Raw genomic sequence first — 247939 nt, 5'->3', positions numbered from 1 at the left:
AATGTTGAAATTGTTTGTAGACAGTAGGTGATACAAATATGGAAAAGAAGACATTAAAAACTTTCTTTTTTCCTGTTCCTTTCTGTGACGAAATGTACTCAATGGGATAATTGCTTTTGCATCTTAGCATAAAGTTCAATGGTGTTGGAATTCTTTTCAAAAGTACAAGGTTTTTGAATTCAAATTTAAGTGAAATTTAATAAGAAAAAAAAAAGTTTACTCCTGAAAATCTAATGCTTTTGTATAGCAGCAGAGGGATTCCTTTTGATTTTATGTTTCACATATATTTAAACGTTATTCATGGTGATGGATAGTTTTAGAAATTAAAACTTGTAACTCATTTTATAAATCCAATTTTCATGTTTTTAATTTGTTTACCCGAGTTATTTTTTTATTCCTTTATATGAGAATTAGACTTAATTAAATTCAAACTCAATTTATTTATAATTTCTTTGTTAAAAATTATACTCGATGATTTGGGCTCGAATATATTTCAGACTGGCAGATTAAAATCGTGATTAAAAAAAAAAATAAAAAGAAGAAGATTTTAAAACCAATTTACAGTCGCATATCAAAGGAAACTGAATAATCAATAATTTAATACATCTCAGTAAAAGTAATCAACTAAAAGTTACAGAAATTGCAGAAACTTTTTTTTAAAAAAAAAAATTAGATAAGATTCTCAATAATCATAAATCACAAGATCGGCAAGGAAAAATTTATTTGACATGAACATTTTGATAATCATTAAGATTAGATGTCAACTTTTTCTCTGCGCCAGAATACTTATTCAGAATAGTTTGAAAGTCAAATGCCAGTTGGGCCCATAGTGGGCCTCACCTCACAGTCCTCAATTCGAATGCAACCCAAGCAATGCCCAAAATTAAAAAAATCAGCCCATTTCTGCCTCTAACTCAAAGGGGCATTGATAATCGGTAGATGATAGCATTTAGAGAAATCTTTTTTTTTTTTTTCCCCTCTCCTCATAATTTATCCTTCTTAAATTTATATATATAATTTTTTTCTTAGTTAAATATATTATTTTATTATTAAAAACAAATTTTTAAAGATTACGTAAATGAATTTTGCATCCAAAATGATTGCAGAATATGAATATTTTAACAATTCTAAATGTTAATTACCCTTAAGCATGCATGATTATAATACATTAATTAATGAAGTCATTTTCAAGGAATCATGGAATATGAACAGGAAAAAAAACCTCCCCTCCTGATTTGTTCTTAAGAAGGAATTGATCCTACATTCCAAATGTTTAGTACTTTATTCTCCTGTATCTGTTTGTAATCAAAGTTAGGCATAAACTTAATGGTAGATAACAAAATCATTCTCAAAATTAGCTTTAAATTTTATTCCCTATATACCCAATTGATCTATAAGAAAAGTTAGCATTTGATTTTTGCATAAGTACCATTAGAAGAAAAGTTAAAAAACAACAAATATGCACTCCAACTTTTAGTGAACCAAATTGGGTTTTCTTATAATATTTTAAAACAGGCAATGGTGGAGAATAAGTACATATACAAAGGGCCATAAGTAATTAAGATACTCTAATTAATCTGTGATTAAGATGGATAATTTTTTCAGAAAACCCACTTTGAGAAAGAATTTTTCCCCTTTGATTTGTATATAATTATCGTTAAGTATGGACATTGGCCTCTTATGGCCTAGCTAGCTAGTGGCATCCAGTTGCCTAAATTCACTTATATATAAAACCCAACAGATTAGCATCTCCATATATAGGAGACCCACAAATTGAAATTAATTTATTAATCTAATTTTAATTGATTCAGTATTCTATAATTAATTAAACGTACGCAATAAACTGAATCTTTCTAATTAATTAATATTTTTCCTTGTATGAAATTTTACTTGATATAGTTCTATATGAAAATGTGCTAGCAATTAATTAAGAATATATCTTTTACTTATTCTTTCGGTTTCAACCATATGGATTCTTGTGATATATATATATATTGCATGCATTGCATTATCTTGCGTTTTGTTTAAGGAGGAAAGTTAGGTTAAAAGATGTTTATTGTACATTTACGTAATCTTTATTAATTTTTTTTAAAGCTTTAATTATTTATCAATTAGCTTTAAATTAATTATATTGAAATTATCTTCGATAAGAGGAGATTTCGAATTTAAAATTCAATTTTCACATAAAAAATTATAAGAATATAAACTTTAACTGTATGCTTTATATATACACACGTTTAAAAATTTAAAATATATTATTAATAAAAATTATCAATGCATGATGCTATACAATGAATTTATTACATCATACATTATCTTTGATGTTAATTATTTGTTACAAATATAAATTTGTTTTATAATTGGTAAAATGTCCGTATTCAAATAAATAATTTTACTCAGACAAAATAAATAAATAAATAAATTTAAAATTCAAACTCTATACTTTTATTGGTCAGAGATGGTAGCTCCAACACCATATGCAAAACTGGATATGGTAAATTATAGTTTATCTCCCATGATCTCTTCGTCATTACCGTAAAAACTTTAATCTAATTTAATTAATTTTAACAAAGATAAATGAACTTTGATACAGAAAGCATGAATAAGGTTTATGAGAGCACAAACCCTAGGCAACTATATATAACTACCATTCAAGGGGAAACAAAAGGCTTTGATCATAAGAAGTTAAGCCTCTCTTCGATAATAATTTAAAAGTAATGTTTAATGTTTTGATTTAGTGGGTGAGAAAGTAGAGAATGAAAAGCTTTTTTTTTAACGTTTCATTAATCATTATCCGAATAATTTTTCAACTGAATAAAGTAAAGCATATATTGTAAACTTAGAACAATGGATTGCAGATTGCTTGTAATTCATAGAGAATAAATATTTTTGTCTTTCTATGTGACATGGCAATCCGCCATGTAGTTAGGTTTATGTAATTGGTCGGTTTGGTTTTGAATTGAATTGAATCGAAAAAATTAAAATTGAATTTTAAAAATATTAAAAATTAAATTGAATCGATTATTAAGATATAATCGAATCAAACTAAATCGATAAAAATCAGTTCGATTTAGTTTGATTATATCAAAATCGAAATTTATAAATTTAATACGTTTATACTCGGAACTACTGATTGGGTTGAATAAGGGAAGGGAGGAAAGAGATTGGGTTTGAACTACGGGTTGATTTAGATAAGGGTTAGTATAATAATATATAGCAAAATCGGTTAATTCTACTAATCTGTTATTTAACATATTTAAACCGAACTAAATCGAAAACTGAATAATTGAAAAATATTAACTGAATCAAAATAAATATTTCAACTAAATCTGAAATCATTCGATTCGGTTTTTCGATTTAAATTGAGATATGCTCTCCCCTACATGTAGCTATAGTTGAGGGAGCTTGTGGAGCCTAGAATGAATCAGTCTCACCTGTAATTTTCAAGGAATATTAAAGCTTATATATTGTGTATGCGTGAGAAACATTGATTTAATTGGATATGCATGTGGCCTACAAAAAAGATTCAACCAAAAAAAGAAGAATTATATATATACTAGAAAGCTGATGTGGCATGCCGACCAATCCCAAAGAAGTTTGATGGGGTTTTGGAGAATCATCGATATCACAGGGGGCAAATGGACTGTGAGGTGGAAAAGGTTCCTGTTTTGCCACCTCATACTATACATGTGTAACCAGCTATTCACATCAACCTCCAAGCAATTCCAATATATATATATATTCCTTCCGTGAGTCTCCTTGTTTTCTACATGTCTAGAAGCTTTTTTTGTGTGTATATACATTCATTGATCATGAACGCGCATGATTCACATGATCAAAAATTTACGAAAGGGATTCGAGAACGATTGGTCAAATTTGTGTTCTCATAAGAAGTTGATTTCAAACAACTTTTGGAAGAAACTAGCATCATCTAAAGGATCATATTCTTCAATGTTCAGCAAGCGTGCAAGTCGTTCTCAATATAGAAATAAATTTCATTTTCTCGTAAAAGCAGGAAGGAAAATATTAGAAAATTAAGAAACAGCTCGGAAACAAAAACAGTGAGCTTTCTGGTCCAGTAATAAATAAAGGATGGAGAGGAATAAATACGTAGAGAAGAAGACAAAGTGGAAGCTACCCAATAGCAGAACTCATTTTCATGGTTGGGTTTGATTACTAGTAGTATTGAGGACCATATGAGAATGTAAGAGCAAGGTTGAGACCAGTGGTGCTGAATAAAGAAAGAATATTGTCCTAAATCCTAACACTAAATGCATCAACTTTGATTCGGTCGGGTGAAATTGGAAATTGGGTGTCAGAATCTTACATTATTTGCTTTTGAGGAATTTCAAGTTGTTTGCTCCTCCATGGGCATTGTGCACTAGCACCCCTCTACCAAACAAGTTCAAGTCTTGAATATTAATATACAATCACTAAATGAATTAATAATAATAATAATTAAGAATCTTCTACTGTTAGATCGATTTTCCTCCCTTCTTCAAATACTATTGACAAAAATTAAACAGGAAACCCAAAATGAAGCAAGAGAGGTAAATAGTCAAAAGTTAGGCAAAGTCCCTTGTTAGGTTAGGCACCCTACTGCAAAAGGAAACTCTCTCATTTCCAACAAACCAGAATTTGAGAATTCCTTCTCATTTATATATTTTCTTTTTCTTTTTTGGTCCAACCCGGCCAAGGTTATTAGTCTCTCTTTCCCCACTGCAAACCTTCACCAATTAATTAATATGCCTTCTTGCCAAATGCCAGCAATCTTTCTTTCCCACCTATACAAATTTTATTCCTAGCTTGACCATTCAAACCCCATATTTTTCTCCCTAAAATCATTTTAATTTCTACATATTTATTTATTTATCTGTATTCATTTCTTGTGAAACCTACGCCAGCAGCTACCGTTGTAATAAGTAACAGCCATCAATGTCCCTTCTCTTCTGGCTACATCCATGGTACAGATTTTGCATACACATGTAAGAGCCATTTTCTTTTAGCCTTGTCTAGAATGATTCTCAATCTTATTATTTTTTCCCCTTTTTATTCAAAACAAAACAAAGATTCCCATAGTGGAGGGTTAATTAAAGACTTGGAAAAAGATCACCAAAGGATTCTCCTCAATCCGATTATGCCCACATTGGACATGATGGTACATGTGTCCCTAACAAAAACTTGGCCTCTTCCAACTTCTTTATTTTACTCATTTGATTAATTAAATAATTTTTTTTCCATTAAATACCCTTCCCTCAATTGGGTCCCACCTAAACTTCGCCCACAGGCCACACCCAAACAATCCCCATATATCCACGACTCTCTCCCCTCCCAGTATAAATACCAGACCAACTCCAACTCCGACCTCCAAGTTTATAAAACCTTAATAATTCAGAGAAATAAACTAACCATATCTTTATCTTCTATCTTACCCTGAAGTTTCGCTGAAAATGTCTGGCGTTTGGGTTTTCAAGAACGGTGTGGTTCGGCTCGTCGAAAACCCAGGAGCTGAGTCTCTAGACGGAAGCAGGCAGGGATCCGGTGCTCGCCGGAAAGTGCTGGTTCACACTCCTACTAATGAAGTTATCACTTCTTACGACGTTCTTGAAAACAAGCTATATTCACTTGGGTGGGAGAGGTACTACAATGACCCTGATCTCCTCCAATTCCACAAAAGATCCACAGTTCACCTCATCTCTCTTCCTAAGGAATTCAGCAAGTTCAAGTCCATGCACATGTTCGATATTGTCGTAAAAAACCGTAACATGTTTGAAGTCAGGGACATGTAATGCTGCTCATCTCGTTATTATGGTGTGTTTGTGCGTCTTACCTTCTCTTTACTTGTTTTTTCTTTGGTTTTTTATGGTGTGTGCATGTTTGTATTATAATTGAAATTGAAACCTTCTAATTTACTTGTTTTTTGATTTTAGGAGCAAGTACCAAGGGTGCTTAGGTTAGTCATAGCTAATAATGTAGTTAAGAGTTTGCTTCGGCGACTACGTAGTTGCTGACTGGGTGTCGCCGTCATGTAAATCGTCACAGTTTCTCATGGGAATGAAAATTAGACTTCTTTTGTGTGCCTCAAACTCTTATATTCGAATTGAGCAAAAGAAACCCATTTGTGGAGATGACATGACAAGGCTGTAGCTGGAATTTTTAGGGCTTAATATCATGTTTAATGTCACTTCTATAATATAGTTGATGGAGATGAGAGTGATAGATGCTATGTGTTTTTTATTTTTTTGGGAGAGCAAAAGGTTGGTCACGTGAAGCCAGCCATATGCTTTGCTTACCAACAGCAAAGTGATGCGATGATTTCTTTATGAGCAAGTGGACAAGACTATCCAATTTGCATGGAGGCCTCTGTGGCCCTCACTCACCTTCTTTCACTCTACCCCCATTAAAACTACCATTCCAAATACGTACCCACATTGCTGGCAATCTGTACCTAGCTAGCTATCTATTTTATGTTGTTCATCACCTTTTGATTTCTGAATACATCCAGTTAATTATATATTTAATAAAAAATAAAGATTAAATTAGATACTGATACTGTGAGAAATTAAGCAGAGGAGGAGAATGAGACAAATGTAAGGTTTGGCTTGAAGTGGCAAGTGTTTTTACCCGAAAAGGAAAATTTTTCCGAGAAATGGAAGAAGACAGTTTAAAGGATAGGTGCGATATTGGCTGCCCATTCCCCCAAAAGGAAGGAGAGTGGAGATTTTATCATATCTATATTTATAGGAGATGGACCACCAGTACTTATTACAAAGCTCTCATCCCATTGGATCGAAATATGCTACCATCATATTCCTATACTCAGAGACATTTCTGATCAGATAGATGGAAAATAGTTGCAGCTCTGGTGTTTGGTTTCAGATATTGCTCCATGGACTGATCATAATTACCTTTTTCTCCTAATTGCACAAATATTCTAATTAACCCTAATATTTGATCAATTATAATGATTTTTTTCTTTGCATTATTATAAGATTATATCCTTTTTTTTTATTTGACATTTTAATGAATACGGTACTGAAACTGGGCATGCTTTAAATTCCATGAAACATTTAATTAAATAAGACCCATATGATATGATTTTGTCTTGGATCCATGGAAATTAGACAAAATCATGAACCCTTGGCTTGAGATTAGCCATAAGCCAAGAATTTTTTTTTTAAATGGTTAATTGTAATTCCTCACCTACCACCCACTTTCCCTGTTTTTTTTCTTTTGTATCATATTCATATTTAAATTTAATATATTATAGGTTTCCAAAAAAATAATAAATACATCATAATATTAAACATTCAATATTATTAAAATGAAACTTATTTATTATTTTTTTATTGAAAAAAAAAAAGAGAGAGAATGAACGTATTATATATCACACTATCACTGTGCTGATCACCATTAATTTCAACGATAATTTTTCTTTTAATTAAAATTTTTATACATTATTGTTAATTATTACTTCTATTTAAAAAAGAAACTAATATTGAACATATTGAACTTTTTTACTCACATTATCATCTTAACAATAATTTTGTTTACAGTTTATTTAGGAGAAACTGTAAATTAAGGAATGATAGAAACTGAATTTTCCTAATAAGGTATGGGATATATTTTGGACTTATCTGCAACTGATAAATTTTGTAAAAAAAAAATAAAAGAAAATTCAATTGAAATTTCAATTCAAAGTCTCATAGTTATAACATTAAAAAGAATTCCTGCTAATTGTTTTTGACATGATGATTTTTAATAGCCTCCAGAACTGATATCAGAAGACAAAAACGTAGCAGAGGAACCCACACTCTCTCAGCCAAACTCTTTTCTTGACATTGTGGAGGTAAATACTTCCAAATATATACATATTGAATGCGAAAGCAAATCATATTGACATGATGAGACCCATGAATGAAAATAATAAACCCTTTTTGGGTGAGCCATGCACAACTCCAAACAACATGTGCTTATTACAAACTTCTCTCATGTCTGAACCCTAATTTATGATTCGTAAAGACCTCTGCCACCATTAATATTTCATGTGGATAAGGCTCTTATCGACAAGCCTCTAAACGTGGAGAAGTTGAAACCTACCATGCAAGTAAGGTCTAACAGTTGTTGCTTATTGTTATATATAGACCAGTTATTAGGCAAGTGAGAGCCCATTCCTCGATTGAATGGGCTGCAATGCACTTTTCCAGTGAATAGTCAGTTTCGTTTGCTTGTGTTTTTCTTCTTCTTCTTTCTAATAATTAATAGAAGAAGAAGTTGATCAGGAATTAAGTTTGAAATATGGGTGATTGAGCGAGTGAAGAAAGAAGAAGAGAAGTTGCTAGCTCCTATATTTATCCCATCCAGAGAATGATTCCAAAGAAAAGAAGAAAAGATCCTATCCACCCATGGATGGGGCAGGATCCTATTTTGTCTTCTCATGAGTTTGATTTTGATGGCCAGAACCTTTGTCTTGTCAATTCATGCCATGCACAAGCTCTTCTCTTTCTTTTTTGAGGTCAAAATAATTTGTCTTTTTTTTTTATTCCCCTATTAATTAATAATTAGAGTTTTCAGACCTAAATACCATTAACCTTTCGATTAGTCTAACAAAGTGCCATATTTTTAAAACTAAATACCAAGCAAACTCCTGCTGCGTCAGTATGAAAACTAGGTTTTAATATAATTGTCAGCTAATATTCACCACATATCATTCCAGAACATCTTTCTCCTAACCCACTTATGACGTTGTGCAAGATTTAATTAGACAGTCATCAAGCCCTAGTCTGAACAATTATTATGACATAACCCATATGCCTATGCACTTTCAGAAGTTGAATGCTTCATCGATCTGCATGCATGGAAGGAATAATCAGGTACGATATCATCTTCATCCACAGTGGAAAAGTTGGTTATTTTATGAAAATAATAATAATAAAAAAAATCATAGGCTAATTATAGCTAGTACGTCTTGTGAACAAATTTGGTGAGGTTGGCATATGCCATGACTTTGTGGAGGTTCTAAGTAATTAACAAGTAATTATTAGGTATGCCGGCTGGCCGGCCTAAGTAGTTATAGTCGTTGAACTTAAACTCTCTAGTTTATTTATAAATTAATAGCATTTTCAATTTGTTTAGGCTTTAGCTTATCCACACTAAGTGCTGCAATGGAAGGTGACTTGGAAAGTGATGTATTGGAACTTGAAGCAGCATGCAGCTTCAAGAAATAATCCACCCTCTATGCTACATTTTCATTTTATTATGTTTTTGCCTAGTAAAATATTAATTAGTGTTGTTATATAATAGTACACTAAGGCAGCAAATTTTAATTAGTTTTCTCTATTCTTCTCATCACATGGTAAGCGTGGCTCCTAATCCCCTTTTTCATTTGATCTGGTAGTAAATCCCAGCCCTTGCTTATTGTCTTCTGTTAGGGTTTTTAACTTTACGATTGTCTAGAAAATTCACACATGCTTTGCAACAATTAAGACCATTTAATTAACTTGGTTTTCTTTTCTGTTAAAAAGAATAAGATTTTATCTCTCTTATAAAATAAATAATATAGACAATATTTCTTAATTTGACGGAAACCAAGCCTTTCCTTCTTTCTGGCCTTGATTAGTAGATTAAGCAACCCAATATGGGCTGCACTGTGGCCTGTGGACCTAGTCTTGTAGCCTGAATCCATATCATGTAAGTGAATGTACAAGCTACAATCTATGGCATGGAAGGAAATCAATCCTGGTTCCCAAATCCAAAGCTTCTGGAATCCAATTCACCCCTATAATTTTTAAAACTATTATTGCCATTATCTACCTAGTGGCACATACGTATCCTACAATGTCTGCCTCCAAGATTCAAGCATCATTGCAAATTTATTTGATTCTATCATACACAGCTTCACTGAAACCAAACAAATTGCCACTGTATTTTAATTTCTCTGATTGTAATTCCAGGGAAACAGGAAAGAAAAGAAAAGGGATGGAAGGTGGTAGTGGAATTTTACTTCTATGTGAAATTAAGGAAAAAGAAACAAAAGATTAAAAAAATTTCCTGTAATATACGACAGACAGTACAGGCACACAAGACAGCTCTCCCTCACCTAATGACAGTACTCAAATTCCCCAACGCTGACTTGTAAACTAGGCAAGAAACAATTTTGACAAGGCTAAAACCCCCGGCAGAACACAAATTGTTGCAAAGCTTTCTTGTATACGAGTGCACCTGAGTTGTATATATGCTGAAGAATGAAGATTACTAGTTGGTGCAATCAAATCCACGGCAAATGGATAGCCAGATTATGAGAACCAGAAGTAACAAGATGCCAAGAACAACCAACTTAATCTTCATGTTCTGATACCACATTTTCCTTCGGATTTGTGTCCCCTGTTTCTTGTATGCTTGGGCCTGCATTTCACAACAACGAAACCAGTCAAGCACTGGGAACTAGAAAATAAGTCACTAGAAAATTTGGTCTGCAAAAACCTACCTGATCGCGTAAATTCTCAGTTTTGTCGGCGAGGGTTGTTATCGTCACACCTCTATCAATAGCCTGAAAAATGAAAATGGTTCAATTATATGCTATTCTTGTTTAGCTTGATCTGTCAGGTACAGGACTCTAGTGACTCAAAAAGTGAAATAAACAAGGGATTTATACTAACAACCACTTGCATAATCGAAGATAAAGCATCTCACAATTTATTAAATGCATATACTGGTAGATAGATAGTATACTAGGGCCACTCACCTAACAAAATTCTTTAATTAACTATCAAAATTAGTACATGTTCAACCATGCTTCCCTACCTCTTTTAGGAATTAGGAGTAATCAGAAATATGCATTGAAATGCAATCAAACTTACCAACCAAATGATATGGAAGACCAATGCATATTTTTTTAAGTGAATGTCCTAAAAGAACAGAAAAACTTGAACCTTGATTTGATACATTTTATAAAAGTTATGCCCTGCCAGATTTGCTTTTATCTCAAAAGGTTTGGCCTTCAGTTTCCATTTTCCAAACCCTTATTGCACAATTTTTAATGTTTGTAAGGAGTACTCTGAAATATGACTAAAAAGCAATCTATTACATAAAATGATCATTTGTCTTTTGCAGTATGATTAACGTACCTTGTCAATATTCCCTAACATTATACTTTTAACTTCTGAAACTTGAGCCTTCACTTTTATTAGTTTCTCTATTTCTTCAGCATGGTCAATAATATATTTCATGTGCTCTTTCATAATTGGCCTGAAAAAGGAAATCATACTACTTCACATTCTAATCATAAGATTATAGTAAAAATAATCCTTAATTATTCATTAGCCATATCCATTTATTTTTCCTCCGCGTTTATTTTGGTGGTTCAATACTTGAAAGATATCCATAGATGTACGTACCCAAACTCCTTGTTGAGACTCTTGGCAACAGCTGTGTCTGCTTTACCGCCCCCATATCTTTTCTTGAAGTCTGCTTTCATGCGCTCCAAAAAAGCAATAGAGATCTGTTTGCTAACAGATTCTTTTGCAACTACACAGTATGCTGCAAATATCAGAAAGCATAGAGTCAAGGGATAGAAGTATTAGAAGTTTCCTCGCTCTATTTTGACACAATCTCATTTACGCCAAAGACTAGATAAATAAAAGCTTTACTCGTAACTGTAAAGTATTTTAGCCGTGGATGCAGCTAAAACTATTGTGACTTTACTTCATTACTAAGTTAACATTTGGAGTTGAGGTTTTGTTTTTTTTTTTTTTGGGGGGGGGAGAAAAACACCATTTTAGATGTTGAAAAATTAGTTTGAAAAAAGTGGTTTAGCTGTTTTGGAGTTCTTAGAACTAAAACATGTCAAATTTACAGTTCAATCAATTCTATTTGTCCTCTAACTAACATATTTAAAAATATATTTTTCTCAATAACAGCTTCAATATCAATACCAAAGAGACCAGGAACCAATTGGCATGAATGGCAAAATGACAAGCACACAAATACATCACTGATAACATCCTCGGAACAGAAGTCTACTAAACACATGCAGTTTCCAACGCACAGCTAAAGAATAGAACTATAATCCCCTCAAGGACGACAATAATTTTGAAAGAGGGTTCAATGGATAAGTATGAAATGAAAACAAAGTTCATTTGAATTCACGTTTCATGTTAAAAATCATAAATAGTAATTTAAATGTCAAATTCAGGCCTTGATTTCAAATTCCTATCTATCCAAATGGATCCTAAGATTATTTCAAGTGGAAAATTTGCCAACAAAATCTCTCAATCTAAAATATGAAGGATAAAAGTTTTGGCAGTGCCAATGGCGCCCTTCCAACATTTAGAATGATGGTTAAACCAGGAACTAGTAACTCAAATCCAAAGCATGAGATATGTAAGAAACTTGGATGAAGAGTATGAATAGATTCCACTCTGATTCCTCTATACAGCCTAATCACAGCTACATATTCAACAAGAATAAAAAACAACAGAACCACCCAATGTGAAGCCACAAACTGTATTTTCACCTTCAAATTTTCCCATAAAACAATTTGAATCATGCTAACTCATCACATGCATCTACTGGCAGCGCAACTTCTCCCAATTAAGGTCCCCATTTCATTGCGACACATAAATTTTCTAGAAACAATTTCTACATGAAATCCTTCACTAGTCTTAGTCGACATAAAAATTATGGGAATCTGAATTAATTGTATTCATGCCTTCAATTGATAAATACGTCTCCATACATAAATATAAACAACTTAACCCATTAAGCTTTGGAGTTTATACAATTGAAGCTTAATTGCATGAAAGTGAAGTGAGATGAACCGTGTTTTGGAAATACAAGGCTTCTAGCTTACTCTGACCAATGGAAAACAAACAACAAGTTTTGTCGGAAACTAAAAACTGAATCAGCAAATAAGCACAAACAAATATAAAAAATAACAAAAAGAAAATCCAACTGATAGGAAGTTACATCGAACCAAGTAAATCTTAAACAAAACCCAGGTTTTTTCAACTAGATCCATTTAGATTGAGCTCTGCAAACTAATTTTCCTATTTCCCTATAGAAGCCGGAATAGAAAAAGAAACTTGCAGAGAAAATTTTAATTACCGTAACCATCCTCAACGAGGAAATTGAAGGTGTGGTGGTCGCAATTGTAGGTGAACTTGTCGTTAGAGGAAGGCAATCTTTGAAGACACTGAGCTGCGATCGCCGGAAAGTTCCCAGTGAACTCGGTGTACTCGGCCAAAATCATGGTGCCTCTAGAGACAAAGCTGTAGATGAACGATTCCTGACTCATTGTAAAGTTGCGCTGAGTCAGCTAGGGCCGAGCTGGGAGACAAAGATTTACTAAACAGGATTAGACAAGACAGAGGAAGAGAGGGAGAGAACGATTGGTCTGTTTCGAAGTTTCAACTTCTACGTTAGCAGTTTTTAAGCCCTGTTTGGGACTTGATTTTCTTTGATGCTAAGAAAGAATACAATTCTTTGAATTGTATTATCCTGCTAATCACGGTAAACGACGACGCATTCTCTTCGGAATGTTTCATCCAAACGCGTGCTTCTGGAAGAAATAGACTCCGTAAAAGGATGAGGCTTCTAAATTTTTTAAGAAACTGGGAGGTAAGTTTAAAATGTGTATCACAAATCTCTTTAGTCGTCTGGTTTAATGGTCATTTGACGGAGTAAAACAAAACTGAAGCAACGGAGGTCTACTTTGACGGCGTTTAATTAATTTATCAAACATTAACAAACAATTAAATATGTTGCGATGTACTAATCGGACCGCTAATGATAGTACGCTGCAACCTGAATTATGGTCAAGGACTCAAGGGTAAGTTGGTTGTGTGTTACCTAAAATATTGCCATCTAAAATGATTTATTATATTTAATATTTAAATTTATAAAAATATAATTAAATTTTATTTTAAATTATTTGAATTAAACTCAAATTCAATTATTATTTAAAAAATATTAAACTCCATTTAATTTTATAAGATTAATATTTAATAATTTACTTTAAAAAATAATTTATATTTTAAAATTTTAAATTCCTATATAATATTTGTAGAAAGTATAAATATTATTATATAATTTATTTATATAATTATATTTAAATAATAATACTTTGACATATAAAATTTAAATTCGATCTAAATTTAATATAAATATTATTTTTAAAAAATTAAATATATTATAAATATGATTATATCTCATTTAAGATATATTTAAATATATCAAATGTGTAAATATTCGACTCATAAAAATATAAGTAGCGGCAAATAATGATACAACGTTATTAACAAAGTAAGATATTCAAATCCCTAATTTTGTTTATCAGATACTACTTCAATTACTATTTTACTTTAATTTGAAAAAAATATTTGGTGACATCCGTGTAAACGAACCGAGCGGAGCCAAATTTTGAAGAGTTCAAACTTGGTTCGTTAAAATTTTTTTGAGCTCGAGCCGAATTCGAGCTTTACTTGTATCGAATTCGAGCCGAGTATTAAGAAGTTCAAACTTGGCTCGTTTAGCAAACGAGTTTAAACGAGTCGAGCTTTTATCGAGCTTAGACGAGTCGAGTTTTTATCGAACTGAGTCTCGAATAGTTCACGGGTAATTTAATTTATTTACTTGTATAATGAGTTTTAATTTAAAACTAATAAGTTTAAAACTAAAATAATTTTAGTTAAATAAGTATATCTACAAATTAATATGTAAACTTATAAATATGAGTTTTTAAATCTTAATGATCCAAATATATGCAAGTTTAAGAGTGTAACTAAATTATATAGAGCTGAATTTTAAAAAATTTAGATTTGGCTCAATTAAAATATTTACAGGGTTTGAGTTTATTTCTCTTATGATAGTAATTTCAGTTTGCTTAACGAGACTGTTCACGAGCCTATTCGCGAGCTTGCTCATGAATTCAAAAACGAGCCGAACTCACGAGTCTTAACAAGCCGAATATTATGGAGTTCAAGTTTGGCTCGTTTACCAAATGAGTCTAAAAATTAAGTTCAAATTTGACTCGTTTAGAAATCGAATCGAGTTCGATCGAGTTTTTATCGAATCGAATCTCGAATAGCTTACGAACAGTTTGATTCATTTACACCCCTAAATCCGTGGCTTTAAAGAGTTTGTAACTTTGCCAATAAACAATAAATTTGACTTCTTCAATAATTATCATTAGGAAACCTTTTTTCTCTTTTTCTATGACATCATTTAACATTTAAAACCCCTAAAGGGTTACACGAAAGAAGGGATGGTGGGCTCCAGTATAAAAATCGTTACAATTTATATTTTTTAAGTATTTATTGATAGAAATTCTTTCATTTCATCATTTTTATTTATTTTATTTTTTTATATATATTAAAAATATAATTTTTTATTAATTTTTATTTATATTATTTTAAATATATTAAATTTTCTTAAATATTAAAAAATATTTTAAATAATTTATTAAAATAATTAAAAATAAATAAATAAATAAAAATATAAAACGTTTACTACTTTTACATCTGTATAATAGCTTTAAAAATTTTGGACAATAAATATAATCCTTTCATATTTATTTCAATTTTAATCATTTATTTTAATTAATTTTAATCAAAAAATTTGTAATTTACGTATCATGCCACTAGAATTATTTTTCAAAAAAATATTACTTTCAAAAACCTATTAAACAAAAAAATTCATTAATTTATATTTTATATTTTTAATTTTTAATTTTTAATAATAAAACTAAACTTTTTTTAATTTATCACTCTTATAACTAATAAAACTAAATTAAATCTAAGAAGTACAAATTATAATATAATACTTAAAATTTTATATTAATAATACATTGATTTTATATTTATCGCATGTAATATTAAATAAACATTTATCATAAACAAATTTTTATATATAAAAAATTATATATTAAAATATTTCATTCAAATTTTATATTCACCATTATATACATATTTTTAATTTATGAAAAATTATATTTTTATTAATAATATTAAATAAAATAAAATATTATATATTTTAGTATGTAATGGGAGTTTTTATAAATTTTATAAAAATTTAAATATGTACCACGCTTCTTATAAATTATTTAAAATATTTAATTTTTTTATTTTATTCATTTATATAATAAGTAAATTTATAACGTATATTAATTTATTGACTAATTTGATAAAAAAATTTATATTTCATATCAATAATTTTAAATAAAATTAAATATTTTATATTTTATACCATAAATTTTTGATATTTTAAATTTTTATTAAACTATAATATATGTATAAAATGAAAATGAAAAATAAAATTAATAAAAAAATATTATTAAAATAAAAATATTTATTTTAAGAATTATTTTATTAGTAAATAAAATTTTAGAAATTATGTTATAATTTTTTATAACTTTTCAAAGTTAATTTAATTCTCTTATTTATAATGAAGATAAAATGAAAAAAAGTTTAATTTTATTATATAAAATTTTAAATATTAAATATAAATATGAATTAATATGAATGTTTTGATTTTTTATTATAGCGTAAACTTTTTTTTTTAAAATTAATTAAAATTAATATAAATATAAAATAATTAATTTTATTATTCAAAATTTTAAAATTAAGATATAAATATGAAAATAGTAAATGTTTAAATTTTTTGATTGAATAGACATTCTCTAAAATATTTAAATAAGTTAAAATACATTTTAAGTTGTATTAAATTATTTTATGTTACGTTGAATTGAATATATTTTAATTATCAAAAGTTAATTTAAGTAATTAATTTAAAAAAAACATAATGTGAAATCACATTAACAAAAACGTGAGTTTTAATAAGATCGATCGGATTCGGATCCAATCCATCGCAAATTCATTTATATCATGATAAGGGCCCACACGTGCTCCTCTATAATCAAGCGCTATCAATGTCTGCCCATTATTATTATTATTATTATTATTTTTTGAAAAGGAAAAAAAATAATAAATAAAGCTGGGGAAGGCTGAAGGTGATGCGGATTTTTTTTTTTTTTTAAATCATTGGCTTTTACTTGATTTTGGATTCCAAACCTTTCTGCAATGTAAATAATTTCAGTAAAACTCAATCAATAAAAATTATTTTTAAAAAATTGCAATTAAATTACATGAAAATTCCATAAAAATAAATATAAGAGAACTTGAAAGAATTCAACATATAATAAAATCTTATTTAACTTCGATTTATTTATAAAAGATAATTTATATATAAAAAATATTTTTAATTTTTTAATTATTTAAATTTAATTTAAGAAGTAAACATATTAATAAATTTATATATGAAAGTTTTTATCTTATGGAAATGACATTCTCCTTAAAATAATTTATTTTTTTAGTGTTTCAAATAACTGAAAAGTAAGAAGATGAAATTACATAAACAAATCCAAATAATCAGGCCTGGAATTACAATAACTTGACCCAAAATCATGTGCTTTCTTAACAGAAACCCTAAACGTATGAGCATGGAGAAAAAAAAAAAAAAAAAAGAAAAGGCCAAGTCATTGTTGCTGCTCTGTTGTCACCGCCAGTAGAATGCGAACAAAGGCCAACTTCAACAACCAGTGTTCATTTGAAACTGAGAAATTGGAAACTAGTTCCCAACACTAATCTTTTATTTGGATGTCTAGTTGTTGAAGTGGAAATAGAGAGAAATTAAAGAGAAAAAATATTTTTTTTATTTAATTATATTATTTTAACTGAGAAAAATACAATTTGTCATATATAAAAAATAATAATTATACATTCATAAGTTAATAAATAGATGCTTTAAAACAATGAGGTCATTTAAGTATTTTAACGGATAATACTTACATCATCTTAAATTTACCCAAAGTTTGATACTTAATTGCATAAGAGAATTGGAGAGAAAACAAGGAAAGGAAATCAAGGAAAAAAGAAAAGAAAAGAAATTTAATTTACTTTATGGTGTTTATATAAATAACACAGTTAAAGGAGATTTTTTTAAAAAAAAAAAAAAAGAAAAGGTAGCATTCAAGTGTTTTATATCTACTTTCCTCCATTTTTCATTAATTTGGAGGAAAATATTTTAAAATATTTATAGTCGATTGAAAAATGCAATTTGCCCTCTTTTTATTTTTCCTCCATAGTTTATATCCAAACAAGAGAAATTTTTTTTTTCTTTTTTTTTCTCTATTTTCTTCCCTCAAGTATTAAAGTTTAATAAGTAAAAATTTGTTGCTTTCAAAAAAAAGAGTAAAAATTTGTGTATAATTATCATGAATTTTATAAGTTCGAGTAATTAATAAATTATTATTTTAATTATAGTGATTTATAAGCCATAAGATTAGTATATATTTAGCCAAAATTATTCCGTTGATAAAGATTTTTTTTTTTTTTTGAAACTCCGTTGATAAAGAATTATACTTTGCATTTTTTAAATTTGCCTTCAACTATAAACCTTTTTACAAATAGACCTTGTTCTCTTGAACTGTCAAGTCTCAACAGAGTTTGCTTACCACATCAACACCTATAAACTATTTTCTCCGAAGGTTTTATCCCTGGCGCCACAACTCAGGAACCTTAATCTTGATCCAAGTCATCACTACATCTATCTACAACTACAAGCTCCAAAGATTGCTGCTGCCCCTCGTAGTCCATCTTTGGCGACCTAGATTTTGTTAGTCTCTGGAAATTTCTTCATGGGAATATCAGGAAAGAAATGAAAGAAACAATGCTGCTCCTAGTAACAGCAATCAATTATGTCAAATACTTCAAATAATGATTTGAAACAGTTGTAAAAAAAATATAAAATTTGAGAAGTTTTAATATATATATATATATTTCATTTTCTTTAATTTATTAAACATGGTAATAATTTTTTTAATATAAGTAGCACCACGTTTGGTGGAAGGTAAAAGCTACCATAACCCCGTTACCCCTCTCTTTTTTCACCTTCGCTTCCCTCGCGTTAATTGCATATCTCGCGCAACCAAACACAGCGTAAGAGAACAACAATCGGAGTATTCTAGATTTTCGGAGCAGATAAAATCGCACATTTGCATCGCCCGCCCAAACACATTCTCAAACCCAAATTTCAAATTAGAGTACTTGCTCAGCTCCACCTCTGCAGATATTGCATTCAAAGCTTAGACAAACGATTGGCAATAATCTTTAACAGAAGTTTAGACCCCCTCTTTATTAATTCCATCGAAACCCGATTTATTCGATCCGAAAATGGCCAACTCCGATTCCTCTGCTTCTCTTCCTGCCCCTGCTCCCCTCGCTCCTGCTCTTGTACTCTCTTTCTCTCTCCTCGATTTTTCTACTCATAGATCTAACTCTTCATTTTATCCTTCTTGGAATTCAATCATTGCTTTATTTATATTTATTTTGCAGAAGAAGGAGAATATTACTCCGATTGGTTCGAAGATCGCGGTATATCACCTTTTTTCACTCTCACTTTTTCTTTTTGTTTTGTTTGGTTGCTGAGAAAATTTTCTTTTCTGTGATATGAAATTTTGTATTTACCCCCCCCCCCCCCCCGCCCCCGACTCACCAAAGTAGCTACAGTGTCTGACATATTGCTACTGTTATTATTAGGAATTAAATGAATCAAGAACAGAGCTTCTCAGTAGAATTCAATGCTTAAAACAGGTAAATGGATTCAGTTTCCTTATATATATATTGAGTGTAGCATCATCACTTGTGTACGTATTGTGTTTTATAGACTTTTCTCCATTTTTCCGTGGCTATATTTTGATCGCTGACAGTACTTTTTTATTTGCTTTTAGGATTTGCAAAATTGGAGATCAAAGCTAGACACCCAAGTAAAAATCTATCGTGATGTAAGTATTGCTGGTGTATCTGTCATTGATTACCATTGTCGTTTAGTTTTGAATATTCTGATTTCTGATGGTTTTTTTTTAGGTAGAAATTAGAGAAATAATGTCAGTAATGGCCGGATAGGATTAGTTGCGCTTGTACGAACTATTAAGTTTGAATTTATCACATTAATGTGAATTGCAAACTTGTGGATGTAGCTTAAACCTTGCAAGGTTTTATGATGATTGATTGGGCAATGTTGATAAGTTGGCAGGACCAATGATGCCTAGTGGCTGGCAGTTAAGCAATAGTATTATTGTCAGGCTCTGTAATCAGGGTAACTATGGCTTTGGTTAAATCTTTTAACCCTTTGTTTGGAATTGAAATTTCTTTAAAAATAATTTTGTAAGTTAAAAAAAAAATTAAATTCTTTCATTCCCAACAATAAATTTAATAAAAAACTAAATGAATCATGCATGATTTTATTTGATTTTATTTGAATTTTTTTTTTCAAAATGAATCATGGCTAATGTAGGATAGAAGACAAGAATCTTAGTGCTAAGATCTAAAAATTTTCATCAGTTGATATAGGCATTCTAATCTAGGTTGAGTTTGGTAAGTGATTATTTAACTCAATGTGATTTTAGATTTTTCTATTAAGCTGTTTGCCCTTTCATTATTAGTTGACGCAATAGCTTGCTTTAATGTTAATTGGAATCTTTTAACTAGGCGAGATTAGTTTCCTAGGTGTTAGCAGTCTTTTACCTGAGTTAGGCTCTCTTGTCTCCCGCCAACAACAAAAAAAAAACTTTGTACTCGAAAGTATCTGAAGTAAATTTCTTCGGCTGAACATGGCTGTATCTCAGGTTGGATTTTATTTAAAGAATTTAAATATTAAAAACTTGCCTGGGTGTTTGAGATTCCTGGAATTCTTAGCTTAGACAATTTGGTAAAAATTTCTATGTCAATGTGCACCAAATTTCTTGATGTGCAACAGGCAAAATAGGGTGGGATAAACTCCAATATGCACCAATTTTCTTGGTAATGACCGAATCATAATAATTTCGTGGGTTCAAAGCATACAGTTTCACCCTTTGTTTTCTTGTGTTCCCCTTTCTTTCAGTGTAGCGTTACAAACTTGACGGCTCGATGAATCAATAGTTTTTAGTATATTTAGTTATTATGTAGCTTTTTAATATTAGAAACTGATTCCAGCAAAAATGAACGTCATGCATTTCTTTAATTATGGACTAGTAATACCTGACTATGTATGTTTCATCTCATTAGGTAGAACTTGTGATTGAGGCTTACTATTTTTGGATTGAGTGCCGCTGAACCTTTTTTTTTTATTTGTTCATTCAGGAATTGTCAGAACTGAAAAAATCATTGAATGTTGAGGTGGAGCAACTTCGATCAGTAAGTGTTGCTCTTATAATACCATGCTGATTTTCTTTAGGGGTCTATTGGTAAATATATCCCTGTTTGAATGAACATTAGGAATTTCGAGAGCTTAGGAGCACGCTTCAGCAGCAGCAAGAAGATGTTACTGCTAGCTTGAGGAATTTGGGGGTAAGTTTTGTGTTATGTCTTTGCCATCTCCGTGCTAATTTTTTCTTTCCTCCTGATGTTGTCTTGGATGCTTCTGGAAATCAATACAAGCACTTAGGGTGTTGATACATTATGAACATTTGCAGCTTGAGGATAGCCCAGGAAATGCCAAAGAGGTCCAAGATCCTAAGGCTGAACAAGAGGATGAGGAAGCTCATGCTTCAACTGAGGAGGATACTGATAAGAAGGCTGAAAACTAGGTGGTAGTCTTCAAGCGTGTATTTCTTGTACTTTATGCTCTACAGGAGAAAAGCCTTCATCTCCGAATTAATTTTTCTTGGGCATGTATGGCAGTGGAGTCAAAATCTGCAACGGCGTAGATATCTAGCACAAGGCAGGAACTTTATCTGAAATTTGCATTGATTTACATTTGCATATTTATTTCATTTTAAAATGCCTGCCAATGAAGAATTCAATCTTTATTATCTTGTGAGTGCCTGGTTAAGCCGTTGCTTTCATAGTTGGCGTTTTCGTCCATTGAACTTCTTAGATAGTTTAGAAGCCTCTGACAGTCTAAACTCTGGACCTCCATGTTCCGATGAAGGTCAGTCATAATTTTCTTCCAGGGTAACCTTAATTTATAAAACAAGATAAACCTTCTATGCAGAATGACATGTGAGTAAAATTTATTGACCATAAAAGAGATAACTTCATTTAACATTAACTATTGTATAATCCATTAAGTCTGGGTGTATTATTAGTTAAAAATGTAATCTGCCCCATCCCATAATGATAAGTTTACTTTTTGTGTTTATTCATTCTAAATTTTGAATTAATATGCATCGTAAAAGTAAAATTCATTAATTCTAAGAATAATTTATTAATGAAGCTATATTAAAAAATACAATATAAAATTTATTAATTTAACTATATGAACTATAATATTTTCTTAATTTATATTTAAAAAACATTGTCTTCATGGATATATGGAGCATTATTTTAAATGCATAAATCATTAATATTAAATTCAACATCATTAAAGTAGTTAGTTAAGAGTATAATAACAGCTGATGTAACAATCAATAAAGTCATTAATTCTCAGCTTCCACACATTAATGGAGATGTAAAAAAAATGAAGTGGATTGTCCATCTCACGTTAATATTCACAAATTTCCAAGAAAATTGTTTACGTGTTAGAGCACTCAAATCTAAATTAACTTTGTGTCCTTTCCCATTCAGATGAATTTATGTTAAAGAGGAAAACTTCTGAGACTCTTGACGGGATTTCTGAACATTGCCAAAGCTTTGTAAAGAGGGGCAGATCACCTGCCACTACAGATCTTTAAGGACTTTTAATGGCCTTCTTCCTCTTTCTTCTCCTCTCTAACAGGGCTATGTAAATTATTGGTTCCGAGTTAATCGGATTGATGGGTATAGTCTCTGTGTAATTTTCCTGCTTATAATTAGTATTGTGAAAATAAACATTATTATTAAAATATAAAGTTTAAAATTAATTATACACAAGTGTTTTACCCCCCAAAACAATTGACCTTGGAAGAAAGGCTGGCACAATTTGTTCCTTGCCGTCTTTAAAATTTTAAGCTTCCTAAAAGTTAAAGCTTAAAAGCTAGCTAGCTAGACTCTCTCACCTGGCCTCTTTCAAGGTCTCACCAGTCTCCCACACCGATCCCTTCTGATGGCTACAACAACATTTGGGGAAGAAACCTCCATAGCTCTAAAATGCCAGGTTTATCACCTTTTCTTCCATATAAAAACTGGGATTTTCATCTCATCATTGCTCTTTTTGCTCCTTTAACTCTCATTTTCTTTGTTTTTCAGACATGGGTCCTGAAAGTATCTATCCATTGCCAAGGTTGCAAAAGAAAGGTCAAGAAAGTTCTACGAGGCATCGATGGTATTCAACAAAATAGAATCAATCCTCTTCTTCTTTTTATTATTGTTTGTTGTAGTTGTCAACTTAAAATAGCTATAGAAAGACACCAAGGGTCAGTTGAAACATTTTGGTTAATTACTTGTTTAAATTTTGTTGGAGAAAAATAAGAATAACACATCCCTCAATGATGGTAAACCTTTTGCTTTTATTTTATTTTTTAATCTTCTTTTTAGGAGTTTATACAGCAGCAGTTGATTCACAGCAACAAAGAGTCACAGTTACAGGTAACATTGAAGTGGAGACTTTGATCAAGAAACTCATCAAAATAGGTAAGCATGCAGAGATTTGGTCTGAAAAGCCCGCTTTAAAGGAAAAAGAATCAGCCAAAGCAAAGGCCATGCACAATCAAAAGGACTCCAAGAAAGGCCACGATATTAACGGAAGGAAAAACTCTGTTAAATTCAGTGAGGAGGGAACGTGTGAAAAGACAAAAGAACTCGGTAAGTCACCGGAAGATTCCATCGAAGCTCCGGAATTACCCACAGTGAAGAACACTGACAGTGGAAATGAGGGTGGTGGTGGGGTTACCAAAAGCGGAGGTAAAAAGAAGAAAAACAAAGGGCAAAGAGGTGATAATGGCAGCAATCATTCGGGTTCTGGCTCACCATCTTCCGGTGCAGCTGCAGGTACTGGAAATCAAACTCAAGGGATGGGAATAGAACAAGTTGTGGACACGAATAATCTCCACCCTACACGTCATTGCTCGGTTCCATTACCACATCCAGTATACGGATCAAGTTACAACATGGCATACCCTAGAGAAAGTCCTGGTCCTTTCTATTATGTCCCAGTGTACACACAGGCACAGCCAAGTAGATATAATCAAGTGAGCCCAGTGGAGTGTTTGTACTATTTCAGTGATGAAAACGTTAATGGATGTTCAATCATGTGATGAATCTGTTGAGAGGAGTGCTTGTTTTTATTGTGTTATGTTACATGAGAGAATAGCAAGAGGCCAATCGTTTACATGCTAATCGAAGCTCTCCATCTTCTCTTTAGAAAGATAAAGATGGCACATTTTTTGAGAACTCCTCTTTTTCTTTGCTTGCCTTTTTTACTCTAAACTTGAAAATGTCCACTGGCATATTTTTCAACACATTTCAATATAAAATATTTAAGGTCCTAACCTACGCGAAAATTTATTCAATGTTTACTTCTAAATTCATTGCATCAATTTTATATATAATTATTAATTATTTTTTCCACATATCTATCAAATTTAATATAATAATAATTAAGACTATTCGTACTTATATTAAACGAATCTAATATTTAATCTAATAATGATTAAACTCATTTTGATGTCAAATTTACATTAACTGCACCTTAAAAAATTCTCTATGTATTTTTGTTATATCTAATGAAGTTTTAGTTTTAGGCATTTTTTTTTTTTTGAATCTAGATCTTTTATTTGTTAAAATAAACTACTTAACCTTATTTTTTTAAGCCCAATTAAAAATTTTCAATATTTTATAAAATTAAACTCTTCCCATTATTATATTCGATTTATAAAAAAGATAAACGTGACTCCACTTAATTTCTTCTGTTGAAATTATTAAAAAAAAAAGTCAACTTACATAAAAAAAAAATAGCTTACCCATTGACCTCAACTAAAAAATAATAATAATAATAATAATAATAATAAAAGCTTACCCTTTGTTTCTTATCGGACAGGAGAGATGAAAAGATTGTACGGAAAATAAGAATAAATTTGGAGTCAATAAAATAATGAAAATTTTTTATGATTGGCATTGGTGAAGCCTATGAAAGATCACAGGATACTTGTCGTTGGTGACAAAGCATATTTAATTTAAAAAAAGAAGGCCATTCCCATCCATGAGTTGGATAACAAAGTGCAAATGAACAATTCCAAGACTGAAACACAAAGCCATCCATTGGGAACTTGATACTCTATACAATTTAAGGCTATAAATTCAGAAACCCATTGCATTGCTGCTCATTGTTTGAGTTTCCCATAACCATTGCCAACATCTAAGTTCAAAAGATTCTCAATTAGGTATTCTTTTATTAATAGAGGGCATCATTTGCTTGTGGGCCTAAAAGCTTGTAGAAACCAGTGAAATAAAGATACAAAAACAGAAAAGCTTTAGCATGTATTAATAGTAGCTCCACTTTTAGAAGCTTGGAAGGCTGAGAAACCAACAAGATTAGTGGGATCGTATTGGCATAAAAAGAAAGGAGACAATGAAGGTGCTGGACCATCCATTAGAAAGAAAGCCATTCTAAATCTTAAAAGCCAACTGTAATTTAATAATAATGACATTTTGGAAAATTTCATCTAGTAAAAAAAGAAAAAAAAAAAAAAAAGACTTCCAACTTAGTAGTTTAATTATTTAGCTTGAAAAATTCCAATTTTTTTATTGATGGGGAAAATAAAATAAGAATTCAACATTGTTGCACTGAAGATAGGTTGTATCAAAATTGCCCATGCTAATCTTTTTCATACAGATCATATGCCCAACATCAGATATATACAAGTTGAAATCTGTTTTTTCAAAAAACTACCTTATTGAGACAAAACAGTTGCATAAAAACTTACACGTACATTGATGCTTTCGAAGTGCGATGATTTGCTCCCAAAACAATCACAATCACAGTTACATCATCATGATATTTCCTCCTCCTACCAGCCGGTATGTTCATCAATTCTTCCATACTGAAACCTGAACCGAGAATTTTAAAGCCATTGAGGTCTGGATGAATAATAGGCCTCATACATACATACTATACAGGTCAACTGACACTTGGAAAATTAAGCACATAGAATTAATGCGCCAGTTACCATTTTCCTAGCTACTTGATGAAAATTTTCAGCAAGTCTGAGTTTCATCCTTTTTCTTTCTTGCGTTGGGAGATTAAGTGTTTAATCACAATGTAGAAAAAAGAAAAGAAGGGTTCAAAAAGAGAGAGGACGAGCGTTGTTGATATGAATGAAACAGACATAAAAGCATGATATAGACCTTGCCAGAAAAGTTACCTGCACAATCTGCTGCTCTTGCCACAAGCTGCTCTAACAGAAATTTTGCAGGATCACCATTGGGGTTGCTCAAGATATAAGAATGCACAAGCTTTACTGCCTCATCATTGCTGAAGAAATCAAATAATCCATCACTTCCAACTATGAGGAAGTGATCAGACTTTGATATTTTATGAACATTCATTGATGGTTGGGTAGAAATATATGGAGGGCTTATGAGGTTACGAACTTGAAGAATACCCATCAGCGCATCATTTAGCTTTTTCTGCAGAAAAGAAGTACATCACAAGAGAAGCCAGAACATATCTTACCAATAAGATCAGTTTAAGGCAGAGCAATCCTTATTATATGAAGCTTGATTAGAGAGCTAATTATAACAAATAGTACTAACCTTTTTCAAGTAGCCAACTCCAAAAGCACGGGTGACCTTCAATTTTCCTTTCACTTTTCCAAATACAATTGTTGCAGGGTCATCAGGATGGTCCTTCAATAGCATGGTTCTTTCAAGTTCATTGTCAACAGTGTGGCAATCACTGAGCTGGACAGCTTTTAGGTGCTCATACCCACTCCCCACATAGTCTCCATCATATGTTGCCAAAACAACCCTACTATCACCTAAATTCAGTGTATACAAATCTGTTCCATGGATAAGAACAACCAAGACACAAGATCCTACAGAAACTAGATCAGGACGTTCCTCCATTTCCTGCTCCACCATGTTTAAGAAATCATTCTCAGCCTGACTAAGAGCCCGCTGAAGGCTGTCAAGTACTTCATGCCTAAATAAATCAGATGAAATTTCCAATTTGGAATGTACACCATTCTTGGTGGCTATGTTTATATTTGAATACTTAGTATTAAGACAACCTGATGGACTTTTTTCTCCAAGACTAAGATTACCAACCTCAGCAGGATATTTTAGGGACCCATCCAGATACATACCATTGGATGCTCTGTTCACATTCTGCCTTGATTCCCAGTCTAAAGAGTTGGTGTGCATGATGATGTTTTCATACAATGTCCCAGCCAAAAAATCAGCTGCATCTCTTCCATTAAAACCGTCATAGATTGCACAGAGTAGCCACCCACTTTCTTCAGAACAGACAGCTTGGACCCTGTCTTCACCAGCAGCTCCACCTGCCACTTGAACTTCAATGGCATTAAGGAAGCCTTCACTTCTAGAAGGTGCACTCATGGATTTTAAAGGACAAGAATCATATTCTGGTGGACTTGGGCTGGATGGGCTGCAACTTAAGTTTGACATGCTGCTTTGAAGAGAAGATGGTAATATGTCCAACCTTGAAAGGGTTGGTGAAGAGGGAACTTTTCGGAATGAGTTTGGGGAGTCCAAACTGGGAAGTATTTCTGCTCCTATCACACCATTACAGATATTGGTATTAGCCAAAGTGGCATTAGCACTTAGGGCAGCACCAGTCAAGCAAGAAAAGCTGCTGTCCCTATGGAGTTTTGTGCTCTGCAGGTTTTCATACCCATTGGAAACCATACAAGAGCTGCCGCTATGACTGTTGCAATGATAGCCAAAACTCACTTTGATTTCTCCCTCAGGATTAACTGAACTTGCCCCTCGCATTGTTTATTACTAAAAGAAAAGAAGCATATGCAGGATTAATATCCATAATAGTAATGCTGAAAAAATTTATAAGTAAATTCAATTGGTGACATCAAATCTTTGCAATTTGCAGTAAAACCACATTCATAAGGACCTATGGGTTAACAGATATATCAACCAACAACAGAGCTCACAAATGGACTCCTTGATATCCTGACTGAAATCTCCATATACCAAGCTGTCTAAAATCCAGTAATTAGAGTAGTGAAATTTGACTCTAGGAAGATTCTAATACGATCCATAATCTTTTAAGAAACTGCATTTCATATAATAACCACAACCCGTACCTTGTATTAGGCTGCCAGTTCTGTTAAAATACCTACCTTTGTAGGTAACAACTCAAAGATCTGTACGAGACCAAGCTTTATTTCATTTTGAAACTATTCACTTGTTGAATTTCAATTTTTTAATCCTTCAATCTCTCTTGGTGGGCGAAAACATTCGAGAATTAAAACATAAAAGGAAAGGTTTAAGCGATAGATTTCAGAAAGTAAACTGTTGCATGAACGATAACCGAAAAGATCAATAACATCAAAAGCATTCTTAGAAACTCTTCGCTATGCCAAAGTTTAGAAGTCCTAGAACCGACTGTCAATAAGTGCAGAGACAGAGACAGACCTCTCCAATTATCTGAAATGATTGGATTAAATAAGTTCTTTATCTTGGTACTTTTACATGAGGAGAAAACTATTGAAGGCTAAATACGAATACAAATACAATTAAGGCAATCAACTCAAACATAGGCATAGCAGAGAATCAACAAAGCAAGCTTAAAGCCTACAACTCTTATCCAAAATTCAGTACTCCAATAATAAATGGCGAAAGAAACAACCAGATATACACCAACATACAGAACAAAACAGTCCAACAGAAATACCAATTTCATATTACAGAAGAACAAATAAAGCAGTTAAATTATACAAAGGCACGCAGAGAATAAGGAAAAAAAAAAAACAAGACCCACCTCAGCCTTTTGATCCTCCAAGGTACCCAGATGAAGAAAAGCGCGAAACAGAATGCGACAGTATATATCTCCAGTAGAGAGTATAAGTGGTGACGAGTAAGGGAAGAGAAGAAGAAAAAGAGCAGAAGGATGTGAGTTGATAACAAAGCCTATAAAAGGAGAAACAAAAGCAGAAGAATAAGCAAAGAAGAGAAGAAGACACGCAGATAGAGGAATTGAAGGAAAGGAAAAAGACTAGTGGAGAATCTGTATCGAAGAAGAACGTCAAAAGCGTTGGCTTTAGAGCATGGAGAGAATGGATGGTGGAGAAGGGTCTTTGCTATAACAAGGGGAATTTTTCTTTGGCTCAAATTTGAGTCCTCATCTACAGGATTCAACCACCGGAAATGATTTGTATTGGAAATTTTGAACACTCTTCTCTCTCCCTTCTTGTCTCTCCGTCTCTTCAGAGACGGCCTCTATAACCGTACCTCTCTTCAACTTCTATCCCCGGTATTACCGCGTTTCCTCTTCTAAATTACCATACTGCCATTCCTCATTACATTTTTCAGGTATATTCCACTCTTGTTTTTTGGGTTGGTTGGACCGGCTGGTTTGATTGGCTTGGTTTTATAGTTTCGAATATTGTATGGCTAGCGGCATGATTTCATTAGGAGTATCCAAACTTTAATGCCAAATGGGCTTTAGACTTGGAAATTTGGGCACCCAGATCAAAACCCATGTAGGGTTGATCAGTTAGCGAATGAGACGTAGATTTTTGTTTTTTTTGGCAATAGCGTAGCTTTGGCTTACCATTGTTGCTAGGGTTGTTTTTGGGTTGGATTGAAAGATTTGATTTACTATATGAATGGTTTGATTTCGTATATAGAGTTGACTTTGATATGGATTTGATTTTGAATATATGAGTTTTTTTTCCTAGACTAAAAATCCAATTTCAAATAAAAAAATAATAATAATAAAGAATGAGACGGCTGAGAAGAGCACAGCCCCATCTTACAAAGTTACAAACAATGTACACAAGTGGACCATAAATGGTACCGTACAAGTACAGTCGCTGCCTTGCTGAGTTCAGCCATCTATTATACACCAAAATCCAAACTACATGCTCTAATTTTTCAAAACCAAATCAGAGCCACGATTTATTTCTAATAATCACTGTGTTTTTTTGTGTGTATGGCCCAGGATCCACGCTTGCCCACCGTTCAATCCAATCCGCCGGCCCACCAACCATGCATTTCAGGCCCACCACCTCCATTTGTAACAATAATTTCACTCTCACCTTAATTTTAGAGATAAAATAGTTAGCTCAGAGTTGGGGCGCTGGTGAATGAAGTTGTAGCTAACTCCAGGATCAACTATACACTATATTGAAGTATCAACAGCAGCTGTCCTAATTCCAAATCTATCCTCGTACAAGGTTATAAAGCCAGTGGTGTTGGATCAGCTCCTAATTTTGGTCAAACTCAGTTGCATAACCAAATGAAATTGTAAAAATATTCAGCATATCTGCCTGAAACGAAAGGTTTGCTCAGCTGTATACTCCAATGATGTCAATGAACTATCGCTTATGTGTTTCTAATTAATATTTCATGGACTTTAAAATTTTTGCTTGCAAATTAAAAAATAATAATAAATATACTAAATTCTAATAAAAATAGAGATAGAGAAATAATAAATATTTTATAATTATAGGTTTAATAATAATATCCAATTGATATTAATTGTTCTGAATGGAACTGGTTATTAATTTAAGTGTTTTTTCTTTTTTTCTAAAAACAATTAAAGTATATGACTAAAGTTAATTGGGCCTTTCTATATAGCATTGTGAGTTATGACGCCTAATAATCTCCGTCCGAGTTGTTGATGCCGCTGAGGACTGGACCAAGGTCCAAGGTTTCTATTAAGGCCATGTCTAAGATTTGGAATTGGATCATAAAAGAAAAACTCATGATATTGTTATAATATATTTAAACAACAATATAAATAAAATATTTAATTATTTTGTATTTACACATAATCTTGCAAATCAATTAAAGAATTAAATGTTACAATTTAAAAAATATATATATTATATTAAAAAAAAAAGAATAATATATATATAAATTGAGCTCACTAGGACATAAACATATCATCATCAAGCATCAAAATGCGCTAAAAATTGCCTTCCATTGAAAATGACTATGACCTTATCCAATACAACATACTTATTTTTCTCTTTTTCCATGATTTTGAGTTTGATGCTATACAATTAACAAATATTGAAATTTTTTCCATCATCTTGCAAAAAAAGCCAAAGCCACCCTTCATTTTCAGATTTGGCTGCCCACTAATTCTACCCCCAACTTCATCAACCCCATCATTCCATTTATTGAAATAACAAACTCCTAATTAATTTTAAATTATTAAAAATATTTGTGGTGTTGTTGTTAAAATTTTAAATATATTAATTAAAAATAATTAAATTTCAAATTTATAATTGTAATTACAAAGTTTTAAACGATTAAATTATTTTTGAATAATATTGTAAAAAAAAAAAAAAAAAAAGGGTTTTCTTCGCTCTCTCAATTTAGATGGGCTTAACGTCAAAAGAGTTATTAGTGGATGTCCACATTTGTATTGACAACCTTAGATTCTAAGTAAAGCTGAAGTCATCTTAAATTCTCAGTGGCATTCTCGTAATTATTTCCTTACATCAATGGCATTTTCAATTCGGCCGTCACTTATAATCTCCTAGCTCGTCTCATTTTTATCCCCTTACATTCTTACAATTCCAAACCACAGAGAGAGAGCCTGAAAGATGGGAAGCTCTAACAACTACTGTATTCTCCTGATTTGTGCAATACTGGCCGTCCACGTGGTTGTATCAACATCATCAACGGCAGCCGTCAATTTCATTCCGATGGAATCGGGTTGCCGCGGATCAATCGCCGAGTGCTTGATGGGCGAAGACGAAGATTTCGGGATGGAGTTCGCGATGGACACTGAGATCAACCGGCGCATCTTAGCGACAAACAAATACATAAGCTACGGAGCTCTGAGGAGGAACACCGTGCCATGTTCGAGACGCGGCGCTTCGTATTACAATTGCCGACCTGGAGCTCAGGCCAACCCCTACTCTCGCGGTTGCAACCGTATTACTCGCTGCAGAAGTTGATTTATTTTTCCTAATATTTTGCCTATTCGATTTCAGAAATTTTTTTTTTTTTTTTATATATATAAACATTTTACCATACTTACTGTATCTGGGTGTTTATAATTATAATTACTATAAGTGATTGTTATGTGTTAATTGTGCGTGTACACATGTTTTTAAGGTGGGTGTGTGGAATAAACATAGAAGTTGAAAAAAAGTAATTATCTTTTATTGTTGTTACTTTATATCGTTGAATTCTATGATAATTTCTAGTCCTCCTACAACTTCGCCGTTATGGAATATTTGATTATAGTCCTTTTTTGTCTGGATGGTATTCGAAATTTATTGTTCGGATTGTTTTAGATTTTTGTCGGAAGATGAAGTGATCTTTTTTAAAATGCATCCTATGCGAACTTCCAACTCGAAACCAAGAAAAAATTTACTCTAACCAACCTGTCTATTTTTCAGATATCATTCTAATCTTTTTACAACTTTGCTGTTTTGGTATATAAAATTGATAGTATTCTAAAATGATTAAAAATTTATATAATTTTCTTTTTGGTTATACATAATTTATGAATTTGTATAAATGCTTGGTTTAAATTTTATTAATTTGATTTAATATAAAATCAAGCTAAAGAAATGCAATTTTTCAGTTTTTGAGGTCCACCAAAATCAGCAAACAACTAACATGCAGCACAGAGAAAATCAATAAACAAGTAACGTGATTTTGAATCTGGATGAACAAGTAACGTGATTATGTGAATGCAAATAGGAACAAAATATCTGGTGCTAAATTTAGCTCCAAACCATACACTTTGTTAGCTGTAGCTAGATTGCATGTGTGGCCCAGCCAATTTTGGATTAATTTTTTGTGGTGTTAATTTTTATTTAATAATTTGAATTCTTTTTTTTTCCTAGCTTTTTGGTTTCAAGAATCCCATCGCCGCTCTCAATGACAGCAACCACCGTTACCCCACACGGACAGACAAATTTTAGTGGATGCGATCTGATGGTTTAGCTGGGGTAGCTCCATAAAAAGCATCTTTCTTCGCCTTTATTTAGGACATAAATAACACACCTCACAAGCCCCAGTCACATTAGACATTTAAAATTCGTACCTGGACCACCATAAAAATCCCTCTTTTCTGTATGTGTGTGTATATATATATATTTTAAATTTCAACCATGTTCTGGGGCGGTAGCTGGATGCATAATAATTCACAATATAAGACAAATATTCTTTCTTCAAATCATCCATAACAAAAGACTAACAACTCAAAAGCCATGAATTTCATTCATTATGTTCATTGACATTTGAAAAAGAAAAAAAGAAGGGAGAACAAAGATACAGAAATCAAACCGGACACTCAGTTATTGAACATGAATACAAAGCTTTACCAGATGATATACTGCCTTTAAATCAAAATTAGAAAACAACTCGACCGAAATGTCTCTGTAGAGGAAATATTTTGTTTTGTTTAATCACTACAGTATATTGTTACTAAACTGAAGAATCAGTGCCAGACTTGGGTTCTTCTTTCACCTTGGAAGGAGCTGAAGGAGATGGGGAGCCCTCTACCCCCATCTCAGATCTGAGACCATTGATGCTTTGCTCCAGCTCATCTATCCTGCCGCCCATTTCGTCAAGTGCATTGTGGTCAAAGAAATCAACATTCAATTCCATTTCACGTTATTGTCTACATTAAAACAAGGCTAGAACCTAGAGCAATGAAAGGAACACAATTTAGATTTGATCAACAGAATTAAATTTATAAATTTTTCAGTGACCATTTCATGTCCCCATTTGAAAACCCCTAAGCTCAACAATGACCATTGCAGTTTTGCAAATGATACCATTGAAGTAAGTTTAAAAGATATTCCTCCAAATGCCACAAAGATAAAATGAATTGATTTCATGTTTCTAGATAGATTTCAAAATACATTCCCTCGTGACTCCCCTTCCCTCTATCCACCTGATAAGCAATTTAAGGATTCTAATAGCAAAGGAAATCTCATTTTCTTTGGCAAGATAATCTGCAATCAACACATGAAGAAGAGCAGGATATTCTTTGTAATGATGGAATCCGACATTGTCTGGAACCTGGTTTGCTGCAAAATGCAACAACTAAACTAGGTAAATCTGCTCATAGTTTCAATAACTTCAGTACTATTAAATTTAGGCCGGGCCTAACTCATCCCAAAAGCTAGCTTAGGAAGGAGTGCCTGTGGCCCATATAAGGGGCACATTACCTTTCCCACAACCGACGTGGTATTTAATACACCCACTCACGCCCAAATTTTACTGCTGCGTGACATATTTATGGGAGGTCCAACATCAGATGGGAGACTCTGATACCATGTTAAATTTGGGCCAGAACTAACTCACCCAAAAACTAGCTCAAAGGGGAAGAGTGTCTATGGCTCATAAGGGGCACATTAACACTTTCCACAACCAACGTGGGATTCAACACACCCCTCACGCTCAGAATTTTTACTGGTGCGTGACATATTTATGGAAAGCCCAACATCGGATGGGAAGCTCCGATACCATGTTAAATTTGAGCTAGGCCTAACTTACCCCAAAAGCTAGTTCAAGGGAGGAGTGTCTATAGCCCATATAAGGGGTACATTACCCATTTCCATAACCGATGTGTGATTCAATAAGTACAAATCCTCAGACATATCTAACCACAAACTCACCATTTGCTGAAGTAGATTTTGTACCTGCAGAAGCAATATGAAAATTCAGCAAAGGGTAAACATTGAATCATCTGAACCATACTAGAGAACTGTTGCAGCAAACAGTTAAAGCAAAAGCTTTATTGGAAATATGGTGAAGTGAAGACATTTATGATATGGCTGTACCTATATTGTATCTCTGTGGAAAATAAATGCAATCCAAACGATGAAAAAGGAAGGAAACAAAAAATGCATACACTAACAGCTGCATTCCCAAGGAATATGAGGCACAGCTGCCAAATTAAAGCAATAGATGACATATTATAATCATAACACTATGCACCATTTAAGAATAACTTAATGCTTATGGCCAAATATGCTCCTGATAGGTACCAGAATGAGAATTTCATAGCTCATCTACCTAAATCATCATTATGACTGAATGGAGGTTGTGTTTTTGGCTAAATCATGTCATTTTATTTGAGAATAGCTAGATGGGTTAATACAATGTCCTTGAAGCTGAGTTCAGGATCTTACAAAAGCTGTCATATCAGCAGTACTCTGCTTTGGATCTTTAGCATCATGCCCATCCTGCAAAACAATAATAATAACCAATAGGATTTTTCAACATAAAATTGTTACAAAGAGTATCGTACAGAATAAGCAGCTAAGAAATATAAAATGGATGCAGAAGAAAGGAAGCAATTAACAGTTAATGACAGTAAGGCATCAAGCAAATTAAATTTTATTGCACTCTAAATGCAACCATATGCTGTCATCCATCCACAAATTTAATAATTAGCAAAACAAATCACCCCACAGCCCAAACATTTTACCTGCAGGCTAGATATCAGTTTCACAGTGGCCATTGCACTTCACTAGAAAAATTAATCTAGTGCTAGCCACTCAACAGTTAATATTACATAGAACAATCTTACGTAAGTCCTCTTGTATTTACCAGATAACCATGTCTTGCTTCTGAATATTGTTAAGGTCCCATTAAAAGGATTTATAATAACGAATAATCCCAAAAGTAACAATATAACTGCTCTCATAAATAGAAGGGAACAGAAACTCAAATGCATACAAACAAAAGATTGATAAGGTTTTCAAAATTCCAACACACTGCATGCATCATCAATACCGAACCTTTCTATCCTGCAACTGATTCATCGTCACCCCAATTTAATGCAGTTAAAAACATAAGATACAAGGCTTTTGTGCTTGGCATCTAGAAGCAGATCTCGCACCACTCAAATTTACTCCATTGTTTCCCAAACTACGTAAAGATCCTTTGGTAATTTGCATATTCAATCCCATCAACAAAATAATAATAATAATAATAATAATAATCAACTAGAGTTCCATCGTCAAGATAGAAATTTCATCGATTATTAGAGAAAATCAAAATATCAACAAAATTTGAACTATAGGGTTCAAGAGATCGAAGATATTAGATCGAAAATTCGTTCAATAATTCAAAAACCCTAGTCCAATCTCATGATAAATATTCTCAAAATTGCGTGGAATAAGATAAACAATCCAAAAAACAGCATGCTGGATTTCTTTTCTTTTAATTTTGTGTAAAATATTTACCATTTCTGGAGTTCTTGTCTGGTAATTGGGTTTGGGATTTGGGTAGTTGGATATTACAGCTGGAACTGGAAGCAGAGGGAGACGAGCAAAGTGTCTAGTGAATTTCTGGATAGAAATGTGGGGAGAAGAAAAAGAATCACCCAATTACGGATTTGTCCCTCCTTCGTTCTCCAATCTATAGAGCAGGTCAGGGGTATGTTTGGTGTATAAATTACGGCTGGTCTGGACAATTTTCTGGTCCCAAAAATTAAGGAGGTTGATAAATCAATTTTTATGTTTTGTAACCAATTCGTTTGATTGTGCGGAAAATATTTTAAAAAAAGTCCAAAAGTAAAAAAGATAATTAGTATTTTTTTTCTTATTTATTAAAAGAGATATAAATTGAGGGAAAAAAATAATAAATTTAGAAGAGAAAAGTGCAATTTATATATAAAAATTATAAATACCTTTATATATTTTCTTTTAAAAAATACGCAGGATAAATTATGGTTTACTATAATTTCCCTCCCTTTCTTTTTTTTAATATTTATTAAAAATAATAATAATTAGTTTACTTAAGTTCTATTTCCTGAATCTAAATACTTTCTTTTTTTCTTATATAGTTTACTATGGAAATGTTATTTTTAAAGATACCCAAAACGAAGTTTAAAAGAAAATGTCGAATAAAAAAAGTTAAATTAAGAATATTCTTTCCGTCGTCAGAAAAAAAAAAAAAAAAAAGATTATTTGTTTCATTCAAGCAAGAAGGGAAACAACTGGAACCAACTCCATTATTGTATTTACGATACAGCTATAACCGGTAGATGAGAAAACAAAGATACCTCCTTCAATTTTTAAAATTTATTAATTCATCTTTATTTATAAATAATTTAATAAAATTTATATATTTTAAAAAATTATTTACTCTTTACATTAAAAATTTTTCTCAATATATTTTAATCTTAATTAAAATATCTAAAAATTACAACACTAGATAATATATAGTTAAAATTTTAAAAATTATATAATCTAAATATTAAAGGTGATTAATATTTTTTTAATAGAGGAATTAAAGAGTTTGGCTTAGTAAAATAATAAAAATATTTTAATTAAATAATTTTAAAATAAAAAAAAGGCTACATAAATTATCCCTCAAACTCTAATTAAACATAATTACTGGTTCGATATAATTTGATGGTTCAAATTGAAATTAAATAGATCTATTTTAATTTTTTAACATTTCAGTTTAATTTTAAATTAGTTACAATTATGTTTTTTTTTTATTTTCAATTCTCATTAAATTGAAATTTTGATTCAGATTTTAAAAAATAGTACTAAATATTATTGAATTTGTAATTAAATTGTAAAAATGGTATGCATTTGAGGACAAAGTGATCCTGAGTAGCTAGGCCTAGCCTTAGCCAAAACCTTTTGGTTTCGTTCTGTAACCCTAATGCACCTAGAAGGCGCTTACGAAAATTATTTTATAAATACTAAATCTTTATAAATCATTTGAGACTTAAGTAATTATGTATTTTATTAAAATATTTAAAAGTGACTAATACATAGTTAATATATTTTTTAATAAAGTAATATATAAATAAATTTATTATTAAAAATTTTTAAAAAATATTAAAAAATAAGTAATGAAATTTTAAAATTAAATGAAAATATAATTTATTTAGTCAAATTAATTTACAAATTTAATATTTATAAACATTAAAATAAAAATTCTGTTACTTGTCTCTGATTTTATGCAGTTTATAAACTCATAAAATATTATAAATATATAAATTTACATATTTTTAAAATTTATAAATTAATTTGATTAATTTATAAATAAAGACAAACATTTAGATGGTTCAACGCCCTTCATGGGTCTAGACTCTAGTGGCCTTGGGCCATGTCCATTTGAGCACCGATTGGTCCGTTGCTTGCCCTAAAGGTTCGGGAGGTATCCATTGCCTTGGTAGTTGTGACCCTGTCTTCTCTTGGTCAATTTTTAGGACTGTATTCGCATGCCATTGCCTTATTGGTAAAGTGGAGACCATCATCAAACAATTTGTCACCCCCTGTTTGGTTTGGGTTGGGCATCTGACCCTAGTTACTTTCTCCGCTCACGCGTCTTTGATTTTTCCTTGACCCTGGTTACTATTGGATTAAAGACTAAACTTAATGATCCAATGGGAGACAGCTTGAAGTTATCCTAGGACAGAAAAAGTCCTAGTCGAGATTAACCATGCACACCTGTAAAATCTGCTTCCTTTTATGGTCTGAACACGGAGAAAGTAACCTCATAACCAGACATGATCCTCCGCCCCTCCGAGTTCCATGTGTTAAAAAGTCAGAAGGTCAAAACCAGGCGCAGGAATAAAGCTAAGCTCAGGTTTTAATTATTTACATAAACATACATTTATTTTTAATTTATAAAAAATAAAATATTATTCTAAAGAATAACTAAAGAAAAAAACACTTTTACGTTTTTGTTAAAATTTATATTAGGAAATTTCAATGAATTAGATTTATTAATTAATAATTCATCAAATCGGCGGGATTGGCTGCATATGCCAAGTATGGGATTGATTCCGTAAACGTGCATACAGACGCAACATTATTATTCTACAGCAAATTAATTTAATAATGATGATATATGAATTTCCATTTCTGCCCTTTGGGACTTTCCTCTTCTCTTCTTCTCCCTGCTAGATCTTCGTTTTCCTTTCCTTTCTTTCCATTCCAGCTCTCACTTCCCCACTCCATCCACCGACTCTCCCCTTCTTAATCACCCCTTACTTTTCTCTCATTTCCCACTATATCCTCTAACAGTTCTACTTTTAATATTATACTGTTCTCAGTTCCCTGCCTCACAAGCCAAACGAGGTCTTCCATTAATCGCTGAAAGAAAGCGGGTTAAGGAAGCTCTTAACTGAGTCAAAATGCTGGAGCGGTGTCTCGGGACTCATCGAGTCCTTAGGATTCAGAGAGCGATTCGCCACGGAAAAGTCACCCTCTTTTGCCTCTTCATGACTATGATCGTCTTACGTGGTTCTATCGGCGCCGGCAAGTATGGTACTCCAGAGCAGGACTTCAATGATCTCCGCGACCGCTTCTACGCCTCCCGCAAGCACGCGGAGCCCCATCGAGTTCTCGTCGAGGCCCAACCCGCTACCGAGTCAGCTCAAAATGTCAACAATAATAACAACGATCCCAACAATTATGCCACATTTGATATTAATAAGATACTGGTTGATGAGGGGCAGGATGAGAAGCCGGATCCGAACAAACCTTACAGTCTTGGTCCCAAAATTTCGGATTGGGACGAGCAGAGAGCTGAGTGGTTGAGAAAAAACCCTAATTTCCCTAATTTTATTGGGCCTAACAAGCCTAGAGTGCTCTTAGTGACGGGATCTTCGCCTAAACCTTGTGAGAATCCGGTTGGGGATCATTACTTGTTGAAGTCGGTTAAGAACAAGATCGATTACTGCAGGCTTCATGGGATTGAGATTTTCTATAACATGGCTCTCCTTGATGCGGAAATGGCTGGCTTCTGGGCAAAGCTTCCGTTGATAAGGAAGCTATTGCTGTCCCATCCGGAGATCGAGTTCTTGTGGTGGATGGATAGTGATGCCATGTTTACGGATATGGCATTTGAGGTCCCTTGGGAGAGGTACAAGGATTCCAATTTTGTGATGCACGGGTGGAATGAAATGGTCTATGATCAGAAAAATTGGATTGGATTGAATACTGGGAGTTTCCTGTTGAGGAATTCCCAGTGGGCTTTGGATATTTTGGATGCCTGGGCGCCAATGGGACCCAAAGGCAAGATTAGGGAGGAAGCTGGGAAGATACTCACTAGGGAGCTCAAGGACAGGCCCGTTTTCGAAGCTGATGATCAGTCTGCAATGGTTTATCTATTGGGTACACAGAGGGATAAGTGGGGTGACAAGGTTTATCTAGAGAGTGCTTATTATTTGCACGGTTATTGGGGGATTTTGGTTGATCGATACGAGGAAATGATCGAGAATTATCATCCGGGTCTTGGTGATCACCGGTGGCCACTTGTGACTCACTTTGTGGGTTGCAAGCCATGTGGCAAGTTTGGTGATTATCCAGTGGAAAGGTGTTTGAAGCAGATGGATCGAGCTTTCAATTTTGGGGACAATCAAATTTTGCAGATGTATGGGTTTACTCATAAATCACTTGCTAGCAGAAGAGTTAAAAGAGTAAGGAATGAGAGTAGCAATCCACTTGAAGTGAAAGATGAGCTTGGGTTGCTTCATCCTGCATTCAAAGCTGTTAAGTTATCAACATCATCTTGAGACCTAAGGTACAAACATCATCATGAGAGCTTTGAAAAGAATGGAATGCGCCACTGGCTGTTGTTTGTTTAAAATTACAGTACATGTCAAATTGCACGCAATTTCTATTTATTGCTTGTGGTGACCATGGATATTGTATTCTCTTTTTTTCTTTTTCCTAATTTTGTGTATTATTAGTGTTTAAATTTACATTGATTCTTGAAAGAAAGAAAGAAAGAAAGGAAACTCTTGCATAGGTACTATTTTTATCTATATTTTACCAACTAAAGCGTTTGTGCTTGAGTATTCAACTTATTCTCTCTGAATAATTATTGCCGAGGAGATTTCAAGTTTGTTCTCGTTTTCCTGCACAGAAGACCTAGACCTTGAGTCTGCTAACCACACTTTGACAATTAAGTTAAAGTTGGGATTGGAATGTGATTATCTAGGTCATACAAGGAGAGAGAATAGTAATGAATTTATTTAGGTGGTCCAATAACATCTTTCCTACCAAGATGAGTTTTATTGGCTATCACTGTACCAGTTATACAAGGATAGTGTTGCTATAACTGTTTAGGCAGAGGAGTATTTTAGATCTATTGATCTCACGAGCTGGGGAATTCCTTTTCTCCTAATATGGATCCAATTTTGAGTACTTGGGGTCCTTTTTAGATCTATTGGACTAATCTAATCTTTGTGGCCCGGGCATTGTCAAATGCAAACTATCTGAATGAAATAAACTTTAATGTGAATTGGATTTATTTTCTTCAGGTGTAAAAGCACACAAAGAACTTCTCAAATTGGAGAAACCTAATTGAAACACGAATTACTATCACTTGAAAGTATTATAAAGCGTTAGTTCTGCAAATGCTGGAAATTTGTACTTTTGCAGATAGTCCTCATTCTTTCCAGGCTTCTAGTTCCTTTGTGTTATCAATTGCTTAATTACCATATACACTCTGCAACTTTGTCTGGAGTTGAACTCGGAATATGACATGCTATCTCTCCATTTAGCCCCAAGAGGCTTGGGAGTTTGTGGTGGTGGCGGCAGATGGGGAAGAGGAGGCAAATCTAGGTGATAATGCTGAAATTCAGCGGGGCGCTTAAATGAGGATACCTAGACAAATGTCTTATTCGCTGGGTTGATCATCGAGTTGTGATCTATCCGTTGGATTTCTATGCTTGGTTTTGAGGAAGGAGTCCTGTAAAATGAAGAAAACAGTCGTGATCCACCGGGAACTCCTCGGTGGAGACCCTCCAACGTTTAAGTCATACCTGAAAACTTAGTGGAGTTAAAAGGAAATAAAACGGTGAGGAGAAGAATAGTAGTTTCAGATTCTCTCTGACGGAGAGAGAAATAGGTCATTTTTCAGAGAATAAGAGATCATTTTTAGGATTAGTTTAATGTATATATACTTTTGAATAGAGCGATGTCCCTAGTGCCGTGTCCCTTTTTGATGGAGCTGAGATGTTTTTGTGCAGGAGTGTTAATAGATGAGGAGCTGACTGGTTCATATCTCTACATGCGCGCTTATGATCAGGCGACGATTAGCTCATAGGAGGTTGGTATTTTTACCCTGATATCATTAAATCGTGTCGGACTCATTCAACCTACATAAAAACGAGCTTCTTCCGGTTCCAGGTCGGCCACATCGACGTTCAAATCCTTGTTGTAGTACGGTCTTTTGAGAATGTCAGTTTGTCCGTCTTTTTCGGTCTTTGAGGAGGTTGGTCTGTTCGTTCTAGATTTTGATAAATTCAAGAGCATTGCTGGTCTGATTCTTTGCACTTGGTAGATCGAATTTCTTGTTGTCCGGTCTGATCAGATAAAAAAGTTTTCGATTCACGTATACACGTATTACGATATTGATATCCTATTTTTTATAGATTATCCCTGGGTATAATGCTTCACACGGATAACATATGGTAGGAAGTCTTATGAATTGCATTTTTTTTTTTACTTTAAATACTCGCATCTGCGTGAAGGATTAAGTATTTATGATGAAAAATTATATATATATATATATATATATATATATATAAAGAAATAGCTTAACGCTTATTTGGTTTTTTATTCAAGGGTTACGTTGTGAACGAAACCACGAGTTAGGTAGAAGAATGGGTCCTTGATTCGTGTATAGCTAAATGCAGGCATTGTTCTTTCTCCTTTCTCCAAACAAAGATTCCCAAATTACCCATCAATTGGTTGATAATGCAGAAACTTATTTCAAGAAGAACGAAAGAAAAATTATTTTAAGCAGTTGGTAAATGACACCAATACGACTATGTTGGCCAAAGTTTGTTTGGTGAAATGTGATGTAGAAGGGCTTATCTGGTACCTAAGTACCTACATTGTCTTGGGGGTCAAAGGCGATAGCTAAGGTGCGAGATTCGTTCCCTACCAATGAAAGCTACACTTGGACTTGGCGTCATTCACTCAGTATTCCGGTGAGGCGACTGCCGACTGGTCAGTATAAGATAAAACTCCGGCTCTGCCCATGATTTATTATCAGAAAGATGATGTATATGCTTCGTGAGGTTGAAAGACAATTCATGGGCTCTTAAGCCGACTAAGGCTTATACACATAGATTAAATACATTTAATTGTAGACTTGTCTATTGAACAACCAATTTAAGTGGTTTGGTTCCATTAATAAATTTGGCTATTTGCCAAATATTTCGAATATGATAAAATCTATACCATCTTAAAAATAAAAATCACATGATAATCAAAGTCTATGCTTGTCCAAGTCTTTCATATTTTAATGACCCGAAAAAAAAGAAGAAGCTCTTTTTAATGTTTTAAACACCAATTTTAATATTTGTGAGCAGAGGTGGAGCTAGGTGTACCTTGATTCATGTAAACATTGTTTAAGATGTATTAGTAGGTAAATTAAATTGATTTTGTAAATTGGTAAGTTTACATTTATATATATTTTTTTAATTAAAACTGCAGGACTGCCCTTTTTTTCCCATGAAAAATTCCACACATGCAGAATAATGGAGAAAAGCTGCAGCAGCGGCTAATTGGGCAGCTTTAGATTTTAATTCTAGAGTAGATAAGGATTATCATCACCCCAGTTTGCCCAAACTTCATAGCTGCTGGCTGCTGCAACATATTAATTGATCTTTTACTAGCATGTTGTGTGGATCTATTACTTTAAGATTAATAATAGTAATAATTAACAGTTTGTTTATAAACTTAACCAATGTCAGTATGTTTGAAAAGATAATAAAAGCAGTAAAAGAACTTTGACCTGTTATAAGTGAACAAAAAGCCAATAATTATATATAAGAATGATGTTATCTGAGTTTTGGCAGTTGCTTTGGGGAATTTGGCTGCCTTTTGCTCCAAATTTCAGTGGTATCCTGAACCTTGATCCAGATATTCCACACCATTCAGTCCTCAAATTTGAAAACTTTGCTTTGTCAAAAAAAAAAACTGACTTGCTACTCCATAGCGCTTCTTATTGTCATCTTTGGGCAATCATTAGATGAAGTTTAGCATAAAAATTAGGTCATTAATGCAAATTCCTGAAAACACAAAAATAAGCTCAATAAGACTGATAACCAGAATTATAAATAAACTAAAAACGTCATACATCTATATGCAGGCTTCTTCTCATTATTCAACAACTCATTTAGCCTGCAAAAATAACTTAAATTTCTAGCAGACTGAACACAGTTGTTATAATCATCAAGGCTGGTGAAATGATACCATAAAGCTAGTCTAGCATATTTGATTTTCTTGCAGCACCGCCAGGGTAGAGACTCTTCAAGATGGATATTGCCATTGGAATAATACTGATGAGAGCAAGTTGCAGTTCTGAGCTACTGGTCTTGATGGTGATCTGTCCACTTTGCCTGTTGTTCATTCCAATATGGATAGCTATTTTCGAATTATGACCAACGCTGAACTGAGATTGTAAGTTGGCCATTACACCCAATTCACCTCTCCAATTCACCAGAGACAAGCCTAATGTGGATTGATCCTGCTCTACAGGAAAATCCTTGCTCTTGAGGCGAACTTCAAAGTTGCCTCCATATGCTGTATCACCTCCAGATCTAACAGCACCAGCATTTCCCACCAAAGACAAGCGATTTCCAATAGCGATCTGGTCCTCAATTTTGAGTCCTGTGGCCACATTTTTGTTCAACATAGTAATGGATATCCCAGCAGATGTCTTGTTTATCTTATAATTCCTGAATTTGGTTTCACTTCTGAGGATATATCCAAGCTGCCTTCCAATGGTCTGGATGTCAAATCCTGCCATTATTGATCCATTTTCTCCATGCTTTGCACAAATTGAGGAATCTAAATGGAGATTGAACACTTTCTTATCCTTCGTGATTTGAACAGCAATTGCACCTGGGAATTGATCAGCAATAGCAAGATTTCTTTCAAGACTAACACCATCGTATCCACAGTCATGGTCCCAACCCTGTGAGTCCAGAACTGGCCTCACAAGAAGTTGTGATGCAGGCTCCAACATTCGGTACCTATAAGAAGGATTGTCACAATCAAAGGAAGGCGGAAGGACAAAGTCCGGAATGGGAAAGGGCACAGTTGGTGGGCCTCCATCTTCCTGGTCCACATCTTCTCCTGTGCTGTCATGTTTGCTCTTGCTATCTTTGCTTTTCTTCTTGAGCTCCTTCAACTTTTTCACCTCCTCTCTCCACTGCTTCTTCTGAAGGAGTTTCACCCGATATGCATATTCGCTAAAATATGCTTTCCTCTGCTCTTTGCTAAGCTCATTTACCTGAGATTTTTTCAAAGGCTTGAATGGTGGAAGCTGCTCATACTCATCTTCTTCATCAGAATCTGATAAATCTAACAATTCCATATCTGAGTCAACATCATCACCACCCTGCTCAGCAGCGAGTTTTGGATGAGGGCGAGACTGCAATAGAGAAGACACCAAGTGGGGCAGAGGTAGGGGACGTAGCCGTATGCCAAACAGCTTCTTGGAATCAAAAAGATCTGGAGTCTTGGTTAGAGAACTCACTTCTGACAAAATCTTCAATGAGTAGCACAAGAGTAATAAATGGGTTCTCCAACTTTGTCCATTTGGGAGGATGCTTTCTCCTTTTTCATTCTTTGGACATGATGGATGATTCTCAACAAGAGATACTGGATGCATCATACTTGGATACATTAGACGCAGATCACCAACTGCTTGGCTAATAGCCTGCTGAACAATATGGGATCGTTGAGCAACAAAAACCTCAAAACTTAGAGGTGATCCAGATAGCCCATCAGGAGGAGGAGCTGCTGCATGGGTCAGAGTGACAATGGCATTTTGCCATATTGATGCAGTGAGAGAATTAGTAAGTGAGGCTAACAATGGCAAATCATTGAGGTCTCTTGCATGGGTGTCTAGACGATCAACATAGAGGACAACATCTGGTGGGAACTTCTTTATTAACCTTTTTATAGATGCAAATATTTTCCTGTTGATAGCTTCTTCCTTCACAGGGGATCTGAGACCTGGTGTGTCAAGGATTCTGATCCTAACTCCATCTATTGTTCCAACAATCTCCTTAACTCTAGTTGTGGCAGGTTCAAATGCATTGATCATGACTTTCTTCTCTCCAAATAAAGAATTAATGGTAGCACTTTTCCCCACTCCAGTTTTCCCAATAACAAAAATGTTTAAACCGAAGTCTAAATCATCTTTGCCCTCTGCTTCAAGCTGCATGGCCATTCTCTTAGAAGATTCGAGGGTAAATTCATGGCTAGCATGTAATCCTGCAGCTAGGACCGACCTTTGTAACACTTGTGCAACAATTGAATCTTCAGGAGAATGTCCAAGTCGCTGGACAAGCCTCAAGAACTTCACCCTAATGTGCTGTATCTTTTCAATAATCATCTTTTCTTCCTCACCTGCACTATCATTCACAACATCCTTGACCATACTCAATTGTGAAGCTTGTTTAATGTCAAATGAGGAACCTGAACCAGCACACTGCTGAGCAGAAAATACTTCAGAACTCGCAGAGGTAGCCATGACACTGCCTCCATCCAACTCAACTCCAGTTGCTGCTTTCAAAAGAGCAGCCAATGCAGCAGAGTCGAATAATTTCTCTTCTTCATGCTCTTTATCTGTCTCCAATTCTTCCTCTGAGTCGAGAATAATCTGTCCATCTATTCTGTATTGACGATCATCAGCTGCAGGAAAAGGAGAAAAGGCTGCACTTTTCTCCAATTCACTCATGTTATGCTCAATACTTCCAGAGCCTCCAAATATCAATTCTTCAACATCTTCATCAGAAAGCAAACCTCCATGCCCTCCTATCTTTTCTGAATCATGGTTTGCTTCTTCTCCAATACCAAAAGAATTTGTATTTCCCTGAGACGCTGCTTCTAATCTATCAACTCCAGACATTTCAGGCAAAGCAATATCTTCCAACAAATCCACAGTTCCGTTCGACTCAAATGCACCGTCTGCAGATTCAACTCTGATGTCATCTTCAAGTGCAAGAGATTCAAACGTCATACCAGTTTCTGGCCCAGATTTACCCTTTAGTTTCTCACTGCCATTGCCTTCCTCAAGGGCATCACTTCCATTAAAGACACAACTATGATAACCGTTCACAAAATCTGTAGTTTTTTCTGCCTCCACCCCCAAGACTTCCAATTCCATTTCTTGAAGCTCTGCCACAATCTTCTGAAGCGACTCATCAACAGGGTTAATTACAGTTACAAAAGTTTCATTAGAACTGTTAACTATTTCACTCGTCTGTTCCTTTTGCAGGACAACACCATCAACCTTCAGTTCTGTTATATCTGGCGCAATGTTCTCAACCTGATTCAACTGACTTTCATAGGCACCACCACAACCATTTTCAGAAATCTGTTCCTTTACATGGCTGCCAATGCATTGGTCAGATACGTTATCCATAAAATCATTCTCCATACTCTTTCCGTTGTGCCCCTCTGTAAAGTTCGGTTTAATCTGCTCCTCCTCCAAATTCTCAAGTTGCAGCCTTTCTTCGACAAGTTGCTTACCATCATCACCCAGTTGAGAATATTTCCCCAATACGTCTTCTTTACTATCCACCAAAAACTCACTATCTGGTACAACTTGTCCATCATCCTCAACGGATTCAACCGAAGCAGGGTCATCAACTACATGCTTAGCATCTTCCTTCATTTGCGAATTCCCTTTATTTTCCATCAAAGGCTCAACTTGAGCGTCCATTGTAAACACATGGGAATCATGCTTGATCAATTTAACTGAAACAGAGCCCAATACATTATCTTCACTACTCAAAACACCATGTTCTGCTCCGACAAAATTACCCAAACTATCTGCCCCTTGTAACAACTCAATCTTGTTTATAACAGATGAATCTCTTTGCACCCATGGCTCATCTTCTTTATCTTCTTCAAAATCCGAAACTTTGACTCTAGGTGCACTAATCATAGCTGAAAACCTGCTATCTTCCGTAGCACCGCTCACAATTCCGTCATCACTTGTTAACTCCTCAAAATCGTTATCATCCATTGTTAATTGGGCAACAGGCATATTTCGCTGCAAATAAGGACTATTGGTTTCAACAAAAGGGCTATACTGACCAGTAACCGCACTCTCCTCGTCTGTAACCGAATTTCCCAAAGTTACTTTATCTGGGTTCGGCACAAAAGGCCTAGATAGTTTATTTTTATCCAAACGGCCACTTTCCTCATCAGGGCTTTCTTCGTCTGGGTCGCCTGCAAAAAGCTTCTCGGAAAAACTTTCATACTCCTCACCACTAACGTACTCGTCAGACTCAGACCCATTATCAATACTGATACTAGTATCACTGTAACCGTGGTCAGTATGACTGATAGATTCAAAATCAGAAGAATCATCGTCAGGAGTAATAGGAGCTCGGATAGGAAAAGAACCTGCAGGCGATAATAACAATGAGTTGGAAAAAGAAGGGGAGCCTTGTGTCTTGGAAAGAGAAACACGGGGAAATGAGGCCATGTCTAGGAGCTCTTGTTTTTCTCTGGAACAGCGGAACACATACAATAGTTGCCAAAGCAGAAAAAGGCAACTGCTTTTTGTTAGGTTTGTAAATTTTAATATCGGCTAATGGCTGGCGACGTCGTTGTATCTTGTGAAGCGCACCGTTTGGGTCAGTAGAAGTCGTTGAGAAGGAGGGAGCTAATCTCGAGGCACGTCGAGGGTGGGATTAGCAGGTGGTGCCTATTTGTTTGTTTAACAGGTAGAGATGAGGACACGTAAATGGACCTGAGGACGGGACGCAGATACAGGTTTTGTCTCTTGTGATTTATCCTATCCACAGGACTGCATTTTCCAGGCAATTCAGCTCTTAGCCTCTCGTGTGTGGTCTCAAATAGTTCAATTTGCACCATGAGTTCGCTGCTACTCGCCACTGCTAGCAACCGCAAATGTGTCGTCAAAACGATTGGCTGAGGGACCAAAATAGTTACATTTTTCTTTAATTTTCAACATCAAAAATTTATTAATTATTATTATTATCGTTTCTGTTTTTCTAAAAAGAATCCACTAACACAAAATAAATGAAAATTATATCATTACTCATGTTGGAGTCACATCGACTTGGATTTAAAGGTGATCCTTTAAGTTTTATTTTTGCTTTTGTGATAATTCATAATAGATTCTTAACAATCAAAAGAGACAGCTCCTAAAAATCTAATTTAAAAGAAAATGGAGTAAAAATTTAGATTGAAACCATGTAAAATTAAATGAAGTACTATTATTTGAGGTATTTTAAAAATATTTGCTATCAAATAAATAATTTTATAAATGAATGGATTAAATTAAATTAACAGATAAAAAGATTTTTATAAATTATATATTATTAGATATAAATATGTTAAATATTTATAATTTAATCAGTGAAATATTATTTTTTATATTTTGTTATAAATTAATAAAATATTAAAAAATTATATATACGTAAAATCATAATTTTTTGTACGAACTTTTTTCACATAAAAAAGAATTTTGTATTATAATAAAAACAGAAGTGAGGTAAATTATTCAAAATCAAAATTAATTTATTTTATAAAAGAAGATATTAATAAATTTTTATGAAATTCAGCTAAATTATTTTGATTGTGGAATATCATTGAAAAATAAGGATATGTACTATTAAAATATTTTTTGTGATTATTTCTAGTATAAAATGAATTAATACTCTGTTTTGATATTTTATTGAATAAAAATGATAATATTATTTCTCTCTTAATAAAAAAAATTTTATTTTTAGAAAATATAATGATTGTTCAATAATAAGAAACGTTTCAATTTTTTCAAATGAACTACAAATTGCAGTCATTTTTTCAAATGAACTATTTGAAAACTTATTGATTTAATTAGCATAGCTCATAAAAATAGAAGTGACTTAGGAGAAGAGATCTTTTAAAATACACATAATTTAATTTAATTCTCAAATCACTTTCTAGTGAAAATATTTATTATTTGATTTATCTGTTATAAGTAATAAATTAAGACATACACTTTAGTACAAAGGCGGCTGATCTACCCGATTGAAACCTTGAAATTGGGATTGGAGGGGTGCGCCAGGCCAGTGCTGTAGTGCAACGCACAGACAACGCAAGAGAACCCCAATAGCAAGCTACTGTAGCGGACCCTCCCCCATAAAAAATAACTTTAATATCTAGTGGACCATTGACCCACGTATCAGATATTAAACTGATAAGAACAGATACTACACTTGATCTTAGCCAAAAGGCCGAGAAAGGTATGATTTTAACAGTCTCGTGTTTCCATATTCATAGACGAAGTCTCCACGCTCCTTTGTCTTACATTTGTCGATGTGGGATTCGAAAGGGTTGCTTCACAGCTTCCAATTCAGTTTTCCAAAGCATTTAACTATGGTCACAGGAGGCAAATACAATGCGAAGTTCTTTTTCTGTAAACCTTTTTTTTTTGTTTGTAAAAATCAACCATTTCTTCGAAATTCAAAATAATTCAGAGGAAAAAAAATAATGATGGCTAATGGATAAGTCGTCTCTTTTCTTTTCCTGTGCTGTTCTGTCCTTCAAACTGGACGCAGCCCAAGACTACAAGCATCGGTGGGGGAAAGGCACTGTGTCTTCTACATTGCTAACGACTATATTTGCAAAACCAAATAGTGAAGAATTGTATAATTAGTCAGGAACCATTGCAGGGACCAACTACAGTCCCACGAGGAAATGAATATGTAAAGGATTAGCGAGTAAAAGCTTGCCAACGTTACCACGTGATGTTTCCAAGATCTTTTAGCACGTTAAGAAAGTGCTGTTTCTGTCGCAACAGCCCCATAGTTGCTGCCTACCTAACGTTTAGCCCTAGACAGGGCATCTCCACTTGCCTTGTACAATTTTCTGCAACGTTCCAAGCGTTGGCAAATCCAGCAAATCATAATAGTGTAAGCCAAACCCTTGCTTCTGTATCTCTTGCCTAGAAGGCCGATGAGTGTCCCACCAAAAATTATCTATTAAATATCAATAAATATAAATTATGTATAATAATAATATAATCGAATATATAGGAAATTGACACTAAAACTTGACACTAAAACTTACTCAACAATGATTAGAACAAGTAAACAATGAAAATAAAATAAGTAGGAATTTTGATGATAAATTAAAATAAAGATTAAAGAAATTAAAGGAAACAAAAATTAAGAGAGAAATAAATTAATGAAACAAGTTTTAATTAAAGTGTAGGATTTTTTCAGTTTGGAAATTGATTATCGATACAAAAATATTTTTATTTATTTTAATAAATTAGTTATAGTTTTGGAAAATATTAGCATAACCAATATCTCTTTAGATTTTAAATTAATTAGAAAATATTCACTAATTAATTTCTAGCCAACAAACTGTCCAGAGAACATTTTCAGAATCTTAATTTATCAATTGCTTTAAGTTTTAAAGAGATTTAATTCTAACTGACCAGCCGGGTAGTGAATTTGAGTTAAATTATGCAACTTCTTAATTATTATATTAATTGTTACTTATGTTTGAAATAACCTAAATAATTACGGACTTCAAGTATTTAAACTAACAATATATTATTTTGAAATCAAGAACAATGGGATCCAATGATAAAGCGATAATAATATAAAGAACGAAATTTGCATAAATATTGAAAAATAAAATATGAATAATGGAGTTTAAATCTCTCAATTTATATAGAAACTAAAATTTCTTCCTAACTTCAACTAGAATAAAGCATTTAGCCACTCATGACTTGCAAAGAAAATACAAAAGAGAAAAGAAGAGAAGAAGAGGCAGATTCGATGCTGGAGAAGAGATGATGATCTGCGGCTGCTCTCAATGCTTTGTTTAAATAGGCATTAAAACCCTAGTAGAAATCCTTTTGGAATGATAATTCTTCTTTTATTTGATTTTGGATTCCTTTCTTTAATGTGTTTCTTTATGAATAGAATTCTTTGATTTAAGGAAGACTTTGTGTTGCATGTTTAAGGAGATTCTAGCATGGATCTCACAGTTTTAATGCGAAGACCAGGTCTCTAAATTTTCAAATCTAGAACTTTCCCATCTGCCATTGATTTTATGCAATCTATCTATTTGCCCAGTTGATTTGGGTAAATCACTGTCCGAGAACTGTTATACAAGTCTAGTCAGTTCCGAATTTCTGTGCAATCCTCTTGCCTCTATGAAGTACACTGGAAGGTTTGCCCAAATCACTCAGTTAAGTCAGTTTCCATACTTTTAAACCATTTTCATCAAATATTATACTTTTTCTGCAAAATATGACTAAAATTACAAAATTAGTTAGAAAATATTTGATTCAGTATTAATAACAGCAGGAAAAATGTGCCTAAATTATGTTTGATCAAAAGTTTTGTTAAATTAAAAGACTACCAAACAATATTATCCATAACAAATTAATAGGATTTTTTTTGTTTGGTGCAATATTTAAGAATCTAAATTTTTGTAGATCCCTGTTCTGTGAGTTATTTTTATTCTATTCGGTTCTCAATTTAAGAAAATATATTTATTTTGCTTTCAATCTCTTTATCTCCATTTTACATCTTCTCCAAATATAAAAAATAGTAATTAAATTAGTGCGGAAAAGCCTAGCCATTGTTCGTAATTTTCCATATATATATAGCCCAACTCACCCATGCCTCCCTTTCTATGTTTTTTTAAGTCAAAGTAAAATTAATGAGGCAAACTGTCAAGTACAAAATTCATTTCAACATACTCATTATGAAAAAAAAATAACATCATATATAGCTTTATGTGCCAAAGAATGAGCAACTTGATTGCCCCCCCCTCTCTTAACATGATTGAAGGAAATCGATCTAAAAGATTTTGAAAGTTCATGAATATCCTTGATCAACTCTTTAATAGCAATGGGAATAATGTGACAAGCGATAGCTTGAATCACTATCAAAGCGTCTCCTTCAACAATAATATCTAGACAATTATGAGAAGAGCTTCTCTATAGGCTAAGTATTCCAAAACCAAGGGGTCTAAGATATTGTTAAAAGTTTTGCAGTGCTAAAACCAATGTTAACGGCTAAAGAACCTCTATCGCTTCCCTCGTCAACTATCGCATCAAAGTTTATTTTAAGAATAAGAGGTGGAGGGGGAGTCCACACTGAGGGGGAGAGATCAGCTTATGTAGAAGGATACCTAATCGGGAAGAGATCTTTTTTAGTAGAAATGAAATCTTCTAAATGGTGTAGGGCTGTCATGATAATCTCATTGGGATCTTGATTGGTGTTCCTGAAAATCAAAGCATTTCTACTCTTCCAAATATGCCATAAAAGAAAAGAAGTTAATTGGACAAGGTATGTACTGTAACATCCTAAAAAATAATAATAATAATAATAATAATAATAAGGATAGTAAAATAAAAATAAAGAAATAGTAAATTTAAAGAATAAGAAAAAAAAAAAAGAAAGAGAAAAGAAGAAAGAAGAAAAGGCTAGAAGAGAGAGAGAAACTCATTTCTTTTCCTCCATTTTCTCCTCCTTCCTCTGCCGAGAACCACAAAAAAATTTCCATTCTTCATCTTTTCTCTTCTATACCAAAATTGCTTCAAAATTTCACCTCCAATTAATTCCCCATCTTCTCCCAACACCTTTCCTAAGGTTTGTGCTCAACCCCATTTGAATCAATGCAAGAATTTGTTAATTAGGTTTTATTTGAAATTTTACTATCCTAGTAGAAGTAGACCAAGTGAATAATAGATTAATTATATTTGTATAATAAAAGTTTGAGAAATAATAGATTTAATAGATAGAAAATTCTAAAATTTATATGTAATTTAACTAAAATTTAATTTATGGATATAATGAAATGACTCTATGTTCTTTGATAGAAAAATAATGTGGGTGGATATAGTGACAAAAAAAAAAAAAAAAAAAGAGAAATGAAAGTGATAAGAAAAGTGAGATATAGTGTAAATATGATGTTTAAAATAGAAGATAAAAAAAAATAGAAATTTAAAGAAAAAGAAAAATGAAATAAGGTATATTGTGATAGAAAAAAAAATAGGAAAAAAAGAAATTATATTAGAAAAAAAAAATAATAAAAAGAATAATAGTTAATTAATTAAGGATTAAATTATGAATTTGTAATTTATGTAGTTGAAGTAAATGAATAGATTTACATGATATGACAATGTTTAAAGGCAGAGTTGTAATATGATAAATTATTATAGTTTAAAAAAATTAAAAGTTACACTATATTGAAATTTTTGGCTCATATTTAAATGTATAAATTATTTAAAGTCTGGCCCTATTAAGTTTGGTGGGAATTGTGAGTTAGTTTAAGGGTGAGGCATGCCATATACAGATCTTGCAGTACTGCACTACAGTTACACGGATTTTTGGGATACAATGAGGTATCCTACAGTCATAGACTCGGCTTTTGAGCCATACAGTTATTTGGCACTTTGTGCCCTACAGTTACAGTTTCCTTATCTGACTTAACAGTCCCATTTAAATTTATAGGGGCCAACAGAAAAATAATAAATAAATAAAAGTATTAAGAGAAAATAAAACCATTTACATGATGAAGAAAAAGAAAAGATTGTGAAATGAAAATATGTATATATGTAAAATAATAATATGATTTAGCTTATGTCAAATGATTTGTTATATAGTTATTTGTTGTTTGTTTGTTTGAATTACTGTTATTACATGAATTTTGATTTAAATTTTTATTTATATAAAAAAAAGTTGAGCACCACTAAGCAATTTGCTTAGCGCGTAGGAATTTATTTTTCCTCGCGCAGGTTGTAGATTCAAAGAGCAGTAGATCAAGATCTGCATCAACCCAGCCAGAGTTACATCATCATCTATATTGGGGTATATTTTGTAAATTTTTATATGAACTTGATTTTGGAAATATGGCATGTACATAAGGTTTTAGAGATAAAGTTGAATATGGTTTGAAACAGATATAGTTAAATATTTTAATTTTAGTGTAAATGTGGATGATTAGTATAAGTTTCTGTGTTGAGATTAATGAAATGTTATGAAGCGTTTGATCGAAATTGAAACTGTTTTGATGTTGAAAGAAGTTTGGGGGTTAAGGTTGATATTGATAGAAGTGTGATATTACTTTTTACAGGTGAAATTAAGTCCATATTTTAGGGGAAACTCTGCCGGATTTTCAGGAAAAAAAAAAAAAAAAGTCATGATGTTCATGATACAAAGTAAAGGAAAGATAAGAGAATTGTTACAAATGTAATGTCTCCAACTCGATTAATTAAATAATCGGGTAGGGGGTGTTACATGTACCTTTATGCTTGGTTACTTAAATGAAGGTAGAGTGTCTGCCAATCGTCCTTAATTTCTAATTCTCCATAAAAGTTGAGCGAAAATGCAAGGAAGAGGTAAACCATATAGCAGCTACTCTCGGATACACGAAGAAGAGATGCTTCATAGTTTTGCACTCACCACACCATTTATAGGAGGGATCCATGTAATGCAGCTTGTCACAAAGGAGATCATTATAAGGCAGGTGCTCCTTAAGCATCATCCAAAGGAAAATAGATAATTTAGGAGTCAAGAATATCTTCCATATATTATTCTAGAAAGGTAGTAGAGACGATTAATTACTCGTGCTTGGATCCCTCTGAAGTGATTATCCATGCAAAATTTTTCGTGCCACTATATAACCAAATTTAACAAAGTAAATCCCTCTCCAGTCAAAATAGCACACCAAACTATCTTTCAGAATGAACAAAGGTATGGGAATGGAAATAATATTCTTCACTTCTTCTTCATAAAAATTTGCCTCTAGGATATAATTTGCCTCTAGGATGTGTCTTTTCCATGAACGAGAAGAGTGATCAATTAGTTATGACACTCAAACAATATTGTAGTTGTAATACCCGGCTAGACTCCGGTATCGGGATTCCCACCGTCCGGTGGAAACTCGGATGTCGGAAACCTCTAGAAGGGTAAAACCATGTTTTCATAAAATGTTTTAATGTATTTTATGGTTTTAAGCAAGAAGGGAAATTGAATTTTGAATGAAAAAAACCAAGGAGGCATTTTCAGGTTCGGCCGCCGAACCTTAAGTTCGGCCGCCGAACATTGGATAGTTTAGGGGGGCAAGTTAGGCTTCCAAAAGTTTTAAAGGTTCGGCCGCCGAACCTCATGTTCGGCCGCCAAACTTACATGAGTTTTGGAGGCACTTTAGGCTGCCGAAAGGTGGTCTGGCAGCCCCTATAAAAGGGCTCCATGGCCGAAACGGGCAAGTTTTCTCCCCATTTTCGGCCACGGTGAGTCCCTGCTCTCCCATGGTTCGTTTTTGATGTTTTTCCTCAGATCTTTAGAGTTTTAACGAGTGTTATCTTGATTTGAAGATATTTGAGCAAAAGAGCAAGTTTTGAAGCTTGGAGACTAAAGAGTTGAGATCTCCCCCATCTCCAAGTTAGGATCGTTTCTCCTCTAGATCTTCAAGAGGTAAGAGTCGATCTTGAGCTCATTTTATGTTTTAAACAAGTTTTAAGAGGATTCATGGGGTAGAAATGCATGTTTAGGTTAGTTGAACATTGTTAGGTTTTTATGTGAGTTTTGGACAATGTAGGTTGCTGAGTTGCTTGTTTTGTGTTGTTGTTGGGGTTTAGGTTAGTTTGAGACCCCTATGTGTTGATGTATGTGTGTATGCATGATTTGAGAGGGTTGGATGCATGTTTGGAAGTTTGGGAGGCATTTGTGCATGTTGGAGCTGAGTTTCTGCCCCTTTGGGAGAACTCAGGTTCGGCAGCCGAAGGGACTTTCGGCCGCCGAACCTGCTTGTGGAGGCCAACTTTCGGCTGCCAAACCCTGCCCCCGAAAGTGGACTTTCGGCTCTGGAAGGGAGTTTCGGCCGCCGAAGGTGCCGCCGAACATGCATGAGTTTCGGCTCTGGAAACCACTTTCGGCCGCCGAAGGTGCCGCCGAAGGTGCCGCCGAAAGTGGCTGAGTTTCGGCTCTGGAGGGACTTTCGGCCGCCGAACCTGCCGCCGAAAGTGCCCTGTTCAGCCTTCCTTTGCATGATTTATGTGATTGTTTTAAGGTGTTTTAGGGGGTTTTTGGGGAGTATTTTAGAGTCATGATCATGGATGTTTGGTCCCTCATTTGAGTCCACCTGTGTAGGTTCGGACCCGAGGAACCGAGGACCTCAGCAGTGAGATAGCTGCTTCAGAGTCATTAGAGTTTCAACCAGAGGTGAGTGGAATAACTCATTACGTTTTAAAGCAAATAAATAAATTTTGAGCATGATACATGCATCACGTATGCCATGAGATATACTAGGTTGTTTGCATTAGAATTCACGAATATGTTGCATTGCATTATTTGATGTTGATGTGGATGGATGTTGGATGATCCTTTAGTCCTCGTATGATATGATATGATGATGATACGGTATGGAAGACCAGTGAGGCCCATTCTACGCCCCTGGCACTATGTTAAGAGAAAGACCAGTGAGGCTCATTCTACGCCCCTGGCACTATGGAATGTTATGCTATGTTATGTTATATTAAGAGAAAGACCAGTGAGGCTCATTCTACGCCCCTGGCACGATTGGACTATGTAGAGGACTATTGGTGACAAATCCATCATTGATGTGATTTGTTTGTGATGTGTTGCATTTCATGAAAGCATGAAATTTAAATTGAATGTTTATTTATTCTGCTCACTGGGCTTTATAGCTCACCCCTCTCCCTTAACCCCCCAGATTTGCAGGTACAGGGTAGACCAGGAGGTCAGCAGGAACAGAGTCATGTTGTATGTAATAGCTAGATGTGGACATGAATATGATGTAATGTAAAAGTATGGTATAGAAATGTAATGTATTGATGCTTATGGAGGTTTAGAGTTGTGCTTGACCATAGTATATTGTTAATCCCTTTCTAGTACATGATCTTAAATGTTTAATGATGATTATTGTAAACCAAGCTTAATGTATGTTATGTTACCCCATTGGAGTATTTGATGAGGACTCCAGTGAAAGGTTTTATGTTATGATTTGTGCATGCACAGGTTAAGCTTGGTGAATGAATGAACGAATGAATGAATGAATAAATGAGAAAGTTTTAAATTTTTATGTAATTGTTGATCATGTATGGGATTAAACAGGTATACAGGATGTATGTTAGGCTTGCTACAGGTCCCGGCGGCCTTAAGCCGATCTGGATCTTAGCGCCGATAGCGGTCTGATTTTCGGGTCGTTACAGTGGTCATGATCCTCTTTAATACTCCGCTTAGAAAGGAAGGAAAAAGGGATCCATTTATCCTGCTTGCCTAGGATAGAATTGCCTTTGCTGACATTCCACCAAAGACCTTTAGAAAGAATTTGTCTGCCTTATAAGATACTCTGCCAACCCCAAAAAGGCAAACCCCTATTTGGGCTTCCATAAAGGAAATGGAGTGATGATATTTCACCTTGAGAATCCTAGCTATTAAAGAATTTGGACCTAGGATAATCCTCCATCCCTGTTTAGCCAGGAGAGCCATGTTAAAACTTTGAAGATCTTTGAAGCCTATCCCTCTCTTGCTTTTAGTTTGTGCTTACAAAGAAATCCAGTGTAGCTTACGAACATCTCCCTCTTGACTCCACCAAAAGTTCGAGATTAAAGAGTTCGACTCATGACAAAAGGAAGCCAATAATTTGAAACAGGACATAACATAAACTGGTATGGCTAGAAGAACTTATCTGATTAGCATCTCTTTGCCTCCTTTTAAAAGAAGATGTTCCTTCCAACCAGTTGTCTTATTAGCAATGCGGTCTCTGAAAGTAGAGAAGATTTGTCTCTTCGATCAAGATATGTCTAAAGGAAAGGCCAAGAAACTTGTGTAAATTTAGTGATGTGAAGAATAGAGGCAATGCTTCTTTTGATCTCTGAAGGAGTATTTGGGCTAAAGAAAATACTTGACTTCTCCATATTGATAGTTTGACCACTTACTTTGGTAGTCCTTCAACACAAAAGAGAAATAGACAAGGGAATAAAGGATACCCTTGCCTAATCCCTCTTGAAGGATGGAAGTAGCCAGTTTTATGCCTATTAATTTGTATAGAGTACGACACTGTAGTGATACAAGTCATAATCCATTTATTCCAAGTGTCATGGAAGCCAAAGTAATAAAGCATATTGTCACGCTACAAGACTTCTCAGCTTGCCAATGTGCGATACTTGTGAGGTTGCTTTCCTCAAAATCAACACAATTAAGTCTAAACAACCAAACAGCAATACAAGGAACGAATTGGGACAATCACACACTTGCAATAGAGAAGAGAAGTGCATAAAGAAGTATATTTCACTAGAGAATGGCTGTAGAGATTACAAGAGCTTTCTCAATACAATTACTCTCTTAATATTCTGCCTATATGTACAAATCGTGGAACTCCCTATTTATAGGCTAACATCCAGTATTTAAGGCTTCTTAGAGAAGTTCCCTGCCAGCTGTATTTTGGAGAAGCTAGATAGTCTCCTTGTCAAGCTTCCTACAATTTTGAAATCTTCCACAGCCTGGCCGTCTTGCTAAATCCGTAGGTCTACAACAGAGAATGGCCCAGCAGCCCTTGGGCGGACTTCCTCAAATCTAGCCCATAGATGGCCAGCGCCCGCGCCTGGCAGCCCAATCCGTATGCCCAGTGCCTTATGCGCCTAATCTTATAAATAAGATTGAAATCAAAAATATAATTTTTCATCCCAAACTCGATCATAATTATTCAAATTCATTTTATTAAATTTAATGAGATCGGATATTCAAATTTATTACCATAATTCAATTAAAAATTAATATAAACTATCAAAATTCATCCTAAATTCAATTATTATTATCCAAATAAAACTCCAACCAGTTTTGTCTTATATATTTAAGTTAATAATTTATATAAAAAATATTTTTTATTAATAATTTTTATTTAAAAATTTAATATCTTTAGAAAATATTTAAATTTTAAATTTTAAATAAAAATATATAAAATTTTTTTAAAATATTATTATAAAAAAAATTATATATATATATATATATATATATAATTAATTATTTATATAAATGGATTCGGATAGAATAACACTTAAAAGATATTATTTTTTAAATTAGGACTCATTCTAAATCCGATTATATTTATTCAAATCTTTTTTATTAGAGTCAATTAAATTCAATATTCAAAAGATATAACTCAATTAAAAATTAATAAAAATTATCTAAATTTAATTATTATTATTCAAATAAAACTCCAACCTATATATTTTAATTAATAATGTATATAAAAAATATTTTCATTAATAATTTTTATTTAAAAAATTTAATATTTTTAAAAAATATATAAAAAAATTTAAAAATATTATTATAAAATATATATATTTATATTAAACTAATTATTTATACACTCTATAAATAAAATTTAAATTCGTCATAAATATTATTTTTTAAATACGAACTCATTCTAAATTAGATTATAAATATTCAAAATCCTTTCTATGACAATAGAAATTGGATTTAGAACAGATTTGAGTCGAAAAATAATATTGTGGTTAGAATTGTGTTTAAAAAATAAAGTTAAAGTTTTATTTATCGAGTATTTATTATTAGAATTCGTTTATATAAATAATTAATTTAATATAAAAATATATATTTTATAATAATATTTATAAATTTTTTATATATTTTATTTGAAAATTAAAATTAAAATTAAAATATATTTTAAAAATATTAAATTTTTAAATAATAAAAAATATTTTTATATAAATTATTAATTAAAATATATAATACTAAACAAATTTAAATTTTATTTGAATAATAATAATTGATAATAATTAAGTTTAAAACAGGTTTAAAATTAAAGTGATTTATATTAATTTTTAATTAGATTTAAAATGATTCGTTATTATTAATATAAATTAAAATTCAGATTTAATTTTCTTAGATGCTTTATCTATTTACCTCCCTATCCCGAGCATCAACTCATTTAATAATTTTCAATAGAATTTAATTGCCTTCATTTTTCAAAATGCTCTACAAAATTGAGTAATATTTGTATATTTAGACCAAATAAAGATTGCATTTAAAATTAAAATCGGCTAGACATGGTAACACAGTAAGAGAGAGATCAGTTATTCACTGTTCAATAATTTTGTGCCGCGGAAGCAAATTTCAAGAAAAAAAATAGAAAACCCTCGGAGCTCTCTCACGTCAACATCTCGTACTCGAGCTATAGCTCTCTACTCCGTAATGCTCCTATTAGATCTTACAAACAAAACCTCTCCTTGTTAGTTTTTCTATTTTTTTCTTTCACTTTTCCGCCTCTTGTTCCTATTTTGCTTTTCTAATTTTGGGCTTCTTTGTATCTCTATATCAAAATCACCCCACTTTCTTTTCACATTCAAATTCTTCCCCTCTTTACCACGCAAAACCCTAATTTTTCTTCCAATTTGCTCTACCGGGGTTTTGTCCCTCACCGAAAATTTTCCTATTTTATCAAAATTAGCTTATAGTATCATGTTAAGGATGCTATCCTTTATACTGTTTCTAAATTTTTATGGTTGTTAAGCTTGAGATTCGAACAATGGGTGGCTTAACCAGCAACAACAAGCGAGACCCGTGTTCAAATTCTCCTGATTTTCACATTTCAAAAAAGCCAAGATTGTTGTCCATGCATCAAACTCCTAACCAAACCCTAGGATCCTCCAATAGTACTGTATCTAGAATCTCCCGGTACCCAGAAACAACCTCAAAGATTCGCCGGGAAGTTCATGCACCTTGCAGAATACTTAAATTTGGCTTATCCAGGTACAAGGATAGTGATTACGGTGTAAAGAAGAAATCTAGTGCTGATGATATGGGTAATTTCTTAAGTAAACAGCTGGACTCTGCCAGGAGAAGCGCAATTGGTTCTTTTAGGTATCTGCTCAAAGATAAGCAAGTGATTGATGCTGATAACGTACTTGAGAAGCCTGAGAAGCAGGCGGTATCTGAGGATTCCAGTATCGAAGAAATTGGGGCTATTGAAGGAGATGGAAGAGAAGGGAGGTCTATGGTTTTGGACCAGAGGTCACGAGATGACCTTGTGTGTAATAAGGATGATAATGATGTTAAAATTGTGGAGGAGAGATCCGTGGTTACTTTGGACGGGAATGTAGAGGTGCAAAATGCGGGAAAAATGTTGGATTCATTGGTTTTGAATGGCGAAGTTGATGTATCCAGTGTCGAAGTGTATAAGAAGTTGTTGGAGAGTGCGGAGAGGAGGAATGGGCGTTTAAGAGCGTTGGATTCTGAAATTGAATTGAACCAAAAGAAGCTGATCTTTTACCAGTCAACGCGACCTATTAAGAAGCCCGACGAGAAAGCTGTGGAGGTAGGGTTATTTTTTCTCCTATGTTTTGATGAACCAAATTGGGTTTTTCTTTTTATATATAAATTTAAAACACTGAACCTCCTTTCTACATTCTGGAAGTATTATTGTTCTAACAGTTCCAGAAGCAGTATCAAATGCTAACTAAGTTGTTAAGAGCATTTTGATCCTTCTTGTACAAGAAGAAAAACTTTTTCAGTATTCGTTTAAATGGGCGATAATTGAATTACAGGAGATACCTCGTGAACCCTTTATTGCTCTTACGAAGGAGGAGGAGTCTTTGGTCAAACGTGCTTTTTCACCCAACAACAGGTATGGTATGATCAATGTGAGTTTTGATAATTTAGTGGGTGGGTGTTGTAATGCTATTGGTTTTATTTTTCTGCAGGAGGAAGGTCTTGGTTACCCACAGGAATTCAAATATTGATATTACTGGAGAAGTTCTGCAGTGTCTTAGACCAGGAGCATGGTTGAATGATGAGGTATATTTTTGGATTATAGCTATTGCTACTTTTGTGTGGTATAGACCATAGCGTTTTATTTATTTATTCAAACTGTTGTGTTGAAAAAATAATTGTTTTTGGTGGGCTGATGATTATATACGCTCTTTGTTTTGCAAGGTCATAAATGTGTACCTTGAGTTGCTAAAAGAAAGAGAAAAGAGGGAGCCACAGAAGTTCTTGACATGCCATTTCTTCAACACTTTTTTCTACAAAAAGGTGTTTTGCTTGCTTTCCTTCATTAACCATTCTTGTACTTGTTCATAGTGTTGACGGTTGTTTCCTGTAATGCTAAAAATATCCCTTGGCAACGGTTCTGTACTTGTTCTCATCATACGTATCACAAGGATTTGAAATGTCTCAAATTTCTTTTTCTTTTGTTTTTCCCCTTTATACTGTCATTTTTTGTTGTTGTCACTTGCATAAACATTTATGGCACAGCATTCTTAGTTAACATAGTTTAAAATTACTAAAATAAGTTGGGCTAACCATTTTATGCCTAGTGGTAAAGGTGTCCAGAAGTTATTTAGGGCCAATTGGAGTGGGGAATAACTAAGTTCCTTATTATTTATGGCACGCCATTCTTAGTTCCTAGTTCTGTATTGGCAAATATGTATTGCATCTTTCTAAATATGTAGAAAGATATATAGGCACATGCTATTAGAACGCTGGAACATTGTTTTCTGTATTTTCCCCTATCTTTATTTTTTATTTTCCTACATAACCTTTTCCTTTTTTGTTGGTTATGTTTTCCTTCTTCAAAATTTTGGCATTCATGTATTTCTTTATTTGATATATAACTTGAATTTAATTTAATGTTTTAGTTAACAAGCGCAGAGAAGAACGTCTATGACTATAGAGCTGTCAGAAGGTGGACTACAGAGAGGAAGTTGGGATACTTCCTGATAGAATGTGATAAAGTAAAGTGAATCACATGCTTTTTTATCTGTCTTATCAAATATTTTTCCTTTAGTGGATTTCTTACTTGAATAAATTTTGCTGTTGTGCTTAGATATTTGTTCCTGTTCATAGAGAGATCCATTGGTGTTTGGCAATTATTAATAAAAAGGATCAAAAGTTCCAGTATCTTGATTCACTTAAAGGAAGGGACTCAAGGGTGCTGGAAAACCTGGTATGCTTTCTGGTGTTGCCTTCAAATATTAGTTGTTGAGAGACTTGCAACACTATTTCAAATAGCACTCTGTAGACTGCAGTTCTGTTCTAGTACATTTGTGTATGAGCAGTATTCAGGGAGATAACTTCTATTCAATTGTTGATATGGGTTTACTAGCCTTATCCAATTATATGCAGAATAGTTTTGGGGTTAGAGTGGGGTTTTCATGTTACGATAATTAGTTATCTGCAAGATGTCTTATTCTCTTAGTTATGAAAAGATCAAAAGCAAAATAAAGTTCTATGAAAAGATTTACTAATCTGCTGCCTCAAAATCTGGCTAATGTTGATCATTGTTATGTGCCAGGCTAAATACTATGTTGAAGAAGTGAAGGACAAGAGTAAAAAAGACATTGATGTAAGCTATTGGGAACGTGAATTTCTTGAAGACCTCCCTGAACAGCAGAATGGGTGTGTATCCTCTTATATTCCTGCCAACTTTAATTCATAACACATCTGAGAGGATTCCATTGGTTGATGCAAATTTTTTGCAACAAAAAGCATGCAAGAAATATGAGCAGTGATAATTAGAATTGCAGGATTTTTATTACTTTAAGTTTTAGTAAGTTATCTACCTGAAAAGCCATACAAGATCCATGTATGTAGCTAGACTGTGTTACTCTCTTTCTTATCCTTTCAATGTTGCCTTATCTAATGTTCTTCTGAGTCATATTTGAGTTTTAATTTGATAATGGTATATTATTAGAACATCCCTAGGGTTAACATAACTAATAGTTACTTTGTCAGTTGTCACTATGAAAATTCCATTATACTTTTCTTCCATCTTACGTAGTTGTTTATATCTGTTCTGTTTCCCTTGAGGAATTTGCATTTAATACTTGTGAATCCCAATCTGTCTGATTTTCTATGCTCACTTTAATTCAATTCCGCTTTGATTTCTGATTCAACTTTGTATTTCTGTTACCAGGTATGATTGTGGCGTGTTCATGATCAAATATGCTGATTTTTATAGCAGAGGTATAGGACTTTGTTTTAGCCAGGTAAGAAATGTACAAGGGGAAACTGTGCCTAGCGGCTATTGCAATCAAATCTATGTCTTCTGATTATGTCGATTTTGATCTCAATCTCTCTACTTGTTTCCCGTTTCAAGGATCACATGCCGTACTTTCGGATGAGGACAGCCAAGGAGATCCTAAAATTGAGGGCCGACTGAAGTGAGCATGCCACTAAGATAATGGAGATTATTTGCATTGTTTTTCCAGCGATTCTGCAAATAGCAGATCTGCTATATTTTGAAAGATGATTGCACAATACCTGTGCTTACCTTGTGAATAGAAGGATCCATCTGCATGATAGCAAAGCAGTTTTGAGTTGTAGTTGAACTAATTGATCAAGGATTGTTCTGGCGATTGATGACTGATGCAGAATTCAGAACAAGCTGGGCTCTGTAATTTTTTCCTTTTCTTAATTTTTGGGTACTTGAAAGGTATTTGGGTTTATTTTTGTCATCTTTGCAGGGCGGTCTCGGGAATGTAATGATTTGATTTCAAGCTTTTTGAGGAAATGATGCATATATTTTGGCTCTGTCATTTGTTGCGCATCTTATTTACATCACAATATATCCTACATGTTATGTGAATCTCTTTAATTTGACAAATTTTAAATACTTGTTCCGTTTATTATGGAGGAATTTTTCGATGCTTATAGGCGAAGCATTATCTGACAACCGCAACATCGCATCATATGACCAGGTGCACCAGAGTTGACTAGAAAAAAATAATATCACAATATGATTTATGTAAAATATATATTTCACAATTTTATTGTTGTTTTTCCCTCCCTCCCTTCCCTAAAAGAGAATTGTACCCCAAATCATATTTAACAACTTTCCGAGGCCGCAACCCCACAAATCTGCTGATAGAACATCAGATGCATCTGAATAATACATTCAACAAATCCATCACCACTAATGAATGTGAATATGCCGACCACCACTCTAAAAGCAAGAAAGCCTGGATGTGAACAGCGACATTTTCCCTTGATACTATTGATATGTAGTGCATCGGATCCTTGTTAAACCTAAAAACGATTCCCTGCCTTGCGACTGCGAAATTGGGAAATAAATAAATAAATCTAGTGAGCAAACTATATACAGATTAGACTAACTGGAAGAAAATCCCCATTACAGGAGCCATATCAAATCAGCAGAACCATTCAAGCATGACAAAATCATATTGCAACTAAAATACACAAGAGAAGAATTACAAGAGATCCCATCACTGAAGAAGACAGTGCTGCATTAGCGAGGAACTCTCTTCCGACTGAGAATTTCTTGTTCTTTTAATCGATGCTGAAACCTAGCCAGACGAGCTTGAAGGCTAACCAGACCTGCTGCCTTGCGTGAGAGCACAAAGCTTAACTGGGTCACATAGTTATCTACGAGACTGCCTGGTTGGTCAACTTCTGCCAGCAGTTTCATTTCCTGGCCCCAAAAACAATAAATGATCAGTCGATGCTAAATTATTCAAACCAGAAACACGGTATTAAAAGAAGCATCTTCACTTGCCTCACGAACAATCTCCATTGTATCCTCAATTTCTTTTCTATGAGCCTTGATTAGGGCCTCTTCTTCCTAGAAACCAATAAAGAAAAAGATTAGTGGAAGCCATAACACGCATCTAAATACAGATTAAAACAAACACAAGAAAGCAAACCTCAAGTATGGCATCAATATTCCCATCTGAATGAGGATCAGGTTCAAAATGTCGCAACCCAGTATTATTAGCAGGGTAGTTTCCTGGGTTCTGCTGTCTGCTGTTTGTAGGGGGGAGATCAGAACCAATGTTATCTTTTTTCAACCAGTTACCCAACTTCTCCGTCTTTTCCTCCCTAGATCCTTTTTTACGAGGTGGTGACACCTTTTGCATCTTCGCTTCTGTATCCACATAGTTTTGGGAGGATGATGAATGGACTTTTTGACTTGTAGAACCACCATAAGTATTAGTAATTTCATCTGAATGAGTATCAGGTTCAAAATGTCGCAACCCAGAATTATTAGCAGGGTAGTTTCCTGGGTTCTGCAGTCTGCTGTTTGTAAGGGGGAGATCAGAACCAATGTTATCTTTTTTCAACCAGTTACCCAACTTCTCTGTCTTTTCCTCCCTAGATCCTTTTCTACGAGGTGGTGACACCTTTTGCATCTTCTCTTCTGCATCCATATAGTTTTGGAAGGATGATGAATGGACTTTTTGACTTGTAGAACCACCATAAGTATTAGTAATTTCATCTGAATGAGGATCAGGTTCAAAATGTCGCAAACCAGTATTATTAGCAGGGTAGTTTCCTGAGTTCTGCTGTCTGCTGTTTGTAAGGGGGAGATCAGAACCAATGTTATCTTTTTTCAACCAGTTACCCAACTTCTCCGTCTTTTCCTCCCTAGATCCTTTTCTACGAGGTGGTGACACCTTTTGCATCTTCTCTTCTGTAACCACATAAGTATTAGTAATTTCAACCCTTTCCTTATCCATTGAGCCAGAAGGCATACTTTCTTCTTGCCCATTCAAGGGATAACTTGAAGTAAAGCTTGGGGGCTGTTTGTCATAATCAGTAGTAGGGTTGTAAGAGAAAGTTCCTTTTTCTACCAACCTTCTACCCGTATCCACTGGTTTCACCTCTTGCTGCTCATAAACATCATCAACATCTTGAAAAACAGGCAAAGATGATGATGACGATACATCCTTGTTAGTTGGAGGTAATGAATTTGTATTCTGATCCTTTCTTGGATTTCCACCTTTTGATAGACTTTTAACCCTGTCAATTTAAAAAATGATTTGAGTTCTATAATAAGAGGGCATACATATAGCTGATACTCAGAACAGGAACATACATACCGATCTGCATATCTCAAAGTATTGAGTGTATGTTCACATGATCCTGCATTCGGAGAAATGCAAGAGATCATAACTGTTCTGGAGTTTCCAACAAAGGAGTCACGGAGTACTTCTGTCAGTTTGCTCCCGCGAAATGGTATATGAATCTGGTCATTGTCTAGAGCACGAATACATTCCTTAAGAGCCAAAAGGCTCTTATTAATTTCAGCACCTTCAATCCTGCAATGACCGAATAGTAGCATTACCTTCACAAGTAAATAGATGTCCAGAAGGCTTTGACATTGGAAAGCTAATTCATAATAATTCATAGGTGCCCAAATGACAGTGCTACAGCCTTGCTAGTTTCAAATGCACAAAAAATGTACATGTAAAGAGAAACAGAACTGGCTCTGCCAAACCCCGAATACAGACAACACAAAATCTTGCACATTAAAAAGTCACACAGATAGTAATTTTAACCAAACCTTTTTCACAATATTCCAACATTAAGACAGTTCTATCCTTCTTTGCATTATGCATCTACAATTTTCCACAACGTTGTAGATGTTGACACTTCCAGAATTTCATTGTCATGGTTTCCATATTATACAATTTCAACTATAAACTTTGCAGACGAGACAGGCATACTACATATGGCATAATGAATAAAATGGATAAGATCCATACCAAGGAATCTTATCCTATTTACACAATGAACATGTAAAAGTAGATCACACTTGCTAAAGGAAAACTAATATAGACAGAATATCAAAATTCAAACGCCTACAAGTTTGTAGTTAGTGCAAAATCAAAATAGAAAATTTTAGTACAATGCAGGTACCTTGTTTGTCGGTCATTATCAGTGGTGTCAGCACCTCGTTCACTACCAGCAAGATCAATAAAAGAAATTTTCCCAATCACTTTTCCACTTTTAGAATCATTCCCATCATTATTCCTCCTGGAGTCTTTAACCTCACCGTGCTTCTTAACAGCAAGCTGTAAGATAGCATGTGACCTTGAAGATTCCTCATTGGCACCAGTAGATCCTGTACTTCTTGCTGCATTTCCCTTCTCAATATATTCCTTAACAATCTGTACATCAGAAACTTCAAATTCTTGCAGTCCAACAATACAAACTTGCTGTCGCCCATCTTCTCTCATGCAAAGTTTCCTATATGAGAACAACAATTCATTCAGCAAACTCAGTCACTAACCATTCAGGATATAGCTGCAATATCCACTACTACATAATATCAATAAGCAATTTCTAAAAGGATAATGCATGTTGTACGAGGAACATAGGATGGGCATGGAAAAACTAACTAAATTATTTTCTCGATTAACAAATCAATTCATTCAAAGACAAATAACACTAAAGAGAAATACTTACTTTCTATCACTGAGAAGATCGAAGAGTTTTCCACCATATATTTCAAAAAAGCTAAGCCACAGTTTGAATCTCTGATTTCGATAAACTGGCTGGTGCAACAATCTAACAAGGTCCTCAGCAGCTCTTAGAGGCAATGGTTGCATGGTGAATGTCTTGCCGCTACCTGAAATCAAACGCTTAAAGGAGTTCTAGTTACCCACAAAACAGTTTATATCGCACTTAGATTCAGAAACAGACAGCACCAACAGAAACACACACACACACAGACGTAACAATACAATATAGCAGGAAAATCTGCACACATGCATGCAAGCACACCACACAACCACTTCCTTTCTCTCTCACTCGGTCATAACAGAAAAAGCAGTTAAGAAAACCACTAGAAGCTCCTTCAGTGTAAATTTGATTCTTCCCTATTCTTTGAATAATAATGATGCTTCCAACTATTGCTGGGTTTTGATGCGTTTCACCAACTTCCAATGTCTGCGTATGCACACTAACTCTAGCATAAATTTTCTTCTGTACTAATCAATGATATGTAAGCTTAATATACAATATAGGAAAGATGAATAAGATATTTACCTGTCTGACCATATGCAAAACATGTAGCTTTTGTTCGCTGGAAAATGATGGGAATAATTGGCTCCACAGTCACACGATAAACCTGTTTGAACAAGTCAAACAATCATTTTTTTTCCTTCTTGGACAAAACTAATGAATAGCCAAAGAACCAAACCTGAGCTAGTTAGATTATTCAATTGAATTGATGGGCCCATGAGAGAGGAAGTGGGGAAGGGTGATCAATGGAGATAAGGGGAGGGCATACTGAAAAGGAAATGTATTTTCTATTTCATTTAAGAAATATATTTTTTTACTCTAATTTTAACTGGTTGGATACAATTGAAACTAAGGTTTCAGATTGGAATGAAATTGCCAAATTAAAAGTTTTAAACATAATCGGTGAAACACGAAAAGGTACAACTTTTTTACTCATAGGCCTTAAACTTTTCATATTTTCTCACATTTAATGTGCACACTAATGCAGCAATAATACTGACTTCTATCTGTAAGACTACACAGTAAACATTACCTCATCATTGGTGACATGCTGATCCAGAACAGCATCAAAACAAAATTCATGCTTCTCAACATATGCAGTCAAGTCAACCTTTTCATATCAGCACAAAATGTTAGGCCTTTCAAAAGGAAGAAAGGAAGATAACAGACTACAAGGAAATCAATCAACATTTCCTATCTTCATCAGAAAAATCCAAAATAATGATGTATGTGATGAAGAGAAGAAACCTTTAGCTTGGGTTCATGAACAGTTAAAGCATTATCAGAAACAGTTACAATATCATCTTCCTTCCGAGCAATCTCCTTCTTGTTAAGTGGTCTTTTGCGCACCTGCAACCAAAATCACCATATTATTGTGAGTCACAAGATAAGCATCAAATAGAGAAAAGAAGAAAGCTAGGAGCAATGTCATCTGCATACAGGCATAAAGGAAACTACATCAGAATGTGAAAAATTTTATGAGGTTGTAATAACCAAAAACTATCCACCTCAAAGCAGCTCTCATCCACTTTTAAGATTTATTAAATTAACCGTCATTCAAACTTGAACTACAATTCTGTCCAAATCTCCTCTTTTTTTATTCATCTATCAACACATAGCATTTAATAATTCTGCAAACAACATATATTACTTAATTTAAAGCAGCTCTCATCCACTTCTAAGATTTGTTAAATTAACTTTCATTCAAACAATTTAAACTAAAATCCTGTCCAAATCTCCTCATTTTTTATTCATCTATCAAGTATCAACACCTAGCATTTAATAATTCTTCAAACAACATATATCACTTAATTTCTCCACATGGGGTGTCTTCTGAAAACTTCAGGTTTTTTTGTGTATTCCCACAAAGGATACCATAGAAAACAAGACACTGATTGAGCTTTTCTTAATGAATAAAACTAGACAAAGAAATAACCGACAAGTTTGAATTAAATGAATGAGACAATTCGATAATTGTCCCAAGTGCCTCTGGCTGTAGCAGTAAAAGTAACTATGCCAAGCAAATTATATCTGAAACCTATTGTTCTTCCTCTACCAAAAAATGAAAAAAGTGTACATGTAAACAGACATTCACACATTAACAATCACTTATGCACCAACAGGCACATGCAAGATAGAGGAGAGGAAGGAAAGAAGAAGTGCCAAGTATATAACCAACTTACCACAACTTTAATTTTAGCGACATTATTTTCCCTAGTGCTGTTCTCTTTTTCATTAATAGAAGATGGAATACATGAATCTGGATCATTTTGCTCCCTTTGCTGTTTACCACTGGTTGCATTATCATCAAATCCTTTTGAACCACCAGGCATGAATGGTGATGGCTCGAAAGGTTCTGAGATGACATGCTGCCAAGACATCAAAACAACAATCACTAAAATGTGGAAAAGGAATCATTAAAGGACTTACAATTTTAAGAAATAAAATAAAAAGAAATATATATATATCAGCACTAAAAGAAAACAAAAAATACTGACATTATCTTACTACACTCCTTATTACATAACATTCAGTGGACCTCATTGTGAACCCACTTTAGTAGCTTTATGGACTTGAAATCATTACAAACAACAAAAGAGGCAAAAGCATGTAAGCTCAATTGGGGCCATTCTGAACTCCTGAATTTTATTCTGTAGTTAGTAACTATTGACACACTATTATGAATTAAAATGGAGAAGATGAAAAAACAGATAATAAGAAGTGCCTAAAACAAATGAAGAGAAGAAAAAACTAGTTTTATAGGTTGCACCATCTTAAGGTCACAGAATCAACAACTGATGAGTTATCCTACACTAGTGGGCAATACTTTAAGGATAGGTGGTTTTATTTTTGCTTTGCTCTGGTAAAAAACCCTCCTCTGGTAACAAGGCCATCAAAGTCAGAAGTCTCTAATCATATCACTTTTACTAATCAAAAGAAAAAGGTGGAAGCATACAATAGACAAAATACTCCATAAAGAGCCATACCTCAGATAGAAGTTCTGTATCATCCATAGCATGAAGATCTAAAAGGCCGGCTCCAAAATCACCCCTAAAGTCTGGAGAATAAAAACCATCTGATACAGGCATACCAGCTGAAGTTTGGGCAGCTGGTGTGTAAGGCTCAGAGCCTGATTCTCCATTAAAATTGAGGTTTCTCATTAGCTTGAAAAGCCTCTGCTTTTCTTCAGCAGATTGCGCTCCATAACCCTTTAAGAAAGACAAAAGTATATGATACCCACATTACTAGAAGTACAAACTCATGCACATTGTAAAATCCATATTAGACATTAGGAAAAATTGACAGTATTTATGGATTGTCCACAAAATTTGCAGATGGAAAACCAGGCATAAAATTATCAGAGACAAACCTTGTTCTATGGTTACATAAATGAGACCAAACTTATTATCCAGACTAACAATCCATTTTACATAAACTTAACTTGAAATGCTGATTGAAAACTTACATACATGTTAACCAAAACAAAGGAGCATTAGTTTTTCACTAAAGCACTCAAAGATTAATCATGTATGAAGCAGTCAGCCCAAAGATAAACATGCTCGTATTTGAAACAATTATGTCCACTACGAAAACTCAGCAATGAACCCAGTAAACTTCTCCAAACTCCTTCCAGAGCAAAATCATCAATTCAAATATGGAAATACCCATAATCAAAACCACCATCCGGACCATACAAGATATCTATCACACGCAACAAAACAAACATCCTAACTCCCAGTACCAGAACCACTCTATAACCCAAAACAAAAGAGAAGATAATGCAAACAAAAATCATTAGAAAGCACCCAAAACATTACCTGCATCAGGAGATTAGGGAGGAGGCGCTGATCGATGCCTGTTGAAGCCAAGGGAGAGGCCAGATGCTGCAAGCCCGCAGACTGGAGCCACCGTGCCATGACCGCATCGCCGGCATCACTTGCGGGGCCTGCATTGTGTAGAGGCCCACCGCCGGCATTATCATATAGAGCGGTCGCCGCAGCAGCATTGCTCTGCTGCATCTGGCCACCCATGTGGCGCTGCGAGCGCTTTTGAGGAGCCAATTTTCAAGATCTATTTACCACGGCTTCGGACAGAAAACCAGAAAGAAATTTAAATAATAAAACATTAAAAATCCATAAAACAAAATAAACATAAATGCAAACAAATGGAGCAATTCAAAAGCAGCACCCACAAGTAGGAGAAAATTCGAATCCAAAGCAGAGCATGGAAAACGAATCCTGTAAAAGTCGACTCCAATCCACGAAATTCTGCAATCCAAAAAATCCGATCTCAATGAAAACATTAAAATTCAATCCCAACAATCAGCAATCACATTTTCCGCAATAAAACAAGACGAAAGAGAGAGAGAGAGAGAGAGTTACCGGAGATGTTATGGAAGAGAATAAGAGGTGGGGGTAAGAACGGAGCGAAAGTAAAATTGATGAGCAGATCTGAAACTGTAGAAATAACGCAAAAACCCTAAAATGTTTTGTTTGTGAATGCGAAGGAAGGAGGGAGAGGAAGGCTGCGTTTGAATTTTTCTGTCCGCGACAAATGAGAAATGTTAATAGCAGAGAGAAAGAGAGAGAAAGAGATCGCAACGTACTTGGCGAAGGAGACCGTTCGTTCATAAAATGTGTCGCGTCATGCTGAATTCATTTCTTCTTTTCTTTTAATGATTTGGATTTTTATTATCGTTAATTTTACATCCTTTTTTATTTTTTAATTAATATCTTTTTATCTTATATATTTATTAATGTGGTTAAATCTTAATAATAAACATTTAATTTAAAAATTATTGAATTTATCTTAATACAACTATATGTAACTACATTAATTTTCAAAATATTTATTTATTATGATATTAATAATTTTTGGGTGTCCTAAAGAATAATGAGGCATGAAAGATATTCTTGTTGAAGAAGTTACTTGCAGAGTTCAATTTCTTTTAATTTATATATATAGAAGATGCATGATATTATTTTAAAAATATAAATTAATGTCCGAATAAAAACGTATTATTAGTTAAACTTTGTACATCACTTTTATGTATGAACTATGGAATTCACGATAATTGTTTTTTTTTAATTCAACTTTCATTTTATTTCTAAAGTCAAATTAATATTAAATCATATTTACATTAAACTGTACATAATTATTCTTTATTTTATTTAACTTAAATTTGATTAATAAAACTTATTAAATGAACTAATTTTTGAGATTTTAGATAAAAAGGCAGCAAACGGAAATAGAGAAAAAAAAAGAAGGAAGTAATTATGATGTGTTTAGGTGGAGACAAAGGTCTATTTTCTACGCCAAGTCCAAATTTACCTAACAACAAATTCGGTTCAATTAAAATTAAAGGGAATTTGAATCCTTGCCTAACATAAACCAAATTGAGAGATCTGATATATATATACACATGACATTGGTTTAATATAATTCAATGGTTTAGATGTTTTCTTTTCTTACCTTTTCTAAATTCATATTTTCAAACGAAATGAACTATTGATTTTGATATTACTTGATAAGTTCTATTTTATTTGATTAAAGGGAAAAAATTCGTGGAGAATGAAAAATATTGCCAATATTATCCCTCCAAAATAGCGAAAAGTGGGAAAGTGCAACAGCAAAATGATATTCTTTTATTTTAATGTCTTATTATGAATATTTTATATAATAAGAGCAAATTGTTAGTTTCATTTTTATTTCTATTTATTCCTTTTCTAAACAAGACTTTCAATCATTTTTATTTTCTATTTATCCAAATATAAGGGAGAGAATAAAGCGACGATCTTTCTTTTATTTTCCTTTCCCTCTTTTTTTTTTAATTAAAAAATTTACAGCTATTTAATTTAATTAATGTTTACTGAAATGGAAAGATTTATTTTTTAATTTAAAATAATAAAAATACATTTTTTTTAACAATTGATTTATTTAAAACGAGATGATATAATCAATGATTCATATGTGGTGAATGAGTTGGAAGATGATGATTTCAGGGTGTGGGCTAACTTCTATGCCGGCTCTGAAAAAAATGTGATTACCAGAACTGTATTGATTCAGCTGCATACCAATTATCAACAATTGCTTCAAACTCTTGAAATTTGTTGCTATATGCTGCATTTTGAGAATTCAAGTTTATTTATTTGATTATATCTAATTTATATTCTTACTTTCATATGATATCAGTTTCCTCTACGCTCCTGCACCATGGATCCATTGCATGGCCACTGTGGGACTGTTTTAATTTAGAATCCCAAATAATGAAATTTTAAATTTTGTTATAATTTTTAAAAGTTACATTAAATTAAAGGATCAGAGCAGTGGCTATCCTAGATTAGCTTGAAACATGGTGTTAAAGGGTGTGTTGTAGTGGTCATAGTGGCCGGTGGATCTCAAAAGTGGGGTAACTGAAAAAACTCTGCTTTATAGTGTGGCCTGATTTATCATACCTTGCAGCTCACTTTTTAAAAATGAACAAATAAATAAATGAATAAAGTCTTGCTTTAACTTAAAGTAAGTGGGGTTTTAGACTTTAAGATGTTGCAATTTAATAACAAATGCAAAATTTGAATTAAAAGTCTAATGATTTCATTGACCCAAATAAGCTCTGGCATCCTTGCTAGTGGTGCATCCACCTCAGTTTAGACTTCCTAACAACAGCTAGAGCTGAACGCAAAATTTATAAGTAAATTGTACAATAACTTTTAAGGTAAACTATAATTTAGTCATACTTAGGTATTTTTAGTTTTAAAAACCAACTATATGGTTTTGTAATTGAAAGAATCATAAATTAATCTCTAACATAAAAATACAGTTAAGTCACTACTATTGTTTTATTCATTTAAAGATCAATTTACTATATTTAAATTATAGAACTAAATTATTAAGATGTATGAAATTATAACAATTTTGTGAATGAAATAAAATAATATTAATTGTTTTTACCACAGCAATGATTAATTTATTGATTTTCTTAAATTACAATAACTAAATTTCTTACTTTTAAAAATAAATGCATTAATATATAAATCTAATTATCTATAGAGATCAAATTGTAGTTCACTTTTTTATTTTACACTTATGATAGTTTTGTTTAAAATCCGCCATAACCATAATTTTTTCAAAGTTTAAATATGAGCTGGTAATTGAGTATGTCTCAAAATAAATAAGTTTTTTAAGGATTTAAATTATAATAAATAGAGCTGTTTAGTTTTGGTTTGGTATAATTTTTATTAAAAATTAGAATTAAAACCAAACTTCCAATTTTTTTATTTTTAAAAATTATATTCAAAATTAAATTTCGATACTAAGTTCTAAGTAATTTTCGTACCGTTTTGATTCGATTTCAATTTTTATTTTAATTTTTTTAACTTTAATTTTAATTTAAATTTTAATATTTATAAATAAAATAATATAAATAAATAACAAAAAATAATAATACTAATATCTAAACAATAATAATACTAATATTAATATATATTCTATATAATTTTTAATAAAAATATTATATTATTTTTTATATAATTATTAATTATATATTTTTAATAAAAAACATATGTGTAATTAATATATAAAAATATATTATATTATTAATATGTGATTAACTCATATAATATAATTAAAAATTATAAAATGATTAATATATTTATAGTTTGAAATAATAAATATATATATATAATCTATTTAAATGGAATAAATTATAATTAACTAATCAAATCATTTAAATTATATTGTTAAAATTTTTTAATAATTAATTAAATTATATGATTATTTTATAATATTTTTAATAATTATTTAATAGTTAATAGCAAGAATTATATTTAAATTATATGAATGATTTAATTTATAAAAATAATTAAATAGTATTATATAAAAATAATTAAAAAGAGTGTGTAAATACAACTAACTAACGAATTAAACTTGTATTAAATTTAAAATAACTTTCAAATAACTATTTTGTTTATATATTTATTTATTTATAATTATTTATTATATATTATTTAATAATTTATAAAATTTAAATTTAAATTCATTAAATAAAATTCTATAATTTTAATAATATAAATTATAAAATCATATTAAAAATATATAAAATATAAAATATATAACTGAAATTATATAATATAACTATAATATCAATAAAATTATTTACAATATATATATATATATATATAATATTAATTTTTTGATATAATTCGGTGGTTCTAGTTTCGCTCTGATATAATTTTAAATGAAAAATTAAAATCATAATTAAATAACTAAATAAATTTAATTTAATATAGTTATTTTTTATAATATTGATTATAATATCAATTTTTTTATTTTGATACGATTTTCAATTCGGTTCGAGACTCCAAAAACCGTCCAAAGTATATTTTTTACAAATTTTCAATTCAAAAAATTTATGATAAATGAAGTTAGCATGGATCTATCAATTGATTATGATGATTCAATATAATAAAGCATGGTGAGAATCATGACCATAAAAAATGCGTATTTCCTCTCCACATATATCTTCTCTCCTTTCATCTCCGCTTTTATATCTAGCATCCTTGCTTCTCTCCTCTTCTTTCATTCTTTATGTTTTACCTGCGTTTTTCTTACCAGTTCTGGGGATGGTTTTGTGTTCTCCTTCACTAATCCTCCATTTATCCTTCGAGTGAGGCTTTTGAAACTACTTCTTAAAGGGACTGAATGAAGCAGATTTCTCGACTTCAAACCAACTTCTACAGATAATATTAAAACTTTAACCCAGCATATCCTTAACAAAGTGTTTATTCAATCCACCGTCCATTAGACTTTATCCATGATCGTGGTTTTTACGCTGATCGCAAGTCCGAACCTAGGTTTCTCTTCTGAAAAAGTGTAAGCCTCCTACGATAATGCAATTTGACGCATTATCAAATGCGATTTCCAATCTCCCAAGTAATTCAAGCTCTTAGTATTAAATACAAGTCAATGTGTTCTAACGAAGATAATTCCATTCACATAGCTACTAGATGCAAGAACAATATACCCAAAAAAAAGTCATCTCAAAACTTGCAAAACTCATCCTAAGACACCCTCCTTGCATCAAAAGCTTAAATAAAATTACAAGCTTAGTTCCTTCAGATGACACCGGCCAAGTCCAAAACAGTTGAGATAGTTTTCCAACCAAACTTACAAAGACCTGTGTAATTTTCTTGTGAAAACAATCGAGCAAACTATCAATAACTTAAATTGCTTGGAAATGGCTATGATCCGCCAATCAAGTTCCACAAGATTGATTCCAGTGATAAAAAGACACCAAAACAGCATTAATACAAACTAATTTTGCGATAAATTTTGGAATACACTCAATAAAAATATTAAATTATTTGTCAACAAAAGACATAAATATTCCGCATGATAAAATAGCAAGTCACAGCCAATCAACCCCAATTAAATCCAAAATGAAAGCCTCACGCACCAAATGAAAGGGCACAATGATAAAAACTAGAAATACAGCAAGTAACTCCCACTTCGAAGCTGGGTATCCATACTTAGCACTTGACCTCCTTCAAGGCATAGGCAAAATACAAAAATGTTGGGTCAGTGGCACCTTCCTTATAGTAAGCAAACACAAGAGAGCCATCATCATGCATGCTCTCACCCACAAAACTGCAACACAAGCAAAGATCTTAAATATCATTCATATGTAAACTATAAATATATACACCTACAAATCCAGAAAAGACCATAATCCATGAATGTGAAAAGAACTTACAATTGTAGGTCACTAAGCTTAGAGAGCAGAAACTTTGTTGCTGCCTCAATGTTTTTCTTGAAAGTCTCTTGCTTCTCCCCATCCAACTTAGCTGTCAACAACTTAATAAACCTCTTCATGTATGTGACAAACTGTTTCTTGTCAAAAGAAGGTTGCTCCTACAAATCATGAATTGTGTTCATGTTAAATTTCAAATTTTAAATTAAATTTTAAGTTAGTCACTCAAGGACTCACCTGAAGCCTAAATGTATCAACAATGTCAACCACTTTAACTGCTTGATCATCAACACCCTCATCTTCATCTGCACCCTCAGCAGAAGGATTTGCACCAATATCCACATCAACAGCTCCTTGAACAACCCACTATAAACCAAAACACACAACATGTGACAAATAACAATTACAAAATCATCCAACATTCACCACACAATTATAAACATTGATCCATCTTTACCTTTCCTTCAACTTCCCACAACATGCCATTCTGAATTTCTTTGTATGGGAATGAATCCGAGAGAAGCTCATCACCTGAGCTCCATTGATAAAATTGAAGTGGGTAAACATATTAAAAAAGAGTCATTTCCTTTCAAAGTAAATTACATAAACTACCCATAGGAGAATTTCAGTAATATCACGTCAGATATTGGTTTTGAAATAGAACGTCCATTTTAGTTGCATCTAAGTTTCGTGCAGACAATGACTCAAACCAGTGCAAGAACCGTACTGTAACATAAAAAGGAATAACTAGAGTGCTAAGGCATGCAAAGGAAGATTACACAAAGACCACACAAGCGCAAACCTAAATGATTGCATGACGTATAGATGAAATCAGATAAAACAAGAATAGGCAAATTCCTACGGCATGAACTAAAGCTTCAGCAAACAGTAATTCGTATCAGCTAGCAACAAATCTAAAAAGATAGTAAATCCCATCGATTGGTAACAGATTCTTACAAATAGAACTTTGCTACTACTTTTTCCTATCTCTAAGATGAGATAACCCACAGTCTTGCCATCCCCAAACACCAAAATATAAATGGTTGAAAGAAAAAAGCAAATTCATTGAGAAACAAAGGAAAATCCGACACAAATTTTCATGAAGAAGAACCCAATAAAAATCACTATTTAAGAGACAAATCCTAAAAGACAAAGCGAATTAAACAAATAATAGAAAAAATTACCGGTGAGTAAATCTTGATAGACCAACATGATTGCTGAGTTTCTCTCGGATTGAACCACACAGAAAAGAGAAGCAGCAGCAGCGATAAGTGAGCGAGCTAGCGAGCGGAAGAGGGCTTGATAAATTGTGGACAACGCGTATATATAAGCGAGGGTTTTGCAGATATCCCGGTAATTTCACAAGACTGCTTAATTACGAAAAAGTACTTGCATTTTCCATAATACCCCATAAGACCTCTCCTGGTGGGATGGGCATTCCAGCTAGTCATTGAGTTGTAGGAGAATTTTTTTTAAAAAAATAAAAAGTTGTAGGAGAATTTGGTCTTCTTCTTATTGACATAATACATTCTCAGACGCATATAATTCACCTTGTAAATGATTTTTTGAAAATAAATGGGTGAATTTTTAAAGTACTAAATTTTATTTGAAAGAATTTTTTTTTTAAACATAAAAATTATTAAAGATGTCAAAAATTTTTCATAAGCTTTAGAAAGTTTTGATATTTAAATTTCTATCGCCTTTATATTACCTTGTTTAAAAGAAAAAAACTCCCTTAATTATATCAAAATACACAGCAAGAGAAATATATATATATATATATATATATATATATATATATATATATATATATATATATTGGAGTCCCACTGGCCATTGTAGAGCAATCTATTTTTTTTTTATATTATTCAATTCAACTTCAATATAACAATGTTTAATTGAACAATAATGTTTAAAGAAATGAATTTGATAAAAATGATAATAATAGACTCAAATAATAATAATAATAATAATAATAATAATAATGAACAAAAAATATTTGGGTCAATAGATATTTAATTACTTGACAATTAAACTAATACAATGATAAACACTAAAAAAAATTAATCAGTGGAATAATCATTTAATTGATATTGTTTAAAGATTTTATTTATTTATTTCTGCAAAAAAAAGATTTTATTTATTTATTAGGTGATTCTCAAACAGGTAATAAATTAAATGACGAAGCTCATGAGTAATAGATTTTCCCTTTTTGAGTTCAAAATTATTTATGTCTAGGCGAATTTATGAACTTCTAAAAATATATTTTTTTATTTGAGATTTTCAAAGATATTTATTTTATTAACATCATACAAAGCTTGTGTGTCTTAACTTATGAAGTAAGTCCAATATGCTGATAGAAAATGAAATAAGGAAAAAAAAAAACAAAAAGAAGAAAACAAAACTGAAATCGATAAAGATCGACAAATGCTGATAGTTTGCGCGTGGTAATTCACTTCGTTACGTTGTACTCAAGGAGTTTGCCCGGAAGAGCATGAACCCGCAAGAAACGCTGTCGTCTCAGGGACCAGCCAGACCTTTGATGGCCTAATAGCTTGGGCCATGGGCCTGCGCTGACATGGGCTCAAAGAAAAAGGTTTTAGACAAGAGCATGGAAACGAATTTCTGATCAGATCCACACCCCCTTCTCTCGTTTCATAAAAGAGTCCCATTGAAATTGTAGCTCCATAATTAAATGATAATAAGGCAAAAGGAAATATTTAATTATCTATTAAATTGTCAACTTTATTTTTTAGAGTAATTCTCAGTTGGCAAAGTCATCAGACTTCTGGTAATTGCGTTGCGATGCCGAGCCATAATTTTTTTTTTTTTTTTTTGAAATAGAGATTCGGGATTGTACACATCAAATGGGATTTTCAATCTAGCAGTAACAACTCCAGACATTTCTCTTCTATATTGACTGTCAAAACATTATTATTTAATAATTAAAATAATAAATTATAAAAAATATTTTTTATAATATTTAATTAAATTATTAATTCATTATTAAATAATTAATATATTCGAATAAAATTTTAATTTTTTATTTAATCGTTAAATATAATTAATAATTAATTATAAATAATAATAATAATTTATTATAATTAATATATTTTAAATGTTTAATAAATTATGTCTAATTGTAAATGTTGATATGAAAAATGACTAATAAAAATATATTAATGAAATGAATAAAAAAATAATTTATTCTATAACATATAATAATTAAAAATAAATTTTAAATATAATTAATTTTCATGTATATACATAATTGACATCAAGTTTTAAAAAAAATAAATATTATAATTAGTTTAATTATTATTTATTGTCAAAAAAAACTTAAATAATTTATTGATATAAAAATCTAATTTAAAAAATTATAATTAATAAATTTTAAAAAAATAATAATTTAAATAAAAATAAAATACAAAAAAAGAACTCCGATCATAGAACCGATAGCCTTTATATTAAAAATATTGCAATAAGTTATTGTTGCTAAGGATTACCCAACGCTAACTTAATTATTTAATCTAACGCTAGCATAATTATTTAGATATCCATCAACCAGCATTCAACCGCTAAACCAATCCCCTTAGTCTTTTTCATCCTCATGCAAATTATACCAAAAAAATAACTAAAAACGAGTGCAAATCTTGCGCACCATCCCAAGACACCCACGGTATAATCATCTTCATTCAGCTGTTAAGCTATGCAAAAACTTAATTTATGTCGTATCAAAAGCAAGTCATATATGAGACAACATTACACGTGCAGTTCCTTCTGATGACACCCCGAAAGTCCAAAACTGTTGGGCTGGCTTCTCCCACAATTTTCCCCAAGACCCGTACGATAGTATGGCAAAAAGAATGGAGCAAACTACCAAAGATCAATATCGCTTGGCTTCAATTATGTCTATCAAAATCAAGTTCCACAAGATAGAATATGTTGCCAGCGGAGGAGAGAAACACATCTAAATTCACATGACTTCAACTGATGGGATGACATTAGAAAAACATCAATACGAACTAAACAATTGCCATAAAATTTGAATACTCAATAGACGATTAAATTATTTGTGAACCACCACATTAATCCCAACAATATAGAAAAGCATGTTATGGTAACACGTTTACAAATCTTACAGTCAATCAACAGCAATTAAACCAAAATAGTAGTCACAATTCACCAAATAAAGCAGTGCAAAGATAAACTATAACTTCCACCTCGAAGCTCGCATCCATACTTAGCATTTGACCTCCTTCAGAGCATAAGCAAAGTACAAAAATGTTGGGTCAGTGGCACCTTCCTTGTAGTAAGCAAACACAAGAGATCCATCATCATGCATACTCTCTCCCACAAAACTGCATCACAAGCAAAGATAGTAAATATTATTGATATGCCAACTATAAATGTATACACACATAAATCAAGAACAAATCCAAAAAAATGCCATGCTGAACACATAAAAAGTAGTGGTCAAAGTCAATAGATGAGTGCATCAACTGAAAGGAACTTACAATTGGAGATCGCTGAGCTTCGAGAGCAGGAACTTGGTTGCTCCCTCAATGTTTTTCTTGAACTTCTCTTGCTTCTCCTCATCCAGCTTTGCTGTCGTCAACTTGATAAACCTTTTCATGTATGTGACAAACTGCTTCTTGTCAAAAGAGGGTTGCTCCTAACAAAGCATGAACTGTGTTAATGTCAAAATTTTATTTTAGCCACTAAAAAAACACTTAACATGACTCACCTGAAGTCTAAATGTATCAACAATATCAACTACTTTAACAGCTTGATCATCAACACCCTCATCTTCGTCTGCACCCTCAGCAGAAGGATTTGCACCAATGTCTACATCTACGGCTCCTTGTACAACCCACTATATACCAAAAAAAACAATGCCACAAGATAAATAACAATTTACAAAATCACCCAACATCCACCAAACAATTATGACCTGCAAACCGAAAATTTACCAATATTTACCTTTCCCTCAACCTCCCACAGCATGCCATTGTGAATTTCCTTGTATGAGAAGGAATCTGAGAGAAGTTCATCACCTGAAATCCATTAACGAAATTTATTCTGTTAAGCATTTCCCTTTCAAAGCAAAGGACACAACCTTTTGGTCTTCTTGGGTAACCAATTAATCGACCACAGGGGAGAAATTCTACACTGACATAGGCTTAGTACTCTCGTGTCAGTTATTGGTTTACTTAGTTTAAATTGAAGTTCCGTTAGTAAAGGCACAAACTCAATCCAGGGTAAGCACACCTAAATTGGACTTGAAATTGAATAACTAGACTTCTAGGGTATGCAAAGGAAGACTACAAACAGCATCGCGGAATGGACAAATTCCACCAGCATCAACTAAAAGCTCAGTAGATGGTAAATCCCATCATCTTGTAACAAATCCTCAAGATGGCAAATCCCATTAATCGACTACATAATCTTAAAAATATAAGCGAAAACTTAGCTAGTCTTTACTTCACATCCAACTATCTCAGATAAATGGTTGAAAAGAGAAAAACCATTGAGAAACCAGGAAAACAGTTTATCAGAAACACTCAATAAAACAAAAAAACAATAAATATAGCCAAACCCAGAAAGCTTCAGATCCACATATACACGACTATTACAAGGGAACTCTAATCCAAAATTCCAAAAAAAAATAAATAAATCACATCTGAGAAGCAAATCACAAAAGAAAAAAAAGTTTAACACGAAATTAAAAACATAAATAGTAGTAGTAGTAGAAAATTACCGGTAAGCAAATCCTGATATAGCAACATGATTGCGGAGTTACTCCCGGATCGAACCACACAGAGGAGAGAAGAAGCAGGAGCAAGAAGCACGCAAGAGAGCGAGAGAGCGAGAGAGAGCGCTGAAATGTGGACAAAGCAAATTATAAGCGAGGGTTCTGCAGAGACCAGGTTACTTCACGAGACTGCTTAATTACGAAAAAGTACTTGTGTTTTCTATAATACCCAATAAGTCCTCTTCTACTCCTAGTGGGATTCTGCTAGAGAAATTGTTCTCCTCATGGACAAAGAACATATTCTCACGGCCTTTTTCTTTTTTATCAAATATATTCTTGATCATAATATTTTGAGGAGAGATGCTCATATTGACCAAAAGAGATTCTTGATTGCTTTTTGACTTTTGTAATTTTTATACATTTTATTTTTTTATATATTAAAAAATATAATTTTTTTATTAATTTTTAATTATATTTATTTTAAATATATTAAATTTTATTAAATATTAATTTTTTTAAAAAATAAAGTTATAATAATTAATTTATATATTATTAGTTTAAAAAATAAATAATAATTTTAAAATAATTAAAAAATAAACAAAAATTATGAGATAAAAAAATAAAAATTTATAAAATAACTAAATAAACTACAGCGCATTGTTACTGGAGAAATTATTGGATAAGCGTCTCACAGAAGCATTCCGCTTTGGCTTTGGAGCAAGTGACGTGAGCTATGTTTACCATGAGTTTAGGAGAAGTGTACCGCCCTCGATCAAAGACGAAATTTCATAAGAGAAAGCGTAGAACCATATTGTAATAGTATATTAATCATCATATTATATAGTATATTAGAAAAAAATTAAAAAAATATTCACATAACTACTAAAATTTTTTTTATATGAATGTTGAGAAAATAAAATTTATTATAATTAATTTTTTTTAATGAGAATTAAAAAATAAAAAAATAAAATTTAATATTTTTTATATTTATTTAAATACATTTATTATTGAAATAAATATGTGAATACTCGTAATAATTAGTTATAATGTAATTAATTTAGTACTTCATCTTAATAGAGTAAATGATACACTGTGATCTAAAAAAAAAATAATGTTTACAATGGTTTGAGTAAACTCCTCTTAAAATAATGTTTACAATAGTTTGAATCGGCGCCTCTTAAAATAATATTTCCAATGGTTTGAGTCGGCTCCTTTTGAGAGGGGTGCCCCTCTCCCTTTATTCTTTTTATTTTTTCACCATGACGTCTAACGGTTTCTTTGCTATGGAGACGTCTGTCTCTATCATTCAGCTCCGTACGTATAGTGGTGTGAGTTCTCCTTACTCATGTCAGACGGTCATTTAATTTCCCTCAGAGCACGTGCAAGAAGGGCTGCAAAAAAATCGGGTCTGCTGTCCATCCTTGGGTCCCATCACGGGGCTGGCTTCAACACAGCAGGTTCTAGGCTCGAAGGTGGCCCAGGTCGACTGATGTCTTTAGATCCGGTCCATTGCTGTGGGCAGGCTTTCTTGAGGTGCTCTGGGCTTTAGGTCGGTTTACGCTATCATGGGCTCTAACCCGATCTGGAAGGGAAAAGGACTCAACGATTATCAGTAAAATAATATTTAGATGTACAAATAATTTAGTCAAATATTAAAGTCACGATAAGATATGGAATTTAATATCAATTAAAATAATTTGTATTAAAAGTAAAATTTAAAAATATTTGAGATTGAAATATCACGAGCAATTGAAATATTACAACAAATATAATATTTTTAATAAGAATGTAATATTTATACTAAGGCTAATGCAGCATTTATATCTAAAGAACCAAGTATTCACTGAATATATATTTAATAAGTTTAAATTTAATATAATAATATTAAATTAATTATTATTTTATTATAGTGAAAATATTATTCTAATCTTTTAAATTTGAAATTTATCGTATTCAAACTTTAATTTATATCGGATCATGAATAATATTGGGAGAGTTTAGGTGTTGATTTAGAGCTAAATTTTCCCCTCATTTATTGTATGCTTGAAGTATGGCCCAGAAACATTTTGGGTTAGAAAACCTATGGATGGTAACAAAGCTGAAGCTTTGATATGTGTTTGAATTGCTGAGGAAGCAAATGCCTCAGGAAATAAAGAGCGAGCATTGAAATTTATTAGAATTGCCCAACGTCTGATGAATCACAATTTGTTTATTGATGAGCTTTTAGCTGTTTGTGAGAAGCTTGATTCTTACGGGTCAATTCCATCTTTTCTCGATGAAAAATGTGGTGTTGATGATGATAACAACAGTCCTACTCCTGATAAAATTGATGAGGGTTTAAATGAATCAAGGAGTTTATACTGAAGAAAATGTGGAATTGATTAGGCAGATTAAGAGGAACAAGGATTATTATGCAATGCTTCTGGTGGAAAAGACTTGTGTAGCTGAGGAGATTAGAAGGCTTACAAGAAATTGTCATTGAAAGTTCACCCAGATAAGAACAAGGAGCTAGGATCTGAGGAAGCGTTCAAAAAAGTGTTCAAGGGCTTGAGCGATGATACTTCAAAGGAGACAGTATGATCAGATTGGTTTGGTTGATGAATTTGTGTATAGCCACCAGCAGTACAATGTTCGTCGGAGAAGGGTACGAGAAGAGCTACGCATGAGTTTTGCAGTGATGATTTTGATCCTGATGAGATATTCAGGTCATTTTTTGGTCAGATTGACATGTTTAGGGCTTATCATGTTTATAGGAGTAGGGGAAGGGGTGGTAGACAACGGAAGAGTTTAATAGAGGGCCTAATCTGCTGCTCCTCCTCCTACAGGTATTGAGATTATTGTTGATTTTCTTGCTTGCTTATCTTCCCTTTCAGATCCTGACTATTTGTTTCAAAGGAACGACTGAGAAACATGGGTAGGAATTCTTTGTCAAAATCAGCAGCTTTTGATGACAATTTTGCTATTGGAAGTCCTGCAAGAGCCAATATTGAGGACAAAGTAATTAAGGATTACACAAACTTGTTTTGCCGTCATTGTGACATAGAACTACAATTTTTCATATTATGAACCATTCTTGTTTGTTTTAGATTCTTGTTAATGTTCTCTGTGCATTTTGTGCTTGATTAATGATAAGCGGTTGTCGAAGCCGTAAAAAATAACCTATTATCAATCAACAAATAAATTTGCAGATAGTGGCAATAGGATCGAACCACAGGGAATTGACACCAAGTATCTTCCTAATAATGACCAAGGCAAGTAATAATAAATAAGTAAAAGAGGGGGGTTTGTTTTAATGAGTTAAAAGCTAAAAGCAAAAGAGAGGAATAATTTAAATAAGTGAGAATATCAATGGGAAAGAGATTCTAGCTGAAGTGTGAGCCTAATTCAGTTTGTTCAGAATTGATCATTGATTATTAAAGACTCCTATTTGATTTCAATAAATCAGTTTTGGTTGTGGAAGACGCTTCTCACAATCCAAATTCCTCCTTAGTTCCAGTTCTATTAGGAAACGTTCGCTAATCAAACACTGATCAACAAGTTGCCAAGGAACGTCCTTGGGGCATTTAGCATCGAACAACCGTTGATCGCATTAAGACTTAGAGAAACCCAATTCTATCCTTGCCAACCGCGTGGTCAAGGCTAGGTTATGCAACTGATTATATTTATGTTCAAACAATTTAAGCAATTACGGATCTAAATCATTCAAACAATTTATCACTTTAAGCAATTTAAAAGCAATGGGCCCTTATTGATTCTAAAAGCAAAGTAATAATTAAGGAAAAGATCAGATTGCATAAATATTGAAACAAGCAAGAGTTCAACAATGGAGTATTAAACCTCCCAATTCATCACAAATCTGAATATTCTCAACTTCAACTAGAAAATAATAAATTTAGCCACTCATGGTGACTAAAATACACAAAAATAAAGAAGAAAAGAAAGAAGGAAAGTTTCTGCTGTGTTGCTGGAGAATTTCCGAGGATGGCAGATGCTGAAAGAGATCTTGAGGTGCCTTTGATGCTGCCCTTTTATAGCTGGAGAGTCCCAAGTCCAATTTGATTAGGGTTTTGTAATCTCAATTTGATTTGGTCTTCTTTGTAGTCTTTGATTCCTCTTTGAATTTTGTGTTTGATTGAGAATGGAACTCTCTAAGTGAAGGGCGTGGCTCTTGGGACTGATCTTGTGGTGTTTGAAGTGGACTTGGACTTCTTTTCTTTGAATTTCTAATTTCTGCTCTTTTCCCGCCTCTGCTGTATTTTCTGCTATTAAAGTGATTTGGGCAAATCCTGCGAGTGATTTGGGCAAATCACTTGCTCATTTTGCCCCAATCGCTTCCTGGGGTTCAGTCCAGTTTCTGTTTTTGTCTCTGCGAGTGATTTGGCCAGTTTCTGCGAGTGATTTGGGCAAATCACTTTGACCCAATCACTTTTCCAGCTTTTTCTTCACTTTTTCTCTAACTTTCCAATTTCTTCCTTTTCTGTAAAAACATATCAAAAACACAAATTAAACTAGAAAAATGTGTAAATAAACAGTAGAAAATATAATAAAAATGTGGCTAAATTATGCTTGATCAATTAATTAGGAGATCTTCTTCGAGTGTTGTTTTTTAGTCCCGATTTTTATGCCATACCAAGTTTTGTGAAGTTGCTTCCCTGTCTAATTAAAGTGCTTGCTTAATCATTCTGAAAACTTCTCACTGATGTTTTCACTTTGTACCTTTGCTGAATCTTGCTCTTTAAATTAGAATAGTATTGATAATATATGGAGAAATAGAACTTAACTTTCTAATGGAGATGCTCGCTTTCATCCATAATAAGTTATTGATGATAGCTTGTGGCCTCTCATTGCTGGCAATAGTATACACATACTCTTAAAGCCCAAGCTTATATATGGGAATGCGGATGAGTGGACTGCAGGTGAGAAGGTGTCCAAGCAAGGTGACCAACTCCTAAATTATCCTTTGCATGTTCGGCTCAATCATTTGATGAAGAATCTAGGTCGATTTTACTGGCTGCATGATAGTCTTGCGTGTTAGTAAACTGCAGAATATAGGATTTTAACCATTTGTGTCCATCACATGTCTTTTGCTCTAGGTTTGGCACTACAGGTCTATTCACATAGCTGATACTTGTAAGTGTGATTTTGATCAAGTAGAGAACGTGCTGGATATGGGAAAGTTCGTACATGGAAGTTTAGTGTCCACAGACCAGATGGTTTAAGTCCCATAAACGTGATGTGCATCTGCCGCATTTAGCAAGGAGCATTCTTGGTCATGCACCATATGCCATGCTTTCCAGGATTGCAGCAACAAGGGTTTTTCAACAGGTCATTCCACGAGCTTTTTTGATACCAATAATTCAATAAATAGGCACAGTATGATTTTGTGTACGGGGTTTGTTTAATGTCTGCCTTGGAGTGAGGATTATATATATAATTAAAAGGAAACAACGAAAGTGATTTGTGAAGCCTATCTTGGTTTTCTTTTTGTCAGAGAGCCTATCTTGGTTTGAAAGAACTATTTCCTAACTTAGAGATTCACAGTGAATTAAGACCAATCTCGGAACCTCGGACTAACTGTCCTGGAATCTGCTCACTATAATAAGTTGCGATGGGTCTGTTAATAAGTTGAGGATTGTTGCCTTAATATGAAATTCTGCTGGTTCATGCGGTTGCTTTTCTGCATCGATGTTGAACCTATCTATTCGGATTTGGATCATGAACTGCGACCCCAAAAAAGATGCCACTGGCCATTTTTCATTCTTGGGTGGGGTCATCATACAGCGATTGGATTGTCTTAGTTTGGGTTATCTTCACAAAGCCTTATTTCGAATGAAGTCCCATCTTCCATAAGGGTTTGTTTTCACTTTAGGATTAACGCATGCTTTCGTTTCTTTCAACATTAAACCGTAAGAAAAAAAAATATCAAGTAAAATTTATTTTTGACCCTCTTGGTTTAAAATCGGTTCTTAGCTACTACAATGGCATCAGCGAAAAATGCAAAATTTACTATAGTATGAATTTCTTAAATTCACCTCTACTTCGAATTTTGATCCAATCACACTTTATTTAGAAGCCATGTAGAGTAAAATAAATATAATTTCTTAAGGTAAGTTATTTGAAGGTTTTTTCAACTTACTGAATTGGTGATATATTGAAATTGAAAATTTGTGGAATTTTTTACTTTTAAAACTCTTACTTTTAAACATAAATTCAAGATTTTTAATCTTTCAAAAATTTCAATTGTCTTAGAAAATTCTCTCCTAAATAAAGGGTTAATCTCAATGAAAATATATTAATAATAATAAAAAAGAAAAATCTGTACTCGCTCAAAATTTTTAAAACCCTCACATGTGTTGTTCTTGCAAGATTTCAGAGTACGGCAGTTCTGCAAGAGCAACTAGTTGCCTGAGAGGCTGGGACGCTTCCATGTTTTAGAACCGTTATCATGTTCCTGTCAGCTCTGATGACCTCTCTAATTACACCTGGCCCAATGCCCCAATCTACTATTTTATGCTCTCCCACTCTTAACTCTATACACATGCATACGCATACGCCCCCACGTGCTCACGTGCAACCTTAGAACACGAAATATCTATAAAATTATTTCAGCAAATGACAAAACGAACGCGCTCCTACTACTTCGCCAACGTGGGATAGCCCATACACCGGCTTCTACCAGATCTGAAGTTAGCACACATATTAAAAGACTATAATATCCTCAAATTTTGGCAGCAAGAGAAAATGAGCAAGCATCACCATCAAGGGCAATTTTGCTACTTCATAAAATATAGAGATAAATTGAGCTTCCCAGTTCTCGGCAGTTTCTTCCTACTTCCCAGTTCCCACTACGATTACCAAAATACCCTCAATTTAAATGCTAAATACATAAAAACACCAACCCATTTTCATACAAGAAAATCTACGTACTCACTACTCACTATACCGTATACAATACAGGAAATAATAAAAAAAAGGATAAAAAGGATTAGGCCCAGATCCATGCAAGCGAGCAGTTAATCGCCGGAATCATCATCGCCGCCGAAGATGGACATGCGATTATAAAGCAAGAACAAGATCAGAACCAGAAAGAAAGCTACGCCGACAGGTGAGCCGCTGACTCGGTGAATGGTGTCAGGTTCGCCAGTAGAGAAGATGGTGGAGACAAAAGAGCCACGATCGGAGGAGAGGAACTGGATGGTCAAGAGAAGGATAATGGGGAGGAGGAGGAGGCCCACAGGACTTAGGAGCTCAGTGATGGCGTCAGTAATGGCCTCACCTTGGTCGCCAAGCAGGAATGGAGCCAGCACCACAGTGCATACTACAACTGCTAATATGATTCCATGAGGCGCACCGCCATGCCCTTGAGCTCTGTCTTCTATCATTTTGGTGTGAGTTTCTTGGACTTGGAGGGGTTATGGTTTTCTAAGAACGAATGGGAAATGGGGCCATGAACGGGTCTTAAAATAGCTGCTGGGACGCGTTTGTCCGTAAAAATTAACAAAAAAAAGTCTATTTACTCTAAACTCCTTGGAGAATTCAAAAATGATAAATTTGAGCACAGTTTTACTAGCATTTTGTCAAAATTGAGTGTAAAACTATTATCTAAATTTGCAATATTTGAAAAATTACTAGCATTTTATTTATTTTACTTAATATACAATTTTTAAATTTAAAATTGACAATTTAATCTTATATACTAATTTTATCGAACTTATAAGATAATATTATCTGAAATTTATTTGTAGGGTTTTGTTAACTTTAAATTTTACTTATAGATAAGTAATTTACTACATGGAAAAAAAAGGGGAGGATTAGAACAGACAACCGAATAGAAAACTTTTGCCCAAAAAGGAATTTCCTCGGTAGGCACTCTCTCGCATCAGAGGAATCTTGCGAGGAAGCTAATAAGAAATAGTCTCTCTCTCGGGCTTTTTATCTTTTTAAATTAAGAAAAAAAAAATTTCAAACTCTTGATTCAAAAAATTTTTTTTCTTAAATTAGGATGAAAGGTGATTTTACCGCGTTTTAAAAACGCGTAAAATTTATTGCATATTTAAAATGCAGTAAAAAAATAATTAAAAAAAATTTATATTATTGTACTTTTTAAAGTACGGTAGATTTAATTTAAATTATAAATTTAATTTTTATTTAATTAATTATTATATTTTATTAATTTAATTTATTTAATTATATATTAAATTTATATAAATATAATTATAAAAATTATATTAATATTAATATTAATTAAATTAATATAAATATAATTATAAAAATTATATTAATATTATTATAAATATTAATTATTTTAATTTATTTACGATGTAAATATAGTTTGAAAAATTTTTTTTAAGGCAAAAAGCCCCTCTATAAGAGATATTATGCAATATTCTCGAAATACAGAGTCATTTTTTGTATTGATGTATGGAATATAAGTGTCAATTTATATACTAGGGACCCCAAATTTATATTTATTTGTATTTAATTTTTTTTTTATTTTTAATATAAATTATTTACTTTTATTCTAATAATATGATTTTTATTATTATTATTAACAAATAATTTTAACTAACTACTTAATATTATGAAACTTTTATTATAAAAGTTATCAACCTTCGACTGAAAATAAACCTTTTATTATAAAAACAAACAGAAAGCATCTTAAAGATATTTTATATATTTAATTAAATTTTTTATTAAAAAATTTTAATTTCAATTCTTCATTAAACGATTCATATATACAAATTTTTAACTTTAACAAAATATCCATTTTCTAAAAATGATAAGTTTGTTTATATGAGTTTTAATTAATAAAAGATTAAATTGAATTTATTTAATTATTAAATAAATACCAAAATTTAATTGAATTTATTTTTATATGTGGATGTTTAAAGGCTGATAATAAACCTTTTGGCAATTGTGTCCTCGGCGTAGGTTTTTTTTTTTTATTTTTTATCGATAAATGTATAGAAAAGGAGAAGGAAAAATCGAATTATAATTAGAGTAGGCCTACGCGTAAGTCTTTCACTTATTCGCATCTGAAAGAAAGAAAATAATCACATATAGAAAATGATTTATTTTCTATGCTTTTGGATAGCGCGTGCTGTGAAGTTTCCTATGCATGATAGCACACGATGATAACCTTCTGGGGAACCCCTCCAAAACCTCCAATGGCTCGCTTTGGCTGCATACTGACAGCCATCGAGATTATTATGGAATTACAATCTCAAATTTCTTTATTGAAGTATAATTAATATATCAAAATTTGTTGAGTATAAGGGTAACGGATATTTTATTTGATACTCTGAGATTAGGCTCTACTTATATTTTGGCAAATTTAGTTTGATTTGTTTTTCTCTTATTTTTTATTTTTTAATAACATTTAATTGTAATTTTATGTTTTGTACCAGCTTATTACAGTCATATCAACCGTATATATGGACGTACTATGTTTTTTTCCATTATCAAACGGCCATTTATTTTCATCTAGCGCCATGTGGACACGATTCTGGGTGTTACGGATTTTATTGTTTTACGGGGTCAAAGGGATAAATATGGTCAGGCCTCCCATGCGTAGGCTCAAGCCCGATCTGACTCATCAAAGCGAGTTTTGGGCTTATATGTGAGGCAAACTTAACTGTTGGGTCTTAATATAGTTCAGACTTAACCTTTTCGGTTCAGGTCCAGTCTGAACCGGGATGTTCAGGGCCCGATTATCATCAAGTGTCCTTTTAATTGCTCATTAATTATGAATGATTAATGAGTGGATAAATCTCGAAACTCCAATTATTACCGCACAGCTCTAGGAGAGTTATTATCAAAACATCTCCTCTTCGCCTTTACCTATTTCAAGCTTACGCTTTTGATTTTACTTGCTGGTCTACCTCTTGCGCTGCTTCTGCTATCTTGCCCTTTCTCTTTCCTGTAATTCCTACCTTTCTAATCTGAGGTACGTCCTACTCTTCTAATGGCTTCTGCTAGAATTCCCGATATAATGGGTGTGCTGTCCTCTATCACCCCTTTCTCTCTTTTTCATTACTTTTCCAACGACTATTCTGACACCACCATCTATAGAATTAGGACACCCTATCTAATGAGAGAATTGTTTCCCTTACCCACCACCAGCGGGTCTGATAGACGCCCAACAAGAGTGCAATTTGGTCTTTTTTGTCAAACAACGCGATTTCATGTTGACCTTCTCTTTTACCCCTTTCTTCATTGAGGTCTTTCGTCATTTCAGGGTGACTCCTCAGATGTTGTCCCCTAACTCCATCTTGTTCATGTGTTGTTTCGAGTCTGTTTGCTTGTATTGGGGTTTTGCCCCTTCTATTAAGTTGTTCTGCACATTTTTCCAACTTATTAGGTCTACCCATGAGTTCTATTATATTGGTCCTCAGTCTGGGTTATCTATATTTGCTGGGTATAAGGACTCAATAAAAGGTTGGGTCGAGACTTTCATCGTTGTCGAGCTAAAAGAGAGATCGGGGATTAATTTGGATGTCAACCTCTCCTGAGGGGAGGTCTCTCAGGACTATAATGAATTTTCTAGGTTAAGCCTAGTGGATCAAGTTTTCCTTCTCCAACTGACCTCTGTAATGAAGAAGTATGACATCGAAAAGTGCATGTTTATATCAAACTTGTGGGACTGCTGGGAAGCTAGTGTTCTTTTCTGGTTTACTTTCCTTTTATGTTTTTCTTTTGTTGTTTCGGGCTCTAACTGAATTGGTATTTTCTTTTCAGCTTCTTATGTATCAATGGGCACCATCAAGCTCTCCAAGAATTTCACTCTGTCCTGGGAGAGTATGAAGGCTACTCTGGCCGCTTTTAAGGCCAACAAAATCGTAGTTGATGTGACCCGGGAGGTCTTCCCGACTGCGGACTCTACTTCTGCAACTCGTCACTCTACCTCTGCCCCTGCGCCTTCTCTGGCTTTGGTGCCTATAGTATGGGGCTCTTGCTCTGTCGCCTCGAGGACGTCGATCCTTGCTAAAGCGACGGCTCCTGCCAAGACTCCTCCTACTCCCAAGAAAACCCCTATGGAGCCTATCATGCTTAACGAGTCAGCTATGAGTAACTCGAAAGAGGGCACCAGGACTGCTCTTATGGATGTCCCACCTATCCAGGCCATAGGAGCTGTCGTGATCATGGACGGGGCTACTAAGCGGGCTCGGACTGCAAAACCTGCGATCAGAGGCAGGGCTGCTAAGCGTGCCCGTACCTTGGAAACTGTGGGTGTAGCCCCTTCCCTTCCAATTGATAAAGGGAAAAGGCAGTAGAGCACCTATCATCTGCCTCGGACAATGAGCTTTTGAACGCCGCTGATAGAGCATATTTTAGTCCACTTTCTCATTATCTTATTGATGTTTATTTACATCTTTTCTGCCTAATTTTGTAGTTTTAATCGTGTTTTGCAGATATTAGGAGTAAAGAGACATTCTAGAGAAAATGCTCTTAAAACTGCCAAAAAATGCCAAATATGGAAAGTGCCAAAAAAGGAAAGTTTTCAAATATAGAAAGTGCTAAATAAGGAAAGTTTTCTGATAAGGAAAGTGCCAGAAAAGGAAAGCGCAATCAACAGATTCTTTGAAATACAAATTGCAGATTCTTCTTTCCTTATTCAGAAAGTGAAGCCAATTATGGAAAGTGTCAAATAATGAAAGTTTTCAGAAAAGGAAAGTCCTCAAACAAGGGAAGTGCAGAAGCAAAAGCAAATAAGGAAAGCTCAGTCAGAAGATTATTTGAAATTCAAATCGCAAATCTTTCTTTCCTCATTCAAAGATATGCACACACTGCAGCAGTCAAATCTTCCTATTTAGGCAGCAAGATTTCAAGGAGATGCACTTGCCTCTTCTTCATTCAGCATTCAAAATTCAAACGAAGGCCCTACCTAAAAAGGAAAGACTAGACAGATTTCTTTCCACTTCTGCACATTAATGACTGCACGCTCTCCTTCCTCTTCTGCAGTCCATGCGGACGCCACTTGCCTTCTGAAGGCCAAGGCGCGCATCCTTCCTCTTCTGAAACACCAAACGCGATTCTTTCTTTTTCAGATGCAACTTGGGCAGCAAGCACCTCTTGGGCAGCAAGGAGACCTAGGGTAACACTTTCAACTATAAAAAGACACATAAGGAGCCTCCACACAGCTTTTACATACCACCTCGGACACACCTGCGGGATTCACATATCTTCTTCTACCTTTCTTCTTTTCTTTAATTTTTTTTATTTTTGTTTCAGCCATGAGAGGCTGAAACCTTTTACTCTAGTTGAAGATTAAGTGATGCTTTAGTTGTTTTATGGATTGGGAGACTTGATCAAACATTGTTTAACTTTTGGTTGTTCAATATTCATACAATTTCATGATTTCAATATTGCTTTGTTCTTTAGATTTACGTTGATTCTTGATTGCAAAGTAATAATATGTTAGTTTGGATGATTTAAGTCCGTAATTGCTTGAGTTATTCAAACATAAGAACACTTGGTGTAAAAGCTAAGGAAATTGTGTGATCTAGCAACATCTCATGCGTTTGAGTAGCTAGGATTAGATATCTCTCTTTCTTCATGCAATTAACAATTGTTTGATGCCTGAGACCCAAGGACGTTCCTTGGCAATTTGTTAATTAGTAATTAATTAGAGGACGTTCTCTAATTGGTTTAATCATAAGGAGAGACATGGTGGTGAGAAGCGTCTTCCATCTCCATAACTAATCTATTGAATCAATCAAAAGAAACTAAGTGTCAATGATCAATCCCAACAACTGAAGTGGATCCAATTCTTCAACTAGAGCTTTCTTATTATTTATTTCTCTTTTATTTTATTATTCGCTTATTTTAATTGCTTTCAGTAATTTGTTAATCAAATCAATCTCAAACCCCCCATTTTACTTTTACTGCAATTTATTTTTATTCCGCTTTCAGTTTATCTCGTTTTCAGTTTTATCTCGTTTCAGTTTATTTTATTTTCCATTTATTTCTCTTTCAGTTTTATCTCGTTATATTTCGTTTCAGTTTATTTTGCTTTCCGTTTATTTTTCTTTCAGTTTTATCTCGTTTCAGATTATCTCATTTTCAGTTTGCTTCTTTTTCAGTTTATTTTTGTTTCAGTTTATTTTATTGGTCTTGATAAGGAAAATAGGTAAGTTCTCAATTCCCTGTGGATTTGATCCTTTCACCACTATCTGCAGTTGTAAATTGTTGATAACCAGAAAGGTTATTTTTGACCGGCTTCAACAACCGCGAGTCAGCCGTCGAGGTGATTGCTAAGTCTACTCCAGCTTCTGTGGTTGAGATGCTGCGTGAGAAGATGTTTGGGGGGGTCTCGGATGCTTCTGATCCCTGCCTTCTTGCTCTCGTCAGCCATCTGGCCTACTCCACCAGACAATAGTCGGCCTTCAGTTTTCAATCTTGGAAGGATCTTGGAGACAATATGAGAGAGGTGCATCTCATGGTGAGTTGTTTGTCCTCCTCGAGAGTATTTCTATTCTTTTGGCTATCTTTGACTTTACTTTTGCTTTTCCTTGGCAGGCTTTGGCTGTGTTAATGGAGATTAATGGCCGAGACCAGTCTCTGTAGAACTCAATGGATTAGTGCATCGCTGAGGCGCACCGGGATGAGAATACTGTTGCCATTGGTGAGGCCCGCAGACATATCATCGAGTTTCAAAATCAAATCAAGGACCTTGTCGAGCAGCTGGAGGAGATGAGGGAGAAAGTCACCATGGCTTCCTAATGGGCTTCTACAATGAAGTCTGAGTGAGACGAGGCCTTAGCACGATTGTCCACTTTGGAGGAGGCCTGTCACCAATTTGACAAGGCTAGGGCCCAGCGAGATGAGACTTTAGCTCGTTCTACTGTCCTCCAGCAGGAGCTTAATAAATATGTCGAGGACTTGAAGGGCATGACGTTAGCGGTACAGGAGTCTCGTCTTCAGCAGCAAAAGCTTCGCCAAGAGGTCTCTGTCCTGGAGGAGAGGCGTACTTCGCTACTGGAGGATGCCCTTGCAGAGGACATGGTCCAGCAGGCCTGTGAGGAGCGGTTGCAGAAGTACAGGGACTCTGCAGAGTTGAAGAACAAAATCCAGTAGGCCTGTGAAGTGCGACTGGAGGAGTATAAGGCCTCTGTGGAGTTAAAAGAAAGAATATACAAAGAGGTCTTCCACATGTTCACTTCAAACTTCAACTAGGGCCTTAAAGCTGCTAAGGATGCCCTCTCCACTCCGTTGGCTGATCTACGAGCCCCTGAATTGGATATGACGATGAGAAAGTCTATTATGAAGAGGATGACAACCCTTTGCCCAAGAACCCTCCTCTTTTGCCCTCTGGACTGTAGAGGGAAAACACTGTAAATAATGATCCTATAAATGACTTAGTCAGCTTTGCTCTCCCTTCCCCTGCTGCCTCTATAACCCATTCCAATGCCTAATAAAATTTTAAATTTTTCTGTTGTTCTCTATTTGTCTGCTTTCATTTCCTTATCTATTTAAATTTTATTTGTATTCTCATACGTACACTACTTTTATGTATGTGGCCCGCGAGCTGTGCTAGGCTGGTTACTCGTTCACTTATTTTGTTTGTGAAGTGTCTGACTTATTATATTTTGTTCTTTATTTATCGAATGTCTTAGTTCATATTGCCCCCAAGTTATACTTTTTTACTTACTCGTGTTTTGACATTCGCAGATTCATTTCTAAAGTTAGTAATAGGCCTTAGTTTTATTTTGGTTTTGCCTTGGCTTTACTTCTCTTTGAGCCTTAAGGGTGCTAAGCTCTTTTGCAAGGTCAGAACTAGGCCTTTCCCTTGTTCTTCTATGAACTGAGCTCTTTTGTGAGGTTAGAACTAGACCTTTGCCTCGTTTCCCTGTGAACCGAGCTCTTTTGTGAGGTCAAAAGTAAGCCTTTGCCTTGTTTTCTTGTGAGCCGAGCTCTTTTGTGAGGTTGAAACTAGGCCTTTTACCTTATTTTCTTGTGAACTAAGCTCTTTTTGTGAGGTTAGAACCAGGCTTTACCTTGTTTTCTTGTGAACTGAGCTCTTTTTGAGGTCAGAACCAGGCCTTAATCTTTTTTCTTGAGTCTTGTGTATGCTTAGGTCATTTTTTGGAGTTGGCATCATATCTCTTGGTTTGTTTTCTTTTGGGTTAAAACCTTACTGGTGTGGGGCTCCATTATTGGCCTTTATCCTTTCAACCGATTTTGTGGTGCAGGCGATCTTATTATGAGACCAGTCATCTACCTCATTGAGGGCTTCGCCTTTCCAACCGGATTTGTGGTACCAACGGTCCCTTTTCGAGATCGGTCACCCACCTCAATGGGGTCTTCTTTTCTCAACCGGTTTTGTGATGTCGGCAGTCTTATTTTTGAGACTTATCAACTACCTTATTGAGGGTTTCGCTTTCCTAACCAGTTCTGTGGTGGCGGCAATCCAGTTTTAAGACTGGTCACCTACGTCATTGGGGTCTTCCTCTTCTCAATCGATTTTATAGTGCCAACGATTTTATTTTCGAGACTGGTCACCTACTTTATTGAGGACTTCGCCTTACCAACTGGCTTTGTGATGCCGGCGGTTCATTTTCAAGACCAATCATCCACCTTATTGAGGTCTTCAATCTCCTCAACCAGTTTTGTGGTGTCGGCGATCTTATTTTTTAGACTGGTCACCTACCTCATTGAGGGCTTCGTCTTTCCAACCGGTTTTGTGGTGTCGACGGTCCATTTCTGATACCGGTCACCCACCTCATTGGAGTTTTCAACTCCTCAACCAGTTTTGTGGTGTCGACGGTATTATTTTTGAGACTGGTCACCTAACTCATTAAGGGTCTTTATCATCTGCTCAGAAGTGCTTTGGGAGTAAAAAAGACAATTTATTTATACCTTAGACATAACAGTTACATTGTACATCTTTATAAAAAATACCTCTTTAGGTGTTGAATATTACAGGCATGAGGTTCTGGATTTCTCTACAGATCTTTGATTCTGTATACTTTGGGTCTAATGACTTTGGCAATTCTGAATGGTCCTATCCAGGTTGCCGCTGATTTCCTACAGTTGCTCTCTTCCCTGTGGCTTCTAATCTTCTTATAGCTAGGTTCCCAATCTTCAAGTTTCTTTTATGGACTTTCTAGTCGTAATACCAGGCTGCCTTCTGCTAATAAGCAGTTGTTCATATTTGTGTCTCATTTCTGATCTCTTCTAGGGCATTCAGGTTGCTTCTCAATTTTTCACAATTGGTATCTTCATCATTGAATTAAATGCAGAGAGTAGGGATTTGCAGCTCTATAGGAACTACAGCCTCTGTCTCAAATGCTTGCGAGAAAAGTGTCTCCTCTGTTGGTGTCTGAGGTGTAGTCCGGAATGCCTACAAGATGCTATGCAGCTAGGCTGTCCAGTTTTTTTTAGCACCATCTAACTATTTCTTTAGCACTTGGAGAATAGCTCAGTTTGTCATCTTGGATTGGTTGTTTGTTTGCGGATGAGCTATTGAGGAAAATTTGTACCATATGCCCATGTTTCTTGTGAAATCTCGAAAAGAATTGCAATCAAACTGCTTTCCGTTGTCTGATATGAGCATCTTGGGTATCTCAAACCGGCATATGATGTTGCTCCATACAAAATCTATTACTTTCTGAGCTGTGATGGAAGGTACAACCTCTACCTCAGGCCATTTAGAGAAGTACTCTATAGCCACAATTACAAACCTCTTTTGCCCCACAGTCTTAGGGAATAGCTCCAAAATGTCTATCCCCCACTGCGAGAATGGCCACAGGCTTGATATACTTGACTGTGGCATAGTTCAGCTATTGATAGCATTGGCAAACCTTTGGCAAATATCACATCTCTTTACAAATTCTCTGGCTTCTTTCATTGCTGTAGGCCAGTAGAACCCTTGCCGAAAAATCTTATTTGCCAATGTGGTTGCTCTCTCGTGAACTCCACAAACCCCCTAGTGTATTTCTTAGATTACCTTGGCTGCCTCTTCTGGGTCTACACATCTTAACCATAGGCTGGACTTTCCTCTTCGATATAGAGTTTCTCTTACTGCTTGATAATTGGCAGCTTTAGTTGCAATTTTCTGAGCTTCTGCTTTGTCTTCGGGCAATTTTCCAGTTTCGAGATACTCTGGGTATGGGGTTATCCAGCTTCATTTTTCATCAATTTGTATGATGGAGGCTGACTTTTCGAAGGTGGGGGTGTCAATTTGCTGCACATACACTTCATCTGGGAGCTGTTCTAACTCTTCCACAGACAATTTGTTGAGTAAGTCTACCTCTTTATTCTCTTATCGAGGTATTCTCTGGTATTTGACAATGAATCTTTGCTCACCGAGCTGGGCTTCTAGAGTTTGTACTTTGGCTAAGTATCTCTGCATGATAGGATCCTTTGCCTGGTACACTCTTGTTACTTGGTTCACTACTAGTTGAGAAACACTACTTATTCTGAGGTTGGTTACCCCCACTCCTGAAGCTATCTACATTCCATTCAGAAAAGCTTCGTATTCTACCATACTATTAGGCGTCAGGAACCCAAAGCGCAAGACATAGCATACTTTAAACTCATTAGGCCCTTCAGCAGAATTCCTACCTCATTATCTGTGGAGCTCGATGCCCCATCTACAAACAAATTCCACATGAATTCATGCTGGCGCTGACTCCCCTCCCCTTCTTTCACTGAACTCAGCAGTGCATTATTTTGCTCCTTCTTATCCAAGCTAAAGGAGCATTCAGCTATAAAGTCAGGTAAGGCTTGACCTTTGATTACAGTCCGAGATCGGTAAATGAGGCAGTACGGGCTGATTTCTATTGACTATGCTAGCATCCGTCTTGAAGTTTCAGGCCTATGTAAGATCTTTTTCAAGGGCTGATCAGTCATCACTACTCCCTGGTGGCCTTCCATATACATTCTGAATTTTCTCACTACTAATAACAGAGCAAATGCTAGTTTCTTAATATTCATATATCTGACCTCGGTATCTTTAAGTAGCTTATTGACGTAGAAGACGGGCTTCTGGATCCCCATCCCTTCTCTCACTAGTACGACGCCTACTGCCTGTTCGGACATAGCCAAGTAAATCAACAGCTCTTCTTCTACTAGGGGACTGCTACGCATATGTGGAGAGCTGAGATATTCCTTAAGGCTTTTGAAGGCCTTTTGGCAATCCTCCGACCATTCAAAGTTCAGGACTTTCTGTAGCTTCTTCAAGAAGGGTAGACATCTCTCTGCTGACTTAGACATGAATCTGTTAAGTGCTACCACTCTTCCCGCGAGTCTCTATACATTCCTTACACAACTCAGCTCAAGCATACTCATAATAGCTTCTACCTTTTCTGGGTTTGGCTCTATGTCTTGTCCACCAACCATGTAGCCCAAAAATTTCCCTCCACTAATGAAGAAAGCGCATTTCGCTGGGTTCAATCTCATTTTGTGTCGCTGCAGTACTCAGAAGACCTATTCTAAATCAGTTAGGTGTTGCTGAAAAGTCTAGCTTTAACTACCATATCATCGATGTACACCTCTACATTTCTCCTTATCTGATCTTTGAAAATTTTATTTATCACCTGCTAGTATGTTGCTCCAGTATTTTTCAACCCGAAAGACATAGCCTTGTAGCAATATGTTCCGTTTTCTGTTATAAAGGTCTTTTCTTTATCGAACTTGTCCATAGAGATTTGATGATACTCCGACATAGCATCTAAAGACGATAAGTAATCAAAACCGGCCGTAGAGTCGACCATTTTATTAATATCTTGGAGGAGATAATAATCTTTTGGACAGCTCTAGTTTAAATTAGTGAAGTCTATATATATTCTATACTTCCCATTGACTTTTTTCAATAACACAGTGTTAGCTAATCACTATGGGTACATTACTTTCCTAATAAATCCAGCCTCCTCTAACTTTTCCACCTTTTCTCTCATAGCCTGTTGTTTCTGCTTTCCGAAAACTCTCTTTTTTTTTTTTTCACTGGCTTGGTTTCGGAAAAAATGTTCAACTTGTAGGTCATCACGTCAGGATCAATCTCTGGCATATCTAAGAGCTTCCAGACAAAACTTGAGACATGCCCCAGATAAAGGCTATTGCAACTTTCTTTTGATTTTCTTCCAGACTTGAATTTATATTGTAGACCTTATTGCTTTCTTCTCTAGACAATGAGAAAATAACTATATAAGAGTTGAGAAAATAATTTCAAAATAAAAGAATAAGCTAATTACCATTTTCGTTTATACATTTTAAAATAGGAGAGACAAGGACGATGGACTCATTTTTTTTTTTTTTAAGGAGGATGAAATACCATAATCACATGCTGTAGGGCATATCAATTATATAAATAATAAAAATTTAAAATTAAGTTATTTTTTTATTAAAATTTAGTATTTAAATAATATTTAACGAGAAATAATCGATGTTTAAGCAAATCCATTATTCTATTATTTATGAAGTTGTACAACGAAAAAAAAGTTAAAATTTGAAATAAAAAATCTGAACCTTTAGGCAATGATATCTGAGAAATGGAGATAGATAAATACCAACTCTGGCAATTAGTCATTAACAAGTGATCCTTCAAGTCAAAGGCTGTGGGGATCTTACATGGGGATATGCAAATGCAACGGTTCCAAGAACAAGTTTGCCAGTGATGTTGCCAAACTTTGTACAATTGTATATACTGTTCACTAAAGAGTGAGAGATGCAATAAATGAACTCTGCTATGAATACTTATTTATTGCATTGCTCATCTAATGATGCAATTGAAATATTGTATTTATAATTAATAACTCAGTGCAATCAGTGAGGAGCAGTGTTATTACTATAAATAAGGTAATGCCACCATTAAACTAGTTTGTGGATTGAGTTAATTCTAATCTATTTTCTTTTAAGGTATTAGCCATGAGACTGCAGCTTTTACTTTTAGCAAGTGGTAATGTAAGGAAGTAGCCAAACCCAACAGTAGACAACCATAAATCAGTTGCACTGTTTCAGTGAGAAGTATTGGACAAGAAAAAAGATTGCCATGAGACGAGAAAGAGGGAATTATTTAAAGAACTTGACTGACCAATCATCCACCATAATCGCACATCTACCTTCCATTGCAGCATACAAGTCCATAGGCACATGTTTGCCCACATGCCCCACAATTGTTGGGATCCTTCAAGGTGTCTTTGGTAACAGCATGTGGGTTCTTCTCGGGATCCAAGCACACATTGGGATCCTTGGCACATGACGGAGCTCTCCGCCTCCACTGTAATGTAGAAGGAAGAAATTCAAGTGAGTTGGAGAATCTGATTCCTGCATACCCAATCGACATGCACGAGAGGCTCTGATCAACAGAAAGAGGATGAAAGGCCACAAGTGTAAGGCAAGAAAACTAGAATGTTTAGAGTGAAAGTATTATTATTATTTATTGAAGTAGTTACAGGAGCAAGTGCAATGTCAAATTTGCAACACAAAGGTGCTCAGGTTACGTAGAGGTTGAATCTAATGTGTTCAAACTATTAATGGGTACTTGGGTAGATTGACAAGTGAAGCAGACATGAATATGACTTGCCCACATAATTACATAAACTTTGAGAGGCTCCACGATTCTTGTTTTGTTATTATGGTGGTCAATGAGAATCTCCTAGCTAGCTCATCATATCAATTTTCTATCATACTGATAGCTTTTAGTCTTTAACATGGCTATCCAATTGTATCTGCTTTGTGGTACACATAAAACTAATTTCGCACGGTTCATGACTATCTCTTTTCAACAATACTGTCTGCAAGGATCCAAAGTGAGTTTTCACCCAACACTTGATGGGTATCCTACTGATAGCTCAGTGTGGCTGAACTAATATAGAAAGATTGTTTACGGAAATAGCAAAAAAATTCGGGAAAATAAAATAGAAAAATGGATACAGATCAAACACACGTTTGCTAGTACGTGCATAGTAATTCACCGATTGCATTCACTGAATTCTAAAATAGGAAACTTCATCAAGCATGCAGATAACTAAAGAAGGCGGATGGACTGGGGAGTTTGGCCGGAACAGCATGAACCGTTGAAAACGCGGCCGTTTAATGAGCATTCAAGTCTTTCCAGACAGGTGAATGGTGACTAGTGCAGAGGAAGCGGAATTGATTGATGGCCTAAAAGACCGGATTCTTGGTCCATGAGCCTGTAATAATGAAAAGGTTTAAACTTATGATTAAAAAAAGAAAAAATAGAAAAGGTATAAACATAAGCATGGAAATGAATTTCTCATCGGATCCGCACTCTATTCTAATTCTACCCTTTCATCTACAGTCCCGGTGGACCATGAAATAGCCCCTCAGAGCATGGTCCTTGTTATTCCTGTACTCATATGATGAAGCATCTTCTGTCAATTCAGCATGTTAATTTTCTTTCATGATCCTACAACAGCCTAAGAAATGCTGCTTAATGGAATTAAGCAATTTTTGCATTGAGAGCAATAATAGCCAGATATATATATTTCAAAGAAAAGAAGTTTTTTTGAAATAATGCTTACCTTCCTTTAATGAGTGGGCTTAAGATAACGGATTACATATATATATATAAAAAGAAAACCCAGCTTATGACCTGTGTCTATATATATTGAATTTTTTTAGGCAAACACAGCAACTGTGCTCTCACCTACGACAGGGGACTGCTTTTCAGTGGCTATGCTGACTTACCAGTGGACTTGTCATTTAGCAGGTGTTTGATTGATCCAGAATAATCAGGGATATAAGCAAGACTAAGAAGGTGAGGTGCATGAGAGCATTCCGGGGGAAGCTTTACATAGCCTGCATGGATTCAGGCATACAGGTTGCTGGTTTTTATAAACCTCTTTTGATACAAATAGGGAGAGAGAGAGAGAGAAAGATCATACACAAATAAAGAGTTGGACGATGCAAAACAATCCAATCAAATTCTACTGTTGTGCACAGAGACTGGCCCTACAGTGCAAGTTCAGTAGTTGAGGGTTCAAAACTTAGATAATTATTTGAAAAGAAATCAATTAAATTAAATTTTTACGAAATTCTTAATTGTAAAGAAAGAGTTGAAATTTCCGGTGACAGCAAGAATGTTGCAGGAATGGAGAAAAAAATACAAGCCCCAGTGTCAATAGTAACAGAGAAAGGCAGAATTATACTAACAATGGGAGTAGTGAAGACTTCATATACTTGAATTGTAATTCATCAACTAGCACCCTTCAGTTACACAGTTTTTCCTCTTTTCTCTTATGAACAAACTATAGCCGGTAAAATCTTGCCAAAGCAGCTATGATGGTTGCAACAAATGATAAGTAATTTTCACTGTGAAATGGTTGAGAGGAACATAGCAGAATGTGGGAGGGTATCAGCAAGCAGCAGAATAACAAGCCTACTCATTGCCAATGACAATTTTCTATTCTTTAAAGCATATGGGGAATTATTGTCTATCCTTAACCTCTATGGTAGAATCAGTCGAGCCGAAGAGGGGTTCGTTTACCCCATGGCGATATCAGCCGTTCAAGACCGCTTTCTTCACTTTCTTTGCTTTGTTCATTCGTTTAAGAGGTTATTTCTCCTTATGGCAGGGCTTGATTTCACTCTACAGGGGGAAGTATCACGTTTTGTAAAAGGTATTAATTCAAGTAATTAAATAAAACATCATTGTTGCTAAAATATAGTTACTTGTGTGAGAGTTGAGCAATAAACGTAGATATTAATAAATTTGCAGAAAGCTTCTTTTTGCTTCTATTGATTATGAAATGTAATGGATCCCCAACCCAATTGTTCACTGGCAACCAATGTATAGTTTGTCAAGAAACTGGTTGAGTTGGAAATTATTAGAGATTTTGTACGGTTTTGTAGTCCAAATTGCGGCCAGAGAGACTGTTATTAATTTTTTTAGTAAGGAATTGGAATATAAATATTTGAATTTGGATTTCTAAGTGAATAATATGTTTTTAAGTCAGGATAGCCCCAAATTAATTATTCTTGTTCCTCAATATAAAAAAGTATAATTACATTTATCTACTTATTTTTTTTTAATCATCCATGATTATTTATAACAAATTAATTATCCATGATTAATTACATTTACGATTAGATTTTGGGCTGACTACCTTCTGGCAAAAATTTTGGGCTGGCTGTAACCCTGCGAGGCCAGAATAAGTTGGCGCGGATCTGCGATCAACAGCCCAATGGTCCGGACGAGTGAGATTGGGGTTGCCCTGGTGATAAAACCCTACTGCAATCCTCCTGTTTCTGTTTCTCTTCGTTACTGCGGCGCTCCAAAACCCTAAAGCACCATCTCTAGCCAGTCGGTAAACTCCTCTCTCTTTCTCTATTTGTTGCCCTCGGTGTGGGTGAATGTATGTTTATATATCCGTTGATTGTATCTTGTTTCCTGTTTTCTGTGTATATAGCTATTCCAATTAAAGAGAAGTGAAGAAAATGAGTAGAGGTGGAGCTGCCGGGGCCGGTGGAGCCAAGGGGAAGAAGAAGGGAGCTACATTTACTATTGATTGCTCGAAGCCGGTCGAGGATAAGATTATGGACATTGCCTCTCTCGAAAAGTTCCTTCAGGAGCGCATCAAAGTCGGTGGCAAAGCCGGGGCTCTCGGTGATTCCGTCACCGTCACCCGTGAAAAGTTCAAGGTCACGGTCACATGTGACTCCAACTTCTCCAAACGGTAAATTCCATCTTTACATTTTTTTTTTTGGTGTGTGCGTGTCTTGTTTGTTATGGTTACTTGTTAGAACCCGTAATCAGCTATTACGTTGGAATTGGCAGAATACTCGGAAGTATTTACACATGGTCTGTTACATTGCTATTGAAAAAAGACTGCAGCATTTGACCTTGTGCATTTTAACAGTGCAAAGACCTTTTCATGTATCAGACGTTATTCCATTATACTAATTAGAAACATTAAGCAGCATAGTTCAATATTTATTTGTTCGCATGCGTATCTAAGGATTAAAGTTTGGCATATTAAGATGAAATTTTATATCTTTGCTTGTGTGGGGGCCAGTGTTGCATGGATATTTTATTTATATTTTGTTTGCTGAGCTGCCTTTTATTACACATCTTTTTCTTCAACCTTCTCATGAGACCCCAATGAGTGCATCATCTTTGGTTGATTATCATTTTTTGCCTTTGCAGATATCTGAAATACTTGACAAAGAAGTACTTGAAGAAGCACAATGTGCGGGATTGGCTTAGGGTCATTGCTTCCAACAAGGATCGTAATGTTTATGAGCTGAGATACTTTAACATTGCCGAGAATGAAGGCGAGGATGAAGAATAGATTATCAGTTTGTTCTTTTCATGCTTCTATCTAATTTTTCCCTCTTTGTAGGTGATGTTTATTACTTGATCTATGGTCTCTTTCGAATTTTTGGAAGTTGAAACATCGAAATTTTGTCAGAGTTATTTACTTTGTTCAGGATTTTTTTGTTAAAACAAGAATGCTTGCCTTGATTATTTATATCACTCTTATCCTTTCTTGAGAAATTATTATTGGTATGACACCCGTAATAAAGTTCCTCGTTTCCATGGGAACATTGATCTTTTTCCGCATCTGACGGTGGCCTGGAATATCTTGTGGCTTCATGTCACATTGATAAGTCGCAAGTTTGTTAGAATTTGGAAGAAAAGCTCTGTGCTTAAGCATTCATCATTTTTATAGATTTTTAGAAAATACATTCAAGAAATTTGTTAAACCTAGCAATATATTCTACTTGAATAAATTTCTATTCATTTTATTAGCAGATGTCTCTACTGGCAATTTGTTTATTTCATTTGTCCATATGCTTGATATACCAGCCGTTGCATTGTAGATGCATTTCCATACTGCACTATTGCACTTGAACCCACTTCCAAAAGCAATTTGCCAGACCCTATCACCTCTTATCATCCTAACCTTAGCTTCTATGTAGAAAAGATCATACCATATAGAAGAAGATGGACTATTTCCAAATCTGTAGACTGTCATCTTAGAGGCCTCAGTGTCCCGCTTCTTCAAGGGTAAGCCTCTTTCAACGGCATGAATTACAGTTTTTCCTCCAGCGTGTATGTAACTAATGTATGGTGAACTGTTCAAAAGCACTATAGAAATTTGGTGTATGGGAGTTTGTTGCGTGTGAAAATATTAGCGTCTGATGCATTATTGAAAGTACCCACTTCAATTGCTCTATTTTGCATTTTTCTTGTCCTGAAATCAGCTAGACATCAGTATGGCTGCTCCAGTTCCGGAAAGACGATTAGTTAACAACACGGAGGCATCCTTGCCAGTATACCAATTACGATTTAGTATTTCTGTACTTACAAGGAGAGCCAATGAATTTTGATGAACCCTAAATAGGTCTCTGGCCAGTCCAATGGATGCTATTCCACGCTGCATCCCATGCTCGGCAGGTTATAGAATTTGTTAATTATTATTGTACTAAGAAATGGTGCAGGCGCAAACATAGCAATTATTATTGTTGCAGCCTCCTTTGTGGCGTAAGAGAGACTGTTTCTTGTAGGGGTTTCAGCAAAAGATTCAAGAATTAAGGTTTCCTCGCCAAAGCCTGATTTTTCTAGCATCTTGATTTGGAAACCAATGCTATTGGGATGAGATCTGCTGTTAAGGTTGACATGCTTAAGGAACATAGATGTGGATATCTATTAGAATTGGGAGGCCGGTAGCAAGTGAACTCTAGTATACACGTAGCTGCTTTTCTTCTGTATGCAAGGTACAAAAGCACGCATGCTGCTTCACCCAGCATGGTAAAAGCGATGTGCTAAGTGCTAGGAGGTTCATACAGAGAGCATTAGGGATTCAGGTAAGCTTGTTACAACCATAACCAAGAAGGAAGATCACACTCGTTAACTTTGTGTTGGCTAAAGGCCATGGCACAGATATATGGATTTGGATCGTGCGATTGGTGTACTAGTTGTGTCAGCTGGGGTGAAAGTTGAGATGGGAAATCTGTCTTTTATGGCACCGAGCATAAATTTAATGCTGTTGCATAAATGGAATTTGCAGGCAAGTAATATCTTGATAGCAAGCAATCAAGCATCACTACTTTGCATACTTATCCTGAGTACCTTAAGTTGAGGCTAAGGCATTATTTAGTTCAAAATATCCTACTTTATGCAAAGTATATTTCCCCTTAGTATAAATGTGTTCAATATATAAATTAACTTCATAGGACTTAAAATTATTTTTGAGTTGTAAAAATTAATGTTTATAATACAATTTCAAATTAAAAAGTTTGAAGGATGAATTGAAAACTTATCAAATCCTGCATGAGAGAAATATAATGCTCTATTTGTCAAAAAGATAACTTAAAAAGAGATTTTTACATTTTCTAAAAAGTATTACTTCCTTGATTTACTTCTCTCTTACTAAATAAAGATCTAAATCCTTGACATGGATGATAAGCAGCTGAATAAGATGAGGTCAACACTGGAATGCACAGTTCTACCGTCTATGAATTGACTAAGAACTTCCCAATAGTGTTTGAACTACTGTAATGGAAAAAATACCAAATTTCCGCTCTAGCAGTAGGAACTGTGCACAGCTCCTTGAATGGAGCCCTCTTTAGTTATGGAGCAACAAGGTGTCCCATACGAGGGATAGAAGGAAAAAACCTATCTCACTTGCAGACGATAATTAAACAAAAACGTCTGAGACACTACCAGGATGTACTACAATGGCTAATTTGAAGCTGGTCTAAGCAGAACCCAGTTGTTTTGCACTTCGGATACAAAATGGGAAATGAAGGAAAATAATAACAAACAATATTACTAAATTTCTCTCCCATTAAAAAGAACTTGAAAAATGTTTAATTTCCTTAATTGAGAAGAGGAAAGAGTAGTAATTTTTTTCAAAAATACCATAATATTTTTAATAAGATAAATTATTTTAAAAAGTTGAAATAAAGGATAAGAATACATATATAATTTATCGATTAAATTACATTTTCTCCTTAGTTACTTCATCTTCAAATTAAAGAAGAAAAATAATAAAAGAAAAATACACTTTATTTTCTTTCCCTTCAATATTTTCCTTTATTCCAAATTTTAAAAAAAAAATTCATTTCCTCACCATTTTTCCTTTCTCATGGTGGCGAACGGCGAATAGTATTTGAAGTTGAAAGGCTCCTTTGGAAAATGAAACCAATCGGGAATCAGCAATCACATCAACGGCGTGATAAAAAGCTTGGAATTCTGCAATCCACACCTCAATCATGTGCACGTGCACCCACCCACCATTACCAAAATGGATGGTGTCTAAATTCAAGGATTGTAGCCTGTGCCCACTTCCATGTAATAACTAAAATGAAATTATGTCTTAAACGAAAAGACAGTGCAAACCCAAAAGAGGGCCACAGGTGAATTCTCCACGATCATCTGCAAAACCGTCTTCACCACCTGAGCAACGAGAGCTTCAAAAGAGTGCTCTTCTTGTGAATCCATTTCTCAGGAGAATACCTACCTTCTGCAGTGTCAGCTTCGAATTCATTCTACAACTAGTCCTTTCTTGGCATCTTGTAATATAGTTGAGTTAATCTGATGCAGAGATATGTCACTTCTTAGTTAGAATGTTTTTCTTCTTTCTTTTGCTATGAAAATTTGATTTTTCGATTCATAAAGATAAACCTCATATATCCAACAATCATAATTTTTTTATAAAGCAGCCAACTGTGCCATTCAATGTTGTCTTCCGAAAAAAATAATAAGACATGCATAAATCTCATTTAACTTTTATATTGGTTATGACCTCAAATATTTTATTTGGCCGCAGTTAGAATAAACAAAGATTTTATAAAATAAAATTTTATAAAATATTTTTTTATATTGTTCAAATTTTTATTATTTAAAAGGAATTTAATGTTTTTTAAATATTTAATTAAAAAGAAAAATCCAACAATTTAGAGAATTAAAAGCACCAAGCAGGGACAGCATCAAGAAATTAAATTTAGAGAAAGAGGGAGTAGAGAGAGAGAGAGACTTTTCTAGGCGAAATTCTTGCCCATCCATTAATGTGTGGGCTGAAAATTAAGACTTGACGGGCCTCTTTAATACCAGATTAATTAGCCCATTAACTACCTCATTAGCTCTATCCCTTTAATCATATTCATCTCTGCTAAACTGCGACTGGTCATAAGAGACCCATTTGAAAGGCCTGCTTAATTTACCCTAATTCATTTTTGGCTGAATTTGCTGTTAAAAGATCCATAAAGTATATGAAAAGGAATGAACTTTTCTTTTTTACTCCCAGACTTTTTATAAACTTTTCACCTCTTTCACACCAATTTTTGAATAAAAGATTGGAACTTTTTTCATTGAAGAAATGGCAATGGAGCATTGAAAAGATAAGAAAGAAAGAGCAAAGTCATATTAGTATGGCTATTTCAATAAGCTTTAGGAAGAGGTGTCATATGGCTTTAAATATCAATGTCATCGAAAGAGAAATGGAAGATAAAGAGATCACCCTTGATACTGTACTAAATATTTGACCAAAATATAACTTGGCACAGACACTGCTCAAATAGGGACACTTTTGTTCCTTTTCTCTGTTGGGTCCTCATCTTGATAGCAAAATTACACAGCACATGAGCCCAAATTGCATGCAGATGTAGAACTGAATTTCACTATGTGGGCACAAATAGCTCTTTCTTTAGCCTTCACAGGATCCAAACAACTTTTGCACCTTCCCAATGACCCAAACTCTAATTGAGTTGTAGGAGTACCTTCGGCTTTGTGGGTGTGGGGTGGGCACCCCTTCAGCTTGGAGAAAATCTAAGCCCTTGTGGGTTAAAGACAAGTACATGTTTTATGGGTCCACACATTAATGTTCATTGTCCCCTTAGGCAGCCTTTCTGCTTGTCTTTTTCCATTTGCATACTTCATCGAAGCCCGCCCTTTGTCTCCCCTTTCATGATTTTTCAGATTTTTAACTTCTTTGCTTGGCACTTGGTAGTTTATCTCTTCCGAGCAAGTATTACACAATTTCTTTTAAACCTTGTCAAACTAATTTCTACCTTCTGTGTCTATATTATTGAAACAGTGGATTGGATTAGCATTGAAACGATCTGTATTCATAACATTGCCTTTGATCTGCAATTGTACAAGCAAAGCTGTATGATTTTAAGAGCTTCTACAAGTAAATATAGTAACCTAATGCTTGCACAGTAGTTGAAGTAGCTGGCAAACAGGAACTACCAAGAATTTATTGTCTACATAACGAGTCACAAAATGGACAATTAAAACACAAACCCAACAAGAGTACTATCAATAAAATTATAGATGGTAGAGGAGGATGGCTATAAACCATAACAAGGTAATGATAGGTAAAATAGGATCATAGACCAGAGGACATGTGTGCCCATGTGAATGTTCAAAGCTAGTCGTTGCCGTTGCTAAATGCAATCGATATTAAAAACACATTACTTTCTGTCACTTGATCAGATACAGAATACAAAATAACACTAATAAGATATTAAAGAATACAAACTCAACACAAAACCTTCCGGCAAATAGCAGAAGTGATTGTGAACTGACAAGCACATGTTGTATTGGTCAACATTTCACCTCCCTTCTCCAACGAGTCCATACTCAGCCAGACTCCCCTGAGCTTTTGATGGAGTCTTTTCAACCCACACCACACATGGAAACTATCTAAAAGAGAATAATTAGCAAATATGACCATCAATTTAAGAGGAAGAAAAATACAAGTGTGACACTACTTATGAAACTGAGACCAAGATAGAGATAATAAACATAGAGAAATAAACAAAGATGACCAGATGTACTGTGTATTGTAACCCAACAAGCACTTGATTCTTCTCTTTTTAGCCTCTCACAGCTAACAATGAAGGAATGGCACTTAAGTTTGGAGCAGTGTTCTTATTAGAAGCTTCTCTGATGTCTCTCTTGCCATCTTTTGAAGAAGGCTTGCTAAAAGCTCTCATTGGACTAGCAAATGCCCAACCCCAGCTTCTACTCCTACCATGAGCAAGAGTCCCGGCTGCAACCCCAGCTCCTGGTTTCCCATTAACGTCTTCTGCTGACGACGAAACCCAATAAGATGAAGATGATGATGATGAAGATGAGGAAGTGATCATGAACCCACCAAAGATGCCACCACACTTGACTCTTTCTTTCATGTTAGAGGCGGCCGCAGGGACCTTTGGCTTGCCTTCCCTTTGCGACTCCACTCTCCTAAGAGTGCAATCTCCAAACCCAGTTGAGATTCTCTCAAAGAAGTCACCAGAGAAGCTCCTGCTTCCACATCCTACAGATCTGGATCTCGACACCTTTCTTTCAAAAGATGAAGCAGAGGCAGTGGCTTGACTATTGGGACTGTCATCATCTTCAACTACCACAATGTCTCCTTTTTTGGACAAAGAAGACCCCAAGCACTTCTCCTTCGGCTTCACCATAGACCCATTTGTTGTTGTTGCTGCTGCTGCTGTTGATACTGAAGCTAATGCTGATGTTGATGCTGTTACTGTTAATGATGACACCTTATCTGTTTTCTTGGTAGCACTAAACTTCGAGGATGAGAGATAAAGAAATGACCAGAACCCACCCTTTCTTCTTGGGCTAAAATCCTCGCCATCGTCAGTGGAAGTGGAAGCATACAAGAAATGGTTTCTTCCAGGGGTTGTAGTAGATTTGCTTCGCTTGAAAATAATATCACGATCTGATGCGACCATGATTTTCTTCTTCTTTTTAGCCAAAAGAAAAGGGATCCTGGCCCTCCTCGTGTAGTATTCTTGATAGTGACCATTATTGCCACCTTCATTCCTACCTTTTGTAGATGTGGGGCGCGCAGCAAGAGAAAGTGAAGGAGCACCACCACCACCATTGCTTGCACCAACACCAGCACCAATGTCAGATCTAAAAGAAGGAGAAGAAGATGAAGAAGAAGAGCCACGAATAGGTAAAGGAAAAGAGGAAGAAACCAGCTTGCCAAGCTTTTCTTGGAGGCAAAAAGCACAGATCCCACCTGGATTGTTTCTGTAAGGATGATCACTGCATTGCATACCATCACCCATATCTTCTTCCCCAATACCAACTCTACCACCTCCGCCCCCACCACCAACACCTCCTTTGATGATTCCATCCATCATAATCTATATCGACGATTCTTGCAAAAATCTTTTCAGTTCCAGGGTAGAAATCTTTTTTCTTGAAGGTGGTCTTTTTAGGCACCCAGAGGGGGCTTTTCACTAGTTTTTGCTTTTTCTTGAGAGAGAGAGAGAGAGAGAGAGAAAGAGAGAGAGCAGCAGCAGAGAGATGCAAACAAAAGAAAGGGCACAAATGGTCAGAGAGTGTAATCGAGTGTAATAAAAAAAAATAAGGCATTGAATTGAAGCAAGGTTGGGAGAGGGACTGAGGGGAGAGTCCCCAGGAGCACGTGGAATCCTGACTTAACCTATTATATATTTTTATAAAGTTGTAAACAAGACAAGCAAAAAGTGCAACCAAAACCCTAATATATCCGAGGGCCTCTCTTCCTTTGCCCTCTTCCATACACAAGAATCTCCTAAAGCCTGTCCCAACCCTCAAGCTTATAGCCCTCTCTTAAGTTTGCTATCTAATAATTTATTATTATTTAGAATTAGAAGAGGAATAAGCTCCTGCCCAGATTCCTTCTATGCTATTGATTAGATCAAGTTTTTAATATTTTGGTCACATACTACGTGTCCATTTGCCGAGCGGCCGTGGGAACACCGTAGTCCCCATTATTTCATGTTTCTTAGGTTGTCCGTTGCATAATTTTACTGTAGGTTATTCATTTTTCCTCTTTAATAATTTACTGTAGTTTATTATAAAAAGCTCAGAGATTTATTATTTAATTTTTTGTTATTATTATTATTAAGTTAAATTTATTAAAATATTTTTTATTTTTTATTTATTTGAGAATAAAATTATATTTCAAAAATTCTTTTTTATTTTTTATTTATTTTTAATAAAAAAGAAGATGAATACATTATTTTATTAATAAAAAAATATTTTAATATATTTTTAAAAAATATAAAAAATAATTTATTAATAACGAAAACATTGAAACTGAATAATAAATATATCATTTCAAATGACTTGAGCACCGGCGCCACATCTTTTCCACTGCCGCATGCTTGACAATGAGAATCGAACATCATCAGCAGGTGACTATAACTGCACTTGCTGCTGAGGGAGGACTAGCAGAACATGATACCGAGCTTTCATAAACTTGAATAAGGGGAGCCCTCCAAGGTCTAAGTGCTAGCCAACTTGCCAGTGTGGCTACAAGAACTACATGGAGAGAAGGATCTACTATAAGTAAACTCTCACAGATCGGTTGAAATAAAAACTAAAATCCCATTCTCACAGGGGAACTAAGCAACATAACAAAAGTTAAATTAAAGTGAAATAAAACACCGTGAAAAAAAAAAAAGGCTATCTACAACTTAAACCAAGAAACATTGGGGAGAATCAACGGCCAAAGGCTGAATTTTCCCCTGACTTTGAAAGCAAAGAGCAACTGAAAGAGAGAGGTGAGAGCTTTCTTATGAGAGATAAAAGTGATGCGGAGTAATTAATTTTAAATTTTATGGTAGATTTGGACTGAATTTAATTTTTGCTTGTCAATATCCGTTAAAGGTTCATGATAACTTTTCAAAAAAAAAAATTGAAATATACGACTTTCAAAAATATGGGTAGGGCCACAAGATTGTCACAAAATTCGTTACGAAAATTCTATCGTTTAGAGAGTTAATTTTGTATTTTTATTATTTTTTTAGATTTTTTTGTAATTTTTCATAATATGATTTTTGCTATTATAAATAGCTCTTTTCTTCACTGTTTGACACACTTTTCAATTTTTAATAATTCAATAAAAGATTTCGGCTTCTAACCTTTCGTTTTTAAATTCTGTCTTAGTCAAACGTTATTGGTTAAAATTTTTGACAAAATCTAATAAGTCCTATTTCAAATTGGTATCAGAGCGAAGTTCATTCATGGCCGACAACCAAGAGACGTGACTCGCTGTAATTGAGGCAGCCTTGGCAAAATTGAGGGAGATGATCGAACAGCTAGCCCTACAACAGGGTAACAACCAACTCGCCGCAACCGAATGCCCACAACCAATTCCAAATTCTATGGTTGCTGATCCTTTGATCGCTAATCTTGTAGCTGCAAATCCCCAACAGGATTATCACGAAGGTTACAAGATAAAGATAGACCTTTAAAACTTTTATGGTTCGTTTAATGTAGAATCTGTTCTTGATTGGTTAGTAGAGGTTGATCGGTTTTTTGAAGTTATAAACATAGAAAAGGATTGAAAGGTTCTGATTGTGACTTATAAATTAAAAGGTGATGCAGTAGCATGGTTATTCTATTCAAAATGAACGCTATCGCAAGAGGCTGAAACCTATACGAAATTGGTTGTTGATGAAGCAGATGATTAAACAACGATTCTTGCATGGTGATCAGGCTCAAGTTTTATATAACTAGTATCATGACTGTATTCAAGAGAGGCGAAGGGTGGATAAATATATAGAGGAGTTTTTGAGGTTGCAGGCGATGTGTGAACACTGTGAGAATAAAGCCCAACAAGTTGCTCATTATCAAAAGGGCCTGAATCACGAAATTCGTTGTATGATGGGAGTAGCTGCGATTTTCACTTTGACATATGTTATTGAGATGGCAAAAAGAGCAGAAGAACGTGTTGATTGGCAGCCTCGACATCAGTCTAATCAGAATTTTAATTATAGAAATTTTGATTCGACAGGAAATCAGTAGTATAGAGGCAATTACAGTGGACAGCCTTCTAGGGTTTGTAAATTCTGACAATTCTCAGAATACTGTGGAAGAAAGGAGAGACAGTAAGAGAAAAGCAGTTGCTACTACAACAGACAAAGGAGACAAAACCAATCCTTATCAGAAACCAACGGGAGATATATGTTATCGCTGCAAGCAACCTGGTCATCGATCGAATAATTGTCTAGAATGTAGAGAAGTTAATAATGATCGCCAACATGTTAATTTGGTTGAGCAAGTGGTTGAATCTAAGGAGGAAGTGGATGATGATGATGGATCTATTGCTGGTTCTGAAGATGGAGAGGTTATCTATATGGTGAAGAAAATTCTATACTCGACGAAACAGGAGGATGAGATACAAAAGATGAAGATTTTCCAAGCGAAGTGTCGAGTGGGAGAAGCGATTTGCAGATAATTATCGATAGTTACAGTTGTGAGAATCTGCTAGCTAAGCAATTGGTGGAGAAGCTGTAGTTGCGTACATAGCCTCACCCTTCGCCATACAAAGATGGGTGGATTAAGAAAGATTCGACAATTGAAGTCAACAGAATCTGTAGTGTGCCTATTTCGATCGGTAAATTTTACACTGAATCTGTTAATTGCGATGTTGTGGATATGGATTCCTGTGGAATTTTGTTAGGTCAACCTTTGCAATTTGATGTTGATGCATTGCATCAAGGGAAGGAGAATACATACATATTTACATGGAATCAGAAGAAGATTGTCATTTTACCTTCTGGTTTTGCAAAACATTCTAAAGTGGAAAGGAAAACTGTTATTACTATTTCTACGGGGTGCAAAGGCTATCAAGTGCAATTGAGAAATCTGGAGGCACATTGGCTTTATTAGTGAAAGCAAAAGATGCAATGGAGGATGCACCATCTTTACCACCACCCATCAAAGAGTTGTTGAAGGAGTTTTCTAGGGTAGTGGAGGAACCCTCAAAGCTTCTATCTTTGCGGGATATTCAACATCGGATTGATCTCATTTTTGGATCAAAATTATTGAATCTACCTCATTACAAAATGAGTCCAAAGAAAAGTAAAATCCTCCAAGAATAGGTTGAAGAGTTATTGAAGAAGGGGCACATTTGAGAGAGCATTAGCCCCTGCGGAGTCCCTGCCTTATTGGTTCCAAAGAAAGATGAAACTTGGAGAATGTGCGTGGATAGCAGAGCTATTAATAAAATTAAGGTTCAATATCGATTTCCTATTCCTCAGCTGGATGACATGTTGGACCAGTTATTAGGGTCTAAAATCTTCTCTAAGATCAACCTTAAAAGTGGCTATCACCAAGTTCGAATTTAGGAGGGAGATGAATAGAAGACAATCTTCAAAACTAAGGAAGGCTTGTACGAGTGACTGGTTATGCCGTTTGGTTTGACGAATGCACCTAGCACATTCATACAACTTATGAATCAAGTTTTGCATCCTTTCTTATGCAAATTCGTGGTTATTTATTTTGATGACATCTTGATTTTTAGTCGCAGCGAAGAAGAATATTTACAGCACCTCCATCAAGTCATAACAGCCTTACAAGAAAGTGAGCTGGTTATTAATTTTAAAAAAAATGCATCTATATAATGGAGTGTGTTCTGTTTCATGGACTTGCTAGTGCAGAAGGGATACATACTGATGAGAATGAGGTAGAAGGAATATGGAACTGGCCCATTCCCAAAACTATTTCAAAAATTTGCGGTTTTCATGGACTTGCTACTTTCTATCGGCGGTTTATCAAAAATTTCTCAGCAGCATCGTTGCCTCTATCACTGATTGTTTGAAGAAAAAGATATTACAAAAATTTACTTGGACTAACACTGCCAATAAAAGTTTTGAAGAGATTAAAGATAAGCTTACTTCTGCCACTATTCTTGCTCTACCTAAATTTGATAAACTATTTGAGGCTGAATATGATGCTTGTGAAGTTGGGATTGGCGGAGTGTTATCGCAGTCTAATAGGCCTATTGCCTTCTTTAGTAAGAAATTGAATAATGCTAGGAAGAAATGGTCTATTTATGAGCAGTAATTATATGCAGTATTAAGGACCTTTAAAATTTGAGAACAATATCTAATGGAGCGGGAGTTTATTATTCACATAGATTATTAATCTTTGATTCACTTTAAAACTCAAAAACATGTGAATAAGATGCATGCTTGATGGACAACTTATTTTAGAGCTTTTCATTATGTCAGAAAATAAAAGGTTGGCCATAGTAATAAGGTAGTAGACACTTTGAGTAGGAGGGCTGCTTTGTTGATTACAGTTAGTCATGAGGTTGTAGATTTTGAATTCCTGAATGATTTATATGCTGTAGATTATGATTTTGCTGATATATGAGCAAAGGTCCAGGCTCACCAGCCTACTAATGGGTTCTTGATACATGATGGCTTTCCTTTTAAAGATAATAGGTTATGCATTTCTCGCTCTTCTCTGTGAGAAAAATGGATTCGAGAGATCTATGGAGGAAGTTTGAGTAATCATTTGGGGCGTAATAAGGCTATTGCTGGTTTAGAGGAGCGTTTTTATTAGCCACAATTAAAAAATGATACAGGTCGGATGGTCCAGAAGTGCCCAGTTTGTCAAATTCAGAAAGGTCATTCGCAGAATACGGGCTTATACACTCATTGCCTATTCTAGAACATTCTTGGGAGGACTTGTCTATGGATTTTATTCATGGCCTTTCACGTACTCAATATAGATCTGATTCTATTTTTGTTGTTGTTGACAGGTTCTCTAAAATGACGCATTTCATTCGTTGCAAAAAAACTAATTATGCTTCTCATATTGCAAAACTGTTTTTCCAGGAGGTTCTAAGACCGTTACTTCGGACAGAGATGTGAAGTTTCTAGCTCACTTTTCGGTGACATTATGGAAGCATTTTGGGATTGAACTTTAATACAGTAGTATTGCCCGTCCTCAAACTGATGGTCAAACTGAAGTGGTGAACCGCACTCTTGTCAATCTTCTGCGTTGCATCTGTAGTGATAAGAAAATTATTTGGGATCTTGCTCTTGCCTAAGCAGAATTTGCTTACAACAATTTTGTCCATAACTCTACAAAAATGTCACTCTTTGCAATTGTATACAGAAAAATTCATGCGCATACAGTTGACTTTATTGCACTTCCTATATGTTTTTATAATAGTATTGCAGCAACCAACTTGGCAAATCAACATTTGAACGTTTTTAAATAGGTACAACAATGCCTTACGAAAATTAATAACAAATATAAAACTGCAGCGGATAAATATAGACGTTTTAAATTATTCAATGTCGGTGATCAAGTTATGGTGTATTTGTGCAAAGAACGTGGTGGAGAAAAGAAAAAAGATTGACAAAAAAAGATTGGTCCATTCTGGATTATACAAAATATTAATGATAATATATATGTTCTTAACGTTCTAGATTATATGAAAAATTTTAAATTGTTTAACGTGACGAATCTATTTCAATATTATCCTGTTGATGACAACTCAAGATCGAGATCTATTTCAATATTATCATATTGATGACAACTCAATATCGAATTTTTTACAAGTCGAAGAGAATGATACGGAGAAATTAGTCTTAAATTTTATGTAAATTTGGATCGGACATGATTTTTATTACCGAAATTCATTAGAGGCTCATGATAACTTTTTGAAAAGAGAGTTTTGAGAGGCACAACTTTCAAAAATTCCTCCTCATAAAATTTAAAATAAAAATTTTATCATTTAGGAATTAATTTTATACTTTTATTATTTTTTTTAAAAATTTTTGCATAATTTTTTATATTAAAATTTTTACTATTGTAAATAATTTTTTTTTACTGTTTGATATATTTTTTAATTTTTAAAAATTTAATAAGAGATTTTAATTTTTAGTATTTTATTTCTAAATTTTATTTTAATCAAAGGGTTATTAGTTAAAAATTCTAATAGATTTTAATCAACACTATTTCAAAAAATTATATTTAAATTAAAAAAATAAAAAGTGGAGAGAGAGAGATTGAAGTCTGAAGATGGTAATTTGTTGCGGTGAAACCCATAACTAGTTCTAGTTGACGGATTAAATTGGGACCCACAAGCTTTTTTGTTTTGACTGTACACCGAGATATCCAAATCTATCAAGTGTGAGGAAGAGATTATGTCGTTTATAACACCCATATCCCCTGCAATTTTTGCCAATTCATCAATACATGAACCAGAATTGAGAATACCACCCAACATATCCTCAGCTGAGGCACCCATATTTATAGACTCATTACGGGTTGAATTAATGATATATAAAATCTGTAAATTTTTCAAGACACATTCTTGGGGACATTTCCTCCATACTTGATGGCAATTCAGTTCATAATTGCGCAGGGTTTCAAGAACCCAGTTGCAGATAGTGCTCCCTTGTTTTTTTTATTTGTTTGCAGAAAGAGTGCTCTTTTTCTTTAATAATTTTCATTTGTTCTTTTTTGGCATCTGGTCATATTAAGAATAAGATAATGTTAACTTATGGATCTTACCCCGTGGGTTTATGCTTGATCTTATCATATTCACCGTTGGATTCCAGACTTTCACATGGAGATCTTCAGATTTCTTTGTCTCATCTGAGATCTAACCCATGAACCTAAGCTAAAGCCTAAAGCTAGCTAGTCTAACAACCCAATGCACTTTCGTTGGGAGTCTTTTTTTTTTTTGTTTTTTTAAGTTATTTAATACAAACGTCAGTTAGGATTGCTGGCTGGGTCTCTTCCCTTCTTGAATTTCTGATTTCACATGATTATAGAGGGTGCCCAAGTTAGTGTTGAGTCCCTATCCTGCTATCTGCTATCTGCCTATCCATGGATTTTTCTCTATCGTCTCTTTCTCTGCTGTTCGTTTGCATCAGATTAGACCACTCAACGGTACCGTCGTTAGCCACTAATACTGTAATCATATTTCAATCCAACGGCTGAGATGAAATCAAAAATCAAAAGTTTCCTGTTTTGATTTGTCCTGTTGAACCCCAATTATTTTTCTCAAAGAGTCAATACATGGGCCAACAATAAATTATAATCATTCATACAAGATTTATCTTAAAAGCAAATGTGAACCGTCAATTATAAAAAATACATTATTATACAGTTTTATGGATCTATCCATTTAGAATATAGTTAGGGATAGTTGCGGATCGATTATTTTTGAATATTCGATCAGATCGAATTTTAATATAATAAATTTAAATAATTATAATTAAATTTAAAATTAATTTAAATTTAAAAAATAATATATACTGATTGTATCAAATTCCAATTAAATTTAAATTTTAAGTATAGAATATCTATATTCATTTATATGAATAATTAATTTAATATAAAAAATATATTTTATAATAATATTTATAATGTTTTTATATATTTTTATTTAAAAATTAAAAATTAAATATTTTTTAAAAATATTAAATTTTTTAAATAAAAATTATCAATAAAAAATATTTTTATATAAGTTATTAATTAAAATATATAAAATTAAATAAATTTAAATTTTATTCAAATAATAATAATTGAATTTAAAATAAATTTAAATAATTTAAATTAATTTTTAATGAGATTCCAAACTATTTCAATTTCAATGTTATTAATATAAATTAAATTTAAATTTAAATAATTTAATTTTTATAAATATTCTATCTATTTAGGTCTGAGCGTGATGTTGTGACAGTTTGGATAGACGGTGATAATCAAGTCATGACATTTTGATTAGCAGAAAAAGACGAGATTTTGGTGGTGGTATTTGGATATCTAGGGGTACCATTCTGGCTTTTAGGGCACAAATGCACGATCTGATTAATTAATTTAGCTTAGTTTTGGACATCTTTCTACTAATGATTTGTTTATTTGCATGGACAGGTTAGCATGAATATAGGAGCATGACAAGGCAAGGAAGGACTCAACCACAACCAACTTTTTTTTTTTTTTTTTCTGAAAATAATTATTAACCCATTTGTTGATATAAACAGAAAAGGAAATAATTAAGAATAATAATAATAATGCATGTGAGATGGACAGCATTGAATATGCAATTAGAGTTCCACAAGTGTTCTCATTTGTGGTAATTGATAAACGATAATCAAAACATGGAGTGGACGTGATGATGGTTTCAAATTTCATGAGTTTTACTTCTCACCTAATCATCCACAATCACAAACCACCACCACAAAGGGCAAGGCAGGCTGTTTTCTGGTGGAGGATAAGGGAGGGCTCTGTGTCTTCTTTTCATGGGCCTTGGACTCACGTTCTATGTTTTCATGTCCTTGTACAGGAATTTGAGAGAGAAAGATATTAATGGGTGGTGTAAAATTTGATAAAGGCAAAAGGACTCTTGTGCGTATAATAACGGGAAATGAGTCGAAGATTATCATCCGAACAGCTTCCAGGAACTATAGTTGAAGAACACGAAGTGATATGGGTTTTGAGCTGGGAAATTGGCCCAAAATGATTCTGCAGTTACACATGGGCTGGGTTTATTCCGCATGTGACAGCAGAATAGCTCACAGGCTCACATATCTAAATGAGATAAATAAACCAAACCCACTTGCACAATTTCAAGTGGGTTTTCTCCCGGGGCTATGCTAAAGCCTTGCACATTCTAATTATGAGAACTCAAAAGACCGCTTGATACTACTTTTTCTTAAACGGCTTGAATTGGAATTCTTCTTCTCTTCTATGTCTTATTGTAAATAAAAGCTCATGAAGCTAACGAGTTTATGGCTTGCGGTTTAATTTTATTGAATCGTTCCGATGCCCATAATTGTGACAGAGAATCAATGAAGCTCATCAGGTCCAGAAGAACCAAAAAGGATAAGCTGTAACTTGGTTAAATAGGTTGAAACAGGCTTTCTATGAGGGTAAAATCATGTAAAAAATGTCATATGAAACCGCGTATATAGAAAATATGTGTACATGATAATCACCATCCATACATAAATTATATATACATTAATGGTGAACACACAAGGCAAGCTTTTTAAAGTCTCCCTAGCTATTAACAAGCACAAATATTTTGTTTAACTGTAATTAGTAGATAGCATAGAAAGGCAAATACTAACTTATTCTCACTCCAATATCAACTCCCTGGCCCTTACTCATGGAAAAAACCAAAAAAACCTTGCTGCGCAAAACAAATGAAAGATTAATTTGATATTTTACTTCTTCTTCTTCTTCTTCCTTGGTGCTGCTGCGGACTCTCATTCTTTAACTTCATGCGATTATTCCGATGATGGAGATGAGATAAGGTTTTGGTATTGCCATCCTTCTTCAAGCCCATCAGAAACGTTCCTGGAAGGCTTGGCGTTTCTGTAAATCGCATAGAGCACTAGCTGTGCTGCTCCAAGTAAAAATCCAGCCCCATTTGGAACCTACACCACAAAAATATATCAGAATTTTTTTACGGTACGGTCTTGGACAAATATTGATTCCATTGTGTTGAATTATTGCTTGAAACATACCTTTCAGATTTATTTAAATTATAGCCGGCGTTATTTATTTGATAGTTATTTAGTATTTAGTATTGAAATAAATTATTTTGTTATTGGAATATTTTGATAATTAAATTATGTTAAAATTAATTTTTAATATTTTTTAAATAATATCTTTAAAAAATATTTTTATGAATAACAGTTTTTACAATAATATCAAACAGACTATTCCTGTCTGAATCCATCAAGGGTGGTGGGTCTAGGGTATTGGTTGCTTTTTGCAGCTAGCTGGAAAGTGGTCCAAGATTTATCTGTGGCTACTAGTTATGCATGCTAATCCCGTACCAAATGGCCACATTTAGATCTCTCTAGAATGATCAATACTTGCCCAACTCACAGGTCTCAAATAATATTCATCAGTTTGTGAATTGAAGTTTGGGTTGACATAATTTTTTTTTTTTTTTGGTCTAAATTACCAGATATTCAAAAACATGATTTGATCTGTATGTATGGAGAGGATCATAGAAAATATAAAATTGTCTTAAAAGTGCTTTTATATTCTTTAAAATATAATTAGATAAATGGATGGTAATTAAGGGCAACTCAATCATTTGAGAGAATGGATTTATTAAATGTCAAAATGCAGAGATTAATTAATTGAAAGAGAAACATACTTACCCCAAGAAAATAATCAGTTGTGAGAAATGCATATAAAGTCCAAACGCCACCGTTCAAAAAAAGGAAGAAAGAGAGGAGGAAGGGCATGAACTCCACACTCTTGGTAGTGACCACTGTTTTCTGAAAAAGATACGTACAACAAGTTGTGTTAGAAAAACTCCAAGGACCCACGAAGTTGTTCATCAGAATAGCCATGTGGTAACCTGTTTTGTTTATGACGTTGATGCAACGTGCAGTCTATGCATGGACACAACACTGCCACACGTCATAATTCTGTTTCTTGATTTTTCAACCCTCTGAATCAAATATTTTAAAGGATTGATTTTTTGTCTAAAAATTATTTTATTTGGAAAAAGAAATTTATTTTTTTTTTAATTTTAAAAAATATTTTAAAAATATAATAATTTTATATGATTTTACATAAATTTATTTAAATTTTTTTATTATAAAAAAAATTATATCAAATGATGGGTAAGAGAGAGGCTGGAAATTGATTTCCGTTTCTTCTTTTTGCTTTGTAAGGGAAAGTATGAGATATTATATACTTTATTCATCATAAAATTTAAAATAAAAAATATATTAACTTCATTATAAAGCCATATTAAAATATTATTGATGAAGTCAAATCTATGCATTAATTTCCCAGTACTATTCTGCATAAGTTATGGATTATCCCCTGATAGGTTATGGTGGTGGGATCCGCTGATTTGTAGATATTATTAAGGATGATTATGCAAGAGTTTCTATAGATGTATTGTTTAATAAAATAAAATAAAAATCGTCATTGACTCATCAATAATTTTTTTAATATTATTTGTTTAATAAATTTAATAAAATGCTTTTCTGACGATTTTGATTCAACAGTTCCGACTAAAGATTTGATCCATTATCTTACCCAAAAAAAATAAAAAAATCAACAACTAATTAATGAAAAACATGCAATGTACTTGCTAACGAATTTTATATATGTATACTGCTAATTTTTGTTAATATTCGATCAATAATTAATTCAAAATGTAAATAAATCATTTTTATTTAATTTTTTTATATAAATCATATTATATTATTTTATCTTATACCTCAGTAAATTTTTCCTCTATGCATACTGATTATGAGATAAAGGAGAATAAGAATGACAATTGATCTTAATTAACAGCAGCAGTTGCATAGTTATTGACCCCTTTTTTTAAATAAATTATTCTGTTTTTATGAATTGAATTCCTCTCTTAAATTTAAGTATTACACTTTTTTCTTCAGTTTTATAATTTTATAATTAAAGGAATTAAATGACCCTTTATAAATGATATCCTGAAATTTAATAGCGGGTATGTTTAGAGTATATTTTTATAATTTTATTTGTCTATCATTCTTATTTTTTTTTATTTTCTATTCACGTGTAACCGCTGTCTTGTATGCGGGATCGTATGTATGGATATACCGTATTCTTTTCCATTGTCATGCGGCCATTTAATTTTCTTCGACGTCATGCGATCATGATTTCGGATATATGGGTCTGTAGCCCTACTGACCCATCAAATCAGTTGAGGTGGATTTCCCGCCGATGGATCCGAATTCTACTCTGTCCGGCCTATTTGCATGAAGTTAGAACTGCGTGCTAATAGATAGACCCGAGTAGCGGGCTTTGATGAGGCTAGGGTCTAGCCTTCCTATATGGGTTTAGTTGAGGTCAGGGTATCCGTAACCAATAGTTATCAAATACCCCTTTATTTGCTCGTTAATTATTCTATGATTAATGAGAGGATAAATCTCGAAATTTCAATTATGACTGTGCAGCCCTAGGAGTGCTTTTATCAAAATATCTTCTCTCTGCCTGTACCCGTTTCAAATTCGCCTTTTGCTTTCACTCACGATTCTTCTTCTTGCGCTACCTCCACTATCTTGCTCTCCTTCTTCTCTATAATCTCTGCTTTCTCAGTTTGAGGTATGTCTCACTCTTCTTATGGCTTCAATTAGGATCTCCGATGTCGTGAGTCTAGTGTCTTACTCCTTCTTCCCTTTTCGATTTCTTCTCAAGCGACTACGCTGGTACTACGATTTATAGGATTAGGGCTCCCTTCCTAATGAAAGGAAGGTCCTCCCCAATCCACCTCCAGCGGGCTTAGTAGATGCTTAACAAGAGCGTAGCTTGGTCTTCTTTGTCAAGCAGCGTAATTTCGGGCTGACTTTTCATTTTACCCCTTTCTTTATTAAGGTCTTCCATCACTTCAAAGTGACTCCCCATAAGTTGTCTCCCAATTCCATTCTATTTATATTCTGCTTTGAGTCTGTTTGTCTGTATTGGAGTTTTACCCCCTCTGTCACTTTGTTCTTCACCTTCTTCTGCCTCATTTGGTCTAACCACAGATTTTACTACTTTGGACCTGAGCAGGATTATCCATCCTCGGTGGGTACAAGGACTCAATAAAAGGCTAGGCTGAGGCCTTTGTGGTTGTCGAGGTGGAAGAGAGCTCGGGATCAACTGGGATGTTGATCTCTCTTTGGGGGAAGTCCCTCAGGACTGCAACGACTTTCCCAAGTTGACCCTGTTGGACCAAGTCTGCCTTCTTCGATTAATCTCTATAAGGAAGAAGTATGACATTAAGAAGTGCATGTTCATGTCCAACCTTCGGGACTGCCGGAAAGCTGATATTATCATTTTTCTTTCTTGTTGCATTTTCTTTTGATTATTTTGAGTTTTAACTGGATTGACATATCTTTTTCAGCCTCTACTGTTCCTATGGATAACATCAAGCTCTTGAAGAACTTTTTCTTATCTCGGGAAAATATGAGGTCTACCCTGGCAGCCTTTAAGGCTAACAAGACGGTGTTCGACGTGATCTGTGAGGTCTTTCATGCTGTGCCCCTTATGACTGCAAACCGGTCTATTGCCCTTGCCTCTACTTTGGCATTGGTTCCTGCCACGAGGGCTCTCGATCTGCAGCTTCGAGGGCTTCCATTCTTGCCAAAGTGCTGGCTCTTGCCAAGACTTCGGCAGCTCCTAAACAGGCCTCCAAGAAGCCCATTACACTTAGAGAGTCTATCGGGAGCAGTTCAAAAGAGGGCATTGGAATTGCCCCTTTGGACGTCCCACGTCTCCAAGTTGTGGGGGTCATAATGATTGGAGGGGTAGCTAGCAAGCAGGCCTGATCCTCAGAGCTTGCTACTGAAGGCAGGGCTGCCAAGCGAGCTCGTATTATAGAGCCTACGAGCACAATCCCTCCCCCCTGCTGATAAGGGGAAGAAGGCAGTGGAGCAGTTGTCATCAACTCTTGATAATGAGCTCTTGAATGCCGACGAAATGACTCTTGCTGGCTTCGACAACTAAGATGCTTTGCGAGAAAATGTTTGGGGAGACTCTAGATGCCTCAGATCCCCAATTTCTATCTCTTATCAGCCACCTTGCCTGCTCTACCAAGCAACAGGCGGTATTCAACAATCGCTTTTTGGATGACCTCAGGAACATTTTGAGAGAGATGTTCCTTACAGTAAGCCATCTGTTTTTCTCAAGGGTATTTCTAACTTTTTTGGCTTTTTTAACTTTGTTTTTCTTTTCCTGTGACAAGCCTTCGAGGTATTCCTCGAAATTGATTCCCGGAACTGGTCTTTTTAGAGCTTGGTGGGGCAGCGCATCGCTCAGAAGAGCCAGGATGAAAATATCATTACCACTGGTGAGGCCCATAGACAAATCATTGAGTTCAAAATGGTTATTAAGGACCTCACCAAGCAACTGGGGGAGATGAGGAAGGAGGTTGCCTAGGCCTCCCATCGAGTTTCTGCAGCCTTAGCACAATTGTCCTCTTTAGAGGAGTACTGCCGTCAATGTGATGAGGCCTTAGCTCACACTGCTGTCCTCTAGCAGGAGCTCAATAAGTATATCGAGACCTGAAAGGCATGCTTCGGGAGTGGAGGAGTCTCGTGACGTGTAACTTGGTTTGTCTATTATCCTTGTTTTCTTGTATTCCTTTTCTCTTTTATCCTCTAGTGACATGTAATCGTCGTTCTCCTACAATACAACCTGTCATTATCATGCAGGGTCGTACGTATGGATGTATTACGTCCTTTCCCATCGTCAAACCGCCATTTAATTCTCTCTGGCGCCATGCGGTCATGATTCCGGATATATGGGGTTTATAGCCCCACTGACCCATCAAATTAGTTGAGCTGGATCTCCTGCCAATGGAATTAAGTTATGCTCTGTTCGACCTATTTGCACGAAATCAAGAGTGTGTGCTAATGGATGGACTTGCGTAGTAGGTTTTGATGAGACTAGCCTTCCTACATAGGTGTAGCTAGTTCACGATATCCATGACTCAATAGTTATCAATAAAGATATCTTTTTATAATATTTCATTATTTGTTCTCATGTGTTGATGAATCCAAAAAAAATTGTGGATTGAAAAAAATCTGGTAGGTAGCCAGTATACTCACCATGGCAGCGAGAGGCGAACCATACATAACGATATTGAGTCCAGCACACATGAACCCTGTTGCATCAATCCGTACTTGACCCTGCAATGCTAGCCGCGTAACCAGAATGGCTGCTGCTGGGAAACCCACATCCAACAACCCAAGAAGAATCCATGTTTTAGCCTGCACCACCGGAAATTTGATGACGCCGACGACGACGACGACGAAGAGTAAATAATAGAAAGATTAAACATGTATGTACATACCCTCATTTTGAGTGGTGCATATATAAGAAATAGAGTTACATAGACGATTTCCACCAGGATCCCAAAACCATTAACTGTGGCAACTAAGAAAGCTCCTGGCTTGATGATCCCATAGTAGGTCCACAAAGCTGCATTCAGTAACGTGCACACATAAGGAAGACTCTCAAACTCCTCTGTAGATCCGTGCTTTACTATTCTCCAAAATGTTCCACTGTAAAATTTAATCCAAGATTATTAGTCCACTGAAAACTTAGACTAATGAGAAGCTTGAAAGAAATTAGTAGGCTTACGCTGGAGAAAGAAACATGAGCACTGAGATCACGTTGCCTGAAGCACAAAGAGAGAAATTAAATCAGTGACTCTTTCTTTGATTCCGTAAAAAATGTTAACATTGCATATAGAAAGATCACTAACAAGAACGTATTCTCTTTCCTCACCTATGACTCCAAAAAGCAAACTCAAGATTTCCATTGTAGGAAATTAACAACTTCTTCAATTTTGGAAACGGGAAGCAGCTGCTCAAGCGTGGGTTTTGGTTAGATAATGAGAGAGAGAGAGAGAGAGAGAGAGTATAAGAGAGCTTTCTTCTCTGATAAAAGTATGACTTGAAATTATCAATAAAATAAACGAGTATCTGTTTGTACATATCCTTGAGATATTAATTTGGTTTTGAAGAAGTGGACGGCATAACATTGTTAAAAAATAAAGGAAAAAGGTCCTTGCCTCGTTGGGTTCTCAATATGTAAGAATTGAAAATTAGTAAATAAAAAAGCAGTCATTTTAAAATTGCAATTTGAAAGCTAATGACAATAAATTAATGTGAAGCATTTAGCATCAATTAGTTGTTATCACAATACATCACATGTTTAAAGATTATGTTTTAAGAGTCTGTTTGAAATCTTTATTCCTCTCCAATTTAAAGACATATACCTCAGATTAAATCTATAAAATGTGGAAAAAAATGCTCCATTAAAAAAAATAGTTGGGAGGCAGCTATACAAATAAATCTTAAATATAATTTAAAAATAAATTATTTTCTTAAACTTTGAACATATGAAAAAAAATTATTTTCTCAGTAACAGTTACAAAATGAAAAAAATAAAAATAAAAATCAAAGTTTAATGGGAAGAGAAGTAGAATCCAATGCGACTGGAGAAGATAATCGGGAAGGAGGAAACATAAATAAATAGATTAATAATCAAAGTAGAGTGTGGGGAATGTGGCGCTTAAAATAATACTATAAGAAATGAACGGTCAACACTGAAAGGAGGGGAAGAGTGTGGATCGAGGGTGGAAAATGTGAATTGGAATTTTATAATTTCTTGATCATGACTTTGGGTCCCACAATGTCACCTCTCACCCACCAAAAAATTGAATTGTGAATCACATGCTCTCTCTCTCTCTCTCTCTCTCTCTCTCTCTCTCTGTTGTCGGTTTTATGGAAATGGAATTGATTTTTCTTCAAATTTGTGATTCCAGATATGACCACGTGTGCGACTACGTAAGTTGATTGATTTTTCTAATATATAAGTTCCTTTTATTTGATGTTTTTTTCTTAATAATTTATGAAAGACTTTTTTTTCATTAATAATTTATATTAAAAATTATAAAAATATAATTAATTATTTAAATAAAAATATTTAAGCATGGAGTACCAAATACATAAAGTTCAAAGCCAAACCAAATTTAATACATCTATTATTTCATAAATATGGATTTATTTCAAACTTGATTTATCCATGACAATAAGGTTAGATTTGATAGGATAAAAAGGAAAAAAACTAGCTGTCATCTCTAATCATATATATCTTTCTCAATTTAATAATTTTTATTTTATTTTTCTAATACATCAGAATATTAAAGAAAGTTTTATTTTTCTTCTGTATTAACATCTAAGTTTTTTGTATTTAAGAAAATAAATAAAAATTCTCTAATTCTTTAATTTGTTATACACTTTTATTTTGTTGACACTTTAACTTTAGTGAAAAAATAAACATACTTTAATATTATTAAAAATAAATCGTTACTTTTTAATAGCTTTACCTTGTCAACGCTTATATTTTTAAATTCTCAACTGTTGTTATTAACACTGTATTCCAACATCAGTCACTCATTACTTATATTTTAAATCTTAATTAATTGTTAAATTCATAAAAAAATTAATTACTAATCCTATTTTAGTTCTTGCAATAATAAAATATTTCGATTTTATTTTTGTCCAAACCCAACCAACTTTTTAAAAAAAAATTATCATCAGGTTTTCTATTTTTTTTTAAGATTTTGTTGGGGCGAAATCCCAACCAAATCTATATATGAATTGACATGTTGCTTCTTCCCGCGTCAGCTGAGAGTGAAGAGGGCCGTTTTAGGCCATGTCTGTATGTGAATTGACATGTCTGTTTAGCTGGTTTTTAGACCATGGGCCTCTTGTTTTTCAGTTGTTGGTGTTGGTGTACTTGGGCTATGCCCATCTTCTATGCAATACGACCTTTTGAGGGGAGGAAAAAAAAAAAACAAAAAAAAAAACTGAGAGTCAAGAGGCCGTTTTATCTCCCAACTCGTTGGCATCCAATTCACTACTGTTTAATTTTTTAAACTGCAAACCAGAGAACCCTATAACGAGACGGTCCAAACATCAATATTAGGGATGTGCAACGTACAGAACAAGAATGTCAAATGTTCAGAATTCACCAAAGTAGCTACTTTTCTAATTTATTGAACTAAATGGTCGCCTAGATGATTGTCTACCAATATAAAGGTTTACCCCTGGACCAAGTTACACATAAATCAATTAGGATAATTGTCCAAGTAGAAGACCTATTATAAGTTGCCAGAGGTGAGTCCTAGGATCAACCCAAAACAAAATACCTCCCCTGGTGCCAAAAACATCAATAAATTAGAGGCAAGTTTTTAGGGGAATTTCAGCACCAAAATGTCTTTCTCAGGTAACTTGGCAAGCTGCATCAAGTATTAATCCACAAAATGGGAGAGAGAGGGAGAGGAGTCGTCCAATCCAAACAACTTGCATATTCTTTATGTTATTCACAAATCAACATTTTCCAGTTTTCAGCATTAGATATTAGACAAGTACAACAATAGTTATAAACAACATATAAGAGGTAAAGAGACCTTGAGATCAATGGCAACAACAGAAATGCTTCTAATATGCTCCATGTGTTACTTTAATTCGGGATCTGGAATAGGTTTGTGCTTATCACTTCACCGTAAAAAAAAGTTTTATGAATAGTTTCTCCTGTGAAAATCACATGATAAATGAAATAATCACACACACGATTTTTATACAATTGTTATCGACTATTATGTTAAAGTTGTGACTAAAGTTCTTTGACTAAAAATTTACCCTCTACCATATTTGTGTTGAAGATACTTATAGATTATCAATGAAGTAAGGCTATCTGCTCTCTTGTCAAGTGAGATGAGCATTAATTTATACGTTCACTCTGGGAAATTCTCAATAAATTGCAAGCCAGTTGCAATTGCTTAACCCGATCATGCAACCTGCATCATCAAATAAGTATTGAACTTGTCCAATGTCACTGATAACCTCCAGATCTTTCTTAGCCCAGGAATAAGATCGGGTCCAAAAGAAGGCCACAGGTCCAAAGGCCATCAGATCATACGTTCGAGAGGCGGCTCGACCTCACGAGCCTGGGCCGGCAATCCAGGGTGATCCGGATCATATGCGCACAAGCCCCATAAGGGAGTAGGCCTAATCACTCACCAGCTCTACCCGCATGCGCTCTGGAGAGCATTAAATGGCCGTTACGCATGGAGCAGGTGCCTGACACGCCCGTACATACGGACCTGAGTGACAAGGACAGGAAGAACTATATACTGGGGGTCTTCTATGCAAGGGGGTATCTTCTTCTTTTTCTTCTCCTGTCTGGACTCCATTTTTATTTTCTCTGCAACTCTTGTCTAAGGACGACTCTTATTCAGGAAACCTGACTTGAATGTCGGAAGGTCTCCGCCGGGGCATCCCCGATGGACCCCTGACCCCCTTTTCCCTTGTTTTGCAGGTTATTTCCTCAAAGAAAACATGGAGAGACCCATTTGACAGGTTCATCAGAGAGCCCAAAAAAGAACCAGATCCATATAATAGGGGACGAGGGAGAACCAGATCTATCGGATATGGAGTCCAAGGAGATTGAGAGTTATCAGTCACAAATCACATCATCTTGAGATGCAATTAGAATTAGCTGAAGCATATTTCTCCTTCCAGTTAAATGGAAAAAAAATATAAACATCTTTGCAGGTTGGCTGAGCATAAAGGAGTATTTCTCACAGCCATATGACTCCAAAAAGCTCAACAAAAAAAGAATTACTGAAATTATAGGGATCAGGAGCGAGTTAAAATTTTAAGGGACACCCAAAGCCTCACCTTTGATTCTATCTATCCCAGCTCGCAAGAACTTTTCATTTACTTCTTTCAAGATAACCTGGTAATTACTAGGGGTCAATGCAGTTGCTACGCCAGAACCCGTTGGTCCTCCACCAAGTACCTTATCCACAAGTCTAAGGGGGGTTTGGCCTAATTTATAAATTGATTTGACCGGCTTATAAATTTTAAATTTTAAATAATTCATTTATTTAAAATAATGTAATAAGTTTATAAGAAAATAAAAATAAGTTGGTTTTTTCAACTTTTTATTTTGATGTTTACTTATACGTTAGTATAACTAATTAAATTATTATAATATTCTTATTAAAAATTTAAAATTACAATATATATACTCTGATTTAATAATAAAAATTTATTTTTTTAATCATTTTACATAATAAATACATTAATCAATTATTTTTAACCGAATAAATTAAATTTTATTTATCACTTATAATCAATTATACTAAATTCGTAACGACTTAAAATTTAAAAGTGCTTGTAAGTTGAAATTAACTTATAAACAAGTTAAATTTTATAAATTAAACTAAATATCCTTTAAGTATCGAAAAACAAACAATTATAATTAAAAAAAATTACTATTTAGTCTTTATAAATGGTAAAATAATTAATAGTTAAAATTAATGAAATAACCAATTAATATACTTTTTTAAGTATATTTTTTAAAATATTAAAAAAGTTTTAATATATTTTTTAAAATAGAGGGACCAATGAATGAATTTTGCTATATCATAGTAACTAAATAGTTAATTTCTCAAATAATTAACGATTCCATAAGTGAAACCGCCCTAGAACCTTTGTAGTTCCACGTCTGGGCAAAAAATATGTGGACCAAGCTCTTGGAGGCGTCAGAACGAACAAGTAATTGGAATTCATCAGCCTCCTGCGAACATCAGAAATGTTATCATACAATTGCCCATGAGATGCAACTGGAAACAACAAAGAAGGATATTGAATATTGACCAGAACCACCGAGAGTCCACACCAATGACCAGAAACTACACCCTCTTCAAGAACACCACTGCAAACTAATGAATGTTTGAGATTTGTTGCCTGTTTCCAAGGTTGCTCTTGCAAAATTGAATGTCTCCTTTGCTTCTCGGAGAGAATCTAACAACATGGAGAAGCTGCATAAAATGAAAACGTTACGCCCTGATTTATTTATCATTATTAGATCAATGCATGATGATACACATCCAACTTATGACATTAGAAATAAAACCCAAAAACAGGACTAAGATTTCAAGATTTGATCCTACAACCATCAAACTTGATCAAATATACATGGATTAAGACATTAGGAAGAAGAAAGGGGAAAATACAGTTGTGGGAACCTTCCAAATAAAAGGAACGTAATGATCAGGAATAACTTCAAATGAAGTTCAGGCAGGCCTAATTGTGAAGTGGGGATTGAGATATGTGCATGACATGCCTAATGCAATAAATTTATCAAATTATCTAAACAAATCAATTAGAAAAGCTCCAGCTTGAAAGATATAGCAATTCACACACTGTAACCTCTAATCCTCCACCTAATGCAAGATCATCAATTGGCAGCAACTGAGGGTTTTTGTAGCTGGAGAACAAAGCAAGCAGTCAATTAATCAACATCTACCAATGCAATTTTTGCGAAAATGTTAGCAATCATGAATGGAAATAAAACCGCAGCATTACCTTCTACGGTGTCAGTTAGAATCTCCACTGATATAAAACCAGGCTTTAGTTGATCCACTAAGAAAACATAATTCAGATGCTACTGAAGTTCGAATTATGCATTTGTAGAGCAGATACCCTTTAAATTCCACCATATGCAGTGATATCAAAGCCACCAGAGAACTTGCCCTTCACACCTGCCCCATCGACATGACATGTTAGCTTCACATCTCATACTCTCACTTGCCTCTAAAAAATGCCTGACAAGCAAACCACAGTATCAGCTGCATATAAATTTCGCACATGTAACAGCTCAAAACTCACCCGTGACAACAATTGCCTTTATATCATCTCTTCTCAAGGCTTGGTCAAAACGATCTTGCAAGCTATTTAGCACTGAGAGAAGACCAAGAGAGCGATAAGCCTAGTGTCTGGTCACTATTATGGAAAATAACATCGTTTACTAAAGGTATAAAGTACAAATAATAAAATAAAAGTGAAGAAAGCCTAAGCAGGCGTCTGATTATAACCAAATTTAAAATAAGACAGCCAACAGTTTGTAAGCTATGGTTGTACACAATTTGAAAAGATAACCCAAAGCCATAGGTACAAAAAGTTTACCCTGATCAAATGGACTTTTAGATTATTGAAGCCAAGAAGGAAGCCATCCATTGAGAATACGAAGTTGAGTTATAGTCACTTGCTTAAACAAACCAATCAACAGAAATGGAGGCCTTTTACCCCATGAATGATCCTTCACAAACATATGGAACTTGACATCCCAATTGACCAAATAATCCATCAGATTATTCAATGATTTCAGCATAAAAACATCCCAATTGACCAAGTGGCGCTCACATGCTGTTAGTCAAAATAAACGACCGCACTCCAATCTGTACAAGTTCCTACTTAGATCACTACAAGTAAAGCGATGAATATTCTCACTCGCACCAATCTCTTCCCCCTCAATCAGGGACCATCGGATCCTTGAATCAAATAGCACGTCACTGTAAAATAATAATTATAATAAAAGAAAGCAACACATAGTTTCAACCAAACACCACCTAACTTGCTGTATTTTCACAAGCTTCACTCACATAATTCCATAAATATGACGCACACTACTACACAACAACACAATTGAAGCCCAATAACCAAACAAAATTAACAAGCTAGCCGATGGGGAAAACACATTAAATTAAGCTTTTGTATGATAGCAGAACCCCATGAAATGAACATAATACCTAAAGATGTGGGTTGAGCACCATCAAAGCAAATGAAATAGACGAAAAAGAAAAAGAAGGTACCATCGAAAGAAAGGTAATTAAAAGGAGGATTGAAGATGGTAATGACAGCCACGCCATTCATGGTGCTTCTCCCCTTAGAGGCGCTTCCCATGGCGTCTCTATGAGTGAGTATGACGGGTTAATTAGGCTGGCAAGAACACGGAAGGGGAGCTGTAGCTAAAGCTTTGGAGATGGAGATCCGTTAAGCTGCGGATACTGATTTAAGCAGAAGAGTCGCGTATAGCCTGCTTTTTTCTACAAGCTTGTAAGCAATTCCATCTTGCAACATATCCTCCCTCCTAGATTACATAATTTTTATTTATTTTATTTTTTCTAAATAATTTTTTTATTAACTACTCAATTATATCTATTTTAAAATATTAAATTTTATTTAATATTACAAAAATTCTATTTTTTTAAAAAATAAAATAAAATAAAAAAATTATAATAATCCATTTATATATTATTATAATATAAAAAATTAATAATAATTTTAAAATAATAAAAAAATAAGATAAGGGAGAATTGTTTTTTCAATTGCATTCGCCGCTATGTATTATAATTTGGATAGTCATTTATACTTTAGATTAATTGCGTTCTGTTGCACGTGTGGAACGCTCGCCAAATTTTTTCCTCAAAGTTTTCATCCGTGGTTTTTTTTTCTAATATGTATTTCCATAAATGGAGGGTCGAACAATATTGAGGGACATTTATTTTTGCCGGAAAATAAAATTGCATCGACTAAAAATGCTTAGGCTCGAATATATCAGAGCACTCAAATATTGAAAAGAATTGACAAATGAATCCATAATCAAATCAACCTGAGCCTCAAAATCCATAGATTCAAGGAGTAGATGTACTACTATTTTATATTAAAATGTTTAAAAATAAGTAACTTATCATATTAAATGTTTATTTTTATTTAAATATTTTAAAACTCAAACACTAAATATCATTTTATATATAAAAAAATATTACTATTGAAATTATTTTAATATTAATGATCGCTGGATTTCTTCACCCCGGTATAAAGGCCAGGCCCATGAAAACAGTCAATGATCCGAAGGCTTCAATATTCCCCTCGAGAGTCAGGTCCAGCCCGCTCAGTCACAGGGCCGGACTCCGCCTAGACTCCTTAATCAAACCGGCCCAAACCTCTCGGCCCAGTAATCAAGCCTTCACCAGGCTCAACTTCAGCCCTACCATTCAACCCAGCCCGGAAAGGGGAAAATGACCAAGATGCCCCGCTGGTAGGTCCTTCCGCATGCGTATCAGAGGAGAATCATACGTATCAGAGGAGAATTAATGGCCGTTACGCATGGAGCAGGCGCCTGACACATCCGTACATACGGAGCTAGGCGACAGAAGACAGCTAGCATTGTGGCAGAGAGACAGATATATATATCACGGTAAAGGTCACGCAGGAGGGCTCTCTTCTTCTTCTTTCTCCTTCCTGGACACCATTTTTATTCTTTCTGTAACCCTTGCCTAAATATACTACTCTGAGCCATAAAATCTGACTTGAGCGTCGGAGGGCCTCTGCCGGGGCACCCCCGGTAGGCCCCTGACCTTTCTTTCTTATTTTACAGATCCTTTCACCAGGTAGAACATGGAGAGACCCATCAGGGAGCCCAACAAGAAAGGACCCAGAAGAAAACCAGATCTATCATGGACCAGGAAGAGGAAAATATTTATCAAATGGCGCCGTCTGTGGGAAACGAAGGAGATCTTTTCATCACCGGAGTTTTCACTTTCAAAACCCACTGAGATCCACAATGGCAAACCACCAAGAAAATAACCTTAACGTCATTCCAAATAATCTGAGCTCTGCCCAAGAGGGGCAACGGTTCTTATTTTCCAGTCCTACAACTCCAAACAACCAACCACCCATTCCTTTTAACCCCTCGCCGAGCTTGGCCGGGAATGTGCCCTCCACGAAAGAGATTTTACTATCTCAAAAGTTTTCAGATCCACCCATTGAGATCCACATAAGGTACAAAAGTTTGATCAGATAACCCAGCTGAAAAGAAAGGTTCATTGTGCTAAAGAATATTTTGATGGTCTTTCAGATAATTTATTTTAATATTTATTAGATTTTATTACGGCTGATTTTTTCTTTGAAGTCTGGTGAATATTTTCTGTAAAAGAAAAAAAAAAGGGTGAGGAATATATATAAAAAAAAACATTCTGAGGTCTGCTGTATATATATATATAAAAAAAAAATTCTGAGGTCCGCTGTATATAAAAAAAAAAAAAAAGAGAGAAGAAGAAGGTGAGAGAAAGAGAAGAGGAGTCCGTGAGAAAAAAGGAGGTCGGAGCCGTGTTTAGCAAGACAGAAAGGAACTCAGCAAATCCGACGACCACAGCGATAGATTGCTCGTTGAGGTCGGATCCATGTTCGAAACTAGATTCGTGGTCGAGGTTGGAGTCGCATTTCAGGACAGATGGAAAGCATCGGGGCGACAGGGAGACAATACAAAAAAGAAAGCTTACACGAAAAAGAAAGCTGGAGATTTACAGTAACCCAGCTGAAAGGAAAGACCCAGCTGGTGTAAGAATATCCTGACAGTCTCTTAATCTTCATTTTCCTACCCTCGTTGTTTATTTTAACATTTATTGAATTTTATTACTATTAACTTTTTCTTTGAGATCTGACGAGGTGAAACTTCAGATCGAAGTGCTTGCCTGTAAGTATAAATTTTAATTTTTTCTGTAAAAAGAAGAAAGAATGCATAATATACATATTTGTTGAGATTGTGAGATCGGCCGTATATATATTGAAAGGGTTAGATGGGCAGGTTGGCTGTAAGATTCCAAGTTATAAAAAAAAAAAATAAAAATAAATAAATAAATAAATAAATAAAAATAATATATATATATATATGTAGAAATAGCAGGAGTGGAAAGAGCTCGAGCTGCCAAAGACGCACCGACCTGAGGAGGAAGTTGCTGGTCTGGTCAAGACCCGACAAATGAGGCCGGAGCGACGTGGAAATGGACCAAATAGACGGACATGATGGTGCTAAAGGCGCGCCGACCTGATGAAGAAGTCGCTGGTCTGGTCAAGCTCCAACAAGTGACGTCGTCGCGACACCGAACTGGACCAGATATGAAGGCATGATGGAGCTGACACCACGTATGCAAACGAAGAAACCACAACCTTCAAGAATTAAAGCAGACACCACCACCAGATGATCAACTTTTGAGTGGGAAGGCTCCAGCAGATCAAACTCAACAGGTCGGAAGAAGAAGTCGGTCTCGCATTTTGAGTCGGATGGCCAGACTGTCCTCAAGATAAGTCGAGGTCGGACCCGAGCTCGGAGTTATCTTTGAGTCCAAGCTCAAGAGCAGGACTGACAGGAACTCAAGAAATCCAGCAATTACAGTATTATTATAAGTCGGGGTTTTACGGGTTAGAATTGGGGCGAAGGCAAGTTATTGGAGGGACTGTTTTTCATGATAATTTTGCGGTGATGCAGGATTCTTAATTATTTGGGGCAGGAGGTTAGAGGACTTGTGAAACTCATATTAGAAGACTTAATCATTTTTGCTAGGAGGTTAAGTGAGAGCTCCATGGGAATGCTTAGCGCTTATATCTTAATATCAAACTGTGTAAGCTGATCAGAAAGGGAAATAAATTGACACGGTGTTAATTTCCTTTCTGCTACAAGACAATATATAGCTTTTTTTTTTGTCCAAACAATATATGACTCTTGTTACACCTTATAATACTCATCTAATGATATATAATAATGATATTAAGGGGTCGCAATCTTTTTCCCATCTTTCAGGGACTTTCTGCGCTTGCCAGATGATTTAAAGAAAGAACAGCTGCAAATTGTTCAAATAATGGAAGGCCAATACTAAGATATATTAGTTTCTTTTCATGTCCCTCGTTTAGTTGTCACGTTTACATTGGCACATTCGTACTGTACAGATAGGGTGATTAAAATTGGAACTCAAGCTTGGATAATGTTCCTACAACCGTCACGTCTTAAAAAGCAGAATGATTATATACTTTTTAATTTATTTCTCTCTCTATATACGTATAAAGTTAATGGTAAATTTATACTTATAATTTTATTTTATTATAATTATATTTTATATATTTTTATTAATTAAAATTTATTTTTTTAAAATTATTTTAATGAAAATCTACTAATACTTATATTATTAAAAAACTAATAAAATTATCACGTTGCTTATTATATCAACGCTATATCATCACAATATGTCAATAAAATTTAAAATTAATTATCAAAAAAATTATATATCTTACTTTTTATTACAATTTTACTCTATATTTTTATTTTTTATCAATTAAATTCTATTTATTTAATATTTGACAAATGATTCCTACAGTTATTTATATAATTGAAAATTTATAAAATTATCAAAGTTATATTTTTTATTATTAAATATATTTAAAATTTACTATTATTATTATTTAATTTTATTTTAAATTTTATCAATAATTTTATAATAATAATTTATTTTAATTTTATTTTAACTAAAATTATTATCAATGGATTTTTTTAAATATGTTCCTACCGTAAGATTTAAGGTGATTTCCGTTGTACAATCCATACTCGAACCTCTCTTAATCTGTCGAATATAACCGTAGACATATAAAATTTAAAAATATTTTAGATGTGCATGATTAGAAAAATATTTTAGATGTGCATGATTAGAAAAATAATTTATTAATATTGCATGATTTTTTATTAAAGAAAAAAGGTCTCTTTTAAATGTCTGGTTTAACTTTTTTATTTGGGTGGTTCTTATTCAGGCCTTAGAGAAGCATAATGCGGAGAAGGACGTAGCTGAGCGTATAATGGAGTTAGATAAGAGGCATGGTCTCACTTGTCAATGCATCGTTGGCCGGAATTTTGGAAACCCATTTTAACCCTATTTCCTTATTTTGGGCTTTCATTTTTTCTTTTTGGTCTCAGATTTGATGCTTGTTTTTCTATATTTTGGGTTATTGAAATGCTTTTATGCACTGGTTTATTTTTTTGCTTGCTAATTGTTTTCATTATTTGCTGCCTGACTGATGCTGTTAGTCAGAAACATGGAATGCTTAGATCCAGGCTAGATTAGATGTTATTACCTTTTACTTGAGGCCTTTGTTTGTCTTTTGTTATTCTTTCTTCAACAAAAGGAGGATCAAGGCTTGTATTTATTTTGCTCGCTCAAAAGGGCACCATGAAGTTTACTGGATTCAACAAAATTACGATGTATATTGGTGTGGAAGGGTGATAGTTACCTACCACTCATTGCATATAGAAGTTCAATTTTTTTCACCTTTAAGATCACTAAGTGAAAGAAAATTGCATAACCTAACATCAAACCCCACCTAACCTTAGCTTATTTTGGTGGTTGATTGCCAACATTATTGAATGCCCCCGATTTTGAGACGAAGCAATTTGCATCTTGGTGAAACACAGAGCTCTGTTTGTTCCTCCGTTATATACAGTTATGATGGTAGGCTTAGCATTTTTTATTATGATGTCACATACTTTACTTGATTTCTGTAAGTTCTCCTATTTCATTTTTAATTAAGCTAGTGATGCCATCTATAGTCATTATTATAAATGTGTAACTAAGCAAACATCTGAAGTAGAAAGATTATTAATTATGAACCTGTTTAGATGACTAACCATATCTTTTTCTCTTTTCTGACGTGGTATATTAATTTCTCCTACTAGTATAGAATTGATGGGCATAGCTAGAGGGAGATTTGTCTAGTCAGCCCGCAGCGTCCTTAACACCTCCTAAAATGGATTCAATTTTGGGGTGCCAATACCTGTTGTGCTGCCGTTATTGCCCTCAGATTTTGAATTTGTTCAGTGTCCCTAAAACTTTGATATAAGTTGTTGTTAAAGAAGGCGGCTTATATTTTGTATCTTTCAAGGCATCCTGCAGTATTCAAAGATGACAAAGGAAAATAAGTGGAAAGGGACAAACTGGACGTATTTTCTTCCGTCTTGAAGTTAAATACCAAATTGACCTCTACAATGGCTTGCAGGGGTAGCAGTTGGACATATATTGGAAGGTTTTCACAGATTAATTAAATTAAAAATACCATTATATATAGCCATGCAGGCATGAGTACTAAATTTATATAAGTTTACAAATTCTGATAAAATAATAAATATTAAATTACAACGTATAAATATGTATTTCTAAATTATTAATTTATTTCAAAATTTAATATCATAAATAAAATTATACTGATTAGTTTCATCTTATTTTCTACTTTTCTTAACAAAAAAAAAAAAAAAGACTCAATTATTGTTGATCTACATAGCCTATATTTCCAATAAGGTGGACAGAGACTGCTGGAATAGCCTTGCGGCTTTGAACAAACTAAGGGCTTAGCTAAGTAAGCACTTGATACATATATTGCATCACTTCATGACTGAGGAGTTTTACACTATATAATTTGCTTCATCGGTTATTTTTCTTACCATTTTGAAATTATTTTTCAATCATATTTAAGATAATTTTCAAAAAAAAAAAATCTTCAAATCACAATATCAAATTAAAACTTCGTTTCAGATGGGATGAAAGTACTAATGAAACTCCCATTAACACATATTATGTCCTCTTTTTTTTTTTTTTTTCTTCTGAATTTGGGAACATTAGGAGGGAAGTCGAAAGCATGCGAGGACAGAAGGTAGCGTGTCGGTGAGTAAAATAAGGAAACTGAGCGTACAAATAGCAAAATAAAAATTTGTCCGAAATGCAATCTCCATGCATTCTCCACCAAAAAAACCACCAAGGAATGTATTATAAATATATATTTGCATCCTTGTGGGCACCAAACTGTCCCTTTCTAGTGAAGGATTTGTGGATGGTAGCACCACATAAAGACAAGTAAGTGGCAAACCCTATTTATTCCTCATTAGTACGTATGCCCATCTCTTTTATATGCTCTTCTCTTTCTAGGGTTCCTACCTTTCAAACCACCTGCTTCGCCACATTGGAAAGTATAAGATTCTATTCTATGCTCTTTTTCTTTCTTTTTTCCCTCTCCTTCCCCTTCTCCCTAATTAATACTCTTCTTCAATTCAATTTATTATTTTTAGTTGCACGTCCACCTTCTATACTAGACTACTGCTAGCTTTTACCTGAAAAATCTTATGCAACGTACTCCATTTTTTTTCTTAATTGTGGAAGTGGAACTTTATTTCTGCTGCTGTTGTTTGCTTCTTGTGCTCTCCTTGGCTCACCTAACCCATGTATTGACAACTAGCATAATCGTATTGAACGACCAATGGAGTTTTCTTTTTCTGTTTTCTTCCTAGCTATTTTTACAAGAAAAAAAACATGGTATTATGCAAGATTACAGCACAAATGATCCTATCTTTTTTTTTTTCCCTAATTTCTGCAAATAAGAGATTGATCAGTGGCTTAAATTTTATGGATATGTCCTTGGTCAGTTCAGTAGCTTGCTCGTCTCATTCAACACACATCTATACCTGCCTTTTATCGGTTGTGCTTTAAAAACAATGGGCACCCATGAATTTAATGCTGGTTTTAGGACCAAACTTACTAATTTGAGTCAGTATTACCATTTGCTGCAAACAACCAAATATATTAATAGGACCCATGCAGCTGTGTATGTGTGTATACACGAAATCTTTACCTTGTATATATAAGAAATACAGCTGACAACTCTTATCAAGGAAGAGAAGAAGATTGTATATACTTTTGGTCATGGGGACCATTTGTAAATTTGTTATTCGGTCCCAATTCTTTAATTACTTGATAGTCTCTTCACCACCCACAAAATTTTCCATACTAGTACCATCTAGGTAAAAATGCCCTAGCACAAGAATCCAACATTACATATGCCCTTGTCATCTTTCTAAGCAAGTGAACAAACATTTTTGCTCGTTCCAAGAAATCTACAACTCTCATGAACCTTAACATTCTTTAGAATTATTTTATTGGAAAGCAAATAATAATAAATATAATAAGTAATCAAGTTTAATTAATCTCCTTGAACCGTCCATATTGATTATGGGCAAATGGAAAAGTTATGAAAACCAAAAATCAAACCATGGGCTCCCATAGATACGTGGGGCTGAAATTTGAATGCCTTTTGGCTTCATACCAGGTAGCAAAACACGATAAGAGAGGATATCAACGTCATTACAAAAGCAACACTAGGGTAAAACTGAAACAAAATTATTGGAACCTAAAAAGGAAAAAAGTTAAAAAAAGAACAGTTTCAGATCCTTATCTCTCTCTCTCTCTCTCAATATGCAAAACCACCCGCTCGGTTTCTGGTGCTTTTGCGGTGACGAGAAGCAGAAGATGAGGAGGATGACGAAGAGGAAGATGCAGAAGTTGGTTTAATGGCAGCAAGTGAACAGTTTTCTGTCCTCAGGGTCTCCTCCTCGTCCATAAATATCTGCCTACACCTGCACTCCACGCTACAAAAAGCTCTATCTCCTCTGCATATCAGACAAATAAGAACCGCCTAAATCAAGCCTCTAACAAGAAATATATACACAGTTCCATTAGACTTCACTAACAGTAACAGAAAACCACAGGTGAAATATGACAAGACAATAAAGATCTATCTTTTGAAGAATAGCAAACGAGAACTAAGGGCTTATTGAGCTCATATCGGCCATATAAGATCTGGTGAACATTAAAATACAAAAAGAGTTAGTAACAGTATTGCTTACTTGTACATGTAGATGTCCTTGCCAGGCAAGAGTTTCTGTCCACAAAGAAAGCAATGCTCAAGAAAAGTAGGGGCTGGTAAAGATGAGTAGAAAGATAAAGAACTCGAAGAAGGCAAAGGAGAAGAAGGTTTATTGATCATCATAGTGGCTTTGCTGATCACTTGTGGGGCTTTCTTGTTAACACCACCCTTTTGAGCCTCCAAAACTATACTTAAACCCACCATCTCTCATTATAAGTTATATTCCTTTACACTCCCAAGACAAGACAACAGCAGCTCGGTGGCGTTGGCGGTGGTTGTGGCGAAGGAAGAGGTGGAGGAGGTTTTTGTGTATTGGAGGTGAAGGAGAAGTTTTCTGGGTGAACAAATCGAAGGGGGAAATAAATAGAAGAGAGAGAGGGTAAAAAGGAAGGGGATTGGTGGGTCCATCACTGCAGTAGTCAGGACGCTTAGGGTAGCGAACGATTTGACTTCTAGTGCTTTTTAACTGCCACGTACCCCTTTTAGTTTCCAATTCATTTTCATTATTTTTTCTTTTTCTTTTTCTTTTTCTTCCTTCTTCTTTTCTTGTTTTTTGTTTTGTTTTCTTCTCTTCACTCTGTACGTTATGGTTCAGCTGTGCATCCTTAGTCGCACTTTGAAGCGAGTTTTGAACACGCTACCTCTTCTTCCTTTTCTTCTTTGACTAGTTTTGGAGCAGTAAACTTGAACATCTTTTATATAAAGCACTGTATAAACAAATAGATCCATACCTAAATAATAATGACAATAGTAATAATTTAATACTATGACATTTAATATATATGAATAATTTAGATATGGCATCCACCCCAATAGAGTATAAAAGAATATACAAATTAATATTATTTTTAGGTCACATGTGATATGGTTTTTAATTGTCGGGATAAAGGATCTTAGCTTCCTTTCTTCTTTTGTTTTAATATTTTAATCTTATTATTATTATTATTATTATTATTATTATTATTGATATTTTAGTTAAAATTTGAAGGTTAAGTTACCAATCATGCAAAAGAAGATGATAACCTAGCTAGCTTTGAAAAACATTCTATACTTATAATAAAAAGAAATATGGATAAGATATATATATAATTGTGTGAAAACAGACTGAAACCTAGAAATTAGAAATATATGCACGCACGGCATGGTTAATGGATGTGAGGGGTCAATGAAAAACCATGTATATCTTCCATACCCAATCCCCACTCTCTACCTTAACTTAACCTATCATCTTCTTACACACATGTCTCTTTAACCCTTCTTTGACTATGTAATGCATACAACAACTAATAATTAACCACAAAACGACATGGAAACATTTGCTTTCATATCCTTTTTCATTCTTATCTTCAACAACTCTAAAAATAGGTTGAAATTGAAATTATACTCTCTCCTATATACTTCAAACTTTAAACTTCCTTAATTTTCTAAAACATTACCTAACTTGGATGGAGGGAATACTGCACAAATTATAGACCATCCGATTTAAAGATAAAAGTATACCTCAAATATAGCTTTGCAATAACATTAGCAACACCATTGCTTGACGAGGAATTAGATTATTATTAACACTTTGTTTTATAAATAAATTAAAATACTTTTAAATTTTAGTTTCAGGAATTATTTCACCACTTTTATCTATTTTACAAATATATTTCATTGAAATAAATTAAATATTATTATTATTTTATACCTTTATTTTAAGAAATAAGTTGAATTATTTATAAGATTAGTGATCTAAAATAGTTTTTTTTAATATTTTTTATCAAGAAAATTAATTTTAAAAATTTCAATAAATTAATAATAAGAACTAAAAAGTAGTTCAAGAAGAAAAAAGACAAAAGCAAAGAGAAAAAGAACCGCGGCAACAGCCATGAAAGTTGGAAACAGGAGCTAACAGAGGACTTGACACAGGTGTTTGATAAAAGGCGCAAGTAGAGAAGGTTGATGTAGGCGAGCAAGTTAGGCTAAAAAAGTCAGCAAGTAATAGAACGTTAAATGCGATAAGAGGTAAACAAACAAAGAAAGAGGAGTGCTTTAACCAGGTGGTACAAACTGGAAACACCACTACGTGTCCATGCCTAGAGCCTCTCTGCTCTCTGCTCTGTGCTTTTTCCAATTCCAACTCTATCTCTCTCTGCAGCAATGCTTTGACAAAAATTATACATATATATATATATATAAAAGATAATTATCAAAACTCCGCAGTACTCATCGCAGAGATTCTTTACAGTGAAGCCGGCGCTCCCCAGCACACCTGTCCGCCGTAGTACTCTTCCTTCTATTAATGCTTCTTATAATCTCCTTCCATTATTACTAACAATTTTTCTTTCATTTCTTAGGTTCATCTTTATTCAGAAGTTCCCAACCTTAATTATTGGTTCCTGTGATTAAACAGTTGCTTTTAGTCTCTCTATTAATTCTACTATTATTAATAATACTATATAATTTAATAATTATTTTTTATATATTAATTAAATGATACTAGTTATCAATTAAAGGGTTATGTCTTTTTTTTTTTTATAACTCAATGTTAAAAATATGATTTAGCAACAATTAGAAAATAGAAGTGATTGGAAAGAATGAAAGATGGTTACCCGGCAAGTGTGGGCATGAAGAGAGAGGATCCTCACCCAAAGGCAAAGCACGATGAACATTGAACATACTCTAAAGTGGGTCCGTTACAGCTCATTCGGCCCCACAAATTTCAGTTTCATCGGCTATTTTGCTGGAGAAGTTGTTGGGCCACGTGCATATGATGAGAATGATATAAAGTGGGGTCCTAAGGCCTATTTGAAGTTGATCGCGACATGACACTTGTTTAATCATAATATTAAGTCTAAGTCTAAACTTTAATTATCTTTGAATTTGTTGTTATTATCAGTAAACTCAACATCATAACATGGTATTATATTAAGTAGTAAAGTAATGTCCTTGGAGTTTTTTAGTGCAAGATACTTGCGTTGGAACTCAAAAGCAAAGATTTCGTATTAAAGTATTTGGGAACATATCAACATTATTAGGTCTCCTCGCCTGCCTCCAAATCCTTCATTTTGTTTTCACATTTCTAAATCTTAATGCCTTTATCTAATATAAACTCCACTTAATAATCATTCAATTAAACATTTATATATATACTCCAATATATATATCTGAGAATTCACATCTTTAAAACTTTGAAAATTTTTAATGACAAATAAATGCAAAATAATAAATAATGATTAAAGTTTAGTATTTAAATTAAGTGTGTCACCCAGTGAAATCATAATTGATATTTTAATATGAAGCTTTACAGTATTATTATAATTTGAATACTATAAGTTAAAGCGCTAAACTTGACATTAATGTGTTTTTCTCTTCAATATGTTGTGAATACTCAGCCTGTCCAAAGTTTTTCCAGCTTTTTATATTCAGCATGTCTACGGAGAGGCGAATTGGACGGTGAATACTTTAGCTAACCAGAGCTTCACTGTTTTTGTTTTTTGGTTTTCAATTTGTTACTTTTGCAAGATGGTTTATTTATTTAGATGAGATTTTTCATATTTTTTCATTTAGCATGATAATGTTAGGTCTCTAGAATATTCATTTTTATACAGATGTAATTTCTGTTGTAAAATTAGTTTAGATTTTAAAAATATTTTATGGTCATTAAAAATTTTATGATCGTTGAAGATTTCATGGTAATTAGAGATTTTATAGTCGTTGAATATTTTATGATAATTAAAGATTTTTTGGTCATTAAATATTTTATTTATGAGATTTAAATATAATATTAAAGATGACCGTTATGATTTTATTTCAAGATTCTTATAACCATATATAGCGGTCACAATAAAAAGCCTTCGTCTCTACAAAGATATTAACTCCCCATTTTTCTACTTTATTCTTTCTTTTCTCTGTGTTATCTACTGGGTTATAAATCAGAGATAAATTCTTATTGTCCTGATCCTGGGAATTAAATCCCAGAAGAACCTGTTTAATCATGGGGGATCACAAAATAAATACTTAAGGACAGTGTTCAACACGACTCAGGTTTCATTATTTTACCCAATATTTCCAACAATCTTAAGGATTTATCTTTACACAAATGGAACCAAATGTTGTCACTGTCTCTACTTCTGCACTGCCCGCTTCCAATGACATTACCACTGTCTCTGCTTCTACAAATGGTGGGTCTCTTCTGCCTACTGTCCTCACATCTCAAAGATTGAGAATCAAGACCTGTACCTGCTGTTGATCCAAAGTTGCATGAAATCTGGGTCTATTCTAATAAGGTATGTAAGCATACAATTATCGGTACTCTTTTTAACAATTTCTTTGATAACTACTGTTCCTACAAGGAAGTCAAGGAAATATGAGATTCAATGAAATATGGGATTCAATGAAAAAAATATAAGATTCAATGAACTTGAAATATACTGCTGAGGATGTTGGCTACAAGAGCAAATCTTGTACAAAGAAAAAGTGCACAAATCAAATAACAAGTATGAAAATAAGAAATCTGATTTCAAACTCAAGTTTAATAATTCCATCTTTAAAAGGAAAGGATATTGTCTTGTATGTGGTAAGCCGGGTCATGATGCACCCCAGTACAGGAAAATAGTGATAAATGACAATCCTCCTAAAACAAAAGTGAATTTAGTTGAAGAAGATAACACTATTGCTGCGGTCATTTCTCAAACTTTTCTTGTAGCTAATGTGCAAGAATTGATAGTAGATTCTGGTGCTACTAGACATATCTGTACAAACAGAAATGCATTTACCTCCTACTCTACAATGGGAGAAGGAGAAGAACATGTGTATTTGAGTGATTCTAGGACTACAAGTGTCCATGGTAAAGGGAAAGTTCTTTTCAAACTCACATCTGGCAAGACCTTGACACTTAATGAGGTACTTCATGTACCTAATATGAGAGCTAATTTAATTTCTGTAGCTCTATTGGGAAAGACTGGGATTAAAGTGTCTTTTGGGTCAGATAAAATTGTACTGATAAAAAATGAAATTTTTATTGGAAAAGGTTATTGTAATCAGGGACTATTTGTTCTCAATATTTCTGCAATAACAAATGGAGATGTATCTTCTTCTGCTTACTTGCTTGATTATTTGATTTATAGCATGCTAGATTAGGACATGTTAGTGCTTCTTATATTAAAAAAAATAATAATAAAAAAAATCTTATGCAACTTTTATTGATGACTATTCTAGATATACTAAAGTATATTTGCTTAAAAACAAAGATGAAGCATTTGATATATTCCAATTGTGTAAAGTTGGAGTAGAGAATCAATTAAAGAGGAAAATTAAAATTAAAAAAAAAAGATCATATAGAGGTGGGGAATATATCTTATTTAATGACTTTTGTGAAAAAAGAAGAAATAATTCATGAATTTACTTTTACCCTATTCACTTGAATCCAATGGAGTAGTGGAAAGAAAAAATAGAACATTAAAATAAATGATGAGTGTTTTATTAATAAGTTATTCCTCACCTAATAACTTTTGGGGAAAGTTTTATTATCTGCTTGTTATCTACAAAATACCTATAAGAAAACTGATAAAACACCCTATGAACTTTGGAAAGATTATACACCTAACTTAAAATATTTCAAAGTGTGGGGGTGTCTTGCTAAAACAATTCTTCCTGATCCTAAGAAATGAAAAATAGGTTCAAAAACTTTTGATTGCATGTTTATAAGTTATGCTGAAACCTATAAACTCAAGTTTATAAGTTTACTTTAACTTTTATACATAAATTTGTTTTAGCTTTATGAGACAGAATTTTTTCTATTAAAGTATTAATTGCTTTAGGTTTTAAGCATAAACTTGTTATTTATCAAATGGATGTTAAAACAGTTTTAAATGGAGACTTAGAAGAAGAAATTTATATAGTACAACCTGATGGTTGTATTATTTTTGGTCAAGAAAAAAAGTCTGCAAACTTCTTAGGTCATTATATTGTTTAAAATAAGCCCCCAAACAGTGGCATGAGAAATTTGATCAAATTTTGTTAAATGATGGTTTTACCTCCGCTGAAGTTGATAAGTGTGTATATACAAAACGTATAAATGGTGAATCTGTGATTATTTGTTTATATGTGGATGATATGCTCATCTTTGGTACAAGTTACGATATAGTTTGTAAATCAAAAACTTTCATTGCCTCTAAATTTAATATGAAAGATATGGGAGAGGCAAACATAATTTTGGGAGTTATAATTATAAGGAAGAATGATAGTATAATGCTATCACAAGAGCATTATGTTGAGAAGCTTCTAAGGAAGTTTGGACACTTCAATGTCAAACCAGTGAGTACCCCTTATCATAACTGTCAATTAAAGAAAAATAGAGGTGACGCCGTTGCTCAATCTGAATATGCACAGATCATTGGGAGTCTATTGCATTTAATGAATTTTTCACGACCTGATATAACTTATGCTGTATGTAGATTGAGTAGGTATACACACAATCTCAATAACGATCATTGGACTGCATTAGTCAGACTAATAAAATATTTGAGAGGTACCATGAACTACGATATTTTATATAGTGGATTTCCCGCTGTATTAGAAGGATACAGTGATGCTAACTGGATTTCAGATTCAGATGAGATAAAATCCACTAGTGGTTATATATTCACTTTAGGAGGTGGTGCAATTATATGGAAATCTACCAAACAAAATATCATTGCTAAATCCACAATGGAGTCAGAGTTTATTGCTCTGGAATTAGCAGGAACTGAGGCTGAGTGGCTAAGAAACTTCTTAGCAAATATTCTGTTGGGAATAAAACCAACACCATCTGTATCAATGCATTGTGATTGCCAAGCGGCAATAGCCATTGCAAAAAATAAAACTTTTAATGGTAAGAATAGACATATTCGTGTGAGACATAATGTTGTTAAGTAGCTGCTGCAAAATGGAACTATTTCCATTGATTATGTGAAGTCAGAAGTGAATTTGGCCAATTCTCTGATTAAATTTTTAGAGAGAAAACTAATAGATGAAACATCGAGATGAATGAGACTTAAGCCAGTTTGAAATTAACAGTGATGGTAACCCAACCTTTGTGATTGAAGATCCCATGAAAAAGGTTCATATGGGTAATAACAAGTCACCTGTTAGTTCTGATAGCACTATTTATTGTTGTACCTTTCCATGGTGTGAGAAGTGCTAGACTGCATTAATGAGAGGATGAGATGAAATCTCTTAATGATATTGATATCCCTTATGGGTAGTGTATAAATTGCAGTATACACTTGATGATATCACCTATATAAGTGTGGAGTGGGGCCGCTTCTATGAGATTGTGGTATAATCTCTAGAGCACTTATGAACTACCAGGCGCGCGCATGGCCTATTAGCGCAAAACGGCGTTGACAACAAGATCTGTGGAGTATTATGAGATTGATGAGAAATTAACATACAAAAAAGAGTTTTGGTTCATAGAAATAAAAGTTTCACCAATTACTTTGTATGTTAAGTCTTATTAATTTAGGTCTGGTTCATAGTCTAAAAGACACCAGATTCGAAACATAAACTCTAAATTTCTAAATCCAACAATGGAAATTTTTTGAAATCTGTGGGGGATTGTTGTAAAATTAGTTTAGATTTCAAAAATATTTTATGGTCATTAAAGATTTTATGGTCGTTGGAGATTTCATGGTAATTAGAGATTTTATAGTCGTTGAATATTTTATGGTAATTAAAGATTTTATGGTCATTAAATATTTTATTTATGAGATTTAAATATAATATTAAATATTACCGTTATGATTTTATTTCAAGATTCTTATAACTATATATAGCGGTCAAGTTTTCCACAATAAAAAGCCTTCGTCTCTACAAAGATATTAACTCCCCATTTTTCTACTTTATTCTTTTTTTTTCTCTGTATTATCTACTGGCTTATAAATCATAAATAAATTCTTGTTGTCCTGATCCTGGAAATTAAATCCCAAAAGAACCTGTTTAATCCTGAGGATCACAAAATAAATCATGAAAAACAGTGTTCAACACGACTCATGTTTCATTGTTTTACCCAATATTTCCAACAGTTTCAACTTGAATTAAAAATTAATAATATTCTCTTTATCAAAAAAAATATAAAAGAATGGAACTACTAGTAAGAGACCATTAAAATTGTGATATATATAAATATGTAATTGGGTTGTCGGACCATTTGAAAGGTTAAAAATAGCTAAAGAGAATATATGCTTTTTTCTTTTTTAGGGATGAGATTGTGTAATGGGTACAGGTTCCACCATGCAAGGTCGGGGATGCTTAGTGAACTTGTGAAGACAATTCCCTCAAAAGTTGTTGCTCATCGTACTGGGTCTGACCACAAAACCCAAACAACTCCTGCAATTCACTCCAACCTTAAGTTTATACAAATATTTATTTTTAATAAACTTAGTCTTTATGTATATATACATATTTAGGTTCCGCCTGCTATTAATATGCTTAAGTTTAATGTTTTATGCATCCTTTTCTCTGAATCTTCTGAGACAGGTTATGGTTTTATAGTGAAGGATAGCGTTGGTGGATGGAGATGCTAGGCTTCACTGTTTACTTGTTATTCGTCTTTCATGGCTGATGGGAAGTGGCTTTTTGTTGCTCTCACATGATCTGCCAAGATTGTATTTTTGAATCGATTGTCTTCAGCTTGTGCAACTTTTCTTCTTGAAACCAGTGCCAATCACTCAGCAAATTGGGTTGCTAATCTCAGTCTCTACCTTCTGGATGGCTGTGTTGTTTGCCTGTTTCTTTACCCAGTTTACTTTAACATGATATGTTTGAATTTGGATGCCCTTTGAATCAAGGCTTTTCTTTCTGATAAAAGTGAAATTATTTTGGATATGCATATAAGTTAATATAAATATTTAATTTAAGGATATAAAGTCTAAAAAACATGAGAAAGGCAATAGAAAAGACTGAGATATTACAAGTTTTATTGTCTTAAAATCATAATATATATAATGTAAATATATATGGGACTATATGATATTGTCTTTTTTTTTTTTTTTTTTTTTTCTTTTGCCCTTCAACTCTTTGGCCTTTAATAATGGAACGCATTTCATACAATTATTATTTTAATTTTTAGCTTTAAAAAAGGGTGTTAATGATATTTATTTTTGTTGCCTAACGGGTAGGTCCTAAAATATCCCACTTTTCAATCAATTTATTTTAATCAGCGTATATGGCGATACGAAATGGCAGCCGAACAAGGAGAGTGAGAGGCTGCCAAAGCCCATTTAGGTTCCAGTTGTAATAATGGGCCTAGAATGGATGTCATTTCACATCTGGATCCTTTTTCTTCGACTCATCTCTCCTTAGTGGCCCGTCTACTTTATCATTAACATTTTCATTTTCCTTATTCAACACAAAATAAATTTCTGGTATCATTAGACTAATAAATTTTTACTCTTTTTTAAAATAAAAAATAAAGAAGAAATCACTGTACAATGATTTAACATTTGAATTGGGAAAGATGGTGGAGAAAGAATGAAATTAATTAATTATTATCATTGCTAGGTTAATGTGGGGATATCTACGTCATTATATATCTAATTAATGGGATATGTAATGTTGCCCCCACTGTTGAAACCAAATCAAAGATTTTAATATGTCAGCCTATGAAAACTACTTTTCTTTCCATCTTTTCAACTACCCATTAATTAGTTGGTCACTTGAGAGACATTTGGGGACTCACTGACTACAAATATTCAACAATATATTAAGGTTTACTCACACCCAATAATTTCAGAACAAATATTTAATGTACTAATTCAATAATATTCTTAGTATATACTATCAAAAAAATGTATTCTTTTATATGTAATCATAATTTACAAATACTATAATTTTTTAAATAAAATTCAGATTAAATAAATTCACTTTTTGTAAATATAATTTAAATTTTATTAATGATAAATTGAGATCCGACGAGTTTATCGTATTAACATATTTGAATATGAATTTAATATCGTGAAGAAAACAATAAACTGTGATTGATAGTAAAAAAGTTAATTGATTGGTGATAAAAAAATTAATTGAGCCGATCATTGATTTGGGTGAATTAAAATTTTTGAAGTTAATTTCAACGTAGATTTTTTTAGAGAAATTAAAGTGATATCAAATTAGAATTGATTCAGAGTCAGATTGGCTGAAAATATCCTTTGACAAGTGTGTCAGACGGTTCGTTAATGGTGGGACTAATAAATACGGAGTAAATTAGTCCATACCTCATTTTTTTGCCCACTACATATTAGTATGTTCTATGTTCTATAGTATACACATTTATGAATTCAGTAAAAATTAATAGTGCCAACCAAACCATTGAAAGTTTGTATATATCTCCTAACATGGTTAAATTGTATTTAACCTGTCTGATTTTTATTAGAGTCAATTTCTTTAAATTACTAAAAATCAATCATCCTGTGGACACATAGGAGGTATCTTATATGTTATAGTAATAGTCAAAAGTGTAATTTTTCTTTTTGACATATCACAACAAAGGCAAACCTAACCTCTATTTTATATACCGACTGTTTTGAAATGAAAACATTGGTGAATTGTCAAATGAATAAAATCCTTTTTGTGGGAGAGGAATCAATTTGGATATATTGTAATAAGATTAAATTATTATTATTATAATTAGCAAATTATATTATGATATGAACACATTAAGAATTTAGAAAGAAAAAAAATTACTTGGTGAAATGATGTAGTTGTCACTCTCAAGTGTGATGTAGAATACGTCATGATCACACAAGGTAAAATGAGATGTGGAAAATAATGGTGGTCCATTTGCTACAATGGAGGAAACACAATCACGTTATCTGTGTTGATGTGACAGTGTTTTATTCTTGAATCCATTGCTAGGCCTGCAAATGTGAAGATGCTTCTGTTTATTTCGATAACTACATCTTCCATATCTATTCTTCTGTTCATGGTCCATGCATTCTCAAACACAACCTCAAGCTGTGTGAATATTTTCTAAATCTTACAAAAACTCCATATATCAAAGAAAAGAAAAGAAAAGAAAAGAAAAAAAAGACCACATGCAATAAATTTTTAATTATTAATTTTATCAATAACGCAATAAATTTTATATATTTTTATATGACATTATGCCATTTAATATTAGTGATTTTCTCATATAAAATTGATAACAAATGAATATATTTAATGAAAACTAGGAGATATATATACCAGGTTGTATATGATAAGTAGATATATTCAACGACCAACTTCAATAATATTGCAGAAAAACACAAGAAATAAAAAAGTGAATGATGGGGCTGCGGGGAGCAAAAACTGGTTTCTTCTCCTGCTGCAACAAATGCTTTACTGTTGGAGCACAGTCATCTGATCAGTGACAGAGTATACTACGTGCCATTCATAATTTTTCCAAGTTTCAGCTGCTTCATCTTGTCGGGCCGGCAAGACCAACGACTAGCCTTCAAATACCACTTATTATTAACTCATTACCGATCAGCTTAATTGAATTATTACTAGATATTTTATATTCGGACAAAACGTATTTGTAATTTTTATTTACGGTTAAAGTTATCTCTGAATCAATAATCGCTGGTCGAGATCAGATCCACTCTCGCTCTAGCAATCTTAAGGGCATGCTTCCCATACTAATTTTCGAGGCTTCAGGACAAGCAAATCTGAATTCTCCTCGTGGAACATTTCTTTTAATTTACAGAAGTCACATGTTGAATGTTGGAAGTCTTCCCAGTAACAAAATGATAATTTATGTACAGTATATGTATATATAAAGGCAACGTGATCAACATTGATGTTCATTTTCAAGCATGCCTCTTGTTGATAGAGATAACCAAGTGGTACCAAGACGCAAATGGTTGCACATGTGCCTTGCACATGCCCTTTTTTCCCCTTATTCCCTTCTTCTTTTTTGTAGGTAATTCTTACACATGCCTATGACCATGGGTGTCCACAGATGCACGTGCTTGTTAAATTTTGGTGAAAGTACTCATTCACGCTTCATTTTGATGCTTGCCTCACTTCATTACAATAGGCTAAAATTTCCAAGCTCCATTCGAGATTTCTTGGCCGTCATGTAATGTTGTTTGAGTCTCTTTCCGTGTTTTGTTTTGAGCCGTTACTTCTTTTAATGGTTAAATACGTATTGTATGGAAATTATTATTTTTTTTTAAAAAATAAATGAAAACTGAAATTTAAATTAACCAAGTAAATAATAATAAAAAACAAATAAGTTCCACCGTTGTATAACACGTGTTTAATTGTTACATTAAATATCTAAAATTTCAAATCACAATTTATTGTTTTGAAAAACATGTTATGTGTAATTTATTTTTATTTTAACTGCTAAATATAGTCGGATATCTCATCGTGTGATTATATTTTAATCTATAATATTAAGAATTTAGTTTTAGTATTTTATTTTTTTAGGAAAAAAATAAATACATATCCATATATTTAAAGAAACTTTTATAAGGACTAAAAATTAGTATTTCTGAATGGATAGATCCTGCTCAATTACACCGAAAGTTGCATATAAACTACTAAAAGAAATAAATTTTATTGACAATAATGAATAAAACAAGATGATTATGGTATATGATCCCATCAAAATACTCCGATTTCAGGATATTTTAGAAGCGATTCCATTCAAAACCCAATGCATTCGCTTTGCTTGTTGTCTTGTAAATTTGAATAAAGATATAAATACTTGAAAAAGTTATATATTTACTGTTGTGGTGTATCTTTTAAAAAAATAAATTTAATTATCAATACTAAAAATCGTAGAAGATGGGAAAGAGCTCATGAAAAATTGACTTTTTATTTGTTAAATATTGTCCAACACTTGAATAGACCAAGTATGTATTGAATTGGAGCTCATAATAAGAGAAAAGAAGATATGAGAAGAGAAGGACAAAAGGTAGAAAAGACAAGGCAAAGGGAACACAACACATTAGAGTATCACTTGAAGAAATAATTAATGAAGAAAGAAAGCGAGGTTTGAATTTTTGTCCTCTTAATGTTGTAATTAAATGGTTTACAGAATTATAAGATTTTGAATTGGAGTCTCAATTCCGACCAACAAAATTTCTTCCTTTCTCACTTTTCAAAATCAACCACTCCATATTCTATCTTTAATCCGAGAAACCCTACCCCTTGGAATTCTTCATCATCAGATTTGAGTGTTTGATTTACATGGGCTAATTGGTCACTGGCCTTGCCTACCAAGTGTTTGGCCTTTAAGGACTCTCTTTCCCAATCTGTCTTGTATACCACCATTAAGATTGAGACTACACATGCAATTTGAGCCGCCAGAAGTCCATAACATAGACCCACGAACCCTAGTTTCCAAACAAAGCCTAAGACTATAGCCACTGGTGCGCCCACCAAGTAAAATGAGTAAAAGTTGATCCCTGCCCCAATACCTGGCCTAGCACTTCCTCTTAAAATCCCACAACTTGTGGTCTGTGGACAATTTGCTAGCTCACATAATCCAATTATCGGCAGTACAATCATACTTAGCTCAAGAACTTCTTCATCCTCTGTAAAAACCCTCCCCCATGCTTCTTTTCCTGCTGTCGTCAGTACCAGCCCAAATAATGAGCTCAATAGCGCTAGTCCTATTGCAACTGCCGTCGCCAAACGCGCCTTTCCTGGTCTGCCAGCTCCCAGTTCGTTGCCTACTCGGGTTGACACTGATGCACTTAGTGCTGTAGGCAATGTGTACATGAGAGATGTGGTTTGGATTACTATAGCCGACGTCGCCAGGGCCACACGAGGTTTTGATAAGTATCCTGCTAGAATTGTCATGAACTCATACCACCACCACTCTAAACAAACAGCCAAACAACTTGGTATAGCCAGTCGAAGTAGAATTCCCCATTCCCTTCCTAGTGAAAAAGAAGTCGAATATGGCGGCTGTGATGGCTGTGATGGCTGTGGTGGTGGCGATAGTGGCGTGTATAAAGGCTCCTCAGGGACACGAGTGAAATACATGTAACATAATAGGAATAAAAGGGTGTTAAAATTAGAGATACAAGTGGAAATTGCAATTCCAGGCACCCCATGCTGAAGAGTGAAAGCTAGGAATATGGTGATAGGGAGGTGTAGAACAATGGAAATCAAAGTGCACCACATTAATGGCCATGTAGTCCCTTTACTACGTAAATATATGCGTAGAGGATGCAGCAGGCCATTAGCAATAAGATCTGGGATGGAAAAACGGCAATATAAACTTGCAATTCGGGTTATATCAGGATCTTGATGGAGGGCAAGCATGAGAGGTTCAAGGTTCACCCACAGCAAGCCAATAGGTAAGGAAGCTAGGAGCAGCATCACAATTGTTCTTTGTAGAGTTAGAGATGCCACTGACAGATTCCTCGAACCAAAAGCTTGGCTGCAAAGTGGCTCCATCCCCATGGCCAAGCCTGATAGTACTGAGTAGCCTGTGATGTTGGTGAAACCGATAGCTAAGGCACCGCCGGCGAGCTCCAGACTTCCTAGCTTTCCCATGCACACAACTAAGATCATGTTTTTGAGATAACCCACCAAGCTCATGGCTGCTATTGGGAAGCCTAAGTCTGTCATTTTCTTTAGTTCGCCCACCACCTGTCAAAAAAAGAAAAAAGAAAGAAAGAAAAGCTAGCATTAGAGTGATAAAGTTTATGAGCAAGGAGAGGATTTTCTAGTTGAGTTTGAGAATTTATACCTCTGGCATGGTCGGGTACTTTTGGGAGCTCTCTGTTGATAGCATCTTTAAATTCCTGTTGCTATTATTAAATCTTGATTTCTTTCCTGTTGCTCCTGAAGGTTATGAGAGTTAGCAACTTGGCAGAGATATTTATATGCAGAGGGTTAAAGAAATAGGTAGAGTGTAGAGAGAGCAAATTAAAGTAAAGCAAGAGTGAAGAGTGAGGAGATTTTTATAGGTGGGGAGGTGGTGGAGGATTTAGTTAGTTGTTGAGTGTCTGGATGACAACGCAGGTACCAGCCAGAGACCTTAAAGCTCACAAACAAATGTTAAAGTGGTGTGAGTACGAGTGTCCAATAGCAAAAATATGATGTCCTAAAATAAAAAACAATCATATAAACCTTATTTTAACCGTGCCATATACTGAAGCCGTCTTCGCATAACCTTCTGTTTGTCATTTTCCAAATTAAACCCAACATATCCTCTTACTCTTCGGAATTCATCACATCCCTAACTCACCCTCCAAGTGAGAGAACAAAAAAAAAAAAAAAACCCATAAATTTTTATCGCAGTTAATATACAATCATATAAATTTTGATTATGTCTTCCAAAAAAAAAATCCCATTATAGAAAGAAGCACTATGAAAGTTATGGAAATAGGAAGTGATAATTAATAGTTATCTTCCTAGATTATCCAAATTATCTCTATAAATTATGGAGATAGGAAGTGCTATCTCTGTGGTTGTTATCATAATATCTCTTTAAATATGAAGACAAATTAAGCTCTGCTGTTCTTTTATATCTTTAATTATTTATATAGACAAAATTAATTTCTCATTTCTAAAATTTTATCAATATAATAATTTATCTTTGAAAATTGATATAATATTAAAATTTTAAATTTATTAAATTATTTTTATACATAATATTGAAAATTAAACATCCTATCATATTGAAAGATAAAAGATGGGCCTCAAATCTCAGTCCTTTTATAAATGAAAATACATAGTCATATATTTAAAGCGATGTGGGATATATATTATTTTCTATTTCTTCATAGATATTGATAACTTAATTTTAAAATAGTTTAATTTAAGGATGAAAATATATATTTATCTGTATAAATTTTATTTAAATAAAATTATTAAACTTTGCAACTTTAATATATTTATTTTCTTAAATTAAATTTCTTGAAATGAGAGCAGAAATGGTTGTGCATGAATTCTTGGAAATAATGATTACTATGGCACACACAAAATATATATACAGAGATGCAAAGTAGAAGAAAGGAGCTTGTTGGGTATTTTAAAAGACAAATTAAAGAATGCACGTAAGGATTCTTAGATCCTTGTAGAATCTTTGATAATATCGTTTAAAAGTTGTTGGTATCAGGTCAGGTTTTGTTATGAGGGACGCCATGAAATGATCAAATTGGAAGGTATGTCTCCATCACAAACAGAGTTGAAATTTAGATTGTATCAGAAGCAAAAGTCCTTTTTTTCTTCACATGTGTTTTCGATGGATCCAAAATTTCTATAGAATTGAAGCACGCAGCTTGTCTATTAAAGCCACTACACCCAAACTCCTTTCTATATCCATTTCCATAATTTCTTCTTTCATAAGCTTCATTTTATTCAAGAAAATTAATTTCATTTTGGATCTCTCTTTAATTTCCATCTTTAAAGCCTCAATTATATGTGATTCTTCAATTAATGTAGGCCTCACCCCTCTCAACTAACGCTTATATTAAATTTTTTTTTTTTCTGCTAAGCTGCTTCCAACTGCAACAGAATATCACCTTAATTTTCTAATTTAGCAATAATTATGTATGGCACTATTTTTTTTCTTTTTTTTTTTTTAAAAAAAAAAATCCCAAGTGTCATTCATCATTGTTTAATTCACATGGGTTAATACCAAATTAAGCCGTTAAATTTATATGTAAAATAGAATTTGTAACAAATTAGATCATTAAAGTAAAAAAAAAATAAACAAAAATTACGGAGCAAATTCAGCTGCTCATCATAATTAAATACACCTTTTTGTTTTGTCAAAAATGTACAAATTCTCTTGGTTCTGAAATAATCTCTAGGATTCAAATGTTGCATTCCTCAAAGGGTAATTTCCGTCAAACATTTTTACCGAGACTATCTCATATCTGAAAATCAAACAAATCATTACTAAGCAAGAAATATCTTATAATTAATTGCTTTGCTTTCCACTAAATCCAACGGATGCACAAAGATATATAGATGTTAAGCTAAATGATAAAGAAAAAAAAGCAACACTAACCATGAAAATTATGTTGCTGTCGCACTTACATGGAACCATGCATGTGCATCTAGTTACACCAAATGTCCAAAGGAATCAATCTTTTCCACAATAATTACACCCACTTCCGATCCATAAATATTGTCTACAAATTGCATTTCAATCACTTATCATGTCTAAGATGTGATTTTATACCTTCCTAGCCAATCAAAAATCAACAAATATCAACAGATAATGGTGGTTAGGGCGAAACGATACCGTACCCAAAGGTCATTTCTCTAATGCTTTTGATGGGGATTTTTTCAAAGAAACTTCTGTGAGTTTGGAGCCGATTACTGAGGCCCTGTGCCTGTGTATGGAAGACTATTCTAGCTTCTCCCATGCACTGAGCTATATAGTAGTCGACACTCTATTATATTATATGAGCATATCCCAAATAACCAATCCAATTAAAGATTTCGTTATCTAATGTATAACCCACTCGTACATGTTCATGTTGGTTGCTGCATGCTGGGTTAGTGCCATTCTCCTTAGCTAAATATTGAGAAGCATTATAGAAATACATATAAAAAGAAAAAAAGAAGCATAATCTACAAGTCAAACTTCAAGCTCAATAAATGGGATTTAGTGGAGCTTATAGTGTAATCTTTAATCCCTTTTGTGGGGGGTCCATGAGCTTGACATTTCTTACTAGATTTAGCACTCAAACCCTTTTTGTTCTACTTAGTCAACATACTTTGCTACATTTTAAACCCTAACAATGATGGTATCCCTCTGCTCATAGTGGAGAGTATCAACTTCAAACAGATTTGTCTACATTATTGGGTCTCTTCTTCCTCTCTTTTGTAGCCAAATATTAGAGATAGATCTTCAAGTCAAAAGGCAAAGATTGGCGTGCTAAAAAATCTTCAGACCAAAACCTGCTTGCAACAATATATAAAATGCAGAATGGACAATTTGCAAATTACACAAGTTGCTTTAGCATTGTGGGTTTTTGGTTTGCTTCACCACTCACTGTTATGCCCATTGTTTTGACTTGAATGAAAAAGAATGTCTCTTGGAGATGTGTCACAAGGAATCTTGTTCCAAACCACAACGACACAAAATAATTGGAAGGCATTTCTGATGAATATATGTATCTGTCATAATGAATCCACCACATAAAATTTTGTCGTTGTCATAATTAATCATAGCAAATTAGCCACTTGATTCCCTTAATTATTTGAGGTAATTATTATCTAAATCCCAGCTGTGATTGATGATCAGTTGATCTTCTTAATTTGCTTCACTAATCTTATCTGTGATTGATTAAACTATATATGGTATGATCTTTTTTCGTGTTTTTTCAAATGTGAAATCTTTAACCATTTTCAAAAGTTCCCAACATCATGACATCAATATGTGCTTTGTTTGTCAAATTATAATCATATAATTAATCTGACAGCTTTAATTATGTGTGGATATTTATATTTGATTTTCTTTCTTTTTTGGAAATGTTGGCATTAATTAAACAGCAAATTCCATATGGTGGATTATGACATTCAAATAAGCTAAGTCAAAACATGGACCGATATTTTGGCATTGAGCAGTCTATTCAATTCTAGTTTTAGATCACTATCCTAACCAAAAGGAAAAAAAACAAAAGATGAATAATATTGATCAACTGAAATTTAATATATAAAATATTAATCTCTCAATGCATAAATAATATGAAAACAAAACCATGTTTGGTCTTTTCAAATACCAAATTGGACAACAACATATGAGAGCTCCTATTGAAAAGGCCATTTAATGATTTAGGCAAAGTAAATAAACTCTCTATCCATTTTCCTTTGAAACTAAGCTAAAAAGCGATCCAACACCAAGAAGCAGCTAGCTATCTATTAACATAATCAACAAGGAATCATGGTGTTTCATGTTATAAAGAAAATAAAATAGTTTCTTATGACATTTCACCTAACAGACTTTAGATAAAGTAAATCACTTTTCATGGCAATAAAAAAAAAAAAAAGTCATGGAAACTTAATAACAAGTACTGGATGATTAAGAGAAAATTTGAATCACCATTTATATATATATATACATAAAATAGGTTAACATGGAGGAAGAAACTTAGACAAGAAAGCTTGATTTTGGTGAAAAAAGAGAGAAATAATATCATGTGATGATCATATGGAGGATTGGGTTGGAGGGCACATCAACATGTGAACTTAAAATATCAAAGGCCCAACTTCTCCCACTTGCATGGAATCCAATAAAAGGCAAAACCAACTCGCTACTTATATTTTGCTAAAGATGACCTAACTTGGCTTTTCTCTATAGAGATATAGCTAGCTCTTACGGAAAATCACATCTTATGTATTTATACCATCCCACGTAGCTGTACTTTTGAATCATTTATAGAATTAGGTATACACCCAAGAGGATTAATTTTCTCTTTTTTTTTAAAAAAAGATTTTTTTTGTAAAGAAATGAAGGAATGCGTCTTTTAAAATAATTCAAAGAAAATAAATATTCAATAAACTATGTTATTCTATTGTAATTTCAATTTTTTAAAATAAATTTTCGTGGTGTAAAACATGGGAGTCCCAGCACCAAGGCAATTTGACCTTATGGGTAATGGACTAATAATTCTAAATATGGACAAAGGCCCATTGGGTTGCAAAACTGGATCCACAAGGGCCCTGCTCTTGCAATCTCGTCTCGCGTTTCCGGATCACGAAGCTTAATTTTAAATAATTAACCAAGTAGATTTGGTTATATTCCCTTAGTATCACTTAAACGGAAAAGTGAGAATTTTATATGTGATTCCACTATGTTTTAGTTAAATTTTTTTTTTTTTAAATTTTCATGTGTATATATCCGTATATGTCGTAAAATTTGGCTCGCATTTCTTCGTCATTTGCTTTGCTTCTTTTCTTCATGCACACTTGGTTATAAGCGGTTATTGGCGATGACCGTCGGGAGGATTTGGCTGAAACGACATTCCACCTCTGTCCCAATCCCACGCTCCATAATTCAATAGTCTCCAAAAGTTTACTATCCAGTGTTGTCTTTGCCGGTCACTGGACTCAAAAAACATCTTTCTCTAGGCTTCTACCCTTGTATAATTATGCTTCTGTTTTGCTCAGTAAATAGCCTCTTTGTGAAGTTGGGTGCTTCTTCTGAAAGCAAACCAAGAGCAATTTGCTTTGAATATTTATTTATAGATAAATATTTTGAGTATGAACTCAAATTGTGAGGTTGTTTATCAACATGGCATGGGTTATAAAAGTTTAGTGGATGTGGGGTTTTTAGGAACGCACGTGCAATTAAAGTGAGAATTTCCATATGTCAGTGATAACCAGAGTGTCTGTGTAGTGACGTGTGGCTTTATGAAGGATCGTTTGCGCGGAGAAAGAATAAAGTTTTTTGTCGGTTGATTTTGTTGTGAAATAGGCAGAACGATAAAGAAACTATTAAGATGACAAGTCGTTAGAAGGGGGAAGCAGCTCAAATTCTCTATGTTCCTGGAGTCGATGTAAAAGTGAGAATCTACATTCGGAAATTCACTAAAATAATTATCAGGTGTGCTGTTGGCCATTTGGCATTGGGTGTAAGAACCGTCTTTAATCCTATAGGTGGGATTAGCAACCTCTCTTTCAATACCCTTTTGTTGGTTTCCCCAATCCCCAGTATTCAGTGGCTCTTCTATTTCGCTGATGTGAGTTGCAGGGCCTTTTCTGTACTTTTACCCTTGTAAAATTTATTCTTGCCCATTCAGAAAATAATCAGTTAAATAGCGAGGAAACGTATTGTAGCCGGATCTGATAGAAAAAGCCTCTGTTCCAATCAAAGGAAACAGTTTTACTTCACATGTATCTTTTGTTTCTTGAATGACCGGATTAGAGTATATTCCACGAGGTTTCTTTTTTCTTATTATTTTTCTTTGAGAGGGGGAGGATATATTCCAGGAGGTTAAGCAAACAGGGGGAAAGTTCGGGAAGGGGGCACTTTATTTATTTGATTGGCATAAAAAATTGATGATGCAAGATATGATAGGGTGGATAAATGCGGACATCTGGATAGAGGTCCGATTTTATGGATCGATGGTTGATCTAAGACTGAATTAATAAGGGGTGGATGCATTGAAAATTTCATGGGTGGCCGATTTTGAGGAAAAAACCTACAAAATATGGAAAAAATGTTAGAGGTCCATTGGAAGTATCCCGGTGAAGACTCTTCGACACTCAAGTTAGATCTGAGACCCTTTAATAATGTAGAGAGAAAGAGGGAGCTCTCTAGAGAGACCAGAGAGAGGATGGGTTTTTGGATTTCCCTTTATGTGACGGCTAGAGAGAAAGAGGGTTTTTTTTTTTCCCTGGAGAAGAAGAAGAAGCCCCCTTTTTGGATTAGTTAATAATATATATACCTCTGATAGTTGATGCTCCTAGTGCTATGTCCTCATCGTACTCGGCAGGGATACTTTTGTGTAGGTGTGTCAGGCGGCGCATTAATAATGAGTGGTAAGACAGTAAATGCAGAGCTGGCCAATTCGTACCTTCGGCACGTGCATTTATGATCCTTGTTGTAATACCCGGCTCGAGTCCCGCATCGGAATTCTACTTTCCGATGGAGTTTCTGATGATGTTTTGGTATGTTTCATAGTGTTAAAGCATAAGGAAATGAGTTTTTGAGTGAAATGAACCAAGGCAGAAAAGCCAGGTTCGGCCGCCGAAGTTGAGGTTCGGCCGCCGAACATGCATGGCTTTCGGTTTCACGATAGGCCGCCGAAGGTGGTCTGGCCAGCCACCTATAAATGGCCCTCAGTCGGTTGAAGCGGTAAGAGCACCGTTTCTTTCACTTGTTGAGGTGAAACTCTGACCTTTGTGAGTATTTCTTCATGTTTTCATGAAATCATGCAAAGATTTGATTAGTTTTTATGATCTTTTGAAGGTTTTAAGCTAAAAACTCAAAGTTGTGAAGTTTGGAGAGTTTGAAGGAGAGTTTCTCCAAAACTCCACGTGAGGATCATTCATCTACTTGTTTTCACAAGGTAAGTGAAGATCCTGAGCTTGTTTTTATGTTTTCTGAAGGTTTTATGGGGTTTATAGAGAGAGATGTATGAATAGGGTTATGTGTGAGGTTTTGATGATTTTGTGCATAGAGCTTGTTTCTGTGTTGTTTGTGTTGTGTTTTTGGGGTTTTAAGGTAGTTTCTGACCCCTTTGAGCATATACATGAGTGTATGCAAGTGGAAGTATTGAGGTGTTTGAGGTGAAGTGAGTTTTGTGCAATTGGCAAGAGGCAGGGCAAGTTTCTGCCCTGCTGATGAACTCAGGTTCGGCAGCCAAAGGTACATTCGGCCGCCGAACCCCTGAGGAGGTGTGAGGAGGTGGCTTCGGCTGCCTAAGCTTGCCCCCGAGCTTTTGGACTTTCGGCTCTGGAGGGAAGTTCGGCCGCCGAAGGTGCCGCCGAAGGTTAGAGACTTTCGTCTCTGGAGTGCCTTTTGGCCTCCGAAACTTGCCCCCGAAAGGGTTCGGCTGCCGAAAGTGGAAGTTCGGCCGCCGAAGGTGCTTGAGTTTCGTCTCTGGAGAGGACTTTCGGCCGCCGAACCTGCCGCCGAAAGTGTTCTGTCCAGCTTTCCTTTGCATGTTTTGCATGGATATTAGAGTGAGTTTAAGGGGATTCTTGGGGGGTGTCATAGAGTTGTTCATAAGCTAGTTTGGTCCCTCATTTGAATCCATCTGTATAGGTACAGACCAGAGGAACCAGAGAGAGCAGCAGTGAGTTCTGCTCCAGAGCCTGCAGAGTCAGTCCAGGTAGCCAGAGGTGAGTGGAACTAAACTTAACTCTTTTACTTGCACAATGGAATGTTTTAGCATATCTCATGCATCATGATTATGCCATAGGTTGATTGCATTAGTATCCACGAATATGTTGCATTGCATCGTTATTTGGTGATGTGAGTGAATGCTGAATGATCCAATAGTCTCAGACAGGAAGTCCAGGAGCCTTTGACTACGCCCTGGCAGGTATAGTAAAGACTAGGAGCCTTTGACTACGCCCTGGCAATGGTAAGTACAGAGGTGTTATATACACATATACATATATGACAGGAAGACCAGGTGCTCGATTCTACGCCCTGGCACAGAGTTACTGGGACTATGTGGTGTCAGGTTTACTCTTGATGTGGATTGTCTGTGATATGTTGCATTCCATGAGATCATATTTTCCTGAGATGTTTTACTGTTCTACTCACTGGGCTATAGAGCTCATCCCCCTTAACCCCAGTTTTGCAGGTTCAGTGTACAGTATACACAGGGACAGTCCAGCAGAGTACAGAGAAAGAGTAAAGAGATTTGTAATAGCTTAGAATGGACATGTAATATGAAAGAGATGTAATAGTTGTGTATAAAGTTAGAAATGTGCTTGACCTAGTGATGTATGTTTTGTACATGATCTGTATATGTATATATGTTTTACTGTATGTGAAACACCAGGCTTAACAGGTATGAGTTAACCCATCTAGAGCAAGCTCTAGTTAGGGATACAGAGTACAGAGTACAGAGTACAGCGTACAGAGTACAGAGTACAGAGATAGTGCATGCACAGGTTAAGCCTTGGTTCATAAAAGAATTTTATTTTCACAGAAAATGTATGATCATGTATGAGTTTTATAGGTTCACAGAGAGGATAGCAGGCTTGCTACGGGTTCTGGCGGCCTTAAGCCGACCTGAATCCTAGCGCCGGTGATGGTCCATTTTGGGGTCGTTACAGATTGGTATCAGAGCCCTAGGTTCACATGATCGGACCTATAGAGATAGTGTTGGGCTCATAAAGGTTAGAAGTGGTCAAGCACAATAGGAAATCATGTCCACTAGGATAGGGTGATGAGTCCTATCTGCTATGATATGCCATGAGTTTTGCATGTGCATTATTGATATGTGATGTTTATGTGCTAAAGTGCTATGTTATGTGTTGTTTTCCAGAGAGTAAAGATGAGAGGAACTTGTCGATCAGCTCGATTGACTGGAGTCCCACCAGAGAGTGAGAGACCAGCTGCTCGTCCTCCTGCATTGCCGAGGGCAAGGTCTCAGAGATCTAGCAGGGAAGGTACATCAATAGACCCGAGAAGGTCTGTAGACGAGAGCAGAAGAGGTACAGCGAAAGGAGAAAGATCAGAGGAAAGGAGGGAGGCTATGGAGATTGACCAGTCTAGAGATGACAGCATGGGTATAGGCAGATTTGAGGAAGGTATGGGAGAGTCGCAGGGAGGCGCTCAGGCCTCAGGTTTTGGCTATCTAGCCTTTCCGTGGGACCCAGAGTATCCGGTGGGAGGTATGTCGGAGTACTCTAGTTTTATCCCATATCCTCCTTACATGCCATATATGCCTTATCCTTCTTATTACCCACCATATCCTATGTATCCATCTTCCCCTACCCATCCAAGTGTAGCACACCCAGAGCCAAATGACCCAGTACCACCACCAGAACCAGTAGCCCCTGTTGTTGACAGACATCAACCTAGCTCATCTGGAGGTAAGGTACAAATGACGGAGTACTTGAAATTGGATGCTCCTAAATATAATACGGGAGATGATTCATTTGAATACCTCAGATCAGTTAGGATGATAACCAATGAGTTGGGCGCTGATGATAGTAGAGCCATTGAGATGGCAGGGTTTACACTTAAATGCAAGAAAGCTAGAGAATGGTTCAAAAATTATGTGGAACCCAGGATGACCAGTATGTCTTGGGGAGAGTTCGCCAATGAGTTTGCAGGGTGGGCTTTTCCTGACAGTTCTAGGAAGATGAAAGTAATTGAATTCGAACAGTTGAGACAGACAGATGAGATGAGTGTTGATGAATTCACAGATAAGTTCCTGGATTTGCTTCAGTATGTGGGTCAAGCCTATGATACTGATCAGTAGAGTAGTGCCCATGATCAGAGAGAGAATCAGAACAGCGCAGAGCAGACAGAAAAGTTATGCAGACGTTCGCAGAAAGCAGTTAGAGTTCCAGGAGGGTAATTGGGTATTGCTGAAAGTGTCTCCAATGAAGGGAGTGGTTCGATTTGGGAAGAAGGGTAAATTAGCTCCACGGTACATAGGACCCTTTGAGGTGTTGCAGAGGATCGAAAATGTGTCGTATAAGCTGGATTTACCTGCTTCTATGCAGAGAATTCACCCGGTATTTCATGTGTCTATGCTACGGCAGTTTGTGTCAGATCCGAATCAGGTTCTGAGTGAGCCTGAGGTGGAGATTCTTACCGATCTCACCTATATAGAGCAGCCAGTGCGGATTCTGGACACACAGATCAGACAGCTAAGGAACAAGGAGATTCCGATGGTGAAAGTTCTGTGGAACCACCATAATCTAGAAGAGTGCACCTGGGAGACGCGGGAGTCTATGCTCCAGCAATATCCATATTTGTTTTGAGGTTAGTTTTCCTCCTTTTTATGTGTTTGTTGTTTGTTTTAGGCACATTCGAGGACGAATGTTCTGAAGGGGGGGAGAATGTAATACCCGGCTCGAGTCCGGCATCGGAATTCTACTTTCCGATGGAGTTTCTGATGATGTTTTGGTATGTTTCATAGTGTTAAAGCATAAGGAAATGAGTTTTTGAGTGAAATGAACCAAGGCAGAAAAGCCAGGTTCGGCCGCCGAAGTTGAGGTTCGGCCGCCGAACATGCATGGCTTTCGGTTTCACGATAGGCCGCCGAAGGTGGTCTGGCCAGCCACTTATAAATGGCCCTCAGTCGGTTGAAGCGGTAAGAGCACCGTTTCTTTCACTTGCTGAGGTGAAACTCTGTCCTTTGTGAGTATTTCTTCATGTTTTCATGAAATCATGCAAAGATTTGATTAGTTTTTATGATCTTTTGAAGGTTTTAAGCTAAAAACTCAAAGTTGTGAAGTTTGGAGAGTTTGAAGGAGAGTTGCTCCAAAACTCCACGTCAGGATCATTCATCTACTTGTTTTCACAAGGTAAGTGAAGATCCTGAGCTTGTTTTTATGTTTTCTGAAGGTTTTATGGGGTTTATAGAGAGAGATGTATGAATAGGGTTATGTGTGAGGTTTTGATGATTTTGTGCATAGAGCTTGTTTCTGTGTTGTTTGTGTTGTGTTTTTGGGGTTTTAAGGTAGTTTCTGACCCCTTTGAGCATATACATGAGTGTATGCAAGTGGAAGTATTGAGGTGTTTGAGGTGAAGTGAGTTTTGTGCAATTGGCAAGAGGCAGGGCAAGTTTCTGCCCTGCTGATGAACTCAGGTTCGGCAGCCGAAGGTACATTCGGCCGCCGAACCCCTGAGGAGGTGTGAGGAGGTGGCTTCGGCTGCCTAAGCTTGCCCCCGAGCTTTTGGACTTTCGGCTCTGGAGGGAAGTTCGGCCGCCGAAGGTGCCGCCGAAGGTTAGAGACTTTCGTCTCTGGAGTGCCTTTTGGCCTCCGAAACTTGCCCCCGAAAGGGTTCGGCTGCCGAAAGTGGAAGTTCGGCCGCCGAAGGTGCTTGAGTTTCGTCTCTGGAGAGGACTTTCGGCCGCCGAACCTGCCGCCGAAAGTGTTCTGTCCAGCTTTCCTTTGCATGTTTTGCATGGATATTAGAGTGAGTTTAAGGGGATTCTTGGGGGGTGTCATAGAGTTGTTCATAAGCTACTTTGGTCCCTCATTTGAATCCATCTGTATAGGTACAGAGCAGAGGAACCAGAGAGAGTAGCAGTGAGTTCTGCTCCAGAGCCTGCAGAGTCAGTCCAGGTAGCCAGAGGTGAGTGGAACTAAACTTAACTCTTTTACTTGCACAATGGAATGTTTTAGCATATCTCATGCATCATGATTATGCCATAGGTTGATTGCATTAGTATCCACGAATATGTTGCATTGCATCGTTATTTGGTGATGTGAGTGAATGCTGAATGATCCAATAGTCTCAGACAGGAAGTCCAGGAGCCTTTGACTACGCCCTGGCAGGTATAGTAAAGACCAGGAGCCTTTGACTACGCCCTGGCAATGGTAAGTACAGAGGTGTTATATACACATATACATATATGACAGGAAGACCAGGTGCTCGATTCTACGCCCTGGCACAGAGTTACTGGGACTATGTGGTGACAGGTTTACTCTTGATGTGGATTGTCTGTGATATGTTGCATTCCATGAGATCATATTTTCCTGAGATGTTTTACTGTTCTACTCACTGCGCTATAGAGCTCATCCCACTCCCTTAACCCCAGTTTTGCAGGTTCAGTGTACAGTATACACAGGGACAGTCCAGCAGAGTACAGAGAAAGAGTAAAGAGATTTGTAATAGCTTAGAATGGACATGTAATATGAAAGAGATGTAATAGTTGTGTATAAAGTTAGAAATGTGCTTGACCTAGTGATGTATGTTTTGTACATGATCTGTATATGTATATATATTTTACTGCATGTGAAACACCAGGCTTAACAGGTATGAGTTAACCCATCTAGAGCAAGCTCTAGTCAGGGATACAGAGTACAGAGTACAGAGTACAGCGTACAGAGTACAAAGTACAGAGTACAGAGATAGTGCATGCACAGGTTAAGCCTTGGTTCAGAAAAGAATTTTATTTTCACAGAAAATGTATGATCATGTATGAGTTTTATAGGTTCACAGAGAGGATAGCAGGCTTACTACGGATTCTGGCGGCCTTAAGCCGACCTGAATCCTAGCGCCGGTGACGGTCCATTTTGGGGTCGTTACACTTGTATTGTACCAAGGAGACGACCAGTGCGTGGGAGGTTAGTATCCTTACTCTGACTTCATCAAGTCATGCCTGATTCATCCGACCTATATGGAGGTTAGTTCCTTCCCGTCACCCAGGTTGGCCACGTCTGCATGCAAAGTCTCATTATAGTATGAGCTTTAAAGAGATATGCCCGTCTTCTCTGGGTTTTGAGGAGATCGGTCTGTCTGCTCCGGATTTTGATAAACTCAGGGGGTATCGGGGGCTTAATTCTTTATACTCAATAGGTCGGGGCTTCCTCCTGCCCGATTGGACCAGATGGAAAGATTCACATGCATAGGTCCTATTTTTCATATGTTATTAGTTGTCATTTCACTTCTCATATGGTTATTTATGACCGTCAAAGAAGAAAACCCGACCTTTTAATTCAGCGTCACCTATTCGTTTAGTAAACGCTTACGAATTTCAAGAGGAATTGAATTGGTCGTCTTCAACATAGATCAAACCAAGGGAGCGAATTTTATATCTTGATATTCTTCCCTTTAGGAGATTCAATCTTGATGATCTTCTTCATGGGAAGTATGACCTTAGTAGTTTTTCTTTTGAAAGGTCTGACCTCTGTGCCTAGCCTTACCTTTCGGACCTGACCTTAATAGTTTGCACTTTTGGGTCTTCTTTATGGGAGGTTTGACTTTGACGATTGTTCTTTCTGACCTTGTCATTTTAACCTGACCTTATTGGTCTACCCTTTTGGGTCTTCTTCTGAGCATTTTTTCTCCGAGGTATCATTCGGGCTGTGAGCACTGCATCTTTTAATAAGCATTTCAATTGATTAGTTTTACGAGCGATTTAGCTCTTTACTAGACTCTTTAGGTCTGACTATTTTTACGAGCATTTTAACTCTTTGACGGGCTCTTTAGCTCTAAACGTTCATTCGAACTCTTTGATTTTCTACATTATTTCGGGCTTTTTAGCCCTGAATATTTTTACTAGTATTTTAGCTCTTTTCCATACTTTTTAGCCCTAATTCTTTGTCTGAACTCTTAGATTTTTTGTAATCTTCCTCTGGGCTCTTAGATTTTTTGTAATCTTCCTCTAGGCTCTTAGCCTTAATCTTTGACTGGAGTGCTTTTATCTTTTCGTATTCTACCAAGCTCATTTTAGCCCTGGGTTTCCATCTGAGTACTTTGGAGCTCTTTGGCTCTTAAGCGCCTCTTCTGAGCTTTACTGGGCTCTTGTTAGCCCTGGATTTCTATTCGGGTATTTTGGCTCTCAAACGCTTCTTCTAAACTCTGATCCTGAACCTTAGTCTGATCATTTCATTTTTTGAATGTCTTTCCTGCTCTAAACCCTAGATATTCCTCCGAGCATTTTACTCTTGAACATCTTTCAGGCTTTTTGCCCTTTAGCGTCTTCTGGACTTTTAGTTCTGATTATTTTTCCGTGCCCTTACCCTTTTCTGAGGGTTATTTATGAGTCATTGGAGAGAGGAATCCACTTTCGAGTGTTTTTGCTCTCCCGGGCTATTTTTTTTCTTACTTCCGAGTATTTCGCTCTTGTGTTTCTTCCAAGCACCTAGTCCTGGATCCGTGTCGAGCATTTTTACTCTAATTCTTTTCTTGTGCACTTTTGCTCTTTGTCGCATTTCGGGCTCTTAGTCCTGAAACTTAGTCCGAGCATTTTGTCTCTCTGTTATCTTTCTGGATTTTACCCTAGACCTTAGTTCGATCTTATTTCTTTCTGGTCAGCTCGGGGCTCTTTAACCCTGACTCTACTTCCATGCGTTTTTACTCTTTGTATCTTCCGAGCTATTTGCCTTTAAACCTTATTCCAAACTCTTTAACCTTGATTACTCTTCCAAGCATTTTTGCTCTTGGACGCTTTCTGGCCTTTTTGCCCTTAAGCGTCATCCATACTATTTGCCCTTATTCTACTTCGAGCTCTATGGCTCTTTTTATCTTTTGAGCCTTTTTTGCCCTCATACACTTTTCTGAGTATTTTTACCCTTAAGTGTCTTACGAGCATTTTTGCTCTTCTGGGTTATTTTTGCCTTGTTCTACTTTCGAGTTCTATGGCTCTTTTTATCTTCAAGGCAATTTTGCCTTCATGCACTTTTTCGAGCATTTTTGCTCTTTCGGGCTGTTTTTGCCCTTATGCGCTTTTCAAAGCATTTTTGCCCCTAAATGTTTTCCAAGTATTTTTATTCTTCTAGGCTGTTTTTACCGTTAAGCGCTTTATGGGCTATTTATCCTTAAGCCTTATTCCATAGTGGTTGGATTTTTCATTCATTTTGTACCTTAACTTGGCTTACCTGATACAAGGAGTCAATTTTCCAAGGCCGACACCTATTGTGGTTGGATCTTTTTCATTTAATTCCTGAACTCGGCCTTTTGATGCCGAGGTCTATTTTCGAGACCTGCACCTGTCTCATTAAGCTTCTTTATTTTCTCAACTCGGCTTTTTGGTGCCGGGAGTCTATTTCCGAAGCCAGTACATGCCTCATTGACCTTCTTTATTTTCTCAACTCAGCTTTTTGGTATCGGGATCTATTTCCGAGGCCAACACCTGCCTCATTGGTCTTTTTTATCTTGTCAACCCAGCTTTTGGTGCTGAGAGTCTATTTTCGAGGCCGGCACCTGCCTCATTAGGCTTTTTTATTTTCTCAACTTGGCTTTTTGGTGCTGGGGTCTATTTTCGATGCCGACACCTGCCTTATTGGTCTTCTTTATCTCCTCAACCCGGCTTTTTAGTGCCAAAGTTTTCTGAGGTCGGCACATGCCTTATTGGGCTTCTTTTGTAATACCCGGCTAGACTCCGGTATCGAAATTCCTACCGTCCGGTGGAATCTCTGGTGTCGGAGACCTCTAGAAGGGTAAAATCATGTTTTTATAAAATGTTTTAATGTATTTTATGGTTTTAATCAAGTAAGAAATGAGTTTTTGCATGAAAATAATCTTGGAGGAAGACCCAGGTTCGGCCGCCGAACATGCATGCGCTTCGGGAGTGCTTTAGGCCCCCGAAGGCATAAGTGAGGGAAATCCAGGTTCGGCCGCCGAACCTTATGTTCGGCCGCCGAACATGGCATGCATGCGGAGGCACGTTCGGCTCCCGAATGTGGCCTGGCCAGCCACCTATAAAGGGGCCCCTTAGCCGAAATGGGCGAGCTTTTCTCCCCATTGTCGGCCAAGGTGAGCTCTCCGCCATCCCTCGCCGGTTTTGAGTTCCTTCCTTCAGATCTTTCACGATTTTCACAAGTTTTTACCTTGTTTTGAAGATTTTCGAGGGGTTTAGGATAGTTTGAAGCCCCTAGGAGCTGATGTATGTATCTATGCATGTTTTGGATGAGTGGTATGCTTGATTGAAGGTTTTGGGAGGCATATGTGCATGAGGAGCCGAGTTTCTGCCCTTTTGGCAGAAACCAGGTTCGGCAGCCGAAGGACTTTCGGCCGCAGAACCTGCCTGGGAGGCAGGCCTTTCGGCTGCCGAAGCTTGCCCCCGAAAAGAGACTTTCGTCTCTGGAGGGCACTTTTGGCCGCCGAAGGTGCCGCCGAACCTGCCTGACTTTCGGCTTTGGAGGGACTTTCGGCCGCCGAACCTGTCGCCGAAAGTGCCCTGTTCAGCCTTCCTTTGCATGTTTTGCATGATCGTTTTGAGGTGTTTTAGGGGGTTTTTAGTGGATGTTTTTAGAGTCATGTTCTAGTTGTTTGGTCCCTCATTTGAGTCCACCTGTGTAGGTTCGGACCCGAGGAACCGAGGACCCCAGCAGTGAGTCAGCTGCTTCAGTCATTGTCAGAGCTAGCTGAGGTGAGTAGAATAAACCTTTACGTTTTAAAGTGAATAATTTATAAAGTTTTAAGTATATTCATGCATCATGAATGCCATGTGATATCTTAGGATGTTTGCATTAGAATTCACGAAAATGTTGCATTGCATTCTATGATGTTGATGTGGATTGGTTATTGGATGATCCTTTAGTCCTCATATGATATGATGTGATATGGTACGGTATGTCATGGTATGGAAGTCCGGTTGACCTATTCTACGTCCCGGCACCTTGAAAATGTTATGTTATGATATGTTTAAGAGAAAGACCGGTTGACCCATTCTACGTCCCGGCACTTTGGAATGTAGAGGACTATTGGTGACAATACCATCCGTGATGTGATTTATCTGTGATGTGTTGCATTCCATTATGGCATATGATTTAAATGTTTTTATTATTCTGCTCACTGGGCTCTAGTAGCTCACCCCTCTCCCTAATCCCCCAGGTTTGCAGGTACGGGCTAGGCAGAGAAGTCAAGATGAATGAAGTCATGTGTATGTAATAGTTAGAATGTGGACATGATAAATTGTAAAATGATGTAAAAGTTATGAATAGTTATGTCATGTAAATGTTGATTATGAGATTGAGGTTTAGAAATTGTGCTTGACCGAGTTTTTATAGTAATCCCTTTTGTAAACATGATCTATGTTTTATGATGCTTATATTCTACCAAGCTTGTGTATGATGAGATGCCCCATTGGAGCATTTGGTTAGAGCTCCAGTGTGAGGTTTATGTTTATGTTTATATATATATTTATCTGCATGCACAGGTTGAGCTTGGTAAAAGAAAAGAAAAGTTTAAATTTTTATGTATTCTGTTGATCATGTATGGGATTAAACAGGTTTACAGGATGTATGTCAGGCTTGCTACGGGTCCCGGCGGCCTTATGCCGATTTGGATCCTAGCGCCGGTAGCGGTCTGATTTTCGGATCGTTACATCTTTATTTCTTTAACTCAACATTTTAGTGCTGGGAGTCTATTTCCGACGCCGGCACCTGTCTCAATGGGCTTTTTTATTTCCTCAACTCAATTTTTTTGATTTCGAGGGTTTATCTTCGAGACTGGCACTTACCTCATTGTACTTCTTTATTTCTTCAACTCGGTTTTTTGGTGTCGGGGTCTATTTTCGAGGATGGCACTGCCTCATTGGGCTTCTTTTTCGTTTTGTGATCATGGCTCCCAGACTTATTAGCATTACTCTTACTTTAAAAATTTGTCTGTAAAATTGAAACTTGCGCAGAGTACATATGATGAGAATGCTCGGTTTTAATTTGAAATAGCAAGATATTTAGCTTCATATTTCAACTGAATGCAAAATATTAATTTTGTCCAATTATATTATCTCATATAATTCTAAAAAATCTAATAAATAATATTTCTCATTGATAGCGGTTGTCGAAGCCGTCAAAAATAAACCTATTAAACAATCAACAATTAACTTGTAGATAGTGGCAATAGGTTCGAACCACAGGGATTTGACACTACAGATTTTTCTAATAATGACTTGGACAAGTAAATAACAAGAAATTAAAAGGGGGGGGTTTTGTTTTGATGATTAAAACTAAATAGCAAGAGAAAGCAATAATTTAAATAGATGAGTGAATTAATAAGAGAAAAGCTTCTAGTTGAAGTATGGATCTATTTCAGATTGTTTAGAATTGATCATTGATTCTTTAACACTCCTATTTATTTCAATAAATTAGTTTAGGATATGGAAGACGCTTCTCACAATCCAAATTCCTCCTTAGTTCTAGTTTGATTAGGAAACGTTCGCTAATCAAACACTAGTTAACAAGTTGCCAAGGAACGTCCTTGGGGCTTTTAGCATCGAACAACTGTTAACTGCATTAAGACTTAGAGAAACCTAATTCTAACCTTGCCAACCGCGTGGTCAAGTTTAGATTATGCAACTTGATTAAATGTGTATTTAAATAATCTAAGCAATTACGGACCTAAATTATTCAAACAATTATTACTCAAGCAATTAAAAGCAATAGGCCTAAATTGATTCTAAAAGCAAAGCAACAATTATAGAAAGATCAAATTGCATAACTATTGAAAATAAATAGAAGTTTAACAATTGAGATTTAAATCTCCCAATTCATCACAAATCTGAATTTTCCAACTTCAACTAGAAAGGGATGTTTAGCCACTCATAGTGGGCTAAACTACACAAAAGAAAGAAGAAAAGAAAGAAGGAGAATTTCTGCCAAGAATCTGCAGTGATCCCGAAGCTGGAGAGAGGATATCTTTGCTGGTTTGGGCTGTCTCCTTTTATAGGTGAGGAATCCCAATCCAATTAGGTTTTGGAATCCTAAATTGGATTGGTCCTTGTCTTTGATCTCTACTTTAATTGTGAATAAATCTTCTTCTTGAGGAGGTCTATCTTTAGAGTGACTCTTTCAGATGCCCTAGGATTGATCTTGAAGTGTTTGAGAGGGGTTAGGACTTCTTTATTTTAAATCTTGAATTTCTGCACTTTTCCGCTTCTGCTGTATTTTCTGCTGTCAACGTGATTGGGGCAGTGATTTGGGCAGATCGCTGCCTTAATCGCTTTCTATGAGTCAGTCCAGTTTTTGGCTTTCTGTCTCTACGAGTGATTTGGACGGTGATTTGGGCAAATCGTTATGCCCAAATCATTTCTGCGTGTTGCCTCAGGGTTTCTGTTCCTGCGGGTGACTTGGCCAATTCATTGACCCAATCAGTCTCCTGTGAGATAGTTCAGGTTTCTGCTTTAGCTTGATCTGGGCAGTGATTTGGCCAAGTTACTGACTCAATCACTGTTCTGTCATTTTCTGCACTTTTTCTCCAGTTTTCTAATTTCTTCCTTTTTCTACAAAAACATAAATTAAGCTAGAAAAATGTGTAATTAAACAATAATAAATATATTAAAAATGTGGCTAAATTATGCTTGATCACTCATGCATAAATCACTTCACAACTCTCAAATCATAAAGCAGCATACTTTAAATTCTTTTTTCAGTAGATTCATACTAATATTAATCACAGATGAGGGTTTTTTTAAGCTATTTCAGTATACTATCACATTTCAGATTCATATACACAAGGTTTTCGTCTTAGGTGTTAAATTTTGTTTACTAATTCATAATAGCAAAAATACTTTGAGATAAAGAAAATACCTGTACAACTTGGATAACTCGTGCATGTCACTTTGCTTCTATGGTTGATGGATCGCCCTTGTGTTGTTCTTTCTCTATCTTTCCCTGTCTGATTTTCGCCATGTGGCTTTTAGATGTAGTTGAGGATACCCGGGTCTTTCACCATCTCTTTTTCTTTCGATTTTTCTTGTTGTTTGGCTATTAGCTTTTCTTGGTTTGTCATATGGATCTCAATGTGTTTTGTTCGGAAACTCCGGCGACAGGATAGTCTCCTTCGTTCCCACAAACAGCGCCACTTGATGATGTGAGATCCGGCAGGGTGGCTAGATGCGAAAATTTAGATAGAGGTCCAATTCGATGAGTCGATCGTTGATCTAAGACTGGATCGATGAGAGGTGGATGCTTTGGAGATTTCATATGGGTCCCTCTATGGCCGATCTTGAGAAAAGAGCCTGCAAAATATGGAAAAAACGATAGAAGTCCACCGAGGTACCCCATGAAGACCCTCCGACGCTCTAGTCAGATCTGGGACCCTTTAATGGTGTTGAGAGAAATAAAACAGAGAAGAGAAGAAAAGAGGAGAAGAGGGAGCTCCCTAGAGAGGGAGGATGGTTTTTAGATTTCCCTTTGTATGACGGCCAGAGAGAAAGAGGGTTTTTTCCCCTGGAGAAGAAGAAGAAGCCCCCCTTTTTGGATTAAGTTAATAATATATATATATATATATACCTCTGATAGGTGATGCCCTTGGTGTCATCTCCTCATCGTACTAGGCAGGGATTCCAGGTGGTGTATTAGTGATTAGTGATAGGACAGTAAATGCAGAGCTAGTTAATTCGTACTTTCGACACGTGACGACTACTGCATGAAAAGTCAGCATTCTTACTCTGACTTTATCAAGTCATGCCTGATTCATCTGACCTATATAAAGGTTAGTTCCTTCTAATCACTGAGATCGCCCACGTCTGCGTTCAAAGACACTATAGTTATAGTATGAGTTTTGAAGAGATCTGCCCATTTTTTCCGAGTTTTAAGGAGGCCAATCGGTTTGTTCCGAATTTTGATAAACTCAGAGGTGTCGAGATTTGATTCTTTATACTCAATAGGTCGGAATTTTCCATTACTCCATCTGACCAATTGTAATACCCGGCTAGACTCCGGTATCGGAATTCCTACCGTCCGGTGGAATTTCGGATGTCGGGAACTTCTAGAAGGGTAAAGACATGCTTTATAAAATGTTTTCATGTTTTAATGGTTTTTAAAGTATGAAACTAAACGAGTTTTTGCATGAAAATAGCATTGAAGGAAAACCCAGGTTCGGCCGCCGAAAGTCAAGTTCGGCCGCCGAACATGCATGCGTTTTGGAGGCACGTTAGGCCCCCGAAAGCATGAGTGAGGGTAGTCCAGGTTCGGCCGCCGAAAGTCAAGTTCGGCCGCCGAACATTTGCATGGATGTGGAGGCACATTCGGCCCCCGAACGTGGCCTGGCCAGCCACTATAAAAGGGTCCCTTAGCCGAAAATGGGCGAGCTTTCTCTCCCCATTTCGGCCAAGGTGAGTATTCCGCCATCCTCCCTCGATCTTGAGTGTTTTCCTTAGATCTTCCATGATTTTCACGGGTTTTAACTTTGGTTTTGAAGATTTGTGAATAAAAAGCAAGTTTTGGGTACTTGGAGGTTCAAAGAGCTCAATCTCTCCATCTCCAAGCTAGGATCGCTCTTCCTCTCGTTTCTTCAAGAGGTAAGCTCGGATCCACCCTTGTTATGTGTTTTAAGTAAGCTTTAAGTTGTTTTATGGGTAGAGATGCATGTTTAGGCTTGTTGATGAGTTTATGGGTTTTGATGTCTTGATGAACAATGTATGTTGTTTGTGTGTGTGTTGAAGTGTTGTAGTTGGGGTATATGATAGCTTGAGACCCCTAGGTGTAATGTATGTGAAGTATGCATGTTTTAGAACAAGTTTATGCATGATTTAAGAGTTGGGAGGCAAATGTGCATAGAGGAGCCAAAGTTTCTGCCCTTTGGCAGAAACCAGGTTCGGCAGCCGAAGGGAGTTTCGGCCGCCGAACATGGCTTGAGAGGCAGCTTTAGGCTGCCGAAGCTTGCCCCCGAAAGTGGAGTTTCGGCTCTGTCCGAGACTTTCGGCCGCTGAAGGTGCCGCCGAACATGCATGAGTTTCGCCTCTGTCTGGGAGTTTCGGCCGCCGAAGGTGCCGCCGAACCTGCCTGACTTTCGGCTCTGGAGGGACTTCCGGCCGCCGAAGGTGCCGCCGAAAGTGCCCTGTCCAGCCTTTTCTTGCATGTTTCCTAGGAGTGTTTTGAGGTGTTTTCAGGAGGTTTTTGGGGGTATGTTTAGAGTTATGTTCTTGTTGTTTGGTGCCTCATTTGAGTCCACCTGTGTAGGTTCGGACCCGAGGAACCGAGACCCCCGGTTGTGAGATAGTCGTTCGGAGTTCGTGGTTAAGCTTCAGTCACCAGGTGAGTGGAACAACCCCTTAAGTTTTAAAGTAAAGTAAATGAATAAATGAATGAATCATAAAGCATTGTCCATGCATCATTATGCCATGCAATATTTCAGGATGTTTGCATTAGAATTCACGAATATGCTGCATTGCATAAATTGATGTTGATGTGGATGGTTGTTGGGTGATCCATAGTCCTCTGATGATATGTTATGATGATATGTATGGAAGACCAGTGAGGCCCATTCTACGCCCCTGGCACTATGAAAGAGAAAGACCAGCGAGGCCCATTCTACGCCCCTGGCATTTGGAATGTTATGGTATGTAAGAGAAAGACCAGTGAGGCCCATTCTACGCCCCTGGCATTTGGAGATGTTGAGGACTAATGGTGACAATACCATCCTTTATGTGTTTAGCTGTGATGTGTTGCATTTCATGAAAGCATGAATAAGAAAAAGAAAGAAAAAGTTAAATAATAATAATAACAATAAAATGAAGAATAATATACCTAAAAATGGAGGAATTAAAGCAAATATTTTTTTTAGTTTCTGCTCATTGGGCTTTTTAGCTCACCCACTCTCCCCTAACCCCAGTCTTGCAGGTGCAGAGTAGATAGAGAAGTCAGCAGAGTAAGAGAAGTTTATGTAATAGCTTAGCCGTGGACATGGTTTGTTGGTAATGTAAAGTATGAGATGTAATGTAATGTAAGTTTGATAATGTGCTTGACTAGAGTCTGTTGTTTTTCCTGTACACATGGTCTTGTATGAGATATAATGTTTTTGATGATGCCTATGTAATCCAAGCCTATGTTATGTTATGTTACCCCATTGGAGTTTTTGATGAGGACATCCAATGAGGGGTTTATGTTATGTTTGTGCATGCACAGGCTAGGCTTGGCAAAGAAATGTTTGAATGAAAGAAAAGTTTTTGATTTTTATGTATGTTCTTGACCATGTATGGGATTAAACAGGTTCACAGGATGTATGTTTGGCTTGCTACGGGTTCTGGCGGCCTTAAGCCGACCTGAGTCCTAGCGCCGGTAGCGGTCCGGTTTTCGGGTCGTTACACCAATAGTACAGGCAACAAGCTTATTTCTAAAATAACTAAAAAGAGAGGACAGCAAGACAACACTTGCATTATTTTAACAACAAACGACCTTACAAGCTCTCCAATCTCTAACAAACACGACAGTAGATAGCAAATCAGAACTTCTGAAAGAAATCGTAAATGTGTTTGTTGATCTCCTCAGGCTTCTCCTGGTTGAGGAAGTGAGCAACTCCTTCCATTATAACTACATCCTGCAACAATGGAACATCTCTCTTGAACCCACCCTTATCTATATAATCCTTGTTACCTAGAGAATTGTAGGTAAGGTCCTGATCACCAACGATAAACTTCACAGGTACTTTTACTTGAGCCCCCGTCCAAGGTGCAGTGAGTTCCCAATTCCTGCAATGGGGAAGAGGGTAAAATTGAGAACATAAGCAATCAGGATAAGACTGCAGAAGGGTCAAAGAAGAAACTAAAGTTGGGGGGATTAAATTAAGAATCAAGATGGAATAATTAGAATTTCAATTAAAGTATTGAAGTTTTTATTCCTTCAGAAACAATCATAACAGTAAATAAAACTTTGGATGGGAAACATACAGGTCAAAATTCCTGTAATAGTTCAATCCTCCAGTGAAGCCTTTCTTTTCAAATTTGCTGGTGTAATACTGCACATCTTGCTCAGTCAACCAAGAAGGCAACACAAGCGGCTTTTCTGCTGGACGGCTAAACACTTTACCTTTAGGGAGGAATAGAGGACCTGGATGAGTGTATGTCAGGAATTCCTTCACAACTCTCTCATTACCAAGCTCAGCAAACTCAGCTTCTATACTTCCATACTCCTACAAAAACAATTATCCAGTCAATTAAACCACCTCCACCCTAAAAATATGCATTAAAACCCAATTGGTAATAAACTATCATACTGTTTCGGATAAACCCAATTAGAGCTTCCAGCGAATGCAAGCAATCAGATGGCAGTAATGGAAGATAACTAAAAGATTAAAGACTGATTATTTCAAATTATCTACTGTTCATGTAAACAAATTGCCTAATACCCACCTGATGCCCAATCTCCATTTCTAGAATCTTGGTTTATAATCACTTCAAACAGTAGGTGTTCATTAAAAAAATTCGAGATTCAACAGCAAAGTAAAGATTCAAGTACTTAAGAGTAAAGATTCAACAGCAAAGTGAACCTGAAATCTGCAGATGTAGTAATCGTCACCGTAGGCGGCTCTCATCGTATCTATAACTTTCTTCTTGGGGTTTCTAGGAGCAAACGTCACGCTCATGTTCACCAAAGCCTTGACTCTGTCTGGTCTAAACAGACACAAGAACCACGCTATGAAAGCGCCCCAGTCATGACCCACTACAAAAACCTTCTCCTGATGGGGTGCCACAGCGTCCAGGAGTCCGATGACATCGCCGACGATATGGAAGGCAGTGTAGCTCCGTGGATCAGATGGAGCGTCGGTGTCTCCATAGCCTCTCATATCCGGCGCCACTGCTCGGTATCCCAGAGAAGCCAGTTTCACGATCTGGTGGCGCCAGGAGTACCATAGCTCAGGAAATCCATGAATAAAGAGAATAACTGGGCCGTTCGTCGGACCAATCTCAGCAACGTGCATGTTTATGCCATTGACATCTAGAAATCTGTGCTCTATAGCCTCCATTTTGTCTCCCTTATCTTGATCAATTGGGTTTTGGTATTCGCTTCTTATAGTACAAAAATTCTGACTGTATTTGTCCGTTTTCCTGTGAAAATGCGGCCTCAAAATAAATGACGGAGATAATAACTCTGAAAATAAACATTTATATTATTACAAATATTGTAAATTATGTAAATATTTATATTATTGTACTTATTCCATGGTGTGTGCTTGTTTGTGTTTTGGACTTCGGATTAGTTGTTGTTCGTACGGGTTTTCGTCAATTTAGTGTTGGGAAAAAAAAATTTGACAATTTAAATTTTAAAAAACTTTAATCCTTAATTTAAAATTTAACCGCTCACGTCCGATCAGACTCTATCCTTGGATACGTTTTACAAACGCATCAATACTAGGGGTGAGCATTCGGTCGGTTCGGTTTAAAACCGAACCGAACCGAAATAACCGAAAACCGAATTTTAGAATTTTACACAAACCGAACCGAACCGAATAAGAGGAATAACCAAATCGAACCGAACCAATTTAGTTCGGTTCGGTTCGGTCGGTTCAATCGGTTCGATTTGATTTTTAAACTTTTTTTTTCACATTCATTCTAAAATCCAATTAAAATATTTTAATTTTAATTTACAAAACCATCAAATACATCAAACGAATACAAAAATTACACGGAAATTTCAGCGCAATATAAAAAATGACAATCCCAAAGCAAAATCAGCTAGCTAAAACCCAATTTGACCAAAAATGATCAAAAAAATATTGGATTTTATCTCAACAAACCAAATCCAACCCATGAAAGTTAAGCACCAAGAACAATCGAAAGAAGAGCTGATTACTCAAATTTAAGACACAGCTAATCAAACAATAAAAATTGCAAAACCCACTCGGCAAAGAGCATCAACAAAGTATGAAGAGGACAGAATCATAAGAATGACAAGAAATAGAGCAAAGGATCTGAATTAGAAAGCCTACCTGTCTTTACAAATAAAAAATCAATACTGAAGACTGGGGACGGGGACGGGGACGGAGGAGAACGGAGGAGGAGCGAGGAGCCAGGAGCGAGGAGGGAGGAGGGAGGAGGGAGGAGGGAGGAGCGAGGAGGGAGGAGCGAGGAGGACCGAGGAAGACCGAGGAAGACCGAGGGCAACCAAGTTGTTGACGGTGCGGAGAGCCGATAGACTGGAGAGCGATGGCTGACGATTCCGTGCAGAGTGACGACCGACGCCGACGATTCCGTGGAGAGTGACGACCGACGCCGACGATTCCGTGGAGAGTGACGACCGACGCCGACGATTCCGTGGAGAGTGACGACCGACGCCGACAGTGAGGTGAGGAGTCGTCAACGTTGCTAATTCGCGCATCCGCAACGTAGTGAAGATCGATGACCCAAGTTAGCCGCGACAGTTAATCGGTCGATGTCGGGAGGAGAGTGGAGGTCGGACGGTGGACTGTGGAACTGCTGGAAATGGTGGAGCTCAATGCTCAGAGAAAGGCACAGGCATGTTTGATCTGTGATGTGAGGCGGCGTGGAATGGAGATGGGTAGCGTGACTCAGGCTTTTAGATTTAGGGCAAATATAAGGGTACATTTCAAAACGACGTAGTTTAGTGATTTCGGTTCGGTTCGGTCTAATCGAAATTTTTGAATCTAAAACCGAACCGAACCGAAATCACCGATTTTTCAGAAAATTAAAACCGAACCGAACCGAATTAAAAATAAAACCGAACCAAATTTTTAGTTCGGTTCGGTTCGGTCGGTTATTTCGGTTTAAACCGAAATCTGCTCAGCCCTAATCAATACCCGACACTTTTATTTTACAAGCGCATTAATATCCAACACTTTTAATAAAAGCATCAAATTTTATTTTTAATTATGATTTTGACCTAACACCACTTTAAGTTTTATTTTTCTTATTTCTTTTAATTATTAATGATGTCTGAGATTAAATAAAAAGTAGACTCAATATGTATTTTGGTAAATTTAGTCTGATTTATCTCTTTATATGCTTTTTTATCTCTTTTCCTTTTTTATTTTCTAGTGATGTATAACTATCGTCTTGTGCTCATACCTCCCATCATATGTGCTGCATTTTTTTCTATCGCTAGACAATTATTTAATTCCATCCAGCGCCATGTGAATATGATTCCGGATGTTATATGGTCCGTTGACCCACGAGTCCAATAAGTTAATCGAGCCAGGCCTCCTATATATAGGCTCGAGCTCAGTCCAGTTTCATCGAAGCAACTACTAAGCTTGTATATGAAGCAGACCTATGTATTGGGTCTTAAAAGAGTTAAGACCGGACCTTTGCAAAATGAATTTAATTAGGGTCGGGGTGTCCAGGGCCCAGTTATCATTAAGTGTCCCTTTACCTGCTCATTAATTATTCCATCATTAATGAAAGGGTAAATTCTGAAACTTCAATTATTACTGCGCAACCTTAGGAGAGTTCTTGTCAAAACGTTTCCTCTTCGCTTTTACCCATTTCAAACTTACGCTTTTGATTTTACTTGCTACTCTACCTTTTGCGCTGCTTCTGCTATCTTGCCCTTTTTCTTCTCTGTAATTTATGCCTTTTCAATCCGAGGTACTTTATACTTCTCTTATGGCTTCTGCTAGGATTCCCAATGTAGTGGGTTTGATGTCCTTTATCTCCTCTTCCTCTGTTTCTCATTACTTTTCCAGTGACTACTCTGACACCACCATCTATAGGATTAGGGTATCCCTATCTAATGAGAGGATTATTCTCCCCTACCCACCACCGGCGACTCTGATAGACGCCCAACAAGGGCGCAATCTAGTCTTTTTTATCAAACAGTGCGATTTCGGGCTGACCTTCTCTTTTACCTCTTTCTTTATTGAGGTCTTCTGTCATTTTAGGGTGATTCCTCGAATGTTGTTCCCCAATTCTACCTTGTTCATGTGTTGTTTCAAGTTGGTTTACCTGTGTTGGGATTTTGCCCCTTCTATTGAGCTGTTCTGCACCTTCTTCCACCTCGTTAAGTCTATCCGTGAGTCCTACTACTTTGGTCCCCGGGCTGGACTATCCATATTTGTTCGGTATAAGGAATCGGTAAAGGATTGGGCAGAAAATTTTGTTATTGTAGAGCTAAAAAAGAGCTCAAGGATCAATTAGGATATCGACCTCTTCTAGAGAGAGGTCCCTTAGGCCTATAACGATTTCCCTAGGTTAAGCCTAGTGGCCCAAATTCGCTTTCTCCGACTAGTGGGAGCTAAGGTCTTGTTGCGCTGGGCCTTAGCCTCATCATGCTGGCGACAGGTCTCCTCCAAAGTGGATAGCTGCGTAAGGGCTTCATCTCGCTGAGACTCTGCTGCAGAAGCCCATTGGGAAGCCCTGCCGACCTCCTTCCTCATCTCCCCAGCTGCTTGGTGAGGTCCTCGATTTGCCCCCGAAACTTGATGATGTGCCCACGAGCTTCACCGATGGCAACTAGATTCTCCTCCCAGTACACTTCGGCAATGCATTGATCCATTGAGCTCTATAGGGACTGGTCTCGGGCAACAATTTTCATGAACACACCCAAAGCCTACCACGAAAAAGCAAAAAATAAAGTTAAAAAAGCCAGAAAGAGCAAAAAAGTAAAGAAAGTCAGAAGATTAGAAATACCCCCAAAGAGGACAGATAGCTTACCATAAGAAGCATCTTTCTCAGACTGTCCCAAGATCTTCCCGGGATCGCGAACTAAAGACCGCCTGTTGTTTGGTAAAGTAGGTCAAATGGCTGACAAGGGTTAAAAAGCGGGGATCAAAAGCATATGAGACCTCCCAAACATATTTTCGCAAAACATCTTGGCCACCAAAGCCGGAGTAAACTCAGCAGTCACCTCGGCAGCGTTCAATAACTCAATATCTGGGGCAGATGACAGGTGCTTTACTGCCTTTTTCCCCTTATCAACGGGAGGGGAAGGAACTACCCTTGCAGGTTTTGAGGTCCAAGCGCGCTTAGCTGCCTTGCTCTCAGTCGCAGGGTCTGAAGTCTAGGCATACTTGGCAGCCCTGCCTCCGATCACGACAGCTCCTACAACTTGGATAAGTGGGACATCCAAAGGATCAGTCCTAGTGCCCTCTTTCGAGCTACTCTGAGCCAACTCGCTGAGCGTGATGGGCTCCTTAGGAGTTTCCTAGGGAGCAGGAGGAGTCTTGGTAGGAGCCGGCTCTTTAGTGGGCACTGACGTCCTAGATGCTACAGAGTGAGAGCCCTCTGTCATAGGCACCAAAGCCAATGAAGGCACAGGGGCAGGGGCAGAGCGATGAGCTACAGATGCAGGGTCTACGACCTAGAAAACCTCCTAGGTCACATCAGTTACGAATTTGTTGGTCTTAAAAGTGGCCAGAGTCGCCTTCATGCTTTGTCGGGATAGGGTGAAGTTCTTGAGAGCTTGATGTTGTCCATTGGTACACTAGAAGTTAAAAACAAAACACCAATTCAGTTAGAGCTCAAAACAATGAAAGAAAAATATAAAAAGAAAGAAGACCAGAAAAGAACACTAGCTTTCCGACAATCCCGTAGGTTAGACATAAATATGCACTTCTCGACGTCATATTTATTTTTTACTTAAAGTAGCTCGAGATACCCCTCTACTCCATTGGCTGATCTGCGAGCCCCCGAACTCGATTCTGACGACGAAGAGGTTTGCTACAGAGAGGACGATAACCCCTTACCCAAGAACCCTCCTCCTTTGCCCTCTGGACTATAGGGGGGCAACTCTAAAGTTTTTTTGTTATTTTAAGTTTTTTTGACCTAATAGCTAATTGAATTAATAAAATTTTAAGTTTTTTTATTATTTTCTATCTGCTCACTTTCATTTTTCTTGTCTATTTAAATTTATTTATATTATTATACTTAGATTATTTTTATGTATATTGACTGTGAGTTGTGCTGGGCTGGTTGCTCGTTTGATATATTACTTATAAAGCGTCTAACTTATTGTGTTTTATACTTTATTTATCGAATGCCTTAGTGTTTCATGCCTTTTGTTCCTCTGGAGCCTTTAACTGGCCGGGCTTTTATTTGTTATTGTCTCTTATTTTTATGCAGCTCATTGCCTTGATTCTCATTGTCCCAAAATTATACTTTGTACTTACTCATATTTTGATATTTGCGGGTCCATTTCTTGAGTCAATATCAAGCCTTAATTTTATTTTGATTTGGGCCAAGCTCTCTTTTGAGATCAGTGCTATGCTTTGGCTCTAACTTTTTTCGAACTTTAGGGGTGCCAAGTCCCCTTTTTCGAGGATTGGATTATGCCTTAGGTTTATTTCTCTTTAGATTTTAAGGGTGCCGAATTCTTTTTTGAGACTGGCATCAAGCCTAAACTTTATTTTTCTGTGGGCCGAGCTCTTTGGTGAGGTCGATTCCAAACTTTGGCTCTATTTTTCTATGAGCCAAGCTCTTTGTTGAGATCGGCATCAAGCCTCAGCTTTATTTTTCTATGAGCCGAGCTCTTTGGTGATGTTGGTATCAATCCTTAACTTTATTTTTCTTTTTCTTTAGACTTTGAGGATGCTGAGGCCCTTTCTCGAGGTCGGTATCATACCTCCTAGTTCATTTCTTTAAACTTGTAGCTTTGCCAACATGGGCCTTTAATGTGGGCTTCATCTCCTCAACCGGTTTTATAGTATCAATAGTCTTATTTTCGAGACCGGTCACCCGCCTTATTGAGATCTTCGTTTCTTTAATCAATTTTGCAGTGTTGGCAGTCTTATTTTCTAGATCGGTTACCCATTTTATTAAGGTCTTCGTCTATTTAACCGATTTTTGTGGTGTTGATGGTCTTATTTCCAAGACCGGTCACCTACCTCATTGAGGTCTTCATCTCCTCAATCGGTTTTGTAGTGCCGACAGTCTTATTTTCGAGACCGGTCCTCTATCTCATTGAGGTTTTCATCTCTTCAACCGTTTTGTGGTGTCGGCGGTCTTATTTTCGAGACCGATCACCTATCTTATTGAGGTCTTCATCTCCTCAATCGGTTTTGTGGTGCCGACGATCTTATTTTTAAGATCGATTGCCTACCCCATTTAAAGCTTCATCTCCTCAACCAATTTTATGGTGTCGGCGGTTTTATTTCTGATACCGATCACCTAACTCATTGAGATCTTCTTGTTTTATGGCCGGAGCATTCAGATCTATTAGTCTTATTCTTACTTTTAAAATTTATCTGCAAAGTAAAATTTTTCACAGAGCATATGTAACAAGAATGCTCGTTGTTAATTTGAACAACAAGATATTTAATTTCATATTTCAACTGAATGCAAAATATTAATTTTATTCAATTATACCATCTCATATAATTTCAAAGAATCTAATAAATAATGTTTTTCATGCATAAATCATTCTACAACTTTTAATTCTCATAGCAACATGCTCAAGCAAATAATACTTTTTTTAAGAAATTCATACTAATATTGATCACCGATGAAAGCTTTTTAAGCTATTTTTAAAATACTATCATGCCTAAGCATATATGATGACAAAAATACTTTGAACTAAAGAGATAGTTGTGTAATTTGGTTAACTCACGCATATCACCTCTCTTCCACGTCGGGCGAATTGCCCTTGTGTCATATTCTCTTTTCACATTGAAGTTGGCCTTTTTCTGACTTTCACCATGTGGTTTTTTGATGTGGTTAGTGATTCGCGGATCTTTTACCATCTCTCTTTCTTTTGGTCTTTTTTTGCTGTTTAGCTATAAGATTTTCTTTATTTGCCATGTGGATCTCAACAAGTCTTGTTTTAGTCTTATTCGCTTTCCACAAACAGCACCAATTGATGACTGAGATCCAATAAAAGGTGAGTTCAAGGTGTGTTTTGGTAAGTTTAGTCTTGTAACACCCCCTACCCGGTTATTTAATTAACTGAGCCGGAGATATTACATTCTGTAACAATTCTCTTATTTTTCTTTTATTTTATATCATGTAAATCATGGGTTTTTTGTTTTTTTTTTTTTTTAAAAAAACCGAAAATTCGGCAGAGTTTCCTCTAAAATATGGACTGAATCCCACCTGTGAATAGTAATATCACACTTCTATCAATTTCAACCTTAACCCCCAAACTCCTTTCACCATCAACACAATTTCAATTCAGATCAAACACTTCATAAACTATCTCATTAATCTCAACACAAAAATGTATACGAATAACCAATATTGACATCAACATTAAAATATTCAAATACATCTAATTCAAACCATATACACATTTATCTCTAAAACTTTATGTACATGCCATATTTCCACAATCAAGTTCATATAAAAATTTACAAAATATACCCCAGGATACTCAATGATGTAACTCTGACTGGGTTGATGCAGATCTTGCTCTACTGTTCCTTAAATCTACAACCTGCGCGAGGAAAAATAAATTCCAACGCGCTAAGCAATTTACTTAGCGGTGCTCAACCTTCTTGTTTTATTTAAATCAAACTTCATGTAATAACAGTAATGCCAACAAATAATAAATAACTATACAACAAATATTTTGAAATAATCCAAATCCTATTATTCATGCACAAATATATATACATGTTTTAGTTTCATAATCCTTGTTTTTTTTTTTTGTTCCTTCATCATGTAAAAAGTTTTATTTTCTCTTAATACTGTTAATTATTTATTATATTTTTGTTTGGCCCCTATAAATTTAAATGGGACTGTTAAGTCAGATAAGGAAACTGTAACTGTAGGGCACAAGGTGCCAAATAACTGTATGGCTCAAAAGCCGATTCTATAACTGTAGGATATCTCATTGTATCCCAAGAATCAGTGTAACTGTAGTGCAGTACTGCAAGATCGGTATATGGCATGCCACACCCTTAAACTAACTCACAATTCCCATCAAACTTACCAGGGCCACACTTTAAATAATTTATACATTTAACCAGGGACAAAAACGTGCAATACAGTGTCACTGTCAATTATGCAACTATAATACTTTATCATTTTACAACACCACTTTAAAACCTTGCTTTTAAATATTGTCATATTATATAATTCTATTAATTTAATATACCTACATAAATTATAAATTCATACTTTAATCCTTAATTAATTCATTATTATTATTTATTTTTTTTAATATAATATTTTTTTTCTTTTTACTTATTTATTTATCACAATATACCTTATTTCATTTTTTTTCTTTGAATTTCTATTTGTATCTCACATTCTTATTATTATTTTTAAACATAATATTTACACTATATCTCACTTTTCTTATTCCTTTAATTTCTATATATTTTTTTTTTCATCTAATCTAATACCTTTCTCTTCTTTTTTTTTTTTTCTAAAATTCTTTCTTCTTCTTCTTTTTTTTTTCTTGTTCCTATATCTAACCAAATTCTTTTTCTATCCAAGAATATAAGTCATTTCATTTGTTCCATAACCTAATTTGTGATTAAATTACATATTAATTTTAAAATTTTCTATCTATTAAATCTATTATTTCTCAAACTTTTATTATACAAATATAATTAATCTATTATTCACTTGGTCTTTCTATTAGGGTAGTAAAATCTCAAATAAAACCTAATTAACAAATTTTTGAATTGATTCAAATGGGGTTGAGCACAAACCTTAGAATTGCCAAAATATTCTACAAGCTTTACTTCTCTACTCTTCCTTTTCTTTCCCTTTGAAACTTTCACTTTTCCTTTCCACTTCTTTCTCATGAAAAAAAAATAAACCAATAAATCAAATTAATACAATATTTCTCATAAATATTCACATAAAATAATAAGAAATAACCCTACAACAAAAACCCCTAACATACCTTTCAATTCCTAATCCTTGGTTACTATTCATTCCCCCTCACCCTTGAAATTTCTCTTTAATTTCCCTTCTTTTCTTCAAATTCTTCTTTGGAAAGGTGTTGGGAGAAGATGGAGAGTTGATTAGAGATGAAATTTGAAGAAATTAGTGTAAAAGAGAAAAGATGGGAGAAGTGGGTTTCATGGTTGATTGTTCACGGGGAGGAGGAGAAAACAAAAATGGGAAAGCTTCTAGTCTTTTCTCCTTTATTCTTTTCTTTTTTTCTTTTTTTTTTTTGGATGTTACAACTCTACCCCTCTTATAAAAATTTCGTCCTCGAAATTTTACCTGTATTAAAGAGATGAGGATACTGTGCTTTCATAATATCTTCGCTTTCCCAAGTTGCTTCTTCTACTTTGTGATTCCTCCACAGAACTTTAACAAGAGAAATTCTTTTGTTTCTCAACTCTTTTATTTCTCTTGCTAGAATTTTCACAGGTTCTTCTTCATATGACAAGTTTGGCTGTACATCCACAGATTCTGCTGGGAGGATATGAGAGGGATCTGATCTATATCTTCTAAGCATTGAGACATGAAAGACATTGTGTATCTTATCAAGTTCTGGTGGTAAAGCTAGCTTGTAGGCTACCGGTCCTACACGTTCCATAATTTCATAAGGACCGATAAATCTAGGACTCAGTTTGCCCTTTTTGCCAAATCGCAGCACTTTCTTCCAAGGTGAAACTTTAAGGAATACTTTATCGCCCACTGAAAACTCTATATTCTTTCTTTTCTTATCTGCATATGACTTTTGTCTGTCTGATGCTGCCCTTAACCTCTCCTTGATGATCTTAACCTTTTCTTCTGTTTGTCTTATCAAGTCAGGACCCACAAGTTTTCCTTCACTTAGCTCTGTCCAGCATAGAGGAGTCCTGCATTTCCTCCCATACAATGCTTCATAAGGTGCCATTTTAATACTGGACTGGTAGTTGTTGTTGTAAGCGAATTCCATTAAGGAAAGATACTTTTCCCAGCTTCCTTCGAATTCAATTACACAGCTCCTTAACATGTCTTCTAAGATCTGAATTACCCTCTCTGACTGACCATCTGTTTGGGGATGAAAAGCTGTACTGAAGTTCAATCTGGTACCCAAAGCTTCATGCAATTTCTCCCAAAATCTTGAGGTAAACCTCGGGTCTCTGTCAGATATGATAGAGATAGGTACGCCGTGCAGCCGTACTATCTCGTTTATGTACAATTCTGCTAATTTCTCAAGAGAATAATATGTTTTGACAGGTAGAAAATGTGCAGACTTCGTCAATCTATCAACAATCACCCATACAGCATCTTTCTTTCTTGGTGTGAGTGGCAGACCCGTGACAAAATCCATAGTAACTCGATCCCATTTCCATTCTGGTATAGAGATTGGTTGTAGCAAACCAGAAGGAACTTGGTGCTCTGCCTTTACCTGCTGACAAGTTAAGCATTTCGAAACCAACTCTGCTATGTCTCTTTTTATTCCTGGCCACCAATAGCTTTTCTTCAGATCTTGATACATTTTGGTACTACCAGGATGCATTGCATATGGACTACTATGAGTCTCTTCCAGTATACTCTTCCTTAACTCGGTTATGTCTGGCACACATATTCTGTTTTGGTAATATAAGCAACCATCAGCTTTAATTTCAAACCCATTATCCTTCCCTTCCTGTATTTGTCTTACCTTCGCTGCAATATCTTTATCTTCCTTCTGAGCTTCCTGGACTTGTTGAAGCAAACTGGGTCTAACTTTCAATTCTGCAATTACAGCTCCATCTCTAGCCAATGTCAAGTGAGCATTCATAGCTTTGAGTGCAAGCAAATGTTTTCTGCTAAGAGCATCTGCCACCACATTTGCTTGCCAGGGTGGTAGTCAATAATACAATCGTAGTCTTTTAACAGCTCCATCCATCTCCTTTGTCTCAAATTTAACTCTTTTTGAGTTGGCAAGTACTTTAGGCTTTTATGATCTGTATAAATGTAACACTTTTCGCCATATAAGTAATGCCTCCAGATCTTTAATGCAAAGACTATGGCTGCTAATTCTAAATCATGAGTGGGATAGTTTCTTTCATGTGACTTTAATTGCCTGGAAGCATAAGCAATAACCTTTCCATCTTGCATCAACACGCAACCAAGTCCATTGTGAGAAGCATCACTATAAATCACAAAGTCCTTACCTAACACTGGTTGTGTAAGGACAGGTGCCTCTGTGAGCATAGCCTTTAATCGATCAAAACTGGCCTGACACTTGTCATTCCATTCAAACTTGACATTTTTCTGCAACAATCTTGTCAGTGGAGCAGCTATTTGAGAGAATCCTTTTACAAACCTTCTGTAATAACCGGCTAACCCCAAAAAGCTTCTGACCTCTGTAATGTTCTTGGGTGGCTTCCATTCAAGGATAGTCTCTATCTTTTTGGAATCGACCCTTATGCCTTCTGCAAATACTACATGTCCCAGAAAAGATATTTCATTCAGCCAAAATTCACATTTGCTGAATTTAGCATAAAGTTGTTTCTCCCTTAGCGTTTGTAACACAATCCTCAAGTGCCTATCATGCTCTTCTTTTGTCTTTGAATAGACAAGAATGTCATCTATGAACACAACAACAAACTGGTCCAAGAAAGGGTGAAAGATACGATTCATCAGGTCCATAAATGCAGCTGGAGCATTAGTCAATCCGAATGGCATGACAAGGAATTCATAATGCCCATATCGAGTCCTGAATGCAGTCTTTGGAATATCTGCATCCTTTACTCTGAGCTAATAATAACCTGATCTTAGGTCAATTTTAGAAAAGACACCCGCTCCCTTTAGCTGATCAAACAAATCATCTATATGGGGTAGTGGATATTTATTCTTGACAGTCACCTTGTTGAGTTGTCTGTAGTCCACGCACAATCTCAGTGAACCATCCTTCTTTTTAACAAATAGCACTGGTGCACCCCAGGGAGAGATACTGGGGCGTATGAAACCCTTATCGAGTAATTCTTGTAGCTGCACTTTTAATTCTTTTAATTCTGTGGGAGCCATCCTATACGGAGCAATTGATATGGGTGTAGTGCCTGGTACAACTTCTATGGCAAATTCTACTTCTCTTTCTGGAGGTAATCCTGGTAATTCGTCTGGGAAGACGTCAGAGAAGTCGCAAACAGTAGGTATATCTTGCACCATAGGTTTCTCCTTCTTAGCCTCCAAAACACAGGCTAAGTAGGCCTCACAACCCTTTCTTATCATTCTTCTGGCTGCAGTAGCAGAAATAACATTGGAGAGAAAATCTGATCTCTCGCCCACAACTACTACTTCTTCACCTTCTGGTGTCTTTAGCGTGATTCTCTTCTTTCTACAATCAACTATAACTTGGTGTCTAAACAACCAATCCATTCCTAGGATCACATCAAACTCCCGAAAAGGTAATTCAATCAAATCTCCATGAAAAATGTGACCGTGAATCAAGATGGGACAATCTTTAAATACTTTACTGACAACCACACTGTGGCCAAGAGGATTAGTTACCACTATATCCTGGTCTAGTATGTCTGCTTGTAGTTCTTCTTTATTTGTGATAGGCATGCAAATATAAGAATGTGTGGAACCAGGATCTATTAAAGCATGAACAGACTGGCCAAAGATAGAAAATGTACCCATGATAACATCTGGGGAATCCTGATCCTCTCTGGCTTTGATAGCATAGGCTCTGGCAGGTGCTCTAGATTCCGGTCTATCCACAGTCTCTGACACTCTTTGACTAGAGGTACCTGTCGGCTCACTTCTACCTAGGGGTGAGCAAACGGTCGGTTCGGTTCAAAACTGAACCGAACCGAAATAACCGAAAACCGAATTGCATAATTTTACACAAACCGAACCGAACCGAATAAGAGGAATAACCAAATCGAACCGAACCGATTTGGTTCGGTTCGGTTCGGTCGGTTTGATCGGTTCGAACCGATTTTTAAACTTTTTTTTTTCACATTCATTCTAAAATACAGTTAAAATATTTTAATTTTAAAATTTACAAATAAAAAATCAATAAAATAATAAATCAATAAATCAATAAAAAATCAGAGGACCGAGGGCAACCCGATAGACTGGAGAGCGATGGCCGACGAGGACTGAGGACTGAGGACGATGACTGAGGACTGAGGACAAGGACTGAGGACTGAGAACTGAGGAAGACAGAGGACCGAGGGCAACCAAGTTGCTGACGGTGCGGAGAGCCGATAGACTGGAGAGCGATGGCCGACGATTGCGTGGAGAGCGATGGCCGACGATTGCGTGGAGAGCGACGATCGACGCCGACAATTGCGTGGAGAGCGACGATCGACGCCGACGATTGTGTGGAGAGAGAGACTAGAGAGCGACAGTGGACCGGTGGACAGTTGGAGAGCGATGGCCGACGATTGCGTGGAGAGCGACGATCGACACCGACGATTGTGTGGAGAGAGAGACTAGAGAGCGACAGTGGACCGGTGGACAGTTGGAGAGCGATGGCCGACGATTGCGTGGAGAGCGACGATCGACGCCGACGATTGTGTGGAGAGAGAGACTAGAGAGCGACAGTGGACCGGTGGACAGTGGACGGTGTGATAGTGGACCGGTCGATGACAGTGGACCGGTGGAGCTCAATGCTCAGAGAAGAGGCACAGCACAGGCATGTAATACCCGGCAGATTCAGACATCGGAATTTCTACCGTCCGGTGGAATTCGAGGATGTCAGAGGTTTCTAGACGGGTAAGAGAAGGTTTTCTACATTATTTGTAAGTATTTTAAAGGTTTAGAATGAAAAAGGAGTGAGTTTTGAAGAGAAAAGGCATTGGGGACAAAGGCCAGGTTCGGCTGCCGAAGCTAAGTTCGGCCGCCGAAAGTGCCCAATGTTCGGCCCCCGAAGGTTATGTTCGGCCCCCGAAAGTTGCATGGTTTTGCATGCAGTTTCGGTAGCCGAAGCTGAGGTGGTCGGTTAGTTGTGCACGCTCCTCAGTCCGTGGTTTGGCCAGGTGTTCACCTCCAGATCATGACCAGAGGTTAGGCCACGTCTCCCTTGACTCATCTGCAAGCTTTTATCAGCTCGTGCAGAGGGTTGAGTGTGTTTCAAAGAGTTGTGAAGGGTTGGAGAGAAAAGAGAGGTTTTGGTGGTTTGAAGCTTGTGAAGGGGATTTACTGAGTTCAAGTTGTTCCTCTTCTAGTTTCAGGAGGTAAGAGAGTTGTTCCTTTTCTTGTTTTCTTGGTTTTAACAGTTTTTACAGAGGATAAGGGTAGAGTTGCTTATATAGGTTGTTTTAGTGTTTTCATGGGTTATACATGATTAGGTGTTGTTGTGATGTTTTAATGGTGTAAGCATGTTATGTGTATTGTTTTGTTGGGTTTCAGTAGTTTGACGCTCCTTTCTGCTTGTTGAAGTGTTTATGCATGTTTTAGAGGGGTTAACTGCATGTATTGAGGGCTGAGCAGGTGCTGGAGGGACTGGCAGGCGTCCTTGTGCACGAAACTGAGTTCTGGATGAACTCAGGTTCGGCCGCCGAAAGTCCAGGTTCGGCCGCCGAAAGTCCAAGTTAGGCCGCCGAACATGCCTGACTTTCGTCTCTGGAGGAGACATTCGGCCGCCGAAGGTGCTGCCGAAGGTGCCCTGTCCAGCCTTCCTTTGCTTGTTTTGCCTGCATGTTTTGAGGTGTTCTAGAGGGGTTTTGGGGAATTGTTTTATCAGTGGCATAGAGTATGTGTGGTGCCTCATTTACATCCTCCATTGTTGGATTGGACCCGAGGAACCGCAGAGTTTAGCAGTCGTAGCGGTCTCAGAGTTAGAGGTAGCCCAGAGTTAGCCAAGTAGAGGCTACAGGTGAGTGGAACTAACTGTACTATTTTACATTCAGAAATGACACGAATCTAGCATGATCCATGCATCATAAAATGCCATGTTATGTATTAGGTTGTATTGCATTAGATTCCACGAATATGCTGCATTGCATAAGCTGATATTTGTGTGGATGAATGTTGGATGATCCTTAGCCCTTGATAGAGCACATATACAGAGTTATGGCATGAGATAGCCATACCAGGTCGCCCCTGGATAGTCCAGGTCGCTCCTGGTACTATGAGTGAGACAGCTGGGCTGTCAGATCAGAGCTCAGAGCAGTCCAGGTGAGGCCTAATTGCCCCTGGCACAGTTGGACATGTTATGATAGGAGTTACTTAAGAGAGGTCCAGGCGAGGCCTAATCGCCCCTGGCAAGTTGGATATATTACTATATGTATACAGTAAAGGGCTATTGGTGACAAGTTCATCCTTGAGATGATATGTTTGTGATGTGATGCATTTCATGAGAGCATGTAATTAATGAACTGTTTTTATTGTTCCTCCTCACTGGGCTCTAGAGCTCATCCCGCTCCCTTAACCCCAGTTTTGCAGGTTCTGAGATAGCTATGGGAAGTTAAAGTCAGCAAGAGTACAGAGGAAAGTTATGCATGAATGTATGTTGTAATAGCATAGTGGACATGCTGTAATTAAAAGAATAGTTGTGATGTAATCTATAGATACGTATTGGCAAATACTGGATAGACTTGTGTTTTCCCTAGTGTCTTTGCTGTCGTGTGATGTATGAGTAATCCCTTGGTATATGAATCCTGTTTTACGTTTCTTGATGAGAAATGTGTAAGTTAGGCTTAATGTATGGCTTCAATGAGATACCAGTGGGATGTGTTACAGATTGTGTTAATCCCTGGACCACAGCAGATAGTAGTCCCTGGTACAGGCCCTGAGGGCCATTTCAGATTGACATATCTGAGTAGCGGTGTTTAAGCCTACAGAGTTTTACAGGATTGTGAGTTTTGTTTTGTATTATGAATGGGATTTATCAGGTACACAGAGCGTATAGTTGGCTGACTACGGGTCCCGGCGGCCTTAAGCCGATCTGGATCCTAGTGCCAGTGATGGTTCGGACCGTTACTGAGGGGTACCGGTTTCCGGGTCGTTACAGATTGGTATCAGAGCATAGGGCCTCTAGAGTACGATGTGCTGAGTCAGTATACTCAGGGATCAGAGATATCTCACATCGGAAAGAGGTTAAGATGTTAGAGTTTTAGATCTTTTGAGTACGGTGTGTTGAGCGAAGATGCTCAAGGATTAGATTCCCACATCGGAAAGAGGTGTAGTCTTGTATAGGAGGGAAAGCACAATAGGTAAACGCATGTCCACTAGGATAGGATGTGGAGTCCTGTCTGGCATGATGATGTGAAATGCCATGATGAGCTACATGTGCTATGAATATGTTTGATATGTGCTGAGGATTCATGTGTTCTCACATGGATCATTTGATGATATTTTTGTGTGCTGTTGTGCTTTACAGAGGCAGGATGAGAGGAACTCGTCGATCTGGTAGATTGACTGGAGCTCCGCCGGAGGATGAGGACATGGATGCTCACCTCCCCGTTCTGCAAAGGGCAACATCAGATAGCTTAAGTCACAAAGGTATATCAAGGGACCCTAGAAGGTCTGTTGAGGAGAGTAGAAGGGGAGTTGTCCAGAGTGGTATGTCAGGGCTTATGAGAGAAAGAGAGAAGGATGACCAGAGTAGAGAGGGCGGCTTGGGTATGAGCGGATTAGGAGGAGATATGGGTGAGTCCCAAGGAGGCACTCAGGCCTCGAGGTTTGTTCCACCTCAGTATCCACCCTACCAGTGGGGGGCAGAGTACCCGATGAAAGATACAGCAGAGTTTCCTAGGTATCACCCATATTCCACCTTTATGCCCTATCCTCCCTTTTATCCGCCATATCCACCATCATATCCACAGTATACCATGTTTCCACCCTTCTTTTGTTACCCAAGGTCAGTAAACCCTAACCCAGGGCAAGTTGCACCTCCTCCACCACCAGTAGAACCAGTAGCCCCAGTTATCCAAACACCTAAGCTTAGTTCACCTGGAGAAAGTATGGTGCAGCTGACAGATTATTTGAGGTTAGATGTTCCCCAATTTGAGACTGGTGATGACCCTGTTGAGTATCTTAGAATGGTTAAGATGATAACGGATGAGTTGGGAGTCAGTGAGAATAGAGCCATTCAAATGGCAGGGGTCACATTGCATTGTGAACAAGCAAGGGAATGGTTCAACCAGTATGTGGATTCGAGGGTAGAAAGCTTATCCTGGGAGCAGTTTGCTCATGAGTTTGTAGGAGGGGTTTTCGATAGGTCAAGGGCGAGTTCCCATGATATAGTAGATATGGTACAGAAGAGGGAAGCTAGTACTAAACTTGCAGGGACAAGTGATGTTAATCTCTCCCCTTTGCATGAGGCTGATACAAAGAGTAAGAAAGGAGGTAGAGGCCTCAGGAGATCAAAGCAGAATAAGTTCTGGAAGCAGATAAAGTCTGGTCTGGGAATAGGTGAGGGTTCGAGTTCTGGTTTGAATACCTCAAAATGTCCGAGGTGCGGTAGGCCGCACAAGGGAGTCTGTTTAGTAGGGACAACAACATGTTTCAGGTGCGGACAGGAGGGGCACATAGCACGTGAGTGTTCCACCGTGACTTTGATAACACAGTCCCAGCAGACAGCCTCAGACAGAGTGACTCAGCCAGGAGCTTTAGCCTTGGCGTTGGGCAGAGGCAGAGGGAGCGAGAGCACTCCTTCTTCCACAGGTTCCCCAGGTGAAGGTCCATCAGTACCAGCACGGATCTTCGCTTTGACGCAGCAGGAGGCTGACATATCGGACATAGCAGTGACAGGTATGTTTCACTTCCATATGTTTTGATGTGTTTGCTAGTAGAGACTCTGATGTTTCGCTTTCCTTCGGGCCGTAAGAGCCGTAGAGAGTATGGGTTTGATAACTTCTAGGATTAGAATGTCCTCTAGGGGTCAATAGACTCAAGTGTGATCCGTCAGTGGCAGAGTCAGTCTGCCGATAGAGTTGAGTGCGAGTTGTGAGTAGGTGCCTTCCAGCTGACCTAGTGGTTCTAGAGTGACTGGTTAAGGTCATTCTAGGGGTGGATGGGCTAGCTACTCATAGTACTGCCTTAGATAGCAGAGGCAGAGTAGTCAGGCTTTGCGACTAGGATGGATCACAGGTAGTGTGTGAGGGGACAAAGTAGAGATGCCTAGAAGTGTGCTATCAGCCCTAGAGGCTCTTACACTGTTTAGGAGAGGTTATCAAAGGTTTCTTGCTTGTGTCAGAGAACAGCGTAGTTAGTCAGATTAGAAGGGGAACAGTTGTAGTGCCCACAGCCAGAGAAAAGTTGTCGATAGGACCCAGACAAGTCATCAGGTGTACCACCCGCTAAATGAAGAGAGTGAGAACGACGAATGGTAAAGATTGCACTACCAGAGTGCGAGAGATAGGAAAAGCCAAATGAGTAATAGCGAGATAGTGAACCAGGAAAGATATTCGAGAGTGGTGCTATGAGATGCTTTTTATCCAGGTATAGGGAGAGTGATCTCTCATCTCCGAGTGCAGCCCTCAAAGATAAGAAATAAGTCAAAGAACAGAGTAAGAAAAGAATAAGAGTAAGAGAAACGTAAGTGACGACATAGAGTAACAAAACAAAAGAAAGAAAAGAGTAAGATTAAGGGTAAGTTCAGGAGGAGCTTTCAGTTTACTCTGGGATTCGGTGGTAATTGAGGCAGAGGAAAGGGTTAGCCTTTTCATTAGTACGTTCCCGAGAGAAGGTCTGTTACCTATAGTGCGGAGCTTCACTCTGACTCAGTAGGAAACTATCACATCGAACACAGTGACGTCAGGTATGTTCACTTGTGGATGTTCAGATGTGTATGTTGTTTGTTTTGCACCCGCGTGTTTCTACTTTCTTGTGACTTAGTGAGCTGTTAATCGAGTGGGTTGGATGCCTTCTAGGCTTTGGTTTTCTCTGGGGTAGTGGACCCGAGTATGATCCATCTGAGGCAGAGTCAGTCAGTCAGAGCAGTTTAGCGGTTGGAGTGAGTAGAGACTATCCAGCTGACCTTATGGTTCTAGAGTTGACTAGTTGATGTCATTCTAGGGCGGATTGGCTACTTACTCATTGTACTATTTGTGTCTGTATCTGTAGAGACACGGTAAGAGAGTTCAGAGGCTAAGATGGATCAGAGATAGTCCTTGAAAGGGACAGAGTATAGGTGCCTAGAGGTTTGATGTCAGCCCAGTAGGCTCAACGGTACACAGGAAAGGGTATCAGAGGGGTCTAACTCTTGTGAGCGAGTTTAGGAGTCAGATCAGGGAATCAGCCTCAACGCCCATTGCTAGTGAGTTCTAGATGGTTGTCCCAGACGAGCTATCAGGTTTTCCATCTGTCAGGGAGTCAGAGTTTGGAATAGGAGTGGTGTCTGGACGCGGAACCATTTCTTCCTTCTTTCCTTCTACCCTACAGCATGGCACCTGCAAAGAGAGCATAGTCAGCATAGTATAGAGAAGCTTGGTAGAGAAAGGTTATCCGACCTAGTACCTCACCCTGGAATGTTCCAGTGTCAGTGTGAAAAACGAAGGATGAAACCTTGAGCTTGTGAGCAGATACACAAAATCACTACCAAGGACAGGTGTTCCCACGCAGGATTAATAGTTTGTGGAGACAGCGAGTAGGAGCTGCTGATTCTCCACGATAGATCTAAGCATTAGAGAGAGTCCAAAAAAAACACAAAAGCCAGTATAGTAAAGAAGAAAAAAGGCGGGCAAGGATCAGAGTGCGCAGCAAAAGCGTACAATCGGTCAGAAAACAGAGAAGCATGCCCAGTAGCTACTCAATGTAGTAGTAGCTAGAGAACATGGCATGAAGGCCAAGATCAGGGCATGTCTATTCCCTTGTATTGTGTCACAAGTAGAGTGAGTGAGCGAAGCATATCCTGAGAGTCCTTGCTCCTCTGACCGGAGTGAGTACAAGGACACTAAGGGTAAAGATCTAGCGTAGGGAGAAAGCTAAGAAGAGCCAAAGAGAAAAAGAAAGGTAGCAGTCCGTATCGAGTATGGACACAGATTAAGCAGATAAGAATCCACAGAGTCAGCAAATATGGCTAACCCGGGAGTATGTACTCCAGTGGTGTCTGTGTCGCTTCTTAGAGGAAGGTGGTAGGCTTTCCTTATTTACTTGTGTGTATATGTGTTTGTTGTGTGAACAGTCGAGGACGAATGTTCTTTAGGGGGGAAGAATGTAATACCCGGCAGATTCAGACATCGGAATTTCTACCGTCCGGTGGAATTCGAGGATGTCAGAGGTTTCTAGACGGGTAAGAGAAGGTTTTCTACATTATTTGTAAGTATTTTAAAGGTTTAGAATGAAAAAGGAGTGAGTTTTGAAGAGAAAAGGCATTGGGGACAAAGGCCAGGTTCGGCTGCCGAAGCTAAGTTCGGCCGCCGAAAGTGCCCAATGTTCGGCCCCCGAAGGTTATGTTCGGCCCCCGAAAGTTGCATGGTTTTGCATGCAGTTTCGGTAGCCGAAGCTGAGGTGGTCGGTTAGTTGTGCACGCTCCTCAGTCCGTGGTTTGGCCAGGTGTTCACCTCCAGATCATGACCAGAGGTTAGGCCACGTCTCCCTTGACTCATCTGCAAGCTTTTATCAGCTCGTGCAGAGGGTTGAGTGTGTTTCAAAGAGTTGTGAAGGGTTGGAGAGAAAAGAGAGGTTTTGGTGGTTTGAAGCTTGTGAAGGGGATTTACTGAGTTCAAGTTGTTCCTCTTCTAGTTTCAGGAGGTAAGAGAGTTGTTCCTTTTCTTGTTTTCTTGGTTTTAACAGTTTTTACAGAGGATAAGGGTAGAGTTGCTTATATAGGTTGTTTTAGTGTTTTCATGGGTTATACATGATTAGGTGTTGTTGTGATGTTTTAATGGTGTAAGCATGTTATGTGTATTGTTTTGTTGGGTTTCAGTAGTTTGACGCTCCTTTCTGCTTGTTGAAGTGTTTATGCATGTTTTAGAGGGGTTAACTGCATGTATTGAGGGCTGAGCAGGTGCTGGAGGGACTGGCAGGCGTCCTTGTGCACGAAACTGAGTTCTGGATGAACTCAGGTTCGGCCGCCGAAAGTCCAAGTTAGGCCGCCGAACATGCCTGACTTTCGTCTCTGGAGGAGACATTCGGCCGCCGAAGGTGCTGCCGAAGGTGCCCTGTCCAGCCTTCCTTTGCTTGTTTTGCCTGCATGTTTTGAGGTGTTCTAGAGGGGTTTTGGGGAATTGTTTTATCAGTGGCATAGAGTATGTGTGGTGCCTCATTTACATCCTCCATTATAGGATTGGACCCGAGGAACCGCAGAGTTTAGCAGTCGTAGCGGTCTCAGAGTTAGAGGTAGCCCAGAGTTAGCCAAGTAGAGGCTACAGGTGAGTGGAACTAACTGTACTATTTTACATTCAGAAATGACACGAATCTAGCATGATCCATGCATCATAAAATGCCATGTTATGTATTAGGTTGTATTGCATTAGATTCCACGAATATGCTGCATTGCATAAGCTGATATTTGTGTGGATGAATGTTGGATGATCCTTAGCCCTTGATAGAGCACAGATACAGAGTTATGGCATGAGATAGCCATACCAGGTCGCCCCTGGATAGTCCAGGTCGCTCCTGGTACTATGAGTGAGACAGCTGGGCTGTCAGATCAGAGCTCAGAGCAGTCCAGGTGAGGCCTAATTGCCCCTGGCACAGTTGGACATGTTATGATAGGAGTTACTTAAGAGAGGTCCAGGCGAGGCCTAATCGCCCCTGGCAAGTTGGACATATTACTATATGTATACAGTAAAGGGCTATTGGTGACAAGTTCATCCTTGAGATGATATGTTTGTGATGTGATGCATTTCATGAGAGCATGTAATTAATGAACTGTTTTTATTGTTCCTCCTCACTGGGCTCTAGAGCTCATCCCGCTCCCTTAACCCCAGTTTTGCAGGTTCTGAGATAGCTATGGGAAGTTAAAGTCAGCAAGAGTACAGAGGAAAGTTATGCATGAATGTATGTTGTAATAACATAGTGGACATGCTGTAATTAAAAGAATAGTTGTGATGTAATCTATAGATACGTATTGGCATATACTGGATAGACTTGTGCTTTCCCTAGTGTCTTTGCTGTCGTGTGATGTATGAGTAATCCCTTGGTACATGAATCCTGTTTTACGTTTCTTGATGAGAAATGTGTAAGTTAGGCTTAATGTATGGCTTCAATGAGATACCAGTGGGATGTGTTACAGATTGTGTTAATCCCTGGACCACAGCAGATAGTAGTCCCTGGTACAGGCCCTGAGGGCCATTTCAGATTGACATATCTGAGTAGCGGTGGTTAAGCCTACAGAGTTTTACGGGATTGTGAGTTTTGTTTTGTATTATGAATGGGATTTATCAGGTACACAGAGCGTATAGTTGGCTGACTACGGGTCCCGGCGGCCTTAAGCCGATCTGGATCCTAGTGCCAGTGATGGTTCGGACCGTTACTGAGGGGTACCGGTTTCCGGGTCGTTACAGATGGTGTGATAGGGGTGACTGGTGAGAGGCGGCGTGGAATGGAGATAGCGTCATAGCGTGAACTCTCGGCTTTTAGATTTAGGGCAAATATAAGGGTACACTTCAAAACGACGTAGTTTAGGTGATTTCGGTTCGGTTCGGTCTAATCGAAATTTTTGAATCTAAAACCGAACCGAACCGAAATCACCGATTTTTCAGAAAATTGAACCCGAACCGAACCGAATTAAAAATAAAACCGAACCAAATTTTTAATTTGGTTCGGTTCGGTCGGTTATTTCGGTTTAAACCGAATAGTGCTCACCCCTACTTCTACCTTTGCTTCTTGTCTTCTGAGTTACTGGTGCAGTTCTTTTAGTTGCTGGAGTTGAGGCTGTCTGCTTCTTAGGACAATCCCTCATAATGTGATCCATAGACCCACATATGAAACAGGCTCCCGTCAGCAGTCTGCAAGTACCAGTATGTCTCCTTCTGCAATGGTTGCACTCTGGTGGAAGACTTCTTCCTGAGCCTCCTGAACTGGCCACAGAAGCAGTCTGTTGAACAGACCCACTTGCTAAACTCTGAGCTGATTTTTGGCCTTGCCATTGAGACTGGCTTGATCTAGCGGGTTGAAAACTTTTCTGTCTCTTACTAGAGCCCTGTGAAGCTATCATTTGCCCTTGACTCTGACTCTGACTGTGAGTCCTTTTTTGCTGACTCCTCTGTCTTCTACTCTGGTCTTCTTCCCTCACTTTCTCTACATTTAAAGCTGCATTCACCAGTGCTGAAAAATCTCTGAGCTGAAGAGCAACTAGAAGCATCCTGATCTCAGTGTTTAACCCTTGCTCAAATCTTTTACATTTTGCCTCCTCTGTAGGAATCATCTCCCTGGCATATCTGCTCAATCGAATAAACTCCCTTTCATACTCAGCTACTGTCATACGTCCCTGCCTCAAATAGATAAACTCCCTTTTTCTCTCCTCCATATATATGTCTCCTACGTATCTTTTCCTGAACTCATTCAAGAAAAATTCCCATGTCCTCTGCATTGGTTGCACTGTCTGTGCCACAGTATCCCACCATTGGTAGGCTTCTTCTTTCAGTAGTGACACTGCACATAGTAGACTATCTTCTGGGGAACACTGTAGCTGCTGAAGCACCCTGTCTGTACTTTGCAACCAATATTCTGCTGTGGATGCATCATCTTCCTTTCGTCCTTTGAATTCTGTGGCACCATATTTTCTCAATTTATCGATAGGCGGCCTAGCTGGTGCTGGTGCAGGAGCCGGTGGAGGAACTATAGCTGGCTGAGCTACTCCGGCCACTTTCCTGAAAATCTCTGTCAATTGCTGTAATAAGGCCTCCTGCTCTGGCCTTCTAGCACCAGGAGGAGCCTGTGGCAGTGCATGGCCGGTAGCCTCAGTCGGTACATGACTTTCTACTTCTTCTCCAACTTGAAGTTCTCTCAATTCTTCAGACATCCTATAATGTTAAAATTCAGAAAATAGATCTGCATCAGAGTTACATCAGAGTTACATCATATCTTGAATATATATGGCATGTACATATTCATATACCTAACTATTACTCCACATATTGCCTAGAGTCGACTAAACCTGCTCTGATACCAGTAAATGTAACACCCCCTACCCGGTTATTTAATTAACTGAGCCGGAGATATTACATTCTGTAACAATTCTCTTATTTTTTCTTTATTTTATATCATGTAAATCATGGGTTTTTTTTTTTTTTTTTTAAAAAAAAAAACCGAAAATTCAGCAGAGTTTCCTCTAAAATATGGACTTAATCCCACCTGTGAATAGTAATATCACACTTCTATCAATTTCAACCTTAACCCCCAAACTCCTTTCACCATCAACACAATTTCAATTCAGATCAAACACTTCATAAACTATCTCATTAATCTCAACACAAAAATGTATTCGAATAACCAATATTGACATCAACATTAAAATATTCAAATACATCTAATTCAAACCATATACACATTTATCTCTAAAACTTTATGTACATGCCATATTTCCACAATCAAGTTCATATAAAAATTTACAAAATATACCCCAGGATACTCAATGATGTAACTCTGACTGGGTTGATGCAGATCTTGCTCTACTGTTCCTTAAATCTACAACCTGCGCGAGGAAAAATAAATTCCAACGCGCTAAGCAATTTGCTTAGTGGTGCTCAACCTTCTTGTTTTATATATAGATAAACATTTAAATCAAACTTCATGTAATAACAGTAATGCCAACAAATAATAAATAACTATACAACAAATATTTTGAAATAATCCAAATCCTATTATTCATGCACAAATATATATACATGTTTTAGTTTCATAATCCTTGTTTTTTTTTTTTTTGTTCCTTCATCATGTAAAAAGTTTTATTTTCTCTTAATACTGTTAATTATTTATTATATTTTTGTTTGGCCCCTATAAATTTAAATGGGACTGTTAAGTCAGATAAGGAAACTGTAACTGTAGGGCACAAGGTGCCAAATAACTGTATGGCTCAAAAGCCGATTCTATAACTGTAGGATATCTCATTGTATCCCAAGAATCAGTGTAATTGTAGTGCAGTACTGCAAGATCTGTATATGGCATGCCACACCCTTAAACTAACTCACAATTCCCATCAATTATGCAACTATAATACTTTATCATTTTATAACACCACTTTAAAACCTTACTTTTAAACATTGTCATATTATATAATTCTATTAATTTAATATACCTACATAAATTATAAATTCATACTTTAATCCTTAATTAATTCATTATTATTATTTATTTATTTTAATATAATATTTTTTTCTTTTTACTTATTTATTTATCACAATATACCTTATTTCATTTTTTTTTTCTTTGAATTTCTATTTGTATCTCACATTCTTATTATTATTTTTAAACATCATATTTACACTATATCTCACTTTTCTTATTCCTTTAATTTCTATATATATTTTTTTTTCATCTAATCTAATACCTTTCTCTTCTTTTTTTTTTTTTTCTAAAATTCTTTCTTCTTCTTCTTTTTTTTTCTTGTTCCTATATCTAACCAAATTCTTTTTCTATCCAAGAATATAAGTCATTTCATTTGTTCCATAACCTAATTTGTGATTAAATTACATATTAATTTTAAAATTTTCTATCTATTAAATCTATTATTTCTCAAACTTTTATTATACAAATATAATTAATCTATTATTCACTTGGTCTTTCTATTAGGGTAGTAAAATCTCAAATAAAACCTAATTAACAAATTCTTGAATTGATTCAAATGGGGTTGAGCACAAACCTTAGAATTGCCAAAATATTCTACAAGCTTTACTTCTCTACTCTTCCTTTTCTTTTCCTTTGGAACTTTCACTTTTCCTTTCCACTTCTTTCTCATGAAAAAAAAATAAACCAATAAATCAAATTAATACAATATTTCTCATAAATATTCACATAAAATAATAAGAAATAACCCTACAACAAAAACCCCTAACATACCTTTCAATTCCTAATCCTTGGTTACTATTCATTCTCCCTCACCCTTGAAATTTCTCTTTAATTTCCCTTCTTTTCTTCAAATTCTTCTTTGGAAAGGTGTTGGGAGAAGATGAAGAGTTGATTAGAGATGAAATTTGAAGAAATTAGTGTAAAAGAGAAAAGATGGGAGAAGTGGGTTTCATGGTTGATTGTTCACGGGGAGGAGGAGAAAACAAAAATGGGAAAGCTTCTAGTCTTTTCTCCTTTATTCTTTTCTCTTTTTTTTTTTTTGGATGTTACAAGTCTATTTTGTCCCTTCTTCTATTTCTTTATCTCTTTATCCATTTATCTTTTAGTGACGTGTAACCGTCGTTCTGTACTCGTACCTCTTGTCATAGTCATGCTTGACTGTATATATGGACGTACTGCGTCATTTTCCATCGTTAGGCAGCCATTTAATTCCATCCAGCACCATGTGGACACGATCTCAGATGTTATAGAGTCTGTTGTTCCACGGGTTTAGCAGGTTAATTGAGTCATGCCTCTCATATGTAGACTCGAACCTGGTCTGATTTCAACGATGCAAGTCCTAAACTTGTATGTAAAGCAGACCTATGTATGGAGTTTCAATACAGTTAAGGCCTAATCGTTTTAGAGTTAAAATCTGACCTTTTCAATACGAGTTTAATAAGGATCGGAGTGTTATATTATAATAATATATTTATATTATATTAATTTAATAATATTATTTATAATATAATTTTGTATAATAAACAAATTTCATAATATATTTTATTATTGTAATTAAATAATATTAATTATAAATTTATAAATAGGTAATTATTATATTTTATATATTTTATTATTTTTTATATAAAAATACTATAAAAATTGATAAATTATCAGATTATTTATAATTTATTGAAAAAATAAAAATATTAATTAATTAATATAAATATTTAAAATTATGAGAATTAAATTTATATTTTATTAGATTGCTTTTGTACAACACAATACAATAATATTAATTTATAACATTAAAATTATATAATATCAATAATTTTTTAATTTAAATATTAATAATAAAATATATTAAATATTAATATATTAATATTTAGAATTATAAAATAAAATTATATTGTAACTAGATGGATACAAATTAGCTTGTTTATAATTTATTAAAAAAATAAATAAATTAAATAATTAATTTATTTTACGATTATATTAATTAATTAATTTATTTTTATTTGATTAATTATAATAACTCAATAATTTTTATAAGTTTAATAGTAGGATAATATCGTAATTTTAAATATTTTTAATATAATTTATTTTATTACCAATATTTATAGTACTCCTATATATTAAAAATAATAAAATATATAAAATATAATAAATATGTATCAATAAATTTATAATTGGTATTATTTAATTATGATATTATTATAATAATATATTAAAAATAATACTCTTTTAATTGGAACTATTTAAATTAATAATTATTTTTAATTGGTATAATTCAATAGATTTTGTTTTTTTAATAATTGTTATATTTTTATTTTTTAATTATTATATTATTATAATAATATATTTATATTATATTAATTTGATAGTATTATTTATAGTATAATTTTTTATAATAATAAATATTTTTAATCATTTTAATAATATATTTTATTTTTTTAATATGTTAATATAATAATACTATAATTAATAATTTATAAGTTTATTAATAAACGGTTATTATATTTTTTAATTACAGTGCTTGTACTATTGCACGAGAGAGCCAATAAAAATTAAATTTATTTTTATAATATTAAATATTTATATTTATTTATTTATTTTAATTATAAATAATACAGTAATATTGTAAAAAATTAATTAATATAAATATTTAAAATTATAAAAATTAAGTATGAAATATTTTAATATTATTTATAATATAATTTTTTATAATAATATATTTATATTATTATAGTAATATTATAATTAAAAATGGTATGAATTATAAATTTATTGATATATAATTATTATATTTAATATAATTTATTATTTTTAATATATTGAATTATTATAAAAATCAATAAAAAAATTAAATTTATGAAATGATTTTATGATGTGTTAATCGTGTATCAAATTATTGATATTATTTTTATTAAATTTATGAAATGATTTTATGATGTGTTAATCGTGTATTAAATTATTGATATTATTTAAGTACAGTGTTACTATATTAATATTTTAAAAATAATAAAATATATTATAAAAAATAATTAAAAATTTATTAATGAGTAAATTTATATTATATCATTGGATTGTAGAATTATACAGCACCAATAATTTTCCATTTAAATAATAATAATAAAATATATTAAAAATTATAAAAAAATATTTATTATCATAAAAAAGAAAATATAAATAATATTCTTAAATTAATATAATATAAATATATTATTATAATATATTAATAATTGGAAAAAAATTAACCTGACTGACCGCCAGACATTAAAAAAAAAAAACGTAACACTTTTATTAAAAGTGTCAAGTCTTAGAGAGTTTAATCGAGAAGCAGGTGGTGAAGCTAAATATCTTGGTATCAAATCGATAAGAACCAAACTATCGTAACTACAAATATCTTCATGGCCCGTATGCCTAATCATTGAAACTTCAAATCCAATTCAAATATTATATATTAATTATTTATCGAAATTTTGACATATAAAATTATATTTTTAATAATATGTTTACATAATTATTAAATTAAAATTTATAAAATCAAATTAGCCCATTAGTTATTTTTATAATAATTAGATTTAGACAAATTTAAGTAATTTATAGTAAATTTTAATTGAATTTTAAAATAATTTAAAATATTAGTTAAATTAATATTTTAATTTTTTAAAAATATATTTTTTAATTTAAATAAATAATAATAAAATTAAATTTATGCGAAATTTTTTAATTTCAAATATTAGATTATAGTTTTAACAAGTCTTTCTATTTGAAAAATAGTACCTATGCTTAAGTTTTAATAAGATAATTATATGTTTATTCAAGTTGATTTATATAAATAATTAATTATATATATTTTTAAAAATGTATTATATATGTTCATTAGCCACACCACATGGTATTGGCATGGAAGTCTAATAAAACCTGTGGCCTACCCATGTTGTTACCTTTCACATTTCAATTTAATTCAATGGATATGTCTTGGAGTCACAGGTGGATTATTGCTTTCAACGGTTACTTTCCTTATATCTACAAAATTTTAAAGCTCAAGTAATTAAACCGTTGATAAAAATTCAACTGACAAAATCCACGTTTTTGTGGAAAAGAAAACGACATGGGATGGGACTCATTAAAACACTGTAGAGGAGGAGCGGCCCTGTGCCTGTGAATGTGACATTTTCCCTCATCCGCCGTTCCTTATTTTGTAGTCTAGTGCCCCATTCTGCTGTCATCAAAGCCTTTTTATCTCAGTTTTTTGCCCTTCATTCTTTTTTTTTTTCTAAGTTTTTGCCCTTTGCGTTTTCAATCTTTTTCATTTTTTTTTTTATTACAAATCTTTGCAAGTAACAACAACAGTGCTCCGGTAGGCTGTACCCATTCCCTAACCCACCTCCCACGGAGATGGTTTGTAAGTTTGAGAAATGCTAAAATCAACTCCCTTTATTTTATTAATAAAAAAATATAATAATTTATAATTAATTAGAAAAAATATAATAAATATTTTTTAACTAATAAGATAAAAAAGTTAGACAATCATTTGAACAAGTTATTAATATTTCTCTTATAAATTTATATAGGCCAATACAATAAACCAACGGGGTAGCCATCTCCAGATCTAAAAATAATAAACAGAGAGTATCATTTACCGTTTGAAAATACAAACCCCAAGGCAAAGGAGAAAGGCCTACCTAAGATCCATCAATGGATTTTCTTACATTTTACTGCAAGCCAACCACTAAACTAACAGCCTCGTGAAAGTTGGAGAATTAAAAAAAAAATGAGTGAAGGGATCAGTCAAACCACTGAAGACCGAGTAACCTATTAGTTGCAGAAATCAATAAAGTGAGCAACAAGCACTTAAAAGGAGGATCCATTCCAAACATGCATCCTCCAAATTCCAAAATGATCAAACACCTTTTGCAGTTTGCACTTTGCAAAACCTGGGGGTAAAAAAAAAAGAAAAAAAAGGAGAAACCCAAGAAGATAATAATGCTAATGTTTAATTCCCCAAAGCAAGCTCACACCCACAACGACCAAACAAGAAGTAGTCACTAGTAAGTAACATCCTCAAGAAAAAGCTGCCCCGAGCTCAAATACTTTGAAACATTAAGTGACCAAATATATTGGCATGGCAGAAGTGGAAATCCTCTGCTGTTGATGCTCCATGTTTAGATCTCTCAGACTCAAATAAGGTATATCTAAATCACCCTTACTAGCCGCAGTCAGGGTTCCGGCGAGCGGGCCCGACGATGGGCGGCTAGTAGTCCTGTACGGAGTGCTTGACCCACTTCTGCTTTCAGTTATGTACACAGGACCCGATATTGATCCCCTGAATGCTCGAGCCCTGACTTTATGTATTTGTTCATCGGCAAGATCATTATTCCACCTCCGTTTGAAAAATAAGAAGGCTTTTCTCCACCAACGCTTCTTCTTGTTCTTGTGGATCTTTCTGTTAGATTCATCTTTGGAAATGGGTTTTTGGAGCTTGAAATGCAATGAATCTACGGGCCTCGCAGTGTCACGCTTGTGCCTTCTTGCTTCCTCCAAGAACTTTGTTTAAACACAAAAACAAGTTAATGGGTCAATATCAAAATGAACGACAAAACACAGGACAGAGAACAAATAGAAGAAAACAGAGAAATAAACTAATTAAGAGCAAGACCTGAAAGTAGTCGATTTGGGGGTCAAAGCCATAGTCGCTGTAGTGATGAGGCTCTGGCATAGGGAATATGGGAGTCTTATTAGCCATCTCTTTGTGTTGCAAGCTCTGGTTTTGTTGGTTTGGATTGATAGCTGAAGGTTGAGATGGAGGAGTAAATAGATAGAAGCCAAAAGGCGTGTGGAAGATTTAGGCTTTAGGCTCGGGGGCTCAAGGTGGGAATGGCCGTTGAAGAATAGGGAACCCTAGTAAATGCTTTTAGGGATAGGATCTTTTTTAAGTTTGAGTTCCAATGGGCAAATGGGTGTCTCGTTATTTAATACCAGTTTATGATAGCTCACGCACATGTCTGACAGACGGAGATTATTAAAGCCAATAAAGGCCCAGATTTAGTTTAGTTTAGTTAAGTTAGTTTACAAGCCCTCATCTGCTTGCTCTCTCTCTCTCTCTCCCATCCCCACATGTTTCTGCCCTTGCCCTCAACCCCATAAATTCTTTAGAATTGGGGTACTTACCAGCTACTCCAAAACATTTGAGATAGGACTGCTCAATTTAAAACAGAGCTAAAAGCTCAATTATAAAGATACTATAATTTTGAGAGTGCCGTGTACGATTTGTAATAGTACATCTAAGCTTTTAGTTTTGTCCGCCGATCTTTAAATGCACAGGTAAAACTAAAGATATTAGGAAAATTTGGCATAGCTTGTTACTGGATCTGGATGGAGTGCAAATCAAATTCATCTAATTTAAGATTAGACTTGCGTGGTTTGATTTATAAGATTCAAACATTGTAGAGGATTAGGCTGAAGGGGAACCGTGAACTAATTAAACATTGAAAGTGAAAAAGGCAATGAAGAGACACGAGTTTTGGGTGGACAAGTAATAAACATGATGAGAAGAAACAGGATTTCAAAGTAAATCAGAGTTCACGTGCATGTTATGCATTTTGTATTATGATACGCTTCTGCTTTGAATACAATCAGTAGCTTCCTCGTCAGCCCAACCGTTGTATTTTTTTCTTTTATTAATTAATTTTAAAATAGTCGCTTCCAGTTACTCATTACTTTAATTTACTATCTACAAATATAATTTATTTAATTTTATTATCCAAGTTATGATTGAAAAACATACATGTTTACATATAATAGTTAGATGGTACTAATTTTTTGAAATTATGTCCTTAATAATATTTAAAATAATATTTTCCCTTAGTGTATATATATATATATATCATCTTTAGTCCATCAAAGCTACTTGAATTTATTTTTCACGTTTATAGCATATAAAACCCATATAAATATGCTGTGTAAACACTGGATAATTCCTCTAATAATTGGGACATTCTTAAATGAGTATTGCCCAATGCCCAAAGCTATTGGTGGACCAGGAAGTGACTTTCAAGAGGGGCATGAGATGGGCCTTACAGCCCTATCTTTAATCGCGTAGGTGTGCTCACCGAGTCCATCCAGCTGTTTTTGTATCAGGAACAGAAAGAAATAAAATCAGTTCTCTAATTTCTTTAGAAAGAAAAAAAAAAAAAGTATAATTCCTATTTTGTAAGAAGAAAAGGGAAAAAAAATCTATAATAATATTAATCAATGTATTCATTTTCTAATATAATATTATTATTTATTCAATATGAGTGTAATAGTAAAGATGTAAGAGTTTTACCTCAATCATATTTTTTTTCCATCAAAACATGGAAAATACACAAACACTTCCTTTCCTTTTCCTTTAAAAATTGATTTGTAAGAAATATGATACTTGTCTTTGCATTTCCTTTATAATTCCACTCACTTTCCCACTCCTCGCTTTCCTTTCCATGAAAAAAGAAACTTGATTTATTTTTTAGACCAGTAATAAAATATATTACATGGCTACTAAATAATAACAAATATTTACAATAAATATTTAAGTGAAGACAAAAGTTAGAACATCTAATCAAATGATAATTGAATTTTTAAATAAAGTTTAATTATAATATCCGCTTAAATATTAATTTACTGAGAAATGGAGCAAAAAAAAATATATTAAAAATGTAAAATAGACATACCAAATATCCAAATTTCTTATGATCGGAATTGTACTGAATGTTGAATAGTATTAAATAAAAGAGCAAAATTTACCTCACGCTCAAACGATAAAAGATCAATAATGACTATTAATTTGAGGTCTTTTAATAAAATCTGAAACTCACATGCAAGAGCATACAAATACTAGATCTATTTGGTAATTTTATTTTAAAATTATTTACTTAATCCATTATTTTACTTAATTTAAAGTTGAATTGGGAGTAGGAAGTCGCATCCTATAATTGATGGAATCTTGAGCAGCTTCACCTAAACTCACCCACACCCATTTCACTAAACGTGCCAACTGCTTCTTGCATTACAGCCTGCGGATGATCAATATTCTTAGTATAATTGAGATCATGTCATTTTAATTAATATATCCAAATAAAAAAAAAAACCCATTTGTTTATAACATGTCATGGAAAATAGGGGCCCAGAGAAGGAAAAAAAAAAAAAAAAAAAAAAAAAAAAAAAAGGAAATGCCATGAAATAAAACAAAGGACATTTAAGACAATTCAATAAAAATCCCGCGTCAACACTGGCGACTATACATACGCTGCATAAACTGTTCAATATGTTATCAGAGGAAGAAACCCTCAAGAACCTTCCTTTTCTTCCTTTTTATGTCCATCCTTAACATGCCCTCTTCGTTTCTCCCCCACTGAAACCCTCTTCTCTCTTCTTTCCTTCTCACCAAACACTCCCTCACCCACCTACTGCTCTGCTCTATGGATTCGGATCCACGAAATCCCAACAATGGATCCTTCACCAATGCCAAAGGCTATGCTTTAAGCGGCAGGATTATGCTAAGCGCGATTGTCATCCTTTTCTTTGTCGTCATTTTGATGGTTTGCCTCCACCTCTACGCCCGCTGGTACCTTTTGCAAGCTCGCCGCCGACAAATTCGCCGCGCCGCCCGAAATCGACGTACTAACCTCGTCTTTTATGTTGACCCCTCCAATCCCACCGCCAATCACGTCATCCAACCTACTCGCGGCCTGGATAGCAGTCTCCTAAAATCGCTGCCCGTATTCGTTTATTCTTCCAAGACCCACCCGGATGCGATAGAGTGTGCCGTTTGCCTATCCGAATTCGATGAGAACGAAAAGGGTCGGACCCTACCCAAATGCAACCACAGTTTCCACATCGAGTGCATTGACATGTGGTTCCATTCTCACTCCACTTGCCCTCTTTGTCGCTCCCCCGTTGAACCCGTACCTGAAAGACCTGCCCAGAAGGATTCATCCTCGGAGATTACTGAAATCGGTTCAAGCTCCGACTTGTGCGCTACTCGTCAGCAGGAGGGAGACAACGTGGTCGCATCTACTTCTGCCTTTATGGGTCGAAGAAAACCAGCGGAGCTGGTGGGCGTGACAATAGACGTACCCAGAAGAAATGGGAATTTCGAGGACGAGTCAGGCACCGAGTCAACGGCTTATAGATCGCCAATGAGTCGTATGTTGTCTTTTAGGAGGATTCTGAGTCGAGAGAGAAGAGAAAATATGTCTCCTTGTGCAGGGAACCCAACGAGTTGTGGTGGGTCGGTGAGCGAGTCAGACCTGGAGAGAGGCAGAGATGAGATTCAGCAAACTCGGGAAAAAATAGGTAGTAACTCGACGGTGTGATTTGGAAAAAGAAATCGGTGGTATGAGCGGAGTGGCACGTGGCAATTACAACTATGATAAATATTCTTACACTGTCAAATGTACGTAGGACGCCGACTTAGGTTACCGTATTTGACTTTGACCTGTATATAATTATCCATTTCATTGATTTGATATATAGTTTTTGCCTTTTCATAGATATATGTATTTTTTCTTTTAGATAATAATTTGATTATCTATATTTGTTAGGTAGCTAATAGGAAGTTATAAGCATCCCTATTTCAAAAGGAAAAGCTAAAAAATTATAAGCATCCCATGGCTGAAACTTGAAGGCACATGCCTTTATACTATTTCAGTATAGCTAACCGTATAATTTTATTTCTTAAGTATTATTAAATTAAATTTTAAATATTTTACTGTTTGATTAATTTTTAGAAGATAAAAAAAACTAATTTGAAGTGATTTTATTTAGGCCTTGACTGTGTCTTGCATTTTTACCATTCAGTGGCATATAAGTTTACATAACCTTGACTTGTAAAGACTGAATATTAAAGAATGAAATAGGTACTCCCCATGCCATTAAGATTTTCCCCCCTGAGGATAGACTCTAAACAAGATAAAATAAAAAATAAAATTTCATGAGTCCTTTTCAATAGATTTCTATTGAGGATAGAATTTGAGTCACACTAGAAGTACACTAATAGAGATTGTGTACTTTAATTATGAATCGGATGTCTCACTATTATGGGATCATAACACTGTTGTGTTGCATATTTAGTTATATGTTATATGATTTGGTCATTCAATTTATACTAATTAATATTTTATTTTAATTGAATTTAAATTTGATATATGTCTGAAACTCATGCTGAACAATCACTTTTATAAATATCATTTGGATATTTTTACATTAGTTAATTAAATAAGATAAAGCTTATAATAAAATAATGCAAGTAAAACAAAAACTTGGTGCTGGTTACAGAAGGAAGATGGAATTTGTAAATCGATAGTAACAAAATCATAATCAATGGTTTAATTTACAGAAAATAGTATAAAATTATGGGTATGTTTATTGGAATTGATTGAGACAAATTCCATCAAGTCAAGTCCACATATACTAACAAATAACTTGTTTGTTTTCCTTAGCATTAGCATTGAATGTGAATACGTGATTGGTGGGTGAGGGCTTCTGTATATGCCTTAGCTCTCAAGTCATCCCTTTGTTTTTCTTTATTTTCATATTGTTTTCATGATGTAACTTAACTACCCTATTCCTCTAATAATTTGTAATTCAAATTTTATTCACTTTTATCTTATTTTTAACATTATTAAATTTTAATTAAAATATTAAATTTTAATTATTTTAAACTCTTAATTCTCTTAACTAAAACATGTAATTAATATTTATTTAAAAGAATTTTTTATCCTTAGGAATAGGGTGACACGTAGTTGAGAGCGAAGATACACCGGCATGAAAGGGAAGTAAGCAAAATGAACGGACAAGATTGAGGTATTGGAAGTAAAAGACGAGGGACAGGTGGACGCTGATAGTGGGCCCAGTAACAGTGTAACACGCGGTTCAGTGTGCTCCTCACGCGGTTTCGTAATTGCTACGAGCCTATGATATTTATTCTTTGGCTTTTTATTGGGAGAAAGTGACGTAAACATCTTCATTTTGCACAGCAAAGTCAATATCAAGATGAATCAGAAAGCCCGATGGTGACCCCCCAAATGCCATTTCAACGGTTCAGATTTGGAGGCTAGAGGACTGTCAAGGAAGTGGGAGCAACCTTTGGGAAGTAACAAATTCAGCATCTCACAAGAAGTTGCTCCAACTTCGTGATTCCTTCGTTATTTAAAGTAACAATTGATAAGAATGGTAACCAAAAAATTTCCATTTTGTTTTATTGTATATCATTCAAAAAAAAAAACTACATAAGGATCACAAGATTAACAAAAAAACTTTCTTTACATAGGAACCTTATCTAATTTTGGATACTTTTATTTAATTATTTTAGAATGGGTTTACAAATTTTGAATAATGTTAATAGAATTGCAATCGTTATGATATTCCTTAAAATATAATTTAAATTTAAATAAAAAAACTAAAATTATAGATAAGATTTTCTGAGGGAGTGTTGATATAATAAGTTGGTGAATATGTAATTATATTTAGAATGTGTTTAAATTTAAATTTACATGTTAAACATCCATAATTAAATTAATTTTATAAATAAATAATTAAATGTAAATAAATATTTTTATAATTTAAAATATTATCAAATAAATAAAGACCTTATTAATTTAAATAATTCAAAAATTTCAGTCAACTCACAATTTATATTCCAGACTTTCAATCCTGAACAATTAAACTAAATTTTTAAAATTTATCATGATTTCATTTATGAGATTAAATTAATTTTAATCATAATTTTAAAATGTCACATATCATTCACGTAGTTATTTTATTTTTAATTAATTATATTTTTTATTTTTTAAATGAAATAATTTAAATTTTTTTATAACTTCTCTTTTATATTCCAACTTTTTTATTTATGAAACAAAATAAACTAAACCTCTTTATAAATTTATATTTATATTCTAATATTCAAATATTGAAGACTGAGAATATACTTATCAAAACACACAAATGTTCAATGTATCTTTTCCTAACTGTCTTGTTTTTCAAATGAATTAATCTTTATCTATTATTTTTATTTTTATTATCATTTATTTAGATTTTATTCTCTTTATTATCTTCATGTAAGAATTGTGAAATGTAACATAATTAATGAGATTTTAACTTATAAAAAAGAGTACTTAATTCATAGAAGTAAAAACTTTACAAATTACAAATTACTCTGTATATTATATCTTATGAATTTAAAACTGATTTATAGTTTAGAATACATTAAATTCAAAATATTTTCACTCAAAACTTAAACTCAGCAAAAATTTTTTTTTAAAATATATGGGATTGTTATTGGTCTCTGCTGATTTTTTATAACGTTTTTGTTAATTTCTCTAAACAATTTTATCTCTTTTTCTACTGTTATAAATAAATTTGGTTTTCACAATTTACTCTCCCTACTCTTCTATCTTTCTGTTTTCTGGTGAGTTATATTAAAAAACAAGAATTTATTATTCTAGTTTTAAATTCTTTAAAAAGAGTCTGTTTAATTCTAGAAAGTTATCAAATAATCCTTTAATTACGATGCAACGCTAATACTATATTTTCCTACTTCCATTTATCACACTTCCATCCTGAGCAACCGTAATATCAGGCTTAATTGTAGCTGTAGTTTCCGCGAGGATTCTCTTTTTTTCCGGTGTCAGCCATGAAGGTTATACTATTGTCATTTAGGAGCCTACGGCCTGTGAGCCCTGCAATGTTCAAATCCGTGAGAATGGAAGAGAGGCTAGTGACCATGGCAAGTCCATTGCTAGTAAGTTGGCTAGAAAGGGTCAAGATCTCCCTCATTTTCTATCCAGCAGGACCAGCGGTGTTCTCGAATCCATCCAAACAAGTTTGCTGGTAAGTGATGGTGGCACTGAGCCAAATTCTGAGGTTAGCCACGTAGTCATTCAGTTTGCTAAGTTCAAATTCTCCAACCTGCTTAAAAGATTTCTTGAGATCATCAATGGCATCATTCATCAACTCTTCGCAATTATCAAGAGCGTGTTTTGCCATAGGGTCCTTTGCAACTTCCTGCAGTGTCGTGGAGTTGCTGATGGCTTCATGAAGAGAATCAATGGCAAATGGCTTGGATTGACTTGGATGAGTTAGATATCTGGTCTCCAGAGTTGGATTTTACAGATGAATCAGCTTTGTTGCAGACACTATTGACCCTAAAAGCCACTGCAACACCACAGCGACCAGGATAAGCGATGAGATGCCAATGGCAGCCAACTTCTTCTTTCCGGCTGCACCACCGGAGCCATTATCATACCCGTAAGTCATCTTGAACAATCTTAATCTTAGCCTATAAATATAGGACACCACCAAAAGCAGAGAAGGTGAATAAATGAAAACATAAAGGGGTCACACGTACGAGTAGATATTGAATGTTGTTACCCCCCCGATGGCTCTGGATAGGGAGATGGTTTACAGGCCTTTATATAAACTTATGTGGAGGGAGGAGGGATGACAGGAATAGAAAATTTCAAAAGAAAGAAAAAGAAAAAACAGAGAGTATGTTATGTTAGAAAATATGAGTTGTAATTAAGAGAGGAATAATTATTTAGAATAATGGTTATATGTATTTGTAATAAATACTAACTGAAGTTGTTGTGAATGGCAGAGCACTTCAGATCAACACATGGAAAGTGGTATTGGGATGTGTTGTAATTCCTTGTTAGAATTCTACTGGTAAGAGAGGCTCAAAGCGGGTTAGTTTTACAAAACGTTAAGTTCATAAGATTCCGTAATCAAAAGCTTACCCTTTATTATTTACAAGAAGACACAGTCGCTCATCATTTCTCACTAAAAAGATTATTTCTTTCTTTCTCTAATAAGCTTTTGAACTTTGTTTATGTAATAATAATAATAATAATAATAAGGTTTTGCGAATTTTTTTTGGGTTTGATTTTATGAGGGAAAAGAAGGAAAATTTTATGTGAGAATTTTCCTTTTTTTTTTTCTATAAATTGATTACGAGCCATGAGTGGCCCAAAAGCCTTCTAGGCTGGATTCAATCTAAGTGGACAGCTAATAGTCTAGTATGCCCAATTTATCACATATATATATAATATTATCATTTGAGAAAATTATTTTTTAAGATATATATCGACTTAACTAATTTAGAATCAATATATTTTAATTATTAAGTCAATTTTGATAATATTTACAACAATATTTTCAACTCTATACATTTTTAATATTTCAATCTTAATTTCTAACTATATGTTGCTATTTTATTGTGTTATTATATTATTCAGAGTTCACTGTGATCTTAAAGTAAGAGATATTTTTTTTAATTCTCTCATTTTGTATATTAATTATGAATACAATTGAAGCAAAAAATATAAATAAGTTTAATTCTTATGTTCACAAATTTAATTGATAGTTCTTATTTAAAAATTTAATAATTCCTTATCATTTAATTAAAATTGGTTTTTATTTAAATTTTATGTTTGCTTTCACTCTCATTTTATGGTTATATATATATATATATATATATATATATATATATATATATATATATATTTTTTTTTTTTCTTTATCATCCCTCTCATTTCTCATTTATTTTCATTAAAGTAAAAAACATATTAAAATTATAATTTTGTAATAGTTACACAATTTTGTTACAAGTTTTTAAATTGATAAAAAAAAATTATAATTTTCCACTACTCGTGAGGAATGCAGCAACTGATGATTTAGCAATAACAAAAAGCGATCAAGAATCAGATTCACAAAGTAATGACTCCACAGATCGATATATACCCAGCAGATGCAATATACATGAACTTAAATGAGATTTGGAATAGGAATCAGTGGTTCAATTATTAAATGCCAACTTTTTTAACCAAGATTTGGGACTTTTTTTTTAAAAAAAAAAGAAACAGAATATAGTTCTCCTATCGATCGATGGACCAGGATCAGGCCTAGTCGGCAGATAGTTACCAAATTACTGTGACTATAATAATAGATATTAAAAGATACTTTGAACTTTTAGAGCAGCTCACATGGAGGGTATTTATGCAATGTTTCCATTTATAAAGTCTTCCAGATTCCTTCAATTTTTTATCCCTCCGAGTATTGTTGATATTCGACGATGAAAATCTGAAACACGTACGCTACAGTAATAATCAAATGGAGGACAGTGTATTATTGGACTCATCTATGCTAGCTGGGGCCATATGATGAACAGTTGCTAGCTAGGCTGGAGAGTTTTCCAGTTTCTAGGATGTTTATATAAAGAAACGGGGCAGTTCCGAACATATCAACGAAACCAAGCACAAGCAACTAAAAGAAAAACAACTTTTGTCTTGAAGTAAATTTTTGGCATGGCAAATGATCAGGAGAATGATCTTCTTCTTAAGGCTGGGATGGAAGGCTTTTCAAGCTTGGAACAGCGGCAGAGCAGGAAGACGGCAGCGGGATCTGGGAGGGGTCGTCCTGCTCGTAATAATTATGAATTAGCTCCTACAATCAATAGCAAAGAGGCAGCTCGACGCTACGGTGGTATATTGATAGAGCCAGTCATCACTAGCCACGAGGCTGCTTTACGATATGGTGGTACGGTCATAGTGCCTGCTATGACTAGTGTTCAGGTTGTTGAACGATTGGGCGGCGTTTTGATTACAGATGGTCGGAAGGGACAAGTTTCTGGGGCTTAATGGCCCTAGCCTCTACTGCTGTGATGTTGATGTATCGTGCAGTATTATGTAATATGTATGTATGCACTAGTCCTGAACAAAAGCACTAATATTAAGGTAAGAAAATAAATTATGATACAAGTAATGTTCAATGTTTTATGGGCTACTTCTTCCATTCCGTTGCCATTTCATAAACAAATAACTTCATTTAAACATATCCTAATAAGGTACCCTTGTATCATTATTGTATTCATTAGAAAAGGCCATAGTAGCCAAGCTTGGTGGCATCTCATTTTCTCTTAGCCTTGGGGTCAGCTGCTTTCCAGAAGAAAATTAGTTTTCCTGCCTAAGACGCTTCTCATCACATCAATAAAAGTTTCCCTTTAAGTTTTGAGAGCTTCAATCTCTATTTTGAATTTACAAAACTTATGACTTAATACAAAATTTACAAAATAAATATTTATATTTAACTTAAAATTAATAAAAATAAAATATGTAGTTAAAATCGAAGGGGAATCTCCTCTACCTAAAAATGATTGAGAAAACCATTAAAATTAGTAAGAAATGAGAAAGCATTAAAGAATAAAATATAACACACAATCTCTCTCAAAAAAGTCATGAAAAGAGTATTTTTCTCTAATGGCAATTGAAATGAGACTAATTTTTTTTTTTAAATCACTTGAAATAAAATGGTGAAAGTGAATAATTAATTTTGATGAAAAAAAATAAGAAATATTTTTAATTTAATTTATGAGCATTATTATTATTAATAAATCAGTTTCTATATTTTTAAAAATCTATTAAAATATTCTTATATTTTATCTTTATCAAGAAAATAGTATTTTCATCTATTTCTACCGTTAAAAATATAACAAAATATTAAATTACTCTCCCTCCCTCTTCTACTTCTCCTCCTCCTCCTTCTCCTTCTCCTTCTCCTTCTCCTTCTCCTTCTTCGATTATTCCTTTTCTTTTTTTTTCATTATCATCATCTTCTTCTCCTTTTTTCTCTTTTTCATCGTTATTTTTATTTTTTATTTTTAAAGAGGAGAAGAGACTATTTTATTGACGGGGAGAAACGATAAGAACGTTTTAATAGATATGAGAAAAAATAAGGACTTTTTAATATATTTCTATAAATATAGGGAGTGATTTATTAATAATAGTAATATTTAGGAACTAAATAAGAGATTTTATTTGAGAACAAAATTAAGTTTTAAAATTTTTCTCTTTCATTTCTCATATATTTTTAACAGAAAAGAGAACGAAAAGACTATTTCAATGACGGAGAGAAAAGATAAAAACGTTTTAATAAATTTTTAAAATTGTAGGGACTTATTTATTTATAATAATAATATCCAACAACTAAATAATAAATCTTTGAAAAAATAAAGTTAGATGATAAATATCTATGTTAACATGAGGGGGCAAGGATTTGGAACAAGTTGGTAGGATCAATAATGGCACTTTTAATTTGACCAAGTCTTTGAACAAAAAATATCTAGTTGAACTTGAAGGGATTGGGAAAAGAGAGCGATGTGCTTGTAATTACCGAAGCAAAGTATATTAAATTAAAATAAGATAAATTAATATTAAATTTCTTAATTTTTTATTTTAAAATAATTTCATTATAATATTTATATATTTATAAAATTAAAATTTTTAATTCTTTTTTTAAAATAAATATAAACTATTTAGTTCTTATAATTCTAATTAAATATATTATTTAATCTCTAAAATTTTAAATATTCACATTATTTAATTCTTTGATGGATAGTTTTTTTTGAAAAAAAAAGCTAAGAATTTTATTGTATAGAATATCTTTTGATATCCATTATAATGAAGCCCATGGGTGTGGCAAAGAGGAAGAAGCTAGAAACGTACGTCACATTGATTATCTCATACTACTAATACGATAGTAGAGAATATATATAGAAATAAAGTAAAAAAAAAGTCTGGATATATAGGAATAAATCAGTTATAAAGCAATAGCTGATTATGCTGTAGGAAAGTAAAGCTAGTCAAAGACATCAGATTCACCGTAACAAAATAAAATTAATTAATTAACATTTCATTCATTCTTCCGCAATACGTAACTTAATTTTATTTTTGCTATTTAAATTTAACAACTTTTTTCCCTAATTCTAATTTTATTCTATTATTATTCTTTTAGTATATTAAATATTCCTGAAATAAATTTAGAATAAAAAAACAATTTATTGATATGGAATCAATCATTCTATAATTGCCACTACAAAAAAACCAGAGCTTCTGTTACTAAATTAATTAATGACATATCCTACTTTTTATTGCAAAAATTTATTAATATCGGCAGATTCTGCGATGACTTCAGCATCTGTCACAAAAGAATTAATTACCAATGACTTCTGCAATAGATCAACGATAGAAAATTTTTTAGTAATTTGTAACGGACCTAAGATAGATTAGCAATATATTTAAAGATAATTAGTGATAGTTTAATCTGTCACTAATTTTGTCTAAAATAGCTATTTTTAAAATTTTAAATTTTTATCGGTGATAAAAATTTAAGAAGTTAAAATATAATTCTTTTCTGTAACGAAAATTTAAATTAAGAGGTTTAATTTTATATTTTCAGTGAGAATTTTAATTTTATTATGACGTGAAATTTTTAAAGTAAAATTTAATTTTAAATAAAAAATTATAAAAAATCACATGTATAAGATTTTACAAATTAAATTAATTTACTGAATTTTTTACATTTTTTAATGAGTTGTCTAAACTATTATCTATTAAAAAGTACTATTTGATTTTAATGTTTTGGTTTATATTTAAAATACAATCATAAATTAGTGGATTCATTTTTTATTTACAGTGACGATTGTACTTTGAATTTTTACTTATTATCGTATAATTTTATTAATTTATAAAAATTTAGAATAGCATAAGTAAATTTAGAGCACAAATAATAATATATATGATTAATTTAATATTTTTTAATAAATAATTATTTTATATATAATTTTTATAATTTCAAGTATTCCATTGATTAATTTTAACTATTATAAAATCTACGTATATATTAAATAAATAGTGAATAATTTATTTTATAAATATTTTAAAAATAAAAAAATTAAGCAGGATATTTAAAGTTAAAATCTCAAAAATTAAACATAAATTTTTTAAATTAAAAAAAAAATAGAGAAGAAAAAGAATATAAATTAGAATGGCTGCTTTAAAATTGTATTGATATTGGAACAGAATTATTATTAAATTTCTAAATTTTTAAAATTTTATTAATTCTTAATTTTATAAACATAACTCAATTGAAATATAGTTTATGAAATTAAATTGTTTAGTCCATTTATTACCATAAAAGTTAGTTAACTTACTTTGATTAAAGAGAATAAATAATATAAATATTTGAATGTGTATAATTAAAATTATATAAGTTAAATGATATAAATATTTAAAACATATTAATAAATTTATAAAGATCAAAAATTATATTTTATAAAATATAAAAATATTTTAATTGAATAATTTTCTGCATAGGATAAATTAATAATTTTTTTTAAAAAAATTGAAAATTAAATGATAATTTTTCTTTTATTTATCTAAAATTAATAAAAATTACATAAATATCCAATATTCAAGGCCATAAGGTTGCTTTCGTCATTAAAAATTCATTTACTCTAGAAGAGTTAATTGAAGTAAGAATATATTTTGATATTTAGTATATGATTTATTGAAGAAAAGTAGTATATTTTCAAATCATTCTCCCAAATCTCAAATCCTTGTCTCACTAGTTCATTTGTTGTTTAACTTTAAATCCACCACTTGTGTGATTTATTATTTTTTTAAGGAAAAGCAGAAAATTTATTCTATTTGAGCTAAAATAATGTGGTATTGGGAGAAAATATATTCTATATAGGCAATTTCTTACTCAGAAAATTGTTAAATCTGGCCACAACTTTGGAATAAAAGAGCCATTAAATTATGGGAGAGCCATGAATTTGACAATTTCCAATCCAATTACCTTCTCTCTCCCCATCTCTTTACTTATTCTCTTAATTACTATCTCTTTCATGTTACTTGTTATTAATTAATTTACTTGTATATGTTTATTAATAATTATCTTTTATTATGTGATTTTCTAATTCATACTCCATCTCTATATTTAAATACTAAAATACTATATTATTAATTAACTTTTAATTTATAAATAAATATAGTTTTGCAGCCACAGAATTTCCATCCCTGCTCAATATTTTCAGTTTTTATTGTCAAGGCTAAATAAGCTAAATTTCACTCACAAAGACAATAAACTGATTATTATATTTTAAATTAAAAAGAATATTGAATTTTGATAGTTATATAATTTATAAATTATTGGGATTGAAATCCAAATGCATAATGAAAAAATATATTTCTTAAAAAAAAAAAGTGAAGATGCTATATATCTTTTCTAAAAGTGAAAAAGAAGATGCAAAAAGATAGCGATAAGATGTTGATAGATTGATTCAACTTTGGCAACGATGAAAAAATCGGAAGCTAAAGGCAGTGGTTCACTGAGCTCTATATAATGAGCTCCTGCATCAACCCATTTCAAGCAACGCAAACAAAACACACAACACTAGTTAGCAAGGAGAAGAAACCAACATATCAATAACTAATTATGGCATCTTCTGAATTAGATCGTCTCGCCCGGATCGGAAATGAAGGCTTTGCTCTAATAGATGAGGGTTATGGTCGAGGCAGCAGAGGCGATAGATCTGAGATCAACAGGCTTCAAAGAAATCGCCTTGCCAGGATTGGAAATGAAGGCTTTGCTTTAATAGACGAGGCTTATGGTCGAACAAGCAGCAAGCTTCAAAACAATTATCAGAGCCAATATCAACAGCCATTAGTTTATCGTGGGCCTCAAATTTCAACTGTAAGAATGTCAGTCGTCACCAGCAACTGCGAGATAGCTCAACACTACTATACAGGCATGGCAGTGAGAGAGCATGGCAACCCTAATTAACAGATAGTGACTAGGTTTCAAACATAGGTAGGAGATAGTGTCAAGATGCTGAGGGATGCTTTGTATGTGGTCATGTTAATTAATAAGCCTCTTATAGCATATTAACAGTTAGAATGCAGTGAGTATTAGGCTGTCGATATAGCTTGCTAAGTTTGCATGGAGCTAAAATCATCCTATGCCGATATATGCTGTTATTAGAGAAAAAGAAACAATGCAGCAAGAGGGTTGTATTTTCTATATATACTTGTTAATTACTTAGATAATTAATTATCTATTATGGGCTCTACTTTATGATCAATGTTAATATAACATACACAGCTCAATTACTGTGAAACAGGCATGAATTTACCTTCTTTATTTCATGGGTTTCGATCACTGACGAGTTAGGGGTATGAGTATCCTGGGTTTCCTAATTTTGAAAAAAAAAAAAACATTTCATATACAACTATTATATTATTTTAAGAGTGAAATAAAATTATATGATATTTAATTAATTAATTTGGTATTACTTTAACTAAAATTAAATTGTTAAATAAATTAATTAAATTAAATGAAATCAAAGTACTTAATATTTAATATTAATGGTTTTAAAAATTTTACTGTTTAATTTTATTTTCTTATTTTATTTTAAATTTATAATCATCATTCATAATTAATAATTAAATTTATAAATATTTTAATACTTAATTTTTAATATATACTGTGAAAATAATATTCTACCCTATTTATTACTTAAAATTATTTCATGCACTTGTGGATGCAAGTGGATGTTGCATCCGCGTCCAACATTTCATCATTCTCATCTTCACTTTATGCGTCTACCGTGGCTTTTGTATGGATGCTTTATGCAAGAATGGGGAAACTTGCAGGCAGTTAATAGGACAAGTCAAGCAACAGTTGCTCGACTGAAATGCATTAAACCTGAATCAGTTATATATGGATAAGGTTCTTCAGATGTACATAGGATAGGATAGGCATATATGCATATATTCTCAAGCTTTTTAAGTTCTTACAAATACTTTTCAAATCATTCTATTTTTTTCTTTTAAATTTCTTTATGGTATGATGAAAATCTTAAGTTAAAGATAAATCATGAATATTTTATTTTGTAATTTCATTATGGTACTAAGAATTATGCTAGCATAAGGTTTTTAAAATCCGTAGTATGCTTGTTATAACTCAAACTAAAACTTCTATATCTTTACTTTAAATCCATTTAAAATCAAAATTCATTCTCAAAATTTTTTCTTATGACAACTATAATCATTATTTCTTAAAAAAGTTATAGATTGCAATATTTATTTTCTATTTTTTTTTGGATAAACTGCATTTAATAATCGTTAAATTAAATTAAATATCTATATCTAAATTCATATATTTATTATATACAAGTTCATCATTTTATACAAATTTTAATCTAAATATTTGATTAAACATTTGTGAAGTTTATGTCCATATAGAGAATATTCATTTACACTTGTAACTGAATCCTTTCAGACCAAGGCAAGACTTTATTTATATTTAAATTATTTTGGGGGAAAAAGCTTCCTGAAAATTTGAGATTTTTTTTTGTGTTGTTGTTGGCTTAAAATTGGATAAATATGATCAGAATGGAAGGTAAGTCAGGTAAGGTTATTGAAAACCCATTTACAAGTTAGGCCAAATTCTTTTCCCCATGAGTTACAATTTCATAAAATTGAAAAAGAAATATATAAGAGAATCACCAAGAATAAAGACATAGTCCAACTCAAAACCAGTTTGAGGAGAATAAGAAAGAGGAAGAAACATAAATGGCCAAGCACTTTCCACGTCTAGAAATTCAACAGGGAAGATGGAAAAGTTAGTTCATGGCACATTTTTAACCAAACAGGGAAGGTGGATATAGATATACTGCACACAAGCTTGGCTGAATATCACCTCAATGCGATGAAATTGATTTCTGATTAGTGTATTTGTGTCCGCAATTTTATGCACTTAGAGTTGGTTGACAACAAACTTAGCAGGACTAGAAAGACAATCTTTGTCATTGATATGTGAGCTAGCTAGGAAGTAGGAACTGTAAACCATGACAGAAACCTTATCGCCGGACCATTCGCCTTATTTGTTACACATTGAGTCTCATCATTTGGGTGTTGGCTCTGGAATTAAGCCAGAAAATCCTCCTCTAAACCTGGAAGAAATTGCGTCTTGTAATTGTTTACTGCAATGCCGGTGTTAAATAGGTGGCCAAAATGGAGAGCCTAAAACGGAGAAGCAGCAGATAGTTTTTAACAACACAGACAGAGAGCTTATTGTTCCTAAATGCTAGGAAGGTGAATCTATCATGGCAAAGATGCAACCAAACAAACAACTAATAAAAAATATCCTACGATAGCTTTTATCCTGCATCACTCTGTTTTGCAAAATCCATGCTATAAAGATGATGCTTACAAAGAGAAGTCACAATCGCATTGATTAAGCCTCGTAATATCGGGGCTTCTTAATTCTTTATCTTACAGAGAGAAGTGGAAGAATCCCACAGATTGGATTTGAAGAAGAATGGCAATGGCCATAACAAAGAAACTCTTGCCAAATGCCATTCTTCTCTTTTGCGTAGCGTTGGCCTCTTGTGATAAGCGCAGTTCCATACGCCCCGGTCGTAGAAGATACTCCAATGAAAAAATCTTCAACGTCGTACAATTTGGTGCAAAAACTGATCCAGAAAAGGATAATGCACTAGTAAGAGAGAGACTTCACTCTGTAACTTGTCCCATGCATAGTGTAATACAATAATTGGCCAAGTTCACTGAAAACAACTTAAGTTTTCGGGTTTGTTCATTACAGGCTTTTATTCAGGCATGGAATGCTGCATGCAACTGGAAAGGGAAGGCAAGGGTACTTGTCCCGAAGGGGGCTTTCGTAGCCTCTTCCATGGTTTTTGGCGGACCATGCAAAAATAAAGCTCCCACTGTTTTTCAACTTGTAGGAACTCTCAAGGCAGTATCAAATTTGAGCAGCTATGCAGAAGATTTTTGGATGATATTCCGAAATGTAAATGGCTTGGTGATTACTGGAACTGGCACCGTCGATGGCCAAGGCCCTAATGTATGGAAATATAACGATCACGGAGACGGAGGCAGAGTTTTTCCAGCAGTAAGCAACTAAACTATTAGAACCTTTTTTCATTATCAGTGATTTTCTTTACGGTCATTAATAAAATTTGGGTTGAAATTCATAATGGTTCTTGTTTCTTTTGCTATTTTCTCCTGGCGCAGTCCATTAAGTTCCATCGTGTGAGAGATGGAGTTATAAGGCAAGTCAGTTCTGTTAACCCCATGGGATTCCACATCGGGATTGTTCTCAGCAAGAATATTACAGCCAAAAGTCTCCATTTAACAGCTCCTGAAGATAGCCCCAACACTGATGGTTTCCATATCAGCCAATCCAATCAAGTTAAAATAGCTACAAGTGTCATTGCTACTGGAGATGATTGTGTCGGAATGATTCAAGGAAGTACCGACATTAGCATCAAGGAAGTGACCTGTGGTCCCGGACACGGCATCAGGTAAATCTCTATTCAACATTTTAAATAAGTGTGGGAGATACTGGCAGTGTTTTATGGGTTTCTATAATCTTAACATGTTTATACATCCACAACAGTATTGGTAGTCTTGGGAAGTACCCAGATGAGAAGGATGTGAAAGGCATCCTTGTGACAAACTGCACGCTAAGGAACACCGAAAATGGAATCAGAATCAAAACATGGGCAGGATCACCTCCAAGCCAAGCAACAGCCTTGACTTTCCAGGACATCGTTATGCATAACGTTAGAAACCCCATCATTATTGATCAGTCCTACGGATCTAACTCAAATAAGGTTGGTCTTCTTGGACTTAATCATTTACCACTTAATAAGGAAATAAAACTGATAATTATTCCATGTTTACGTGCAGCCATCAAAGGTACGGATCAGCGATGTTAAATACATAAACATCAAGGGAACCACAAGCTCAGAAGTTGGAGTGAATTTTGAGTGCAGCAAGCAGTTCCCCTGTCAAAGAGTTCATTTGGCAAACATCAAACTGGAATATACAGGTGATAAAAAACAAGCTCTCTCTGCTACATGCCAAAATGCAAGAGTAAGCTACGCAGGCATTCAATTCCCACCGCCGTGCCGATGAGGGCCTAACTTGGCAGTCTTAAGCATCGTTTTTATCACTTGGTAGAGCTGACGTGCAACGCGATGGAGCTTTTGGATCTAATAGAAATTAATTTTACATACACTTCATAAGCATCATTGCAAAAATATTTTTGCTGTTCGCCACCGGTTGAAAAGGGTTAGTTAGAAAAGCTTTTTATTTTGACCACATTGGCTTGGTTGCAAAAGACAACTTCAAATGCAAGAAGCGATGGGAATTCCAAGTCTCTGCGTACAGCAATTTGTTAAAAGCAGAGGAATAATAACAACAGGAATTAGCAACATCCAAGATAAATTTAAACAATTTTAATCTCTCTTTGGAGATCTATATATGCAGAATTCCAAACCTGTTAGCTTCCAGTTTCACCATTATACTTACAATTTTTCAGTCATGAGTAGGTTTGACTGACCAATAAGCCAAACCAAAAGTTCTCTATGTATTACTCATCAAGATCCTTATACAGACGCATCTGCCCATAACCATTGATCCGATTCAGATTCAGTAAAATAATTTGCTGAAGCTTCCTCAAGCTGCGTATGATGAGAATAAAACATGCTATTTTCAATGATTTCCTGGTACAAAGCATACCTCCTAAATAGGACAACCTGTATCCCTGTCTAGAGTGGCAGTTGGTTCACATTCTGGGCGCCTCCAATATCCTTCCCCTCAAATGTGCCTACCTGATACAAAGGGGTTTAAAAATGAATATATGAATGCAATTTTATTTTAAATTAGCAATTCTGATGAAACTCCTAAAATTCATCAGTTCTGATGAAACTACTAAAATTCATAAAGATTGTGACGTCATTTGAAATATAAAATAACTTAAAGCAGTCATGAGTTTAACAAACTCCAACCAGAAATTAACCTACCTAAACGTTTAATAAGCAATATGCATATATATAGATATATTGGTGCAGTTTCTTGACTTGCTTTGGGTTATGTACATAAAACACATGAAGAAGGCTCCAAAACTGAGCCCTTAATGGAAATCAAGTTTCAAAGTTGTAGGCCTATCTGATACTGAAAATGAAGGAAATGATCTCATGCTGCATAAGTATTTTTTTTTTCTTTATACTGCAGTTTTTCATGCAAGTTATGCGGTAGACAGAATTCCAGAACCTGACCTGGATCCAGGACCTTCAGCTGATTCTCCTGCACCAGCTCCAGCACCAGTAGAATCACCTGAATCATCTTTAGGACCTCAACAGGGAGTTTTTGATGTGAATCAGTATGGAGCAACCGTTGATGGAGAGACAGAAAGTAGCAAAGTACGATCGTCTAATCCTTGAGAATTTGCCACTCAATACAAGAAGCATGAATCCCAGCAATTGAATGTTCTTGACTTTCAGAGTCAAGGTGTTTTTAACTTCAGAATTTGCAGTTCCAGCCTTCTTATGCAAAACTTGAAACTTAAAAGAAAAAGAAACCCATAACATCCGATTTCTTATGTCATAAATAATGAATGGAGTGATTCGCTTCCCTTCTTTTTTACTTTTCAATAGGCATTCTTAGCCACATGGGATGCCGCTTGCAGTTATGCAGGAAACTCCACCTTCTGCGTTCCTGAGGGTGAATTCTTTGTGGGTCCAATCTCATTCGCTGGCCCTTGCTACAACAACCAGTCCCTGGAAGTGAAGATTGAAGGGACTTTGATAGCTCCTTGTAGCTTGAACGACTTTCCTGATTCTAACTGGATCGAGTTCAAACAATTGAATGGAATGGTTCTCTATGGCAGCAATGGAGTGACAAATTTCGATGCGCAGGGAGCTGTCGAAGCCTGGAGACAGATCAGCTGCCGCAATTCAATGGGATGCAAAGAACTGATTGCCGTGAGTTGTAATTTCTTGAATTAGTCCATAATCAAAGTTGAAGAAGTTGGTAATTTTTCTTCAACTAACGAAACCATATTCTGCTGCTCTCGATTGAATTGATTCAGTCACTAAAGTTCTCTAATATTTCTGATGGGACTATCCGCAACGTCACCCTGATAAACAGTAAGGCCTTCCATGTTAGTTTGCAAGGCAGCAACAACATTATAATGAAAAATATCACAATTACAGCTCCTTGGGATAGCCCAAACACAGATGGCATCCACATTAGTCATTCCACAAATATCAGAGTCATTTCTTCAGTCATTGGAGTGGGTGACGATTGTGTCTCCATGGGACCTGGCAGCACCAACATCTTCATTTCTGATGTTATGTGCGGTCCAGGCCATGGAATAAGGTAATGGTCCTGCTTCTGTAAACACCATAAGAATCCAATAACTTGATATGCAACTAAACTGCTTTCATTCTCTATATCCAGTATAGGGCGCCTTGGTAAGTACCCAAATGAGGAGGATGTGACAGGGATTACAGTTCAGAACTGCACTATCAATGGTACTCACAACGGAGGTCGAGTAAAAACATGGCCAGCATCTCCAGCAAGCACTGCTTCTAACATTACTTTCCAGAATATTGTCATGATCAATGTTTCAAACCCTGTAATCAATCGATCAAGAATATTATCCTTCAAACAGCTGCGACTCTTCTAAGGTAATTAATCATCCATGTTTAGGAAACAAATCTTCGCCACTCTTCACAAATCACAAGCGAGACACGATTAATTATTGGTCTGTGTGCATGTAGCCCTCTCTTGTAAAACTAACATCTATGTGAAGAACGCCAGTGGCTCTTACAACTCCGATTCTGCAGTGAAATTGCTCTGCAGTTCGAGCGTCCCCTGTGAGACTATAAGTCTCACTGAAATAAATTTGAACTACACAATACCAGACAATCCTAGGCAAGGTTTGAATGTGAAGGGTGTTGTTAATAGTTTGGAAGTTAACAATTCTAGCTTCTAATTTGGACAGGGAACTAAGTACAGAGCAAGCATGGAATCGCCATTGTTCCTCTGTAGGAAAGTTAGTTGTAACATCTAGCAAGGGAGACGGAAAATTTTTCTCCTACTCCATAAGATTAGTTTTGTTTCCTATCAAATTGTTATTACAATGACGTTAATGATCAGAACAATCCTAAGATTTTATTTTGGGAGAAATTACAAAAAACTTTCTGGTGGTTTAACCCATTTGTCAACGGGTCCTTAATTTCACTTTTCTTCAATTTTACATTTTGTCAGTCTAGAGATATAGTACTTAGCAAGCAGGGAAAAATGGGCTAACGCCGTTAGAAGCATACGTGGATTTGAATATGTTATTATTTACTATTTTTTTATTGTTACCTTGGTAAAAAATAAAATTTCTCAAATTATCTATACAATCTCTAATCTTTTTGAAATAACACAATATCTAAATAATTTTAAAATAAAACGAGAATGAGTTCTCAATATTTGATATGAGTAGAGAGAGGAACACTATAATCAGGTGTCGATGCATGCTACTAGTTCCTATGAGGACCGGCGCCTATTTTTTCAATGGTCGAAAATATAAAGTTGTATTTTCGAAAATGATGAAAAGATTATAAAAATATGAGAATGAATTGCTTAATTGTCGTGCTAAAAAAGTAAAATTATTGTATCAATTAAATAAAAGCAAATAATTTATTATAAAATTGAAGAATATTTTGCACTCATATATAGATGAAGTTGGAGTTGCAAAAAAATTCTTGTTCGCCTTTTTCATTGATATTTTCACTTATGGAGTTGGTTGTATCAGTACCTCCACTTCATGTTCGTTCTCTTGATTTATAACATCATTGCCACTTTCTTCTAAATTAGCTCACATTTCATTAATATCACTATCCACCTCATATTCATGAACACTATCATAATCAATAAAAATTTCATTCACCTCGTATTTATTTTCATAATTATTATCCTCGCTTTCATTGTCATCATAAATATTAGCATTATCACTATACTTTATTCGATGCTCAACCTCTTCCTCCTCCTCATCCTCCATTAATCTCTATTTAATTCTAACTTCTTTATTTTCATCAGATTCTATCTGTTATTTTTTATTTTTATTTAATTAAAATTATTTAAATGTAAAAATTAAATGAAAATGACGATTAATATGTGTTTCTAATTACAATAATTTATTATTTTTTCTTTAATCTCTTTTAAGAAAAATAATAATTTTTTTAATTATTAAAAAAATATTTTATTTAATAAAATATATAAAATAATTAAATATTTTATTTCATATAAACTTAACTCTAACGTTATCAAACATTTTTTCCCTACTTGCTAACAATATTTTTATCTAAAAGTGTTTTTGTTTCGAGATATCACTTTATCAAAAAGTGAAATTAAGTGTATTACTGAAAATGTTTTAAACTACAGGTTTTTTTTGTAATTTTTTTGAGAAAATCTTGGGTTGGTTTTCCAGTGGTGGAATGTCCATTTCGTGATGGTAAAAATTAATCAAATTTCTCCTGTTCAACCCATTTTTCTTTTAAAAAATAAGAATAAGAAGGGAAGGCTGTAAGCGTCGTCGTTTAGTTCATCTCGATCCGACAAAAGCTAAAAGGAGGTCTTCATAATCGCAAAACGCAAGGCAATTTCAATAGCTCAGCTCGAGAAGAAACAAGGCGGAGACTGGAGAGTGAGAGCAATGGCGTACCTGGCCACCAGGCGCAACTTCGCATCGCTCCTTACCCGGACTGTTACTTCTTGTTATTCATCGCCTTCACTCTCTTCTCGTTCTCGCTTCGTTTTTTCTCTCCTAGACAAAAACCCACTGTTTCAACTCCTCCCGGATTCTGTCAAAATCCCTGCCCGATTCAAAACTTCAGGGCCGGGTTACTCACCTCTGAACGACCCGTCTCCCAACTGGAGCAACCGGCCTCCAAAAGAAACGATCCTCCTGGATGGCTGCGACTATGAACACTGGCTTATCGTTATGGAGTTCCCGACAGACCCAAAACCCTCCGAAGAAGAAATGATCAATACCTACGTCAAAACTCTTGCTGCTGTTGTGGGCAGGTACTGAATTTAACTCCATTCGATTTGGATTTCCTTTTTAATTTTAGGTACTTGGAGTTTCGATTTGTGATTGTTTGTGTGGGTTGCAGCGAGGAGGAGGCCAAGAAGAAGATTTATTCGGTTAGCACGGTAGCATATACTGGGTTTGGTGCTTTGATTTCTGAGGAGCTTTCTCACAAAGTTAAAGGTACTTCATTTAGGGTTTAGCGCTTTCAGCGATAGGGTTTAGTCTTTAAAAGCCATTATGCTTCTTTCTCATTGAATTAACTTTAGTTTCTTCTTATGACTGCGCAAGATTTGAGTTCACTGTGTTTTTTATGGAGTTTTTGGAGGTAAGGGTTCAAAAGGGCTTTTAAGCTTAGGTAAGATTTTTGGAGGTTTCAAATATCTCACTTTTTCAATCCACCAATTGGTGTATTGGGTCTTACCTTCAATCATCTTACTTTACAAATCCTCCCTTCACTCTATACAAACAGTCAAACACATGGTTTGAGGATATTAGCTCCCCAACACACAAAATTTGATGATATGTGTAGTTGATTAAATCACATTGATGACGAGTGTCTCTGTTTGAGGTTAAAGGAACAATTTCCATCCTTCATGAAATCAGCATGGCTTATTGTCTAGCTTATACATGCAGTTTGGCAGTTTTTGATATGATTTTTTGTGTTAGGCTGATTTATATTTATTTTTCTGGACAAATAGGGCTGCCTGGTGTGCTGTGGGTTTTGCCAGATTCATATCTTGATGTTCCTAACAAGGATTATGGAGGTATGCATTTGAAATGTTTCATAACAAAAATTATTTATATCCCTTTTAAATTATCAGTTTTCACTTCCCATTTTTTCCATTTGGTTTTAACCAGGGGATTTGTTCGTCGATGGGAAGGTCATCCACAGGCCTATATATTGGTATAACCAGAGACAGCAAAGTAGGAACAGGCCTCGCCCAAGGTATGATAGGCGCCGTGAAACAATGCAAGTTGAGAGGAGAGAGCCAATACAAAGACCACCTTCGCATGCTCATGAATCAGTGCAGGGTGCAAGGACAGATTTGTCTGCGAACCAAGGGCAGCTTAACCGGGGTACTTGAGAATTCACCAGATAGTAGTTCTTTAGCATGAGATTTTTTGGTACTGGCAAAAATTTAGATCTTAGAATGTCAAAAGAAGAATTATGTCATTTTCCCTCCCTGTTGGCTACAAACTTGTTTCTTGCACATTTTGAGTTTCATTGTAAACTTGGGTATGTTGTCTGCATCTTTTACAGATAAATGAAATATGCATCTTCTGGACTGTTTTCAAAAAATTATACGTGTTTGATAATTCTTCATTTGAGTTTTGTGCATTGACAATGCTAATAATTTACAGTAACAAATTATCTTCCAAAGCAAAACTAGACCTTTCCCCCAAGGCTCTCCTTGTGGCTGTTGTTGGGGGAGATTCCTTAACGGTCATCTAGGCTTGACCGGTCACAGTTGTTGCCTTTAAATCCAAGGGCTGATCAAGAACATTAAACAACTCTCGAAGAATTTTGATTTGATCTCCTTTAGCCATTTTAGAAGAGATGGAAACATAGCAGCTCTTCCTTAGCAACTAAAGCTATCCATGATGCTAAATTTGTAATCCCATTGCTCAGCTTGGCAATATGCCTTCTTAGCTTTCAATGGAACTTATCAATCTTCAAACCATAACTTGAAAAAAAAAATCCTATATTTGGTTCGTCATCATTGGTTCAGTATCTTTATTTTTATTTCTTCTTTTAGTTGATTGTGCATGATTAGAACAAATTTGGTGATTTATTTGCAATACCCTATTTTGTATGTTCTCACCATATATTTTGGAAAGGATAATGTTTCAAATATCTTATTACAAATCCTGTCAGATTTGATCCCAAGATGACCGGGAGCCTTTTTCTTTTTCTTTTTTGGCAAGAATTTGCCATGTTAAATTTCTAATTTCGTCAATTTATATGAGATTTTATGAAATGTAATCGATTTTCAATTAACAAATGATAGAGGTTCATTAATAATTAAATACATGTAAATTAATAATTCACTGTGTAATCAATTACTCTACCCAACTTTTTTTTAGGGTTACAAATATTAATTTTTCCAAGTTTAATAAAAAATATTTAATTTTTATTTTCTAAATATAACTATGAAAAGAGAAAAGGATTAATTTAGCCCTCCTTCCTACAAAACATGGATAGCATATGCAGAAGGCAGCAGGATTCTGAAATGTCCTAAATCCGACTCCAAAAGATAACTGAAAATTACACGAGAGGCCATCACATCTTGTTGTTCCGTGGACTCTCCTCCATCGGACATCCGCCATCCACCGCCCAAAACATCCTTTCACATCCCTACTACTTCTTTCCCCGATATACCTCGTTTGGATTATCTGATCCTTACTTTCTCGCTCTCCAAATTAGCAGGTACCTTCTTTGTTGTAGCAGATTTCATTTTCCTCTTTAGATCCCAACGGATTATTTTCTGTTTTCTTTTTAATTGATTCGATAAGAAAGGAGGACAAAATGAACTCCAATTATGGGAAAGGTTCATCTGGATCCTTAAACAACTTCAATTTTGATATCGGGCTCGGCTCCAACAGATCCAAATCCCTCAACGAGCGAAAAAACCAAACCTCCTCCTCATATTCGTCATATGCATCTTCAACACCTACGCAACCAAAGCCCGCGTGGCAACCGAACAAACCTTCCTGGACTCACCAACCATCACCGAGTCAACCTTCTCGGCCTGGGCTAAACGGGCCCGCTTCTATGGTGGGTGATATATTTGGGAAGAGCTGGAATTCACCGGCTTCAGGTTCTGGAATCGGGATCGTAGAGAAGAACCCAAATTTGTTTGGGGATCTGGTTAGCTCTGCTTTGGGGCAGGGAAATAAGGGCAGCAGCAATGTTCCTTTGAAAAATGCTGTACCCACATCGAATAATAGTGCATATTCGATGGGGAATCCGGCTGATTCGTTGCCAAAAACGAGTAATTCGGTGAAAAGTGGTCAAAGTTGGGGATCAAATGAAAATTTTGGCAGTTACTCCGCTGGATACGATATAAATGGTCGTGGTGTTAATGCTACTGGTATTGGTGATGCCAAGGTTGGTAGTAACAGGAGTCCGAATCTTGGCGGCCCTTCAATGAGAAGTATGAGTGGAAGTGGAGCTAGTGGAAACAGGGATCCATTTGGTTCTTTGGTTGATTTTGGATCAAAACAACAATCTGGTGGTCTTAATTCGGCAAGTAAAACTGGTAAGACCAATGCTGGAGATGATGCATTTGGAGATTTTCAAGATGCTGCAAAACCAAGCACAACAGCATTTCCATCAGGTGGTTTTGGTGCTAAGAACAATGATTTCATGGGATCAAATATCACTTCCAATTCGAATATTGATGATTTCAGCATGCCCAACAATGGCTTTACTTCTCAGAAGCAGACACCTATTACAACTTCAAGTGGGGATCCACTGGATATGTTCTTTTCCTCTTCCTCGGGAGGGGCTGCAACAGCATCTGGAGGAGTGGGAGGGCAGCATTCCTTACAAGTTGATGACTGGGGATTGGACTCAGAGTTTGGAGGAGGGGCTGGAAATGATTCAGGTGGTGCCACCACTGAGCTTGAAAGACTTCCACCTCCGCCTGCTGGGGTGACAGCTTCTGCAGCAAAGACCAAGGGTATTGATAACCAAAAGCAGGGGCAATATGCAGATGCCATCAAGTGGTTGTCTTGGGCTGTACTACTTCTTGAGAAAACTGGCGACCAGACTTCATCCACGGAGGTTTTATCTTTCAGAGCTTCATGTTATAAAGAAGTTGGAGAGTATAAGAAGGCTGTCGCCGACTGTACAAAGGTATAACCATTGCTTGCATTTACCCAATGGTTTCTACTCATGTATGTCATATTATTAGTTTAGTTTTTAGTGGTTAATCGGTGAATTTGAAGTGTTCTGTTTACGTATTAGGTAGTAATCATCGTGTGTGGAACTATGGTGAGGTGTTGATTGTTAGTTAGCACTTCATATGTTATAACATATTAGGTTGCTACTCTCGTGTAATAGGTTGCACTTATTAACAGTAGTAGAATTGGTTGGGTTGGCATCTACAGAATTTTAGAATCAATTTCCCTTTTTAAAATTTTCAGGTCTGCCCTAAATTTTTCTTTCCTTTTACTATTTTCTCTCTATTTTCTTGACAGGTTTCCTGTGTCTTCTCAGTTTTCCTAGTTAGGCCTAAAGATATCATATCGTAAAATTTTGTTAAATGTACATCAAAATCCATGACTTGGTTTTGGTTTTTAGGCTGTATATTAGTTTAGTTTTTAGGTTGTATAGAGAACATAAGAATCAGCTATTGATGTGTATTGTGTAGCTAGACCATTAAAAAGAAGCAATATCATGATCATCAAATTAAGCATGTAGGATCTTCTAGTTTGCCTATGATGTAAGTCTTCAAGTACCCTAATGGTGTTTATCTTATTTTGGTCTATGACAGCTTTTGCTTGGACCTGTGTCATGTAACTGTAAATAAATCTTGCAGAACTTGTTACAATATAAACAAATAAATCCTAGTGAAGGCAAAGAAAATAGTTAAGCATTAACCATTTGAAGGTCAGCAACTTGCCTAGTGGTACAACATTCATTGATGATGTTGCTCTGCATAACATGCTGATCGACGAGCTAAATAAATGTGCTATGGCTTATATTTTGCCTGTTATGGTTTTGGAACCTGTTTCCTTCACTCTAATAATATATCATTTTTTCCCTCAATATCCAACTTTCTGGAGTAGGAAATTTATTGTCTTTTTCATGTTTGGGCAGGTGCTTGAACATGATGGTGCAAATGTGTCTGTTCTTGTACAACGTGCACTCCTGTATGAAAGTATGGAAAAGTACAAGCTGGGGGCAGAAGATCTGAGAACTGTTCTAAAGATCGATCCTGCTAATAGGATTGCAAGGAGTACCATTCACCGCTTGACAAAAATGGTGGACTAGAAAGATTTTGCAATTTACATTGTAATTCAGCCTTTTCATTTAGGTTTTGATACCTTTCCCTCCTCACTAAAATTGCAGGGAATGATGACATTTTGCTTTAATAAATTTATTTCAATTGATAATTGTGGCACATATGATTTTGTTAAATATCATGTCTGTTAATAGTGACAGAGTATAAACATTATTGGATACTTCAAAGAGGCTATGGAATTTTGTTATTGTTTTGCTGTGTTCTGTCTGTATGAGAGAGAGTTATGATATGTCTGAGTATTATTTTTTTCTTTTCTTTGTTTATTCATTAATCCAATTTCTGTTTTCAAGTTCTCTACATTTCTTTGCATTCAAGAGCTACGCATTAAGGAACTACTTGGCGGCGGACTCAAGTACTTTGCAGTTGGCACATAATTCTTTTTTTTTTTTTTCCGAAAAATAATATTCCTTCAAAAAAGCTCGAGAGCTCAAAATACAAACACCAAGCCACAAAATAAAAACTCTATGGCCCTCACAAACATAAAAAACTAAGCCCATCAAGAAGCCCAAAAACAAGAGTATAGACCCAAAAAAAAAAATTAAAACCCTAGGCGCAGGAGAGAAAGCAAAACAAACTTGCCGCCGTAAGGCTAACGTCGAAGAAGAAGCCAAGATGGTTGCCACAAAACAGAGAAGGAGACATATTGAAGCTCATACAATCCAAACAAGCGGCTTCTTCACCCATTGAAGGACCAAAGAACTTAATAGCAGAACCGAAACGTGGCTAAAACTTCGTCCAAGCTGTGAAGAGTCCACCGAGAAGGGCTCTTCGGCACTGTAAGCCTTAGGATCGACCTTTCAAGAAATAAATCTTAAAGCGAAGAGATCCCCGAGATTCTCATCAAAGAAGAAAACTTGAAACTCTCTTTCACAGCCAATATAGGTAGATCTCTTTCTGAAGCACCACAGACAAAGACGGGTGAAAAACCAGGGGAGAAAAATAGATGTCGTCAAGATCTGAGTCTTCTCTTCTT

General features: G+C 35.0%; 29 protein-coding genes, 1 long non-coding RNA gene, 1 other non-coding gene and 2 pseudogenes across 38 annotated transcripts; 14 read left to right on the top strand and 19 right to left on the bottom strand.

The window, feature by feature from the left end:
* Positions 1-5365: 5365 nt before the first annotated feature.
* Positions 5366-6086, top strand: LOC110601355 (flowering-promoting factor 1-like protein 3). The gene is made up of 2 exons (XM_043951029.1): positions 5366-5811; positions 5931-6086. The coding sequence occupies exon 1, from the start codon at positions 5451-5453 to the stop codon at positions 5787-5789; it is 339 nt and encodes a 112-aa protein (XP_043806964.1). The 5' UTR covers positions 5366-5450; the 3' UTR covers positions 5790-5811; positions 5931-6086.
* A 3815-nt stretch (positions 6087-9901) lies between these two features.
* LOC110602396 (vesicle-associated membrane protein 724) lies at positions 9902-13498 on the bottom strand. Its single transcript, XM_021739898.2, has 5 exons — positions 13105-13498; positions 11397-11538; positions 11127-11247; positions 10487-10549; positions 9902-10404 (listed from the first exon to the last, which is right to left on the bottom strand). Exons 1-5 carry the CDS (start codon positions 13292-13294, stop codon positions 10255-10257), a joined length of 666 nt encoding a protein of 221 aa, XP_021595590.1. The 5' UTR covers positions 13295-13498; the 3' UTR covers positions 9902-10254.
* Positions 13499-18923: 5425 nt separating this feature from the next.
* Positions 18924-21847, top strand: LOC110602398 (CAP-Gly domain-containing linker protein 1). The gene is made up of 7 exons (XM_021739899.2): positions 18924-19286; positions 19389-19427; positions 19593-19646; positions 19784-19837; positions 21177-21230; positions 21312-21383; positions 21509-21847. The coding sequence occupies exons 1-7, from the start codon at positions 19227-19229 to the stop codon at positions 21620-21622; spliced, it is 447 nt and encodes a 148-aa protein (XP_021595591.1). The 5' UTR covers positions 18924-19226; the 3' UTR covers positions 21623-21847.
* A 1295-nt stretch (positions 21848-23142) lies between these two features.
* On the top strand, positions 23143-24314 carry LOC110602395 (heavy metal-associated isoprenylated plant protein 37). Its single transcript, XM_043951431.1, has one exon. It carries the CDS (start codon positions 23441-23443, stop codon positions 24206-24208), a length of 768 nt encoding a protein of 255 aa, XP_043807366.1. The 5' UTR covers positions 23143-23440; the 3' UTR covers positions 24209-24314.
* Positions 24315-25731: 1417 nt separating this feature from the next.
* LOC110601239 (probable protein phosphatase 2C 40) lies at positions 25732-29350 on the bottom strand. Its single transcript, XM_021738303.2, has 4 exons — positions 28909-29350; positions 26706-27914; positions 26315-26579; positions 25732-26000 (listed from the first exon to the last, which is right to left on the bottom strand). Exons 2-4 carry the CDS (start codon positions 27903-27905, stop codon positions 25873-25875), a joined length of 1593 nt encoding a protein of 530 aa, XP_021593995.1. The 5' UTR covers positions 27906-27914; positions 28909-29350; the 3' UTR covers positions 25732-25872.
* Positions 29351-31648: 2298 nt separating this feature from the next.
* Positions 31649-32270, top strand: LOC110601240 (protein RALF-like 33). The gene has a single exon (XM_021738304.2). It carries the CDS (start codon positions 31706-31708, stop codon positions 32060-32062), a length of 357 nt encoding a protein of 118 aa, XP_021593996.1. The 5' UTR covers positions 31649-31705; the 3' UTR covers positions 32063-32270.
* Positions 32271-33312: 1042 nt separating this feature from the next.
* On the bottom strand, positions 33313-36544 carry LOC110601241 (heat shock factor-binding protein). 2 transcript variants are annotated; one of them, XM_021738306.2, is made up of 5 exons: positions 36320-36512; positions 35261-35314; positions 34745-34768; positions 34111-34153; positions 33313-33691 (listed from the first exon to the last, which is right to left on the bottom strand). In XM_021738306.2, the coding sequence occupies exons 1-5, from the start codon at positions 36320-36322 to the stop codon at positions 33546-33548; spliced, it is 270 nt and encodes an 89-aa protein (XP_021593998.1). In that variant the 5' UTR covers positions 36323-36512; the 3' UTR covers positions 33313-33545. The 2 variants fall into 2 exon arrangements, with proteins under 2 accessions (XP_021593998.1, XP_021593997.1); XM_021738305.2 differs by having other exon boundaries at positions 33313-34153; positions 34678-34768; positions 36320-36544.
* A 2429-nt stretch (positions 36545-38973) lies between these two features.
* On the top strand, positions 38974-40859 carry LOC110602222 (xyloglucan 6-xylosyltransferase 2). The gene has a single exon (XM_021739684.2). The coding sequence runs from the start codon at positions 39235-39237 to the stop codon at positions 40615-40617; it is 1383 nt and encodes a 460-aa protein (XP_021595376.1). The 5' UTR covers positions 38974-39234; the 3' UTR covers positions 40618-40859.
* A 3286-nt stretch (positions 40860-44145) lies between these two features.
* On the bottom strand, positions 44146-48749 carry LOC110602146 (translocase of chloroplast 101, chloroplastic). Of its 2 annotated transcripts, XM_021739578.2 has the most exons (2): positions 47257-48749; positions 44146-47163 (listed from the first exon to the last, which is right to left on the bottom strand). In XM_021739578.2, the coding sequence occupies exons 1-2, from the start codon at positions 48567-48569 to the stop codon at positions 44322-44324; spliced, it is 4155 nt and encodes a 1384-aa protein (XP_021595270.1). In that variant the 5' UTR covers positions 48570-48749; the 3' UTR covers positions 44146-44321. The 2 variants fall into 2 exon arrangements, with proteins under 2 accessions (XP_021595270.1, XP_021595269.1); XM_021739577.2 differs by having other exon boundaries at positions 44146-48749.
* LOC122721922 lies at positions 48722-50546 on the bottom strand. Its single transcript, XM_043951096.1, has 3 exons — positions 50517-50546; positions 50092-50353; positions 48722-48981 (listed from the first exon to the last, which is right to left on the bottom strand). The coding sequence occupies exons 1-3, from the start codon at positions 50544-50546 to the stop codon at positions 48722-48724; spliced, it is 552 nt and encodes a 183-aa protein (XP_043807031.1).
* LOC122722019 lies at positions 50146-50341 on the bottom strand. The gene has a single exon (XR_006348870.1). It is a non-coding gene; the product is annotated as a U2 spliceosomal RNA (small nuclear RNA).
* A 3558-nt stretch (positions 50547-54104) lies between the features above and the next one.
* LOC122721905 lies at positions 54105-55240 on the top strand. Its single transcript, XR_006348695.1, has 2 exons — positions 54105-54930; positions 55196-55240. It is a non-coding gene; the product is annotated as an uncharacterized LOC122721905 (long non-coding RNA).
* Positions 55241-61247: 6007 nt separating this feature from the next.
* Positions 61248-65642, top strand: LOC110602323 (ubiquitin-like-specific protease ESD4). 3 transcript variants are annotated; one of them, XM_021739812.2, is made up of 9 exons: positions 61249-62422; positions 62652-62731; positions 62808-62901; positions 63040-63138; positions 63744-63839; positions 63932-64051; positions 64400-64503; positions 65021-65093; positions 65204-65642. In XM_021739812.2, exons 1-9 carry the CDS (start codon positions 61607-61609, stop codon positions 65264-65266), a joined length of 1545 nt encoding a protein of 514 aa, XP_021595504.1. In that variant the 5' UTR covers positions 61249-61606; the 3' UTR covers positions 65267-65642. The 3 variants fall into 3 exon arrangements, with proteins under 3 accessions (XP_043806855.1, XP_043806856.1, XP_021595504.1); XM_043950920.1 differs by lacking the exon at positions 63932-64051 and having other exon boundaries at positions 61248-62422; XM_043950921.1 differs by lacking the exons at positions 63744-63839; positions 63932-64051 and having other exon boundaries at positions 61248-62422.
* Positions 65643-65815: 173 nt separating this feature from the next.
* LOC110602321 (kinesin-like protein KIN-13A) lies at positions 65816-74018 on the bottom strand. Its single transcript, XM_021739811.2, has 15 exons — positions 73752-74018; positions 73562-73637; positions 73188-73453; positions 72357-72578; positions 71553-71738; positions 70618-70719; positions 70403-70480; positions 69895-69976; positions 69313-69475; positions 68764-69093; positions 67944-68162; positions 66768-67863; positions 66620-66685; positions 66319-66535; positions 65816-66157 (listed from the first exon to the last, which is right to left on the bottom strand). Exons 3-14 carry the CDS (start codon positions 73398-73400, stop codon positions 66353-66355), a joined length of 2940 nt encoding a protein of 979 aa, XP_021595503.1. The 5' UTR covers positions 73401-73453; positions 73562-73637; positions 73752-74018; the 3' UTR covers positions 65816-66157; positions 66319-66352.
* A 4667-nt stretch (positions 74019-78685) lies between these two features.
* Positions 78686-80454, bottom strand: LOC110601748 (translationally-controlled tumor protein homolog). Of its 2 annotated transcripts, none has more exons than XM_021739024.2 (5): positions 80302-80454; positions 79575-79648; positions 79355-79483; positions 79121-79278; positions 78686-79033 (listed from the first exon to the last, which is right to left on the bottom strand). In XM_021739024.2, exons 1-5 carry the CDS (start codon positions 80327-80329, stop codon positions 79003-79005), a joined length of 420 nt encoding a protein of 139 aa, XP_021594716.1. In that variant the 5' UTR covers positions 80330-80454; the 3' UTR covers positions 78686-79002. The 2 variants fall into 2 exon arrangements, with proteins under 2 accessions (XP_021594716.1, XP_021594715.1); XM_021739023.2 differs by having other exon boundaries at positions 78686-79014.
* A 2696-nt stretch (positions 80455-83150) lies between these two features.
* Positions 83151-85033, bottom strand: LOC110601747 (translationally-controlled tumor protein homolog). Its single transcript, XM_021739022.2, has 5 exons — positions 84879-85033; positions 84101-84174; positions 83865-83993; positions 83635-83792; positions 83151-83478 (listed from the first exon to the last, which is right to left on the bottom strand). The coding sequence occupies exons 1-5, from the start codon at positions 84904-84906 to the stop codon at positions 83361-83363; spliced, it is 507 nt and encodes a 168-aa protein (XP_021594714.1). The 5' UTR covers positions 84907-85033; the 3' UTR covers positions 83151-83360.
* Positions 85034-86954: 1921 nt separating this feature from the next.
* LOC110600951 lies at positions 86955-87938 on the top strand (annotated as a pseudogene).
* Positions 87939-91595: 3657 nt separating this feature from the next.
* LOC110601140 lies at positions 91596-92317 on the bottom strand. Its single transcript, XM_021738171.2, has one exon. It carries the CDS (start codon positions 92252-92254, stop codon positions 91886-91888), a length of 369 nt encoding a protein of 122 aa, XP_021593863.1. The 5' UTR covers positions 92255-92317; the 3' UTR covers positions 91596-91885.
* Positions 92318-101292: 8975 nt separating this feature from the next.
* On the bottom strand, positions 101293-105156 carry LOC110601499. The gene is made up of 9 exons (XM_021738649.1): positions 104933-105156; positions 104758-104822; positions 104442-104524; positions 103176-103283; positions 102661-103124; positions 102438-102564; positions 102180-102324; positions 101821-101975; positions 101293-101637 (listed from the first exon to the last, which is right to left on the bottom strand). Exons 1-9 carry the CDS (start codon positions 105154-105156, stop codon positions 101293-101295), a joined length of 1716 nt encoding a protein of 571 aa, XP_021594341.1.
* Positions 105157-107987: 2831 nt separating this feature from the next.
* LOC110601071 (60S ribosomal protein L22-2) lies at positions 107988-109332 on the top strand. Its single transcript, XM_021738075.2, has 3 exons — positions 107988-108142; positions 108245-108511; positions 108982-109332. The coding sequence occupies exons 2-3, from the start codon at positions 108273-108275 to the stop codon at positions 109124-109126; spliced, it is 384 nt and encodes a 127-aa protein (XP_021593767.1). The 5' UTR covers positions 107988-108142; positions 108245-108272; the 3' UTR covers positions 109127-109332.
* A 679-nt stretch (positions 109333-110011) lies between these two features.
* LOC110601495 lies at positions 110012-110588 on the bottom strand (annotated as a pseudogene).
* A 3639-nt stretch (positions 110589-114227) lies between these two features.
* Positions 114228-116343, bottom strand: LOC110601961. The gene has a single exon (XM_021739378.2). It carries the CDS (start codon positions 115944-115946, stop codon positions 114663-114665), a length of 1284 nt encoding a protein of 427 aa, XP_021595070.1. The 5' UTR covers positions 115947-116343; the 3' UTR covers positions 114228-114662.
* A 9147-nt stretch (positions 116344-125490) lies between these two features.
* On the bottom strand, positions 125491-132038 carry LOC110601962 (bidirectional sugar transporter SWEET17). Its single transcript, XM_021739379.2, has 6 exons — positions 131836-132038; positions 131689-131725; positions 131399-131609; positions 131154-131315; positions 126726-126845; positions 125491-125987 (listed from the first exon to the last, which is right to left on the bottom strand). Exons 1-6 carry the CDS (start codon positions 131867-131869, stop codon positions 125838-125840), a joined length of 714 nt encoding a protein of 237 aa, XP_021595071.1. The 5' UTR covers positions 131870-132038; the 3' UTR covers positions 125491-125837.
* Positions 132039-132805: 767 nt separating this feature from the next.
* LOC110601015 (FCS-Like Zinc finger 15) lies at positions 132806-147836 on the bottom strand. 2 transcript variants are annotated; one of them, XM_043950830.1, is made up of 3 exons: positions 147463-147836; positions 147012-147225; positions 132806-132824 (listed from the first exon to the last, which is right to left on the bottom strand). In XM_043950830.1, the coding sequence occupies exons 1-2, from the start codon at positions 147684-147686 to the stop codon at positions 147027-147029; spliced, it is 423 nt and encodes a 140-aa protein (XP_043806765.1). In that variant the 5' UTR covers positions 147687-147836; the 3' UTR covers positions 132806-132824; positions 147012-147026. The 2 variants fall into 2 exon arrangements, with proteins under 2 accessions (XP_043806765.1, XP_021593679.1); XM_021737987.2 differs by lacking the exon at positions 132806-132824 and having other exon boundaries at positions 146854-147225.
* Positions 147837-160440: 12604 nt separating this feature from the next.
* LOC110601515 (protein DETOXIFICATION 55) lies at positions 160441-162390 on the bottom strand. Its single transcript, XM_021738670.2, has 2 exons — positions 162196-162390; positions 160441-162095 (listed from the first exon to the last, which is right to left on the bottom strand). The coding sequence occupies exons 1-2, from the start codon at positions 162238-162240 to the stop codon at positions 160587-160589; spliced, it is 1554 nt and encodes a 517-aa protein (XP_021594362.1). The 5' UTR covers positions 162241-162390; the 3' UTR covers positions 160441-160586.
* A 20768-nt stretch (positions 162391-183158) lies between these two features.
* LOC110602583 (epoxide hydrolase A) lies at positions 183159-187324 on the bottom strand. Of its 2 annotated transcripts, none has more exons than XM_021740139.2 (4): positions 186772-187324; positions 186201-186414; positions 185594-185974; positions 183159-183200 (listed from the first exon to the last, which is right to left on the bottom strand). In XM_021740139.2, the coding sequence occupies exons 1-3, from the start codon at positions 187246-187248 to the stop codon at positions 185934-185936; spliced, it is 732 nt and encodes a 243-aa protein (XP_021595831.1). In that variant the 5' UTR covers positions 187249-187324; the 3' UTR covers positions 183159-183200; positions 185594-185933. The 2 variants fall into 2 exon arrangements, with proteins under 2 accessions (XP_021595831.1, XP_021595830.1); XM_021740138.2 differs by having other exon boundaries at positions 186173-186414; positions 186772-187321.
* An 11484-nt stretch (positions 187325-198808) lies between these two features.
* On the bottom strand, positions 198809-213217 carry LOC122721939. The gene is made up of 5 exons (XM_043951288.1): positions 212954-213217; positions 212757-212843; positions 211517-211589; positions 209771-210918; positions 198809-199821 (listed from the first exon to the last, which is right to left on the bottom strand). Exons 4-5 carry the CDS (start codon positions 210915-210917, stop codon positions 198809-198811), a joined length of 2160 nt encoding a protein of 719 aa, XP_043807223.1. The 5' UTR covers position 210918; positions 211517-211589; positions 212757-212843; positions 212954-213217.
* A 3483-nt stretch (positions 213218-216700) lies between these two features.
* On the bottom strand, positions 216701-218134 carry LOC110601130. Its single transcript, XM_021738148.2, has 2 exons — positions 217827-218134; positions 216701-217714 (listed from the first exon to the last, which is right to left on the bottom strand). Exons 1-2 carry the CDS (start codon positions 217911-217913, stop codon positions 217271-217273), a joined length of 531 nt encoding a protein of 176 aa, XP_021593840.1. The 5' UTR covers positions 217914-218134; the 3' UTR covers positions 216701-217270.
* Positions 218135-220455: 2321 nt separating this feature from the next.
* On the top strand, positions 220456-221700 carry LOC110602254 (RING-H2 finger protein ATL2). The gene has a single exon (XM_021739728.2). It carries the CDS (start codon positions 220624-220626, stop codon positions 221518-221520), a length of 897 nt encoding a protein of 298 aa, XP_021595420.1. The 5' UTR covers positions 220456-220623; the 3' UTR covers positions 221521-221700.
* A 13666-nt stretch (positions 221701-235366) lies between these two features.
* On the top strand, positions 235367-237115 carry LOC110601489 (exopolygalacturonase clone GBGE184). Its single transcript, XM_021738639.2, has 5 exons — positions 235367-235540; positions 235646-235954; positions 236077-236366; positions 236462-236678; positions 236755-237115. The coding sequence occupies exons 1-5, from the start codon at positions 235367-235369 to the stop codon at positions 236980-236982; spliced, it is 1218 nt and encodes a 405-aa protein (XP_021594331.1). The 3' UTR covers positions 236983-237115.
* An 870-nt stretch (positions 237116-237985) lies between these two features.
* Positions 237986-239848, top strand: LOC110601488 (exopolygalacturonase). The gene is made up of 5 exons (XM_021738638.1): positions 237986-238007; positions 238084-238271; positions 238506-238832; positions 238940-238997; positions 239634-239848. The coding sequence occupies exons 1-5, from the start codon at positions 237986-237988 to the stop codon at positions 239846-239848; spliced, it is 810 nt and encodes a 269-aa protein (XP_021594330.1).
* A 1630-nt stretch (positions 239849-241478) lies between these two features.
* On the top strand, positions 241479-243146 carry LOC110600895 (multiple organellar RNA editing factor 3, mitochondrial). Its single transcript, XM_021737811.2, has 4 exons — positions 241479-241929; positions 242019-242116; positions 242635-242700; positions 242795-243146. The coding sequence occupies exons 1-4, from the start codon at positions 241559-241561 to the stop codon at positions 243019-243021; spliced, it is 762 nt and encodes a 253-aa protein (XP_021593503.1). The 5' UTR covers positions 241479-241558; the 3' UTR covers positions 243022-243146.
* Positions 243147-244106: 960 nt separating this feature from the next.
* On the top strand, positions 244107-247164 carry LOC110601827 (uncharacterized transmembrane protein DDB_G0289901). Its single transcript, XM_021739165.2, has 2 exons — positions 244107-245795; positions 246762-247164. Exons 1-2 carry the CDS (start codon positions 244464-244466, stop codon positions 246933-246935), a joined length of 1506 nt encoding a protein of 501 aa, XP_021594857.1. The 5' UTR covers positions 244107-244463; the 3' UTR covers positions 246936-247164.
* Positions 247165-247939: the final 775 nt, after the last annotated feature.

Source organism: Manihot esculenta, chromosome 15 (assembly GCF_001659605.2).
Source record: "Manihot esculenta cultivar AM560-2 chromosome 15, M.esculenta_v8, whole genome shotgun sequence".
Classification (NCBI taxonomy): Eukaryota; Viridiplantae; Streptophyta; class Magnoliopsida; order Malpighiales; family Euphorbiaceae; genus Manihot; species Manihot esculenta.
The sequence above is the reverse complement of the archived record's forward strand: the minus strand, read 5'-3'. Positions and strand labels throughout refer to the sequence as shown.

Coding starts and splice junctions, on each gene's coding strand:
- LOC110601355 (XM_043951029.1), top strand. CDS start 5,451: ATGTCTGGCGTTTGGGTTTTCAAGAACGGTGTGGTTCGGCTCGTCGAA.
- LOC110602396 (XM_021739898.2), bottom strand. CDS start 13,294: ATGAGTCAGGAATCGTTCATCTACAGCTTTGTCTCTAGAGGCACCATG. Junction 11,539..13,104: donor CCTCGTTGAGGATGGTTACG/GTAATTAAAATT, acceptor TGATATTTGCAG/CATACTGTGTAGTTGCAAAA. Junction 10,405..10,486: donor CTGAGAATTTACGCGATCAG/GTAGGTTTTTGC, acceptor TGTGAAATGCAG/GCCCAAGCATACAAGAAACA.
- LOC110602398 (XM_021739899.2), top strand. CDS start 19,227: ATGGCCAACTCCGATTCCTCTGCTTCTCTTCCTGCCCCTGCTCCCCTC. Junction 19,428..19,592: donor CGATTGGTTCGAAGATCGCG/GTATATCACCTT, acceptor TGTTATTATTAG/GAATTAAATGAATCAAGAAC. Junction 21,384..21,508: donor CTAGCTTGAGGAATTTGGGG/GTAAGTTTTGTG, acceptor GAACATTTGCAG/CTTGAGGATAGCCCAGGAAA.
- LOC110602395 (XM_043951431.1), top strand. CDS start 23,441: ATGATGGTAAACCTTTTGCTTTTATTTTATTTTTTAATCTTCTTTTTA.
- LOC110601239 (XM_021738303.2), bottom strand. CDS start 27,905: ATGCGAGGGGCAAGTTCAGTTAATCCTGAGGGAGAAATCAAAGTGAGT. Junction 26,580..26,705: donor GAGTTGGCTACTTGAAAAAG/GTTAGTACTATT, acceptor TCTTTTCTGCAG/AAAAAGCTAAATGATGCGCT. Junction 26,001..26,314: donor AAGAGCAGCAGATTGTGCAG/GTAACTTTTCTG, acceptor TTCTCGGTTCAG/GTTTCAGTATGGAAGAATTG.
- LOC110601240 (XM_021738304.2), top strand. CDS start 31,706: ATGGGAAGCTCTAACAACTACTGTATTCTCCTGATTTGTGCAATACTG.
- LOC110601241 (XM_021738305.2), bottom strand. Junction 34,769..35,260: donor CTGCTGATATGACAGCTTTT/GTAAGATCCTGA, acceptor TTGCTTCTGCAG/GTACAAAATCTACTTCAGCA. Junction 34,154..34,677: donor CACATCGGTTATGGAAATGG/GTAATGTACCCC, acceptor TGCATTTTGCAG/CAAACCAGGTTCCAGACAAT.
- LOC110602222 (XM_021739684.2), top strand. CDS start 39,235: ATGCTGGAGCGGTGTCTCGGGACTCATCGAGTCCTTAGGATTCAGAGA.
- LOC110602146 (XM_021739577.2), bottom strand. CDS start 48,569: ATGGCCTCATTTCCCCGTGTTTCTCTTTCCAAGACACAAGGCTCCCCT.
- LOC122721922 (XM_043951096.1), bottom strand. CDS start 50,546: ATGGTTGATTTTTACAAACAAAAAAAAAAG. Junction 50,354..50,516: donor TTTACAAACAAAAAAAAAAG/GTTTACAGAAAA, acceptor TGGAAACACGAG/ACTGTTAAAATCATACCTTT. Junction 48,982..50,091: donor AGCCGCCTTTGTACTAAAGT/GTATGTCTTAAT, acceptor GGTTGCTAGCAG/TGGCGAGTAGCAGCGAACTC.
- LOC110602323 (XM_021739812.2), top strand. CDS start 61,607: ATGGTTGTTAAGCTTGAGATTCGAACAATGGGTGGCTTAACCAGCAAC. Junction 62,423..62,651: donor CCGACGAGAAAGCTGTGGAG/GTAGGGTTATTT, acceptor ATTGAATTACAG/GAGATACCTCGTGAACCCTT. Junction 63,840..63,931: donor TCCTGATAGAATGTGATAAA/GTAAAGTGAATC, acceptor TGTTGTGCTTAG/ATATTTGTTCCTGTTCATAG.
- LOC110602321 (XM_021739811.2), bottom strand. CDS start 73,400: ATGGGTGGCCAGATGCAGCAGAGCAATGCTGCTGCGGCGACCGCTCTA. Junction 71,739..72,356: donor ATACAGAACTTCTATCTGAG/GTATGGCTCTTT, acceptor ATGTCTTGGCAG/CATGTCATCTCAGAACCTTT. Junction 68,163..68,763: donor GATAATGACCGACAAACAAG/GTACCTGCATTG, acceptor CGGTCATTGCAG/GATTGAAGGTGCTGAAATTA.
- LOC110601748 (XM_021739023.2), bottom strand. CDS start 80,329: ATGTTGGTCTATCAAGATTTACTCACCG. Junction 79,484..79,574: donor TGTGGGAAGTTGAAGGAAAG/GTAAAGATGGAT, acceptor TTTGGTTTATAG/TGGGTTGTTCAAGGAGCTGT. Junction 79,279..79,354: donor TTGATACATTTAGGCTTCAG/GTGAGTCCTTGA, acceptor CATGATTTGTAG/GAGCAACCTTCTTTTGACAA.
- LOC110601747 (XM_021739022.2), bottom strand. CDS start 84,906: ATGTTGCTATATCAGGATTTGCTTACCG. Junction 84,175..84,878: donor ATATCAGGATTTGCTTACCG/GTAATTTTCTAC, acceptor AATGGATTTCAG/GTGATGAACTTCTCTCAGAT. Junction 83,793..83,864: donor TTGATACATTTAGACTTCAG/GTGAGTCATGTT, acceptor ATGCTTTGTTAG/GAGCAACCCTCTTTTGACAA.
- LOC110601140 (XM_021738171.2), bottom strand. CDS start 92,254: ATGATAGAAGACAGAGCTCAAGGGCATGGCGGTGCGCCTCATGGAATC.
- LOC110601499 (XM_021738649.1), bottom strand. CDS start 105,156: ATGTCGATTGGGTATGCAGGAATCAGATTCTCCAACTCACTTGAATTT. Junction 103,284..104,441: donor TTGCATTTGCATATCCCCAT/GTAAGATCCCCA, acceptor TGAGTACTGCAG/CGACACAAAATGAGATTGAA. Junction 102,565..102,660: donor TCAAGACGGATGCTAGCATA/GTCAATAGAAAT, acceptor ATGCTCCTTTAG/CTTGGATAAGAAGGAGCAAA.
- LOC110601071 (XM_021738075.2), top strand. CDS start 108,273: ATGAGTAGAGGTGGAGCTGCCGGGGCCGGTGGAGCCAAGGGGAAGAAG. Junction 108,512..108,981: donor GACTCCAACTTCTCCAAACG/GTAAATTCCATC, acceptor TTGCCTTTGCAG/ATATCTGAAATACTTGACAA.
- LOC110601961 (XM_021739378.2), bottom strand. CDS start 115,946: ATGATGGATGGAATCATCAAAGGAGGTGTTGGTGGTGGGGGCGGAGGT.
- LOC110601962 (XM_021739379.2), bottom strand. CDS start 131,869: ATGGAAATCTTGAGTTTGCTTTTTGGAGTCATAG. Junction 131,316..131,398: donor ATGCACCACTCAAAATGAGG/GTATGTACATAC, acceptor CCGGTGGTGCAG/GCTAAAACATGGATTCTTCT. Junction 125,988..126,725: donor CAACTGATTATTTTCTTGGG/GTAAGTATGTTT, acceptor TTTGTGGTGTAG/GTTCCAAATGGGGCTGGATT.
- LOC110601015 (XM_043950830.1), bottom strand. CDS start 147,686: ATGGTGGGTTTAAGTATAGTTTTGGAGGCTCAAAAGGGTGGTGTTAAC. Junction 147,226..147,462: donor AAGGACATCTACATGTACAA/GTAAGCAATACT, acceptor TCTGATATGCAG/AGGAGATAGAGCTTTTTGTA.
- LOC110601515 (XM_021738670.2), bottom strand. CDS start 162,240: ATGCTATCAACAGAGAGCTCCCAAAAGTACCCGACCATGCCAGAG. Junction 162,096..162,195: donor AGTACCCGACCATGCCAGAG/GTATAAATTCTC, acceptor TTTTTTTGACAG/GTGGTGGGCGAACTAAAGAA.
- LOC110602583 (XM_021740138.2), bottom strand. CDS start 187,248: ATGGAGGCTATAGAGCACAGATTTCTAGATGTCAATGGCATAAACATG. Junction 186,415..186,771: donor ACTACATCTGCAGATTTCAG/GTTCACTTTGCT, acceptor TTGTTTTTGTAG/GAGTATGGAAGTATAGAAGC. Junction 185,975..186,172: donor TATTACAGGAATTTTGACCT/GTATGTTTCCCA, acceptor TCCCCATTGCAG/GAATTGGGAACTCACTGCAC.
- LOC122721939 (XM_043951288.1), bottom strand. CDS start 210,917: ATGTCTGAAGAATTGAGAGAACTTCAAGTTGGAGAAGAAGTAGAAAGT. Junction 199,822..209,770: donor TCAGAAGACAAGAAGCAAAG/GTAGAAGTAGGG, acceptor GCTCACCCCTAG/GTAGAAGTGAGCCGACAGGT.
- LOC110601130 (XM_021738148.2), bottom strand. CDS start 217,913: ATGGCTAATAAGACTCCCATATTCCCTATGCCAGAGCCTCATCACTAC. Junction 217,715..217,826: donor CCCAAATCGACTACTTTCAG/GTCTTGCTCTTA, acceptor GTTTAAACAAAG/TTCTTGGAGGAAGCAAGAAG.
- LOC110602254 (XM_021739728.2), top strand. CDS start 220,624: ATGGATTCGGATCCACGAAATCCCAACAATGGATCCTTCACCAATGCC.
- LOC110601489 (XM_021738639.2), top strand. CDS start 235,367: ATGGCCATAACAAAGAAACTCTTGCCAAATGCCATTCTTCTCTTTTGC. Junction 235,541..235,645: donor CAGAAAAGGATAATGCACTA/GTAAGAGAGAGA, acceptor TGTTCATTACAG/GCTTTTATTCAGGCATGGAA. Junction 236,367..236,461: donor GGTCCCGGACACGGCATCAG/GTAAATCTCTAT, acceptor CATCCACAACAG/TATTGGTAGTCTTGGGAAGT.
- LOC110601488 (XM_021738638.1), top strand. CDS start 237,986: ATGGAAATCAAGTTTCAAAGTT. Junction 238,008..238,083: donor GGAAATCAAGTTTCAAAGTT/GTAGGCCTATCT, acceptor TTTATACTGCAG/TTTTTCATGCAAGTTATGCG. Junction 238,272..238,505: donor GAGAGACAGAAAGTAGCAAA/GTACGATCGTCT, acceptor ACTTTTCAATAG/GCATTCTTAGCCACATGGGA.
- LOC110600895 (XM_021737811.2), top strand. CDS start 241,559: ATGGCGTACCTGGCCACCAGGCGCAACTTCGCATCGCTCCTTACCCGG. Junction 242,117..242,634: donor GCTTTCTCACAAAGTTAAAG/GTACTTCATTTA, acceptor CTGGACAAATAG/GGCTGCCTGGTGTGCTGTGG. Junction 242,701..242,794: donor TCCTAACAAGGATTATGGAG/GTATGCATTTGA, acceptor GGTTTTAACCAG/GGGATTTGTTCGTCGATGGG.
- LOC110601827 (XM_021739165.2), top strand. CDS start 244,464: ATGAACTCCAATTATGGGAAAGGTTCATCTGGATCCTTAAACAACTTC. Junction 245,796..246,761: donor CTGTCGCCGACTGTACAAAG/GTATAACCATTG, acceptor ATGTTTGGGCAG/GTGCTTGAACATGATGGTGC.